Source organism: Ranitomeya imitator, chromosome 1 (assembly GCF_032444005.1).
Source record: "Ranitomeya imitator isolate aRanImi1 chromosome 1, aRanImi1.pri, whole genome shotgun sequence".
In the NCBI taxonomy this organism is placed as follows: domain Eukaryota; kingdom Metazoa; phylum Chordata; class Amphibia; order Anura; family Dendrobatidae; genus Ranitomeya; species Ranitomeya imitator.
This window is the reverse complement of record NC_091282.1, coordinates 18,125,441-18,413,798: the sequence shown is the minus strand read 5'-3', so window position 1 is coordinate 18,413,798 and position 288,358 is coordinate 18,125,441. Positions and strand designations below refer to the sequence as shown.

The 288,358-nt window shown below is 48.0% G+C and overlaps 2 protein-coding genes across 3 annotated transcripts; one reads left to right on the top strand and one right to left on the bottom strand.

Annotated features, from left to right (window-relative positions):
• Positions 1 to 55,726: 55,726 nt before the first annotated feature.
• On the top strand, positions 55,727 to 230,769 carry IL11RA (interleukin 11 receptor subunit alpha). Of its 2 annotated transcripts, none has more exons than XM_069745850.1 (12): positions 55,727 to 55,895; positions 163,423 to 163,519; positions 166,138 to 166,198; positions 166,556 to 166,722; positions 169,848 to 169,962; positions 216,013 to 216,176; positions 216,264 to 216,427; positions 216,510 to 216,666; positions 217,003 to 217,071; positions 218,220 to 218,310; positions 224,445 to 224,524; positions 224,937 to 230,769. In XM_069745850.1, exons 2-12 carry the CDS (start codon positions 163,423 to 163,425, stop codon positions 224,951 to 224,953), a joined length of 1,182 nt encoding a protein of 393 aa, XP_069601951.1. In that variant the 5' UTR covers positions 55,727 to 55,895; the 3' UTR covers positions 224,954 to 230,769. The 2 variants fall into 2 exon arrangements, with proteins under 2 accessions (XP_069601951.1, XP_069601950.1); XM_069745849.1 differs by lacking the exon at positions 55,727 to 55,895 and adding an exon at positions 127,237 to 127,400.
• Positions 230,770 to 237,387: 6,618 nt separating this feature from the next.
• CCL27 (C-C motif chemokine ligand 27) lies at positions 237,388 to 252,034 on the bottom strand. Its single transcript, XM_069745851.1, has 3 exons — positions 251,882 to 252,034; positions 242,710 to 242,836; positions 237,388 to 239,687 (listed from the first exon to the last, which is right to left on the bottom strand). The coding sequence occupies exons 1-3, from the start codon at positions 252,021 to 252,023 to the stop codon at positions 239,597 to 239,599; spliced, it is 360 nt and encodes a 119-aa protein (XP_069601952.1). The 5' UTR covers positions 252,024 to 252,034; the 3' UTR covers positions 237,388 to 239,596.
• Positions 252,035 to 288,358: the final 36,324 nt, after the last annotated feature.

Below are 288,358 nucleotides of genomic sequence, written 5' to 3'. Positions count from 1 at the left end.
GGGTGTGGCCTCTAAGAGAAGGTGTGAATGGACAGTAATTCACTAACCTCCCAGGGTGTGGCCTCTAAGAGAAGGTGTGAATGGGCAGTAATTCACTAACCTCCCAGGGTGTGGCCTCTAAGAGAAGGTGAGAATGGGCAGTAATTCACTAACCTCCCAGGGTGTGGCCTCTAAGAGAAGGTGCGAATGGGCAGTAATTCACTAACCTCCCAGGGTGTGGCCTCTAAGAGAAGGTGCGAATGGCCAGTAATTCACTAACCTCCCAGGGTGTGGCCTCTAAGAGAAGGTGCGAATGGCCAGTAATTCACTAACCTCCCAGGGAGTGGCTTCTAAGAGAAGGTGTGAATGGGCAGTAACTCACTAACCTCCCATGGTGTGGCCTCTAAGAGAAGGTGTCAATGGACAGTAATTCACTAACCTCCCAGGGTGTGGCCTCTAAGAGAAGGTGCGAATGGGCAGTAACTCACTAACCTCCCAGGGTGCGGCATCTAAGAGAAGGTGTGAATGGGCAGTAATTCACTAACCTCCCAGGGTGCGGCATCTAAGAGAAGGTGTGAATGGGCAGTAATTCACTAACCTCCCAGGGTGTGGCCTCTAAGAGAAGGTGCGAATGGGCAGTAACTCACTAACCTCCCAGGGTGCGGCATCTAAGAGAAGGTGCGAATGGGCAGTAATTCACTAACCTCCCAGGGTGTGGCCTCTAAGAGAAGGTGCGAATGGGCAGAAAATTCACTAACCTCACAGGTTGTGGCCTCTAGCAGAATGTGCGAATGGGCAGTAATTCACTAACCTCCCAGGGTGTGACCTCTACGATAAGATGTGAATGGGCAGTAATTCACTAACCTCCCAGGGTGTGGCCTCTAAGAGAAGGTGCGACTGGGCAGTAACTCACTTACCTCCCAGGGTGTGGCCTCTAAGAGAAGGTGTGAATGGGCAGTAATTCACTAACCTCCCAGGGTGTGGCCTCTAAGAGAAGGTGTGAATGGACAGTAATTCACTAACCTCCCAGGATGTGGCCTCTAAGAGAAGGTGTGAATGGGCAGTAATTCACTAACCTCCCAGGGTGTGGCCTCTAAGAGAAGGTGCGACTGGGAAGTAACTCACTTACCTCCCAGGGTGTGGCCTCTAAGAGAAGGTGAGAATGGGCAGTAATTCACCAACCTCCCAGGGTGTGGCCTCTAAGAGAAGGTGCGACTGGGCAGTAACTCACTTACCTCCCAGGGTGTGGCCTCTAAGAGAAGGTGTGAATGGGCAGTAATTCACTAACCTCCCAGGGTGTGGCCTCTAAGAGAAGATGTGAATGGGCAGTAATTCAATAACCTCCCAGGGAGTGGCCTCTAGGAGAAGGTGTGAATGGGCAGTAACTCACTTACCTCCCAGGGTGTGGCCTCTAAGAGAAGATGTGAATGGGCATTAATTCACTAACCTCCCAGGGTGTGGCCTCTAAGAGAAGGTGCACATAGGCAGTAATTCACTAACCTCCCAGGGTGTGGCCTCTAAGAGAAGGTGTGAATGGGCAGTAACTCACTAACCTCCCAGGGAGTGGCCTCTAGGAGAAGGTGTGAATGGGCAGTAACTCACTAACCTCCCAGGGTGTGGCCTCTAAGAGAAGGTGTGAATGGGCAGTAACTCACTAACCTCCCAGGGTGTGGCCTCTAAGAGAAGGTGTGAATGGGCAGTAACTCACTAACCTCCCAGGGTGTGGCCTCTAGGAGAAGGTGTGAATGGGCAGTAACTCACTTACCTCCCAGGGTGTGGCCTCTAAGAGAAGATGTGAATGGGCAGTAATTCACTAACCTCCCAGGATGTGGCCTCTAAGAGAAGCTGCGAATGGGCAGTAATTCAATAACCTCCCAGGGTGTGGCCTCTAAGAGAAGGTGTGAATGGGCAGTAACTCACTAACCTCCCAGGGTGTGGCCTCTAAGAGAAGGTGTGAATGGGCAGTAATTCACTAAATTCCCAGGGTGTGGCCTCTAAGAGAAGGTGAGAATGGGCAGTAATTCACTAACCTCCCAGGGTGTGGCCTCTAAGAGAAGGTGCGAATGGGCAGTAATTCACTAACCTCCCAGGGTGTGGCCTCTAAGAGAAGGTGCGAATGGGCAGTAATTCACTAACCTCCCAGGGTGTGGCCTCTAAGAGAAGGTGCGAATGGCCAGTAATTCACTAACCTCCCAGGGAGTGGCTTCTAAGAGAAGGTGTGAATGGGCAGTAACTCACTAACCTCCCATGGTGTGGCCTCTAAGAGAAGGTGTCAATGGACAGTAATTCACTAACCTCCCAGGGTGTGGCCTCTAAGAGAAGGTGCGAATGGGCAGTAACTCACTAACCTCCCAGGGTGCGGCATCTAAGAGAAGGTGTGAATGGCCAGTAATTCACTAACCTCCCAGGGTGTGGCCTCTAAGAGAAGGTGCGAATGGGCAGTAACTCACTAACCTCCCAGGGTGCGGCATCTAAGAGAAGGTGCGAATGGGCAGTAATTCACTAACCTCCCAGGGTGTGGCCTCTAAGAGAAGGTGCGAATGGGCAGAAAATTCACTAACCTCACAGGTTGTGGCCTCTAGCAGAATGTGCGAATGGGCAGTAATTCACTAACCTCCCAGGGTGTGACCTCTACGATAAGGTGTGAATGGGCAGTAATTCACTAACCTCCCAGGGTGTGGCCTCTAAGAGAAGGTGCGACTGGGCAGTAACTCACTTACCTCCCAGGGTGTGGCCTCTAAGAGAAGGTGTGAATGGGCAGTAATTCACTAACCTCCCAGGGTGTGGCCTCTAAGAGAAGGTGTGAATGGACAGTAATTCACTAACCTCCCAGGATGTGGCCTCTAAGAGAAGGTGTGAATGGGCAGTAATTCACTAACCTCCCAGGGTGTGGCCTCTAAGAGAAGGTGCGACTGGGAAGTAACTCACTTACCTCCCAGGGTGTGGCCTCTAAGAGAAGGTGAGAATGGGCAGTAATTCACCAACCTCCCAGGGTGTGGCCTCTAAGAGAAGGTGCGACTGGGCAGTAACTCACTTACCTCCCAGGGTGTGGCCTCTAAGAGAAGGTGTGAATGGGCAGTAATTCACTAACCTCCCAGGGTGTGGCCTCTAAGAGAAGATGTGAATGGGCAGTAATTCAATAACCTCCCAGGGAGTGGCCTCTAGGAGAAGGTGTGAATGGGCAGTAACTCACTTACCTCCCAGGGTGTGGCCTCTAAGAGAAGATGTGAATGGGCATTAATTCACTAACCTCCCAGGGTGTGGCCTCTAAGAGAAGGTGCAAATAGGCAGTAATTCACTAACCTCCCAGGGTGTGGCCTCTAAGAGAAGGTGTGAATGGGCAGTAACTCACTAACCTCCCAGGGAGTGGCCTCTAGGAGAAGGTGTGAATGGGCAGTAACTCACTAACCTCCCAGGGTGTGGCCTCTAAGAGAAGGTGTGAATGGGCAGTAACTCACTAACCTCCCAGGGTGTGGCCTCTAGGAGAAGGTGTGAATGGGCAGTAACTCACTTACCTCCCAGGGTGTGGCCTCTAAGAGAAGGTGTGAATGGGCAGTAACTCACTAACCTCCCAGGGTGTGGCCTCTAGGAGAAGGTGTGAATGGGCAGTAACTCACTTACCTCCCAGGGTGTGGCCTCTAGGAGAAGGTGTGAATGGGCAGTAATTCACTAACCTCCCAGGGTGTGGCCTCTAAGAGAAGGTGTGAATGGGCAGTAACTCACTAACCTCCCAGGGTGTGGCCTCTAGGAGAATGTGTGAATGGGCAGTAACTCACTTACCTCCCAGGGTGTGGCCTCTAAGAGAAGGTGTGAATGGGCAGTAACTCACTAACCTCCCAGGGTGTGGCCTCTAGGAGAAGGTGTGAATGGGCAGTAACTCACTTACCTCCCAGGGTGTGGCCTCTAAGAGAAGGTGTGAATGGGCAGTAACTCACTAACCTCCCAGGGTGTGGCCTCTAGGAGAAGGTGTGAATGGGCAGTAACTCACTTACCTCCCAGGGTGTGGCCTCTAAGAGAAGGTGTGAATGGGCAGTAATTCACTAACCTCCCAGGGTGTGGCCTCTAGGAGAAGGTGTGAATGGGCAGTAATTCACTAACCTCCCAGGGTGTGACCTCTAGGAGAAGGTGTGAATGGGCAGTAACTCACTTACCTCCCAGGGTGTGGCCTCTAAGAGAAGATGTGAATGGGCAGTAATTCACTAACCTCCCAGGATGTGGCCTCTAAGAGAAGCTGCGAATGGGCAGTAATTCAATAACCTCCCAGGGTGTGGCCTCTAAGAGAAGGTGTGAATGGGCAGTAACTCACTAACCTCCCAGGGTGTGGCCTCTAAGAGAAGGTGTGAATGGGCAGTAATTCACTAAATTCCCAGGGTGTGTCCTCTAAGAGAAGGTGAGAATGGGCAGTAATTCACTAACCTCCCAGGGTGTGGCCTCTAAGAGAAGGTGCGAATGGGCAGTAATTCACTAACCTCCCAGGGTGTGGCCTCTAAGAGAAGGTGCGAATGGGCAGTAATTCACTAACCTCCCAGGGTGTGGCCTCTAAGAGAAGGTGCGAATGGCCAGTAATTCACTAACCTCCCAGGGAGTGGCTTCTAAGAGAAGGTGTGAATGGGCAGTAACTCACTAACCTCCCATGGTGTGGCCTCTAAGAGAAGGTGTCAATGGACAGTAATTCACTAACCTCCCAGGGTGTGGCCTCTAAGAGAAGGTGCGAATGGGCAGTAACTCACTAACCTCCCAGGGTGCGGCATCTAAGAGAAGGTGTGAATGGCCAGTAATTCACTAACCTCCCAGGGTGTGGCCTCTAAGAGAAGGTGCGAATGGGCAGTAACTCACTAACCTCCCAGGGTGCGGCATCTAAGAGAAGGTGCGAATGGGCAGTAATTCACTAACCTCCCAGGGTGTGGCCTCTAAGAGAAGGTGCGAATGGGCAGAAAATTCACTAACCTCACAGGTTGTGGCCTCTAGCAGAATGTGCGAATGGGCAGTAATTCACTAACCTCCCAGGGTGTGACCTCTACGATAAGGTGTGAATGGGCAGTAATTCACTAACCTCCCAGGGTGTGGCCTCTAAGAGAAGGTGCGACTGGGCAGTAACTCACTTACCTCCCAGGGTGTGACCTCTAAGAGAAGGTGTGAATGGGCAGTAATTCACTAACCTCCCAGGGTGTGGCCTCTAAGAGAAGGTGTGAATGGACAGTAATTCACTAACCTCCCAGGATGTGGCCTCTAAGAGAAGGTGTGAATGGGCAGTAATTCACTAACCTCCCAGGGTGTGGCCTCTAAGAGAAGGTGCGACTGGGAAGTAACTCACTTACCTCCCAGGGTGTGGCCTCTAAGAGAAGGTGAGAATGGGCAGTAATTCACCAACCTCCCAGGGTGTGGCCTCTAAGAGAAGGTGCGACTGGGCAGTAACTCACTTACCTCCCAGGGTGTGGCCTCTAAGAGAAGGTGTGAATGGGCAGTAATTCACTAACCTCCCAGGGTGTGGCCTCTAAGAGAAGATGTGAATGGGCAGTAATTCAATAACCTCCCAGGGAGTGGCCTCTAGGAGAAGGTGTGAATGGGCAGTAACTCACTTACCTCCCAGGGTGTGGCCTCTAAGAGAAGATGTGAATGGGCATTAATTCACTAACCTCCCAGGGTGTGGCCTCTAAGAGAAGGTGTGAATGGGCAGTAATTCACTAACCTCCCAGGGTGTGGCCTCTAAGAGAAGATGTGAATGGGCAGTAATTCAATAACCTCCCAGGGAGTGGCCTCTAGGAGAAGGTGTGAATGGGCAGTAACTCACTTACCTCCCAGGGTGTGGCCTCTAAGAGAAGGTGTGAATGGGCAGTAATTCACTAACCTCCCAGGGTGTGGCCTCTAAGAGAAGGTGTGAATGGGCAGTAACTCACTAACCTCCCAGGGAGTGGCCTCTAGGAGAAGGTGTGAATGGGCAGTAACTCACTAACCTCCCAGGGTGTGGCCTCTAAGAGAAGGTGTGAATGGGCAGTAACTCACTAACCTCCCAGGGTGTGGCCTCTAGGAGAAGGTGTGAATGGGCAGTAACTCACTTACCTCCCAGGGTGTGGCCTCTAAGAGAAGGTGTGAATGGGCAGTAACTCACTAACCTCCCAGGGTGTGGCCTCTAGGAGAAGGTGTGAATGGGCAGTAATTCACTAACCTCCCAGGGTGTGGCCTCTAGGAGAAGGTGTGAATGGGCAGTAATTCACTAACCTCCCAGGGTGTGACCTCTAGGAGAAGGTGTGAATGGGCAGTAACTCACCTCCCAGGGTGTGGCCTCTAAGAGAAGATGTGAATGGGCAGTAATTCACTAACCTCCCAGGATGTGGCCTCTAAGAGAAGCTGCGAATGGGCAGTAATTCAATAACCTCCCAGGGTGTGGCCTCTAAGAGAAGGTGTGAATGGGCAGTAACTCACTAACCTCCCAGGGTGTGGCCTCTAAGAGAAGGTGTGAATGGGCAGTAATTCACTAAATTCCCAGGGTGTGGCCTCTAAGAGAAGGTGAGAATGGGCAGTAATTCACTAACCTCCCAGGGTGTGGCCTCTAAGAGAAGGTGCGAATGGGCAGTAATTCACTAACCTCCCAGGGTGTGGCCTCTAAGAGAAGGTGCGAATGGGCAGTAATTCACTAACCTCCCAGGATGTGGCCTCTAAGAGAAGGTGTGAATGGACAGTAATTCACTAATCTCCCAGGATGTGGCCTCTAAGAGAAGGTGTGGATGGGCAGTAATTCACTAATCTCCCAGGATGTGGCCTCTAAGAGAAGGTGTGGATGGGCAGTAACTCACTTACCTCCCAGGATGTGGCCTCTAAGAGAAGGTGCGAATGGGCAGTAATTCACTAACCTCCCAGGGTGTGGCCTCTAAGAGAAGGTGTGAATGGACAGTAATTCACGAACCTCCCAGGGTGTGGCCTCTAAGAGAAGGTGTGAATGGAGAGTAACTCACGAACCTCCCAGGGTGTGGCCTCTAAGAGAAGGTGTGAATGGAGAGTAACTCACTAACCTCCCAGGGTGTGGCCTCTAAGAGAAGGTGCGAATGGGCAGTAATACACTAACCTCCCAGGATGTGGCCTCTAAGAGAAGGTGTGAATGGAGAGTAACTCACTAACCTCCCAGGGTGTGGCCTCTAAGAGAAGGTGTGAATGGGCAGTAATTCACTAACCTCCCAGGATGTGGCCTCTAAGAGAAGGTGTGAATGGGCAGTAATTCACTAACCTCCCAGGATGTGGCCTCTAAGAGAAGGTGTGAATGGGCAGTAATTCACTAATCTCCCAGGATGTGGCCTCTAAGAGAAGGTGTGAATGGGCAGTAATTCACTAACCTCCCAGGGTGTGGCCTCTAAGAGAAGGTGCGAATGGGCAGTAATTCACTAACCTCCCATGGTGTGGCCTCTAAGAGAAGGTGTGAATGGGCAGTAACTCACTAACCTCCCAGGATGTGGCCTCTAAGAGAAGGTGTGAATGGACAGTAATTCACTAACCTCCCATGGTGTGGCCTCTAAGAGAAGGTGTGAATGGGCAGTAATTCACTAACCTCCCATGGTGTGGCCTCTAAGAGAAGGTGCGAATGGGCAGTAATTCACTAACCTCCCAGGGTGTGCCCTGTAAGAGAAGGTGTGAATGGACAGTAATTCACTAACCTCCCAGGATGTGGCCTCTAAGAGAAGGTGTGAATGGGCAGTAATTCACTAACCTCCCAGGTTGTGGCCTCTAAGAGAAGGTGCGAATGGGCAGTAATTCACTAACCTCCCAGGGTGTGGCCTCTAAGAGAAGGTGCGAATGGGCAGTAATTCACTAACCTCCCATGGTGTGGCCTCTAAGAGAAGGTGCGAATGGGCAGTAATTCACTAACCTCCCAGGGTGTGGCCTCTAAGAGAAGGTGCGAATGGGCAGTAATTCACTAACCTCCCCGGGTGTGGCCTCTAAGAGAAGGTGCGAATGGGCAGTAATTCACTAACCTCCCAGGGTGTGGCCTCTAAGAGAAGGTGCGAATGGGCAGTAATTCACTAACCTCCCCGGGTGTGGCCTCTAAGAGAAGGTGCGAATGGGCAGTAATTCACTAACCTCCCAGGGTGTGGCCTCTAAGAGAAGGTGCGAATGGGCAGTAATTCACTAACCTCCCAGCAACCTCCTGCAACCCTCAACCTACTGTCTCCTTCCCCATAATCCTGTAGAATGTAAGCCCGCAAGGGCAGGGTCCTCGCCCCTCTGTATCAGTCCGTCATTGTTAGTTTGTTTACTGTATGTGATATCTATAACCCTGTATGTAACCTATTCTCATGTACAGCACCATGGAATCAATGGTGCTATATAAATAAATAATAATAATAATAACCTCCCAGGGTGTGGCCTCTAAGAGAAGGTGCGAATGGGCAGTAATTCACTAACTTCCCAGGGTGTGGCCTCTAAGAGAAGGTGCTAATGGGCAGTAATTCAGACAGATGTCTCTTCCTGCAGGGGTAGTCAATGTATAACCAATCACCAACAAAACAATGGATTTCCGTTGACCCAATATATGACCAAGTCCTTGGCTCCACCATGGAGATCTAGCTATATTATTATCATTGTTAATTACTATTATTTATTTTTATAGCACCATTGGTTCCATGGTCGGTACATGAGGAACAGAAACATACAAAATACTAATATAAAATACGGAGAATATACTAATAGTGACAGACTAGTACAGAGGGGAGAGGACCCTGCCTCCGCAGGCCTACATTCTGCAGGGTAATGGGGAAGGAGACAGTAGGACAGTGAATGGTTCTTGACCAACCGAAGAAAGAAACACCATGCAGATAACAGTCTATTCTTCCTGGCTTACTGAAAGTAGACCTCTGGTTAATTAAGATAAAATCCTGTGCCTTGTCAGATACCTTTAGGTTTAATTACATGTGAGGGGTCACCTTCAGAGGCATGACATGAATCCAAGGATCAGGGTAGGATGTCAGCCCCATGGCTTTTCTCAGCAAGACAATAGATGAGGATGAAGTCGAACTGTTAGAAGTTGAGAGCTTGTCAGGAATTCAGCTTATGCGCAGTCTGAAAGTAATTCAGATTTTTTGGGTTAGTGTAGATGGTCACCAGGAACTTAGCCTTCAAGGAATTGTGACATCTTATTGATGGAGTTAATTTTATGGATAAGAGCTCATTCACCGATGGAATTAATTATTCCAGTCGGGTCAAGAAAACTTCTTGGATGAAAAATCTTCAGGGATGATCTTTTGTAAGAAAACTGCTCGCACACCAATAGGAGAGGCATCAAGGTCAAGAAAGAATTGTCAGTCTACATCAGGATGTTGCAGGACTGGAGCAGAAGAAAAGCTTGGAAGGCTTGAATAGCAGAATTGAACTTCCAAGTTAGGGCTGTAAGAAAGGCGACCATTTGTGGGTGGCTTTTAATAAACTAGTGGTAATAATTTGCAAAGCCAAGGAATCTTTGATCTTTGGAAGGCCTTGAGAACGACTGATTGTGGTTTATCCAAAATTAGCGGAAACTCTTTCCGGACCAATGTGCAGACCTCCAGATAAGATTATGTACCTGAAGAATGGCAATGCATGACGCTCAAAGACACATTGCTCCAACTGGACATACGGTTGCTTCTCACTAAATTAGAATATCGTCAAAAAGTGAATTTATTTCAGTTCTTCAATACATAAATGGAAACTCATATATAGAGTCATTACAGAGTGATCTATTTCATCACATCCACAGAAATAAATACATGAAATAGATCCCTCTGTGTGTAATGACTGTATAATATATGAATTTCACTTTTTGTTTGGAAGAACTGAAATAAATTCACTTTTTGATGATATTCTCATTTTGTGAGAAGCACCAGTAGAGGTGATTTTGTCACAGTCTCCTCAGAACGGAGTGAACATGAAGGCAATGAGAACCTAAATCTCTGGACTTAGAATGTCCTCCAGATAGACCATGACCTGATGATACAGAACTTCGTGTAGGATCTCATCCACAGAATGCTGGAACACAGCCGGTGATTCTGGAAGGTTTAGGTAGATATTCATAGACACCATCATGAGTCTTCCACTTTCCAGACTCTCTGTTATGGAGGCAGGCATTGTGTTTGTCTCTGAGACACAGAATGGATAAACTCTCCCTCTGGGTTGTCCTTTTTCTGGAAGATGTGGAATGGCGCGGTCATACGGCCGATGAGTTTCTCAGCCTTGTGCTTAGAGGAGACATCTGCAAAGTCCTTATAAGAAGCAGAACTTTAGAGATTCTTCTTATCGGACCTTTGGAGGCAGTGGATGTAGAACAGAGTTTCAGAGAAGATGGTAGTAGTAGAGCCTTGAGGCAGTTTTTGTAAACAAGACAATCCCAATGGGGCGATCTGGCTAGACGACCCATCAATGATCGGGGCCTTAGTCACAAAAGCCCCAAATGTGTGTCAGAAAGTGGCAAAATTAAAAAGCAATGTCCTCACCGTAGAGTTCTCCAATCTGAAGAGTCACCTCTTAGTCGGGAATCGGACACGGCCACCAGGAATCACGGAATAGTTAGCGGATGTCGGCTTCAAAGAAACAGAGGACGGCAACAGAGTCAGACATAGTGTGAGTGCGGAAAACCAGAGATTGGGATATGTTTGAGAAAGCTTTATATAGAACCATAAATGTGAGTCTCATCACTTGCAGACACTTGGGCTCCTCGGTTCTGCTGACATCTTCATGTTTGGAAGTTCATTGAGGGCAGTTCTGCCGTTTATTCTGTAAATCGCTGATATATGAATGTGATCAGATTTGTCTCCGAGCAGCGAGCGTCACCTGAAGCGGAACCTGAACCTAGCCAGAATCACACGGTCAGAACCAGTGATCCAAGCCCTCGGCTCCCGCAGTCAGTGGACCTTGGAAAAGACTTTCAGCGGTGAGCCGGGAAGAGAGCGGACCACACGAGGAGTCTGAGAGCAAAAACACCACGGTCTCATCTGGAGTCGGAGACACAGATGGCATCATTTTATCTACTGGAGGGGGAGGAGGGGGGCTGTGATAAGTACAATTAACTATACACCCCATGGGGAAGAGCTGGAGTAGAGGTCAGAGAGCGGACAGGAGGATGAGGAGGTGAGATGTGATAAGTATAACTACCTATGCACCCCCATGGAAAATAGCTGGAGTAGAGATCAGAGAGCGGACAGGAGGGGGAGGAGGTGGGCTGTGATAAGTGCAATTAACTATCCACCCCATGGGGAAGAGCTAGAGTAGAGATTAGAGATCGGACAGGAGGAGGAGGTGAGCTGTGATAAGTACAACTAACTATCCACCCAATGGAGAAGAGCTGGAGTAGAGATCAGAGAGCGGACAGGAGGGGGAGGAGGTGAGCTGTGATAAGTACAACTAACTATCCACCCAATGGAGAAGAGCTGGAGTAGAGATCAGAGAGCGGACAGGAGGAGGAGGTGAGATGTGATAAGTACAACTAACTATCCACCCCATGGAGAAGAGCTGAAGTAGAGATCAGAGAGCGGACAGGAGGGGGGGGAGGTGAGCTGTGATAAGTATAACTAACTATCCACCCCATGCAGAAAAGCTGGAGTAGAAGTCAGAGAGCGGACAGGAAGAGGAGGAGGTGAGCTGTGATAAGTACAACTAACTATATACCCCATGGGGAAGAGCTGGAGTACAGATCAGAAAGCGGACAGGAGGGGGAGGAGGTGAGATGTGATAAGTACAACTAACTATCCACCCTATGGGGAAGAGCTGGAGTAGAGATCAGAGAGCAGACAGGAGGAGGAGGAGGTGAGCTGTGATAAGTACAACTAACTATCCACCCCATGGAGAAAAGCTGGAGCAGAGGTCAGATAGCGGACAGGAGGATGAGGAGGTGAGATGTGATAAGTACAACTAACTATCCACCCTATGGGGAAGAGCTGGAGTAGAGATCAGAGAGCGGACAGGAGGAGGAGGAGGTGAGCTGTGATAAGTACAGCTAACTATCCACCCCATGGAGAAGAGCTGGAGTAGAGATCAGAGAGCGGACAGGAGGAGGAGGTGAGCTGTGATAAGTACAACTAACTATCCACCCCATGGGGAAAAGCTGGAGCAGAGGTCAGAGAGTGGACAGGAGGATGAGGAGGTGAGATGTGATAAGTAAAACTAACTATCCACCCCATAGGGATGAGCTGAAGTAGAGATCAGAGAGCCGACAGGAGGGAAAGGAGGTGGGCTGTGATAACTAAATATCCACCCCATGGAGAGGACGGAGTAGAGATCACAAAGTGGATAGGAGGAAGTGGAGGAGAGCTGTGACATCACCTATTGCGAATGGTGGATCCTGTGTTATCTACTGTATATAGAGGTGTTATCAGTCATTGTACAGGAGGAGGAGGGGAGCTGTGACATCACCTATTGTGAATGGTGAATCCTGTGTTATCTACTGTATATAGAGGTGTTATCAGTCATTGTACAGGAGGAGGAGGTGAGCTGTGATATCATCTATTGTGAATGGTGGATCCTGTGTTATCTACTGTATATAGAGGTGTTATCAGTCATTGTACAGGAGGAGGAGGTGAGCTGTGATATCATCTATTGTGAATGGTGGATCCTGTGTTATCTACTGTATATAGAGGTGTTATCAGTCATTGTACAGGAGGAGGAGGTGAGCTGTGATATCACCTATTGTGAATGGAGGATCCTGTGTTATCTACTGTATATAGAGGTGTTATCAGTCATTGTACAGGAGGAGGAGGTGAGCTGTGACATCACCTATTGTGAATGGTGGATCCTGTGTTATCTACTATATATAGAGGTGTTATCAGTCATTGTACAGGAGGAGGAGGTGAGCTGTGACATCACCTATTGTGAATGGTGGATCCTGTGTTATCTACTGTATATAAAAGTGTTATCAGTCATTGTACAGGAGGAGGAGGTGAGCTGTGACATCACCTATTGTGAATGGTGGATCCTGTGTTATCTACTGTATATAAAAGTGTTATCAGTCATTGTACAGGAGGAGGAGGTGAGCAGTGATATCACCTATTGTGGATGGTGGATCCGGTGTTATCTGTTGTGAGTTCTGTTTTTGGGCTCCCTCTGGTGGTTACTGATGGTACTGGGTGACTTGTGTTCTCTGCGGTCTCTGGTGTCCACCTGTTCCATCAGGTTATGGGAGTTTCCTATTTAACCTGGCTTTTTTGTCATTTCCTCGCCGGCTATCAATGTAATCAGCGTGTCTTTTTACCTCTGCTCCCTGCGTCTGTTATCTTCAGGACAAGCTCAGTTTTGATTTTCCTGTTCCACGTTTTGCTTTATTTTTGTCTTAGTCCAGCTTGCAGATATGTGATTCCTTGCTGCTGGTTGCTCTAGTGGGCTGAAATTACTCCTCATGTTCCATGAGTTGGCACATGAGTTCAAGTAATTTCAGGATGGTTTTTTGAAGGGTTTTTCGCTGACCGCGCAGTTCACTTTTGTATCCTCTGCTATCTAGCTTTAGCGGGCCTCATTTTTGCTGATTCTGTTTTCATAACTACGTATGTGCTTTCCTCTCATTTCACCGTTATTACATGTGGGGGGCTGCTATTTCTGTGGGGTGTTTCTCTGGAGGCAAGTGAGGTCTGTGTTTCTTCTAATAGGGGAAGTTAATCCTTCGGCTGGCGCGAGACGTCTATGAATCATCGTAGGCACGTTCCCCGGCTACTGCTAGTTGTGTGTTTAGGTTCAGGATCGCGGTCAGCTCAGGTTCCATCACCCTAGAGCTTGTTTGGTTTTTGTGCTTGTCCTTTTGTGATCCCCTGCCATTGGGATCATGACAGATATCTACTCTATACAGAGGTATTATCAGTCATTCTACAGAAGGGGGAGGTGAGCTGTGACATCACTGTCACGATTCACACCGTGACGGTCACCCCTACGTCACGGATCGGGGTGACTTTAGGCCAACAGACGGCTATCACATGTGCAGGGGGCTTATCTTAGTTATCTCTCCACTACTACACTGTGATGAAAACACCCACAAGGCTATTGACCTATCGATTTACAGCAGGGGCTTTTTTTAGTTATCCCACTGCCCTGCAATATAACACGAACTGCAGGGATTTATGTATATCCCGCTTTACAGTTCCGCTTGAAAACTTGCAGCTCTCTGGTGCCCCCCTTACCCTCTGGTCAGATTAGGTACTGCACCTAGGGTAATTAGTCGCCAGAAAGGCTGCCTGCTATGTACTGGCTATTTGGCACGCTGCAGCGAGGCGATATAACTACTCCCACTCAGGCAGGAACAATAATTATCAATGCCGCCGTCACTACAACAACTCCCAAATGCACAGAACAAGGTATGCTGCCACCAGCTTCGATTAAACGGGTCCGAAGCTAACCCAAAACAGTAGCGTAATTCCCTTCAGAAGACTTAGGATACGTTTTAGAGCAGGAAGAACAAAACTAGTACTTTAGATATTTTACTCCGAAAGATAAGGCAGTGTTCATAAAAAAATATTACAATGATGTTATAAAAGAGACAATGGAAAATATGTACAAGGTAATTATAAAATAACGGGATTAAATGAGAAAAGGTAAAACTCACATGTTTTTAGTTCTTTTCAGGCAAAACCATGCTGGTAGGCGGAACCCCAAATGTCCCGATGCATCAGGAGGTCTGGATAGGAACAGCTCCTAAGGTAAGACTAAAGACTAGGTTAAGTGTAGAGACTTACAAACTGCAGCCTCGTGACATCACTAAAGGGGTTGAGTTACCCAGACCCTCCCCTCTCATCAGACTTACCAAATTTAGCACAAATTTTTATAATGCTTGTATCTCCGCTCCAGAACATGTCGGTATCATAACACACCCAGCATTCATCTTATTTTAAAATTGGCTTTCTAATTAGACCAAATTTGTCCTAGTTGGGACACACAGTTTCGGAGAAATCTGTACTTTTTACCTGTTGGAATTAGAGGCTCGCACTTACAGTGGCTGATTGATCCGCCGAAGGAGATTCGCAACACGGACTTCTCATTTTCCTAGCCCAAATTGTTAGCCCAATATCTTATGATAATGGAACAAAGGACTTCCTGTCTTTAGGGAAATTCTATACCAGTCCTAGCTGATTCTAGATGGGAGGAGGGAAAGTGAGCAGTGTAGGGAGATCGACTTACAGCTCCAAACGCAATAAAAATTCTTCTGGGAGGGGCATGAGGGGTTTGGGATCTACACATACACATCTCCGCAAACAGAAACACACAGAGAAGGGTTTTTTTTGTTGTCTACTGTATATAGAGGTGACATCAGTCATTATACAGGAGGAGGTGAGCTGTGACATTACCTATTGTGGATGGTGGACCCTGTGTTATCTACTGTATATAGAAGTGTTATCAGTCATTGTACAGGAAGAGGAGGTGAGCTGTGACATCACCTATTGTGAATGGTGGATCCTGTATTATCTATTGTATATAGAGGTGTTATCAGTCATTGTACAGGAGGAGGTGAGCTGTGACATCACCTATTGTGAATGGTGGATCCTGTGTTATCTACTGTATATAGAGGTGTTATCAGTCATTATACAGGAGGAGGAGGTGAGCTGTGGCATCACCTATTGTGGATGGTGGACCCTGTGTTATCTACTTTACATAGAGGTGTTATCAGTCATTGTACAGGAGAAGGAGGAGGAGGTGAGCTGTGACATCACCTATTGTGAATGGTGGATCCTGTGTTATCTACTGTATATGAAGGTGTTATCAGTCATTGTACAGGAGGAATAGGAGGTGAGCTGTGACATCAGCTATTGTGAATGGAGGATCCCAAGTTATCTACTGTATATATGACACTAGTAATGAAAGGCCACTAAGGGTTCGAGATGGACCAACTGCAGGTCTGGATGTATAGACATTGCAGCCGAAGTCGATAGCGGAGAGCTAAAGGGACCTCTCACCAAGCCAGCTATCAGACCCTGCAGCTGATATTTCACTGATATCTCTGGTATTCCTTTGCCAGATGCTTTTTACTGGTGAAAAAGACAAATGTAAGGCCAATTGTAATGTGAGGCTACTCACTACTCGCAGAATAGCTGGGAAGCAGAGTGTTCAGGGGCAAAGTCTGGGGTCTGGTAACTGATGTGATGTCATCATGTTCACCATGACATCACATCACAGGGAAATACATATAGTGATGTTAGAGCGCCCCCAGACACAGGGCCACAAGTCACTCGGTACCAGTCCCTTCTGCTCGGTTACGCGGTTGTCACGGTGGCTGGACCCGGTCGTGACCCTGCTAAGGGGCGTCCAATAAAGGTGATAGTACAGTCTGTCAAGGGTTCGTGACGCCACCTGTGGTGTTCGGTCAGGGTGACCGACGGTGCTGTGGGGTCCGCTGGGGTGATGGAATGGCAGCTGGATGGTATACCTTCCCACAGGTGAAGTAAATCCCCAGGGCTTCCCAGTAAGGTGGATGGTGATGGTGTGAGGTGCAGGCAATAACGAGGACACAAGGTTGCAGTCTCTTTACCTCTTTACTGAAAGCTTCAATATATTCAGTCCAAAGCACGTTCAACCGGGCTATCAGAGACTGGCCGGTCCGATGGGCACATCCAGAGTTTCCCTCGCAGATGGAAATCGTTGCCTACCAATAGCGCCTGTGTGTTGTAGTCCTACCCTGCTGAGCATTCGGAATAGTCCTCACTACTGCTGTTCTCCTTTGTTCGTTCTCTACAGCTTTCTTTCTCTCGTTCTTTGGTTCCAGATGTTACTAGTTTCTAACGTCCCCCAGATATGTTATGGCTAGGATGCCACCCGTATGACGGGAAGGCTTGGAGGTCTTCCGGGACCCTAGAGACGCCCCTCTCCCAATGTTGCCCCCTATGTCTTCGTAGGTGTAGAAGGTAGACAGCCAACCTATGATTAACTGTCCAGCGGAATTTGAAGTAAGGCCTGAAGTCAGTTACTCCTACGGTGATCCGGCCACCGACTACGCGCCTCAGTAAGATGTTGCCTTCCTCTCTCGGCACGACTCTTACTGGCTCTCCTTTGTGCTTGATCTCGTTTCTCACTGTTCCACAATATCCTTCGCTTCCTGTCTCTCTCTTAGGATACCGCCACAAGGTGTGCAGGTGCGGTTCCGTTACGTTCTGTTCGCTAGGCACCTGCCAGGTTCCCACGCCTGACAGGGACCCCCCTGTGCCTTCTCCCTGCAACACCCCCTGCCACGGGATGTTGCCTGGTTCCAACCCAGTCAGCTTCTAAATAACTTCCTCCCCAGCCCCTAGTTTTACCAGTGTGAGGAGTGGCCCAATAAATAAAGCCATTTTCTCCCCCTAGTGGCCGGAGTGTGAAGTGTAATGTGTTCTGGTGATACCTGGTCAGGAGAACTCCTTAGTGCCATCAAACGTACCGCTGCTCCCCTTAGTGGCAGAGCGCTATACTGCAACGACCAGGTCTCTGGGGCGCTGCACTGTCACATACAGGAAATCATGGGCGGATTAAGCCATACCTCATCGCTCGACTTGGTGGAGTCATGGTTACTTGGATGGGTCTCGGCATGGAGGCACATTCACAAAACAGATTGGCATGAAGGCAGAAGACTCGAGTGGCCAATAAGTAGAACTTCTCTGTGGTTATTGGCCAGATGAATCTGTAGAACCTTCTGACCACAAGGGATGTCGGGTCCTAAAGTCAAGACCAAGCTTTCAGACGTGGTGGCACCAGGCCCCCCAACTTATGGGTCTTGTACAGCTGTGTGGCTGGCCTCCATTGAAGTGACTCCGCTAATAATACAGGAATTGTGCAAGAAATCATGGAGATAAAGAGTTGTGGATCGAGGAGGACATGAGTGTGGCGCCCCAGGGTCCTGGTCGTCACAGTGGTATTGCTTTCCTCCCGGGGAGAATGATGCTACGTTTGGAGGCAAGAAAGGATAACTGCATCCACGTATCACAAACATGCAACACATTCACACTCCAGGCCACCAGGGGGAGCTTCTGCTCCTATTTATTAGGTCACTCCCCATATTATTATTATTATTATTATTTATTTATATAGCACCATTAATTCCATGGTGCTGTACATGAGAAGGGGTTACATACAGGGTTATAGATATCGATTACAGTAAGCAGGTTTACATTGACAGACTGGTACACAGGGGAGAGCACCCTGTCCTTGCGGACTTACATTCTATGGATATATATATATAACTGGTAGTCTGCAGTGAAAGTTAGTTGGTTGCTGGCTGAGCTCAGCTCAGTTAGTTCCAGACCGGAGTCTGAGGAGGACAGAAGGTTAACAGAGCTGTGTATGCCCTCAGAGCTGCAGCTCCCAGAAAGAGACATTGAAAGGCAGAATTGCATTGCAGCGAGCGTGAAGGAAGTCGAAGTAAAGGAGAGGAAACCAGATGGGGAGCAGCCCCGCTCAGGTGCAGAATCCTGGTAGCCGGAACACCGAGGGCGTAAGGACCTCTACGCCTTATTTCAGAGACTGGCAGGACAGCTAATTGCAGGTTACCTGTCCGCACCTACACCCAGGAGGCGCGGTGACACCCACAGAGCCAGATTATCTAAGAGACCCTATAAACAGGCTCAAGTCACCAGTCATACGGGTTTTGTCCTATCCTATACGGGGGACAGAGAGAGCAAAACACCACATCTGTGAGACCCTTATGTGAAGCCATAGGCAGTAAGGGACTACACCACCGCAACCTCGTGTGTGTGTGTCCTCGTTCTTCTCCGCGCCTCTCACCATACCACCATCTATACACCGGCAAGCCCTGGGGACATACTTCACCTGTGGGAAGGTATACCATCTAGCTGCCATGACATCACCCCAGCGGACCCCTTAAAGCAGCGTTGGTCACCCTGACCGAATACCACAGGTGGCATCACGAACATAAATTCTATCCCTTTAAAGACCTTGCCCTTTTATATGGGCGCCCTGGGCCACGGACTGGGTTGCAGCCACCGTGACATCCCCCTGTGAAACAGTAGGACCCGGTACCGAGTACCCCTAGCTCGTGGGGCGACTCATTAGCACAGGCTGCCCATTACTCTTTTCTCAGTTCTTACTTCTGCCAATATTTGTCCACAGGTTCCATAATGATTGAGGTGAGGGACGATCAATTCTCTAAGGAACATGTGACCCTTGTAGGCACCGCGATGGCGGCCATCCAGCACTGGTAGGTAGAAGATATGGCTGAAAGTAAAAAGAGACTCGGATTTGGGGGATTTTTGTTGGAAATTCTCGATAATTGCTCGTGAAAAACATTTTGGTGGAGCTGAGGCTTCGAATGGTGAAAAGTGACCATAGAGGTGGATGTTCCTGGGAGGATCGTTAACGAGCCGAACGGGAGTAAAGTATGAAGATTTTCCACCTGAGTTCATTTTATTCACCTATAAAACTTTACTATTGAGAATGTGTTTTTTAGGATTTTGGAAAAAGGGCCATTTCTACGGCCCGGATTTTTTTTATAGGGAACTGGCACCCTGACGCCCGGCTCCTCGGTGTGAAGAATAATATCATGAATTCTGCTCGATTTCATCACTCCCGGTAACGACCTGAGAAGTCCATATTTTTACACCTGTTCTACAAAGGAGAGACTTTGATAAATGGCCCCTCGCTTCTTGTAGCATGACCGATCCGAGAAAAACAGCAAAGCTGATTTGTTTCCCTTGGCCGAGTCCATCGGCCTCGCTCCTTGTAACAAAAACATCAGGTTTGGGGCCCCGGGCCGGTTCTTGCAGCGGAGCATACAGGTATGTACAATCACCATGCTAAGATGGAGCCACACAAAGTGGGTCCTGTACGGAGCCTTCAGTTTCCTGTTGTGTCTTAATCCATAATTAAAGCATGCCACTGAGCGAGGTGCCAACAGGATGTCCCCTCCTTCTCCTCCAGATGTTTCCCAGGCTCAGGAACCTGGCCAGAGCCCTCACATTCAGACATAAATCAGAGAATGTTCTTCTGCATAATTTGGGTGTTTGCTTTGCACCGAGCAGATCGCCCCAGGAAGTGGAGGGGGCACCCTCCACGAACAAGAAAGGGCCACTATTTGCTTGGTCTCCAACATTGAACTTGTAGATACCTGTGGGCTAATTGACCAGGACTGGCCGAGCTGAAAGGTCCAATTGTAGCCCGGACAAAGGTTCAGTTCTGTGCAGGACGTTGTCTTGTAGAAAAGTGGCCGTCTGTCCTGTGCCCAAGCAATGGGTCAGACAGGGACCACCCTGGGCCCCACGACAGATACCAGTCACATCACCGTGCTGGAGTATCTGCTTCCCGATGGTGGCACAAGTTCTTCAGCCACAAAAAGTATCAGACACCAGATATCCTGTCTGCAGGGAGAGCGGGGTCCTGTGTCTGCAGGGAGAGTAGGGTCCTGTGTCTGCAGGGAGAGCGGGGTCCTGTGTCTGCAGGGAGAGCGGGGTCCTGTGTCTGCAGGGAGAGCGGGGTCCTGTGTCTGCAGGGAGAGCGGGGTCCTGTGTCTGCAGGGAGAGAGGGGTCCTGTGTCTGCAGGGAGAGCGGGGTCCTGTGTCTGCAGGGAGAGTAGGGTCCTGTGTCTGCAGGGAGAGCGGGGTCCTGTGTCTGCAGGGAGAGCGGGGTCCTGTGTCTGCAGGGAGAGAGGGGTCCTGTGTCTGCAGGGACAACAGGGTCCTGTGTCTGCAGGGAGAGAGGGGTCCTGTGTCTGCAGGGAGAGTGGGGTCCTGTGTCTGCAAGGAGAGCGGGGTCCTGTGTCTGCAGGGAGAGAGGGGTCCTGTGTCTGCAGGGAGAGCGGGGTCCTGTGTCTGCAGGGAGAGCGGGGTCCTGTGTCTGCAGGGAGAGCGGGGTCCTGTGTCTGCTGGGAGAGCGGGGTCCTGTGTCTGCAGGGAGAGAGGGGTCCTGTGTCTGCAGGGAGAGCGGGGTCCTGTGTCTGCAGGGAGAGCGGGGTCCTGTGTCTGCAGGGAGAGAGGGGTCCTGTGTCTGCAGGGAGAGAGGGGTCCTGTGTCTGCAGGGAGAGCGGGGGTCCTGTGTCTGCAGGGAGAGTGGGGTCCTGTGTCTGCAGGGAGAGCGGGGTCCTGTGTCTGCAGGGAGAGAGGGGTCCTGTGTCTGCAGGGACAACAGGGTCCTGTGTCTGCAGGGAGAGAGGGGTCCTGTGTCTGCAGGGAGAGAGGGGTCCTGTGTCTGCAGGGAGAGTGGGGTCCTGTGTCTGCAGGGAGAGTGGGGTCCTGTGTCTGCAGGGAGAGCGGGGTCCTGTGTCTGCAGGGAGAGCGGGGTCCTGTGTCTGCAGGGAGAGCGGGGTCCTGTGTCTGCAGGGAGAGAGGGGTCCTGTGTCTGCAGGGACAACAGGGTCCTGTGTCTGCAGGGAGAGAGGGGTCCTGTGTCTGCAGGGAGAGCGGGGTCCTGTGTCTGCAGGGAGAGCGGGGTCCTGTGTCTGCAGGGAGAGAGGGGTCCTGTGTCTGCAGGGAGAGAGGGGTCCTGTGTCTGCATTGAGAGAGGGGTCCTGTGTCTGCAGGGAGAGCGGGGGTCCTGTGTCTGCAGGGAGAGTGGGGTCCTGTGTCTGCAGGGAGAGCAGGGTCCTGTGTCTGCAGGGAGAGAGGGGTCCTGTGTCTGCAGGGAGAGAGGGGTCCTTTGTCTGCAGGGAGAGAGGGGTCCTGTGTCTGCAGGGAGAGCGGGGGTCCTGTGTCTGCAGGGACAGTGGGGTCCTGTGTCTGCAGGGAGAGCGGGGTCCTGTGTCTGCAGGGAGAGCGGGGTCCTGTGTCTGCAGGGAGAGCGGGGTCCTGTGTCTGCAGGGAGAGCGGGGTCCTGTGTCTGCAGGGAGAGAGGGGTCCTATGTCTGCAGGGAGAGCGGGGTCCTGTGTCTGCAGGGAGAGAAAGGTCCTGTGTCTGCAGGGAGAGCGGGGTCCTGTGTCTGCAGGGAGAGCGGGGTCCTGTGTCTGCAGAGAGAGCGGGGTCCTGTGTCTGCAGGGAGAGCGGGGTCCTGTGTCTGCAGAGAGAGCGGGGTCCTGTGTCTGCAGGGAGAGCGGGGTTCTGTGTCTGCAGGGAGAGCAGGTCCTGTGTCTGCAGGGAGAGAGGGGTCCTGTGTCTGCAGGGAGAGCGGGGTCCTGTGTCTGCAGGGAGAGAGGGGTCCTGTGTCTGCAGGGAGAGAGGGGTCCTGTGTCTGCAGGGAGAGAGGGGTCCTGTGTCTGCAGGGAGAGTGGGGTCCTGTGTCTGCAGGGAGAGCGGGGTCCTATGTCTGCAGGGAGAGCGGGGTCCTGTGTCTGCAGGGAGAGTGGGGTCCTGTGTCTGCAGGGAGAGCGGGGTCCTGTGTCTGCAGGGACAACGGGGTCCTGTGTCTGCAGGGAGAGCAGGGTCCTATGTCTGCAGGGAGAGAGGGGTCCTGTGTCTGCAGGGACAACAGGGTCCTGTGTCTGCAGGGAGAGTGGGGTCCTGTGTCTGCAGGGAGAGCGGGGTCCTGTGTCTGCAGGGAGAGCGGGGTCCTGTGTCTGCAGGGACAACAGGGTCCTGTGTCTGCAGGGAGAGTGGGGTCCTGTGTCTGCAGGGAGAGCGGGGTCCTGTGTCTGCAGGAAGAGCGGGGTCCTGTGTCTGCAGGGAGAGCGGGGTCCTGTGTCTGCAGGGACAACAGGGTCCTGTGTCTGCAGGGAGAGCGGGGTCCTGTGTCTGCAGGGAGAGCGGGGTCCTGTGTCTGCAGGGAGAGCGGGGTCCTGTGTCTGCAGGGAGAGCGGGGTCCTGTGTCTGCAGGGAGAGCGGGGTCCTGTGTCTGCAGGGAGAGCGGGGTCCTGTGTCTGCAGGGAGAGCGGGGTCCTGTGTCTGCAGGGAGAGCGGGGTCCTGTGTCTGCAGGGAGAGCGGGGTCCTGTGTCTGCAGGGAGAGCGGGGTCCTGTGTCTGCAGGGACCGGGGTCCTGTGTCTGCAGGGAGAGCGGGGTCCTGTGTCTGCAGGGAGAGCGGGGTCCTGTGTCTGCAGGGAGAGCGGGGCCCTGTGTCTGCAGGGAGAGCGGGGTCCTGTGTCTGCAGGGAGAGAGGGGTCCTGTGTCTGCAGGGAGAGCGGGGTCCTGTGTCTGCAGGGAGAGAGGGGTCCTGTGTCTGCAGGGAGAGCGGGGTCCTGTGTCTGCAGGGAGAGAGGGGTCCTGTGTCTGCAGGGAGAGCGGGGTCCTGTGTCTGCAGGGAGAGGGGGGTCCTGTGTCTGCAGGGAGAGAGGGGTCCTGTGTCTGCAGGGAGAGAGGGGTCCTGTGTCTGCAGGGAGAGCGGGGTCCTGTGTCTGCAGGGAGAGCGGGGTCCTGTGTCTGCAGGGACAACGGGGTCCTGTGTCTGCAGGGAGAGCAGGGTCCTGTGTCTGCAGGGAGAGAGGGGTCCTGTGTCTGCAGGGACAACAGGGTCCTGTGTCTGCAGGGAGAGCGGGGTCCTGTGTCTGCAGGGAGAGCGGGGTCCTGTGTCTGCAGGGAGAGCGGGGTCCTGTGTCTGCAGGGAGAGCGGGGTCCTGTGTCTGCAGGGAGAGCGGGGTCCTGTGTCTGCAGGGAGAGCGGGGTCCTGTGTCTGCAGGGAGAGCAGGGTCCTGTGTCTGCAGGGAGAGAGGGGTCCTGTGTCTGCAGGGAGAGCGGGGTCCTGTGTCTGCAGGGAGATAGGGGTCCTGTGTCTGCAGGGAGAGTGGGGTCCTGTGTCTGCAGGGAGAGTGGGGTCCTGTGTCTGCAGGGACAACGGGGTCCTGTGTCTGCAGGGAGAGCAGGGTCCTGTGTCTGCAGGGAGAGCAGGGTCCTGTGTCTGCAGGGAGAGAGGGGTCCTGTGTCTGCAGGGAGCGAGGGGTCCTGTGTCTGCAGGGAGAGCAGGGTCCTGTGTCTGCAGGGACAACAGGGTCCTATGTCTGCAGGGAGAGTGGGGTCCTGTTTCTGCAGGGAGAGCGGGGTCCTGTGTCTGCAGGGAGAGAGGGGTCCTGTGTCTGCAGGGAGAGAGGGGTCCTGTGTCTGCAGGGAGAGCGGGGTCCTGTGTCTGCAGGGAGAGAGGGGTCCTGTGTCTGCAGGGAGAGTGGGGTCCTGTGTCTGCAGGGAGAGTGGGGTCCTGTGTCTGCAGGGAGAGTGGGGTCCTGTGTCTGCAGGGAGAGTGGGGTCCTGTGTCTGCAGGGAGAGCAGGGTCCTGTGTCTGCAGGGAGAGAGGGGTCCTGTGTCTGCAGGGAGAGCGGGGTCCTGTGTCTGCAGGGAGAGAGGGGTCCTGTGTCTGCAAAGAGAGAGGGGTCCTGTGTCTGCAGGGAGAGCGGGGTCCTGTGTCTGCAGGGAGAGTGGGGTCCTGTGTCTGCAGGGAGAGTTGGGTCCTGTGTCTGCAGGGAGAGCGGGGTCCTGTGTCTGCAGGGACAACGGGGTCCTGTGTCTGCAGGGAGAGCAGGGTCCTGTGTCTGCAGGGAGAGAGGGGTCCTGTGTCTGCAGGGACAACAGGATCCTGTGTCTGCAGGGAGAGCGGGGTCCTGTGTCTGCAGGGAGAGCGGGGTCCTGTGTCTGCAGGGACAACGGGGTCCTGTGTCTGCAGGGAGAGTGGGGTCCTGTGTCTGCAGGGAGAGCGGGGTCCTGTGTCTGCAGGGAGAGCGGGGTCCTGTGTCTGCAGGGAGAGCGGGGTCCTGTGTCTGCAGGGACAACGGGGTCCTGTGTCTGCAGGGAGAGCGAGGTCCTGTGTCTGCAGGGAGAGAGGAATCCTGTGTCTGCAGGGAGAGCGGGGTCCTGTGTCTGCAGGGAGAGAGGGGTCCTGTGTCTGCAGGGAGAGAGGGGTCCTGTGTCTGCAGGGAGAGAGGGGTCCTGTGTCTGCAGGGAGAGCGGGGTCCTGTGTCTGCAGGGACAACAGGGTCCTGTGTCTGCAGGGAGAGTGGGGTCCTGTTTCTGCAGGGAGAGCGGGGTCCTGTGTCTGCAGGGAGAGCGGGGTCCTGTGTCTGCAGGGAGAGCAGGGTCCTGTGTCTGCAGGGAGAGAGGGGTCCTGTGTCTGCAGGGAGAGCGGGGTCCTGTGTCTGCAGGGAGAGCGGGGTCCTGTGTCTGCAGGGACAACAGGGTCCTGTGTCTGCAGGGAGAGCGGGGTCCTGTGTCTGCAGGGAGAGTGGGGTCCTGTGTCTGCAGGGAGAGCAGGGTCCTGTGTCTGCAGGGAGAGAGGGGTCCTGTGTCTGCAGGGAGAGCAGGGTCCTGTGTCTGCAGGTAGAGAGGGGTCCTGTGTCTGCAGGGAGAGTAGGGTCCTGTGTCTGCAGGGAGAGCGGGGTCCTGTGTCTGCAGGGAGAGCGGGGTCCTGTGTCTGCAGGGACAACAGGGTCCTGTGTCTGCAGGGAGAGCGGGGTCCTGTGTCTGCAGGGAGAGCGGGGTCCTGTGTCTGCAGGGAGAGCGGGGTCCTGTGTCTGCAGGGAGAGCGGGGCCCTGTGTCTGCAGGGACAACAGGGTCCTGTGTCTGCAGGGAGAGAGGGGTCCTGTGTCTGCAGGGAGAGCGGGGTCCTGTGTCTGCAGGGAGAGAGGGGTCCTGTGTCTGCAGGGAGAGTGGGGTCCTGTGTCTGCAGGGAGAGAGGGGTCCTGTGTCTGCAGGGACAACAGGGTCCTGTGTCTGCAGGGAGAGTGGGGTCCTGTGTCTGCAGGGAGAGTGGGGTCCTGTGTCTGCAGGGAGAGTGGGGTCCTGTGTCTGCAGGGACAACCGGGTCCTGTGTCTGCAGGGAGAGCGGGGTCCTGTGTCTGCAGGGACAACAGGGTCCTGTGTCTGCAGGGAGAGCGGGGTCCTGTGTCTGCAGGGAGAGCGGGGTCCTGTGTCTGCAAGGAGAGTGGGGTCCTGTGTCTGCAGGGAGAGAGGGGTCCTGTTTCTGCAGGGAGAGCGGGGTCCTGTGTCTGCAGGGAGAGCGGGGTCCTGTGTCTTTAGGGAGAGCGGGGTCCTGTGTCTGCAGGGAGAGCAGGGTCCTGTGTCTGCAGGGAGAGCGGGGTCCTGTGTCTGCAGAGACAACAGGGTCCTGTGTCTGCAGGGAAAGCGGGGTCCTTTGTCTGCAGGGAGAGTGGGGTCCTGTGTCTGAAGGGACAACAGGGTCCTGTGTCTGCATGGAGAGTGCGGTCCTGTGTCTGCAGAGACAACAGGGTCCTGTGTCTGCAGGGAGAGAGGGGTCCTGTGTCTGCAGGGAGAGCGGGGTCCTGTGTCTGCAGGGAGAGTGGGGTCCTGTGTCTGCAGGGAGATTGGGGTCCTATGTCTGCAGGGACAACAGGGTCCTGTGTCTACAGGGAGAGTGGGGTCCTGTGTCTGCAGGGACAACAGGGTCCTGTGTCTGCAGAAAGAGAGGGGTCCTGTGTCTGCAGGGAGAGCGGGGTCCTGTGTCTGCAGGGACAATGGGGTCCTTTGTCTGCAGAAAGAGAGGGGTCCTGTGTCTGCAGGGACAACAGGGTCCTGTGTCTGCAGGGAGAGTGGGGTCCTGTGTCTGCAGGGACAACAGGGTCCTGTGTCTGCAGAAAGAGAGGGGTCCTGTGTCTGCAGGGAGAGCGGGGTCCTGTGTCTGCAGGGACAATGGGGTCCTGTGTCTGTAGGGAGAGTGGGGTCCTGTGTCTGCAGGGAGAGCGGGGTCCTGTGTCTGCAGGGACAACAGGTTCCTGTGTCTACAGAAAGAGAGGGGTCCTGTGTCTGCAGGGAGAGCGGAGTCCTGTGTCTGCAGGGACAACGGGGTCCTGTGTCTGCAGGGAGAGTGGGGTCCTGTGTCTGCAGGGAGAGCAGGGTCCTGTGTCTGCAGGGACAACAGGGTCCTGTGTCTGCAGGGTATAGCAGAGTTAATGCGACAGAGCATTACCAGAAGACCACAGCGTCTGGTGGCTCCTGCTTCGCCCTGAGAAGCACTTCTTCAGCATATTAAAGGTGTTTGTTTTCTTTCAGCAGGACAGGGGTTAATAGGTCATGTGGAAATTCCTGCTTTCAGCTGTGCTTGGTTAGCCACTCCACTCTCCAGATCTTTGCCTGAGATAGCACTTGCTAGATAGACCTGGAGTAGTGAGGAGCTGGTGTTTGGAGAGCTGGAGGAATTTATTGTGGGACAGTTGTATGGTTTGTACTCTTGGAAATTCCTCATCCTTACCTGCCTTACTTTCTTCTCCCCTCCTTCACACCCTGGTGGTTACCTCTGTTATTTGTGAGAGTATATTTTATGTGAGTGGAGTTTTCCTTTACCCTTGTCTTTGTTCCCCTGTTTGTCGGGTTGGTGTAGTGCGGTACACAGTAGCGCCTCTCTTCCCCGGGTGGGGAGGGGGACAGACGCAGGGCAGCAGTCAGGAGACAGGGCGAGGGTGGAGGCCCCGGAATCCTCGCCATCTGAGGTATTCCGGAGAACAGGGCGAGTTAGAGCGCCCCCTAGAGCTAGGGCCAGGAAAGGTGCCCCTGATCCCAGTTTACTCGCCAGTCCAGTTGTGACACAGGGGAGTCCTGTGTCTGCAGGGAGAGCGGGGTCCTGTGCAAGGATCTGAGTAATGTAATTGCAAGGATATCCAGTAATGTAATTTATGTACACAGTGACTGCACCAGCAGAATAGTGAGTGCAGCTCTGGAGTGTAATACAGGACATAGCTCAGGATCAGTAATATAATGTATGTACACAGTGACTGCACCAGCAGAATAGTGAGTGCAGCTCTGGGGTATAATACAGGAGGTAACTCAGGATCAGTAATGTAATGTATGTACACAGTGACTGCACCAGCAGAATAGTGAGTGCAGCTCTGGAGTATAATACAGGATGTAACTCAGGATCAGTAATGTAATGTATGTACACAGTGACTGCACCAGAAGAATAGTGAGTGCAGCTCTGGAGTATAGTACAGGATGTAACTCAGGATCAGTAATGTAATGTATGTACACAGTGACTGCACCAGCAGAAGGGAGTGCAGCTCTGGAGTATAATACAGGATGTAACTCAGGATCAGTAATGTAATGTATGTACACAGTGACTGCACCAGCAGAATAGTGAGTGCAGCTCTGGAGTATAATACAGGATGTAACTCAGGATCAGTAATGTAATGTATGTACACAGTGACTGCACCAGCAGAATAGTGAGTGCAGCTCTGGAGTATAGTACAGGATGTAACTCAGGATCAGTAATGTAATGTATGTACACAGTGACTGCACCAGCAGAAGGGAGTGCAGCTCTGGAGTATAATACAGGATGTAACTCAGGATCAGTAATGTAATGTATGTACACAGTGACTGCACCAGCAGAATAGTGAGTGCAGCTCTGGGGTATAATACAGGATGTATCTCAGGATCAGTAATGTAATGTATGTACACAGTGACTGCACCAGTAGAATAGTGAGTGCAGCTCTGGAGTATAATACAGGAGGTAACTCAGGATCAGTAATGTAATATATGTACACAGTGACTGCACCAGCAGAATAGTGAGTGCAGCTCTGGGGTATAATACAGGATATAACTCAGGATCAGTAATGTATGTACACAGTGACTGCACCAGCAGAATAGTGAGTGCAGCTCTGGGGTATAATACAGGATGTAACTCAGGATCAGTAATGTAATGTATGTACACAGTGACTGCAGCAGCAGAATAGTGAGTGCAGCTCTGGAGTATAGTACAGGATGTAACTCAGGATCAGTAATGTAGTGTATGTACACAGTGACTGCACCAGCAGAAGGGAGTGCAGCTCTGGAGTATAATACAGGATGTAACTCAGGATCAGTAATGTAATGTATGTACACAGTGACTGCACCAGCAGAATAGTGAGTGCAGCTCTGGGGTATAATACAGGATGTAACTCAGGATCAGTAATGTAATGTATGTACACAGTGACTGCACCAGTAGAATAGTGAGTGCAGCTCTGGAGTATAATACAGGAGGTAACTCAGGATCAGTAATGTAATATATGTACACAGTGACTGCACCAGCAGAATAGTGAGTGCAGCTCTGGAGTATAATACAGGAGGTAACTCAGGATCAGTAATGTAATGTATGTACACAGTGACTCCACCAGCAGAATAGTGAGTGCAGCTCTGGAGTATAATACAGGGTGTAACTCAGGATCGGTAATGTATGTACACAGTGACTGCACCAACAGAATAGTGAGTGCAGCTCTGGAGTATAATACAGGAGGTAACTCAGGATCAGTAATGTAATGTATGTATACAGTGACTCCACCAGTAGAATAGTGAGTGCAGCTCTGGAGTATAATACAGGAGGTAACTCAGGATCAGTAATGTAATGTATGTATACAGTGACTCCACCAGTAGAATAGTGAGTGCAGCTCTGGAGTATAATACAGGAGGTAACTCAGGATCAGTAATGTAATGTATGTACACAGTGACTGCACCAGCAGAATAGTGAGTGCAGCTCTGGAGTATAATACATGATGTAACTCAGGATCAGTAATGTATGTACATAGTGACTGCACCAGCAGAATAGTGAGTGCAGCTCTGGGGTATAATACAGGATGTAACTCAGGATCAGTAATGTAATGTATGTACACAGTGACTGCACCAGCAGAATAGTGAGTGCAGCTCTGGGGTATAATACAGGAGGTAACTCAGGACCAGTAATGTAATGTATGTACACAGTCCACCAGCAGAACAGTGAGTGCAGCTCTGGGGTATAATACAGGAGGTAACTCAGGACCAGTAATGTATGTACACAGTCCACCAGCAGAACAGTGAGTGCAGCTCTGTGGTATAATACAGGAGGTAACTCAGGACCAGTAATGTAATGTATGTGCACAGTCCACCAGCAGAACAGTGAGTGCAGCTCTGGGGTATAATACAGGAGGTAACTCAGGATCAGTAATGTAATGTATGTATACAGTGACTCCACCAGCAGAATTGTGAGTGCAGCTCTGGAGTATAATACAGGATGTAACTCAGGATCAGTAATGTAATGTATGTACACAGTGACTGCACCAGCAGAATAGTGAGTGCAGCTCTGGAGTATAATACATGATGTAACTCAGGATCAGTAATGTATGTACACAGTGACTGCACCAGCAGAATAGTGAGTGCAGCTCTGGAGTATAATACAGGATGTAACTCAGGATCAGTAATGTAATGTATGTACACAGTGACTGCACCAGCAGAATAGTGAGTGCAGCTCTGGAGTATAATACAGGATGTAACTCAGGATCAGTAATGTAATGTATGTACACAGTGACTGCACCAGCAGAATAGTGAGTGCAGCTCTGGAGTATAATACAGGATGTAGCTCAGGATCAGTAATGTATGTACACAGTGACTGCACCAGCAGAATAGTGAGTGCAGCTCTGGAGTATAATACATGATGTAGCTCAGGATCAGTAATGTAATGTATGTACACAGTGACTGCACCAGCAGAATAGTGAGTGCAGCTCTGGAGTATAATACAGGATGTAACTCAGGATCAGTAATGCAATGTATGTACACAGTGACTGCACCAGCAGAACAGTGAGTGCAGCTCTGGAGTATAATACAGGATGTAACTCAGGATCAGCAATGTAATGTATGTACACAGTGACTGCACCAGCAGAATAGTGAGTGCAGCTCTGGAGTATAATACATGATGTAACTCAGGATCAGTAATGTAATGTATGTACACAGTGACTGCACCAGCAGAATAGTGAGTGCAGCTCTGGAGTATAATACATGATGTAACTCAGGATCAGTAATGTAATGTATGTACACAGTGACTGCACCAGCAGAATAGTGAGTGCAGCTCTGGGGTATAATACAGGAGGTAACTCAGGATCAGTAATGTAATGTATGTACACAGTGACTGCACCAGCAGAATAGTGAGTGCAGCTCTGGAGTATAATACAGGCGGTAACTCAGGATCAGTAATGTAATGTATGTACACAGTGACTGCACCAGCAGAATAGTGAGTGCAGCTCTGGAGTATAATACATGATGTAACTCAGGATCAGTAATGTAATGTATGTACACAGTGACTGCACCAGCAGAATAGTGAGTGCAGCTCTGGGGTATAATACAGGAGGTAACTCAGGATCAGTAATGTAATGTATGTACACAGTGACTGCACCAGCAGAATAGTGAGTGCAGCTCTGGAGTATAATACATGATGTAACTCAGGATCAGTAATGTAATGTATGTACACAGTGACTGCACCAGCAGAATAGTGAGTGCAGCTCTGGAGTATAATACAGGAGGTAACTCAGGATCAGTAATGTAATGTATGTACACAGTGACTGCACCAGCAGAATAGTGAGTGCAGCTCTGGGGTATAATACAGGAGGTAACTCAGGATCAGTAATGTAATGTATGTACACAGTGACTGCACCAGCAGAATAGTGAGTGCAGCTCTGGAGTATAATACAGGCGGTAACTCAGGATCAGTAATGTAATGTATGTACACAGTGACTGCACCAGCAGAATAGTGAGTGCAGCTCTGGAGTAAGTCAGAAAGTGAATAAAATAGTTATATGAAATGTAAGTATTGATGTTTATTACACTTAGCAGAATCCAGTATGCTTGCTTGCATTGTTTAGTTCTTTCTCTGTCCCATTTTTGAGGTCCATGGTGTTGGTTTCTTTATGGCTCCTGGAAGGTGAGGGGTTAAGTGAGAAGTAACAGAGAACTGTTTGTCTTCAGGAAGGCTCCTTTGGTCTGTAATGTGCGGTTTTTGGAGCGCTCTCGTGACTCACTAAACTGTCCAATATTAATATTCCCATTCACTCAGGTTCAGTAATTGAACAACCGACATCTGGATGAAATTTGGACTTTTTTCGTTAAAATAATGATGAATCCAGAACTTCAAACTGGAAACAAAGTAACATAAAGGTGCGACCTCTTCCAAATCTTGACACTTTTCGAGAAGACGTGAAATTAGCTGCGCAAATGTTTAAAAGATGCAAAGAATAGAGCGAGAAAGCCCAACGTTCCATAGTGGCGGAAACCAGTCCGAGAGGGTTAATGGGGATCTCACGTGGTGGTCTCCTCCTGGACCGCCGTGGTGGTCTCCTCCTGGAGGAGTCATAGTGAGGCTAGTATGGCTGGGACTTGTAGTGCCATCCAGTCTGGCAATATGGGTGTGTGTGAGCTGTCCAGCTGAAGTCATCAGCTCCCTACTTTGTCCAATGGGACATCACTGTAGCCTACGAAGCTTTCCAGCTTACTGCTGGGAGCTGCCAGTCATAGCTTATGTCAGGGAACATCCAGGAGGTCCCGCATTTTTATCGTAGGTACATTTCACCTGTGAGAGACAGAATGTAAAAATAAAAAACAGAAAATCACAATGTAGGATTGTTACATTATTAATTAGCATTTTATTGCAGGAAATAAGTATTTGATCATTGACCAACCAGCAGGAATTCTGCTCTCACAGGCCTGTTAGTTTTTCCTGTAAGAAGCCTCCTACTCTGCACTCATTACCTGTATTAATGGCACCTGTGTGACCTCGTTACCTGTATAAAAGACACATGTCCACATAATCACACTCAAACCTTTCCACCATGGCCAAGACCAAAGAACTGTCTAAGGAACACTTGTCAAAATTGGGCTGGGATGGGCTACAGGACAATAGACAAGCAGCTTGCTGAGGAGGCAACAACTGTTGGGGCAATTATTATAAAATGGAAGAAATACAAGATTACTGTCAATCTTCCTCAGTCTGGAGCTCCATGCAAGATCTCACCTCGTTGGTAAGGATGGTTCTGAGAAAGGTCAGGAATCAGCCCAGAACTACACAGGAGGACCTGGTCAATGATCTGAAGAGAGCTGGGACCACAGTCTCAAACACTACTGTTACTAACACAATACAGCGTCAGGGATTATAATCCTGCAGGACACACAAGATCCTCCTGCTCATGCCAGCAAATGTCCAGGCCTGTTTGAAGTTCACCAATGACCATCTGGATGATCCAGAGGAGGCATGGGAGAAGGTCATGTGCTCAGATGAGACCAAGATAGAACTTTTTTGGTATTAACACCACTCACCGTGTTTGAAGGAAGAAGAAGGATGAGTACAACCTAAAGAACACCATCCCAACCGTGAAGCATGGTGGGGGTAACATTATACTTTGGGGGTGCTTTTCTGTAAAGGGGACAGGACGACTGCACTGTATTGAAGGGAGGATGGATGGGGTAATGTATTGTGAGAATTTGGCCAACAAGCTCCTTCCCTTAGTAAGACCATTGAAGATGGGTCATGGCTGGGTCTTCCAGCATGACAATGACCCGAAACACACAGCCAGCGCAACTAAGGAGTGGGTCTGTAAGAAGCATTTCAAGGCCCCGAAACCTGAAACATTTGGAGAAGATCTGTATGGAGGAGGGGGCCAAAATCCTTGCTGCAATGTGTGCAAACCTGGTCAAGAACTACAGGAAACGTCTGACCTCTGTAGTTGCTAACAAAGGTTTCTGTACCAAATATTAAGTTCTGTTTCCCTATTGTATCAAATACTTATTTGATGCAATAAAATGCCAATTAATTATGTAAAAATCATACAATGTGATTTTCTGGATTTTATTTTTAGATTCTGTCTCTTACAGGTGAAGTGTACCTACAATAAAAATTACAGACCTCTTCATGCTTTGTAGGGGGAGGGAACTTGTAAAATCAGCAGTGTATGAAATCCTTTTTTGCCACATTGTATATATACTTCGGTAAGGCAACTGCCAGCTCCGCAATAACCCAAGAAAGCCTAGCCGCCACCACCAATTGTTTATACGGGCCGATTGGACATCCGTTTCTGGGAACATTTGGTCTTACAAGGCTTCAGGGATGCGGTTTACAGAACAAGAGGAACAGAATTTTTCAATTTTATAGATTTAATCTGAAAAGTAGGCAGTGTTTATAAAAATATACAAAAGATGCTACAAAATTGGACAAAACCAAACAGTATAATCAATTACGTAAAAAAATAAACAAAAGAACAGTGGTAGACATGTGGTGGCAGGAATGGCGTAGATCTCTAAGATCTCTATAGAGGGGAGCGATCCAATTGACAATGGAACAATCCTACAGCGAGCTGTCTCTCCCAGCACCGAGCGCTGATTAGAACTCGGAATCTGCTTTTACCAGATAAGGGTCGCTCCTGCCTACCTCCTCTTCAGTGACCTCAGATTGGGTCAGATCAATAGGTTGCGGTGTGATCCCAAAGGATTATGAGATCCCCGATCTTCAGGATATCTGCCCCCCTGGAGGCCCCAGGCAGGAGATAATAATGTCTTATTTTCTATCATGAATTTAGCTTTCGATAGATAGGAAACAAGGCATATATCATTATCCATTGGGCCGATATTAATAATTTAAGGGCTGATGCGCAGACCGCACAGTGATGTAAGTAGTCACAACGCTGAAAATATGTTTCAAATAACTATAGGACCTACACCTGTCACAATAAAAAAACAATATTCATAACAGGACACTGGTGTCAGAGCGTCTGACTTTTATTCTTTACAAGACAGGAAGAGTTATCTCCACAGATGTTACTGTCACCTCCCAGCCTCTTGCACAGACTTTGTGTTTGCTCTCCATCAGATAACCCACTTGAATCGCCTATTCCCAGCAGGGAGTGACAGCTGAGCAGGAGTCAGATGAGCGATAGAGTGCGAGTTATGATGAAGCTTCAGTCTTCAATATGGGGGTGACACGTCCCCTCTCTAGAGATGGTTTACATATTGGTCACATTTTTCCACGATATGACACCTCCCCCTTTAGAGGTGGTACGGGAGAGCGATTTACAGATTGTGGCCTAAGTCCATCTCACGGCACGACCTCCCTGGACCCCACAGTGCCAGCTCCTTCTGGGACTGAGAGGTGGGCTTCTCCACGAGGTCCCACAACACCTCTAGACTCCTGGATAGAGGTAGCTCAAGCTGGGTGTGGATACGACTTTCCCTCCACCCTGACAGGCTATGGGTACCACTTTCCCTCCACCCTGCCAAACTATGGGCACCACTTTCCCTCTACCCTGACAGGCTATGGGTACCACTTTCCCTCCACCCTGCCAAACTATAGGCACCACTTTCCCTCCACCCTGACAGGCTATGGACCTCTCTTTCCCTCTACCCTGACAGGCTATGGACACCACTTTCCCTCTACCCTGACAGGCTATGGGTACCACTTTTCCTCTACCCTGACAGGCTATGGGTACCACTTTCCCTCCACCCTGCCAAACTATGGGCACCACTTTCCCTCTACCCTGACAGGCTATGGGTACCACTTTCCCTCTACCCTGACAGGCTATGGGTACCACTTTCCCTCCACCCTGCCAAACTATGGGCACCACTTTCCCTCTACCCTGACAGGCTATGGGTACCACTTTCCCTCTACCCTGACAGGCTATGGGTACCACTTTCCCTCTACCCTGACAGGCTATGGATACCACTTTCCCTCTACCCTGACAGGCTATGGGTACCACTTTCCCTCCACCCTGCCATACTATGGGCACCACTTTCCCTCTACCCTGACAGGCTATGGGTACCACTTTCCCTCTACCCTGACAGGCTATGGGTACCACTTTCCCTCCACCCTGACAGGCTATGGGTACCACTTTTCCTCCACCCTGACAGGCTATGGGTGCCACTTTCCCTCCACCCTGCCAGACTATGGACACTACTTTCCCTCCATCCTGACAGGCTATGGGTACCACTTTCCCTCTACCCTGACAGGCTATGGGCACCACTTTCCCTCCACCATACCAAACTATGGGCACTACTTTCCCTCCACCCTGACAAGCTATGGGTACCACTTTCCCTCTACCCTGACAGGCTATGGGTACCACTTTCCCTCTACCCTGACAGGCTATGGGTACCACTTTCCCTCCACCCTGGCAGACTATGGGCACCACTTTCCCTCTACCCTGACAGGCTATGGGTACCACTTTCCCTCCACCCTGCCAAATTATGGGCACCACTTTCCCTCCACCATGACAGGCTATGGGTACCACTTTCCCTCTACCCTGACAGGCTATGGGTACCACTTTCCCTCCACCCTGCCAAACTATGGGCACCACTTTCCCTCTACCCTGACAGGCTATGGGTACCACTTTCCCTCCACCCTGCCAAACTATGGGCACCACTTTCCCTCCACCCTGACAGGCTATGGACCTCTCTTTCCCTCTACCCTGACAGGCTATGGACACCACTTTTCCTCTACCCTGACAGGCTATGGGTACCACTTTCCCTCCACCCTGCCAAACTATGGGCACCACTTTCCCTCTACCCTGACAGGCTATGGGTACCACTTTCCCTCTACCCTGACAGGCTATGGGTACCACTTTCCCTCCACCCTGCCAAACTATGGGCACCACTTTCCCTCTACCCTGACAGGCTATGGGTACCATTTTCCCTCTACCCTGACAGGCTATGGGTACCACTTTCCCTCCACCCTGCCAAACTATGGGCACCACTTTCCCTCTACCCTGACAGGCTATGGGTACCACTTTCCCTCTACCCTGACAGGCTATGGGTACCACTTTCCCTCCACCCTGCCAAACTATGGGCACCACTTTCCCTCTACCCTGACAGGCTATGGGTACCACTTTCCCTCTACCCTGACAGGCTATGGGTACCACTTTTCCTCAACCCTGACAGGCTATGGGTGCCACTTTCCCTCCACCCTGCCAGACTATGGACACTACTTTCCCTCCATCCTGACAGGCTATGGGTACCACTTTCCCTCTACCCTGACAGGCAATGGATACCACTTTCCCTCCACCCTGCCAAACTATGGGCACCACTTTCCCTCTACCCTGACAGGCTATGGATACCACTTTCCCTCCACCCTGCCAAACTATGGGCACCACTTTCCCTCTACCCTGACAGGCTATGGGTACCACTTTCCCTCCACCCTGCCAAACTATGGGCACCACTTTCCCTCCACCCTGACAGGCTATGGACCTCTCTTTCCCTCTACCCTGACAGGCTATGGACACCACTTTCCCTCTACCCTGACAGGCTATGGGTACCACTTTTCCTCTACCCTGACAGGCTATGGGTACCACTTTCCCTCCACCCTGCCAAACTATGGGCACCACTTTCCCTCTACCCTGACAGGCTATGGGTACCACTTTCCCTCTACCCTGACAGGCTATGGGTACCACTTTCCCTCCACCCTGCCAAACTATGGGCACCAATTTCCCTCTACCCTGACAGGCTATGGGTACCACTTTCCCTCTACCCTGACAGGCTATGGGTACCACTTTCCCTCCACCCTGCCAAACTATGGGCACCACTTTCCCTCTACCCTGACAGGCTATGGGTACCACTTTCCCTCTACCCTGACAGGCTATGGGTACCACTTTTCCTCAACCCTGACAGGCTATGGGTGCCACTTTCCCTCCACCCTGCCAGACTATGGACACTACTTTCCCTCCAGCCTGACAGGCTATGGGTACCACTTTCCCTCTACCCTGACAGGCAATGGATACCACTTTCCCTCCACCCTGCCAAATTATGGGCACCACTTTCCCTCTACCCTGACAGGCTATGGACACCACTTTCCCTCTACCCTGACAGGCTATGGGTACCACTTTTCCTCTACCCTGACAGGCTATGGGTACCACTTTCCCTCCACCCTGCCAAACTATGGGCACCACTTTCCCTCTACCCTGACAGGCTATGGGTACCACTTTCCCTCTACCCTGACAGGCTATGGGTACCACTTTCCCTCCACCCTGCCAAACTATGGGCACCACTTTCCCTCTACCCTGACAGGCTATGGGTACCACTTTGCCTCGACCCTGACAGGCTATGGGTACCACTTTCCCTCTACCCTGACAGGCTATGGATACCACTTTCCCTCTACCCTGACAGGCTATGGATACCACTTTCCCTCCACCTTGCCATACTATGGGCACCACTTTCCCTCTACCCTGACAGGCTATGGGTACCACTTTCCCTCTACCCTGACAGGCTATGGGTACCACTTTCCCTCCACCCTGACAGGCTATGGGTACCACTTTTCCTCCACCCTGACAGGCTATGGGTGCCACTTTCCCTGCACCCTGCCAGACTATGGACACTACTTTCCCTCCATCCTGACAGGCTATGGGTACCACTTTCCCTCTACCCTGACAGGCTATGGGCACCACTTTCCCTCCACCATACCAAACTATGGGCACTACTTTCCCTCCACCCTGACAAGCTATGGGTACCACTTTCCCTCTACCCTGACAGGCTATGGGTACCACTTTCCCTCTACCCTGACAGGCTATGGGTACCACTTTCCCTCCACCCTGCCAGACTATGGGCACCACTTTCCCTCTACCCTGACAGGCTATGGGTACCACTTTCCCTCCACCCTGCCAAATTATGGGCACCACTTTCCCTCCACCATGACAGGCTATGGGTACCACTTTCCCTCTACCCTGACAGGCTATGGGTACCACTTTCCCTCCACCCTGCCAAACTATGGGCACCACTTTCCCTCTACCCTGACAGGCTATGGGTACCACTTTCCCTCCACCCTGCCAAACTATGGGCACCACTTTCCCTCCACCCTGACAGGCTATGGACCTCTCTTTCCCTCTACCCTGACAGGCTATTGACACCACTTTCCCTCTACCCTGACAGGCTATGGGTACCACTTTTCCTCTACCCTGACAGGCTATGGGTACCACTTTCCCTCCACCCTGCCAAACTATGGGCACCACTTTCCCTCTACCCTGACAGGCTATGGGTACCACTTTCCCTCTACCCTGACAGGCTATGGGTACCACTTTCCCTCCACCCTGCCAAACTATGGGCACCACTTTCCCTCTACCCTGACAGGCTATGGGTACCACTTTCCCTCTACCCTGACAGGCTATGGGTACCACTTTTCCTCAACCCTGACAGGCTATGGGTGCCACTTTCCCTCCACCCTGCCAGACTATGGACACTACTTTCCCTCCATCCTGACAGGCTATGGGTACCACTTTCCCTCTACCCTGACAGGCAATGGATACCACTTTCCCTCCACCCTGCCAAACTATGGGCACCACTTTCCCTCTACCCTGACAGGCTATGGATACCACTTTCCCTCCACCCTGCCAAACTATGGGCACCACTTTCCCTCTACCCTGACAGGCTATGGGTACCACTTTCCCTCTACCCTGACAGGCTATGGGTACCACTTTCCCTCCACCCTGCCAGACTATGGACACTACTTTCCCTCCACCCTGACAAGCTATGGATACCACTTTCCCTCCACCCTGCCAGACTAAGGACACCACTTTCCCTCTACCTTGACAGGCTATGGGTACCACTTTCCCTCCACCCTGCCAAACTATGGGCACCACTTTCCCTCCACCTTGACAGGCTATGGGCACCACTTTCCCTCCACCCTGACAGGCTATGGGTACCACTTTCCCTCCACCCTGACAGGCTATGGACACCACTTTCCCTCTACCCTGACAGGCTATGGGTACCACTTTCCCTCTACCCTGACAGGCTATGGGTACCACTTTCCCTCCACCCTGCCAGACTATGGACACCACTTTCCCTCTACCCTGACAGGCTATGGGTACCACTTTCCCTCCACCCTGCCAAACTATGGGCACCACTTTCCCTCTACCCTGACAGGCTATGGGTACCACTTTCCCTCTACCCTGACAGGCTATGGGTACCACTTTCCCTCCACCCTGACAGGCTATGGGTGCCACGTTCCCTCCACCCTGCCAGACTATGGACACTACTTTCCCTCCATCCTGACAGGCTATGGGTACCACTTTCCCTCTACCCTGACAGGCAATGGATACCACTTTCCCTCCACCCTGCCAAACTATGGGCACCACTTTCCCTCTACCCTGACAGGCTATGGATACCACTTTCCCTCCACCCTGCCAAACTATGGGCACCACTTTCCCTCTACCCTGACAGGCTATGGGTACCACTTTCCCTCTACCCTGACAGGCTATGGGTACCACTTTCCCTCCACCCTGCCAGACTATGGACACTACTTTCCCTCCACCCTGACAAGCTATGGATACCACTTTCCCTCCACCCTGCCAGACTAAGGACACCACTTTCCCTCTACCCTGACAGGCTATGGGTACCACTTTCCCTCCACCCTGCCAAACTATGGGCACCACTTTCCCTCCACCTTGACAGGCTATGGGCACCACTTTCCCTCCACCCTGACAGGCTATGGGTACCACTTTCCCTCCACCCTGACAGGCTATGGACACCACTTTCCCTCTACCCTGACAGGCTATGGGTACCACTTTCCCTCTACCCTGACAGGCTATGGGTACCACTTTCCCTCCACCCTGCCAGACTATGGACACCACTTTCCCTCTACCCTGACAGGCTATGGGTACCACTTTCCCTCCACCCTGCCAAACTATGGGCACCACTTTCCCTCTACCCTGACAGGCTATGGGTACCACTTTCCCTCTACCCTGACAGGCTATGGGTACCACTTTCCCTCCACCCTGCCAAGCTATGGGCACCACTTTCCCTCTACCCTGACAGGCTTTGGGTACCACTTTCCCTCTACCCTGACAGGCTATGGGTACCACTTTCCCTCCACCCTGCCAAACTATGGGCACCACTTTCCCTCTACCCTGACAGGCTATGGGTACCACTTTCACTCCACCCTGCCAAACTATGGGCACCACTTTCCCTCCACCTTGACAGGCTATGGGCACCACTTTCCCTCCACCCTGACAGGCTATGGACACCACTTTCCCTCCACCCTGACAGGCTATGGATACCACTTTCCCTCTACCCTGACAGGCTATGGACACCACTTTCCCTCTACCCTGCCAGACTATGGACACCACTTTCCCTCTACCCTGACAGGCTATGGGTACCACTTTCCCTCCACCCTGCCAGACTATGGACACCACTTTCCCTCTACCCTGACAGGCTATGGGTACCACTTTCCCTCCACCCTGCCAAACTATGGGCACCACTTTCCCTCTACCCTGACAGGCTATGGGTACCACTTTCCCTCTACCCTGACAGGCTATGGGTACCACTTTCCCGCCACCCTGCCAAGCTATGGGCACCACTTTCCCTCTACCCTGACAGGCTTTGGGTACCACTTTCCCTCTACCCTGACAGGCTATGGGTACCACTTTCCCTCCACCCTGCCAAACTATGGGCACCACTTTCCCTCTACCCTGACAGGCTATGGGTACCACTTTCACTCCACCCTGCCAAACTATGGGCACCACTTTCCCTCCACCTTGTCAGGCTATGGGCACCACTTTCCCTCCACCCTGACAGGCTATGGACACCACTTTCCCTCCACCCTGACAGGCTATGGATACCACTTTCCCTCTACCCTGACAGGCTATGGACACCACTTTCCCTCTACCCTGCCAGACTATGGACACCACTTTCCCTCCACCCTGACAGGCTATGGGTACCACTTTCCCTCTGCCCTGACAGGCTATGGACACCACTTTCCCTCTACCCTGACAGGCTATGGGTACCACTTTCCCTCTACCCTGACAGGCTATGGGTACCACTTTCCCTCCACCCAGCCAAACTATGGGCACCACTTTTCCTCTACCCTGACAGGCTATGGGTACCACTTTCCCCCCACCCTGCCAAACTATGGGTACCACTTTCCCTCCACCTTGACAGGCTATGGATACCACTTTCCCTCTACCCTGACAGGCTATGGATACCACTTTCCCTCTACCCTGACAGGCTATGGGTACCACTTTCCCTCCACCCTGCCAGACTATGGACACCACTTTCACTCTACCCTGACAGGCTATGGGTACCACTTTCCCTCCACCCTGCCAAACTATGGGCACCACTTTCCCTCCACCTTGACAGGCTATGGATACCACTTTCCCTCTACCCTGACAGGCTATGGGTACCACTTTCCCTCTACCCTGACAGGCTATGGGTACCACTTTCCCTCCACCCTGCCAGACTATGGACACCACTTTCCCTCTACCCTGACAGGCTATGGGTACCACTTTCCCTCCACCCTGCCAAACTATGGGCACCACTTTCCCTCTACCCTGACAGGCTATGGGTACCACTTTCCCTCTACCCTGACAGGCTATGGGTACCACTTTCCCTCCACCCTGCCAAGCTATGGGCACCACTTTCCCTCTACCCTGACAGGCTATGGGTACCACTTTCCCTCTACCCTGACAGGCTATGGGTACCACTTTCCCTCCACCCTGCCAAACTATGGGCACCACTTTCCCTCTACCCTGACAGGCTATGGGTACCACTTTCCCTCTACCCTGACAGGCTATGGGTACCACTTTCCCTCCACCCTGCCAAACTATGGGCACCACTTTCCCTCCACCTTGACAGGCTATGGGCACCACTTTCCCTCCACCCTGACAGGCTATGGACACCACTTTCCCTCTACCCTGACAGGCTATGGGTACCACTTTCCCTCTACCCTGACAGACTATGGGTACCACTTTCCCTCCACCCTGACAGGTTATGGATACCACTTTCCCTCTACCCTGACAGGCTATGGACACCACTTTCCCTCTACCCTGCCAGACTATGGACACCACTTTCCCTCTACCCTGACAGGCTATGGGTACCACTTTCCCCCCACCCTGCCAAACTATGGGTACCACTTTCCCTCCACCCTGACAGGCTATGGGTACCACTTTCCCTCCACCCTGACAGGCTATGCACACCACTTTCCCTCTACCCTGACAGGCTATGGGTACCACTTTCCCTCTACGCTGACAGGCTATGGGTACCACTTTCCCTCCACCCTGCCAAACTATGGGCACCACTTTTCCTCTACCCTGACAGGCTATGGGCACCACTTTCCCTCCACCCTGACAGGCTATGGGTACCACTTTCCCTCTACCCTGACAGGCTATGGGTACCACTTTCCCTCCACCCTGACAGGCTATGGACACCACTTTCCCTCTACCCTGACAGGCTATGGGTACCACTTTCCCTCTACCCTGACAGGCTATGGACACCACTTTCCCTCCACCCTGCCAAACTAAGGGCACCACTTTCCCTCTACCCTGACAGGCTATGGGTACCACTTTCCCTCTACCCTGACAGGCTATGGGTACCACTTTCCCTCCACCCTACCAAACTATGGGCACTACTTTCCCTCCACCCTGCCAGACTATGGACACCACTTTCCCTCTACCCTGACAGGCTATGGGTACCACTTTCCCTCCACCCTGCCAAACTATGGGCACCACTTTCCCTCCACCTTGACAGGCTATGGGCACCACTTTCCCTCCACCCTGACAGGCTATGGGTACCACTTTCCCTCCACCCTGACAGGCTATGGACACCACTTTCCCTCTACCCTGACAGGCTATGGGTACCACTTTCCCTCTACCCTGACAGGCTATGGACACCACTTTCCCTCCACCCTGCCAAACTATGGGCACCACTTTCCCTCTACCCTGACAGGCTATGGGTACCACTTTCCCTCTACCCTGACAGGCTATGGGTGCCACTTTCCCTCCACCCTGACAGACTATGGGCACCACTTTCCCTCCACCCTGACAAGCTATGGGTACCACTTTCCCTCCACCCTGCCAGACTATTGACACCACTTTCCCTCTACCCTGACAGGCTATGGACACCACTTTCCCTCCACCTTGACAGGCTATGGGCACCACTTTCCCTCCACCCTGCCAGACTATGGACACCACTTTCCCTCCACCCTGACAGGCTATGGACACCACTTTCCCTCTACCCTGACAGGCTATGGATACCACTTTCCCTCCACCCTGCCAAACTATGGGCACCACTTTCCCTCCACCTTGCCAAACTATGGGCACCACTTTCCCTCCACCTTGACAGGCTATGGATACCACTTTCCCTCCACCCTGCCAAACTATGGGCACCACTTTCCCTCCACCTTGACAGGCTATGGATACCACTTTCCCTCCACCCTGCCAAACTATGGGCACCACTTTCCCTCCACCTTGCCAGACTATGGACACCACTTTCCCTCCACCCTGACAGGCTATGGACACCACTTTCCCTCTATCCTGACAGGCTATGGGTACCACTTTCCCTCCACCCTGACAGGCTATGGGTACCACTTTCCCTCCACCCTGCCAAACTATTGGCACCACTTTCCCTCCACCTTGACAGGCTATGGGCACCACTTTCCCTCCACCCTGACAGGCTATGGACACCACTTTCCCTCTACCCTGACAGGCTATGGGTACCACTTTCCCTCTACCCTGACAGACTATGGGTACCACTTTCCCTCCACCCTGACAGGCTATGGATACCACTTTCCCTCTACCCTGACAGGCTATGGACACCACTTTCCCTCTACCCTGACAGGCTATGGGTACCACTTTCCCCCCACCCTGCCAAACTATGGGTACCACTTTCCCTCCACCCTGACAGGCTATGGGTACCACTTTCCCTCCACCCTGACAGGCTATGCACACCACTTTCCCTCTACCCTGACAGGCTATGGGTACCACTTTCCCTCTACGCTGACAGGCTATGGGTACCACTTTCCCTCCACCCTGCCAAACTATGGGCACCACTTTTCCTCTACTCTGACAGGCTATGGGCACCACTTTCCCTCCACCCTGACAGGCTATGGGTACCACTTTCCCTCTACCCTGACAGGCTATGGGTACCACTTTCCCTCCACCCTGACAGGCTATGGACACCACTTTCCCTCTACCCTGACAGGCTATGGGTACCACTTTCCCTCTACCCTGACAGGCTATGGACACCACTTTCCCTCCACCCTGCCAAACTAAGGGCACCACTTTCCCTCTACCCTGACAGGCTATGGGTACCACTTTCCCTCTACCCTGACAGGCTATGGGTACCACTTTCCCTCCACCCTACCAAACTATGGGCACTACTTTCCCTCCACCCTGACAGGCTATGGGTACCACTTTCCCTCCACCCTGCCAAACTATGGGCACCACTTTCCCTCCACCTTGACAGGCTATGGGCACCACTTTCCATCCACCCTGACAGGCTATGGGTACCACTTTCCCTCCACCCTGACAGGCTATGGACACCACTTTCCCTCTACCCTGACAGGCTATGGGTACCACTTTCCCTCTACCCTGACAGGCTATGGACACCACTTTCCCTCCACCCTGCCAAACTATGGGCACCACTTTCCCTCTACCCTGACAGGCTATGGGTACCACTTTCCCTCTACCCTGACAGGCTATGGGTGCCACTTTCCCTCCACCCTGACAGACTATGGGCACCACTTTCCCTCCACCCTGACAAGCTATGGGTACCACTTTCCCTCCACCCTGACAGGCTATGGACACCACTTTCCCTCTACCCTGACAGGCTATGGGTACCACTTTCCCTCCACCCTGCCAAACTATGGACACTACTTTCCCTCCACCCTGACAAGCTATGGGTACCACTTTCCCTCTACCCTGACAGGCTATGGATACCACTTTCCCTCCACCCTGCCAGACTATTGACACCACTTTCCCTCTACCCTGACAGGCTATGGACACCACTTTCCCTCCACCTTGACAGGCTATGGGCACCACTTTCCCTCCACCCTGCCAGACTATGGACACCACTTTCCCTCCACCCTGACAGGCTATGGACACCACTTTCCCTCTACCCTGACAGGCTATGGGTACCACTTTCCCTCCACCCTGACAGGCTATGGGTACCACTTTCCCTCCACCCTGCCAAACTATGGGTACCACTTTCCCTCCACCCTGACAGCCTATGGGCACCACTTTCCCTCCACCCTGACAGGCTATGGACACCACTTTCCCCCCACCCTGCCAGACTATGGACACCACTTTCCCTCTACCCTGACAGGCTATGGGTACCACTTTCCCTCTACCCTGACAGGCTATGGGTACCACTTTCCCTCCACCCTGCCAAACTATGGGCACCACTTTTCCTCAACCCTGACAGGCTATGGACACTACTTTCCCTCCATCCTGACAGGCTATGGGTACCACTTTCCTTCTACCCTGACAGGCTATGGGTACCACTTTCCCTCTACCCTGACAGGCTATGGGTGCCACTTTCCCTCCACCCTACCAAACTATGGGCACTACTTTCCCTCCACCCTGACAAGCTATGGGTACCACTTTCCCTCTACCCTGACAGGCTATGGGTACCACTTTCCCTCTACCCTGACAGGCTATGGGTGCCACTTTCCCTACACCCTGCCAGACTATGGACACCACTTTCCCTCTACCCTGACAGGCTATGGACACCACTTTCCCTCCACCCTGCCAAACTATGGGCACCACTTTCCCTCCACCTTGACAGGCTATGGGCACCACTTTCCCTCCACCCTGACAGGCTATGGGTACCACTTTCCCTCCACCCTGACAGGCTATGGACACCACTTTCCCTCTACCCTGACAGGCTATGGGTACCACTTTCCCTCTACCCTTACAGGCTATGGGTACCACTTTCCCTCCACCCTGCCAGACTATGGACACCACTTTCCCTCTACCCTGACAGGCTATGGGTACCACTTTCCCCCCACCCTGCCAAACTATGGGCACCACTTTCCCTCCACCTTGACAGGCTATGGGTACCACTTTCCCTCTACCCTGACAGACTATGGACACCACTTTTCCTCTACCCTGACAGACTATGGACACCACTTTCCCTCTACCCTGACAGGCTATGGACACCACTTTTCCTCTACCCTGACAGGCTATGGGTACCACTTTCCCTCTACCCTGACAGACTATGGACACTACTTTCCCTCTACCCTGACAGGCTATGGATACCACTTTCCCTCTACCATGCCAAACTATGGGCACCACTTTCCCTCTACCCTGACAGGCTATGGGTACCACTTTCCCCCCACCCTGCCAAACTATGGGCACCACTTTCCCTCCACCTTGACAGGCTATGGGTACCACTTTCCCTTTACCCTGACAGACTATGGACACCACTTTCCCTCTACCCTGACAGGCTATGGATACCACTTTCCCTCTACCCTGCCAAACTATGGGCACCACTTTCCCTCTATCCTGACAGGCTCTGGGTACCACTTTCCCCCCACCCTGCCAAACTATGGGCACCACTTTCCCTCTACCCTGACAGGCTATGGATACCACTTTCCCTCTACCCTGACAGACTATGGACACCACTTTTCCTCCACCCTGCCAAACTATGGGCACCACTTTCCCTCCACTCTGACAGACTATGGGCACCACTTTCCCTCCACTCTGACAGACTATGGGCACCACTTTCCCTCCACCCTGACAGACTATGGACACCACTTTCCCTCTACCCTGACAGGCTATGGGTACCACTTTCCCTCTACCCTGACAGGCTATGGGTACCACTTTCCCTCCACCCTACCAAACTATGGGCACTACTTTCCCTCCACCCTGCCAGACTATGGACACCACTTTCCCTCTACCCTGACAGGCTATGGGTACCACTTTCCCTCCACCCTGCCAAACTATGGGCACCACTTTCCCTCCACCTTGACAGGCTATGGGCACCACTTTCCATCCACCCTGACAGGCTATGGGTACCACTTTCCCTCCACCCTGACAGGCTATGGACACCACTTTCCCTCTACCCTGACAGGCTATGGGTACCACTTTCCCTCTACCCTGACAGGCTATGGACACCACTTTCCCTCCACCCTGCCAAACTATGGGCACCACTTTCCCTCTACCCTGACAGGCTATGGGTACCACTTTCCCTCTACCCTGACAGGCTATGGGTGCCACTTTCCCTCCACCCTGACAGACTATGGGCACCACTTTCCCTCCACCCTGACAAGCTATGGATACCACTTTCCCTCTACCCTGACAGGCTCTGGGCACCACTTTCCCTCCACCCTAATAGGCTATGGAAACCACTTTCCCTCCACCCTGACAGACTATGGGTACCACTTTCCCTCCACCCTGACAGGCTATGGATACCACTTTCCCTCTACCCTGACAGGCTCTGGGTACCACTTTCCCTCTACCCTGACAGGCTATGGGCACCACTTTCCCTCTACCCTGACAGGCTATGGATACCACTTTCCCTCCACCCTGACAGGCTATGGGCACCACTTTCCCTCCACCCTGACAGGCTATGGATACCACTTTCCCTCCACCCTGACAGGCTATGGATACCACTTTCCCTCCACCCTGACAGGCTATGGGCCCCACTTTCCCTCCACCCTAATGGGCTATGGATACCATTTTCCCTCCACCCTGACAGGCTATGGGCACCACTTTCCCTCCACCCTGACAGGCTATGGGCACCACTTTCCCTCCACCCTGACAGGCTATGGATACCATTTTCCCTCCACCCTGACAGGCTCTGGGTACCACTTTCCCTCTACCCTGACAGGCTATGGATACCACTTTCCCTCTACCCTGACAGGCTATGGATACCACTTTCCCTCCACCCTGACAGGCTATGGGCACCACTTTCCCTCCACCCTGACAGGCTATGGATACCACTTTCCCTCCACCCTGACAGGCTATGGGCACCACTTTCCCTCCACCCTGACAGGCTATGGATACCACTTTCCCTCCACCCTGACAGGCTATGGGTACCACTTTCCCTCCACCCTGATAGGCTTCCAGGGTCAGACATAGTGTCTGGAGTGCTGGCTCTTTTACTCTTCCATGTTATGATGAAGCCGTGGTTCAGTCCCCATATGGGGTGGCTCGTCCCATCTCAGACACGGCTGCTGTGCAGCTCCTCGCTTCCTCGCTCACCATTACGTTATCACCGGGGTCTCTCCGCTTGTCCTTCTGCTTTGTCTGATTCTCATTTTCACCTCGGCCATTTACTGACTATTCTGCTTCTTGATTGGCTGTAGCTCTCACGAGCCGGACGTCTTATAATTATTGTATTATCTTTAATGTTGTGACTTATGACTCGTATATGAATTGTTGACTTGTAATGCGCTGCGGAATATTTTGGTGCCATATAAAGATGATTATTTTTATTATTCATACGTTTTGGTAATTACTGCTAACTTTACTAAACCTGTACTGTAGGCAAATGGCACATATAATCTGAGCCAAAAATGCAACAAAACCTATTTTTTTTGTAAGCAGCTTCTTTACTCCCAAGATGATGCAGGTTTTGCCTGCAGAAAAAAAGCAGCAAAAAAGCAGCAAAAAAGCAATGTGTGAACAAAGCCTGACAGTGGGAATGTAGAACTGCAGGATTGGGGAGTAATCAGCTCATGAAAGGACAATTCCAGGAGACAGATACAGAAAAGGTCTTTATTGTAACTGTTGTTTTCTGTCCTCACTGCACGCTGAACCAAGGAGGAGAAATCGAGGAGGATTCTAGACAACGACCGCTGACCAAGTGTGCAACAAAGGCGCTGGCCAAGAGGAGCGGCAGGATCACTAATGGCAAGATCCCAGGGACTAGGACTAATGCTGGTCATCAGGAACTTGTGGACAACAAGGACATCATCCTCCGACATCATCCTCTGTCATCATCCTCCGACATCATCCTCCGTCATCATCCTCTGTCATCATCCTCTGTCATCACCCTCTGACATCATCCTCCGACATCATCCTCTGTCATCATCCTCTGTCATCATCCTCTGTCATCACCCTCTGACATCATCCTCCGACATCATCCTCCGTCATCATCCTCTGTCATCATCCTCTGTCATCACCCTCTGACATCATCCTCCGTCATCATCCTCCGTCATCATCCTCTGTCATCACCCTCTGACATCATCCTCCGACATCATCCTCTGTCATCATCCTCTGACATCATCCTCCGACATCATCCTCTGACATCATCCTCCGACATCATCCTCCGACATCATCCTCCGACATCATCCTCTGTCATCATCCTCCGACATCATCCTCTGACATCATCCTCTGACATCATCCTCCGACATCATCCTCCGACATCATCCTCCGACATCATCCTCTGTCATCAGTAACTTGTGGACAACACGGACATCATCCTCCGACATCATCCTCTGACATCATCCTCCGACATCATCCTCTGTCATCATCCTCTGTCATCACCCTCTGACATCATCCTCCGACATCATCCTCTGTCATCATCCTCTGACATCATCCTCCGACATCATCCTCCGACATCATCCTCTGACATCATCCTCCGACATCATCCTCCGACATCATCCTCTGACATCATCCTCCGACATCATCCTCCGACATCATCCTCTGTCATCACCCTCTGACATCATCCTCCGACATCATCCTCCGACATCATCCTCTGTCATCATCCTCCGACATCATCCTCCGACATCATCCTCTGTCATCAGTAACTTGTGGACAACAAGGACATCATCCTCCGACATCATCCTCTGTCATCATCCTCCGACATCATCCTCTGTCATCATCCTCTGTCATCATCCTCTGACATCATCCTCCGACATCATCCTCCGACATCATCCTCTGACATCATCCTCCGACATCATCCTCCGACATCATCCTCTGTCATCACCCTCTGACATCATCCTCCGACATCATCCTCCGACATCATCCTCTGTCATCATCCTCCGACATCATCCTCCGACATCATCCTCTGTCATCAGTAACTTGTGGACAACACGGACATCATCCTCCGACATCATCCTCTGACATCATCCTCCGACATCATCCTCTGTCATCATCCTCTGTCATCACCCTCTGACATCATCCTCCGACATCATCCTCCGACATCATCCTCTGACATCATCCTCCGACATCATCCTCCGACATCATCCTCCGACATCATCCTCTGACATCATCCTCCGACATCATCCTCCGACATCATCCTCTGTCATCAGTAACTTGTGGACAACACGGACATCATCCTCCGACATCATCCTCTGACATCATCCTCCGACATCATCCTCTGTCATCATCCTCTGTCATCACCCTCTGACATCATCCTCCGACATCATCCTCTGTCATCATCCTCTGACATCATCCTCCGACATCATCCTCCGACATCATCCTCTGTCATCATCCTCTGTCATCACCCTCTGACATCATCCTCCGACATCATCCTCTGTCATCATCCTCTGACATCATCCTCCGACATCATCCTCCGACATCATCCTCTGACATCATCCTCTGACATCATCCTCCGACATCATCCTCCGACATCATCCTCTGTCATCATCCTCTGACATCATCCTCCGACATCATCCTCCGACATCATCCTCCGACATCATCCTCTGACATCATCCTCCGACATCATCCTCCGACATCATCCTCCGACATCATCCTCTGTCATCATCCTCTGTCATCACCCTCTGACATCATCCTCCGACATCATCCTCCGTCATCATCCTCTGACATCATCCTCCGACATTATCCTCCGACATCATCCTCCGACATCATCCTCTGACATCATCCTCCGACATCATCCTCCGTCATCATCCTCCGTCATCATCCTCCGTCATCATCCTCTGTCATCACCCTCTGACATCACCCTCCGACATCATCCTCTGTCATCATCCTCTGACATCATCCTCCGACATCATCCTCCGACATCATCCTCCGACATCATCCTCCGACATCATCCTCCGACATCATCCTCTGTCATCATCCTCCGTCATCATCCTCTGTCATCATCCTCTGTCATCACCCTCTGACATCACCCTCCGACATCATCCTCTGTCATCATCCTCTGACATCATCCTCCGACATCATCCTCCGACATCATCCTCCGACATCATCCTCTGACATCATCCTCCGACATCATCCTCTGTCATCATCCTCTGTCATCATCCTCCGACATCATCCTCCGACATCATCCTCCGACATCATCCTCTGTCATCAGTAACTTGTGGACAACACGGACATCATCCTCCGACATCATCCTCTGACATCATCCTCCGACATCATCCTCCGACATCATCCTCTGTCATCATCCTCTGTCATCATCCTCTGTCATCACCCTCTGACATCATCCTCCGACATCATCCTCTGTCATCATCCTCTGACATCATCCTCCGACATCATCCTCCGACATCATCCTCTGACATCATCCTCCGACATCATCCTCCGACATCATCCTCCGACATCATCCTCTGTCATCATCCTCTGTCATCACCCTCTGACATCATCCTCCGACATCATCCTCCGTCATCATCCTCTGACATCATCCTCCGACATTATCCTCCGACATCATCCTCCGACATCATCCTCTGACATCATCCTCCGACATCATCCTCCGTCATCATCCTCCGTCATCATCCTCCGTCATCATCCTCTGTCATCACCCTCTGACATCACCCTCCGACATCATCCTCTGTCATCATCCTCTGACATCATCCTCCGACATCATCCTCCGACATCATCCTCCGACATCATCCTCCGACATCATCCTCCGACATCATCCTCTGTCATCATCCTCCGTCATCATCCTCTGTCATCATCCTCTGTCATCACCCTCTGACATCACCCTCCGACATCATCCTCTGTCATCATCCTCTGACATCATCCTCCGACATCATCCTCCGACATCATCCTCCGACATCATCCTCTGACATCATCCTCCGACATCATCCTCCGACATCATCCTCTGTCATCATCCTCTGTCATCACCCTCTGACATCCTCCGACATCATCCTCTGACATCATCCTCTGACATCATCCTCTGACATCATCCTCCTACATCATCCTTCGACATCATCCTCCGACATCGTCCTCCGACATCATCCTCTGTCATCATCCTCTGTCATCACCCTCTGACATCATCCTCCGACATCATCCTCTGACATCATCCTCTGACATCATCCTCCTACATCATCCTTCGACATCATCCTCCGACATCATCCTCCGACATCATCCTCTGACATCATCCTCTGACATCATCCTCCGACATCATCCTCCGACATCATCCTCTGTCATCATCCTCTGTCATCACCCTCTGACATCATCCTCCGACATCATCCTCTGTCATCATCCTCTGACATCATCCTCCGACATCATCCTCCGACATCATCCTCCGACATCATCCTCTGACATCATCCTCTGACATCATCCTCCGACATCATCCTCCGTCATCATCCTCCGTCATCATCCTCTGTCATCACCCTCTGACATCATCCTCCGACATCATCCTCTGTCATCATCCTCTGACATCATCCTCCGACATCATCCTCCGACATCATCCTCTGACATCATCCTCCGACATCATCCTCCGACATCATCCTCTGACATCATCCTCTGTCATCATCCTCTGTCATCATCCTCCGACATCATCCTCTGACATCATCCTCTGACATCATCCTCCGACATCATCCTCCGACATCATCCTCCGACATCATCCTCCGACATCATCCTCTGACATCATCCTCCGACATCATCCTCCGACATCATCCTCTGTCATCACCCTCTGACATCCTCCGACATCATCCTCTGACATCATCCTCTGACATCATCCTCCTACATCATCCTTCGACATCATCCTCCGACATCGTCCTCCGACATCATCCTCTGTCATCATCCTCTGTCATCACCCTCTGACATCATCCTCCGACATCATCCTCTGACATCATCCTCTGACATCATCCTCCTACATCATCCTTCGACATCATCCTCCGACATCATCCTCCGACATCATCCTCTGACATCATCCTCTGACATCATCCTCCTACATCATCCTTCGACATCATCCTCCGACATCGTCCTCCGACATCATCCTCCCACTTCATCTTCTGACATCATCCTCCGACATCATCCTCTGACATCATCCTCTGACATCATCCTCTGACATCATCCTCCTACATCATCCTTCGACATCATCCTCCGACATCGTCCTCCGACATCATCCTCCCACTTCATCTTCTGACATCATCCTCTGTCATCATCCTCTATCATCACCCTCAGACATCATCCTCTCTCATCACCCTCCGACATCGTCCTCCGACATCATCCTCCGACACCATCCTCTGTCATCATCCTCCAACATCAACCTCCGACATCATCCTCCGACATCATCCTCCGACACCATCCTCTGTCATCTTCCTCTGTCATCACCCTCCGACATCATCCTCTGACATCATCCTCTGTCATCATCCTCCAACATCAACCTCCGACATCATCCTCCGACATCATCCTCTGACACACCTGGAACTGTGAATGTAATCAAGTGCTTGGACACTTCAACACTGGCCACCAGGACCTACTAGATAACAAGTCCTCGGACACCTCACTGCTAGGTGAGATGGATCCTCAAAGCCCAAGGTCCAGGTGTGAAGACTTTGGAGCAGAAGCAGTTGAGGCGCTTGGGAAACAGTAAGTAGAAGTCCTGGAAGACCCCAGACAGACAGGTAGCAGAGGTCCTGGAACACTCCAGAGAGACAGGTAGCAGAGGACCTGGAAGACCCCAGACAGACAGGTAACAGGCCCTGGAAGAACCCAGATAGACAGATAACAGAAGTCCTGGAAGACCCCAGAGAGACAGGTAACAGAAGTCCTGGAAGACCCCAGAGAGACAGGTAGCAGACGTCCTGGAAGACCCCAGACAGGTAACAGAGGTCCTGGAAGACCCTAGACAGACAGGTAACAGAGGTCCTGGAAGACCCCAAACAGACAGGTAGCAGAGGTCCTGGAAGATCCCAGACAGACAGGTAGCAGAGGTCCTGGAAGACCCCAGACAGACAGGTAACAGAGGTCCTGGAACACTCCAGAGAGACAGGTAGCAGAGGTCCTGGAAAACCCCAGACAGACAGGTAGCAGAGGTCCTGGAACACTCCAGAGAGACAGGTAGCAGAGGTCCTGGAAGACCCCAGACAGACAGGTAACAGGCCCTGGAAGAACCCAGATAGACAGATAACAGAAGTCCTGGAAGACCCCAGAGAGACAGGTAACAGAAGTCCTGGAAGACCCCAGAGAGACAGGTAGCAGACGTCCTGGAAGACCCCAGACAGGTAACAGAGGTCCTGGAAGACCCTAGACAGACAGGTAACAGAGGTCCTGGAAGACCCCAAACAGACAGGTAGCAGAGGTCCTGGAAGATCCCAGACAGACAGGTAGCAGAGGTCCTGGAAGACCCCAGACAGACAGGTAACAGAGGTCCTGGAACACTCCAGAGAGACAGGTAGCAGAGGTCCTGGAAGACCCCAGACAGACAGGTAACAGGCCCTGGAAGAACCCAGATAGACAGATAACAGAAGTCCTGGAAGACCCCAGAGAGACAGGTAACAGAAGTCCTGGAAGACCCCAGAGAGACAGGTAGCAGACGTCCTGGAAGACCCTGGACAGACAGGTAACAGAGGTCTTGGAAGACCCCAGACAGACAGGTAGCAGAGGTCCTGGAAGACCCCAGACAGGTAACAGAGGTCCTGGAAGACCCCAGACAGGTAACAGAGGTCCTGGAAGACCCCAGACAGGTAACAGATGTCCTGGAAGACCCCAGACAGACAGGTAACAGAGGTCCTGGAAGACCCCAGACAGACAGGTAACAGAAGTCCTGGAAGACCCCAGACAGGTAACAGAGGTCCTGGAAGACCCCAGACAGGTAACAGAGGTCCTGGAAGACCCCAGACAGACAGGTAACAGAGGTCCTGGAAGACCCCAGACAGACAGGTAACAGAGGTGCTGGAAGACCCCAGACAGACAGGTAACAGAGGTGCTGGAAGACCCCAGACAGACAGGTAACAGAGGTGCTGGAAGACCCCAGACAGACAGGTAACAGAGGTCCTGGAAGACCCCAGACAGACAGGTAGCAAACTGAACTCTTGAGCAAAGTCCTAATAGTAAGACACAGGTGTGTGTGATGTGTTACTGGTCAGGTGCGGATGTGTGGTGATGATGATGGTGATGGTAATTATGTGTGGTGATGGTGATGATGATTATGTGTGATGATGATGATGATGATGGATGTTTTGCACTGCTCAGACCTGTGTTTTCCCTGTACTTTGCTGCTGGTCGGTGAGTGACATTAGTAACACATGGAGCTTTCTGTCCTCCCAGGAGGAGGAGGAGGAGGAGGACTGTGCCGTGAGTCACCGCAGGGTCAGCGCTGTGTATGGCAGCCCCCTCCTCAGCTCGGCCCCTCTACCCTTCTCCTTACAGGAAGAAGCCCCCCAGCTCCAGGGACTGGCAGCCGGCTCTGTACTGCCGGGACCCCGGAGCCAGGAAAGTCGCCAGAAGTGGGGAAGCTCCGGTCAGGAGTGAACTGCAACCAGGGGGATCGTCGGGAGACCCCCAGAGACAGCCGGGAAGAGACAGCATGGAGGCCCTGGCCGGATAACTGCGGAGGAGTCTAAGGTGAGACCCCCGAGACCCCACTGTGACTGATGCATTATCTGTGTGTGCACATGGTATCATCCGATGTAGGAGGGAAGCACAGAGAGGCTCTGGAGGCTCCTGAAACCTTGTGCCTCTCCTGATACCTTGTGCCTCTGCTGATACCTTGTGCCTCTCCTGACACTTTGTGCCTCTCCTGATACTTTGTGGCTCTCCTGACACTTTGTGCCTCTCCTGACACTTTGTGCCTCTCCTGATACTTTGTGCCTCTCCTGATACTTTGTGCCTCTCCTGACACTAAATGTCTCTCCTGATACTTTATGCTTCTCCTGACACTTTGTGCATCTCCTGATACTTTGTGGCTCTCATGACACTTTGTGCCTCTCCTGATACCCTGTGCCTCTGCTGATACTATGTGCCTCTTCTGACACTTTGTGCCTCTCCTGACACTTTGTAGCTCTCCTGACACTTTGTGCCTCTCCTGATACTTTGTGCCTCTCCTGATACTTTGTGGCTCTCATGACACTTTGTGCCTCTCCTGATACCCTGTGCCTCTGCTGATACTATGTGCCTCTTCTGACACTTTGTGCCTCTCCTGACACTTTGTAGCTCTCCTGACACTTTGTGCCTCTCCTGATACTTTGTGCCGCTCCTGATACTTTGTGCCGCTCCTGACACTTTGTGCCTCTCCTGATACTTTGTGCCGCTCCTGATACTTTGTGCCGCTCCTGATACTTTGTGCCGCTCCTGATACTTTGTGCCTCTCCTGATACTTTGTGCCGCTCCTGATACTTTGTGTCTCTCCTGATACTTTGTGCCTCTCCTGATACTTTGTGCCGCTCCTGATACTTTGTGCCGCTCCTGATACTTTGTGCCGCTCCTGATACTTTGTGTCTCTCCTGATACTTTGTGCCTCTCCTGATACTTTGTGCCTCTCCTGATACTTTGTGCCTCTCCTGATACTCTGTGTCTGCTGATATTCTCCTTCCTGTCCATTCTGGATGGATTTTATCATCTCCTGGTTACTGTTCTGGATACTTTGTATTTTTTCCTTTGATGGTGAGCTCTTATGTTGTATGTTCATATACCTTCTTATCACACATATCTATTGTAAATGAGGCCAATAATGCGCAGTCCGTTCTGGCCACAATGTATGAGAATTGCAGATGGTGGAGGATCAGCGCCGCCTCGTCCGTGTCTTCTCTCTGGGAGGAGCAGCATCTGCCGCTGTCATCTATGGATCGCTCACATGCCCGTGTGTAGCTCTAGAGACCACTGCAATATGATCAGTTTCTCTGATTTTCCTCTTTATATTTTTGAGTAAAATGTAAATTGTTCTTTTATTCTATAAACTTCTCACAGCACGTCTCCGAAGTTCCAAGGAATACATTTTCTGAAAATGACAAATGGTCAAAGCAACAAAAAAAAACAACAACAATGCTGTCAGACCTCAAATAATGCAAAGAAAACAAGTTCATAATCATTTACAAACAACAATACTAATGTTTTATCTCCGGAAGAGTTCAGAGATCAATGTTTTGTGGAATAACCGTGATTGTCCCAGCTTTCATGCGTCTTTCCTGCGTCTTTCATGCGTCTCGGCAGCTTTCCTCCAGTCTATCACTCCGCTCCTGGTACAATAATGTCAGCCGTTCTTCTCTGTTTTCTGGCTTGTCACTCTCCATCTTCCTCCTGATTACATTCCAGAGGTTATCACTGGGGTTCAGGTCTGGAGATTGGGCGGCCATGACAGGGATGTGATGTGGTGGTCTCTTCATTTTTGCCAGAGCTGTATATCAGCAAAATAAATCACGGGAACAAATCTATGGGTCTGTGAAAATCAGACTGCGCAGCAGATGTGTAATCAGTGTACGATCAGTGTGTAATCAGTGTACAGTCAGTGTGTAATCAGTGTACGATCAGTGTGTAATCAGTGTGCAGTCAGTGTGTAATCAGTGTACGATCAGTGTTCAATCAGTGTGTAGTCAGTGTTCAATCAGTGTACAATCAGTGTGTAGTCAGTGTGTAATCAGTGTACGATCAGTGTGTAATCAGTGTACGATCAGTGTGTAATCAGTGTACAATCAGTGTTCAATCAGTGTGTAGTCAGTGTTCAATCAGTGTACAATCAGTGTGTAGTCAGTGTGTAATCAGTGTACAATCAGTGTGTAGTCAGTGTGTAATCAGTGTACGATCAGTGTTCAATCAGTGTACGATCAGTGTGTAATCAGTGTACGATCAGTGTGTAATCAGTGTACAATCAGTGTGTAATCAGTGTGCAGTCAGTGTTCAATCAGTGTACGATCAGTGTGTAATCAGTGTACGATCAGTGTGTAATCAGTGTGCAGTCAGTGTACGATCAGTGTGCAGTCAGTGTGTAATCAGTGTACAATCAGTGTGTAATCAGTGTACGATCAGTGTGTAATCAGTGTACGATCAGTGTGTAATCAGTGTACAATCAGTGTTCAATCAGTGTGTAGTCAGTGTTCAATCAGTGTACAATCAGTGTGTAGTCAGTGTGTAATCAGTGTACAATCAGTGTGTAGTCAGTGTGTAATCAGTGTACGATCAGTGTTCAATCAGTGTACGATCAGTGTGTAATCAGTGTACGATCAGTGTGTAATCAGTGTACAATCAGTGTGTAATCAGTGTGCAGTCAGTGTTCAATCAGTGTACGATCAGTGTGTAATCAGTGTACGATCAGTGTGTAATCAGTGTGCAGTCAGTGTACGATCAGTGTGCAGTCAGTGTGTAATCAGTGTACAATCAGTGTGTAATCAGTGTACGATCAGTGTGTAATCAGTGTACGATCAGTGTGTAATCAGTGTACAATCAGTGTGTAATCAGTGTACGATCAGTGTGTAATCAGTGTACGATCAGTGTGTAATCAGTGTACGATCAGTGTGTAATCAGTGTACGATCAGTGTGTAATCAGTGTACAATCAGTGTGTAATCAGTGTACGATCAGTGTGTAATCAGTGTGCAGTCAGTGTACGATCAGTGTGCAGTCAGTGTGTAATCAGTGTACGATCAGTGTTCAATCAGTGTACGATCAGTGTGTAATCAGTGTACGATCAGTGTGTAATCAGTGTACAATCAGTGTGTAATCAGTGTGCAGTCAGTGTTCAATCAGTGTACGATCAGTGTGTAATCAGTGTACGATCAGTGTGTAATCAGTGTGCAGTCAGTGTACGATCAGTGTGCAGTCAGTGTGTAATCAGTGTACGATCAGTGTGTAATCAGTGTACGATCAGTGTGTAATCAGTGTACAATCAGTGTGTAATCAGTGTACGATCAGTGTGTAGTCAGTGTACAATCAGTGTGTAATCAGTGTACGATCAGTGTGTAATCAGTGTACGATCAGTGTGTAGTCAGTGTACAATCAGTGTGTAATCAGTGTACAATCAGTGTGTAATCAGTGTGCAGTCAGTGTACGATCAGTGTGTAATCAGTATGCAGTCAGTGTACGATCAGTGTGTAATCAGTGTACGATCAGTGTGTAATCAGTGTACGATCAGTGTGTAATCAGTGTACGATCAGTGTGTAATCAGTGTACGATCAGTGTGTAATCAGTGTACGATCAGTGTGTAATCAGTGTGCAGTCAGTGTACGATCAGTGTGTAATCAGTGTACGATCAGTGTGTAATCAGTGTGCAGTCAGTGTGTAATCAGTGTACGATCAGTGTGCAGTCAGTGTGTAATCAGTGTACGATCAGTGTGTAGTCAGTGTGTAATCAGTGTACGATCAGTGTGTAATCAGTGTGTAATCAGTGTGCAGTCAGTGTGTAATCAGTGTACGATCAGTGTGTAATCAGTGTACAATCAGTGTGTAATCAGTGTTCAATCAGTGTGCAGTCAGTGTGTAATCAGTGTACGATCAGTGTGTAATCAGTGTACGATCAGTGTGTAATCAGTGTGCAGTCAGTGTGTAATCAGTGTACGATCAGTGTGTAATCAGTGTACGATCAGTGTGTAATCAGTGTACGATCAGTGTGTAGTCAGTGTGTAATCAGTGTACGATCAGTGTTCAATCAGTGTACGATCAGTGTGTAATCAGTGTACGATCAGTGTGTAATCAGTGTACAATCAGTGTGTAGTCAGTGTGTAATCAGTGTACGATCAGTGTGTAATCAGTGTGCAGTCAGTGTGTAATCAGTGTACGATCAGTGTTCAATCAGTGTACAATCAGTGTGTAATCAGTGTACGATCAGTGTGTAATCAGTGTACGATCAGTGTGTAATCAGTGTGCAGTCAGTGTGTAATCAGTGTACGATCAGTGTGTAATCAGTGTGCAGTCAGTGTGTAATCAGTGTGTAATCAGTGTGCAGTCAGTGTGTAATCAGTGTACGATCAGTGTTCAATCAGTGTACGATCAGTGTGTAATCAGTGTACGATCAGTGTGTAATCAGTGTACGATCAGTGTGTAATCAGTGTGCAGTCAGTGTGTAATCAGTGTACGATCAGTGTGTAATCAGTGTACGATCAGTGTGTAATCAGTGTACGATCAGTGTGTAATCAGTGTACAATCAGTGTACGATCAGTGTGTAGTCAGTGTGTAATCAGTGTACGATTAGTGTGCAGTCAGTGTGTAATCAGTGTACGATCAGTGTGTAGTCAGTGTACGATCAGTGTGTAATCAGTGTGCAGTCAGTGTGTAATCAGTGTATGATCAGTGTGTAATCAGTGTGCAGTCAGTGTGTAATCAGTGTGCAGTCAGTGTGTAATCAGTGTACGATCAGTGTGTAATCACTGTGCAGTCAGTGTGTAATCAGTGTACGATCAGTGTGTAATCAGTGTACGATCAGTGTGTAATCAGTGTACAATCAGTGTGTAATCAGTGTACGATCAGTGTGTAGTCAGTGTGTAATCAGTGTACGATCAGTGTGTAATCAGTGTACGATCAGTGTGTAATCAGTGTACGATCAGTGTGTAATCAGTGTGCAGTCAGTGTGTAATCAGTGTACGATCAGTGTGTAATCAGTGTACGATCAGTGTGTAGTCAGTGTGTAATCAGTGTACGATCAGTGTGTAATCAGTGTACGATCAGTGTGTAATCAGTGTGCAGTCAGTGTGTAATCAGTGTACGATCAGTGTTCAATCAGTGTACGATCAGTGTGTAATCAGTGTGCAGTCAGTGTACGATCAGTGTGCAGTCAGTGTGTAATCAGTGTGCAGTCAGTGTGTAATCAGTGTACGATCAGTGTGTAATCAGTGTACGATCAGTGTGTAATCAGTGTGCAGTCAGTGTGTAATCAGTGTACGATCAGTGTTCAATCAGTGTACGATCAGTGTGTAATCAGTGTACAATCAGTGTGTAATCAGTGTGCAGTCAGTGTGTAATCAGTGTACGATCAGTGTGTAGTCAGTGTGTAATCAGTGTACGATCAGTGTGTAATCAGTGTACAATCAGTGTGTAATCAGTGTGCAGTCAGTGTGTAATCAGTGTACGATCAGTGTGTAATCAGTGTGCAGTCAGTGTGTAATCAGTGTACGATCAGTGTGTAATCAGTGTACGATCAGTGTGTAATCAGTGTACAATCAGTGTGTAATCAGTGTACGATCAGTGTGTAGTCAGTGTGTAATCAGTGTACGATCAGTGTGTAATCAGTGTACGATCAGTGTGTAATCAGTGTGCAGTCAGTGTGTAATCAGTGTACGATCAGTGTGTAATCAGTGTACGATCAGTGTGTAGTCAGTGTGTAATCAGTGTACGATCAGTGTGTAATCAGTGTACGATCAGTGTGTAATCAGTGTGCAGTCAGTGTGTAATCAGTGTACGATCAGTGTGTAATCAGTGTACGATCAGTGTGTAGTCAGTGTGTAATCAGTGTACGATCAGTGTGTAATCAGTGTACGATCAGTGTGTAATCAGTGTGCAGTCAGTGTGTAATCAGTGTACGATCAGTGTTCAATCAGTGTACGATCAGTGTGTAATCAGTGTGCAGTCAGTGTACGATCAGTGTGCAGTCAGTGTGTAATCAGTGTGCAGTCAGTGTGTAATCAGTGTACGATCAGTGTGTAATCAGTGTACGATCAGTGTGTAATCAGTGTGCAGTCAGTGTGTAATCAGTGTACGATCAGTGTTCAATCAGTGTACGATCAGTGTGTAATCAGTGTACAATCAGTGTGTAATCAGTGTACGATCAGTGTGTAATCAGTGTACAATCAGTGTGTAATCAGTGTGCAGTCAGTGTGTAATCAGTGTACGATCAGTGTGTAGTCAGTGTGTAATCAGTGTACGATCAGTGTGTAATCAGTGTACAATCAGTGTGTAGTCAGTGTGTAATCAGTGTACGATCAGTGTGTAATCAGTGTACAATCAGTGTGTAGTCAGTGTGTAATCAGTGTACGATCAGTGTGTAATCAGTGTACAATCAGTGTGTAGTCAGTGTGCAATCAGTGTACGATCAGTGTGTAGTCAGTGTGTAATCAGTGTACGATCAGTGTGTATTCAGTGTGTAATCAGTGTACGATCAGTGTGTAATCAGTGTACGATCAGTGTGTAATCAGTGTGCAGTCAGTGTGTAATCAGTGTACGATCAGTGTGTAATCAGTGTACGATCAGTGTGTAATCAGTGTACAGTCAGTGTGTAATCAGTGTACAATCAGTGTGTAATCAGTGTACGATCAGTGTGTAATCAGTGTACGATCAGTGTGTAATCAGTGTACAATCAGTGTGTAATCAGTGTGCAGTCAGTGTGTAATCAGTGTACAATCAGTGTGTAATCAGTGCGCAGTCAGTGTGTAATCAGTGTACGATCAGTGTGTAATCAGTGTACGATCAGTGTGTAATCAGTGTACGATCAGTGTGTAATCAGTGTGCAGTCAGTGTGTAATCAGTGTACAATCAGTGTGTAATCAGTGTACGATCAGTGTGTAATCAGTGTACGATCAGTGTGTAATCAGTGTACAATCAGTGTGTAATCAGTGTGCAGTCAGTGTGTAATCAGTGTACAATCAGTGTGTACGATCAGTGTGTAATCGGTGTACAATCAGTGTGTAATCAGTGTGCAGTCAGTGTGTAATCAGTGTACGATCAGTGTGTACGATCAGTGTGTAATCGGTGTACAATCAGTGTGTAATCAGTGTGCAGTCAGTGTGTAATCAGTGTGCAGTCAGTGTGTAATCAGTGTACAATCAGTGTGTAATCAGTGCGCAGTCAGTGTGTAATCAGTGTGCAGTCAGTGTGTAATCGGTGTACAATCAGTGTGTAATCAGTGCGCAGTCAGTGTGTAATCAGTGTGCAGTCAGTGTGTAATCAGTGTACGATCAGTGTGTAATCAGTGCGCAGTCAGTGTCTAGTTTGTGATTAACACTTTCTCATGTATTTTTTCTTCATGTGTGAGAACCACTGATGGTAAATGCTGATGAAGCGCGATCCGTGTAATTAGGGCTCATACTCGGATGAGTCTCACGGCGATCCCCGGCGCTGCTGCCGGCACCCAGATCGGAGCGTGCGGCCCCATAGCAATACATGCAGCCGGGTGCAGAGCCGGTGAGTATGAGCCCATAGGCGGCAGACGGTCCCGGGCGTCCGAGGCTTCGCTCCGTCCCACTTCCCTCATATAAGGCCCATCAGATTCCTCAGTGCCCGGTATTAGGCCTCATTATAGGATCCGGCCCAGAGCGGACAGCGGTGGAGATTCCTGCCATGATATTAGTTTGATTCATGAATTGTGGTTTGTTCAAATCCTAAAATGTGACCTCTCTGCAGTCGCAGGAAGGAAACCTCCGAAAGTGAGTCCTAGTCCGTGTGTGACAGCGATGTCCAGGGGCCGATCTGATGATTGTGGGGGCTGTACAACATTGGTGCGGGATCTACTGGTACATCTGATGATTGTGGGGCGCTGTACAGCATTGGTGCAGGATCTGCTGGTACATCTGATGATTGTGGGGCTGTACAACATTGGTGCGGGATCTGCTGGTACATCTGATGATTGCGGGATCTGCTGGTACATCTGATGATTGTGGGGCGCTGTACAACATTAGTGCGGGATCTGCTGGTACATCTGATGATTGTGGGGCGCTGTACAACATTAGTGCGGGATCTGCTGGTACATCTGATGATTGTGGGGCGCTGTACAACATTGGTGCAGGATCTGCTGGTACATCTGATGATTGTGGAGCGCTGTACAACATTGGTGCAGGATCTGCTGGTACATCTGATGATTGTGGGGCACTGTACAACATTGGTGCAGGATCTGCTGGTACATCTGATGATTGTGGGGCGCTGTACAACATTAGTGCGGGATCTGCTGGTACATCTGATGATTGTGGGGCGCTGTACAACATTAGTGCGGGATCTGCTGGTACATCTGATGATTGTGGGGCACTGTACAACATTGGTGCAGGATCTGCTGGTACATCTGATGATTGTGGGGCGCTGTACAACATTAGTGCGGGATCTGCTGGTACATCTGATGATTGTGGGGCGCTGTACAACATTGGTGCAGGATCTGCTGGTACATCTGATGATTGTGGAGCGCTGTACAACATTGGTGCAGGATCTGCTGGTACATCTGATGATTGTGGGGCACTGTACAACATTGGTGCAGGATCTGCTGGTACATCTGATGATTGTGGGGCGCTGTACAACATTAGTGCAGGATCTGCTGGTACATCTGATGATTGTGGAGCGCTGTACAACATTGGTGCAGGATCTGCTGGTACATCTCATGATTGTGGGGCACTGTACAACATTGGTGCGGGATCTGCTGGTACATCTGATGATTGTGGAGCGCTGTACAACATTGGTGCAGGATCTGCTGGTACATCTGATGATTGTGGAGCGCTGTACAACATTGGTGCGGGATCTGCTGGTACATCTGATGATTGTGGGGCGCTGTACAACATTGGTGCGGGATCTGCTGGTACATCTGATGATTGTGGGGCTGTACAACATTGGTGCAGGATCTGCTGGTACATCTGATGATTGTGGGGCGCTGTACAACATTGGTGCAGGATCTGCTGGTACATCTGATGATTGTGGGGGCTGTACAACATTGGTGCAGGATCTGCTGGTACATCTGATGATTGTGGAGCGCTGTACAACATTGGTGCATGATCTGCTGGTACATCTGATGATTGTGGGGGCTGTACAACATTGGCGCAGGATCTGCTGGTACATCTGATGATTGTGGGGCGCTGTACAACATTGGTGCAGGATCTGCTGGTACATCTGATGATTGTGGGGGCTGTACAACATTGGTGCAGGATCTGCTGGTACATCTGATGATTGTGGGGCTGTACAACATTGGTGGGGGATCTGCTGGTACATCTGATGATTGTGGAGCGCTGTACATCATTGGTGCGGGATCTGCTGGTACATCTGATGATTGTGGGGCACTGTACAACATTGGTGCATGATCTGCTGGTACATCTGATGATTGTGGGGCACTGTACAACATTGGTGCGGGATCTGCTGGTACATCTGATGATTGTGGGGCAGTGTACAACATTGGTGCGGGATCTGCTGGTACATCTGATGATTGTGGGGCGCTGTACAACATTAGTGCAGGATCTGCTGGTACATCTGATGATTGTGGGGCGCTGTACAACATTAGTGCAGGATCTGCTGGTACATCTGATGATTGTGGGGGCTGTACAACATTGGTGCAGGATCTGCTGGTACATCTGATGATTGTGGAGCGCTGTACAACATTGGTGGGGGATCTGCTGGTACATCTGATGATTGTGGGGCACTGTACAACATTGGTGCATGATCTGCTGGTACATCTGATGATTGTGGGGCTGTACAACATTAGTGCAGGATCTGCTGGTACATCTGATGATTGTGGAGCGCTGTACAACATTGGTGCGGGATCTGCTGGTACATCTGATGATTGTGGGGCACTGTACAACATTGGTGCATGATCTGCTGGTACATCTGATGATTGTGGGGCAGTGTACAACATTGGTGCGGGATCTGCTGGTACATCTGATGATTGTGGGGCGCTGTACAACATTAGTGCAGGATCTGCTGGTACATCTGATGATTGTGGGGCGCTGTACAACATTAGTGCAGGATCTGCTGGTACATCTGATGATTGTGGGGCAGTGTACAACATTGGTGGGGGATCTGCTGGTACATCTGATGATTGTGGGGCGCTGTACAACATTAGTGCAGGATCTGCTGGTACATCTGATGATTGTGGAGCGCTGTACAACATTGGTGCAGGATCTGCTGGTACATCTGATGATTGTGGAGCGCTGTACAACATTGGTGCGGGATCTGCTGGTACATCTGATGATTGTGGGACTGTACAACATTAGTGCGGGATCTGCTGGTACATCTGATGATTGTGGGGCTGTACAACATTAGTGCAGGATCTGCTGGTACATCTGATGATTGTGGAGCGCTGTACAACATTGGTGCGGGATCTGCTGGTACATCTGATGATTGTGGGGCTGTACAACATTAGTGCGGGATCTGCTGGTACATCTGATGATTGTGGGGCGCTGTACAACATTGGTGGGGGATCTGCTGGTACATCTGATGATTGTGGAGCGCTGTATAACATTGGTGCAGGATCTGCTGGTACATCTGATGATTGTGGGGCACTGTACAACATTGGTGCATGATCTGCTGGTACATCTGATGATTGTGGGGCTGTACAACATTAGTGCAGGATCTGCTGGTACATCTGATGATTGTGGAGCGCTGTACAACATTGGTGCGGGATCTGCTGGTACATCTGATGATTGTGGGGCTGTACAACATTAGTGCGGGATCTGCTGGTACATCTGATGATTGTGGAGCGCTGTACAACATTAGTGCGGGATCTGCTGGTACATCTGATGATTGTGGAGCGCTGTACAACATTGGTGCGGGATCTGCTGGTACATCTGATGATTGTGGGGCTGTACAACATTGGTGCAGGATCTGCTGGTACATCTGATGATTGTGGGGGCTGTACAACATTGGTGCGGGATCTGCTGGTACATCTGATGATTGTGGGGCACTGTACAACATTGGTGCAGGATCTGCTGGTACATCTGATGATTGTGGGGCTGTACAACATTGGTGCAGGATCTGCTGGTACATCTGATGATTGTGGGGCGCTGTACAACATTGGTGCAGGATCTGCTGGTACATCTGATGATTGTGGGGCTGTACAACATTGGTGCAGGATCTGCTGGTACATCTGATGATTGTGGGGCGCTGTATAACATTAGTGCAGGATCTGCTGGTACATCTGATGATTGTGGGGCGCTGTACAACATTGGTGCAGGATCTGCTGGTACATCTGATGATTGTGGGGCTGTACAACATTGGTGCAGGATCTGCTGGTACATCTGATGATTGTGGGGGCTGTACAACATTGGTGCAGGATCTACTGGTACATCTGATGATTGTGGGGCACTGTACAACATTGGTGCAGGATCTGCTGGTACATCTGATGATTGTGGGGCTGTACAACATTGGTGCAGGATCTGCTGGTACATCTGATGATTGTGGGGCTGTACAACATTGGTGCGGGATCTGCTGGTACATCTGATGATTGTGGAGCGCTGTACAACATTGGTGCAGGATCTGCTGGTACATCTGATGATTGTGGGGGCTGTACAACATTGGTGCGGGATCTGCTGGTACATCTGATGATTGTGGGGGCTGTACAACATTGGTGCGGGATCTGCTGGTACATCTGATGATTGTGGGGGCTGTACAACATTGGTGCGGGATCTGCTGGTACATCTGATGATTGTGGGGCACTGTACAACATTGGTGCGGGATCTGCTGGTACATCTGATCATTGTGGGGCACTGTACAACATTGGTGCAGGATCTGCTGGTACATCTGATGATTGTGGGGCTGTACAACATTGGTGCAGGATCTGCTGGTACATCTGATGATTGTGGGGTCTGTACAACATTGGTGCAGGATCTGCTGGTACATCTGATGATTGTGGAGCGCTGTACAACATTGGTGCATGATCTGCTGGTACATCTGATGATTGTGGGGCGCTGTACAACATTGGTGCAGGATCTGCTGGTACATCTGATGATTGTGGGGGCTGTACAACATTGGTGCAGGATCTGCTGGTACATCTGATGATTGTGGGGGCTGTACAACATTGGTGCAGGATCTGCTGGTACATCTGATGATTGTGGAGCGCTGTACAACATTGGTGGGGGATCTGCTGGTACATCTGATGATTGTGGGGCACTGTACAACATTGGTGCATGATCTGCTGGTACATCTGATGATTGTGGGGCTGTACAACATTAGTGCGGGATCTGCTGGTACATCTGATGATTGTGGGGGCTGTACAACATTGGTGCAGGATCTGCTGGTACATCTGATGATTGTGGGGGCTGTACAACATTGGTGCGGGATCTGCTGGTACATCTGATGATTGTGGGGGCTGTACAACATTGGTGCAGGATCTGCTGGTACATCTGATGATTGTGGAGCGCTGTACAACATTGGTGCGGGATCTGCTGGTACATCTGATGATTGTGGGGCTGTACAACATTAGTGCGGAATCTGCTGGTACATCTGATGATTGTGGGGCTGTACAACATTAGTGCAGGATCTGCTGGTACATCTGATGATTGTGGAGCGCTGTACAACATTGGTGCGGGATCTGCTGGTACATCTGATGATTGTGGGGCTGTACAACATTAGTGCGGGATCTGCTGGTACATCTGATGATTGTGGGGCGCTGTACAACATTGGTGGGGGATCTGCTGGTACATCTGATGATTGTGGAGCGCTGTATAACATTGGTGCAGGATCTGCTGGTACATCTGATGATTGTGGGGCTGTACAACATTAGTGCAGGATCTGCTGGTACATCTGATGATTGTGGAGCGCTGTACAACATTGGTGCGGGATCTGCTGATACATCTGATGATTGTGGGGCTGTACAACATTAGTGCGGGATCTGCTGGTACATCTGATGATTGTGGAGCGCTGTACAACATTAGTGCGGGATCTGCTGGTACGTCTGATGATTGTGGGGGCTGTACAACATTGGTGCGGGATCTGCTGGTACATCTGATGATTGTGGGGCACTGTACAACATTGGTGCAGGATCTGCTGGTACATCTGATGATTGTGGGGCTGTACAACATTGGTGCAGGATCTGCTGGTACATCTGATGATTGTGGGGCGCTGTACAACATTGGTGCAGGATCTGCTGGTACATCTGATGATTGTGGGGCTGTACAACATTGGTGCAGGATCTGCTGGTACATCTGATGATTGTGGGGCGCTGTATAACATTAGTGCAGGATCTGCTGGTACATCTGATGATTGTGGGGCGCTGTACAACATTGGTGCAGGATCTGCTGGTACATCTGATGATTGTGGGGCTGTACAACATTGGTGCAGGATCTGCTGGTACATCTGATGATTGTGGAGCGCTGTATAACATTAGTGCGGGATCTGCTGGTACATCTGATGATTGTGGGGCTGTACAACATTGGTGCAGGATCTGCTGGTACATCTGATGATTGTGGGGGCTGTACAACATTGGTGCAGGATCTACTGGTACATCTGATGATTGTGGGGCACTGTACAACATTGGTGCAGGATCTGCTGGTACATCTGATGATTGTGGGGCTGTACAACATTGGTGCAGGATCTGCTGGTACATCTGATGATTGTGGGGCTGTACAACATTGGTGCAGGATCTGCTGGTACATCTGATGATTGTGGGGGCTGTACAACATTGGTGCGGGATCTGCTGGTACATCTGATGATTGTGGAGCGCTGTACAACATTGGTGCAGGATCTGCTGGTACATCTGATGATTGTGGGGGCTGTACAACATTGGTGCGGGATCTGCTGGTACATCTGATGATTGTGGGGGCTGTACAACATTGGTGCGGGATCTGCTGGTACATCTGATGATTGTGGGGCACTGTACAACATTGGTGCGGGATCTGCTGGTACATCTGATGATTGTGGGGCACTGTACAACATTGGTGCAGGATCTGCTGGTACATCTGATGATTGTGGGGCTGTACAACATTGGTGCAGGATCTGCTGGTACATCTGATGATTGTGGGGCTGTACAACATTGGTGCAGGATCTGCTGGTACATCTGATGATTGTGGGGGCTGTACAACATTGGTGCGGGATCTGCAGGTACATCTGATGATTGTGGGGGCTGTACAACATTGGTGCGGGATCTGCTGGTACATCTGATGATTGTGGGGCACTGTACAACATTGGTGCGGGATCTGCTGGTACATTGTTGTGAATTCTGTGGCTGAATTCACTCCTGTGGTCACAAGTGGTACTGCAGCTTCTGAGCTTCCTCCCTCAGGTGTTCTGGTGAGCTCGTTAACTGCTTCATTACTTAACTCCGCCTGATGCTGCTATCCTTGCTCCTTGTCAATGTTTCAGTGTTGGATCTGAGCTTCTCCTGATTGTTCCTGTGACCTGCTGCTCTGTATAGCTAAGTGCTTTTTGCTTTTTTGTTGCTTTTTTTCTGTCCAGCTTGTCTTTTGTTTTGCTGGAAGCTCTGAGACGCAAAGGGTGTACCGCCGTGCCGTTAGTTCGGCACGGTGGTTTTTTTTTGCCCCCTTTGCGTGGTTTTGCTTTAGGGTTTTTTGTAGACTGCAAAGTTCGCTTTACTGTCCTCGCTCTGTCCTAGAATATCGGGCCCCACTTTGCTGAATCTATTTCATCCCTACGTTTTGTCTTTTCATCTTACTCACAGTCATTATATGTGGGGGGCTGCCTTTTCCTTTGGGGAATTTCTCTGGGGCAAGTCAGGCCTATTTTTCTATCTTCAGGCTAGCTAGTTTCTTAGGCTGTGCCGAGTTGCCTAGGTAGTTGTTAGGCGCAATCCACAGCCGCTTTTAGTAGTGTTTAGGATAGGATCAGGTGTGCAGTCTACAGAGTTTCCACGTCTCAGAGCTCGTTCTTGTATTTTTGGGTATTTGTCAGATCACTGTGTGCGCTCTGATCGCTAAGCACACTGTGTTTCTGGATTGCCTTCATAACACCTGTCATTAGCAAACATAACAGTACAAGGAGCCCAAACTAATGATTCTCAATAGAGGGAAAGAAAAAGTTCTGACATCATTTTTTTTTTTTTTCTGCTCTGTGTTCACTTTTTTTTTTTTTTTCCCCTAGACATTTGGGTGATTCTGGACACAGGTGTGGACATGGATATTCAGGGTCTGTGCTCTTCAATGGATAATCTCGTTATAAATGTACAAAAAATTCAAGATACTATTGATCAGAAATCTATGTTAGAACCAAGAATTCCTATTCCTGATTTGTTTTTTGGAGATAGAACTAAGTTTCTAAGTTTCAAAAATAATTGTAAGCTATTTCTGGCCTTGAAACCTCATTCTTCTGGTAATCCTATTCAACAGGTTTTGATTATTATTTCTTTTTTGCGCGGCGACCCTCAAGACTGGGCATTTTCTCTTGCGCCAGGAGACCCTGCATTGAGTAGTGTCGATGCGTTTTTCCTGGCGCTCGGATTGCTGTACGATGAGCCTAATTCAGTGGATCAGGCTGAGAAAAATTTGCTGGCTTTGTGCCAGGGTCAGGATGATATAGAAGTATATTGTCAGAAATTTAGGAAATGGTCAGTACTCACTCAGTGGAATGAATCTGCGCTGGCAGCTTTGTTCAGAAAGGGTCTCTCTGAGGCTCTTAAGGATGTCATGGTGGGATTTCCTATGCCTGCTGGTTTGAATGAGTCTTTGGCCATTCAGATCGGTCGACGCTTGCGCGAGCGTAAATCTGTGCACCATTTGGCGGTACTGCCTGAGGTTAAACCTGAGCCTATGCAGTGCGATAGGACTATGACTAGAGTTGAACGGCAGGAATACAGACGTCTGAATGGTCTGTGTTTCTACTGTGGTGATTCCACTCATGCTATTTCTGATTGTCCTAAGTGCACTAAGCGGTCCGCTAGGTCTGCCGTCATTGGTACTGTACAGTCCAAATTCCTTCTGTCCATTACCTTGATATGCTCTTTGTCGTTGTTTTCTGTCATGGCGTTTGTGGATTCGGGCGCTGCCCTGAATCTGATGGATTTGGATTATGCTAAACGTTGTGGGTTTTTCTTGGAGCCTTTGCGGTGTCCAATTCCATTGAGAGGAATTGATGCTACACCTTTGGCCAAGAATAAACCTCAGTACTGGGCCCAGCTGACCATGTGCATGGCTCCTGCACATCAGGAAGTTATTCGCTTTCTGGTGTTGCATAATCTGCATGATGTGGTCGTGTTGGGGTTGCCATGGCTACAAACCCATAATCCAGTATTGGATTGGAATTCCATTTCGGTATCCAGCTGGGGTTGTCAGGGGGTACATGGTGATGTTCCATTTTTGTCGATTTCGTCATCCACCCCTTCTGAGGTCCCAGAGTTCTTGTCTGATTATCAGGATGTATTTGAAGAGCCCAAGTCCGATGCCCTACCTCCGCATAGGGATTGTGATTGTGCTATCAATTTGATTCCTGGTAGTAAATTCCCTAAAGGTCGATTATTTAATTTATCCGTGCCCGAACACGCCGCTATGCGCAGTTATGTGAAGGAATCCCTGGAGAAGGGACATATTCGCCCATCGTCATCACCACTGGGAGCAGGGTTCTTCTTTGTAGCCAAGAAGGATGGTTCGCTGAGACCGTGTATTGATTACCGCCTTCTTAATAAGATCACTGTTAAATTTCAGTATCCCTTGCCATTGTTATCTGACTTGTTTGCTCGGATTAAGGGGGCTAGTTGGTTCACCAAGATAGATCTTCGTGGTTCTTATAATCTGGTGAGAATCAGGCAAGGAGATGAATGGAAAACTGCATTCAATACGCCCGAGGGTCATTTTGAGTATCTAGTGATGCCGTTCGGACTTGCCAATGCTCCATCTGTGTTTCAGTCTTTTATGCATGACATCTTCCGTGAGTATCTGGATAAATTCCTGATTGTTTACTTGGATGACATTTTGATCTTCTCAGATGATTGGGAGTCTCATGTGAAGCAGGTCAGAATGGTTTTTCAGGTCCTGCGTGCTAACTCTTTGTTTGTGAAGGGATCAAAGTGTCTCTTCGGTGTGCAGAAAGTTTCATTTTTGGGGTTCATTTTTACCCCTTCTACTATCGAGATGGATCCAGTTAAGGTCCAAGCCATCCAGGATTGGATTCAGCCGACATCTCTGAAAAGTCTGCAAAAGTTCCTGGGCTTTGCTAATTTTTATCGTCGCTTCATCTGTAATTTTTCTAGCATTGCCAAACCATTGACCGATTTGACCAAGAAGGGTGCTGATTTGGTTAATTGGTCTTCTGCTGCTGTGGAAGCTTTTCAGGAGTTGAAGCATCGTTTTTGTTCTGCCCCTGTGTTGTGTCAGCCAGATGTTTCTCTTCCGTTCCAGGTCGAGGTTGATGCTTCTGAGATTGGAGCAGGGGCTGTTTTGTCACAGAGAGGTTCTGATTGCTCAGTGATGAAACCATGTGCTTTCTTTTCCAGGAAGTTTTCGCCCGCTGAGCGTAATTATGATGTGGGCAATCGAGAGTTGCTGGCCATGAAGTGGGCATTCGAGGAGTGGCGTCATTGGCTTGAAGGAGCTAAGCATCGCGTGGTGGTATTGACTGATCATAAGAACTTGACTTATCTCGAGTCTGCCAAGCGCTTGAATCCTAGACAGGCCCGTTGGTCGTTATTTTTTGCCCGCTTCGACTTTGTGATTTCGTACCTTCCGGGCTCTAAAAATGTGAAGGCGGATGCTCTGTCTAGGAGTTTTGTGCCCGACTCTCCGGGTTTATCTGAGCCAGCGGGTATCCTCAAGGAAGGAGTCATTGTGTCTGCCATCTCCCCTGATTTGCGGCGGGTGCTGCAAAAATTTCAGGCGAATAAACCTGATCGTTGTCCGGCCGAGAAACTGTTCGTCCCTGATAGGTGGACTAGTAAAGTTATCTCTGAACTTCATTGTTCGGTGTTGGCTGGTCATCCAGGAATCTTTGGTACCAGAGAGTTAGTGGCTAGATCCTTCTGGTGGCCATCTCTGTCACGGGATGTACGTACTTTTGTGCAGTCCTGTGGGATTTGTGCTAGGGCTAAGCCCTGCTGTTCTCGTGCCAGTGGGTTGCTTTTGCCCCTGCCGGTCCCAAAGAGGCCTTGGACACATATTTCGATGGATTTCATTTCTGACCTTCCCGTTTCTCAAAAGATGTCAGTCATTTGGGTGGTCTGTGATCGCTTTTCTAAAATGGTCCATCTGGTGCCCTTGGCTAAATTGCCTTCCTCCTCTGATTTGGTACCTTTGTTCTTTCAGCATGTGGTTCGGTTGCATGGCATTCCTGAGAATATTGTTTCTGACAGAGGTTCCCAGTTTGTTTCAAGGTTTTGGCGAGCCTTTTGTGGTAGGATGGGCATTGACTTGTCTTTTTCCTCGGCTTTCCATCCTCAGACTAATGGCCAGACCGAACGAACCAATCAGACCTTGGAAACATATCTGAGATGTTTTGTTTCTGCAAACCAGGATGATTGGGTGTCCTTTTTGCCGTTGACTGAGTTCGCCCTTAATAATCGGGCCAGCTCGGCTACCTTGGTTTCTCCATTTTTTTGCAATTCTGGGTTCCATCCTCGTTTCTCTTCAGGACAGGTTGAGTCTTCGGACTGTCCTGGTGTGGATTCTGTGGTGGATAGGTTGCAGCAGATCTGGACTCAGGTAGTGGACAATTTGATCTTGTCCCAGGAGAAAGCTCAACTTTTCGCTAATCGCAGACGCCGTGTGGGTCCCCGACTTCGTGTTGGGGATCTGGTTTGGTTATCTTCTCGTCATATTCCTATGAAGGTTTCCTCTCCTAAATTTAAACCTCGTTTTATTGGTCCGTATAGGATTTCTGAGGTTCTCAATCCTGTGTCTTTTCGTTTGACCCTCCCAGACTCCTTTTCCATACATAATGTATTCCATAGGTCGTTGTTGCGGAGATACGTGGCACCTATGGTTCCATCTGTTGAGCCTCCTGCCCCGGTTTTGGTGGAGGGGGAATTGGAGTATATTGTGGAGAAGATTTTGGATTCTCGTGTTTCTAGACGGAAACTCCAGTATCTGGTTAAATGGAAGGGTTATGCTCAGGAAGATAATTCCTGGGTTTTTGCCTCTGATGTTCATGCTTCCGATCTTGTTCGTGCCTTTCATGCGGCTCATCCTGGTCGGCCTGGGGGCTCTGGTGAGGGTTCGGTGACCCCTCCTCAAGGGGGGGGTACTGTTGTGAATTCTGTGGCTGAATTCACTCCTGTGGTCACAAGTGGTACTGCAGCTTCTGAGCTTCCTCCCTCAGGTGTTCTGGTGAGCTCGTTAACTGCTTCATTACTTAACTCCGCCTGATGCTGCTATCCTTGCTCCTTGTCAATGTTTCAGTGTTGGATCTGAGCTTCTCCTGATTGTTCCTGTGACCTGCTGCTCTGTATAGCTAAGTGCTTTTTGCTTTTTTGTTGCTTTTTTTCTGTCCAGCTTGTCTTTTGTTTTGCTGGAAGCTCTGAGACGCAAAGGGTGTACCGCCGTGCCGTTAGTTCGGCACGGTGGGTTTTTTTTGCCCCCTTTGCGTGGTTTTGCTTTAGGGTTTTTTGTAGACTGCAAAGTTCGCTTTACTGTCCTCGCTCTGTCCTAGAATATCGGGCCCCACTTTGCTGAATCTATTTCATCCCTACGTTTTGTCTTTTCATCTTACTCACAGTCATTATATGTGGGGGGCTGCCTTTTCCTTTGGGGAATTTCTCTGGGGCAAGTCAGGCCTATTTTTCTATCTTCAGGCTAGCTAGTTTCTTAGGCTGTGCCGAGTTGCCTAGGTAGTTGTTAGGCGCAATCCACAGCCGCTTTTAGTTGTGTTTAGGATAGGATCAGGTGTGCAGTCTACAGAGTTTCCACGTCTCAGAGCTCGTTCTTGTATTTTGGGTATTTGTCAGATCACTGTGTGCGCTCTGATCGCTAAGCACACTGTGTTTCTGGATTGCCTTCATAACACCTGTCATTAGCAAACATAACAGTACATCTGATGATTGTGGAGCGCTGTACAACATTGGTGCAGGATCTGCTGGTACATCTGATGATTGTGGGGGCTGTACAACATTGGTGCGGGATCTGCTGGTACATCTTATGATTGTGGGGGCTGTACAACATTGGTGCGGGATCTGCTGGTACATCTGATGATTGTGGGGCACTGTACAACATTGGTGCAGGATCTGCTGGTACATCTGATGATTGTGGGGGCTGTACAACATTGGTGCGGGATCTGCTGGTACATCTGATGATTGTGGGGGCTGTACAACATTGGTGCGGGATCTGCTGGTACATCTGATGATTGTGGGGGCTGTACAACATTGGTGCGGGATCTGCTGGTACATCTGATGATTGTGGGGGCTGTACAACATTGGTGCGGGATCTGCTGGTACATCTGATGATTGTGGGGCACTGTACAACATTGGTGGGGGATGTGCTGGTACATCTGATGATTGTGGAGCGCTGTACAACATTGGTGCGGGGTCTGCTGGTACATCTGATGATTGTGGGGCGCTGTACAACATTGGTGCGGGGTCTGCTGGTACATCTGATGATTGTGGAGCGCTGTACAACATTGGTGCGGGGTCTGCTGGTACATCTGATGATTGTGGGGCGCTGTACAACATTGGTGCAGGATCTGCTGGTACATCTGATGATTGTGGGGCGCTGTACAACATTGGTGCGGGATCTGCTGGTACATCTGATGATTGTGGGGCTGTACAACATTGGTGGGGGATCTGCTGGTTCATTTGATGATTGTGGGGCTGTACAACATTGGTGCGGGATCTGCTGGTGCATCTGATGATTGTGGGGGCTGTACAACATTGGTGCGGGATCTGCTGGTACATCTGATGATTGTGGGGCGCTGTACAACATTGGTGCAGGATCTGCTGGTACATCTGATGATTGTGGGGGCTGTACAACATTGGTGCGGGATCTGCTGGTACATCTGATGATTGTGGGGCGCTGTACAACATTGGTGCAGGATCTGCTGGTACATCTGATGATTGTGGGGCGCTGTACAACATTGGTGGGGGATCTGCTGGTACATCTGATGATTGTGGGGCGCTGTACAACATTGGTGCAGGATCTGCTGGTACATCTGATGATTGTGGGGCGCTGTACAACATTGGTGCGGGGTCTGCTGGTACATCTGATGATTGTGGGGCACTGTACAACATTGGTGCGGGATCTGCTGGTGCATCTGATGATTGTGGGGCACTGTACAACATTGGTGCGGGATCTGCTGGTACATCTGATGATTGTGGGGCACTGTACAACATTGGTGGGGGATCTGCTGGTACATCTGATGATTGTGGGGCGCTGTACAACATTGGTGGGGGATCTGCTGGTACATCTGATGATTGTGGGGCGCTGTACAACATTGGTGCAGGATCTGCTGGTACATCTGATGATTGTGGGGCGCTGTACAACATTGGTGCGGGATCTGCTGGTACATCTGATGATTGTGGGGCACTGTACAACATTGGTGCGGGATCTGCTGGTGCATCTGATGATTGTGGGGCACTGTACAACATTGGTGCGGGATCTGCTGGTACATCTGACGATTGTGGGGCGCTGTACAACATTGGTGCGGGATCTGCTGGTACATCTGATGATTGTGGGGCACTGTAAAACATTGGTGCGGGATCTGCTGGTACATCTGATGATTGTGGGGCGCTGTACAACATTGGTGCAGGATCTGCTGGTACATTTGATGATTGTGGGGCAGTGTATAACATTGGTGCAGGATCTGCTGGTACATCTGATGATTGTGGGGCGCTGTTCATCATTGGTGCAGGATCTGCTGGTACATCTGATGATTGTGGGGCACTGTAAAACATTGGTGCGGGATCTACTGGTGCATCTGATGATTGTGGGGCACTGTAAAACATTGGTGCGGGATCTGCTGGTACATCTGATGATTGTGGGGCACTGTACAACATTGGTGCGGCATCTGCTGGTACATCTGATGATTGTGGGGCACTGTACAACATTGGTGCAGGATCTACTGGTACATCTGATGATTGTGGGGCACTGTACAACATTGGTGCAGGATCTACTGGTACATCTGATGATTGTGGGGCACTGTACAACATTGGTGCAGGATCTGCTGGTACATCTGATGATTGTGGGGCGCTGTACAACATTGGTGCAGGATCTACTGGTACATCTGATGATTGTGGAGCGCTGTACAACATTGGTGCGGGATCTGCTGGTACATCTGATGATTGTGGAGCGCTGTACAACATTGGTGTGGGATCTGCTGGTACATCTGATGATTGTGGGGCGCTGTACAACATTGGTGCGGGATCTGCTGGTTCATCTGATGATTGTGGGGTGCTGTATAACATTGGTGCAGGATCTGCTGGTACATCTGATGAGTGTGGAGCGCTGTACAACATTGGTGCAGGATCTGCTGGTACATCTGATGATTGTGGAGCGCTGTACAACATTGGTGGGGGATCTGCTGGTACATCTGATGATTGTGGGGCACTGTAAAACATTGGTGCGGGATCTGCTGGCACATCTGATGATTGTGGGGGCTGTACAACATTGGTGCAGGATCTGCTGGTACATCTGATGATTGTGGAGCGCTGTACAACATTGGTGCGGGATCTGCTGGTACATCTAATGATTGTGGGGCGCTGTACAACATTGGTGCAGGATCTGCTGGTACATCTGATGATTGTGGGGCGCTGTACAACATTGGTGCGGGATCTGCTGGTACATCTGATGATTGTGGGGCGCTGTACAACATTGGTGCGGGATCTGCTGGTACATCTGATGATTGTGGGGGCTGTACAACATTGGTGCGGGATCTGCTGGTGCATCTGATGATTGTGGGCGCTGTACAACATTGGTGCAGGACCTGCTGGTACATCTGATTATTGTGGGGCAGTGTATAACATTGGTGCGGGATCTGCTGGTACATCTGATGATTGTGGGGCACTGTACAACATTGGTGCAGGATCTGCTGGTACATCTGATGATTGTGGAGCGCTGTACAACATTGGTGCAGGATCTGCTGGTACATCTGATGATTGTGGAGGGCTGTACAACATTGGTGCAGGATCTGCTGGTACATCTGATGATTGTGGAGCGCTGTACAACATTGGTTCGGGATCTGCTGGTACATCTGATGATTGTGGGGATGTACAACATTGGTGCAGGATCTGCTGGTACATCTGATGATTGTGGGGCGCTGTACAACATTGGTGCGGGATCTGCTGGTACATCTGATGATTGTGGGTCACTGTACAACATTGGTGCGGGATCTGCTGGTACATCTGATGATTGTGGGGCACTGTACAACATTGGTGCAGGATCTGCTGGTGCATCTGATGATTGTGGAGCGCTGTACAACATTGGTGCAGGATCTGCTGGTGCATCTGATGATTGTGGAGCGCTGTACAACATTGGTGCAGGATCTACTGGTGCATCTGATGATTGTGGAGCGCTGTACAACATTGGTGCGGGATCTGCTGGTACATCTGATGATTGTGGGGCGCTGTATAACATTGGTGCAGGATCTGCTGGTACATCTGATGATTGTGGAGCGCTGTACAACATTGGTGCGGGATCTGCTGGTACATCTGATGATTGTGGGGCACTGTACAACATTGGTGCGGGATCTGCTGGTACATCTGATGATTGTGGGGCACTGTACAACATTGGTGCAGGATCTGCTGGTGCATCTGATGATTGTGGAGCGCTGTACAACATTGGTGCAGGATCTGCTGGTACATCTGATGATTGTGGGGCTGTACAACATTGGTGCAGGATCTGCTGGTACATCTGATGATTGTGGAGCGCTGTACAACATTGGTGCAGGATCTGCTGGTACATCTGATGATTGTGGGGCTGTACAACATTGGTGGGGGATCTGCTGGTACATCTGATGATTGTGGGGCGCTGTACAACATTGGTGCAGGATCTGCTGGTACATCTGATGATTGTGGGGCGCTGTACAACATTGGTGCAGGATCTGCTGGTACATCTGATGATTGTGGGGCGCTGTACAACATTGGTGCGGGGTCTGCTGGTACATCTGATGATTGTGGAGCGCTGTACAACATTGATGCGGGATCTGCTGGTACATCTGATGATTGTGGGGGCTGTACAACATTGGTGCAGGATCTGCTGGTACATCTGATGATTGTGGGGCTGTACAACATTGGTGCAGGATCTGCTGGTACATCTGATGATTGTGGGGCTCTGTACAACATTGGTGCAGGATCTGCTGGTACATCTGATGATTGTGGGGGCTGTACAACATTGGTGCGGGATCTGCTGGTACATCTGATGATTGTGGGGCGCTGTACAACATTGGTGCGGGATCTGCTGGTACATCTGATGATTGTGGGGCACTGTAAAACATTGGTGCGGGATCTGCTGGTACATCTGATGATTGTGGGGCGCTGTACAACATTGGTGCAGGATCTGCTGGTACATCTGATGATTGTGGAGCGCTGTACAACATTGGTGCGGGATCTGCTGGTACATCTGATGATTGTGGAGCGCTGTATAACATTGGTGCAGGATCTGCTGGTACATCTGATGATTGTGGGGCGCTGTTCATCATTGGTGCAGGATCTGCTGGTGCATCTGATGATTGTGGGGCGCTGTACAACATTGGTGCGGGATCTGCTGGTACATCTGATGATTGTGGGGCGCTGTTCATCATTGGTGCAGGATCTGCTGGTGCATCTGATGATTGTGGGGCACTGTAAAACATTGGTGCGGGATCTGCTGGTACATCTGATCATTGTGGGGCGCTGTACAACATTGGTGCGGGATCTGCTGGTACATCTGATGATTGTGGGGCACTGTACAACATTGGTGCAGGATCTACTGGTACATCTGATGATTGTGGGGCACTGTAAAACATTGGTGCGGGATCTGCTGGTACATCTGATCATTGTGGGGCGCTGTACAACATTGGTGCGGGATCTGCTGGTACATCTGATGATTGTAGGGCACTGTACAACATTGGTGCAGGATCTACTGGTACATCTGATGATTGTGGGGCACTGTACAACATTGGTGCGGGATCTGCTGGTGCATCTGATGATTGTAGGGCACTGTACAACATTGGTGCGGGATCTGCTGGTGCATCTGATGATTGAAGCATTGTCTTATATAAGGCCGTGTATACATTGTTTCTTCCTCTCCTGCACATTCACATATTGATACATATCATACATGGCTGGTTGTATTATATAGACCTGTGGATTCTTTGTTACTGTTTGTCAATATTGTTTATTCTCTTCTTCTGGTGCAGGGTCAGACTACAGGAGCTTGTTTGTAGTCTGTTACCATGGAGACACATTGTTCTGCATTACTTGCTTACTTTTCTTCCAGCATATTAGCAAAGTTGCTTTATCTTCACAAATGTTTCCGTACATTAGGGTTTTTGAGATTTTTGAACCCCACCTGAGGTGAAGGCTTGAGTTGGGATGATTTCTGGTCCATAAGAACTGATCAGGTCTTTGCCTCTGGGAACAAGACAAGTAAAGATGAATTCTGATTGGTTGTGACATGTGAATGTCCGGATTCCATAGAAGCCCCCACTAGAATGATTGCTCTGGGGGCAGCTACTAACCTTTGACCTGTGGCTTTCCGCATGTGGCCTGGAGTTACAAGGAATCATAAGGAAAAGGCTAATAATGTCACATTGTGGGGAGACGTCTGAAGGTTACACCGAGGTCAGCGTGGTCTCAGACACCACGTATGGTATCGCTGGTCACAGATCACTTTTGCAGAAGTTTCCTTTTCTTTTGCCGTTTGCTGACACTGGAATTACATAGATACAGAACCTGGCTTGGTCCACCTGCCATTAACCTCAGATACGACTGTAGGCTTTAGGCTCATGGTCACTTTAATGACTGTTCATAAAACTTTTGATGTCTCGGGACAAAAATGCCTAAAACATGACTGACCCTATTATATGTCATTTGGATCAGTCAGTGTTTATCTGGATTTCTGAGAAAAGATGATATGGAACGTGGCTTTTATAAAAAGTAATTACCGCTTTGTAAAAGTTTTGAGGAGTTGGAAGTGTTGGGGTCCAGGAGCATTCCTGCCTTCTTGCTTCAGCGATTGGTGGGCATCTCAGCACTCGGACCCTAACTACATCTTCCACGAAGGTAGTTATTATATAAAGGAGCCGTGACCATCTTAACGGATCCGTATCCCGACGACTAATATTGGGGCCAGTGACTTCTGATGTCTGGTGACTGCTGAACATTGACATCAGTGTGAGCAGAGAATGGGCGTCTCGGTGCCTAATCCATGAATTATGGGAACGCCACACGTGACGCTCTTATTCCAGATGAGCGAATCGGTTCTAAACAAATCAAATTTGTTTCAATTTTGGCAAAATCAGCAGATTGTAGAGAATCAGAATTTTTTTGAGATTCAATGCCAGAAAAATCGTGGTCATTTGGTGGCCATTTTTCCCGATAAATATGGGCTAGGAAAGGGGTTAGAATGCAATAGAACATTGTACTCGCTCCTCACCAGCCTGGCACTCATTCCCTAAAGCATCTTCTCCCAAAATTTTTTTATTTTTGACACTGCTGCAGGTGCCAAATGGATGCGCCAGTGATGGCTGACATGAATGCATGGGGTGATGCACATCATGATGCCATAACTTGTGTTGTGGTCGTGTAGGACATCGGAGTAGGTACCTTAGGGAGTGAGCAGAGTTTATTACACCTTGGGGTCGGGAGACTTCAGAGCCATGAATGACTTTTTCTTCTGCGACAATCAGAGCTCATTCAGTGAACTGAATTTCTTGGCCGTTGGCGAATTTTGGCAGATTGGCTCTACTTTGGTCTTCGTCTACTTTGACCCTCACTCTCCGATCACTGAACCGATCACATTGATTGCTGTCCTGTAGTAATTATTGAGCTGCAGTTCTGAGGTCAGAAGGAGATCTGGTTTCTCAGTCCGGTTTCTGATACTTGGAAATCATGAGATGCCAGAGCCAAAAACGTCAATGCCGAGAATGGGACGGTGGGATGGTGAAGTACTGAGAACATTAGTTATCTCGGTGTCCCAGGGAGGACAACTGGTCATGGTGGGAGATCTACATTGGAGGACCACCCTATGACTAATGGAGATTCATAAGTGTGAAGGTATGAGGTGCTGGGGGGTCCAATTCTAGTAGCTCAGTGTTTCCGAACACATCAATGGGAAATGAATGAGGACCTGGTTTTGTGCAAGTAAAAGCTTGAAGGGTTTTTCTCATGAAGACGAGGCCTATGTAGAGGGCAAATACGTGTCTCCATGGGACCCTCCAAAAATGACTCTTGCTCAGGCCGAATCCAGACAGCCATGTTTTTTTTACATTTTTCCAACTTTTTCTTTATTGCTCGTGGTGTCAGTGAATGGAACCATTATTTGTATCTGTAGGCTGAAAACTAACCCTGACACACTGTAACAAACATGAAATCTGTAAGAGCTACAGAAGATCAGTAACCTCCAGATATGATGTTTGCAGCCTCTGACAGCAAGCAGAGTCCATGAGTCTTTCTGGCTACTTTCACACTAGCGTTAACTGCAATCCGTCACAATGCGTTGTTTTGCAGAAAAAACGCATCCTGCAAAAGTGCTTACAGGATGCGTTTTTTCCTCATAGACTTGTATTGACGACGCATTGCGAGGGATTGCCACACGTCGCATCCGTCGTGCGACGGATGCGTCGTGCTTTGGCGGACCGTCGGGAGCAAAAAACGCTACATGTAACATTTTTTGCTCCTGACGGACCGCTTTTTCCGACCGCGCATGCGCGGCCGGAACTCCGCCCCCACCTCCCCGCACCTCACAATGGGGCAGCGGATGCGCCGGAGAAATGCATCCGCTGCACCCGTTGTGCAGTGCGTTAAACGCTAGCGTCGGAATCTCTGCCCGACGCATTGCGACGGGGAGATTCCGACGCTAGTGTGAAAGTAGCCTTAAAGACTGCATCGTGACCAATCTATGTATCAGCTGACATTTTCCAGTCTTGGATTGATTCATGAGCCCTATTGATATGTCGCAGAGTCATGATCCTGGCGTTCTTGGACTTGTGTATATCATACTGGGGACTCGTATAACGGACCTGGCTTCCTATCTGTAATAGGAGGAGGGAGACTATAGGAAAGTATGACACTAGCCGCTACACGTCGGCCTTGACGTGGCCCTGGCTTTTCACAGGGTCGGACTGGGACCAATAAGATGTAGGAAGTTTCCATAGTAAATGGTAAATTTTCCATGACTGACACCATAACAGGCCGGAACACAGAACATAACACTGCCCTGGCTGGATGATGAAGATATGGAATATTCTTGGTATAAAGGAGGAAAAACACACAAAGGTCCATTAATATCCTTGTATATGCAAGTTGCAGATACTGGGATAGAACTACAACTCCCATCATAACGTACAACTCAAAGTAGTTCGCACACCTCGGATGTTAGGAAGTGATTGGTTGACCTCATTGTTGGCCTTGTCCTTATGTCCTGATTGTTAGAACTCATGATTGACCTTTTCTTCTTTTCCTCATTGGTTAAGCTGATAGTTGACTTTATTCTCATGTCTTGATTGGCTGAGTGCAAGGCTAGGTTGTAGGAAGGGCACTTGTCTATGACCTCCATGAGATGAGGACTAAGGAGGTCTACAACTTTCACCCTCACTGCCCTGGTCAAATCTTTTGGTAGAATTATTATTATTTAATGACGTTCAGCACAATCTTGAGCCATGGTGACTTGATGGATGAGAGATCGATCTTAAGCAAGCCTTGATAGGTCCACCAGGGTCTTCTCATTCGTTACCTTGATAGTATCAAGCCATCGGGCTGCTAATCTTTCTCTACATCTTGTTCCTTCTATTCTTCTGACCATGATGTCCTTCTCCAGTGATTGCTGTCTTCGTATGATGTGTCCAAAGTAGGCAAATCGTAGGTTGGTGATTCTTTCTTCGAGTGACACATGTCTGGCTTGATTTGTTACAAGATTGATTTGTTTGTTCTTCTTGCCATCCACACGGTATTGATAACATTCCTATCCAGCACCACATTTCAAAGACACTAGTTCTTCTTCTTTTGATCCATTTACCCTTGGAATTTTCTAGTTACACTCCCGGACGTCACCATTTATATTTATTCACCTAGGCTGCAATTGTTCTGAAAAATGCGGATCTGGTGATGACTTTTCTATGTTCTCTCTCTTTTGAAGTTGTGTTGCTGGCTCAGCTGTCTCAACTGAAGAGAGTCCCATGTGTGCCACATCTTGTGTGATCTGCTGTTATAAAATTTAAGGTGGGATTGAGGTCCCAAAGGTGTGTCCCCTTGGGATCCCGAATCTGAGCACAGTGAGCCCTATCTCTACAGTGCCGGAGTCCTGTCTACCAAGACCGTGTTATGATGTCATCTCTTGAAATCTTGGCTGAGCTGTTATGTACTGAACTTCTAAATACCAAAACCCTGCTATGATGTCATCTCCTCAAGTCCTGAATATAAGATATTCTTCTGAATACTACCCTTTAGGACCCCAACTGATCCCAAGAACAGGGGTCCCAAAGTCCCCAGTGTGAATCGGGTGGTAGTGAGCACCTGGCTCATTCGCTGTGTAAGGCTTCTTTTACACTTACCGTGGTTTTTGTGGCCCCAATAGATTTCTATGGGGCCGCAATAATTCCATGGTGCCTTATACGCCGTATGGCCGCGAAGGCCGTATTTACGGCCGTGAAAAAATATCGAGCCTGCTCAATATTTTTCACGGCTTACAGACATTGATTTGGGCCGCAAAAACAACGGAAGCTTGTTTTTGTGGTGCACCGTGACTTCCGGTTTTGCGGAGCGCCGTTTTTTTTTTTGTTTTAATACTTTCTCCATAGTATTGGAAACCTGGCGATCCGCAAGTTTTTTGCTGTCCGTTATTGCGGCAGACCGTGGAATTTGCGGCAATAAGGCCCGCAATAACGGGCCGCAAAAAACCCAGTAAGTGTAAAAGAAGCCTTAAGGATCAGTGGTTGCACATGTTCACAACCTCTCAGATCATACATGGACCTTCTGTATTCTGGGTGTCAGTTCCCAGAGCCAGAGTGATCTTATATTTTTCATCTTTGCCCGTGAATAGATGATAAATATGGTTTATAGGATAGCCCTTACAGCACAAATAAATTGCAAATTGTCATGCTTTGACATTTTTTAAAATTTGGAAAAATGTTAAAATATAAAATTTTGATTGCCAGTCACCTCACCCGCGACTTTGTCATCAATCTGCGAAGAACCATAATTGGAGCTTGCATGCGTTGGTTTTGGGGTTTTGTGTCTCATTTGAGATTAGCGGTCACTTGACCCTTATGTTGGGTGGTCCTCCGTAGTTGAATATGCCAGGAATGGTTCTGCAGGGCAGGATCTTGGGACCCTGCGGTTTATGGGGAATTGTTGGCGTCTTTCCTCTGGTATATGACGGATTGGCCACAACTTTTTTGAATTCCCGTGTTTACCGCGCTGCAGAGATAATACCGTGATTAATGGCTGCCGTATGATGGTCCATAAAAATCGAGATCCCTTCAGCTGAGACAGTTTCCCAGGCTCCCTCTAAATATTTCAGATTTTCCGGCCTATGCAGGGAGGAAGCCTGGAACGAGCCGTCGGTCAGGGACACTTTTAGATTTAATAGCCCGGGGAATGAGGGAAACATTTGGAAAGTTTTTGTGAGCGAGGACTCGGTGTACTCTGCTGCGCCTCACACCAAACTCCTGAAACGCCACAGATGTGCACAAGGTGCCGCACTCAATCCCACTAGGATATGGGGTCAGAGCCACAGTTTTTTGGTGGTCCTAGACCAGCAGGGGGCTTGGACTTCACAACGCCGGTGGTCCTGTTCATTTGCACATTATTTTATGACACGGCTCTACTGACACTTTCCCAATCTTTTCCCATCAGGATTAATATTTTTTTTTTAGTAATTTCATAAAATGATATAAAATTTCTAGTTTCGCTACATATGATGAATGATCCCGGTATGGGGGGAAAATGGGGGGGGGGGGGAGGGGGGGGGGATAAAAAATATTAGGAGAGGGACTAAAAATCCGATCTATCAAAATATAAATGTACACGCTGTAACAAAAAGAAAAATCGAATTGACAGACTCGCCATTTTTTTCATTGCGGTGCTCTTCAAAGCATGAAATTAAAAGAGATGTATGCACCTCCAAAATTATAGCTCGCCTCACAAAAAAGAAAATGTCTTACACAAGCCAAAATATAAAAAGGTACAGGTCTCGGAAAATGTCGGCAATTTTATTTTATTTTTTAAAATTGTTTATTTTTTTTTTTAAACCTTTACAATAATAAAAAAAAACCATAAAAGTTTGGTATCGCCGTGATCGCACTGATGCCGGTAATCATGTTCCCAGGTCATTTTTACTGCAAAACCCACCAAAATGGCGGAATTGCAATTTTTTCACCATTTCACTCCATTTGTGACGTTTCTTGTTTTTTAGTACATTGTATGGTAAAATGAATGGTGACGATCAAAACTACGACTCGCCCTGGAAAAAAAAATGAGTCCTTGTGCTGCGATGGGGACGGAAAAATAAAAAAAGTAGTGGCTCCTGGAAGAAGGTGAGTCAAAACAAAATGGCTGGAAACTGTCTCCGTTGCCCATAGCAACCAATCACAGGACAGCATTCATTCAACCAGAGCTGTGTAGGAAATGAAAGCTGAGCTCTGATTGGTTGCTGGGGTCAACCCTTTTGATAAATGAGGCCTAGTAATATAGTTTTGGAGGAGAGCACATGACCACCATGTGGGCCCAGCTTTTAAGCCTTGCTGGGAGTTGTAGTTTCCCAACATGTGGAGACTGCTCATGATACAATAAGCAGATCTTCCGGTGCGGCATTTGACACCATGTTCTGACTGCGCGGCGTTGGCTGCTCTGTATAAACCGTCCATGAGGGGAAAAACTCTGGATAAACACTTTCTTTTTTCCATTGTGACGAGGGCACAATTACTTTCTAAATGTCCTCTGGATGTTATCCAGCCGCCCAGCTGCTCCCGGCAGTGTTGTGCATGTGGCGGGCGGTGGAGAGGGGGTAATAAAAAATAAAAATATCCCTTCACTGTGCAGGGCCAAATACTCTGCTGTTCCCTGTTATCAGCTGTGAGAGAAGGTGAACACAAGCAGCCATTACTGTCTGCAGAGAAGATGATGCATGTGAGCTATTATCCGCTGTTATCAGCTGCTTGAGGCCTAGGGAGGCTGACTATTCAGTTTTTGGATCGCTGTTAGCCATTTTGCAAATGTTGGAGCCCACTGGGCCCACTTGTCTCAGATTTCCACTGGCGACATGGGTACAGAGGCGTGTGTCAACTGGACATGTGCTGTGATCAGAGCCACGGGTGTGGGCTGTATATGTGCCGCAGTCAGAGCCGCGGGTGTGGGCTATATATGTGCCGTGATCAGAGCCACGGGTGTGGGCTGTATATGTGCTGTGATCAGAGCCGCGGGTGATGGCTATATATGTGCCGGGATCAGAGCCGTGGGTGATGGCTGTATATATGTGCCATGTCCAGAGCCACGGGTGATGGCTATATATGTGCTGTGATCAGAGCCATGGTTGTGGGCTGTATATTGGCGTGTTCAGAGCCACGGGTGTGGGCTGTATATGTGCTGTGATCAGAGCCGCGGGTGATGGCTATATATGTGCCGGGATCAGAGCCGTGGGTGATGGCTATATATGTGCCGTGTCCAGAGCCACGGGTGATGGCTATATATGTGCTGTGATCAGAGCCATGGTTGTGGGCTGTATATTGGCGTGTTCAGAGCCACGGGTGTGGGCTGTATGTGTGCCGTGATCAGAGCCACGGGTGATGGCTATATATGTGCCGCAGTCAGAGCCGCGGGTGTGGGCTGTATATGTGCCGTGATCAGAGCCACGGGTGATGGCTGTATATGTGCCGCAGTCAGAGCCAAGGGAGTGGGCTGTATATGTGCCGTGTTCAGAGCCACGGTGTGGGTTGTATATGTGCCGTGATCAGAGCCGCGGGTGATGGCTATATATGTGCCGCAGTCAGAGCCAAGGGAGTGGGCTGTATATGTGCCGTGTTCAGAGCCACGGTGTGGGTTGTATATGTGCCGTGATCAGAGCCGCGGGTGATGGCTATATATGTGCCGCAGTCAGAGCCAAGGGAGTGGGCTGTATATGTGCCGTGATCAGAGCCACGGGTGATGGCTGTATATGTGCCGCAGTCAGAGCCAAGGGAGTGGGCTGTATATGTGCCGTGTTCAGAGCCACGGGTGATGGCTATATATGTGCCGCATTCAGAGCCACGGTGTGGGTTGTATATGTGCCGTGATCAGAGCCGCGGGTGATGGCTATATATGTGCCGCATTCAGAGCCAAGGGAGTGGGCTGTATATGTGCCGTGATCAGAGCCACGGGTGATGGCTGTATATGTGCCGTGATCAGAGCCACGGGTGTGGGCTGTATAATTGCCGTGTTCAGAGCCACGGGTGATGGCTGTATATGTGCCGTGATCAGAGCCACGGGTGTGGGCTGTATAATTGCCGTGTTCAGAGCCACGGGTGTGGGCTGTATATGTGCTGTGTTCAGAGCAGCTTAATGACTTAGATGCTGCAGTCAATTGTGACCTCTGCATTTAGGGGGTAATGGGGAAAGTGTTCCTTCTGACCTCCATCGGCCCACCAACGGCATTATCACGGCAGTTGTGTCTGCCATATTAGTACACCTGTGACTGCGGCTTTTATAAGAATACAGTGGAGACTATTGTCCAAGATTTTTTTATTTTATTATTATTTATTATTTTATAATGACACTGACACTGGGGGTACAGGATAATGACGCTGACACTCGGGGTACAGGATAATGACACTGACACTGGGGGTACAGGATAATGACACTGACACTCGGGGTACAGGATAATGACACTGACACTGGGGGTACAGGATAATGACACTGGGGGTACAGGATAATGACACTGGGGGTACAGGATAATGACACTGGGGGTACAGGATAATGACACTGACACTGTGGGTACAGGATAATGACGCTGACACTGGGGGTACAGGATAATGACACTGACACTGGGGGTACAGGATAATGACGTTGACACTGGGGGTATAGGATAATGACACTGGGTGTACAGGATAATGACACTGACACTGGGGGTACAGGATAATGACACTGACACTGGGGGTACAGGATAATGACGCTGACACTGGGGGTACAGGATAATGACGCTGACACTGGGGGTACAGGATAATGACACTGACACTGGGGGTACAGGATAATGACGTTGACACTGGGGGTATAGGATAATGACACTGGGTGTACAGGATAATGACACTGACACTGGGGGTACAGGATAATGACACTGACACTGGGGGTACAGGATAATGACGCTGACACTGGGGGTACAGGATAATGACACTGACACTGGGGGTACAGGATAATGACACTGACACTGGGGGTACAGGATAATGACACTGACACTGGGGGTACAGGATAATGACGCTGACACTGGGGGTACAGGATAATGACACTGACACTGGGGGTACAGGATAATGACGCTGACACTGGGGGTACAGGATAATGAAACTGACACTGGGGGTACAGGATTACAGGATAATGACACTGACACTGGGGGTACAGGATAATGACACTGACACTGGGGGTACAGGATAATGACACTGACACTGGGGGTACAGGATAATGACACTGACACTGGGGGTACAGGATAATGACGTTGACACTGGGGGTACAGGATAATGACACTGACACTGGGGGTACAGGATAATGACACTGACACTGGGGGTACAGGATAATGACACTGACACTGGGGGTACAGGATAATGACACTGACACTGGGGGTACAGGATAATGACACTGACACTCGGGTACAGGATAATGACACTGACACTGGGGGTACAGGATAATGACAATGACACTGGTCGTACAGGATAATGACGCTGACACTGGGGGTACAGGATAATGACGCTGACACTGGGGGTACAGGATAATGACACTGACACTGGGGGTACAGGATAATGACGCTGACACTGGGGGTACAGGATAATGACACTGACACTGGCGGTACAGGATAATGACACTGACACTGGGGGTACAGGATAATGACACTGACACTGAGGGTACAGGATAATGACACTGACACTGGGGGTACAGGATAATGACGCTGACACTGGGGGTACAGGATAATGACGCTGACACTGGGGGTACAGGATAATGACGCTGACACTGGGGGTACAGGATAATGACACTGACACTGGGGTACAGGATAATGATATTGACACTCGGGGTACAGGATAATGACACTGACACTGGGGGTACAGGATAATGACACTGACACTTGGGGTACAGGATAATGATGCTGACACTGGGGGTACAGGATAATGACACTGACACTGGGGGTACAGGATAATGACACTGACACTCGGGGTACAGGATAATGACACTGACACTCGGGGTACAGGATAATGACACTGACACTGGGGGTACAGGATAATGACACTGACACTGGGGGTACAGGATAATGACACTGACACTCGGGGTACGGGATGATGACATTGACACTCAGAGTACAGGGTAATGGTGTTTCGGAATATAGTCAGTACCCCGTCCTGGATACTGCGGTGATGGGTTCGTGTCTCAGATGTGTTCTGTATGTAGCAGAGATGATTTGGGGGAACCTTGTACTTTCTCCTTCACTATCAGTGATGGCGCTGGACTGATGTGAGCACCTTGCGTTGACTCCTTTGACCTGCCACTGACGGAGCTGGAGTGACATTTTTGCCTTTATTCGGAGGTGTGGGCGCTCGTTTCTTGCCCATACATGGAACAGATATGGGACTGGTTATATGTAGGAGGATTTATGGCTATAAACACCGGGGTGTCTGGGGGCCACGCTCATACCTGACTATATACACACAATGAAATCAGCGGCGGCTCCACAGACGTTAACCCCACAGCTCCAGGATAGATCCAAGTCCATGGCATCCTCTGGGCAGACCCTGCCAGGTTAATGAGAGGCACGGCTCAGGGATCTGGGGTCCAGAGAAGCTTCTCTACTAGGGCCTTAGTCATGTGCCATCAGTGGCACCACTGTACTTTAATGTTGCTCATGGGCCGTTGATGGGAGGTAGACAAGCAAAACCACTATCCTTAGACAGGGTGTCCTTGATGTGCCGCTCCATGTACAGCCCTGACTGTAACCCGAAAGACTCGATGTCTCCATCAGATTCCTCTGACCCCACTGTTCCTCTCCATACCCCACTGGTCCCATCCATACCCCACTGTTCCCATCCATACCCCACTGTTCCCATCCAGATCCCTCCGTTTCCCCTCATCCGGACTCTTCTGTTCCCCTCCAGACCTCTCCAAACTCCTTTATCCTCCTTCACACTTCTCCTCTTCCTCCAGTTCCCTCTTTTCTCCTCCAGACCCCTCTGTCCTGCTCCAAACTCCCCTGTCCTCCTCCAGACTCCTGTCCTCATCTAGACTTTTCTGTTCCTTTCCAGACTCATCTGTTCCCCTTCTGATTTTTCTGTTCCCCTCCTCTAGACTCTTCTGTCCCCCTTCTCCAGACTCTTTTGCTCCCCTCCAAACTCCTCTGTTCCCTTCCTCCAGACATCTATGCCCCTCTCCTACAGATCACTTTCTTCTTCTCCACCTGACCCCTCTGTCCTTCTCCAGACCCTTCTATCATCCCACAGGCTCCTCTGTCCTCCTTAAGACTCCTCTGTTCTTTCTCCAGACTCCTCTGTACCATTACGCCAGACTCCTCTGTTCCCTTACTCCAGACTCCTATGTTCCTTTTCTCCAGACTCCTCTGTTCCCTTTCTCCAGACTCCTCTGTTCTCTTCCTCCAGACATCTATGCCCCTCTCCTACAGATCACTTTAGTAACATAGTAACATAGTTAGTAAGGCCGAAAAAAGACATTTGTCCATCCAGTTCAGCCTATATTCCATCATAATAAATCCCCAGATCTACGTCCTTCTACAGAACCTAATAATTGTATGATACAATATTGTTCTGCTCCAGGAAGACATCCAGGCCTCTCTTGAACCCCTCGACTGAGTTCGCCATCACCACCTCCTCAGGCAAGCAATTCCAGATTCTCACTGCCCTAACAGTAAAGAATCCTCTTCTATGTTGGTGGAAAAACCTTCTCTCCTCCAGACGCAAAGAATGCCCCCTTGTGCCCGTCACCTTCCTTTCTTCTTCTCCACCTGACCCCTCTGTCCTTCTCCAGACCCTTCTGTCATCCCACAGGCTCCTCTGTCCTCCTTAAGACTCCTCTGTTCTTTCTCCAGACTCCTCTGTACCATTACGCCAGACTCCTCTGTTCCCTTACTCCAGACTCCTATGTTCCTTTTCTCCAGACTCCTCTGTTCCCTTTCTCCAGACTCCTCTGTTCCCTTTCTCCAGACTCCTCTGTTCCCTTTCTCCAGACTCCTCTGTTCCCTTTCTCCAGACTCCTCTGTTCCCTTTCTCCAGACTCCTCTGTTCCCTTTCTCCAGACTCCTCTGTTCCCTTTCTCCAGACTCCTCTGTTCCTTTTCTTCAGACGCCTCTGTTCCCTTAGTCCAGACTCCTCTGTTCCTTTTCTCCAGATCCCTCTGTTCCCTTTCTCTAGACTCCTCTGTTCCTTTTCTTTAGACTCCGCTATTCCCTTTCTCCAGACTCCTGTGTTCCCTTTCTCCAGACTCCTGTGTTCCCTTTCTCCAGACTCCTGTGTTCCCTTTCTCCAGACTCCTCTGTTCCCTTTCTCCAGACTCCTCTGTTCCCTTTCTCCAGACTCCTCTGTTCCCTTTCTCCAGACTCCAGGCACCTTCAACCTTCTCCAGTCCCATTCGTCCTTCTCCAGTTCCCTCAGTCCTTCTCCAGTTCCCCCAGTCCTTCTCCAGTTCCCCCAGTCCTTCTCCAGTTCCCTCCGTCCTTCTCCAGACCCCTCCGTCCTCCTCCAGACCCCTCCGTCCTCCTCCAGACCTTTCCGTCCTCCTCCAGCCCCTCTGTCCTTCTCCAGACCACTCTGTCCTCCAGATCCCTCCTTCCTTTTCCAGTCCCTTCCATCCTTCTCCAGTCCCTTCCTTCCTTCTCTAATTCCCTCTGTCCACCAGACCCCTCCGTTCTCCTCCAGACCCCTCTGTCTTCCAGCTCCTTCTATCCTCCCCCAGTTCCTTCTGTCCTCCAGTTCCTTCTGTCCTCCAGTTCCTTCTGTCATCCAGTTCCTCCTGTCCTCCAGTTCCTTCTGTCCTCCAGTTCCTTCTGTCCTCCTCCAGACCTGTTATGAGCTGGTGGTTAGGAGCACCCGGAATGACCTGATAGTTAAACCTCATACAGGACGAGCTCTGGGATGTGGGAGCTCTGCTGACCGCAAGCCCTAATCCTATCACACACACTAGAAATAGCCGTGGAGCGCTCCTGACCAGACCTAGGCGCCTCGTCACAGCCTAAGAACTATCTAGACCTAGAGATAGAAAATAAAGCCTACCTTGCCTCAGAGAAATTCCCTAAAGGTAAAGGAAGCCCCCCACATATATTGACTGTGAGTAAAGATGAAAGTCACAAACGCAGAAATGAAACAGGTTTCAGCTAAGGGAGGCCAGACTTACTAAATAGACAGAGGATAGGAAAGGTAACTTTGCGATCAGCACAAAAACCTAAAAAAGACCACGCAGAGTGTGCAAAAAAGACCTCCGCACCGACTCACGGTGCGGAGGGGCCACTCTGCATCCCAGAGCTGCCAGCTAGCAAGACAAAATCATGAAAACCAGCTGGACAAGAAAACAATGAACAAATAATTACTATCAGGAACTTAGCTTCTGCAGGAGAAGGCAGGTCACCAGAGAGATCCAGGAGCGAACTGAACCAATGCAAAAACATTGACAGCTGGCATGGAGTAACGATCTGAGAGGAGTTAAATAGAGCAGTCAACCAAAGGATAAACCACGTCACTTGTGTAAGGAACCTCAGAAGCAGCAGCTTCACTCACAGCCACCAGAGGGAGCCCATAGACAGAACTCGCCGAAGTACCATTCACGACCACAGGAGGGAGTTCGACAACAGAATTCACAACACAGACCCCTCTGTGCTCCTCCAGACCCCTCCTTCCTTCCTCCAGACCCCTCCTTCTTCCTCCAGACCCCTCCATCTTCCTCCCGACCCCTCCATCCTCCTCCAGACCCCTCCGTTCTCCTCCAGACCCCTCCGTTCTCCTCCAGACCCCTCCGTTCTCCTCCAGACCCTTCCGTTCTTCTCCAGACCCCTCCATTCTCCTCCAGACCCCTCCGTTCTTCTCCAGACCCATCCGTTCCCCAGACTCCTCCTCCATTCTCCAGACCCCTCCGTCCTTCTCCAGTCCCACCTGTCTTCCTCCAGGCCCCTCCGTCCTTCCTCCAGACCCTTCCGTTCTTCTCCAGACCCCTCCATTCTCCAGACTCCTCCATTCTCCATATCCCTCAGTTCTTCTCTAGTGCCCCCTGTCTTCCTTCAGGCCCCTCTGTCCTCCTTCAGGCCCCTCTGTTATCCTCCAGGCCCCTCTGTTATCCTCCAGGCCCCTCTGTTATCCTCCAGGCTCCTCTGTTATCCTCCAGACCCCTCTGTTATCCTCCAGACCCCTCTGTCCTTCTCCAGTCCCTCCTGTCTTCCTCCAGACCCCTCCCTTCTCCTCCAGACCCCTCTGGCTTCCTCCAGACCCCTTTGGCTTCCTCCAGACCCCTCCGCTCTCCTCCAGACCCCTCCGCTCTCCTCCAGACCCCTCAGCTCTCCTCCAGACCCCTCCACTCTCCTCCAGACCCCTCCGCTCTCCTCCAGACCCCTCCACTCTCCTCCAGACCCCTCCGTTCTTCTCCAGACCCCTCCGTTCTTCTCCAGACCTATCCGTTCACCTCCAGGCACCTCTGTCCTCCTCCAGGCCCCTCTGTCCTCCTCCAGACCCCTCTGTTATCCTCCAGAGTCCTCTGTTCTCCTCCAGACCCCCCCCCCACCCCCCCGTTCTTCTCCAGACCCCTCTGTCCTTCTGTCCCTTCTGTCCTCCAGTCCCCCCTGTCTTCCTCCAGGCCCCTCCATTCTTCTCCAGACCCCTCTCTCATCGCCATTGAGGTTTACTTTCCATGATCACAATAAGTTTAGGCCAGCCCTTAACATGTCGCTGGAGCAGATGGACCCAGTTAGAAGTCATGGATTCCTGTTGGTCTTCACCACTTTCTGTTCTGTGATGGGTACAGAACTGCACCATGGTCTCACAACGCAGATGTGAACAGGCCCCGACAACCTTACTACCAGTAGAGTGCGGTTTATCGCATCTTCCATCATTATCCACATGTCCTCCCACCTGCTCTGTCTTCTTCACCATTTTGGGATGGTCACTATCTGTGTCCCCCCAGGTCCATCAGACATTTTGGGATGTCACGGTGCTGCCCTCCTCTCTGACGGTGTGACTTGCTGCCTCTGGTTTTCCCTGGCTCCCTGTATACACAGCTGTTCCTACTTGCACAACCCCCTGTGGACTTGTCCTTATATCAGAGCAGATGACAGAGGGTTTAACAGGCTGTAAATCTGTCAGATGTGGAATTCATCCTGTGATGCAGCCCTCCATTCCCCCAGCAGCGGAGCTGTGTACACATCACGGGAGCTGGAGTTTATATAAAGCCTGTAGGAAGTGTTACACATCATCTCACATTGCTCAGGGTTATAAATATCTACGTCCAGGACTCGGAGGTGACAAAAAAAGAGGAAACATCCTTCGGGGTCTTCTCACATGTTTCTATGGTTTTAGGTGATTGATGATGGGAGTTGTAGTGCTGCAGATGCAGGAAGGGTGGTGCAGACATGGCGGACAAGGGTTGCTCTCCTAGTGTCATGTCTGCTTTGGTTTTGGGAAACACCCCCTCTCGATTGTCCGGTTTATCGACGACGTTCCTGATCGTATTCTTCATCTTGACCTGGCTAACGATGGACAGATGTTCCGAACATAGTAACATAGTTAGCAAGGCCGAAAAAAGCCATTTGTCCATCAGAATAAATCTACGTCCTTCTAAGGAACCTGACACCCGCCGTGGTCATTTGCCGTCTTCTGACTCTGGTTGTTGTCGGGCACCGAGTGATGACGTCCATGGACAGCAGTGATTGGTGGCTGTAGTGACGTCATGAATGGTGGAGCCGAGAGCCGCAGACTCCTTGCTCCACCACTGCAGTTGTCTCTGTCCTGGGGTGCCGATACCGCTGAAGTCAGGACATGCAGCCATACGTTTAGGACAGCTTCCTGAATTCGAGCATGTCCAGGACAGTCGGGAGTTGTAGTCTGGGTCCTAAAGGCCATGCCATAAATGATGGACACCCTCTCCATATTTCCCATCAGTGGGGCCCTGAGTCTGGCCGGTGGTGATGATCTCCATCTCCAGGGCCTCGGTTCTCTGTCCTTGGATCAGGCGTCATGAAGAGACACTTGGCCGAGTCGTTCTGTGTTTGGCAGGATTGTCACTAAACCCCCAGTCTGGATTAAATGCGCAGGTGGAGTGTTATTAGTGTCGTGTCCAGATCCCCTACGCCGGGGTCTCCGGGGCACGGCAGAAGATTCCCGGTACAGAGATCGTCTCAGGGGCAGCACAGATTTACTATTATTATCCGGGACTGAGGAGAGTTAGCAAGTTCTGTCTGATTGAAGCTGATGATTATTATTCATTTTTATAGCGCCATTTCTTCCATGGCGCTTTACATGTGAAACGGGGCATACATGATCGGTGCAATCTACGGTAATTGTGGACAGGTCGGATGTGGCGCCAGTGTCCTGCAGATGTCAACTCTCTTCTTCCTCCATGGAGAGGGATCATGTGTCCATCACTGCTGGATGTTTGGTGCAATGTAGCAGTTATATAGCTCGATGTAAAAGCAGAATAGTGAGTGCAGCTCTGGAGGTGAGTAAAATTAAAGTAGTTAAATTCTTAGAAGGAATAGAAGAAAGGCTTTCCAGCTCCTTTAAAAATTTCAAAAACTTTATTTCTCCATTAAAATGCGAAACAGCAATCCTTGCCTTAGTGCGAAAATGTGAGTGCAGAGTACATGCGACGCGTTTCGATCTAAATGATCTTACTCAATGCATTGCATATTATATCAGTGATATTCTCGTACATAGGGGGCAGTGTTATAGTAGTTATATTCTTGTACATGGGGCAGTATTATAGTAGTTATATTCTTGTACATAGGAGCAGTATTATAGTAGTTATATTCTTGTATATAGGAGCAGTATTATAGTAGTTATATTCTTGTACATGGGGCAGTATTATAGTAGTTATATTCTTGTACATAGGAGCAGTATTATAGTAGTTATATTCTTGTATATAGGAGCAGTATTATAGTAGTTATATTCTTGTACATAGGGACAGTATTATAGTAGTTATATTCTTGTACATAGGGACAGTATTATAGTAGTTGTACTCTTGTACATAGGAGCAGTATTATAGTAGTTACGGTATATTCTTATACATAGGGGCAGTATTATAGTAGTTACGGTATATTCTTATACATAGGGGCAGTATTATAGTAGTTATATTCTTGTATATAGGGGCAGTATTATAGTAGTTGTATTCTTGTACATAGGAGCAGTATTATAGTAGTTATATTCTTATACATAGGGGCAGTATTATAGTAGTTATATTCTTGTATGTAGGAGCAGTATTATAGTAGTTATATTCTTGTACATAGAGAGCAGTATTATAGTAGTTATATTCTTGTACATAGGGGCAGTATTATAGTAGTTATATTCTTGTACATAGGAGGCAGTATTATAGTAGTTATATTCTTGTACATATGAGCAGTATTATAGTAGTTATATTCTTGTACATAGGGGCAGTATTATAGTAGTTATATTCTTGTACATAGGAGGCAGTATTATAGTAGTTATATTCTTATACATAGGGGCAGTATTATAGTAGTTATATTCTTGTACATAGGAGGCAGTATTATAGTAGTTATATTCTTGTACATATGAGCAGTATTATAGTAGTTATATTCTTGTACATAGGGGCAGTATTATAGTAGTTATATTCTTGTACATAGGGGCAGTATTATAGTAGTTATATTCTTGTATATAGGGGCAGTATTATAGTAGTTATATTCTTATACATAGGGGCAGTATTATAGTAGTTATATTCTTGTACATAGGGGCAGTATTATAGTAGTTATATTCTTGTATATAGGAGCAGTATTATAGTAGTTATATTCTTGTATATAGGGACAGTATAATAGTAGTTATATTCTTATACATAGGGGCAGTGTTATAGTAGTTATATTCTTGTATATAGGAGCAGTATTATAGTAGTTATAGTCTTGTACATAGGAGCAGTATTATAGTAGTTATTTTCTTGTACATAGGAGCAGTATTATAGTAGTTATATTCTTGTACATAGGGACAGTATTATAGTAGTTATATTCTTGTACATAGGAACAGTATTATAGTAGTTATATTCTTGTACATAGGAACAGTATTATAGTAGTTATATTCTTGTACATAGGAACAGTATTATAGTAGTTATATTCTTGTACATAGGGGCAGTATTATAGTAGTTATATTCTTGTACATAGGGGCAGTATTATAGTAGTTATATTCTTGTACATAGGAGCAGTATTATAGTAGTTATATTCTTGTACATAGGAGCAGTATTATAGTAGTTATATTCTTGTACATAGGAGCAGTATTATAGTAGTTATATTCTTGTATATAGGAGCAGTATTATAGTAGTTATATTCTTGTACATAGGGACAGTATTATAGTAGTTGTATTCTTGTACATAGGAGCAGTATTATAGTAGTGACGGTATATTCTTATACATAGGGGCAGTATTATAGTAGTTATATTCTTGTATATAGGGGCAGTATTATAGTAGTTGTATTCTTGTACATAGGAGCAGTATTATAGTAGTTATATTCTTATACATAGGGGCAGTATTATAGTAGTTATATTCTTGTATATAGGGGCAGTATTACAGCAGTTATAGTCTTGTACATAGGTGCAGTATTATAGTAGTTATATTCTTGTACATAGGTGCAGTATTATAGTAGTTATATTCTTGCATATAGGGGCAGTATAATAGTAGTTATATTCTTGTACATAGGGGCAGTATTATAGCAGTTATAGTCTTGTACATAGGGGCAGTATTATAGTAGTTATATTCTTGTATATAGGGGCAGTATTACAGCAGTTATAGTCTTGTACATAGGTGCAGTATTATAGTAGTTATATTCTTGCATATAGGGGCAGTATAATAGCAGTTATATTCTTGTATATAGGGGCAGTATTATAGCAGTTATAGTCTTGTACATAGGGGCAGTATTATAGTAGTTATATTCTTGTATATAGAGGTAGTATTTATCAGGTTGTTGATTGGAGCAGGTGTCACCATTATACGGGTTTATTTTTGCTGCTCTCAGTTTGCTGTTTGTCATCCTCCTCTCTTTGTCCAGGGATCAGCGGTCTGATAAGCAGCTGTCGCTTTCCTTGGTGACTTGTTTGCCTTTACTTTGTTCTCTGGTGATTATTACAAGGTTGTTTCTCGGTTGTGTTGGTCGCAGTCCGGATGAGCTGTGTAGAGCTGGTATCGGGCACATTGATAATCTCTTGGATGTGATGCCCCAATCTGCTGCTCTATTATACTCCTTCCTGTCGTTGTGTACGAGCACAGGGTATAGCGGCAAAACAGAACGTCACCAGCCATTGTGCCACGTAGAAGACACCAGTAGCGTTGATGGCAAAGGGTGTGTGTGTCCCAGGGGACGCTCAGTGGAGTAAGTGGACAATATTTGCGCAGCTTTAGATGTGATTGGAGAAGCTTTTTCGCGTCAGTCTTAGGGTCAAATCAGTGTGAATGGAAACATACAGAATGTACAGGGGCTTCTCACAAGATGAGACCATCATCAAAAAGTGAATTTATTTCAGTTCTTCAATACAAAAAGTGAAACTCATATATTATATAGAATCATTACACACAGAGTGATCTATTTCATGTGTTTATTTCTGTTAATGTTGATGATTATGGCTTACAGCCAATGAAAATTCAAAAGTCATTTTCTCAGTATATTTGAATAATTCATAACACCAGCTGGAAATATGATTTGAAAATCGGAAATGTATGTTCAGTAAATGCACTCAATGCTTGGTCGCGGCTCCTTTTGCATCAGTTACTGCATCATTGTGGCGTGGCATGGAGGCGATCAGCCTGCTGAGGGGTTATGGAAGCCCAGGTTGCTTTGATAGCAGCCTTCAGCTCGTCTGCATTGTTGGGTCTGGTGTCTCACATCTTCCTATTGACAATACTCCATAGATTCTCTATGGGGTTCAGGTCAGATGAGTTTGCTGCCAATCAAGCCAAGTGATACTGTTGTTTTTACACCCGGTATTGGTACTTTTGGCCGTGTGGACAGGGGCCAAGTCCTGCTGGAGAATGACATTTCCATCTCCAAAAAGCTTGTCGGCAGAGGGAAGCATGAAGTGCTCTAAAATGTCCTGGTAGACCGCAGCGCTGACTTTGGTTTTGATAAAACACAGTGGACCTACACCAGCAGATGACATGGCTCCCCAAACCATCACTGATTGTGGAGACTTCACACTAGACCTCCAGCAGCTTGGATTGTGGCCTCCACTCTTCCTCCAGACTCTGGGACCTTGATTTCCAAATTAAATGCAAAATTTACTTTCATCTGAAGACAACACCTTGGATCACTGACAACAGTCCGGTTCTTCTTCTCCTTGGCCCAGGTAAGACGCTTCTGGCGTTGTCTATTGGTCATGAGTGGCCGGACACAAGGAATGTGACACTTGTAGTCCATGTCCTGGAGACGTCTGTGTGTGGTGAAGCAATGACTCTAGCAGCAGTCCACTCCTTGTGAATCTCCCCCACATTACTGAATGGTCTTTTCTTTACAATCCATTCAAGCCTGCGATTATCCCGGTTGCTTGTGCACCTTTTTCTATCACACTTTTCCCTTCCACTCCACTTTCCATTAATATTCTTGGATACAGCACTCTGTGAACAGCCAGCTTCTTTAGCAATGACCTTTTGTGGCTTCCCCTCCTTGTGGAGTGTGTCAATGTCACCTTCTAGACATCTGTCAGGTCAGCAGTCTTCCCCATGATTGTGGAGCTACTGGAACAGATTAAGGGACCTTTATAAACGCTTAGGAGCCTTTACTGGTGTTTATTGCTAATTATTCTAATTTCCTGAGATAATGACTTTTGGGTTTTTATTGGCTGTACACCATAATCATCAACATTAACAGAAATAAACACGTGAAATAGATGACTCTGTGTGTAATGATTCTATAGAATCACTTTTTGTGTTGAAGAACTGTAATAAATTCACTTTTTGATGATATTCTCAGTTTATGAGAAGCCCCTGTACATCACACAATACCCGAGTGGACGGGTCACTACGGCCACAAAATCAGGACTTTGCCCATCTGAAATCATTTGTGCTTCTGACTTTCATCATGTTTTTGTCAGTTTGATGCCTCCCGTAAGCTCATCATCTTTCCTCCTTAAATCCTCTGTGCTGCCTCGGGCCCTTGTTCTCCATGTTTTGTTGCGGACAATGTGTGATCTGTGACCAGATCTGCACGCCTGAAATACTCTGCGCTGCTGCGGCCTGTACTTCTTGTTGTTTTCTGATCCTCCGTCTCTGGCTGATGTATAATCCCAGCTTCGGCCAGTGTTGATCCACAGGAGACGTCGGCCATTGCCAGCTGCGAGCCGCGGCCAAGAGTCGTTTCATCCGGTCACCGCAGCGTTTCTCCTGTGTAATTTGCGTTTTCACCAGTTCTGCCCCCCTCCCCCATACACCATCCAAGGTCCATAAATCTGTTAACGAGGATAAGTGGATGCAGCGGTCCTGGATACAAAAAAACGGACGGTGCCCATTCATCCCGAGAAATATGGAGGTGCTGAGAACAACTGCCTCCAGGGCTCCGTGCCCGGGTCGTGGTGGAGCCAAACCACACAGAGCAGCCACGATGACAACATGGGGCTGAGGGGCCCGATAGTCTTCCGCTCGGGGGCTGCAGCCAAGTGCTTGGCACAACCGTCAACCACCGCGAGATGTTTTGGTTTGTACATTCCTTGGCTGGAAAGTCTCCGGTTACTGTAAGATTCTGCAGGATTTATCATCCTCCGCAAGATCGAGGACCTGATGAGGAATCATCCAGAGATGAGCAAAGCACCGCCACTATACGATAACACACAATAGCAAACAGAACAGTCCCAGCAATTACCCCAAGATGGTGCACATTATAGGGCCTCACCCTTCCGCTGACTCGCCGAGATAATGGTAGATGTTATGTCAGAGCTCCCAGAGTCGCTACTCCATCTGTGGTATGCACACAGAGAAGAGGTAACGACAAGCGTAGGGAGACGACCAAGAACTGTCCATAGAGTCCATGCAAGGTCCAAAGCCAGTTGACACGAGAGTCACCACCTGGCTTATCTTACCATCTGCATGGAACCAGGCGACCAGCGGGTCCCAAACCTGGCTTTCTCCAAACATATCCATGGTTCAGAGATGCTCACTGGATCAGATCTGTGGGACTTCCAACCGGAGTGTGTCCAAACTTTTGGTCTGTACTGACAAAAATAAAATAACGGATGTTACACAGCAGTTTTCCGGACTTCTTGGGTCTCTTCTTCAGGCATGGTATAACAAAGTATCTGAAGAAACAAAAATATATGCACAAAAAACAACAACAGAGAAATGGTATAATGAATGAACATTAAAATAAACAAACTGAGCTCAAAGGCTGAATCCTTAATTAGATTAGATTAGTGGTGTGGAAGTTTTATAGTCCCAAGATCCAAGTAAGATCAGAGGCCCGGTGCCCTCACTATCTCTGGAGCAGGTTCCCGGAGCCCTCAATGTCTCTGGAGCAGGTTCCCGGAGCCCTCAATGTCTCTGGAGCAGATTCCCGGTGCCCTCACTATCTCTGGAGCAGGTTCCCGGTGCCCTCACTATCTCTGCAGCAGATTCCCGGTGCCCTCATTGTCTCGGGAGCAGATTCCCGGTGCCCTCACTAACTCTGGAGCAGGTTCCCGGTGCCCTCACTATCTCTGGAGCAGGTTCCCAGTGCCCTCACTATCTCTGGAGAACATTCCCGGAGCCCTCAATGTCTCTGGAGCAGATTCCCGGTGCCCTCACTATCTCTGGAGCAGGTTCCCGGTGCCCTCACTATCTCTGGAGTAGATTCCCGGTGCCCTCATTGTCTCGGGAGCAGATTCCCGGTGCCCTAACTATCTCTGGAGCAGATTCCCGGAGCCCTCAATGTCTCTGGAGCAGATTCCCGGTGCCCTCATTGTCTCGGGAGCAGATTCCCGGTGCCCTCATTGTCTCGGGAGCAGATTCCCGCTGCCCTCATTGTCTCTGGAGCAGGTTCCCGGTGCCCTCACTATCTCTGGAGCAGGTTCCCGGTGCCCTCACTATCTCTGGAGCAGATTCCCGGTGCCCTCATTGTCTCGGGAGCAGATTCCCGGTGCCCTCACTATCTCTGGAGCAGATTCCCGGAGCCCTCAATGTCTCTGGAGCAGATTCCCGGTGCCCTCATTGTCTCGGGAGCAGATTCCCGGTGCCCTCATTGTCTCTGGAGCAGGTTCCCGGTGCCCTCACTATCTCTGGAGCAGGTCGGTGCCCTCACTATCTCTGGAGCAGATTCCCGGTGCCCTCATTGTCTCGGGAGCAGATTTCCGGTGCCCTCACTATCTCTGGAGCAGATTCCCGGTGCCCTCACTATCTCTGGAGCAGATTCCCGGTGCCCTCATTGTCTCGGGAGCAGATTCCCGGTGCCCTCACTGTCTCTGGAGCAGATTCCCGGTGCCCTCAATGTCTCTGGAGCAGATTCCCGGTGTCCTCATTGTCTCGGGAGCAGATTCCCGGTGCCCTCACTAACTCTGGAGCAGGTTCCCAGTGCCCTCACTATCTCTGGAGCAGGTTCCCAGTGCCCTCACTATCTCTGGAGCAGATTCCCGGAGCCCTCAATGTCTCTGGAGCAGATTCCCGGTGCCCTCACTATCTCTGGAGCAGGTTCCCGGTGCCCTCACTATCTCTGGAGTAGATTCCCGGTGCCCTCATTGTCTCGGGAGCAGATTCCCGGTGCCCTCACTATCTCTGGAGCAGATTCCCGGAGCCCTCAATGTCTCTGGAGCAGATTCCCGGTGCCCTCATTGTCTCGGGAGCAGATTCCCGGTGCCCTCATTGTCTCTGGAGCAGGTTCCCGGTGCCCTCACTATCTCTGGAGCAGATTCCCGGTGCCCTCATTGTCTCGGGAGCAGATTCCCGGTGCCCTCACTATCTCTGGAGCAGATTCCCGGAGCCCTCAATGTCTCTGGAGCAGATTCCCGGTGCCCTCATTGTCTCGGGAGCAGATTCCCGGTGCCCTCATTGTCTCTGGAGCAGGTTCCCGGTGCCCTCACTATCTCTGGAGCAGGTTCCCGGTGCCCTCACTATCTCTGGAGCAGATTCCCGGTGCCCTCATTGTCTCGGGAGCAGATTTCCGGTGCCCTCACTTTCTCTGGAGCAGATTCCCGGTGCCCTCACTATCTCTGGAGCAGATTCCCGGAGCCCTCAATGTCTCTGGAGCAGATTCCCGGTGCCCTCATTATCTCTGGAGCAGATTCCCGGTGCCCTCGCTGTCTCGGGAGCAGATTCCCGGTGCCCTCACTATCTCTGGAGCAGATTCCCGGAGCCCTCAATGTCTCTGGAGCAGATTCCCGGTGCCCTCACTATCTCTGGAGCAGATTCCCGGAGCCCTCAATGTCTCTGGAGCAGATTCCCGGTGCCCTCACTATCTCTGGAGCAGATTCCCGGAGCCCTCAATGTCTCTGGAGCAGATTCCCGATGCCCTCACTATCTCTGGAGCAGATTCCCGGTGCCCTCATTGTCTGGGGAGCAGATTCCCGGAGCCCTCAATGTCTCTGGAGCAGATTCCCGGTGCCCTCACTATCTCTGGAGCAGATTCCCGGAGCCCTCAGTGTCTCTGGAGCAGATTCCCGGTGCCCTCACTATCTCTGGAGCAGATTCCCGGAGCCCTCACTATCTCTGGAGCAGATTCCCGGTGCCCTCACTATCTCTGGAGCAGATTCCCGGAGCCCTCAATGTCTCTGGAGCAGATTCCCGGTGCCCTCATTGTCTCTGGAGCAGGTTCCCGGAGCCCTCAATGTCTCTGGAGCAGATTCCCGGTGCCCTCATTGTCTCTGGAGCAGATTCCCGATGCCCTCACTATCTCTGGAGCAGATTCCCGGTGCCCTCACTATCTCTGGAGCAGATTCCCGGAGCCCTCAATGTCTCTGGAGCAGATTCCCGGTGCCCTCATTGTCTCTGGAGCAGGTTCCCGGTGCCCTCACTGTCTCTGGAGCAGATTCCCGGGTTCACATAGGAGCAGTATTATAGTAGTTATATTCTTGTACATAGGAGCAGTATTATAGTAGTTATATTCTTGTACATAGGAGCAGTATTATAGTAGTTATATTCTTGTACATAGGAGCAGTATTATAGTAGTTATATTCTTGTATATAGGGGCAGTATTATAATAGTTATATTCTTGTATATAGGGGCAGTATTATAGTAGTTATATTCTTGTACATAGGGGCAGTATTATAGTAGTTATATTCTTGTACATAGGAGCAGTATTATAGTAGTTATATTCTTGTACATAGGGGCAGTATTATAGTAGTTATATTCTTGTATATAGGGGCAGTATTATAGTAATTATATTCTTGTACATAGGGGCAGTATTATATTAGTTATATTCTTGTACATAGGGGCAGTATTATAGTAGTTATATTCTTGTACATAGGAGCAGTATTATAGTAGTTATATTCTTATACATAGGAGCAGTATTATAGTAGTTATATTCTTGTACATAGGGGCAGTATTATAGTAGCTATATTCTTGTACATAGGGGCAGTATTATAGTAGTTATATTCTTGTATATAGGGGCAGTATTATAGTAATTATATTCTTGTACATAGGGGCAGTATTATATTAGTTATATTCTTGTACATAGGGGCAGTATTATAGTAGTTATATTCTTGTACATAGGAGCAGTATTATAGTAGTTATATTCTTGTATATAGGGGCAGTATTATAGTAATTATATTCTTGTACATAGGAGCAGTATTATAGTAGTTATATTCTTGTACATAGGAGCAGTATTATAGTAGTTATATTCTTGTACATAGGAGCAGTATTATAGTAGTTATATTCTTGTACATAGGAGCAGTATTATAGTAGTTATATTCTTGTACATAGGAGCAGTATTATAGTAGTTATATTCTTGTACATAGGAGCAGTATTATAGTAGTTATATTCTTGTACATAGGGGCAGTATTATAGTAGTTATATTCTTGTACATAGGGGCAGTATTATAGTAGTTATATTCTTGTACATAGGGGCAGTATTATAGTAGTTATATTCTTGTACATAGGAGCAGTATTATAGTAGTTATATTCTTGTACATAGGGGCAGTATTATAGTAGTTATATTCTTGTACATAGGGGCAGTATTATAGTAGTTATATTCTTGTACATAGGGGCAGTATTATAGTAGTTATATTCTTGTACATAGGGGCAGTATTATAGTAGTTATATTCTTGTTTATAGGGGCAGTATTATAGTACCGTAGTATATTTTACATGAGGTTAGTACTACAGCATATTCTTTTGCTGTGACAGGACTAATAGACGATGTGTTGGGTAATGTGTAGATAAGTATGTGGCCCCTCTGCTCCTGTGGTGATGGGGCAGGTTGTTGTTTGTGCTCCGGTCTGTGATTAGTGGTGGGGTGATGGAGGTATGGGGGGGGGGGGATCTGTTAGTTTTCCTCCAGGTGAGATGACGTTCCTTCTGTCTCTGTTGTTTTCGGCCTTGGGGGTCTGTGATTATATGTAGGTGACATGTGAAGACGCTCCGGCGGTGGCTGATCTCACCTCCGTGCACTGCACCGATACTTCACATTTTGCTCTCTGTGTTGAGCCTCAAAGACCATTGGATCTGAATCATTCTACGTCAATCAGGATTTGCTCTGTATATTTTTTCATCAGACATTGATATAATATCATGCAGAGGTTTTTTGAGTTTGCTCTCACAGCTGAGGGTTTGTTACAGTTTCATCCTGCATATGAGCTAAGTGACCAGCTCTATAGTCTGATACATTGTAACAAACTATGCCGAGATCTCACAGCCCGGAAGGTGTTGGGATCTGGTGGCCATGTTCAGTAGATCCCGTTATCGTTAGCGCTGGATTTGCTCCAGGTTTCCATCCTGGCATTCAGCGCTACTGACTGTTTCCAGCTCTGTAATATGATAGTGAAGTGAGAAGGGGGCGGCGGCAGACCGCTGCTGCCAGTCATCGACTGCCAACCTCTCACAGAACACAACTTCTGGGCTCATTGTAAGGGTAGAAGGCAAACGTGGGGGACCAGGGGGGCAGCGGTGCAGATATGGGGGCACAGGGGCTACTGGCAGGTGGATGCCTACCTTCTCCATACCCTGATCAATCTAATGTTAAGGCACATTCCTGTTTTATCCTCCAGGTCTTTTATTAAATAAAATAAAAATACTTTACATGACACTAACTGTGATACATTACAAATAAAACACAACAGAACAGAACATAAGAACGAAGCTCCAATCAGACGACAACAAACGACAAAAGCCACAAAGAAATAAAACTGGAAATGGAACAAAAATGGAAAAAGGTTATGATCTACAGATCAGGGACGAGAAAGAAAAATTCCACTAACATAAAAAAAAGCAAAACTAAACAACAAACAAAATACTCATAACTTACGTGAATACCTGTAAAAAATTATAAATAATAAATAGTATAAAATCATGTAAGACCCCTGGCCCAGCTTCATTCATACTACTATATACAACCCCAACTACATTCACACCTTCCTATATACAATATTATATACAATATATACACTATAAACACATTATACTAAACCAAACACTATACAACACCGCAAACACAACAAAACCCTGCTGGTCCCACTGCCGAACCTTACAGCCCCCCATTACACCACCACATTCACCCTAAATACAATACAGTGTACAAAATTAACATTTGTTTTTTTATATTTTTTTTTTAAATATATATACACACACACCTACTCTAACTATCCCGCCACCCCTGATCCAGCTCTGGCCACAAAGTTCAGGAATCATCCGAGCTAGGATCAGGCCCCAAAGTTTTTCCCCAGACGGGGCCTGGGCCAGGCCAGATCAGTCGCTTATCACCGCCGTTGAACCCCCCAATCCCCCCACCCAACCTAACTAAGACCCTCTATTATACACACTATATACAATATATACAATACACTATATACAATATATACATAAACCAACATCACAGAACACAACTTACATTCTCACCACCCGAGGCTCAAGTTCGATGCCTGCAAACCTTCTATTCAGAGAACAGAAATACAAAACAAAAGTCTAGGGTGTAAAGACAGCGCTCCTATATCCTGGTGGAGAGCTGATAACGGACTAAGGCACCTCGAAGGAGAAACCCCTCCAGAGATGGGCCGCCCACCGGGCACCCAGTCTTTCGCACTCCAGAGAACGCACCTTCACCAGGGCACCTAGGATGCTGCTACAAACTTCTTCTACATGGAGGATTTTACTCTGCGTCGAAACTAAAACTCGTGCGTTCCACGTGAAATACCTGACCACTGCGCTGACTAAGAATAAAGTGGCTCGGTCCCTTCTCCCGAGGTCTCTGAATGCTCCATAGGCCCACTCGGCATAGGACAGAGTGGCCAGCCGCGGCCAACCAATGGAAGCGCCCACCCCGTTGTACACCTCTGTATTAAAGGGACAATGAAGCAGGAAGTGCTCCATGCTTTCCAGCATGGTAGCGCAAGCCTCATGGGGACAATTCCTGTCCACGGAGCTCCTGTACTTCAAATTGTCCTTCACATACAACTTACCTTGGAAGCAGCGCCAAGTCAAGTCCCAATACTTCTTGGGGATCCTGCTAGAATTTAACAACCTTTAGATCCCAACTCGGACCCTGAGGACCAATGGTCTCTGAAAATGTGAAAGCAAAACCCGCATGTCGAGGAGTTTCCTCGGGAGGGACCTCACTTCCCATATTCCCAGACCCCACCGGCACATCATTTTCAGAACCGGGGTAACATAAGCCGGGAGATGCCCGTGCGGTGTGCGAAGATCCTTCAATCTTCCCCCTGTCTCCCATTCCTGGAAGAAAGACTGAAACCATCCTTTGCAGGAGAATACCCACGGAGGAGCCCTCTCTTTCCAGAGGTTTGCCACGTTAACTTTCAAAAAGGTGTTCACTAGAAACACCCCCCCTAGTCTCCTCATGCGATGAGTGACCTCCTGTTTGACTAGGTTTAGTCTATTCCCCCATAACATCTGGAAGAACAGACTGTAGACCCGTGTCCAGAGAGGCTCCGGCAAGACACAGACGCTGCCCAGGTAGATTAGCAAGGGGAGCAGGAAAGCTTTGCACAGGTCAACCCTTTCCCTCAGGGTCAAAGACCAACCCTTCCATTGGTCCACTCTTTGGGCGACACCTTTGATTCTGCCTTCCCAGTTTTTCGTGGGGTAATCACCCTGGCCAAATTCGATGCCTAGGACTTTGGCATGTTCTTGGGGTTCGGGGAGGGTGTCCGGAAGATCAAACGTGGGATCCCCGCCTCCCAGCCAGAGACTCTCACACTTGTCCTGGTTGACCTTGGACCCGGATGTCTCCGAGTAGCTCTCCACTTCTGACATCACCACTATCGCCTCCTCTTGCGAAGAAACAAAGACAGTAACGTCGTCCGCGTAGGCCACTACCCTCAGGATAGCCTCTGGCGCCAACCCACCCATCCTCACCCCCGCCAACGGTCCACAATCAACCCTTCTGAGGAAGGGATCGATCGCAAACGCGTAAAGCAAAGGGCTAAGAGGGCAGCCCTGGTGGACACCAGATCCCACCCCAAAAGGTTGTCCAATCCACCCGTTTACCAGAGGGAAAGTCTCAGCCCCTGCGTACAAGGTCTTAAGCCAGTCTACAAACCCTCCAGGCAGACCTTACCTCAAAAGAGTGGACCAGAGGTACTCGTGGTCGACCCGATCAAAGGCTTTTGCCTGATCCAGGGTCAGCAAGAACCCCTTCCAAAGGCCTGCCCTGCCCCGCTCCACGGCCTCTCGGACACCCAGAACAGCACTGAAAGTGCTACGGCCAGGAACGCAACAGTGCTGGGCCTCCGAAAGGAGCCGTGGCGCAAACTTCACCAGCCTGTTGAAGAGTATCTTAGCCAAAACCTTCCTGTCCATATTGAGAAGTGATATGGGACGCCAGCTCTCAATGCGTGACGGATCCTTACCCTTTGACAAAATGATCAAAGCCGACCTCCTTAATGATCTCGGCAGAGTGCCCGAAGAGAGACACTCATTAAACACCTGAGTCAAGAGGGGGACCAAGGAGTCCCTAAAGGTCTTAAAGAACTCGGATGTTAAGCCATCCAGACCTGGTGATTTTTTGCGCCGGAGCCCATCGATCGCCAGTCTCACTTCCTCTTCTTTGCTTGTGCAGGCTAGTACTATGGAGGACAGAGAATGAACTTCAATCCAATATTGCAGCCAGCATGCAGCCAGCGGGTAAGGAAAGGGTGAATCAAACACCCGAAAACCCCGCCCCTATGGCTGAAAATTGTTCCCTCCAACTTCAGGTGACAGAGTCCCTTTAAGACAAACAGACTCATCCATTCTCTCCTTACATACACTCTGGCCCTTGTCTGGTGGTCCTGAGGTAGCCCCCCCCCCCAGAGGGCTTTGTATTTGCCCCCTGAGAAGATGACCCAGCAACCTCCTGAGCCCCAACATCCTTGTCCGCAACCTCCGGCCCCGGGTCCCCATCGCCCCCCTTCTGGAGGGGAGTCCTGGTGGGCCCAGAACCTGTTAGAGAGATCCACCAGAAGGGGGGCGGCTGGACCATCCAATGGCACCTGGATCAGGGCTACGGAGTCAGAGGGGTCGCACTCCAAGGAGGAGGCTCGAGGCCCAGACTATCCTTAGTTGTTTTCCTGTTACCCTTTTTCTTTTGCTGTGACCACTCGCCCTCTCCCTCCAGACTGTCACCGGATGAAGGTTCCTGGGCAGACATGGCATCCTTTTGCTCCTCCCTTTCAAGTCTCTTGACTTCCTCGCTCAATTCGCTGTCTTTAGGATCCTCAGCTGCAAGTGAAGCACCCAAGTCTTTCAGGACCACATTGGCAAAGGAACGCAGACAGTGACTGAACGGGTGACCGAGGTCACCACACAAGTTACACCTAATCCTGCCACAGGTAGCAGCGAGATGGCCGAGGTCCCCACACAGTGCGCATTTCTGGGTGGTACACTGCGCACTGAAGTGTGTGGGGCTGCCGCACCTATGACAGACCTTAGGCTGCCCCCGGTAGAAAATCAAGATCCTGTCCCTCCCCAAAAATGTTGAGGAAGGGATATGGGCAACAGTGTTTCCTGAAACCTTCAATTTCACCATGAAGGTCCAGGCTCCTGACCAGATACCATGCTCGTTGAGGGTCTTTTCGGGAATACCGACGATGTCGCCGTATTGTCCAACTCAGGTGGAGATGTCGACACAGGAAAGTGACTCGTTACTGGTCAAAAAGGTCATCTTCCTGACCGAGTTCTGGCGGGATATTGCTACAGGGAGGAAACCCTGCCATTCGGGGCGACCCCAAGCCAGCTCATGGCGAGACCAGAAAAGCTCAAGGCCCTCCGGTCTCACGAAGCTGACATCGAAGTAGGAGGTCCCATAGGGATGGATCAAGGCGAAGATGTCATATGCCGCGAAGCCCATCCTCAGCAGGAGCTCAGCAACCTTCCACCGATCAGGACAGGCATCCTTGCTTACCCACTGGAGACGGGCCACGTTCCTACGGTTACTCCTCTGCCCCGGTGTCGGCAGAGACCAGACAGTCTCTGCCCCTCTATCTCGGAAGGCGTAAAAGACCGTGTCTCTCTATCCAGAAAGACAGATCAACCTCCCTCCCCTCTACATTGATGGAACTCTCCCCTTTCCTCAGGGCGTCAAAGAAGCGCTGTTGCAAGTCACCATCCTCAGGGTCACCAGACAAGGGCGCACTACTACCCCCAGCAGTGACAGCTCCCGAATAGCTTGGGGCTGAAGCCCCCGCCACCGCTGGGGGGGCAGCGGGACCACTACCTGTTTCCCCTCCACCAACACCAGTAATGGTCTCCTCATTCACTCCACTACTCCCATCATTCACTCCACCACTACTCCCTTCATTCACTCCACCACTACTCCCACCATTCACTCTGCTACTACTCCCACCATTCCCCTTACCATTGACACCACTTTCCGTCACTTTTTTACCAGTAGTGTCACCACCATTTGTCCCAGTGTTCTCTGCACCTTCCACAGTAACATCCATTCCTTCCTCACTTGTGTCTGGCCTCTCTGCACTCACACCTGCTGGACCGGGGGAGGGGTGCGGCACCACACCCGTTTTCCCTTGATTTGTGCTCTGTTGTGTGTCTGGAGCGGCCTGCCTCCCTACTGCAGCAGTTTGTACTTTATTAATCTGGGCCCGATGCTTGTTGGGGGGCGCCGCCTGCCCCGCACCCGCAGACTTCGGGGTCCTGGTGTCACGTTTGGGCGCTGGAGCACTCTGTCCCCCCATCGCAGCAGGGCGCCCAGTGTTCCCTGCAGATGATTTATCCTGCTTTTTCTGTGTTTTTTGGACACACTGCTCCCCTGTCGCAGCCGTGTGCCTCTTCTTCTCTGTTGAGGCACACTGCACCCCTGTCACAACAGTGCGCCCCCCTTTTGCCGCACCATGTTTCTCGGACCTGCTCCCCACAGCCCCGGCGTCGGCCGGCTCAGCCATAGTGAGCAGGGATGGAGTCTGCCCACACCGTCCCCCTTTCGCAACGGCGTGGACATCCCCCCTCACCCTCCCCGGCCCCGGTGATAACCGGCTTAGCCGCAGAGGGCAGAGAGGGAAACTCCTCGGGGTCCCCTATGTCTGGCGCCATCAGTACATCCACAGCCTCGCCCCCTGCACTGTTCCCCGCACAGACGGCAGCACCGCCGGATGTCCTCCTCCTCTCCCCACCTTGCCTATGCCCCGGACCCACTGCAGAGCCCGTGCCTTTAGGTTTGGTGGGGTTTACACAGGAGGCGGTAGGTGTAACATCATCCATCAGTACATATTTGTATCTCACCACCTCCCGTGCGGTCTCCTTCGTCTTCTTCTTGGATTCCTCTGCTGGCTCGTCCTCACCAAAGGAAAAGCGGTCCAGGTTCACTGGAGACTCCAGCTGTCGGATCTCCTCTAGCAGACCGCCCTCCTCTTCCTCCGCTGACACTCCAGCCTGTGCTGTCGGAGTCCTCTGCCGTGCCGGGAGGCCGCTCCCCTGTTGTCGGCTCTGCGACTCACTCTCCCGGCTGGTTCCAGCTTGTAGGACTCCCATCACAGCCACGTCGTCGTCCTCCTCCTCCTCGTCGCTTAGGACGCCGGCTGGCGGCTCTCCTGAGGTATTTAACCCCTTCATTTCTGAGAACCGCCGCTGGTTCTTAAACCTCTCCAGGAAGGGACCTGCGCTTTTCTCAATCCCCTCCCGGAGGAGCACTAACCGGACCATCTCATCTTTGAGGGCTCTGAACCTCTGGGAGGTCGCGGGTCTCCCCTTGTTAGAGGCTCGGGTGTTCAGGACCCGAGCCACCTGCAGCTCCTCCTTCAGCCCGGTCAGTGATTTGCCGGCGTCCTCGTACTCACGTAGCATGGCGACCACTCGTGGACTCGCCGAAGCTCCTCTCCCCCCAGGATGTTCCTCGGCTCTCCTTCCTGGGGCCTGGGGCGCCCCTGTCTCCCTCTCTGGGCGGACGATGAGCCGTCTCAGGGTTGGTGTAGGTGGGTATGGTTCTTCTCACCCGTCCCGACCTCCTCAGTCCTTCTTGGGCCGGTTGCTGCTGCTGCTCTCTGTCCCCCGCCGGCACAGACCGGGGAACAGAAGCCTGGGAAGCCATGCCGGCCTCCCAGGAAGCCTGCCTCTCCCTGGGGAGAAGAGAGGCCGACTCTGGGCCTCGTGCTGGAGCTCACAAGACAGGTGCTGCTCCTATTAGGATGTGACTGATTGTGGGCACCTGTCCTCCAGTCACCTCCAGTGCTGCACTCAGTATTCTGCTGTTACATCATGTCTTATCCTCCAGTCACCTCCAGAGCTGCAGTCACTATTCTGCTGTTACATCATGTCTTATGCTCCATCCAGTCACCTCCAGAGCTGCAGTCACCGTTCTGCTGTTACATATCTCTGCTTGCTGTCAGTGAATATAAACTCTCATCATTGACTTCCGTTGCAGGATGATGTCCGTCCTCGGACTCCTCACAGGTGAAGGTCCTGAGGTTTTCTTCCTTCTGGCCCGGTTTCCTGTATAGCTGAGCACAGTAGCTTGTTGGCCCCTCTCCCTGGCACCCAGGGGCCCGGACCCCATGGATCTCATTATTGTATTCACATGAGACATTCTCCATCATGTAATGTAGCAGCGGGTCTGTTACAGTGTGTCAGTGTGGTGCAGCGTGTTCCCAGGGATTGTCACGGACCCTCAGCTGTGAGAAGGTTTTCAGCCTCTGAATGTGACTACATGTGTCCTCATTCACTGACAGCAAGTAGAAATCAGAGAGAATGTAAGTAGCCAGCGTCTGTAAGAAGGAGCCGTCCTGAGTATTACACCGTTATCACGCCTTATTTACATAGGACTGCCGGAGCCTCAAGGTGAAGATAAGTGCAATCTGGAGTACGAGGATCAGCGCGGCGCACACTGTACGTGTGATACGGCCACCACCTCTGGGCGGACTCACTGTTTGGTTTTCACATTTTCCCTCTTCAGTGTTTTTGCTCTTGTTTACAATTTTCAGTATTTCATAAGATTTTATACTTTTACTAGATGGTGGCCCGATTCTAATGCATCGGGTATTCTAGAATATATATGTAGTTTATTTATGAAGTTTTCAGAATAATGCAATTTACACACAGGATTCAGCCGGCCGGCTGCGACCAATTAGCGAAGCATGGTTCAAATTCCACGCCAATTCGCGGGCGGACTGCGCCTGTCGCTGATTGGTCACACCCGGCCACGAACAATCAGTGAAGCCAGGGCCGCCTCCAGGTTTTTGAGGGCCCCGGGCGAAAGAGTCTCAGTGGGCCCCCTCTTTAACACATACCACAATTCATGATGCACAGATACAGCAGAGAAATATAGCACAGCCAAGTAGCATATAACACAGCCTACGTAGTATATAACACAGCCCATGTAGTATATAGCACAGCCACGTAGTATATAGCACAGCCACGTGGTATATAACCAGCCACGTAGAATATTGCCCAGCCACGTAGAATATTGCCCAGCCACGTAGTATATTGCCCAGTCACGTAGTATATTGCCCAGTCACGTAGTATATTGGCCAGTCACGTAGTATATTGCCCAGCCACATAGTACATTGCCCAGCGACGTAGTATATTGGCCAGTCACGTAGTATATTGCCCAGCTACGTAGTATATTGCCCAGCGACGCAGTATATTGGCCAGTCACGTAGTATATTGGCCAGTCACGTAGTATATTGCCCAGTCACGTAGTATATTGGCCAGTCACGTAGTATATTGCACAGCCACGTAGTATATTGCCCAGACACGCATGTAACAGGTTAAAAAAGACTTACCGTATTTTTCGGACTAAAAGACGCACTTTTTCCCCCCCAAAAAAGGGGGGAAAATGGGGGGTGCGTCTAATAGTCGCAATGCAGGCTTACCTAGGTGGCAGAGGTGCGGTGGCAGAGGTCCGGTGGCAGAGGTGCGGTTGCGGGGGTGTGGCGGCAGAGGAGGCGCAGTAAGCGGGGTCCCTTTCCCCGGTATGGTGATGCAGCAGGCCCGGTATGCAGCAGAGCCGGGTGAATCCTCTTGTTATCGGTGGTGGCGGCCATTTTCCGGAGGCCGCGCGTGCGCAGATGGAGCGCTCTGCCTCCCGGGGCTTCAGGAAAATGGCCGCCGCGATCTCCATCTGCGCACGCGCGGCCTCCCGCTGCCATTTTCCTGAAGCCCCGGTAGCAGAGCGCTTCATCTGCACACGCGCGACCTCAGGAAGATGGCCGTGCCCACCGATAACAAGAGGATTCACCAGGCTCTGCTGCATACCGGGCCTGCTGCATCACCATACCGGGGAAAGGGACCCCGCTTCCTGCGCCTCCTCTGCTGCCACACCCCCGCCACCGCACCTCTGCCACCGGACCTCTGCCACCGCACCTCTGCCACCTAGGTAAGCCTGCATGGTACGCCAGGGACCCCTCTCACGCCATACCTCTCACTGCACCTCCTGATCCCAGCACCTCCTGATCCCAGCACCTCCTGATCCCAGCACCTCCTGATCCCAGCACCTTCTCATCCCAGCACCTCCTGATCCCAGCACCTCCTGATCCCAGCACCTCCTGATCCCAGCACCTCCTGATCCCAGCACCTTCTCATCCCAGCACCTTCTCATCCCAGCACCTTCTCATCCCAGCACCTCCTCATCCCAGCATCACCCCACCTTGCCTCCTGTGACCCTGCTCTGCCACCGCCATAAGATACTGTAAATTCGGACAATAAGACGGACCCCCATGTTATAAAAAATCTTTTTTTCTGCAATTTTCACCCCAAATTTGGGGTGCGTCTTATGGTCCGGTGCGTCTTATAGTCCGAAAAATACGGTAAAATAAAAAATAAACATATACTCACCTTCCGAGGGCCCCTTGTAGTCCTGGCGCCTGTGTGCGGTGTACGCGGCAGCTTCCGGTCCCAGGGTTGGTATGAGCGCAGGACCTGTGATGACATCGCGGTCACATGACCGTGATGTCATGGCAGGTCCTTCTCGCATAGCATCCTTGGCACCGGAACCTGCCGCTTGCACTGCCGAGGACAGGACGCCACGTCAGAGGGTGAGAATAACGTTTTTTTTTTTTATTATTATTTGTAACATTAGATCTTTTTACTATTGATGCCGCATAGGCAGCATCAATAGTAAAAGGTCACACAGGGTTAATAGCTGCGTTAATGGAGTGCGTTACACCGCGGCATAACGCGGTCCATTAACGCTGCCATTAACCTTGTGTGATGGCTGACTGGAGGGGAGTATGGAGCGGCCATGTTGCCGCCGGACTGTGCCCGTCGCTGATTGGTCACGGCAATGGTCGTGGACGTTTTGCCACGACCAATCAGCAACTTGGATTCCATGACAAACAGAGGCCACGACCATTGAATATCCGTGACAGAAAGACAGACAGAAAGACAGACTGAAGTGACCCTTAGACAATTATATAGTAGATTAACAAATCAATAAAGAGGCCGAATCATCAAAGTTATTAAACCATGAAAACTGAGAAACAGCTTTGAAAATTGGCAAACTTTGTGTTCCTCCGTCCGTGCCCCCCAGAGAAAGAGCACGGAGGAGCGCGAAAGATAACGCCAGCTAATAGAGGCGCCAAACTCATCAAGTGCCGAGCGCCTCATAATGATCCCAGGGCGTGAACTCCGTCTTGTTCTATGCCAGGCTACATGAATCGGCTCCTTAGTTAATGTGACGCCTCAATATTACCAGCGCTGCCCCTCATTCTCCAGACTCTTGCCCCTTATTCTCCACACATCTGCCCCTCATTCTCCAGACTCATGCCCCTTATTCTCCACACTCCTGCCCCTTATTCTCCACACATCTGCACCTCATTCTCCAGACTCCTGCCTCTTATTCTCCACACTTCTGCCCCCTATTCTCCACACTCCTGCCCCTTATTCTCCACACTCCTGCCCCTTATTCTCCACACTTCTGCCCCTTATTCTCCACACTCCTGCCCCTTATTCTCCACACTCCTGCCCCTTATTCTCCACACTCCTGCCCCTTATTCTCCACACTTCTGCCCCTTATTCTCCACACTCCTGCCCCTTATTCTCCACACATCTGCACCTCATTCTCCACACTTCTGCCTCTTATTCTCCACACTTCTGCCCCCTATTCTCCACACTCCTGCCCCTTATTCTCCACACTCCTGCCCCTTATTCTCCACACTTCTGCCCCTTATTCTCCACACTCCTGCCCCTTATTCTCCACACTCCTGCCCCTTATTCTCCACACTTCTGCCCCCTATTCTCCACACTTCTGCCCCCTATTCTCCACACTCATGGCCCTTATTCTCCACACTCCTGCCCCTTATTCTCCACACTTCTGCCCCTTATTCTCCACACTCCTGCCCCTTATTCTCCACACTCCTGCCCCTTATTCTCCACACTTCTGCCCCTTATTCTCCACACTCATGGCCCTTATTCTCCACACTCCTGCCCCTTATTCTCCACACTCATGGCCCTTATTCTCCACACTCCTGCCCCTTATTCTCCACACTTCTGCCCCCTATTCTCCACACTCCTGCCCCTTATTCTCCACACTCCTGCCCCTTATTCTCCACACTTCTGCCCCTTATTCTCCACACTCCTGCCCCTTATTCTCCACACTCCTGCCCCTTATTCGCCACACTCATGGCCCTTATTCTCCACACTCCTGCCCCTTATTCTCCACACTTCTGCCCCTTATTCTCCACACTCCTGCCCCTTATTCTCCACACTCCTGCCCCTTATTCTCCACACTTCTGCCCCTTATTCTCCACACTCATGGCCCTTATTCTCCACACTCCTGCCCCTTATTCTCCACACTCCTGCCCCTTATTCTCCACACACATGGCCTTTATTCTCCACACTCCTGCCCCTTATTCTCCACACTCCTGCCCCTTATTCTCCACACTTCTGCCCCTTATTCTCCACACTCCTGCCCCTTATTCTCCACACTCCTGCCCCTTATTCTCCACACTTCTGCCCCTTATTCTCCACACTCCTGCCCCTTATTCTCCAGACTTTTACCCTTTCCCACGTCAGCTGTATATCGGCTTCTGGGCAGATCCTGACTGATGGCCGCTCGTTCTTGTCTCATCAGAGCTCGGAGTTATCACAATTTTTGGGTTTTGTCACTTTGATGATTGTCCACAGGTTCTTAATGGGAGGCGATCTGGACTCAGAATGTAAAACGTTTTGCTCACTGAGCCACTTAATTATCAGTTTTGCATTGTGACCGGGTCCCCTTCATGGAGGAAAAAGCATCATCCCAACATTGTCCTGGATGATGGGAGAAGTTGTTCTTGGATGTGGTTTAAATTCTGTTCTATATTCATGGCCGTGTTCTTAGGTAAAATTGTGAGTGATCCCCTCCATGGATGAGAAGCCCCCGCACATTGTGAGTGATCCCCTCCATGGATGAGAAGCCTCCACACATTGTGAGTGATCCCCTCCATGGATGAGAAGCCCCCACACATTGTGAGTGATCCCCTCCATGGATGAGAAACCTCCACACATTGTGAGTGATCCCCTCCATGGATGAGAAACCTCCACACATTGTGAGTGATCCCCTCCATGGATGAGAAACCTCCACACATTGTGAGTGATCCCCTCCATGGATGAGAAGCCCCCGCACATTGTGAGTGATCCCCTCCATGGATGAGAAGCCCCCGCACATTGTGAGTGATCCCCTCCATGGATGAGAAGCCTCCACACATTGTGAGTGATCCCCTCCATGGATGAGAAGCCCCCACACATTGTGAGTGATCCCCTCCATGGATGAGAAACCTCCACACATTGTGAGTGATCCCCTCCATGGATGAGAAACCTCCACACATTGTGAGTGATCCCCTCCATGGATGAGAAACCTCCACACATTGTGAGTGATCCCCTCCATGGATGAGAAGCCCCCGCACATTGTGAGTGATCCCCTCCATGGATGAGAAGCCCCCGCACATTGTGAGTGATCCCCTCCATGGATGAGAAGCCTCCACACATTGTGAGTGATCCCCTCCATGGATGAGAAGCCCCCACACATTGTGAGTGATCCCCTCCATGGATGAGAAACCTCCACACATTGTGAGTGATCCCCTCCATGGATGAGAAACCTCCACACATTGTGAGTGATCCCCTCCATGGATGAGAAACCTCCACACATTGTGAGTGATCCCCTCCATGGATGAGAAGCCCCCACACATTGTGAGTGATCCCCTCCATGGATGAGAAGCCCCCGCACATTGTGAGTGATCCCCTCCATGGATGAGAAGCCTCCACACATTGTGAGTGACCCCCTCCATGGATGAGAAACCTCCACACATTGTGAGTGATCCCCTCCATGGATGAGAAGCCCCCACACATTGTGAGTGATCCCCTCCATGGATGAGAAACCTCCACACATTGTGAGTGATCCCCTCCATGGATGAGAAACCTCCACACATTGTGAGTGATCCCCTCCATGGATGAGAAACCTCCACACATTGTGAGTGATCCCCTCCATGGATGAGAAGCCCCCGCACATTGTGAGTGATCCCCTCCATGGATGAGAAGCCTCCACACATTGTGAGTGATCCCCTCCATGGATGAGAAGCCCCCGCACATTGTGAGTGATCCCCTCCATGGATGAGAAACCTCCACACATTGTGAGTGATCCCCTCCATGGATGAGAAACCTCCACACATTGTGAGTGATCCCCTCCATGGATGAGAATCCTCCACACATTGTGAGTGATCCCCTCCATGGATGAGAATCCTCCACACATTGTGAGTGATCCCCTCCATGGATGAGAATCCTCCACACATTGTGAGTGATCCCCTCCATGGATGAGAAGCCTCCACACATTGTGAGTGATCCCCTCCATGGATGAGAAGCCCCCGCACATTGTGAGTGACCCCCTCCATGGATGAGAAGCCTCCGCACATTGTGATTGATCCCCTCCATGGATGAGAAGCCCCCGCACATTGTGAGTGATCCCCTCCATGGATAAGAAGCCTCCACACATTGTGAGTGACCCCCTCCATGGATGAGAAGCCCCCACACATTGTGAGTGATCCCCTCCATGGATGAGAAGCCCCCGCACATTGTGAGTGATCCCCCTCCATGGATAAGAAGCCTCCACACATTGTGAGTGATCCCCCTCCATGGATGAGAAGCATCCGCACATTGTGAGTGATCCCCTCCATGGATGAGAAGCCCCCACACATTGTGAGTGATCCCCTCCATGGATGAGAAACCTCCACACATTGTGAGTGATCCCCTCCATGGATGAGAAGTCCCCGCACATTGTGAGTGATCCCCTCCATGGATGAGAAGCCCCCACACATTGTGAGTGATCCCCCTCCATGAATGAGAAGCCTCCACACATTGTGAGTGATCCCCTCCATGGATGAGAAGTCCCCGCACATTGTGAGTGATCCCCCTCCATGGATGAGAAGCCTCCGCACATTGTGAGTGATCCCCTCCATGGATGAGAAGCCCCCACACATTGTGAGTGATCCCCCTCCATGAATGAGAAGCCTCCACACATTGTGAGTGATCCCCTCCATGGATGAGAAGCCCCCACACATTGTGAGTGATCCCCCTCCATGGATGAGAAGCCCCCACACATTGTGAGTGACCCCCCTCCATGGATGAGAAGCCCCCGCACATTGTGAGTGATCCCCCTCCATGAATGAGAAGCCTCCACACATTGTGAGTGATCCTCTCCATGGATGAGAAGCCCCCACACATTGTGAGTGACCCCCCTCCATGGATGAGAAGCCTCCACACATTGTGAGTGATCCCCTCCATGGATGAGAAGCCTCCACACATTGTGAGTGATCCCCTCCATGGATGAGAAGCCTCCACACATTGTGAGTGATCCCCTCCATGGATGAGAAGCCCCCGCACATTGTGAGTGATCCCCTCCATGGATAAGAAGCCTCCACACATTGTGAGTGACCCCCTCCATGGATGAGAAACCTCCACACATTGTGAGTGATCCCCTCCATGGATGAGAAACCTCCACACATTGTGAGTGATCCCCCTCCATGGATGAGAAACCTCCACACATTGTGAGTGATCCCCTCCATGGATGAGAAGCCCCCACACATTGTGAGTGATCCCCTCCATGGATGAGAAGCCCCCACACATTGTGAGTGACCCCCTCCATGGATGAGAAGCCTCTGCACATTGTGAGTGACCCCCTCCATGGATGAGAAACCTCCACACATTGTGAGTGATCCCCTCCATGGATGAGAAGCCCCCACACATTGTGAGTGATCCCCTCCATGGATGAGAAACCTCCACACATTGTGAGTGATCCCCTCCATGGATGAGAAACCTCCACACATTGTGAGTGATCCCCTCCATGGATGAGAAACCTCCACACATTGTGAGTGATCCCCTCCATGGATGAGAAGCCCCCGCACATTGTGAGTGATCCCCTCCATGGATGAGAAGCCTCCACACATTGTGAGTGATCCCCTCCATGGATGAGAAGCCCCCGCACATTGTGAGTGATCCCCTCCATGGATGAGAAGCCTCCGCACATTGTGAGTGATCCCCTCCATGGATGAGAATCCTCCACACATTGTGAGTGATCCCCTCCATGGATGAGAAGCCCCCGCACATTGTGATTGATCCCCTCCATGGATGAGAAGCCCCCGCACATTGTGAGTGATCCCCTCCATGGATAAGAAGCCTCCACACATTGTGAGTGACCCCCTCCATGGATGAGAAGCCCCCACACATTGTGAGTGATCCCCTCCATGGATGAGAAGCCCCCGCACATTGTGAGTGATCCCCTCCATGGATAAGAAGCCTCCACACATTGTGAGTGATCCCCCTCCATGGATGAGAAGCATCCGCACATTGTGAGTGATCCCCTCCATGGATGAGAAGCCCCCACACATTGTGAGTGATCCCCTCCATGGATGAGAAACCTCCACACATTGTGAGTGATCCCCTCCATGGATGAGAAACCTCCACACATTGTGAGTGATCCCCTCCATGGATGAGAAGTCCCCGCACATTGTGAGTGATCCCCTCCATGGATGAGAAGCCCCCACACATTGTGAGTGATCCCCCTCCATGAATGAGAAGCCTCCACACATTGTGAGTGATCCCCTCCATGGATGAGAAGTCCCCGCACATTGTGAGTGATCCCCCTCCATGGATGAGAAGCCTCCGCACATTGTGAGTGATCCCCTCCATGGATGAGAAGCCTCCACACATTGTGAGTGACCCCCTCCATGGATGAGAAACCTCCACACATTGTGAGTGACCCCCTCCATGGATGAGAAGCCCCCGCACATTGTGAGTGACCCCCTCCATGGATGAGAAGCCCCCGCACATTGTGAGTGATCCCCTCCATGGATGAGAAGCCTCCGCACATTGTGAGTGATCCCCTCCATGGATGAGAAGCCCCCACACATTGTGAGTGATCCCCCTCCATGAATGAGAAGCCTCCACACATTGTGAGTGATCCCCTCCATGGATGAGAAGCCTCCGCACATTGTGAGTGATCCCCTCCATGGATGAGAAGCCTCCACACATTGTGAGTGACCCCCTCCATGGATGAGAAACCTCCACACATTGTGAGTGACCCCCTCCATGGATGAGAAGCCCCCGCACATTGTGAGTGACCCCCTCCATGGATGAGAAGCCCCCGCACATTGTGAGTGATCCCCTCCATGGATGAGAAGCCTCCGCACATTGTGAGTGATCCTCTCCATGGATGAGAAGTCCCCGCACATTGTGAGTGACCCCCTCCATGGATGAGAAGCCCCCGCACATTGTGAGTGACCCCCTCCATGGATGAGAAGCCCCCGCACATTGTGAGTGATCCCCTCCATGGATGAGAAGCCTCCGCACATTGTGAGTGACCCCCTCCATGGATGAGAAGCCCCCGCACATTGTGAGTGATCCCCTCCATGGATGAGAAGCCTCCGCACATTGTGAGTGACCCCCTCCATGGATGAGAAGCCTCCGCACATTGTGAGTGACCCCCTCCATGGATGAGAAGCCCCCACACATTGTGAGTGATCCCCTCCATGGATAAGAAGCCCCAGCACATTGTGAGTGACCCCCTCCATGGATGAGAAGCCTCCACACATTGTGAGTGACCCCCTCCATGGATGAGAAGTCCCCACACATTGTGAGTGATCCCCTCCATGGATGAGAAGTCCCCGCACATTGTCAGTGTAGTGTAGGATGGGGCGGTGTCAATAATAGTGTAGCATGTTAGTGCAGTATTGTAAAAAAAAAGGGAAGAAGCCAGCACTGCTTATGGTCAGAACGCAATAACTGAAGTGCAATTGCACATAAATTCTAACTGTATTTCAAATATGAGACATTTAGCAAACAATTGATCAATTCTTTGAGTTACCCCGCCACTTCACGGCAATCTCATAATGGGGCAGTCCTAATCTTCGTATTTTATTTACGTTGTGCCATTATGGCTTCCTGAATGTATAAAAAAAAAAAAAAAAAAGGACCACATTAAATGCGAACTGTACCTGGAGCATTTTCAGAATCACTCCCTTGGTGCCAGGAAAGGCAAGCGCAGGTAAAGGCCGATCAGGTCCAGTGCGGACATTTCAGATCTGGCTTCCACACTGCCAAACCCGCACCAAAGATGAAGGGTGAGACAGGCTGAGACACAGGTGCACAATTAACTTGAGCCTGAGGCGGGGCAGGGCTGCTGTGTGTGTGCTGCTGTGAAGCCATAATGGCACAACGTAAATAAAATACGAAGATTAGGACTGCCCCATTATGAGATTGCCGTGAAGTGGCGGGGTAGCTCAAAGAATTGATCAATTGTTTGCTAAATGTCTCATATTTGAAATACAGTTAGAATTTATGTGCAATTGCACTTCAGTTATTGCGTTCTGACCATAAGCAGTGCTGGCTTCTTCCCTTTTTGTTTTTGCAGTGCAGTATTGTACATGGGGCAGTGCGGTGTCGGTAGTGTAGGATGGTGCGGTGCGGTGTCGATAGTTGTGTTGGACTGAGTGGTGCGGTGTCGGTAGTAGTGTAGGATGGTGCGGTGTTGGTAGTAGTGTAGGAAGGGGCGGTGTCAGTAGTAGTGTAGGATGGTGCGGTGCGGTGTCGGTAGTAGTGTAGGATGGTGCGGTGCGGTGTTGGTAGTAGTGTAGGATGGTGCGGTGTTGGTAGTAGTGTAGGATGGTGCGGTGTTGGTAGTAGTGTAGGATGGTGCGGTGTTGGTAGTAGTGTAGGATGGTGCGGTGTCGGTAGTAGTGTAGGATGGTGCGGTGCGGTGTCGGTAGTAGTGTAGGATGGTGCGGTGTTGGTAGTAGTGTAGGATGGTGCGTTGTTGGTAGTAGTGTAGGATGGTGCGGTGTCAGTAGTAGTGTAGGATGGTGCGGTGCGGTGTTGATAGTAGTGTAGGATGGTGCGGTGTTGGTAGTAGTGTAGGATGGTGCGGTGTTGGTAGTAGTGTAGGAAGGGGCGGTGTCAGTAGTAGTGTAGGATGGTGCGGTGCGGTGTCGGTAGTAGTGTAGGATGGTGCGGTGTTGGTAGTAGTGTAGGATGGTGCGGTGTTGGTAGTAGTGTAGGATGGTGCGGTGTTGGTAGTAGTGTAGGATGGTGCGGTGTTGGTAGTAGTGTAGGATGGTGCGGTGTTGGTAGTAGTGTAGGATGGTGCGGTGTTGGTAGTAGTGTAGGAAGGGGCGGTGTCAGTAGTAGTTTAGGATGGTGCGGTGCGGTGTCGGTAGTAGTGTAGGATGGTGCGGTGTTGGTAGTAGTGTAGGATGGTGCGGTGTTGGTAGTAGTGTAGGATGGTGCGGTGTTGGTAGTAGTGTAGGATGGTGCGGTGTTGGTAGTAGTGTAGGATGGTGCGGTGCGGTGTCGGTAGTAGTGTAGGATGGTGCGTTGTTGGTAGTAGTGTAGGATGGTGCGGTGTCAGTAGTAGTGTAGGATGGTGCGGTGCGGTGTTGGTAGTAGTGTAGGATGGTGCGGTGTTGGTAGTAGTGTAGGATGGTGCGGTGTTGGTAGTAGTGTAGGAAGGGGCGGTGTCAGTAGTAGTGTAGGATGGTGCGGTGCGGTGTCGGTAGTAGTGTAGGATGGTGCGGTGTTGGTAGTAGTGTAGGATGGTGCGGTGTTGGTAGTAGTGTAGGATGGTGCGGTGTTGGTAGTAGTGTAGGATGGTGCGGTGTTGGTAGTAGTGTAGGATGGTGCGGTGTTGGTAGTAGTGTAGGATGGTGCGGTGTCGGTAGTAGTGTAGGATGGTGCGGTGTTGGTAGTAGTGTAGGATGGTGCGGTGTCAGTAGTAGTGTAGCATGTTAGTGTAGTATTGTACATGGGGCGGTGTCGGTGGGCTCTGTGTTGCTGCCCGCAGTGAAGCACTTGGCTGTGTCCCCCAGCTGCACCTCTGCTGAGCTCTTGGCTGGGACCCATGGTCCAGGCTCAGGTTTCAGGGTTGGGGGAGGTTTGGCTCTGGGATCGGAGCCGTCTGGCAGCGCACTGCGCTCTCTCAGATTTCTATTTTTCTTCTCAATTTGCTCTGAGTTTTTTGAGTTTTTCCAAAGCAGAAGCCTCCGAAGCTGGACTACAGATCACTATGCTGTGCTGCAGGGGAGTCACTGTGGGGAGATGAAGGTAAGAGGATCGGGGGGCACTGAGCACTCGGGGGGACAGCAACTCCTAGAGTGTATACCATGCAATGTAGGGAGAATGTTAGAGTTGGGAGGGACCTCCGGGGTCATCGAGTCCAACCCCCGGCTCAATGCAGGAGTCCCTAACATCCCAGACAGATGTCTGTCCGGCCTCTGTGTGAAGACCTCCATTGAAGGAGAACTCACCACCTCTCGTGGCCGCCTGTTCCACTAATTGATCACCCTCACTGTCAAAAAGTGATTTCTAATATCTAATCTGTATCTTCTCCCTTTCAGTTTCATCCCATTACTTCTTGTGTTTCCATATGCAATTGAGAATAAAGATTATTATTATTATTTATTTGTATAGCAGCATTGATTCCATGGTGCTGCACATGAGAAGGGGTTACATACAAATTACAGATATCAATTACAGTAAATAAACTACTGTAACAATGACAGACTGATACAGAAGGGCGAGGACCCTGCCCTTGCGGGCTTACATTCTACAGATGATCCTTCTACACTGTGACAGACCCTCAGATATTTGTAGACAGCTATTAAGTCTCATCTTACTCTTCTTTTTTGCATCTAAACATTCCCAAATCCTGTAACCGTTCCTCGTAGGACATACTTTGCAGTCCGCTCACCATCCTGGTCGCTCTTCTCCGAACTTGCTCCAGTTTGTTGATGTCTTTTTTATTATGTGGTGCCCAGAACTGGACCCAGTGTTCAGATGAGACCTGACCAAGGAGGAGTAGAGGAGAAAATTACTTCACGTGATCTAGACTCCGTGCATCTCTTAATACATCCTAGAACTGTGTTTGTCTTTTTTGCTGCTGCATCACACTGTTGACTCCTGTGCAGTCTGTGCTACATTGTATCAGTGCAGTGTACGGAGCAGTGATCTCTGATGTTACATTGTATCAGTGCAGTGTACGGAGCAGTGACCTCTGGTGTTACATTGTATCAGCGCAGTGTACGGAGCAGTGACCTCTGATGTTACATTGTATCAGTGCAGTGTACGGACCAGTGATCTCTGATGTGTTACATTGTATCAGTGCAGTGTACGGAGCAGTGATCTCTGATGTGTTACATTGTGTCAGTGCAGTATACGGAGCAGTGACCTCTGATGTGTTACATTGTAGCAGTGCAGTGTACGGAGCAGTGATCTCGGATGTGTTACATTGTATCAGTGCAGTGTACGGAGCAGTGATCTCGGATGTGTTACATTGTATCAGTGCAGTGTACGGAGCAGTGATCTTTGATGTTACATTGTATCAGTGCAGTGCACGGAGCAGTGACCTCTGGTGTTACATTGTATCAGTGCAGTGTACGGAGCAGTGATCTCTGATGTGTTACATTGTATCAGTGCAGTGTACGGAGCAATGATCTCTGATGTGTTACACTGTATCAGTGCAGTGTACGGAGCAGTGACCTCTGGTGTTACATTGTATCAGTGCAGTGTATGGAGCAGTGATCTCTGATGTGTTACATTGTATCAGTGCAGTGTACGGAGCAGTGATCTCTGATGTTACATTGTATCAGTGCAGTGTATGGAGCAGTGATCTCTGATGTGTTACATTGTATCAGTGCAGTGTACGGAGCAGTGATCTCTGGTGTTACATTGTATCAGTGCAGTGTATGGAGCAGTGATCTCTGATGTTACATTGTATCAGTGCAGTGTATGGAGCAGTGATCTCTGATGTGTTACATTGTATCAGTGCAGTGTACGGAGCAGTGATCTCTGATGTTACATTGTATCAGTGCAGTGTACGGAGCAGTGATCTCTGTTATATTGTATCAGTGCAGTGTATGGAGCAGTGATCTCTGTTATATTGTATCAGTGCAGTGTATGGAGCAGTGATCTCTGATGTGTTACATTGTATCAGTGCAGTGTACGGAGCAGTGACCTCTGGTGTTACATTGTATCAGTGCAGTGTACAGAGCAGTGATCTCGAATGTGTTACATTGTATCAGTGCAGTGTACGGAGCAGTTATCTCTGATGTGTTACATTGTATCATAGTAACATAGTAACATAGTTAGTAAGGCCGAAAAAAGACATTTGTCCATCCAGTTCAGCCTATATTCCGTCATAATAAATCCCCAGATCTACGTCCTTTTACAGAACCTAATAATTGTATGATACAATATTGTTCTGCTCCAGGAAGACATCCAGGCCTCTCTTGAACCCCTCGACTGAGTTCGCCATCACCACCTCCTCAGGCAAGCAATTCCAGATTCTCACTGCCCTAACAGTAAAGAATCCTCTTCTATGTTGGTGGAAAAACCTTCTCTCCTCCAGACGCAAAGAATGCCCCCTTGTGCCCGTCACCTTCCTTGGTATAAACAGATCCTCAGCGAGATATTTGTATTGTCCCCTTATATACTTATACATGGTTATTAGATCGCCCCTCAGTCGTCTTTTTTCTAGACTAAATAATCCTAATTTCGCTAATCTATCTGGGTATTGTAGTTCTCCCATCCCCTTTATTAATTTTGTTGCCCTCCTTTGTACTCTCTCTAGTTCCATTATATCCTTCCTGAGCACCGGTGCCCAAAACTGGACACAGTACTCCATGTGCGGTCTAACTAGGGATTTGTACAGAGGCAGTATAATGCTCTCATCATGTGTATCCAGACCTCTTTTAATGCACCCCATGATCCTGTTTGCCTTGGCAGCTGCTGCCTGGCACTGGCTGCTCCAGGTAAGTTTATCATTAACTAGGATCCCCAAGTCCTTCTCCCTGTCAGATTTACCCAGTGGTTTCCCGTTCAGTGTGTAATGGTGATATTGATTCCCTCTTCCCATGTGTATAACCTTACATTTATCATTGTTAAACCTCATCTGCCACCTTTCAGCCCAAGTTTCCAACTTATCCAGATCCATCTGTAGCAGAATACTATCTTCTCTTGTATTAACTGCTTTACATAGTTTTGTATCATCTGCAAATATCGATATTTTACTGTGTAAACCTTCTACCAGATCATTAATGAATATGTTGAAGAGAACAGGTCCCAATACTGACCCCTGCGGTACCCCACTGGTCACAGCGACCCAGTTAGAGACTATACCATTTATAACCACCCTCTGCTTTCTATCACTAAGCCAGTTACTAACCCATTTACACACATTTTCCCCCAGACCAAGCATTCTCATTTTGTGTACCAACCTCTTGTGCGGCACGGTATCAAACGCTTTGGAAAAATCGAGATATACCACGTCCAATGACTCACCGTGGTCCAGCCTATAGCTTACCTCTTCATAAAAACTGATTAGATTGGTTTGACAGGAGCGATTTCTCATAAACCCATGCTGATATGGAGTTAAACAGTTATTCTCATTGAGATAATCCAGAATAACATCCCTCAGAAACCCTTCAAATATTTTACCAACAATAGAGGTTAGACTTACTGGCCTATAATTTCCAGGTTCACTTTTAGAGCCCTTTTTGAATACGTTGTATCAGTGCAGTGTACGGAGCAGTGACCTCTGATGAGTTACATTGTATCAGTGCAGTGTACGGAGCAGTGATCTCGGATGTTACATTGTATCAGTGCAGTATACGGAGCAGTGATCTCTGATCTGTTACATTGTATCAGTGCAGTGTACGGAGCAGTGACCTCTGGTGTGTTACATTGTATCAGTGCAGTGTACGGAGCAGTGATCTCTGATGTGTTACATTGTATCAGTGCAGTGTACGGAGCAGTGATCTCGGATGTGTTACATTGTATCAGTGCAGTGTACGGAGCAGTGCTCTCTGATGTGTTACATTGTATCAGTGCAGTGTACGGAGCAGTGCTCTCTGATGTGTTACATTGTATCAGTGCAGTGTACGGAGCAGTGCTCTCTCGTGTGTTACATTGTATCAGTGCAGTGTACGGAGCAGTGCTCTCTGATGAGTTACATTGTATCAGTGCAGTGTACGGAGCAGTGCTCTCTGATGAGTTACATTGTATCAGTGCAGTGTACGGAGCAGTGCTCTCTGATGTGTTACATTGTATCAGTGCAGTGTACGGAGCAGTGCTCTCTGATGTGTTACATTGTATCAGTGCAGTGTACAGAGCAGTGATCTCTGGTGTGTTACATTGTATCAGTGCAGTGTACGGAGCAGTGCTCTCTGATGAGTTACATTGTATCAGTGCAGTGTATGGAGCAGTGATCTCTGGTGTGTTACATTGTATCAGTGCAGTGTACGGAGCAGTGACCTCTGATGTGTTACATTGCATCAGTGCAGTGTACGGAGCAGTGATCTCTGATGTTACATTGTATCAGTGCAGTGTACGGAGCAGTGATCTCTAGTCTGTTACGTTGTATCAGTGCAGTGTACGGAGCAGTGACCTCTGGTGTTACATTGTATCAGTGCAGTGTACCGAGCAGTGATCTCTGGTGTGCTACATTGTATCAGTGCAGTGTACGGAGCAGTGACCTCTGGTGGGATTCTTTTGTTCTTGAAAAGTATTGTACAAGGACACCAATCAGGGACAGCGATATAAGGGTTACATATTCCGAATGTCCACTGAGAGATCTATAACTCACTGATATCGCTAGGAGCTAAACCCAACGAAATGCAAGGAACGGGTTTCTCCGTAAGCTGGTGATTTACCTACGTCGTGTTTATACTTAAACGAACCCCCCTGACCTGGTGAACAGCCTGATCATTGTGTCTTTGTCCCACGAGGTTCTTTACAATTATGTATAGAAGTGGCTTGTCATAACTCTGAGAAAGGGAGTATTCAGCCTCTGAGTGAGGTCACCACAGGGGGAGTGCCTTGGTTTTGGGCATGGAGATAAGTGAGGGAGACATCAGTCTTTATGAGTCTTTTGTCTAGGGCAGGGGGGGGGAAATCTTTGTTTCTGCCAAGGGCAATTTGGATATTTATACCATCCTTTCGGGGGCCATACAAACTCCGCCCACAAAATACATCCTGACTCTGGCACTGGTGGCAGGACGTATTCTTTCATTGCATGCCCTTCAGTGTTCAGTAGTGAACACTGTGTGTGAGCTAACAGAGCGAGAAGAAATTAATGAGCTGGTGGCAATTAAAATACAGCTCCTTGCCCAAGAATGCAGTGCCTGAGAATCTGCTCGGGGGCCCGATAAAAGGTCATCGAGGGCCGTAAATGGCCCTGGGGCCTGCCTGAGGTTCCCCACCCCTGGTCTAGGGTCTAGCTGCGAGACCCATCTGTAATGCATTTTGATGTGTTCCCATCCCCCACAGCACATTTGTTACGGACTGGACCAAGGGAACCCAGTGGACGTAGTGTATATGGACTTTTCAAAAGCTTTTGATACGGTGCCACACAAAATTTTGATACATAAAATGAAAATAATGGGGATAGGGGAAGATATGTGCAAGTGGGTTGAGAGCTGGCTCAGGGATAGGAAACAAAGGGTGGTTATTAATGGAGCACACTCGGACTGGGTCGCGGTTAGCAGTGGGGTACCACAGGGGTCAGTATTGGGCCCTCTTCTTTTTAACATATTTATTAATGACCTTGTAGGGGGCATTCAGAGTAGAATTTCAATATTTGCAGATGACACCAAACTCTGCAGGGTAATCAATACAGAGGAGGATAATTTTTTATTACCGGATGATTTATGTAAACTAGAAGCTTGGGCTGATAAATGGCAAATGAGCTTTAATGGGGATAAATGTAAGGTCATGCACTTGGGTAGAAGTAATAAGATGTATAATTATGTGCTTAATTCTAAAACTCTGGGCAAAACCATCAATGAAAAAGACCTGGGTGTATGGGTGGATGACAAACTCATGTTCAGTGGCCAGTGTCAGGCAGCTGCTACAAAGGCAAATAAAATAATGGGATGCATTAAAAGAGGCATAGATGCTCATGAGGAGAACATAATTTTACCTCTATACAAGTCACTAGTTCGACCACACTTAGAATACTGTGCACAGTTCTGGTCTCCGGTGTATAAGAAAGACATAGCTGAACTGGAGCGGGTGCAGAGAAGAGTGACCAAGGTCCAAGAGGACTGGGGGGTCTGCAATACCAAGATAGGTTATTACACTGGGGGCTATTTAGTTTGGAAAAACGAAGACTAAGGGGAGATCTTATTTTAATGTATAAATATATGAGGGGACAGTACAAAGACCTTTCTGATGATCTTTTTAATCATAGACCTGAAACCGGGACAAGGGGGCATCCTCTACGTTTGGAGGAAAAAAGGTTTAAGCATAATAACAGACGCGGATTCTTTACTGTAAGAGCAGTGAGACTATGGAACTCTCTGCCGTATGATGTTGTAATGAGTGAATCATTGCTTAAATTTAAGAGGGGACTGGATACCTTTCTGGAAAAGTATAATGTTACAGGGTATATATACTAGATTCCTTCTTAGGGCTTGTTTCCACTTGCGAGAAACACGTCTGTGTCTCGCATGTGGAAACGAAGCTCTGGCGCCGGCACTCCAGAGCGGATTGTGCGGCTCCATGTGTTGCTATGCGGCCGCACGCTCCGCTCTGGAGTGCCGGCGCCAGAGCTTCGTTTCCACATGCGAGACACAGACGTGTTTCTCGCAAGTGGAAACAAGCCCTTAGGGTGTTGATCCAGGGAACTAGTCTAATTGCCCTATGTGGAGTCAGGAAGGAATTTTTTTCCCCAATGTGGAGCTTACTCTTTGCCACATGGGTTTTTTTTTGCCTTCCTCTGGATCAACATGTTAGGGCATGTTAGGTTAGGCTATGGGTTGAACTAGATGGACTTAAAGTCTTCCTTCAACCTTAAAAACTATGTTACTATGTTACATGGTCTGCCATGAGATGAAATGACATAACAAACTGTGTTTTTCAACTTTAATCCCATTTTATTTGTAATTGTACTGTACATAAGATACTTGTTGTCTACTCTTATAATATTTTTTTATACTTTTGTAAACACTGCCTACCTTTTTGGAGTAAATTATATAAAATTACTAGCTTCTTTTCTCCTTGCACTATAACGTACTGTCACGTCCTCTGAAGTGAATTAGGCTGAGATCACACATGCGAGAAACACGTCCGTGTCTCGCATGTGAAATCCAAGCTCTGGCGCCGGCACTCCAGAGCGGAGCGTGCGGCCGCATAGCAACACATGAAGCCGCACGCTCCGCTCCACACTGCCGGTGCTAGAGCTTGGATTTCACATGCGAGACACGGACGTGTTTCTCGCATGTGTGATCCCGGCCTTACGCTACTAATCTGGGTTGGCTCCAGAGCCGTTACTAATTAAAAAAAATCGAAGCTGGTGGCAGCGGATTTGTCCTGTGCGTTTGGGAGACTTCGTAGCGACGGACGGCGTTGATAATTATTGTTCCTGCCTGAGTGGGAGTAGTTATATTGCCCTCGCTGCAGTGTGCCCATTAGCCAGTGCAAAGTAAGGCAGCCTTTCAGGCGACTAATTATCCTAGGTGCAGTACCCTAGGATAACTAGTAACAAAACCCAGCACTCAACTTTGTTGTGAGAAGAAGATTGGATACTTTATTATATCCCAACGCACAATTCAAACGTTTCGGTCACAAATGTGACCTTCGTCAGTGACTGTAAAGTACATGTCAAAATAATACATCAAAATGAGGTACAAAATTGGGATGCAAAAAAAATCATAAATAATAAACAAACAAAGTATATGACATAGACATGGACAACTGTACATGTTTATGGCAAAAGAGAGAGATATTCTATATCTGTGACAGCGTATGTGATAACTGAGAGTTATAGGACTATACTGGCACAGTGAGTGAGGAAAAAGATGTAGAGAGATACATACCAGAGATTGGGATAGTAGATAAAATAAAGGTGAAGACATGGCAAAAACCGGTAAGCCCCGGTGAAGTGAGGAGTAAAGGTCGGTGGGAGGATGTAGAAAGATACATACCGAAGATGGGGATAGTATATAAATACTGATGGCTATATGCGCTGCCTAAAATAAAGGTGAAGACATGGCAAAAACCGGTTAGCCCCCGTAGAGTGAGGAATAAAAATCGGTGGGAAGCATATCAATAAGGCCTACCAATGATATCCAGAGTACAGCGTCAATCTTAAATGAGAGTCTCTTAACCCCTTAGCGACCGCCGATACGCCTTTTAACGGCGGCCGCTAAGGGTACTTAAACCACAGCGCCGTTAATTAACGGCGCTGTGGAAAAAGTCCATAGCGCCCCCCAGAGGCCGATTTTCTCCGGGGTCTCGGCTGCCGAGGGTAGCCGAGACCCCAGAGAACATGATTCGGGGGTTTTTTAACCCACCCCGCATTTGCGATCGCCGGTAATTAACCGTTTACCGGCGATCGCAAAAAAAAAAAAAAGCGATCTCTTTTTAATTACTCTGTCCTCAGATGTGATCGCACATCGGAGGACAGAGAAAAGGGGTCCCAGGTGGCCCCCCAATACTCACCTAGCTCCCCCGATGCTCCTCGTGTCTCCCGGTGGGCGCCGCCATCTTCAAAATGGCAGGCGCATGCGCAGTGCGCCCGCCGGCCGGCACCGGGAGAATCTTTGGGGTCTCGGCTGCCGGGGGTAGCCGAGACCCCAAAGAGCACGATCGGGGTCGGTATTACCGACCCCTGTTTTGCGATCGCCGGTAATTAACTGTTTACCGGCGACCGCAAAAAAAAAAATAAAGTGTAATTCTCTGTCCTCTGATGTGATCGCACATCAGAGGACAGAGAAATAGGGGGATTCGGGGACCCTAGCATACTCACCTAGGTCCCTGGATCCTCTTGCTGCTCCTCCTGGCCGCCGGCAGCAGAACATGGCGGACGCATGCCCAGTGCGCCCGCCATCTGTCTCCATCTGCCGGCCGGCAGGAGAACAGCAGTTGGGGCTAAAATTAGGGTTAGGGGTAGGGTTAGTGTTAGGGGTAGGGGTAGGGGTAGATGTAGGGTTAGGGTTAGGGGTAGGGTTAGGGGTAGGGGTAGGGTTAGGGGTAGGGTTAGGGCTAGGGTTAGGGGTAGGGTAAGGGTTAGGTTAGGGTTAGGTTAGGGGTAGGGTTAGGGGTAGGGTTAGGTTAGGGTTAGGGGTAGGGTTAGGTTAGGGGTAGGGTTAGGGTTAGGTTAGGGTTAGGGGTAGGGTTAGGGGTAGGGTTAGGTTAGGGTTAGGGGTAGGGGTAGGGTTAGGTTAGGGGTAGGGCTAGGGTTAGGGCTAGGGTCGGGGCTAAATTTAGGGTTAGGGTTGGGGCTAAACTTAGGGTTAGGCTTCTTTCACACTTACGTCGGTACGGGGCCGTCACAATGCGTCGGCCCGACATACCGACGCACGTTGTGAAAATTGTGCACAACGTGGGCAGCAGCTGTAGTTTTTCAACACATCCGCTGCCCAATCTATGTCCTGGGGAGGAGGGGGCGGAGTTACGGCCACGCATGCGCGGTCAGAAATGGCGGATGCGACGTACAAAAAAACGTTTCATTGAACTTTTGTTGTGCCGACGCTCCGCCAAAACACAACTGATCCAGTGCACGACGGACGCGACGTGTGGCCATCCGTCACGATCCGTCGGCAATACAAGTCTATGGGCAAAAAACGCATCCTGCGGGCACATTTGCAGGATCCGTTTCTTGTCCAAAACGACGGATTGCGACGGAATACCAAACGACGCAAGTGTGAAAGTAGCCTTAGGGCTAGGGTTAGGGCTAAAGTTAGGGCTAGGGTTGGGGCTAAAGTTAGGGTTAGAGCTGGGATTAGGGTTAGGGTTTGGATTAGGGTTGGCATTAGGGTTACGCTTGGGATTAGGGTTAGGTTTGGGATTAGGGTTAAGGTTAGGGTTGTGATTAGGGGTGTATTGGGATTAGGGTTAGGTTTGAGGTTAGGGTTGAGATTAGGATTAGGGGTGTGTTGGATTTAGGGTTTTGATTAGGGTTATGGTTAGGGTTGACATTAGGGTTGTTTTGGGGTAAGGGTTGTGATTATGGTTAGGGTTAGTGATTAGGATTATGGATGAGGTTGGGATTAGGGTTAGGGGTGTGTTGGGGTTAGGGTTGGAGCTAGAATTGGGGGGTTTCCACTGTTTAGGTACATCAGGGGGTCTCCAAACACGACAGCCAATTTTGCGCTCAAAAAGTCAAATGGTGCTCCCTCCCTTCTGAGCTCTGCCGTGCGCCCTAACAGTGGGTTACCCCCACATATGGGGCATCAGCGTACTCGGGATAAATTGGACAACAACTTCTGGGGTCCAATTTCTCTTGTTACCCTTGTGAAAATAAAAACTTGGGGGCTACAAAATCTTTTTTGTGAAAAAAAAAATATTTTTTATTTTCACGACTCTGCATTCTAAACTTCTGTGAAGCACTTGGGCATTCAAAGTTCTCACCACACATCTAGATAAGTTCCTTGGGGGGTCTAGTTTCCAAAATGGGGTCACTTGTGGGGGGTTACTACAGTTTAGGTACATCAGGGGCTCTGCAATCGCAACATAATGCCCACAGACCATTCTATCAAAGTCTGCATTCCAAAAAGGCGCTCCTTCCCTTCCGAGCTCTGCCGTGCGCCCAAACAGTGGTTTACCCCCACATATGGCGCATCAGCGAACTCGGGATAAATTGGACAACAACTATTGCAGTCCAATTTCTCCTGTTACCCTTGTGAAAATAAAAACTTGGGGGCTACAATATCTTTTTTGTGGAAAAAAAAATATTTTTTATTTTCACGACTCTGCATTCTAAACTTCTGTGAAGCACTTGGGCATTCAAAGTTCTCACTACACATCTAGATAAGTTCCTTGGGGGGTCTAGTTTCCAAAATGGTGTCACTTGTGGAGGGTTTCTACTGGTTAGGTACATCAGGGGCTCTGCAAACGCAACATAATACCCGCAGACCATTCTATCAAAGTCTGCATTCCAAAACGGCGCTCCTTCCTTCCGAGCTCTGCCGTGCGCCCAAACAGTGGTTTACCCCCACATATGGGGTACCAGCATACTCAGGACAAATTGGACAACAACTTTTGGGGTCCAGTTTCTCTTGTTACCCTTGTGAAAATAAAAATTTGGTGGCTAAAAAATCTTTTTTGTGGAAAAAAAAAAATTTTTTTATTTTCACGGCTCTGCATTATAAACTTCTGTGAAGCACTTGGGCATTCAAGGTTCTCACCACACATCTAGATAAGTTCCATGGGGGGTCTAGTTTCCAAAATGGGGTCACTTGTGGGGGGTTTCCACTGTTTAGGCACATCAGGGGCTCTCCAAACGCGACATGGCGTCCAATCTCAATTCCAGCCAATTCTACATTGAAAAAGTAAAACGGCACTCCTTCTCTTCCAAGCTCTGCGGTGCGCCCTAACAGTTGTTTACCCCCACATATTGGGTATCAGCGTACTCAGGAGAAATTGCACAACAACTTTTGTGGTCTAATTTCTCCTGTTACCCTTGTGAAAATAAGAATTTGTGGGCGAAAAGATCATTTTTGTGTAAACAAAAGCGATTTTTTATTTTCACGGCTCTACGTTATAAACTTCTGTGAAGCACTTGGGGGTTCAAAGTGCTCACCACACATCTAGATAAGTTCCTTAAGGGGTCTAGTTTCCAAAATGGTGTCACTTGTGGGGAGTTTCCACTGTTTAGGCACATCAGGGGCTCTCCAAACGCAACATAATACCCGCAGACCATTCTATCAAAGTCTGCATTCCAAAACGGCGCTCCTTCCTTCCGAGCTCTACCGTGCACCCAAACAGTGGTTTACCCCCACATATGGGGTACCAGCATACTCAGGACAAATTGGACAACAACTTTTGGGGTCCAATTTCTCTTGTTACCCTTGTGAAAATAAAAATTTGGTGGCTAAAAAATCTTTTTTGTGGAAAAAAAAAATATTTTTTATTTTCACGGCTCTGCATTATAAACTTCTGTGAAGCACTTGGGCATTCAAGGTTCTCACCACACATCTAGATAAGTTCCATGGGGGGTCTAGTTTCCAAAATGGGGTCACTTGTGGGGGGTTTCCACTGTTTAGGCACATCAGGGGCTCTCCAAACGCGACATGGCGTCCAATCTCAATTCCAGCCAATTCTACATTGAAAAAGTAAAACGGCACTCCTTCTCTTCCAAGCTCTGCGGTGCGCCCTAACAGTTGTTTACCCCCACATATTGGGTATCAGCGTACTCAGGAGAAATTGCACAACAACTTTTGTGGTCTAATTTCTCCTGTTACCCTTGTGAAAATAAGAATTTGTGGGCGAAAAGATCATTTTTGTGTAAACAAAAGCGATTTTTTATTTTCACGGCTCTACGTTATAAACTTCTGTGAAGCACTTGGGGGTTCAAAGTGCTCACCACACATCTAGATAAGTTCCTTAAGGGGTCTAGTTTCCAAAATGGTGTCACTTGTGGGGAGTTTCCACTGTTTAGGCACATCAGGGGCTCTCCAAACGCGACATGGCGTCCAATCTCAATTCCAGCCAATTCTACATTGAAAAAGTAAAACGGCACTCCTTCTCTTCCAAGCTCTGCGGTGCGCCCTAACAGTTGTTTACCCCCACATATTGGGTATCAGCGTACTCAGGAGAAATTGCACAACAACTTTTGTGGTCTAATTTCTCCTGTTACCCTTGTGAAAATAAGAATTTGTGGGCGAAAAGATCATTTTTGTGTAAACAAAAGCGATTTTTTATTTTCACGGCTCTACGTTATAAACTTCTGTGAAGCACTTGGGGGTTCAAAGTGCTCACCACACATCTAGATAAGTTCCTTAAGGGGTCTAGTTTCCAAAATGGTGTCACTTGTGGGGAGTTTCCACTGTTTAGGCACATCAGGGGCTCTCCAAATGCAACATAATACCCGCAGACCATTCTATCAAAGTCTGCATTCCAAAACGGCGCTCCTTCCTTCCGAGCTCTACCGTGCACCCAAACAGTGGTTTACCCCCACATATGGGGTACCAGCATACTCAGGACAAATTGGACAACAACTTTTGGGGTCCAATTTCTCTTGTTACCCTTGTGAAAATAAAAATTTGGTGGCTAAAAAATCTTTTTTGTGGAAAAAAAAAAATATTTTTTATTTTCACGGCTCTGCATTATAAACTTCTGTGAAGCACTTGGGCATTCAAGGTTCTCACCACACATCTAGATAAGTTCCATGGGGGGTCTAGTTTCCAAAATGGGGTCACTTGTGGGGGGTTTCCAGTTTAGGCACATCAGGGGCTCTCCAAACGCGACATGGCGTCCGATCTCAATTCCAGCCAATTCTACATTGAAAAAGTAAAACGGCACTCCTTCTCTTCCAAGCTCTGCGGTGCGCCCTAACAGTTGTTTACCCCCACATATTGGGTATCAGCGTACTCAGGAGAAATTGCACAACAACTTTTGTGGTCTAATTTCTCCTGTTACCCTTGTGAAAATAAGAATTTGTGGGCGAAAAGATCATTTTTGTGTAAACAAGAGCGATTTTTTATTTTCACGGCTCTACGTTATAAACTTCTGTGAAGCACTTGGGGGTTCAAAGTGCTCACCACACATCTAGATAAGTTCCTTAAGGGGTCTAGTTTACAAAATGGTGTCACTTGTGGGGGGTTTCCACTATTTAGGCACATCAGGGGCTCTCTAAATGTGACAAGGTGTCCGATCTCAATTCCAGCCAATTCTGCATTGAAAAAGTCAAACGGCGCTCCTTCACTTCTAAGTTCTGCGGTGCGCCCTAACAGTGGTTTACCCACACATATGGGGTATTGGCGTATTCAGGAGAAATTGCATAACAAAATTTATGGTTACATTTCTGTTTTTACACTTGTGAAAATAAAAAAAATGGTTCTGAATTAAGATGTTTGCAAAAAAAAGTTAAATGTTCATTTTTTCCTTCCACATTGTTTCAGTTCCTGTGAAGCACGTAAAGGGTTAATAAACTTCTTGAATGTGGTTTTGAGCACCTTGAGGGGTGTAGTTTTTAGAATGGTGTCACACTTGGGTATTTTCTATCATATAGACCCCTCAAAATGACTTCAAATGTGATGTGGTCCCTAAAAAAAAATGGTGTTGTAAAAATGAGAAATTGCTGGTCAACTTTTAACCCTTATAACTCCCTAACAAAAAAAAATTTTGTTTCCAAAATTGTGCTGATGTAAAGTAGACATGTGGGAAATGTTATTTATTAACTATTTTTCGTGACATATCTCTCTGATTTAAGGGCATAAAAATACAAAGTTTGAAAATTGCAAAATTTTAAAAATTTTCGCCATATTTCCGTTTTTTTCATAAATAATCGCAAGTAATATCGAAGAAATGTTACCACTAACATAAAGTACAATATGTCACGAAAAAACAATCTCAGAATCAGCGGGATCCGTTGAAGTGTTCCAGAGTTATAACCTCATAAAGTGACAGTGGTCAGAATTGCAAAAATTGGCTCGGTCATTAAGTACCAAATTGGCTCTGTCACTAAGGGGTTAATGCAGCCTAAAGAGAGGGGGAGGGGAGGGGGGAAATAGAAAGGTCAGGGTATAGGTGCCATAGTCGGTGCTTAATAGGTGCAATGTCCCCAATACAGTACCTTAAGGAGAGCTGATTCCGCGGTGTCCACCGCTGTAGGGGTAAAGAGAACTAAGAGGATAGGGCATTTAAACCCAGAGGGCGGGATAACCACCGGAAATGTAGGGGCTAGAAAGCGTCAGAGCCCAAAATAGGGGCGGAAGTGACGCGCTGTAGGAGACAGTGCAAGCCGCGCTGTGAAAGAATGCCGGGCGGGCGGGCAGGAGCCGGATATGACGAACCGGAAGTGGGGCACCGGACATCATATGGAGAATTTACCTCGCCATATTGGATGAGGCTATGCTAAGTATGGACCGGAAATAACGAACCGGAAGTGGGGCACCGGACATCATATGGAGAATTTACCTCGCCTTATTGGATGAGGCTATGCTAAGTATGGACCGGAAATAACGAACCGGAAGTGGGGCACCGGCCGACACGTCGAGGTGTATCGTCGCCATCTTGGATAGGGTAAAGCAGCACTATGTGTGATCGCTAGTACCATGGATAGGCAGGCTATGACGTAACGGAAGTGGGGCACCGGACGTCCATAGAGGGAGTACCGTCGCCATATTGGATGAGGCAGGGCTACCTAATGTATGATAGTTACGGTATATGTGGGTAAACCCTGTGTGGAATGGAAGTGCTTGACATAGCAAAAAAGCAATGAAAGGAGGGAAGAGAAGAAGCAGGAGGTGCAAATACATGTTAATAGGTTATGTTGGTTACAAATAAATAGAAATATACTGATGTTCCAAAAGGTAGAGGAACGTGGCTATGGGTGACCAAAGAAGAAAAAAAGGAGAAAAAGAGGATGATGAGGGTGGGCGTGACCCATTCGGAGCACAGTGATAGCCAGTGGATAGGGTGGTGCTCGTGATCCGTGGTGCCAATAAATCAGTATAGGCGACTCTAAAAAGATAGAAAAGAGCAAATTAGTGATCATATACAGCAACAACTGTTAAACAAACGCCATAAGTTCATAGTCACGGTTGAGACCCTTGGGAGTTAACGTCTCCAAAGTATGAATCCAGAATGCCTCTTTTTTGGGTAGTGAAGTGACTCTATCACCACCCCTCCTAGGGGGTGGGACGCTATCAATGACCTGAAATCGTAGCTGAGAAATGGAATGGCCCATTGTATGGAAATGGTGTGGGATCGGCAGGAGTAGGTTCTTGCACCGAATTGTGGATTTGTGCTTTGAGATCCTATCTCTTACTGACTGTGTTGTCTCCCCCACATATAATAGCCCACATGGGCACTTGATGAGGTATACCACGTAAGATGACTCACACGTGAAGAAATGATTGATTTTAAAGGTTTTACCTGATCTGGGGTGTTGGAACGTGTTTCCCTTAAGTACGTTGTGGCACTGTGCACAATGGAGGCATGGAAAAGTGCCAGTTTTGGGGCGTGATAGAAATGTCTGTCTCCTCTGGTCCCCCGTCCCAATGTCGGCTCTAACCAAACTGTCCCTCAAATTAGGTGGCCGTCTACAACATGGTAAGAACGGTGTCCTAAATTCGGGAATGTCAGGATGTGCTGTGGACAGAAGGTGCCAGTGTCGTCTTATGGCCTTATGGAGGATGGAAGAGAAGGGATGATATGAATGTACAAAGGGGATGCGTTTGCCCTGATCTCTGGCAGGGGACCTAGGCGGAGGGTCCCGAGATTGTGCGAGGACTGTGGGTGGATACCCTCTTTCTAAGAATTTAGTGGTCATCTTCTGGAGTCGATCATCACATAGATTTTTGCCTGGAACTATACGTTTCACTCGTTGGAACTGTGAAATTGGTATGGAACGTTTGGTTGCTGGTGGATGGAAGCTGCGATAATGTAGCAAGCTGTTTCTATCAGTAGGTTTAGAGAAGAGGTCTGTAGTCAGAACGCCTGTTGGATCCTTGATCACCATGGTGTCCAAAAAGTTAATACAATGTAGATCATGGCTAATGGTAAACTTAATACCTGGCCAGGCTCCATTAAGGAATTGAAAGAATTCCTGCAAGGACTCCAATGTGCCACCCCAGATGCAGAAAATGTCATCTATGAAACGTTTCCATAAGGAGACGTTTTGGATAAACAGAGGATGCCCATAGATGATAGAAGTTTCGAATTCCGCCATGTATGTGTTGGCATACGGGGGTGCCACATTGGAGCCCATTGCGGTGCCCCGCTTCTGGAGGTAGAAAGTGTCCTGAAAAAGGAAGAAATTGTTATATAGGACAATAGTCAGTAACTCGACACATAAATCAATCTGGTCTTTGGTAAGGCCCGCTGTAGTCAAGGAATGATGTACTGCATTGATGCCATTAAGGTGAGGAATGGACGTGTAGAGGTCCTTGACGTCTAACGTGACTAAAAGGGTGTCCGTGGGTACCCTATGTAATTCCCTAATGCACTGCAGGAACTCTCCTGTATCCAAAATAAAGGAGGGGGATGTCTGTGTGATAGGGGTTAGGAGTTTCTCGAGATATATTGAAAGCGGAGACAAAATTGAGTCCGTGGAGGCCACGATTGGTCTACCCGGTGGGTTAGACAAGTCTTTATGTATTTTAGGTAAAGTGTAAAAAACTGGTGTGATGGGATTGCTTTTCCTGAGGAAATCACAAGTTTTGGTATCGATTATACCTACTTGGTTATTACAGCTTCTATTTTACTCCTAATCTCCGAAGTGGGGTCCCTTGAAAGTTGGATATAGACCGATGTGTCACTGAGCTGACGGTGTATTTCTGTGATGTACTGAACCTTGTCCATTACTACCAGTGCTCCCCCCTTATCGGCTGGTTTAATAACTAGGGTGGGGTCCCGTTGAAGTGTGGTCAGTGCCTGGTGTTCTGCAGGAGTGAGGTTAGAAGGGTAGTGTAACCTACCTTTTTCTATATCATCACGTAAGGTTTGCAAAGAACCTTGGACAAAGCTAATAAAGGTCTCCACTGCATGGGACCCTGCAGTACCCTGTCTGACCTGTGAGTAGGGGGGCGCCTGAGAGCTGCAAGTTCCAAACCGGAACTGGGAAGTGGGATATAGATAAATCCCCTTCAGAAACAACTGGGCAACCAAAGAACCCCGGTTCATGACAAATTGGTGAGAGTGGTGGGGATGATAAAGGTATCTTCCCTGGGATTCCTGACAATGAGAGTGATTGTCCATGTAGGTGAGGTCTGATCTGCTCTGGATCCTCCGGTGTCTGCTGAATGCAGATTGATGTGAATGATGAGAGTGATTGTCCATGTAGATGAGGTCTGATCTGCTCTGGATCCTCAGGTGCCTGCTGAATGCAGATTGATGTGAATGATGAGAGTGATTGTCCATGTAGGTGAGGTCTGATCTGCTCTGGATCCTCAGGTGCCTGCTGAATGCAGATTGATGTGAATGATGAGAGTGATTGTCCATGTAGGTGAGGTCTGATCTACTCTGGATCCTCAGGTGTCTGCTGAATGCAGATTGATGTGAATGATGAGAGTGATTGTCCATGTAGGTGAGGTCTGATCTGCTGTTGATCCTCAGGTGTCTGCTGAATGCAGATTGATATGAATGATGAGAGTGATTGTCCATGTAGGTGAGGTCTGATCTACTCTGGATCCTCAGGTGCCTGCTGAATGCAGATTGATGTGAATGATGAGAGTGATTGTCCATGTAGGTGAGGTCTGATCTGCTCTGGATCCTCAGGTGCCTGCTGAATGCAGATTGATGTGAATGATGAGAGTGATTGTCCATGTAGATGAGGTCTGATCTGCTCTGGATCCTCCGGTGTCTGCTGAATGCAGATTGATGTGAATGATGAGAGTGATTGTCCATGTAGGTGAGGTCTGATCTACTCTGGATCCTCAGGTGCCTGCTGTGTGCAGATTGATGTGAATGATGAGAGTGATTGTCCATGTAGGTGAGGTCTGATCTGCTCTGGATCCTCAGGTGTCTGCTGAATGCAGATTGATGTGAATGATGAGAGTGATTGTCCATGTAGGTGAGGTCTGATCTACTCTGGATCCTCAGGTGCCTGCTGTGTGCAGATTGATGTGAATGATGAGAGTGATTGTCCATGTAGGTGAGGTCTGATCTGCTGTTGATCCTCAGGTGTCTGCTGAATGCAGATTGATATGAATGATGAGAGTGATTGTCCATGTAGGTGAGGTCTGATCTGCTCTGGATCCTCCGGTGTCTGCTGAATGCAGATTGATGTGAATGATGAGAGTGATTGTCCATGTAGGTGAGGTCTGATCTGCTGTTGATCCTCAGGTGTCTGCTGAATGCAGATTGATGTGAATGATGAGAGTGATTGTCCATGTAGGTGAGGTCTGATCTGCTCTGCATCCTCAGGTGTCTGCTGAATGCAGATCGATGTGAATGATGAGAGTGATTGTCCATGTAGGTGAGGTCTGATCTGCTCTGGATCCTCAGGTGTCTGCTGAATGCAGATTGATGTGAATGATGAGAGTGATTGTCCATGTAGATGAGGTCTGATCTGCTCTGGATCCTCAGGTGTCTGCTGTGTGCAGATTGATGTGAATGATGAGAGTGATTGTCCATGTAGGTGAGGTCTGATCTGCTCTGGATCCTCAGGTGTCTGCTGAATGCAGATTGATGTGAATGATGAGAGTGATTGTCCATGTAGGTGAGGTCTGATCTGCTCTGGATCCTCAGGTGTCTGCTGAATGCAGATCGATGTGAATGATGAGAGTGATTGTCCATGTAGGTGAGGTCTGATCTGCTCTGGATCCTCCGGTGTCTGCTGAATGCAGATTGATGTGAATGATGAGAGTGATTGTCCATGTAGATGAGGTCTGATCTGCTCTGGATCCTCAGGTGTCTGCTGTGTGCAGATTGATGTGAATGATGAGAGTGATTGTCCATGTAGATGAGGTCTGATCTGCTCTGGATCCTCAGGTGTCTGCTGAATGCAGATTGATGTGAATGATGAGAGTGATTGTCCATGTAGGTGAGGTCTGATCTGCTCTGGATCCTCAGGTGCCTGCTGTGTGCAGATTGATGTGAATGATGAGAGTGATTGTCCATGTAGATGAGGTCTGATCTGCTCTGGATCCTCAGGTGTCTGCTGAATGCAGATCGATGTGAATGATGAGAGTGATTGTCCATGTAGGTGAGGTCTGATCTGCTCTGGATCCTCAGGTGCCTGCTGAATGCAGATTGATGTGAATGATGAGAGTGATTGTCCATGTAGGTGAGGTCTGATCTGCTCTGGATCCCCAGGTGCCTGCTGTGTGCAGATTGATGTGAATGATGAGAGTGATTGTCCATGTAGGTGAGGTCTGATCTGCTCTGGATCCTCAGGTGTCTGCTGTGTGCAGATCGATGTGAATGATGAGAGTGATTGTCCATGTAGGTGAGGTCTGATCTTCTCTGGATCCTCAGGTGTCTGCTGAATGCAGATTGATGTGAATGATGAGAGTGATTGTCCATGTAGGTGAGGTCTGATCTGCTCTGGATCCTCAGGTGTCTGCTGTGTGCAGATTGATGTGAATGATGAGAGTGATTGTCCATGTAGGTGAGGTCTGATCTGCTCTGGATCCTCAGGTGTCTGCTGTGTGCAGATTGATGTGAATGATGAGAGTGATTGTCCATGTAGACGAGGTCTGATCTGCTGTTGATCCTCAGGTGTCTGCTGAATGCAGATCAATGTGAATGATGAGAGTGATTGTCCATGTAGGTGAGGTCTGATCTGCTCTGGATCCTCAGGTGTCTGCTGAATGCAGATTGATGTGAATGATGAGAGTGATTGTCCATGTAGATGAGGTCTGATCTGCTCTGGATCCTCCGGTGTCTGCTGAATGCAGATTGATGTGAATGATGAGAGTGATTGTCCATGTAGGTGAGGTCTGATCTGCTCTGGATCCTCAGGTGCCTGCTGTGTGCAGATCGATGTGAATGATGAGAGTGATTGTCCATGTAGGTGAGGTCTGATCTGCTGTTGATCCTCAGGTGTCTGCTGAATGCAGATCAATGTGAATGATGAGAGTGATTGTCCATGTAGGTGAGGTCTGATCTGCTCTGGATCCTCAGGTGTCTGCTGAATGCAGATTGATGTGAATGATGAGAGTGATTGTCCATGTAGATGAGGTCTGATCTGCTCTGGATCCTCCGGTGTCTGCTGAATGCAGATTGATGTGAATGATGAGAGTGATTGTCCATGTAGGTGAGGTCTGATCTGCTCTGGATCCTCAGGTGTCTGCTGAATGCAGATTGATGTGAATGATGAGAGTGATTGTCCATGTAGGTGAGGTCTGATCTGCTCTGGATCCTCAGGTGCCTGCTGTGTGCAGATCGATGTGAATGATGAGAGTGATTGTCCATGTAGGTGAGGTCTGATCTGCTCTGGATCCTCAGGTGTCTGCTGAATGCAGATTGATGTGAATGATGAGAGTGATTGTCCATGTAGGTGAGGTCTGATCTGCTCTGGATCCTCAGGTGTCTGCTGAATGCAGATTGATGTGAATGATGAGAGTGATTGTCCATGTAGATGAGGTCTGATCTGCTGTGGATCCTCAGGTGTCTGCTGAATGCAGATTGATGTGAATGATGAGAGTGATTGTCCATGTAGGTGAGGTCTGATCTGCTCTGGATCCTCCGGTGTCTGCTGAATGCAGATTGATGTGAATGATGAGAGTGATTGTCCATGTAGGTGAGGTCTGATCTGCTCTGGATCCTCAGGTGTCTGCTGAATGCAGATTGATGTGAATGATGAGAGTGATTGTCCATGTAGGTGAGGTCTGATCTGCTCTGGATCCTCAGGTGTCTGCTGAATGCAGATTGATGTGAATGATGAGAGTGATTGTCCATGTAGGTGAGGTCTGATCTGCTCTGGATCCTCAGGTGTCTGCTGAATGCAGATTGATGTGAATGATGAGAGTGATTGTCCATGTAGGTGAGGTCTGATCTGCTCTGGATCCTCAGGTGTCTGCTGTGTGCAGGTCGATGTGAATGATGAGAGTGATTGTCCATGTAGATGAGGTCTGATCTGCTCTGGATCCTCAGGTGTCTGCTGAATGCAGATTGATGTGAATGATGAGAGTGATTGTCCATGTAGGTGAGGTCTGATCTGCTCTGGATCCTCAGGTGTCTGCTGAATGCAGATTGATGTGAATGATGAGAGTGATTGTCCATGTAGGTGAGGTCTGATCTGCTCTGGATCCTCAGGTGTCTGCTGTGTGCAGATCGATGTGAATGATGAGAGTGATTGTCCATGTAGGTGAGGTCTGATCTGCTCTGGATCCTCAGGTGCCTGCTGTGTGCAGATTGATATGAATGATGAGAGTGATTGTCCATGTAGGTGAGGTCTGATCTGCTCTGGATCCTCAGGTGTCTGCTGTGTGCAGATTGATGTGAATGATGAGAGTGATTGTCCATGTAGGTGAGGTCTGATCTGCTCTGGATCCTCCGGTGTCTGCTGAATGCAGATTGATGTGAATGATGAGAGTGATTGTCCATGTAGGTGAGGTCTGATCTGCTCTGGATCCTCAGGTGTCTGCTGAATGCAGATCGATGTGAATGATGAGAGTGATTGTCCATGTAGATGAGGTCTGATCTGCTCTGGATCCTCAGGTGTCTGCTGAATGCAGATTGATGTGAATGATGAGAGTGATTGTCCATGTAGGTGAGGTCTGATCTGCTCTGGATCCTCAGGTGTCTGCTGAATACAGATTGATATGAATGATGAGAGTGATTGTCCATGTAGGTGAGGTCTGATCTGCTCTGGATCCTCAGGTGTCTGCTGAATGCAGATTGATGTGAATGATGAGAGTGATTGTCCATGTAGGTGAGGTCTGATCTGCTGTTGATCCTCAGGTGCCTGCTGTGTGCAGATTGATATGAATGATGAGAGTGATTGTCCATGTAGGTGAGGTCTGATCTGCTGTTGATCCTCAGGTGCCTGCTGAATGCAGATTGATGTGAATGATGAGAGTGATTGTCCATGTAGGTGAGGTCTGATCTGCTCTGGATCCTCAGGTGCCTGCTGTGTGCAGATCGATGTGAATGATGAGAGTGATTGTCCATGTAGGTGAGGTCTGATCTGCTCTGGATCCTCAGGTGTCTGCTGTGTGCAGATCGATATGAATGATGAGAGTGATTGTCCATGTAGGTGAGGTCTGATCTGCTCTGGATCCTCAGGTGTCTGCTGAATGCAGATTGATGTGAATGATGAGAGTGATTGTCCATGTAGATGAGGTCTGATCTGCTCTGGATCCTCAGGTGCCTGCTGTGTGCAGATTGATATGAATGATGAGAGTGATTGTCCATGTAGATGAGGTCTGATCTGCTCTGGATCCTCAGGTGTCTGCTGAATGCAGATTGATGTGAATGATGAGAGTGATTGTCCATGTAGATGAGGTCTGATCTGCTCTGGATCCTCAGGTGCCTGCTGTGTGCAGATTGATATGAATGATGAGAGTGATTGTCCATGTAGGTGAGGTCTGATCTGCTGTTGATCCTCAGGTGTCTGCTGAATGCAGATTGATGTGAATGATGAGAGTGATTGTCCATGTAGACGAGGTCTGATCTGCTCTGGATCCTCAGGTGCCTGCTGAATGCAGATCGATGTGAATGATGAGAGTGATTGTCCATGTAGATGAGGTCTGATCTGCTCTGGATCCTCAGGTGTCTGCTGAATGCAGATTGATGTGAATGATGAGAGTGATTGTCCATGTAGGTGAGGTCTGATCTGCTCTGGATCCTCAGGTGTCTGCTGAATGCAGATTGATGTGAATGATGAGAGTGATTGTCCATGTAGGTGAGGTCTGATCTGCTCTGGATCCTCAGGTGTCTGCTGAATGCAGATTGATGTGAATGATGAGAGTGATTGTCCATGTAGGTGAGGTCTGATCTGCTGTTGATCCTCAGGTGTCTGCTGTGTGCAGATTGATGTGAATGATGAGAGTGATTGTCCATGTAGGTGAGGTCTGATCTGCTCTGGATCCTCAGGTGCCTGCTGTGTGCAGATCAATGTGAATGATGAGAGTGATTGTCCATGTAGGTGAGGTCTGATCTGCTCTGGATCCTCAGGTGCCTGCTGTGTGCAGATCAATGTGAATGATGAGAGTGATTGTCCATGTAGATGAGGTCTGATCTGCTCTGGATCCTCAGGTGCCTGCTGTGTGCAGATTGATGTGAATGATGAGAGTGATTGTCCATGTAGGTGAGGTCTGATCTGCTCTGGATCCTCAGGTGCCTGCTGAATGCAGATTGATGTGAATGATGAGAGTGATTGTCCATGTAGGTGAGGTCTGATCTGCTCTGGATCCTCAGGTGCCTGCTGAATGCAGATTGATGTGAATGATGAGAGTGATTGTCCATGTAGATGAGGTCTGATCTGCTCTGGATCCTCAGGTGTCTGCTGAATGCAGATTGATGTGAATGATGAGAGTGATTGTCCATGTAGATGAGGTCTGATCTGCTGTTGATCCTCAGGTGCCTGCTGTGTGCAGATCGATGTGAATGATGAGAGTGATTGTCCATGTAGATGAGGTCTGATCTGCTCTGGATCCTCAGGTGCCTGCTGAATGCAGATTGATGTGAATGATGAGAGTGATTGTCCATGTAGGTGAGGTCTGATCTGCTCTGGATCCTCAGGTGTCTGCTGAATACAGATTGATGTGAATGATGAGAGTGATTGTCCATGTAGGTGAGGTCTGATCTGCTCTGGATCCTCAGGTGTCTGCTGAATGCAGATTGATGTGAATGATGAGAGTGATTGTCCATGTAGATGAGGTCTGATCTGCTCTGGATCCTCAGGTGTCTGCTGAATGCAGATTGATGTGAATGATGAGAGTGATTGTCCATGTAGGTGAGGTCTGATCTGCTCTGGATCCTCAGGTGTCTGCTGAATGCAGATTGATGTGAATGATGAGAGTGATTGTCCATGTAGGTGAGGTCTGATCTGCTCTGGATCCTCAGGTGTCTGCTGAATGCAGATCGATGTGAATGATGAGAGTGATTGTCCATGTAGGTGAGGTCTGATCTGCTCTGGATCCTCAGGTGCCTGCTGAGTGCAGATTGATGTGAATGATGAGAGTGATTGTCCATGTAGATGAGGTCTGATCTGCTCTGGATCCTCAGGTGTCTGCTGTGTGCAGATTGATGTGAATGATGAGAGTGATTGTCCATGTAGGTGAGGTCTGATCTGCTCTGGATCCTCAGGTGTCTGCTGAATGCAGATTGATGTGAATGATGAGAGTGATTGTCCATGTAGGTGAGGTCTGATCTGCTCTGGATCCTCAGGTGCCTGCTGAATGCAGATTGATGTGAATGATGAGAGTGATTGTCCATGTAGATGAGGTCTGATCTGCTCTGGATCCTCAGGTGCCTGCTGAATGCAGATCGATGTGAATGATGAGAGTGATTGTCCATGTAGGTGAGGTCTGATCTGCTCTGGATCCTCAGGTGCCTGCTGAATGCAGATTGATGTGAATGATGAGAGTGATTGTCCATGTAGATGAGGTCTGATCTGCTCTGGATCCTCAGGTGTCTGCTGTGTGCAGATTGATGTGAATGATGAGAGTGATTGTCCATGTAGGTGAGGTCTGATCTGCTCTGGATCCTCAGGTGTCTGCTGAATGCAGATTGATGTGAATGATGAGAGTGATTGTCCATGTAGGTGAGGTCTGATCTGCTCTGGATCCTCAGGTGTCTGCTGAATGCAGATTGATGTGAATGATGAGAGTGATTGTCCATGTAGGAGAGGTCTGATCTGCTCTGGATCCTCAGGTGCCTGCTGTGTGCAGATTGATGTGAATGATGAGAGTGATTGTCCATGTAGGTGAGGTCTGATCTGCTCTGGATCCTCAGGTGCCTGCTGTGTGCAGATCGATATGAATGATGAGAGTGATTGTCCATGTAGGTGAGGTCTGATCTGCTGTTGATCCTCAGGTGCCTGCTGAATGCAGATTGATGTGAATGATGAGAGTGATTGTCCATGTAGATGAGGTCTGATCTGCTCTGGATCCTCAGGTGTCTGCTGTGTGCAGATCGATGTGAATGATGAGAGTGATTGTCCATGTAGATGAGGTCTGATCTGCTCTGGATCCTCAGGTGTCTGCTGTGTGCAGGTCGATGTGAATGATGAGAGTGATTGTCCATGTAGATGAGGTCTGATCTGCTCTGGATCCTCAGTTGTCTGCTGAATGCAGATTGATGTGAATGATGAGAGTGATTGTCCATGTAGATGAGGTCTGATCTGCTCTGGATCCTCAGGTGCCTGCTGAATGCAGATTGATGTGAATGATGAGAGTGATTGTCCATGTAGGTGAGGTCTGATCTGCTCTGGATCCTCAGGTGCCTGCTGAATGCAGATCGATGTGAATGATGAGAGTGATTGTCCATGTAGATGAGGTCTGATCTGCTCTGGATCCTCAGGTGCCTGCTGAATGCAGATCGATGTGAATGATGAGAGTGATTGTCCATGTAGGTGAGGTCTGATCTGCTCTGGATCCTCAGGTGCCTGCTGAATGCAGATTGATGTGAATGATGAGAGTGATTGTCCATGTAGGTGAGGTCTGATCTGCTGTTGATCCTCAGGTGTCTGCTGAATGCAGATTGATGTGAATGATGAGAGTGATTGTCCATGTAGATGAGGTCTGATCTGCTCTGGATCCTCAGGTGCCTGCTGTGTGCAGATTGATGTGAATGATGAGAGTGATTGTCCATGTAGGTGAGGTCTGATCTGCTCTGGATCCTCAGGTGTCTGCTGAATGCAGATTGATGTGAATGATGAGAGTGATTGTCCATGTAGATGAGGTCTGATCTGCTCTGGATCCTCAGGTGTCTGCTGAATGCAGATCGATGTGAATGATGAGAGTGATTGTCCATGTAGGTGAGGTCTGATCTGCTCTGGATCCTCAGGTGCCTGCTGTGTGCAGATCGATATGAATGATGAGAGTGATTGTCCATGTAGATGAGGTCTGATCTGCTCTGGATCCTCAGGTGCCTGCTGTGTGCAGATCAATGTGAATGATGAGAGTGATTGTCCATGTAGATGAGGTCTGATCTGCTGTTGATCCTCAGGTGCCTGCTGTGTGCAGATTGATGTGAATGATGAGAGTGATTGTCGATGTAGGTGAGGTCTGATCTGCTCTGGATCCTCCGGTGTCTGCTGAATGCAGATTGATATGAATGATGAGAGTGATTGTCCATGTAGATGAGGTCTGATCTGCTCTGGATCCTCAGGTGTCTGCTGAATGCAGATTGATGTGAATGATGAGAGTGATTGTCCATGTAGGTGAGGTCTGATCTGCTCTGGATCCTCAGGTGTCTGCTGAATGCAGATTGATGTGAATGATGAGAGTGATTGTACATGTAGGTGAGGTCTGATCTGCTCTGGATCCTCAGGTGCCTGCTGTGTGCAGATTGATATGAATGATGAGAGTGATTGTCCATGTAGATGAGGTCTGATCTGCTGTTGATCCTCAGGTGTCTGCTGTGTGCAGATCGATGTGAATGATGAGAGTGATTGTCCATGTAGGTGAGGTCTGATCTGCTCTGGATCCTCAGGTGTCTGCTGAATGCAGATCGATGTGAATGATGAGAGTGATTGTCCATGTAGGTGAGGTCTGATCTGCTCTGGATCCTCAGGTGTCTGCTGAATGCAGATTGATGTGAATGATGAGAGTGATTGTCCATGTAGGTGAGGTCTGATCTGCTCTGGATCCTCAGGTGCCTGCTGTGTGCAGATTGATGTGAATGATGAGAGTGATTGTCCATGTAGGTGAGGTCTGATCTACTCTGCATCCTCAGGTGTCTGCTGAATGCAGATTGATGTGAATGATGAGAGTGATTGTCCATGTAGGTGAGGTCTGATCTGCTCTGGATCCTCAGGTGTCTGCTGTGTGCAGATCGATATGAATGATGAGAGTGATTGTCCATGTAGATGAGGTCTGATCTGCTCTGGATCCTCCGGTGTCTGCTGTGTGCAGGTCGATGTGAATGATGAGAGTGATTGTCCATGTAGGTGAGGTCTGATCTGCTCTGGATCCTCAGGTGTCTGCTGAATGCAGATTGATGTGAATGATGAGAGTGATTGTCCATGTAGGTGAGGTCTGATCTGCTCTGGATCCTCAGGTGTCTGCTGAATGCAGATTGATGTGAATGATGAGAGTGATTGTCCATGTAGGTGAGGTCTGATCTGCTCTGGATCCTCAGGTGTCTGCTGAATGCAGATTGATGTGAATGATGAGAGTGATTGTCCATGTAGATGAGGTCTGATCTGCTCTGGATCCTCAGGTGCCTGCTGTGTGCAGATCAATGTGAATGATGAGAGTGATTGTCCATGTAGATGAGGTCTGATCTGCTCTGGATCCTCAGGTGTCTGCTGTGTGCAGATTGATGTGAATGATGAGAGTGATTGTCCATGTAGGTGAGGTCTGATCTGCTGTTGATCCTCAGGTGCCTGCTGTGTGCAGATTGATGTGAATGATGAGAGTGATTGTCCATGTAGGTGAGGTCTGATCTGCTCTGGATCCTCAGGTGTCTGCTGTGTGCAGATCGATGTGAATGATGAGAGTGATTGTCCATGTAGATGAGGTCTGATCTGCTCTGGATCCTCAGGTGCCTGCTGTGTGCAGATTGATGTGAATGATGAGAGTGATTGTCCATGTAGGTGAGGTCTGATCTGCTCTGGATCCTCAGGTGCCTGCTGTGTGCAGATCGATGTGAATGATGAGAGTGATTGTCCATGTAGGTGAGGTCTGATCTGCTCTGGATCCTCAGGTGTCTGCTGAATGCAGATTGATGTGAATGATGAGAGTGATTGTCCATGTAGGTGAGGTCTGATCTGCTCTGGATCCTCAGGTGTCTGCTGAATGCAGATTGATGTGAATGATGAGAGTGATTGTCTATGTAGATGAGGTCTGATCTGCTCTGGATCCTCAGGTGCCTGCTGAATGCAGATTGATGTGAATGATGAGAGTGATTGTCTATGTAGGTGAGGTCTGATCTGCTCTGGATCCTCAGGTGTCTGCTGTGTGCAGATCGATGTGAATGATGAGAGTGATTGTCTATGTAGATGAGGTCTGATCTGCTCTGGATCCTCAGGTGCCTGCTGAATGCAGATTGATGTGAATGATGAGAGTGATTGTCTATGTAGGTGAGGTCTGATCTGCTCTGGATCCTCAGGTGTCTGCTGAATGCAGATTGATGTGAATGATGAGAGTGATTGTCCATGTAGATGAGGTCTGATCTGCTCTGGATCCTCAGGTGCCTGCTGAATGCAGATTGATGTGAATGATGAGAGTGATTGTCCATGTAGATGAGGTCTGATCTGCTCTGGATCCTCAGGTGCCTGCTGAATGCAGATCGATGTGAATGATGAGAGTGATTGTCCATGTAGATGAGGTCTGATCTGCTCTGGATCCTCAGTTGTGCACAGATTGATACATTGTTGCAGGACTGTATTATCTCATTGCTCCTGGACTGGATCCTGGATCTTCTGCTTCTTTATTATCTTGTTTTTCTCCAGACTTTTGTCTTCTTTAGAATGTCTTATAATAGAGAGCACGCGTCTATACACTGGTGTAGCCTGCTCTCAGCTGATGTAATGTGATGTCATCCATTGTTACACTGTGTCATATGGGGTGTAGTGGTATATTACAGTGTCGCGCTTTATTGGGTTATTCATAGCGTATTATTGAGGTGTAACACCGGGTAATATATGATGTCATACGATGCTCTGTGGTGACGTCATACGGTGCTCTGTGGTGACGTCATACGGTGCTCTGTGGTGTTGTCATACGGCGCTCTGCGGTGATGTCATACTGCACTCTGTGGTAATGTCATGTGGTGCTCTGGTGTGATGTTATGCAGCGCTCAGTGGTTGTCATGAATCACAGGGGGGATATTTTTGATTATCCCACTGCTGCCACAAATATGTCATTGACCGGGGAGGTTTGGTTGCCCCAGTTCTTTCATATCATGGCTGGCCATGTGGTGGGGGGAGGGGCGACATCAAAATGCATCAGAGCAGCTTGCAGAGTGACATCACTGAGTGGCCTGCGCCCTGGAATGCCCTCCCCTTTCTGGAAGTTATGTCAAATCTTCTATTAGTCATACCTCTTGGGGAGGGGCTCATGGAAGGACGATGACCGTATTATTGGTCTTGTTTCGAGATTAGCGTTCTATTAAGTCTAAACACGAGGTATCTGTATGACCCGGTTAAGTAGTAATCCATTTCTCGGATACTGCTGGTACGGGACATTCGGAAATGCACTGGTGTGTAGCTGTATTGTTGCACATCCCAAATATGTAACTTTCACCCCTATACCACTACTTGCGGTTGAGTTATTCCCTCTTGAATAACTCTCATACACAAATGGAAGCACATGGCTGGAAACAAAGAACTGGTTTTCTGCTAACCAACGCTTTCTTGAGGGAGGGGGGGATGAGTGGATTAGAATTACACAAGCGGCAGAGTGAGGGGAAAAGCTATTTAGTGCAGGGAGATTAAAGAGGGGCTGTGAGGGGGACCACGGCTGCAGCTTGTGTACCTTACACAGACCAAATGGATGTAGCAGAGCTCAGTGTGCGTGATAATATAGAATCAAATACGTCCTATTTCCCGACAGTGGTGATGTCATGCTGCGCTCTGTGGTGATGTCATGCGGTGGTCTGGTGTGATGTCATGAGGCGCTCTGTGGTGATGTCATACTGACATATATAAGAGATCCACTGCGGCAGGGTGATGTCTCTGGTAACCCCGTATGGGCCGTATATCGGTCCCGTACATCTGGTTTCCTCCTGCTGTGATTACGACCACTATCTTCTCCATATAACAGCTGGAGGCTGAAAAATAACAACCGGGGACAAGATGTTTCTGCAGCTGATGAGCGAGCATCGCCCCGCACATCTGCGCAGCACGGGATGGCGGTGTAATAAACAGTCTGACCATAAATCTCTGCTCTTCTCCATGTAACTCACATGGAATACGTGTGTCACGTAACTGTTCTAGCCCACGTGCTGCCACCTGTGGCCACCCCACCCACCTGACCGGCAGGCATGGCACTGTGTGATTAAGGTGAGGGTGCTGCCGCAGCTCCTGGCTTGTTAGAGGCATCAGCACCCAGCAAGACAGGAGATAGTGACAGCTCACCTCCTCTCCCACCCTGCACAGTGACCTCTGCACAGAGCATGCGTACAGAAGATGCTAGGTGATGCCACAGCACAAACATCTGACCATATACACCCCAGATGCTTGTGATGATCACAGCTCACCTCCTCTCCATCTCTGCCCAGGGACCACTGTACAGATCACAAAGCATACCCACAACACTAGCAGAGAAGGTAACAGGTGATGGTCAGAGATCACAAAGCACGCCCGCCACAACACACTCCCAGAGAACATAGAGGGTGAAAGTCACAGCTCACCTTCCCACCTCCCTCCACCTTTGCACAGATCGCAAGGCATGCCCACAACACACTCCCAAAGCAGATATGTGATATCACAGCGCACCTCCTGTCCATCACTGCCCAGGCACCACTGGACTGACCACTAAGCATACACAGAACACTAGCAGAGAAGATAACAGGTGATGGTCACAGCTCTGCTTCTCCCCCTCCCTGCGCAGAGACATCTACACAGATCACAAAGCATGTCCACAACATTCCTAGAGAAGATAATGGGTGATAGTCACAGCTCAGCTTCCCACCTCCCTCCACAGTGACCTCTGCACAGATCAGAGCATGCCCACAACACTATCCTGTAGATAGCTCACCTTCTCCCCACCAACAGCATAACCCCCAGTGCGACCAATCGATAGATGGATACGATATAGGAGGTAATGCGTGATACTCACAGTCTATTTCCTCACTTTCTACTCCTCATGTAATCTGTGCAGGGATCATTATACTGGGAAGGGGAGGAGGAGAGCTGTGATATCTTGTATCTGAGAGAGTGTTGTGGGCATGCTCATGTGTAAGAAGGGGAGGTGAGCTGTGACTATTGCCTCTGATCTTCTGTGGTCCGGTCACAGATCAGGCCCACATCACTCTCCCATAGGAGTCACCACCTGTCTATTCCTGTCTGTGACTCGTGGCTGCTGTCGCTCTAAATGCGGTTAGCAGACTCTCAGGGAAGATGGCCGCCCCCGTATTCCTGTACACACACAAGCATTACAAGTCTATAATCATAAAACAAAACCAGATGAGAAAAAAAGATTTGTCACTGGTTTGTGCCCTGCTGTACTGTGCCCTGCTGTACTGTGCCCTGCTGTTCTGTGCCCTGCTGTACTATGCCCTGCTGTACTGTGCCCTGCTGTTCTGTGCCCTGCTGTTCTGTGCCCTGCTGTACTGCACCCTGCTGTTCTGCGCCCTGCTGTTCTGCGCCCTGCTGTTCTGCGCCCTGCTGTACTGTGCCCTGCTGTTCTGTGCCCTGCTGTACTGTTCCCTGCTGTACTGTGCCCTGCTGTACTGTGCCCTGCTGTACTGTGCCCTGCTGTTCTGTGCCCTGCTGTTCTGTGCCCTGCTGTACTGTGCACTGCTGTACTGTGCCCTGCTGTACTGTGCCCTGCTGTTCTGTGCCCTGCTGTTCTGTGCCCTGCTGTACTGTGCCCTGCTGTACTGTTCCCTGCTGTTCTGTGCCTTGCTGCACTGTGCTCTGCTGTTCTGTGCCCTGCAGAACTGTGCCCTGCAGTTCTGTGCCCTGCTGTACTATGCCCTACTGTTCTGTGCCCTGCTGTTCTGTGCCCTGTTGTACTGTGCCCTGCTGTACTGTGCCCTGCTGTTCTGTGCCCTGCTGTACTGTGCCCTACTGTACTGTGCCCTGCTGTTCTGTGCCCTACTGTACTGTGCCCTGCTGTTCTGTGCCCTGCTGTTCTGTGCCCTGCAGAACTGTGCCCTGCAGAACTGTGCCCTACTGTACTGTGCCCTGCTGTTCTGTGCCCTGCTGTTCTGTGCCCTGCTGTACTGTTCCCTGCTGTTCTGTGCCTTGCTGCACTGTGCTCTGCTGTTCTGTGCCCTACGGTACTGTGCCCTGCTGTTCTGTGCCCTGCTGTACTGTGCCCTGCTGTTCTGTGCCCTGCTGTACTGTGCCCTGCTGTTCTGTGCCCTGCTGTACTGTGCCCTGCTGTTCTGTGCCCTGCTGTTCTGTGCCCTGCTGTACTGTGCCCTGCTGTACTGTGCCCTGCTGTTCTGTGCCCTGCTGTACTGTGCCCTGCTGTACTGTGTCCTGCTGTTCTGTGCCCTACTGTACTGTGCCCTGCTGTTCTGTTCCCTGCTGTTCTGTGCCCTACTGTACTGTGCCCTGCTGTTTTGTGCCCTGCAGAACTGTGACCTGCAGTTCTGTGCCCTGCTGTTCTGTGCCCTGCTGTACTGTGCCCTGCTGTACTGTGCCCTACTGTACTGTGCCCTGCTATTCTGTGCCCTGCTGTTCTGTGCCCTACTGTACTGTGCCCTGCTGTTCTGTGCCCTGCTGTACTGTGCCCTGCTGTTCTGTGCCCTGCTGCACTGTGCTCTGCTGTTCTGTGCCCTACGGTACTGTGCCCTGCTGTTCTGTGCCCTGCTGTACTGTGCCCTGCTGTTCTGTGCCCTGCTGTACTGTGCCCTGCTGTTCTGTGCCCTGCTGTACTGTGCCCTGCTGTTCTGTGCCCTGCTGTTCTGTGCCCTGCTGTACTGTGCCCTGCTGTACTGTGCCCTGCTGTTCTGTGCCCTGCTGTACTGTGCCCTGCTGTACTGTGTCCTGCTGTTCTGTGCCCTACTGTACTGTGCCCTGCTGTTCTGTTCCCTGCTGTTCTGTGCCCTACTGTACTGTGCCCTGCTGTTTTGTGCCCTGCAGAACTGTGACCTGCAGTTCTGTGCCCTGCTGTTCTGTGCCCTGCTGTACTGTGCCCTGCTGTACTGTGCCCTACTGTACTGTGCCCTGCTATTCTGTGCCCTGCTGTTCTGTGCCCTACTGTACTGTGCCCTGCTGTTCTGTGCCCTGCTGTACTGTGCCCTGCTGTTCTGTGCCCTGCTGCACTGTGCGCTGCTGTTCTGTGCCCTGCAGAACTGTGCCCTGCAGTTCTGTGCCCTGCTGTACTGTGCCCTGCTGCACTGTGCTCTGCTGTTCTGTGCCCTGCAGTTCTGTGCCCTACTGTACTGTGCCCTACTGTACTGTGCCCTGCTATTCTGTGCCCTGCTGTTCTGTGCCCTGCTGTACTGTGCCCTGCTGTACTGTGCCCTGCTGCACTGTGCTCTGCTGTTCTGTGCCCTGCTGTACTGTGCCCTGCTGTACTGTGCCCTACTGTACTGTGCCCTGCAGAACTGTGCCCTGCAGTTCTGTGCCCTGCTGTACTGTGCCTACTGTTCTGTGCCCTGCTGTACTGTGCCCTGCTGTACTGTGCCCTGCTGTACTGTACCCTGCTGTTCTGTGCCCTGCTGTTCTGTTCCCTGCTGCTCTGTGCCCTGCAGTCCTGTGCCCTGCAGTCCTGTGCCCTGCTGTACTGTGCCCTGCTGTACTGTGCCCTGCTGTTCTGTGCCAGGTTGTTCTGTGCCCTGCTGTTCTGTGTCCTGCTGTTCTGTGCCCTGCTGTACCGCTCCTTATACTGTATATATGGACCCTGCGCAGTACCGCTCCTAATACTGTATATATGGGCCCTGCGCAGTACCGCTGTTTCCATTTGCTGTGCTTCTATTTTTTGCCGTTTAAAATTGTCAGTATTTCGCTTGTTGTCAGTGAATGGAAGCTGTCTTCTTTGCATTCAGGCGTTGACAGCTCGCCCTTATGTAATGTCCTCATATAATATATACAGTGGGTACGGAAAGTATTCACACCCCTTTAAATTTTTCACTCTGTTTCATTGCAGCCATTTAGTAAATTCAAAAAAGTTATTTTTTTTCTCATTAATGTACACTCTGCACCCCATCTTGACAGAAAAAAAACAGAAACTTAGAAATGTTTGCAAATTTATTAAAAAAGTAAAACTGAAATATCCCATGGTCATAAGTATTCAGACCCTTTGCTCAGACACTCATATGTAAGTCCCATGCTGTCCATTTCCTTGTGATCCTCCTTGAGATGGTTCTACTCCTTCATTGGAGTCCAGCTGTGTGTAATTAAACTGATCGACTTGATTTGGAGCGGCGCACACCCGTCTATATAAGACCTCACAGCTCACAGTGCATGTCAGCCCAAATGAGAATCATGAGGTCAAAGGAACTGGCCAAGGAGCTCAGAGACAGAATTGTGGCAAGGCACAGATCTGGCCAAGGTTACAACAGAATTTCTGCGGTACTCAAGGTTCCTAAGAGCACAGTGGCCTCCATAATCCTTAACTGGAAGAAGTTTGGGACCACCAGAAGTCTTCCTAGACCTGGCCGTCCAGCCAAACTGAGCAATCGTGGGAGAAGAGCCTTGGTGGGAGAGGTGACGAAGAACCCCAAGATCACTGTGGCTGAGCTCCAGAGATGCAGTAGGGAGATGGGAGAAAGTTCCACAAAGTCAGCTATCACTGCAGCCTCCACCAGTCAGGCCTTTATGGCAGAGCGGCCTGACGGAAGCCTCTCCTCAGTGCAAGACATATGAAAGCCGCATAGAGTTTGCTAAAAAACACATGAAGGACTCCCAGACTATGAGAAATAAGATTCTCTGGTCTGATGAGATGAAGATAGACCTTTTTGGTGATAATTCTAAGTGGTATGTGTGGAGAAAACCAGGCCCTGCTCATCACCTGCCCAATACAATCCTAACAGTGAAACATGGTGGAGGCAGCATCATGCTATGGGGGTGTTTTTCAGCTGCAGGGACAGGACGACTGGTTGTCATTGAAGGAAACATGAATGTGGCCAAGTACAGAGATATCCTGAATGAAAACCTCTTCCAGAGTGCGCTGGACCTCAGACTTGGCCGAAGGTTCACCTTCCAACAAGACAATGACCCAAGGACACAGCTAAAATAACAAAGGAGCAGCTTCAGAACAACTCTGTGACCATTCCTGACCGGCCCAGCCAAAGCCCTGACCTAAACCCAACTGAGCATCTCTGGAGAGACCTGAAAATGGCGTCCACCAACGTTCACCATCCAACCTGACGGAACTGGAGAGGATCTGCAAGGAAAAATGGCCGAGGATCCCCAAATCCAGGGGGAAAATTTGTTGCATCATTCCCAAGAAGACTCATGGCTGTACGAGCTCAAAAGGGGCTTCTACTCCATACTGAGCAAAGGGGCTGAAGACTTATGAGCATGGGATAGTTCATGTTTTCTTTTTTAATAAATTTGCAAAAATTTCTACATTTGTTGTTTTTTTTTCAGTCAAGATGGGGTGCAGAGTGTACATTAATGAGAAAAAATGAACTTTTCTGAATTTACCAAATGGCTGCAATGAAACAAAGAGTGAAAAATGTAAAGGGGTCTGAAAACTTTCCGTACCCACTGTATCTAGTCCTGCTGACACATCTGAGGGTTTGTTACAATGTGTGACGTGCAGTACTTTGTCTATGTATCAGGCTGGAGGGAATTGACCCTCAATGTTGATCTTCACTGACATCCAGCAGAGATCTTGACATTGGTGAGACATTGAGCACCAGGTTTTCTCCCATGTTCTCCTCCCACTCGGAGGCTTGGACCGCCATCGCTTCATGTCACGGATTCTGTGCTTTCTTGCAGATGAGCAGCTTGGCACAATGTCTTAGCCGGGTGATGTGTCTTCTCACTGTGACCGCCGTCTCTGTGTCGCTGTCTTCATACTCATGGAAGGAGGAAGGTAAGAAGCCTGACATTAACGTCTTCATGGGGCAACTAAGTACAAAGGAAACGTCATGGGGCAGGCAAGAGCAAACATAGAAATCAAGGCCCCACAGTAGAAGTTCTAATTGGGCCACCACTGCCCGACAACCCCCCCAAAAATAATAATAATATTCGGTCAGGTTACAGAAGAGAAAATCTCACAACTTTCCAGCCCTTACACTGTAATTTAGCTCCTCTGTTAGCCCCTTAGTGTTCCCACGCAATAAGATGCCCATTTCATGGTCCTCATAAGGTATGAAGCCAACAGGGTACCCCCAAACACATTATTATACCCCCACTGTAAAGTCCTCACCTCACATAGTATGATGACCCTACAGTACCCATCCACACACAGTATGATGGTCCCCACAGTCCCCCACGCACAGAGTATGATGGTCCTCGCAGTCCCCCATACACGGAGTATGATGCTCCCCACAGTCCCCCTACACAGAGTATGATGGGTCCCACAGTCCCCCACGCACAGAGTATGATGGTCCCCACAATTCCCCAAACACGGAGTATGATGGTCCCCCCTACACAGAGTATGATGGTCCCCACAATCCCCCATACACGGAGTATGATGGTTACCACAGTCCCCCTTACACGGAGTATGATGGTTTCCACAGTCCCCCATACACAGAGTATAATGGTCCTCACAGTCCCCCCCACACACACACACAGTATGATAGTCCCCCACAGTCCCCCACACACAGAGTATGATGGTCCCCCCCACACACAGTATGGTGGTCCCCCCCACACACACACAGTATGATAGTCCCCCATACACAGAATATGATGGTCCTCACAGTCCCCCACACACACACACAGTATGATGGTCCCCCACAGTCCCCCCTGCACGCAGTATGATGGTCCCCACAGTCCCCCCACATACAGAGTATGATGGTCCCCACAGTCTCCCCTACACACACAGTATGATGGTCCCCACAGTCTCCCCCACACACACAGTATGATGGTCCCCACAGTCTCACACACACACACACACACACACACACACACACACACACACACACACACACACACACACAGTATGATGGCCCAAACACAGTCCTTCCACACAATGATAGCCCCTGCACAACCCTCCACATAGTATAATGGCCCCCACTAATGGCCCATCCATAGTGCAGATACAGTTGAAAGTATGATGTCGGGTGCTAGCATCAGGCTCCCCCTGAATGATGGGCCCCATGGTCTGCTACTATTTGCCATTGGGGACAGGGGAGATCCCGTAGTATGGGTGCAGGGGAGATCCCGTAATACGGGAGCAGGGGAGATCCTATAGTACATGTACAGGAAGACAATATTTTAGAAGCGGAGATACTGGGAGCTGTCGGAAGGAATTTTTACTGCTACAGCCAATGAAAACCCAAAAGTCATTATCTCAGTAAATTAGAATAATTAACAATAAACACCTGTAAAGGCTCCTAAGCGTTTATAAAGGTCCCTTGGTCTGTTTCAGTAGTTCCACAATCATGGGGAAGACTGCTGACCTGACAGATGTCCAGAAGGCAGTCACTGACACACTCCACAAGGAGTGGACTCTGCTGCTGGAGTCATTGCTTCAAGAGCCTCCACACACAGACGTGTCCAGGACGTGGGCTACAAGTGTCACATTCCTTGTGTCCGGCCACTCATGACCAATAGACAATGTCAGAAGCGTCTTACCTGGGCCAAGGAGAACAAGAACAGGACTGTTGTCAGTGGTCCAAGGTATTTTCAGATTAAAGTAAATTTTACATTTCATTTGGAAATCCAGGTCCCAGAGTCTGGAGGAAGAGTGGAGGCCACAATCCAAGCTGCTGGAGGTCTAGTGTGAAGTCTCCACAATCAGTGATGGTTTGGGGAGCCATGTCATCTGCTGGTGTAGGTCCACTGTGTTTTATCAAGACCAAAGTCAGCGCAGCCGTCTACCAGGACATTTTAGAGCACTTCATGCTTCCCTCTGCCGACAAGCTTTTTGGAGATGAAAAGCTCCAGTAGGACTTGGCCCCTGTCTACACCGCCGAAAGTACCAATACCTGGTGTAAAAACAACAGTATCACTGGGCTTGATTGGCAGCAAACTCACGTGACCTGAACCCCATAGAGAATCTATGGAGTATTGTCAAGAGGAAGATGAGAGACACCAGACCCAACAATGCAGATGAGCTGAAGGCTGCTATCAAAGCAACCTGGGCTTCCATAACCTCTCAGCAGCGCCACAGACTGATCGCCTCCATGCTACGCTGCAGTGATGTAGTAATTGATGCAAAAAGAGCCCTGACCAAGTATTGAGGGCATTTACTGAACATACATTTCAGTAGGACAACATTTTGGATTTTAAAATCATTTTTCAAGCTGGTGTTGTAAAGTATTCTAATTTACTGAGATAATGACTTTTCATTGGCTGTAAGCCATAATCATCAACATTAACAGAAATAAACACGTGAAATAGATCCCTCTGTGTGTAATGACTCTATAGAATATAGGAGATTCACTTTTTGTATTGAAGAACTGAAATAAATTCACTTTTTGATGATATTCTAATTTTGTGATGAAGTGTATACCGTATCACCCCCATCATTGTCTCTTCCTCCAGATGTTGTTTATGGGAGAATCGGAGATGCAGTGACCCTGAGATGCAGGAGAAAAAATGCCAGGTGGGTACGATGAGGATGGGGGTGGTGTTGGTGATGATGTTGATGGTGGTGATAATTATGTTAAGGATGGTGATGATGACATTGAGGATGGTGATGATGCTGGTGATGATGATCGTGTTAAAGATGGTGATGATGGTGGGGGTGGTGATGAGGATGGTGGTTGTGACGTTGAGGATGGTGATGACGTTGAGGATTGTGATCATGTTGAGGATGGTGGTGATGACGTTCAGGATGGTGATGATGATGTTGAGGATTGTGATGATGGTGATGTTGAGGATGGTGATGATGATTATGTTAAGGATGGTGATGGTGGGGTGGTGATGAGGAGTGTGATGATGATTCTTTGTCTCTCTATAGTTCAGAGGTCATGTGGACTTTCAATGGATCATCAAACATCTCGTGGGGGTCGGTCACTGATCTTGGAGACCTGGATCTTCCACGTGTAGAACCCGACATGATGGGGAACTACAGCTGCTATGACCGCTCCGGGCAGGGACTGCAGACCATACTGCTGAGAGCTGGATGTGAGTACAGATGAGAGGTGCGATTGTAGTACAGCGAGTGTGAGACCAGGAACATAATCGGGAATTGTGGATTTGGATGATGATTTTGGGATTTGTGTCAACCTCATAAGTCTTATTTCTCATCTGTCCTCTCACTCAAAAGTGGTAAAAAAGAGTGATCCTGCTGCGCTCATCCCCCACAACAAAGGAAAACTGCTCATGGCACACACATCAGCCTAACTAGTAACAGTCCCTATTCTCCTGCTCTATAACTTACATCCACTGTTTTTCAGTGGGTGGTTCCTCATCAAGAGCAGCAACATTCTGCCAGCACTATAGGAGCAGTAAGCTTCCTTTCCTCACTTCCAAGCATGCATTGCTCTTGTCCTTTTCCACTAGCTTACCTGTCTATTATGTCTGTATATAATGTGACAGACAGGAGAGCAGGAGCAGAAAGACAGGCCCGCCCCCCACTTCCTATAGAGACAGAGGCCCGCCCCCCACTTCCTATAGAGACAGAGGCCCTCCCCCCAGTTCCTATAGAGACAGAGGCCCTCCCCCTAGTTCCTATAGAGACAGAGGCCCGCCCCCAGTTCCTATAGAGACAGAGGCCCGCCCCCACTTCCTATAGAGACAGAGGCCCGCCCTCACTTCCTATAGAGACAGAGGCCCGCCCTCACTTCCTATAGAGACAGAGGCCCGCCCTCACTTCCTATAGAGACAGAGGCCCGTCCTCACTTCCTATAGAGACAGAGGCCTGCCCCCACTTCCTATAGAGACAGAGGCCCTCCCCCTAGTTCCTATAGAGACAGAGGCCCTCCCCCTAGTTCCTATAGAAACAGAGGCCCGCCCTCACTTCCTATAGAGACAGAGGCCCTCCCCCTAGTTCCTATAGAGTCAGAGGCCCGCCCCCACTTCCTATAGAGACAGAGGCCCGCCCCCACTTCCTGTAGAGACAGAGGCCCGCCCCCACTTCCTGTAGAGACAGAGGCCCGCCCCCACTTCCTATAGAGACAGAGGCCCGCCCCCACTTCCTATAGAGACAGAGGCCCGCCCCCACTTCCTGTAGAGAGACAGAGGCCTGCCCCCCACTTCCTGTAGAGACAGGCCCGCCCCCCACTTCCTATACAGACAGAGGCCCGCCCCCCCTTTCTGTAGAGACAGAGGCCTGCCCACCACTTCCTGTAGAGAGACAGGCCTGCCCACCACTTCCTGTAGAGAGACAGAGGCCTGCCCCCCACTTCCTATAGAGACAGGCCCGCCCCCACTTTCTGTAGAGAGACAGAGGCCCGCCCCCCACTTCCTGTAGAGACAGAGGCCCGTCCTCACTTCCTGTAGAGACAGAGGCCCGTCCTCACTTCCTGTAGAGACAGAGGCCCGTCCTCACTTCCTGTAGAGAGACAGAGGCCTGCCCCCCACTTCCTGTAGAGACAGAGGCCTGCCCCCCACTTCCTATAGAGACAGGCCCGCCCCCCACTTCCTGTAGAGACAGGCCCACCCTCACTTCCTGTAGAGACAGAGGCCCGTCCTCACTTCCTGTAGAGACAGAGGCCCGTCCTCACTTCCTGTAGAGACAGAGGCCCGTCCTCACTTCCTGTAGAGACAGAGGCCCGCCCTCACTTCCTGTAGAGAGACAGAGGCCCGCCCTCACTTCCTGTAGAGAGACAGAGGCCCGCCCTCACTTCCTGTAGAGAGACAGAGGCCCGTCCTCACTTCCTGTAGAGACAGAGGCCCGTCCTCACTTCCTGTAGAGACAGAGGCCCGCCCTCACTTCCTGTAGAGAGACAGAGGCCCGTCCTCACTTCCTGTAGAGAGACAGAGGCCCGCCCCCCCACTTCCTGTAGAGACAGAGGCCCGTCCTCACTTCCTGTAGAGACAGAGGCCCGTCCTCACTTCCTGTAGAGACAGAGGCCCGCCCTCACTTCCTGTAGAGAGACAGAGGCCCGCCCTCACTTCCTGTAGAGAGACAGAGGCCCGCCCTCACTTCCTGTAGAGAGACAGAGGCCCGTCCTCACTTCCTGTAGAGACAGAGGCCCGTCCTCACTTCCTGTAGAGACAGAGGCCCGCCCTCACTTCCTGTAGAGAGACAGAGGCCCGTCCTCACTTCCTGTAGAGAGACAGAGGCCCGCCCCCCCACTTCCTGTAGAGACAGAGGCCCGTCCTCACTTCCTGTAGAGACAGAGGCCCGTCCTCACTTCCTGTAGAGACAGAGGCCCGTCCTCACTTCCTGTAGAGAGACAGGTCCGCCCAACCACTTCCTGTAGAGAGACAGAGGCCCGGCCCCCCACTTCCTGTACAGGGATAGAGGACTGCCCCCCATTCCTATAATGCATAATGGCTGCAGATTACACTTGACAGCAAGTTGCACATAATGGAGACGTGTAGTGGTCGGCAATTTGGAAAGATTTTGGGGGTAAAACATAATTTATAAATCGTGAGTTGCAGATTTCTTATCACATTATCTATTAAATAAGATTAAGCCTGAAGGAGTAGACACCAATATTACTGAGCACAGGGCAGGAAGGTTTGTCATAGGGATACTGAAGTAGAGTTTGCAGACTTAAATCATTGATATAAAACATTTTATTCAGTAGCTGAATTATGATGTCAGCTCAGAAGTAACTGTAGTTATAAATTTACACGATACAGAGATCTGTAAATCACGGTCAGTGGGTGGAGAGATGGACTGGTCCGGTCAATAGGAGCTGCGCAGACAGAAATCGCTGTGTGCAGGTTTATATGGATAAGTACAGAAGATTGCTCGCGGGCTGCTCCAGTACACTCGCCCCATACTGAGGATGTGACCCCTGTGTAGGTCTTCTTTTGGCTTGTGAGCCTCTGAGCTGACAGCATTACATGTCGCTGACCTCTGGTCCCTGATCTCTGGTCTCTGAACTCTGGTCCCTGATCTCTGACCTTTTGGTCCCTGATCTCTGGCCCCTGACCTCTGGTCTCTAAACTCTGGTCCCTGATCTCTGAACTTTAGTCCCTGATCTCTGACCTTTGGTCCCTGATCTTTGAACTCTGGTCCCTGAACTCTGGTCCCTGATCTCTGAACTCTGGTCCCTGATCTCTGGTTGATGATCTTTGACCTCTGGTCCATGATTGCTGATTTGTGACCCCTGATCTCTGCATTTTTCTTACAGATCCTCCGGGGATCCCCTCCGTCACCTGCAGGGCTGCCGATTATCACAACTTTTCTTGTTATTGGAACTCCAGTGTGGAGACTTTTCTGCCTACAAGATACATCACATCATACCGGTGAGATAATGCTCTACTGATATATATATAACTCATACACACGCACACATACAGTGCATATAACTCATACATAGTACACACACACAGTACATAGTACACACATACAGTACATAGTACACATACAGTACATAGTACACACATACAGTGCATATAACTCATACATAGTACACACACACAGTACATAGTACACACATACAGTACATAGTACACATACAGTACATAGTACACACATACAGTGCATATAACTCATACATAGTACACACACACAGTACATAGTACACACATACAGTACATAGTACACATACAGTACATAGTACACACATACAGTGCATATAACTCATACATAGTACACACACAGTACATAGTACACACATACAGTACATAGTACACATACAGTACATAGTACACACATACAGTGCATATAACTCATACATAGTACACACACACAGTACATAGTACACACATACAGTACATAGTACACATACAGTACATAGTACACACATACAGTACATATAACTCATACATAGTACACACATACAGTACATAGTACACACATACAGTACATATAACTCATACATAGTACACACATAGAGTACATAGTACACATACAGTACATATAACTCATACATAGTACACACACACAGTACATAGTACACACATACAGTACATAGTACACATACAGTACATATAACTCATACATAGTACACATACAGTACATATAACTCATACATAGTACACACATACAGTACATAGTACACACATACAGTACATATAACTTGTACATAGTACACACATACAGTGCATATAACTCATACATAGTACACACACACAGTACATAGTACACACATACAGTACATAGTACACATACAGTACATATAGCTCATACATAGTACACACATACAGTACATAGTACACACATACAGTACATAGTACACATACAGTACATATAACTCATACATAGTACACACATACAGTACATATAGCTCATACATAGTACACACACACAGTACATAGTACACACATACAGTACATAGTACACATACAGTACATATAACTCATACATAGTACACACATACAGTACATAGTACACACATACAGTACATAGTACACATACAGTACATATAACTCATACATAGTACACACATACAGTACATAGTACACACATACAGTACATATAACTCATACATAGTACACACATACAGTACATAGTACACACATACAGTACATATAACTCATACATAGTACACACATACAGTACATAGTACACATACAGTACATATAACTCATACATAGTACACACACACAGTACATAGTACACACATACAGTACATAGTACACATACAGTACATATAACTCATACATAGTACACATACAGTACATATAACTCATACATAGTACACACATACAGTACATAGTACACACATACAGTACATATAACTCATACATAGTACACACATACAGTACATAGTACACATACAGTACATATAACTCATACATAGTACACACATACAGTACATATAACTCATACATAGTACACACATACAGTACATAGTACACACATACAGTACATATAACTTATACATAGTACACACATACAGTACATAGTACACATACAGTACATATAACTCATACATAGTACACACATACAGTACATAGTACACATACAGTACATATAACACGTACATAGTACACTCATACAGTACATAGTACACACATACAGTGCATATAACTTGTACATAGTACACACACACAGTACATAGTACACACATACAGTACATAGTACACATACAGTACATATAACTCATACATAGTACACACATACAGTACATAGTACACATACAGTACATATAACACGTACATAGTACACTCATACAGTACATAGTACACACATACAGTACATATAACTTGTACATAGTACACACATACAGTACATATAACTCATACATAGTACACACACACAGTACATAGTACACACATACAGTACATAGTACACATACAGTACATATAAGTCATACATGGTACACACATACAGTACATATAACTCATACATAGTACACACATACAGTACATAGTACACATACAGTACATATAACTCATACATAGTACACACATACAGTACATAGTACACATACAGTACATATAACTCATACATAGTACACACATACAGTACATATAACTCATACATAGTACACACATACAGTACATAGTACACATACAGTACATATAACTCATACATAGTACACACATACAGTACATAGTACACACACAGTACATATAACTCATACATAGTACACACATACAGTACATAGTACACATACAGTACATATAACTCATACATAGTACACACATACAGTACATAGTACACATACAGTACATATAACTCATACATAGTACACGCATACAGTACATAGTACACATACAGTACATATAACTCATACATAGTACACACATACAGTACATATAACTCATACATAGTACACACATACAGTACATAGTACACATACAGTACATATAACTCATACATAGTACACACATACAGTACATAGTACACATACAGTACATATAACACGTACATAGTACACTCATACAGTACATAGTACACACATACAGTACATATAACTCATACATAGTACACACACAGTACATAGTACACACATACAGTACATAGTACACATACAGTACATATAACTCATACATGGTACACACATACAGTACATATAACTCATACATAGTACACACATACAGTACATAGTACACATACAGTACATATAACTCATACATAGTACACACATACAGTACATAGTACACATAGAGTACATATAACTCATACATAGTACACACATACAGTACATATAACTCATACATAGTACACACATACAGTACATAGTACACATACAGTACATATAACTCATACATAGTACACACATACAGTACATAGTACACATACAGTACATATAACACGTACATAGTACACTCATACAGTACATAGTACACACATACAGTACATATAACTCATACATAGTACACACACAGTACATAGTACACACATACAGTACATAGTACACATACAGTACATATAACTCATACATGGTACACACATACAGTACATATAACTCATACATAGTACACAGTACATAGTACACATACAGTACATATAACTCATACATAGTACACACATACAGTACATAGTACACATACAGTACATATAACTCATACATAGTACACACATACAGTACATAGTACACATACAGTACATATAACTCATACATAGTACACACATACAGTACATATAACTCATACATAGTACACATACAGTACATATAACTCATACATAGTACACACATACAGTACATAGTACACATACAGTACATATAACTCATACATAGTACACACATACAGTACATAGTACACATACAGTACATATAACACGTACATAGTACACTCATACAGTACATAGTACACACATACAGTACATATAACTTGTACATAGTACACACATACAGTACATATAACTCATACATAGTACACACACACAGTACATAGTACACACATACAGTACATAGTACACATACAGTACATATAACTCATACATGGTACACACATACAGTACATATAACTCATACATAGTACACACATACAGTACATAGTACACATACAGTACATATAACTCATACATAGTACACACATACAGTACATAGTACACATACAGTACATATAACTCATACATAGTACACACATACAGTACATAGTACACATACAGTACATATAACTCATACATAGTACACACATACAGTACATAGTACACATACAGTACATATAACTCATACATAGTACACACATACAGTACATAGTACACATACAGTACATATAACTCGTACATAGTACACTCATACAGTACATAGTACACACATACAGTACATAGTACACACATACAGTACATATAACTTGTACATAGTACACACACACAGTACATATAACTCATACATAGTACACACACACAGTACATAGTACACACATACAGTACATAGTACACATACAGTACATATAACTCATACATAATACACACATACAGTACATAGTACACATACAGTACACATAACTCATACATAGTACACACATACAGTACATAGTACACATACAGTACATATAACTCATACATAGTACACACATACAGTACATAGTACACATACAGTACATATAACACGTACATAGTACACTCATACAGTACATAGTACACACATACAGTACATATAACTTGTACATAGTACACACATACAGTACATATAACTCATACATAGTACACACACACAGTACATAGTACACATACAGTACATATAACTCATACATGGTACACACATACAGTACATAGTACACATACAGTACATATAACTCATACATAGTACACACATACAGTACATAGTACACATACAGTACATATAACTCATACATGGTACACACATACAGTACATAGTACACATACAGTACATATAACTCATACATAGTACACACATACAGTACATAGTACACATACAGTACATATAACTCATACATAGTACACACATACAGTACATAGTACACTCATACAGTACATATAACTTGTACATAGTACACACATACAGTACATATAACTCATACATAGTACACACACAGTACATAGTACACACATACAGTACATAGTACACATACAGTACATATAACTCATACATAGTACACACACACAGTACATAGTACACACATACAGTACATAGTACACATACAGTGCATATTACTCATACATAGTACACACACACAGTACATAGTACACACATACAGTACATAGTACACATACAGTACATATAGCTCATACATAGTACACACACACAGTACATAGTACACACATACAGTACATAGTACACATACAGTACATATAACTCATACATAGTACACACATACAGTACATAGTACACATACAGTACATATAACGCATACATAGTACACACATACAGTACATAGTACACATACAGTACATATAACTCGTACATAGTACACTCATACAGTACATAGTACACTCATACAGTACATATAACTTGTACATAGTACACACATACAGTACATATAACTCATACATAGTACACACACACAGTACATAGTACACACATACAGTACATAGTACACATACAGTACATATAACTCATACATAGTACACACACACAGTACATAGTACACACATACAGTACATATAGCTCATACATAGTACACACACACAGTACATAGCACACACATACAGTACATAGTACACATACAGTACATATAACTCATACATAGTACACACATACAGTACATAGTACACATACAGTACATATAACTCGTACATAGTACACTCATACAGTACATAGTACACTCATACAGTACATATAACTTGTACATAGTACACACATACAGTACATATAACTCATACATAGTACACACACACAGTACATAGTACACACATACAGTACATAGTACACATACAGTACATATAACTCATACATGGTACACACATACAGTACATATAACTCATACATAGTACACACATACAGTACATATAACTCATACATAGTACACACACACAGTACATAGTACACACATACAGTACATATAGCTCATACATAGTACACACACACAGTACATAGTACACACATACAGTACATATAACTCATACATAGTACACACATACAGTACATAGTACACATACAGTACATATAACTCATACATAGTACACATACAGTACATAGTACACATACAGTACATATAGCTCATACATAGTACACACATACAGTACATAGTACACATCTACTATATAAAGCTATATGCATACAAACGGCACCGCGCTTGGGTTGCTAAAATGACCTCCCCTGATAGCAGGGGCGCAATAGTCCCGAGTAAACTGATGGACACGTATGTCACACTGAAAACAAAGCGCCGGGAGTCGCGCTATTAGTGAGGCGCTGCACTGGTATGTGCCAGAAATGCTTGCCCCTAAGAAACAATACTACGAACCTAAATAAAGAAAGTGGATCTCTTACCGAGGGTAATGAAAAAGAGACCCTCCGCTGCTGATGGACGTACGTGCGGCTGTGATCCAAGACGTGCAAATGGCAATGACCGGAGGGTGGGCGTGCAGGAGCACATGCGGACGAGAGCGGTATAGAACGCCGCTACCAAGTGCAGAGCCAGGGAACGTCCCGGCCGGAGGCGTCCCTGGTTACACTGGAAAAACAAAGATGGCCGACGCTGACACGCAGCGTGTGACGTCACGCGCCTACGGAAGCACCCAAGGACCAAAAAGGTAAACCGACGCGTTTCGAAGGGAGAACGCCCTTCTTCATCAGGGTTATGGCCCTACAGGGGAACTTCACTTAACTATATACCTTCTCTCATCCTGTGTCCCCGCCCACTGAGATACATTGCCCGCCCCAGTCCCTGAGATGACCAGTGGCCCTTTGCAACCTATCCACATCCAGTGCTCGTTACACTCGTCCTGAATGGCAAGGTATTATTAGTCATTAGGGTCCATGCCCCACAAATATACATGACATGTGCATGCTGCATACTAGGAGAAAATAATCAAAAAAGCATATAAAAAATATCTAATAATAAATAAATAAAAAGTGTAGTAAATTCATCCAATTTATTGACTAAAAATTTTTATTGCTGCTAAAAGCAAAAACTTTATTATTAAAACATCTAATAATAAAACTTAAAAACTGTAGATATTACCCTACAATGAAATGGTCCTAGCCTAATTAAATACACTAAAATCCATAAAATAAAAACAAACGTAAGCCTATTTCTCTATTGCAGATTATACAATACCCTGTCACTACTCCATTCAAAATGCATAAGAAAGGTGAATTCAAACTAATAGGTGAACCCCACCTAATTACATCTAGTGAGGCTAATCATATGCATAATAAATAATCTAAAGTGCATTGTAGTGCTACATGACATGTCTGGTTACCACTCCCGCCATTAAAATGCGTGTAATTCAAAATCATGGTTGAGGCCCCTAGGGGTAAGGCAATCCAGCCTGAATATCCATTCTGACTCGACTTTGGACATTTGTTTCAGGAAATTGCCCCCCCTCCTACTTTGATGGACTTTTTGAATCCCACAAAACCGGACATCCTTCATATTACCATTATGTTGCTCCTTAAAGTGACGGGATAGGGGGTGGCCCAGAAACCCCTTCTGAATATTCTTAAGGTGCTCTTTAATTCGTACCATGAGTCTCCTCTTGGTTCTACCCACATACAGTTTGTTGCACGGGCATAAAATCAAATAAATGATACCTGTAGAGTAACAAGTGATTTTATCCCGAATAGTAAATATCTCTGTTCCAGCAGAGTCTCCGAATGTGGTTTGGCACCTCCTCTCAATACCTGTTTGTGTGCAGCAATAGCAACCTCCACACGGCCTAAAACCCCCCTCAGGTTTAGATTACTGACTTGCCAACGGGCCCTGAGCACTAAAAGCCAATTTGGCTGTGGGAGCTAGCAAATTAGTCAACGTACGAGCTTTTCTGTACACAAATCTGGGATGCACAGGTAGATGATCCCCTATAATCCTATCCCTCTGGAGGATTGCCCAATGTTTCCGAATGATCCCCTGGAACTGCCTATACCCAGCATGGAACTGCGTTATGATGGGCAGTTGTTTGATTTGATCAGAAATGGGTAAAATACCCTGGGGTACGGATTCGGGTTTGTGAATCAAAGTACTTCTTGGTATAATTCTAACTTCATTAGCCGCTTGTTCCACCAATGGCATTGGATAACCTTTTTCCAGAAATTGTTGAGTAAGATGTACTGCTTCTGAATCAAAATCCCCCAGATTAGTGCAATTGCGTCGAATTCTGGTGAATTGTCCCTTTGGAATGTTGGTGAGCCATACCGGAAGGTGGCAGCTTCTGGTATGAATGAAACTATTAGAATCCACCTCTTTCCGGTAACATTTAGTGCGAAGATGGCCATCTTCAATAAAAATAGTCAGATCCAGGAAGTTAATAGTGCTGTCACTTATGGTGGGTGTAAACTCTAAGCCGAAGTTATTAATGTTCAGGCCATAAATAAATGAGTCCAAATCTGCCCTAGACCCCTCCCAAATCAGAATGACGTCGTCAATAAATCGACGCCATAATGCCACCCCCATACGAAGCTGGCCTTTATCATAGATGGCTGACTCCTCCCACTTGGCTACATATAGGTTAGCAAATGCAGGAGCAAAACGCGTCCCCATTGCCGTTCCCCATTGTTGCAGAAAAAAACGGCCCTCGAACATGAAATAATTATGTTGGGCGATGAACATAATGCACTCCTGTATATACTCGATTTGGACTTTGGAGTACATGCCCAATTTGTCAAGAAAATAACCGGACGCCTGGCAACCCATCTCCTGATTAATAACAGTGTATAAGGATTTAATGTCCAAAGTTACTAAAATGTATCTGGGGTTCCACTCTATTGTCTCTAATATTTCCAGGGTATGACCCGTATCTTTCAAATATGTCGGGATAAGGGACATACATTTTTGTAAATGGGTGTCCACGTATTTAGACAAATTGGCCGTAAGACTGCCAATGCCCGAGATGATGGGCCTCATCCAATAAATTGGATGAATTTACTACACTTTTTATTTATTTATTATTAGATATTTTTTATATGCTTTTTTGATTATTTTCTCCTAGTATGCAGCATGCACATGTCATGTATATTTGTGGGGCATGGACCCTAATGACTAATAATACCTTGCCATTCAGGACGAGTGTAACGAGCACTGGATGTGGATAGGTTGCAAAGGGCCACTGGTCATCTCAGGGACTGGGGCGGGCAATGTATCTCAGTGGGCGGGGACACAGGATGAGAGAAGGTATATAGTTAAGTGAAGTTCCCCTGTAGGGCCATAACCCTGATGAAGAAGGGCGTTCTCCCTTCGAAACGCGTCGGTTTACCTTTTTGGTCCTTGGGTGCTTCCGTAGGCCCGTGACGTCACACGCTGCGTGTCAGCGTCGGCCATCTTTGTTTTTCCAGTGTAACCAGGGACGCCTCCGGCCGGAACGTTCCCTGGCTCTGCACTTGGTAGCGGCGTTCTATACCGCTCTCGTCCGCATGTGCTCCTGCACGCCCACCCTCCGGTCATTGCCATTTGCACGTCTTGGATCACAGCCGCACGTACGTCCATCAGCAGCGGAGGGTCTCTTTTTCATTACCCACGGTAAGAGATCCACTTTCTTTATTTAGGTTCGTAGTATTGTTTCTTAGGGGCAAGCATTTCTGGCACATACCAGTGCAGCACCTCACTAATAGCGCGACTCCCGGCGCTTTGTTTTCAGTGTGACATACGTGTCCATCAGTTTACTCGGGACTATTGCGCCCCTGCTATCAGGGGAGGTCATTTTAGCAACCCAAGCGCGGTGCCGTTTGTATGCATATTGTTTTGGTCTTTACAGAAAGTGGCACATGTTCTGTGGCTACCAGCAGCGGGGTTACTATATAGGTTATCCCCACTTCTTGTAGTGGGTTTAGGTGCTGAGCGCCGGTGATAGTCTGTTTTTTACTATATAAAGCTGAATGTGTGTGTGTGTGTGTGTATGTATGTGTGTGTGTATGTCCGGGATTGGCATCTGCACCGTCGCAGCTACAGCCACAAAATTTTGCACAGTCACACGTCTGGACCCTGAGAGCGTCATAGGCTATGTTGTGAGGTGAAATTTTAACCCCGCGCGTTCCAATTCACCAAACAATTTTGCCCCTATCTACATAATGGGGAAAAAAGTGAAAGGAAAAGTGTTGGAGGCGTCGCAGCTACAGCCACAAAATTTTGCACAGTCACACGTCTGGACCCCGAGAGCGTCATAGGCTACGTTGTGAGGTGAAATTTTAACCCCGCGCTTTCCAATTCACCAAACTATTTTTCCCCTATCTACATAATGGGGAAAAGTGAAAGGAAAAGTGTTGGAGGCAAATTGACAGCTGCCAGATGTGAACAAGGGGGACTTAAAGAATGAGAGCGATGGCGCCAAAGAGTATATACCGTACAGGTGCTAAGGTGGGGCCCCGACATGGGATACTCACCACACACGGGGATATGAACACACACACAAAATGCGCCACACACTACCACGTGCTTGAACACATATTACCCTCAGCACACATTTCACCACACATACACCAACCTCGCCACATTAATGTCGAAACACAAAAGTCGCCGCTCAAAACTCGCCACGCGCAAAACTCGCCACATGCAAAAACTAGGCTCACGCAAAACTCGCCACAAGTGCAAAACTCACCTCATGGAAAACTTGCCACACGCGGAAAAATTGCCACATGCACAAAATTTGCAACACATGCAAAAGTTGCCTCACACACAACTTGCACATACTCAAAAGGCACCACACATAAAACTCACCACGTGCAAAACTCGCCATGCGCAAAACTTGCTGCACACAACTTGCTACACTAACCTGTCACATGCAACTCGACACACAAAAAGTTGCTACACGCATGTTGCCACACAAAACTCATCTCACAAAAGTCGCTACATGCATGTCGCCACACGCAACTCAACACACACAACTTGACAGACGAAACTCGCCCTAAAACACACACAAGTCTGGTATTATCCTTCAAAAATAAAAATCTGATTAATAAGCAGACAAACTACAACAAATGTACCATATAGGAAATACGGCAGCTGTCAGTCACATGACCTGTCTATTATGTGTATGTGTGAGCTAATATATACTGCCAGGGGAGGGCTTCCTGTTGGCTGGGGATTTATCAGGCTGCCAATTTATCTTACAAATACTGAGGTAAAAATACTGAGCAAATAACGTGTTAACGAGGTCTAATACAGGAGATCACACAGGTATATACTATATACAGGGGAGAGGACACACAGATATATACTATATACAGGAGAGATAACACACAGGTATATACTATATAGAGGAGGAGATGACATACAGGTACATACTATATACAGGAGGAGATGACATACAGGTATATACTATATACAGGGGAGATGACACACAGATATATACTATATACAGGAGAGATGACACACAGGTATATACTATATAGAGGAGGAGATGACATACAGGTACATACTATATACAGGAGGAGATGACATACAGGTATATACTATATACAGGAGGAGATGACACACAGGTATATACTATATACAGGAGCAGATTACCTACAGGTATATACTATATACAGGAGGAGATGACACACAGATATATACTATATACAGGAGGAGATGACACACAGGTATATACTATATACAGGAGGAGATGACATACAGGTATATGCTATATATAGAAGATGACATACAGGTATATACTATATACAGGAGGAGATGACACACAGATATATACTATATACAGGGGAGATGACACACAGGTATATACTATATACAGGAGGAGATGACATACAGGTATATACTATATATAAAAGGAGATGACATACAGGTATATACTATATATAGGAGGAGAGGACATACAGGTATATACTATATATAGGAGGAGATGACATACAGGTATTTACTATATATAGGAGGAGATGACATACAGGTATATACTATATACAGGGGAGATGACACACAGCAGGTATATACTATATACAGGGGAGATGACATACAGGTATATACTATATACAGGGGTGATGACATACAGGTATATACTATATACAGGAGATGACATACAGGTGTATACTATATATAAGGGAGATGACAAACATGTATATACTGAGGTGAAAATGAGAGGTGTGAGTGCAAAATGAGAGGAGTGAGGGAAAATAGTGGAGTGATCGGAAAATGACAGATGTGAGGTCGAAATGACAAGTGTTAGGGGGGAATGAGAGGAGTAAGGGAGAAAATGAGAGATGTGAGGGGGAAAATTAAAGATGTGATTGGGAAAATGAGAGGAGTGATGGGAAAATAAGAGAAGTGACGTGCTATAACTAACCACAGATATATACTATGCCCAGGCAACGCCGGGCTCTTCAGCTAGTACAGTACATATAACTCATACATAGTACACACACACAGTACATAGTACACACACAGTACATATAACTCGTACATAGTACACACATACAGTACATATAACTCATACATAGTACACACACACACAGTACATAGTACACACACACACAGTACATAGTACACATACAGTACATATAACTCGTACATAGTACACACATACAGTACATATAACTCATACATAGTACACACACACACAGTACATAGTACACACACACACAGTACATAGTACACATACAGTACATATAACTCGTACATAGTACACACATACAGTACATATAACTCATACAGTACATATAACTCGTACATAGTACACACATACAGTACATAGTACACATACAGTACATATAACTCATACATAGTACACACATACAGTACATAGTACACATACAGTACATATAACTCGTACATAGTACACACATACAGTACATAGTACACATACAGTACATATAACTCATACATAGTACACACACACAGTACATAGTACACACATACAGTACATAGTACACATACAGTACATATAACTCATACATAGTACACACACACAGTACATAGTACACACACACAGTACATAGTACACACACACAGTACATAGTACACACACAGTACATATAACTCGTACATAGTACACTCAAACAGTACATAGTACACACATACAGTACATATAACTCGTACATAGTACACACATACAGTACATAGTACACATACAGTACATATAACTCGTACATAGTACACACACCCAGTACATAGTACACATACAGTACATATAACTCGTACATAGTACACACATACAGTACATAGTACACATACAGTACACATAACACGTACATAGTACACACACACAGTACATAGTACACACATACAGTACATATAACTCGTACATAGTACACTCAAACAGTACATAGTACACATACAGTACACATAACACGTACATAGTACACACACACAGTACATAGTACACACATACAGTACATATAACTCGTACATAGTACACTCAAACAGTACATAGTACACATACAGTACACATAACACGTACATAGTACACACACCCAGTACATAGTACACATACAGTACATATAACTCGTACATAGTACACTCAAACAGTACATAGTACACATACAGTACACATAACACGTACATAGTACACACACACAGTACATAGTACACACATACAGTACATATAACTCGTACATAGTACACACACACAGTACATAGTACGCATACAGTACATATAACTCGTACATAGTACACACATACAGTACATAGTACACATACAGTACATATAACTCGTACATAGTACACACACACAGTACATAGTACGCATACAGTACATATAACTCGTACATAGTACACTCAAACAGTACATAGTACACATACAGTACATATAACTCGTACATAGTACACTCAAACAGTACATAGTACACACATACAGTACATATAACTCATACATAGTACACACATACAGTACATATAACTCATACATAGTACACACACAGTACATAGTACACATACAGTACATATAACTCGTACATAGTACACACACACAGTACATAGTACACACATACAGTACATATAACTCATACATAGTACACACACACAGTACATAGTACACATACAGTACATATAACTCATACATAGTACACACATACAGTACATAGTACACACACAGTACATATAACTCGTACATAGTACACTCAAACAGTACATAGTACACACATACAGTACATATAACTCATACATAGTACACACACATAGTACATAGTACACATACAGTACATATAACTCATACATAGTACACACACACAGTACATAGTACACACACAGTACATATAACTCATACATAGTACACACACACAGTACATAGTACACACATACAGTACATATAACTCATACACACACACACAGTACATATAACTCATACATAGTACACACACACAGTACATAGTACACACACAGTACATATAACTCGTACATAGTACACACACACAGTACATAGTACACACACAGTACATATAACTCATACATAGTACACACACACAGTACATAGTACACACACAGTACATATAACTCGTACATAGTACACACACACAGTACATAGTACACACACAGTACATATAACTCATACATAGTACACACATACAGTACACACACACACAGTACATATAACTCGTACATAGTACACACATACAGTACATAGTACACTCATACATAGTACACACACACACACACACACACACACAGTACATATAACTTATACATAGTACACACACACACACACACAGTACATATAACTTATATACACACACAGAAAAGCTGCAGGGTAAAGCATGGGAGATCGTCAGTGTAGAAATCTCCTCCCTGATGTGGGAGAAGGTCAGACGCCATCAGACCCCATAGACTGGAGACTGTTGGATTGTGATATTGTGACTGTAAACTTCATGTACTGATGACAGCTGTGTGTGCTTTAATAAAGCGACATGGCAGTGTAAAGCATGGGGGGGGACAATGCAGCAGCCTGATTTAGTGCCTGATTTGCGCCGGCGTTGCCGGGATCGGGCAGGTGCCGGGATATTGCAGGATTACAGGGCGCAGGTGTGAAGGGCAGCGAGGGTTTAATATTTAGCGTCCGGGGCGGCGCTCGGCTCGCAGGGTCATCTTGTTCACACTGCACACAAGGCTGCCTCTGTGCCGCACACACAGCCTCCATTCAGCCTCCATTCAGCCACCACTGGCACTGGGAGGCTTATCGCTGCCACTGGCAGGTACAGGGGGCCGCTCTGCACACTGAGGACGATGGTATGTGCTCCTGGAACAGCGCCCGTCCTGGGGGCCTCAGTCATTGTGGGGGGAGAATAGTGACGCTGGACGTTCAGCGCGAATGCTCACCTTATAGCAGAACATGTGGACCCAAGAGCTTACTCCTAAAATCATTTTTCATACTGATCCTTGTATTAGACACACCTGTTGTGTAGAGATCACTTCTCGCTGGTCTCTCATGATCACCACAAGAGGATCACAGAGTCAGTTCTCACCTGTATATTGATAACACAATAAGTGATATCACAGCTCACCTCCTCCTCCTCCTGTACAATGCCTATTAACACAGGATGCAACATTCACAATAAGTGATATCACAGCTCACCTCCTCCTCCTGCTGTACAATGCCTGATGACACAGGATGCATCATTCACAATAAGTGATATCACAGCTCACCTCCTCCTCCTGTACAATGCCTGATAACACAGGATGCAACATTCACAATAAGTGATATCACAGCTCACCTCCTCCTCCTCCTGTACAATGCCTGATAACACAGGATGCAACATTCACAATAAGTGATATCACAGCTCACCTCCTCCTCCTGTACACTGCCTATTAACACAGGATACAACATTCACAATAAGTGATATCACAGCTCACCTCCTCCTGTACAATGCCTGATAACACCTCTATATACAGAAACAAAACCTCAGAAACAGATACCATTGCCATGAAAGACAGTCCCGTCTGGATCACACAGGACTAATTGGGATAATACCCTGAGATACTCCTCAGATATGAAAACCAAAAAACATGAAGTATAACGACTCAAGAAATACGTATTAAAATTTATATTTATTAATGTAAACAAGCGACACTTAAAATTATTAAAGACAAAAATCCAGATGTATAGTAAGAAAGATTATATAATACAGAATCATTTGAATATTGAGACTGGGTGCAGTAAAAAACAGTGTTGCACCATGGATATAGAAAAAAGGGTTTTTATTTATATATATATATATATATATATATATATATATATATATAGACGTGGTAACAAAAAACCAATGGCTGCCAATAGGGTAGAGTAAAGTGCCAAGTGCTTAATAAATCCCTAGGTAGCCATATATGGCCGTGGGCGAAACGCGCGTAGGGGCGCGTGTTGAGAGCCATGGAGAAGGAAAAGGGTAAGATGAGTGTATGGGACTAGTTCCCTTATATTTTGACTACTTTGGGGTTATTGGACTATAGGATATTTCCCCTTTTACTTGGTGTAACGTTTTGACCATATATGGCTACCTAGGGATTTATTAAGCACTTGGCACTTTACTCTACCCTATTGGCAGCCATTGGTTTTTTGTTACCACGTCCATATATATATATAAAAAAAAAACAAAAAAAAACAAAACCCTTTTTTCTATATCCATGGTGCAACACTGTTTTTTACTGCACCCAGTCTCAATATTCAAATGATTCTGTATTATATAATCTTTCTTACTATACATCTGGATTTTTGTCTTCAATAATTTTAAGTGTCGCTTGTTTGCATTAATAAATATAAATTTTAATACGTATTTCTTGAGTCGTTATACTTCATGTTTTTTGGTTTTCACCTCTATATACAGTAGATAACACAGGATCCACCATTCACAATAGGTGATGTCACAGCTCACCTCCTCCTCCTGTACAATGACTGATAACATCTCTATATACAGTAGATAACACGGGATCCATCATTCACAATAAGTGATATCACAGCTCACCTCCTCCACCTCCTGTACAATGCCTGATGACACAGAATGCAACGTTCACAATAGGTGATATCACAGCTCACCTCCTCCTCCTGCTGTGCAATGCCTGATAACGCAGGATCCACCATTCACAATTAGTGATATCACAGCTCACCTCCTCCTCCTCCTCCTGTACAATGCCTGATAACACAGGATGCATTATTCACAATAAGTGATATCACATTTCACCTCCTCCTCCTCCTGTACAATGCCTGATAACACAGGATGCATTATTCACAATAAGTGATATCACAGCTCACCTCTTCCTCCTGCTGTACAATGCCTGATAACACAGAATGCAACATTTACAATAAGTGATATCACAGCTCACCTCCTCCTCCTGCTGTACAATGCCTGATAGCATAGGATACAACATTCACAATAAGTGATATCACAGCTCATCTCCTCCTCCTCCTGTACAATGCCTGATAACACAGGATGCATTATTCACAATATGTGATATCACAGCTCACCTCCTCCTCCTGCTGTACAATGCGTGATGACCCAGGATGCATCATTCACAATATGTGATATCACAGCTCACCTCCTCCTCCTGTACAATGCCTGATAACACAGGATGCAACATTCACAATAAGTGATATCACAGCTCACCTCCTCCTCCTGTACAATGCCTGATAACACAGGATACAACATTCACAATAAGTGATATCACAGCTCACCTCCTCCTCATCCTCTTGTGATTGGTACCCTTTGCAGGGAGATGAGGAAAGCTAACACCTCTCTGCACTGCAGCCTGTGCACAAGTCATAGAGAATGTCCACAACACTGTCCCATTGAAGTCAATACGTGATGATTTACAGTGGGGAAAAAAGTATTTAGTCCCCCACCAATTGTGCAAGTTCTCCCCCCTATAAAGATGAGAGAGGCCTGTAATTGATATCATAGGTAGACAACAACTATGAGAGTCAAAATGAGAAAACAAATCCAGAAAATCCCCTTGTCTGATTTGGCAAGATTTATTTTGCAAATTATGGTGGAAAATAAGTATTTGGTCACCTAAAAACATGCCAGATTTCTGGCTCTCACAGACCTGTAACTTCTTCTTTGAGAGGCTCCTCTGTCCTCCACTCATTACCTGTAGTAATGGCACCTGTTTGTACTTGTTATCAGTATAAAAGACACCTGTGCACACCCTCAAACAGTCTGACTCCAAACTCCACCATGGTGAAGACCAAAGAGCTGTCGAAGGACACCAGAATCAAAATTGTAGCCCTGCACCAGGCTGGGAAGACTGAATCTGCAATAGGCAAGCAGGTTGGTGTGATGACATCAACTGTGGGAGCAATAATTAGAAAATGGAAGACATACAAGACCTCTGATAATCTTCCTTGATCTGGGGCTCCACCCAAGATCTCACCCTATGGTGTCAAAATGATCACAAGAACGGTGAGCAAAAATCCCAGAACCACACGGTGGACCTATTGAATGACCTGCATAGAGCTGGGACCACCGTAACAAAGGCTACCACCAGTAATGCACTACGCCGCCAGGGACTCAGATCCTGCAGTGCCAGATGTGTCCCCCTGCTTAAGCCAGTACATGTCCGGGCCCGTCTGAAATTTGCTAGAGAGCATTTGGATTATCCACAAGAGTACTGGGAGAATGTCCTATGGTCTGATGAGACCAAAGTAGAACTGTTTGGTAGAAACAAAACTCGTCGTGTTTGAGGAGACAGAATGCTGAGTTGCATCCAAAAAACACCATACCTACTGTGAAGCATGGGGGTGGCAACATCATGCTTTGGGGCTGTTTCTCTGCAAAGGGACCAGGACGACTCATCCGTGTCTATGAAAGAATGAATGGGGACATGTATCATGAGATTTTGAGTGCAAACCTCCTTCCATCAGCAAGGGAATTGAAGATGAAACGTAGATGGGTCTTTCAGCATGATAATGATCCAAAGCACACCACCAGGGCAACGCCTATGTAAAAGATATAAATCATGCCAAAACACCACTCTTTTTCCCTCCCTGCACAATTAGCTGTGTACTTATCACAGAGCATGCCCACATCACATTGCCATAGAATTCAACAGCTAATGTCACAGATCACATACCCTCTCTCTCCTATTCCTCCCCCTTTTCCTTCTGCACAATGACCTCTGCACAGATAATACAGCATGCCCACAACACTGCCCTATAGAGGTCAGTAGGTGGAGGATTGCTCTCCACTCTCCCTGCACAATGACCTCTGCACAGATCACAGAGCATGCCAACAACACTGCCCTATAGAGGTCAGTAGGTGGAGGATTGCTCTCCACTCTCCCTGCACAATGACCTCTGCACAGATCATAGAGCATGCCCACAACACTGCAATATAGAGGTCAGTAGGTGGAGGACTGCTTTCCACTCCCTGCACAATGACCTCTACACAGATCATAGAGCATGCCCACGACACTGCATTATAGAGGTCAGTAGGTGGAGGACTGCTCTCCTCCCTTCCCTGCAGAATGACCTACACACAGATCATAGAGCATGCCCACAACACTGCCCTATATAAGTCAGTAGGTGGAGGACTGCTCTCCCCCCTCCCTGCACAATGACCTCTACACAGATCATAGAGCATGCCCACAACACTGTCCTGTAAAGGTCAGTATATGGTGGACTGCTCTCCACTCTCCCTGTACAATGACCTCTGCACAGATCATAGAGCATGCCCACAACACTGTCCTATAGAGGTCAGTAGGTGTAGGACTGCTCTCCACTCTCCCTGCACAATGACCTCTGCACTGATCATAGAGCATGCCCACCCCACTGTCCTATAGAGGTCAGTAGGTGCAGGACTGCTCTCCACTCTCCCTGCACAATGACCTCTGCACAGATCATAGAGCATGCCCACAACACTTCCTATAGAGGTCAGTAGGTGGAGGAATGCTCTCCACTCTCCCTGCACAATGGCCTCTGCACAGATCATAGAGCATGCCCACCCCACTGTCTATTAGAGGTCCGTAGGTGCAGGACTGCTCTCCACTCTCCCTGCATAATGACCTCTGCACAGATCATAGAGCATGCCCACCCCACTGTCCTATTGAGGTCAGTAGGTGGAGGACTCCTTTCCACTCTCCCTGCACAATGACCTCTGCACAGATCATAGAGCATGCCCACAACACTGCCCTATAGAAGTCAGTAGGTGGAGGACTGCTCTCCACTTCCCCTACACAATGACCTTTGCACAAATCATAGAGCATGCTGACAACACTGCCCTATAAATGTCAGTAGGTGGAGGACTGCTCTCCACTCTCCCTGCACAATGACATCTGCACAGATCATAGAGCATGCCAACAACACTGCCCTATAAATGCCAGTAGGTGGAGGACTGCTCTCCACTACCCCTACACAATGACCTCTGCACAGATCATAGAGCATGCCAACACTGCCCTATAAATATCAGTAGGTGGAGGACTGCTCTCCACTTCCCCTACACAATGACCTCTGCACAGATCTTAGAGCATGCCCACAACACTGCCCTATAAATGTCAGTAGGTGGAGGACTGCTCTCCACTCTCCCTGCACAATGACCTCTGCACAGATCATAGAGCATGCCGACAACACTGCCCTATAAATGTCAGTAGGTGGAGGACTGCTCTCCACTTCCCCTACACAATGACCTCTGCACAGATTTTAGAGCATGCCCACAACACTGCCCTATAAATGTCAGTAGGTGGAGGACTGCTCCCCACTCTCCCTGCACAATGACCTCTGCACAGATCATAGAGCATGCCGACAACACTGTCCTATAGAGGTCAGTAGGTGGAGGCCTGCTCTCCACTCTCCCTGCACAATGACCTCTGCACAGATCATAGAGCATGCCCACAACACTGCCCTTAGAGGTCAGTAGGTGGAGGACTGCTCTCCACTCCCTGCACAATGACCTCTGCACAGATCATAGAGCATGCCCACAACACTGCCCTATAAATGTCAGAAGGTGGAGGACTGCTCTCCACTTCCCCTACACAATGACCTCTGCACAGATCTTAGAGCATGCCCACAACACTGGAGGGTAATCCTGGGCAGAGTTTTGGGTCAGACACTGGTGAGACTTAGATCCAGTAACTGCAGAGTTTGGATGCTTGAGCTTCTGATCCTTTCGGCGACTTGTCCTTTCCCGTGGATTTGATGGTAGCGGGTCGGGATGCCTTTATTGGGAGCAGACAGGGTTGAGGATGGAGCGGTGTGAAAAGATTTTCTGTGATTCTGATATTTTTACTGTTTATTTGGCTTCATAACGACTTTAGTTACTCAGGAAATGGCAGGAAATTACCATAATGGCAGCAATTATACTGCTGGGATGACTTCATAGTAATGGAGGAGGATGTGAGGGGCGACTGGCCACAGTGCACTCAGAGGTGGAAGCCTGACATTGTATTATCTCATTTATTACCATCAGTCGTATTGTTATAGGGCAGGTTTCCCAGATTCTCTCTAATTTTCAGTTATCTCTCAGCTTATAGTGAGATAAAACGCTTACCAGAAATCTGCAATATGACAGACAGTGGAGCGCAGAGCATTGCCGGTAGTCAGGCTCTTTCTCGGCTCCCCATAGAATGGTAGAGGCGCAGAACGCTGCCAGTGCCAGTAGTAAGGCTCTGCCTCAGCTCCCCATAGAATGGTAGAGGCGCAGAACGCTGCCAGTGCCAGTAGTAAGGCTCTGCCTCAGCTCCCCATAGAATGGTAGAGGCGCAGAACGCTGCCAGTGCCAGTAGTAAGGCTCTGCCTCAGCTCCCCTTAGAATGGTAGAGGCGCAGAACGCTGCCAGTGCCAGTAGTAAGGCTCTGCCTCAGCTCCCCTTAGAATGGTGGAGGCGCAGAACGGTGCCAGTGCCAGTAGTAAAGCTCTGCCTCAGCTCCCCTTAGAATGGTGGAGGCGCAGAACGGTGCCAGTGCCAGTAGTAAGGCTCTGCCTCAGCTCCCCTTAGAATGGTGGAGGCGCAGAACGGTGCCAGTGCCAGTAGTAAGGCTCTGCCTCAGCTCCCCTTAGAATGGTGGAGGCGCAGAACGGTGCCAGTGCCAGTAGTAAGGCTCTGCCTCAGCTCCCCATAGAATGGTAGAGGCGCAGAACGCTGCCAGTGCCAGTAGTAAGGCTCTGCCTCAGCTCCCCTTAGAATGGTGGAGGCCCAGAACGCTGCCAGTGCCAGTAGTAAGGCTCTGCCTCAGCTCCCCATAGAATGGTAGAGGCGCAGAACGCTGCCAGTGCCAGTAGTAAGGCTCTGCCTCAGCTCCCCTTAGAATGGTGTAGGCCCAGAACGGTGCCAGTGCCAGTAGTAAGGCTCTGCCTCAGCTCCCCTTAGAATGGTGGAGGCGCAGAACGCTGCCAGTGCCAGTAGTAAGGCTCTGCCTCAGCTCCCCTTAGAATGGTGGAGGCGCAGAGCGCTGCCAGTGCCAGTAGTAAGGCTCTGCCTCAGCTCCCCATAGAATGGTAGAGGCGCAGAACGCTGCCAGTGCCAGTAGTAAGGCTCTGCCTCAGCTCCCCTTAGAATGGTGGAGGCGCAGAGCGGTGCCTGTGCCAGTAGTAAGGCTCTGCCTCAGCTCCCCTTAGAATGGTGTAGGCCCAGAACGGTGCCAGTGCCAGTAGTAAGGCTCTGCCTCAGCTCCCCTTAGAATGGTGGAGGCGCAGAACGGTGCCAGCGCCAGTAGTAAGGCTCTGCCTCATCTCCCCTTAGAATGGTGGAGGTGCAGAACGGTGCCAGTGCCAGTAGTAAGGCTCTGCCTCAGCTCCCCATAGAATGGTGGAGGCGCAGAGCGGTGCCAGTGCCAGTAGTAAGGCTCTGCCTCGTCTCCCCATAGAATGGTAGAGGCGCAGAACGCTGCCAGTGCCAGTAGTAAGGCTCTGCCTCAGCTCCCCATAGAATGGTAGAGGCGCAGAACGCTGCCAGTGCCAGTAGTAAGGCTCTGCCTCAGCTCCCCATAGAATGGTAGAGGCGCAGAACGCTGCCAGTGCCAGTAGTAAGGCTCTGCCTCAGCTCCCCTTAGAATGGTGTAGGCCCAGAACGGTGCCAGTGCCAGTAGTAAGGCTCTGCCTCAGCTCCCCTTAGAATGGTGTAGGCGCAGAACGGTGCCAGTGCCAGTAGTAAGGCTCTGCCTCAGCTCCCCTTAGAATGGTGGAGGCGCAGAACGGTGCCAGTGCCAGTAGTAAGGCTCTGCCTCAGCTCCCCTTAGAATGGTGGAGGCGCAGAACGGTGCCAGTGCCAGTAGTAAGGCTCTGCCTCAGCTCCCCTTAGAATGGTGGAGGCGCAGAACGGTGCCAGTGCCAGTAGTAAGGCTCTGCCTCAGCTCCCCTTAGAATGGTGGAGGCGCAGAGCGGTGCCAGTGCCAGTAGTAAGGCTCTGCCTCAGCTCCCCTTAGAATGGTGGAGGCGCAGAGCGGTGCCTGTGCCAGTAGTAAGGCTCTGCCTCAGCTCCCCTTAGAATGGTGGAGGCGCAGAACGGTGCCTGTGCCAGTAGTAAGGCTCTGCCTCATCTCCCCTTAGAATGGTGGAGGCGCAGAACGGTGCCTGTGCCAGTAGTAAGGCTCTGCCTCAGCTCCCCTTAGAATGGTGGAGGCGCAGAGCGGTGCCAGTGCCAGTAGTAAGGCTCTGCCTCAGCTCCCCTTAGAATGGTGGAGGCGCAGAACGGTGCCAGTGCCAGTAGTAAGGCTCTGCCTCAGCTCCCCTTAGAATGGTGTAGGCCCAGAACGGTGCCAGTGCCAGTAGTAAGGCTCTGCCTCAGCTCCCCTTAGAATGGTGTAGCACAGAGTGGTGCCTGTGCCGGTAGTTAGGCTCTGCCTCAGCTCCCCTTAGAATGGTGTATTGCTCCCCTTAATTTGGTGGAGCGCAGATCGGTGACGGTCCTGGTAGTAAGGCTTTTCCTCGGCTCCCCTTATAATGGTGGAGGCACAGAGTTGCTTTAAAATACCAAGTATTGTCTGTCTGCTGTCTCTAACATCATGTCCTCCCTCTACCTGAAACTACATCTCTCCAAAACTGAACTATTTGTGTTTCTCTCTTCTACTAACCTCACTCTACCCAACATCGAAATTACCCTGGAGGGTTCAACCATAACTCCAAAGCAGCATGCCCGCTGTCTTGGGGTCATATTCGACACCGAACTTTCCTTTACTCCCTATATCCGATCACTCACTCGCTCCTGTCACCTGCATCTTAAAAACATCTCCAGAATCCGACCTTTTCTCACCTTTGAAACTGCTAAGACTCTTACTGTCGCTCTTATTCATTCCCGTCTGGACTACTGCAACTCTCTTCTGATCGGTCTCCCTCTCTCCAAACTTTCTCCTCTCCAATCCGTCTTGAATGTGGCAGCCAGGGTCATATTTCTGTCCAGCCGCTTCACCGATGCCTCCATCTTGTGCCAGTCATTACACTGGCTACCCATTCGCTACAGGGTCCAGTATAAACTATCTCTCTCACCCACAAAGCTCTCCACAGTTCTGCACCGCCTTATATCTCCTCTCTCATCTCTGTCTACCGCCCTACATGTGCCCTCTGTTCTACAAATGACCTAAGACTAACATCCCCCATAATCCGAACCTCGCACCTCCGTCTTCAAGACTTCTCTCGTGCTGCACCAGCTCTCTGGAATGCACTTCCCCAGACGATCAGACTGATACCTAGCCCCGACCTATTCAAGCGCGCTTTAAAAACCCATCTCTTCAAACAAGCCTACCACATCAACTACTCAGGAAACTAACTTTGTCCTGTTCCCTCCTTCCAAATATTACTCTGAATCTGCCCCCTACTATTCATCTGTCTCCACACCCTCCATGCACATGATAACTGCACTTGATACTTGACTATTGCACTTAAAGACACGGGCTGATGACCGGATCATGCAGCGTTATATGAAAATCCCTATTTATTATAATTGCCAGACCTGAAATAACGAGCACTTTTCACCTATTGTGTCCCCCCATTTCCTTGTAGATTGTAAGCTTGCGAGCAGGGACCTCACCCCTAATGTCACTGATTAAATTGTCTTAACTTGTACTGAATTTATTGTCTGTTCATGTCCCCGCTTAATTGTAAAGTGCTGCGGTATATGTTGGCACCATATAAGTGAAAAATTATTATTAAATTATTATTATTATTAGTAAGGCTCTGTCTCGGCTTCCCTTATAATGGTGGAGGCACAGAACGGTGCCGTTCCTGGTTGTCAGGCTCTTCCTCGGCTTCTCTTATAATGGTGGAGTGCAGATCTGTGCCATTTCTGGTGGTAAGGCTCTTTGTTGTCTCGCCTTAGAATAGTGGAGCGCAGATCGGTGCCTGTGCTGGTAGTAACATAGTAACATAGTAACATAGTTAGTAAGGCCGAAAAAAGACATTTGTCCATCCAGTTCAGCCTATATTCCATCATAATAAATCCCCAGATCTACGTCCTTCTACAGAACCTAATAACTGTATGATACAATATTGTTCTGCTCCAGGAAGACATCCAGGCCTCTCTTGAACCCCTCGACTGAGTTCGCCATCACCACCTCCTCAGGCAAGCAATTCCAGATTCTCACCGCCCTAACAGTAAAGAATCCTCTTCTATGTTGGTGGAAAAACCTTCTCTCCTCCAGACGCAAAGAATGCCCCCTTGTGCCGTCACCTTCCTTGGTATAAACAGATCCTCAGCGAGATATTTGTATTGTCCCCTTATATACTTATACATGGTTATTAGATCGCCCCTCAGTCGTCTTTTTTCTAGACTAAATAATCCTAATTTCGCTAATCTATCTGGGTATTGTAGTTCTCCCATCCCCTTTATTAATTTTGTTGCCCTCCTTTGTACTCTCTCTAGTTCCATTATATCCTTCCTGAGCACCGGTGCCCAAAACTGGACACAGTACTCCATGTGCGGTCTAACTAGGGATTTGTACAGAGGCAGTATAATGCTCTCATCATGTGTATCCAGACCTCTTTTAATGCACCCCATGATCCTGTTTGCCTTGGCAGCTGCTGCCTGGCACTGGCTGCTCCAGGTAAGTTTATCATTAACTAGGATCCCCAAGTCCTTCTCCCTGTCAGATTTACCCAGTGGTTTCCCGTTCAGTGTGTAATGGTGATATTGATTCCCTCTTCCCATGTGTATAACCTTACATTTATCATTGTTAAACCTCATCTGCCACCTTTCAGCCCAAGTTTCCAACTTATCCAGATCCATCTGTAGCAGAATACTATCTTCTCTTGTATTAACTGCTTTACATAGTTTTGTATCATCTGCAAATATCGATATTTTACTGTGTAAACCTTCTACCAGATCATTAATGAATATGTTGAAGAGAACAGGTCCCAATACTGACCCCTGCGGTACCCCACTGGTCACAGCGACCCAGTTAGAGACTATACCATTTATAACCACCCTCTGCTTTCTATCACTAAGCCAGTTACTAACCCATTTACACACAATTTCCCCCAGACCAAGCATTCTCATTTTGTGTACCAACCTCTTGTGCGGCACGGTATCAAACGCTTTGGAAAAATCGAGATATACCACGTCCAATGACTCACCGTGGTCCAGCCTATAGCTTACCTCTTCATAAAAACTGATTAGATTGGTTTGACAGGAGCGATTTCTCATAAACCCATGCTGATATGGAGTTAAACAGTTATTCTCATTGAGATAATCCAGAATAACATCCCTCAGAAACCCTTCAAATATTTTACCAACAATAGAGGTTAGACTTACTGGCCTATAATTTCCAGGTTCACTTTTAGAGCCCTTTTTGAATATTGGCACCACATTTGCTATGCGCCAGTCCTGCGGAACAGACCCTGTCGCTATAGAGTCACTAAAAATAAGAAATAATGGTTTATCTATTACATTACTTAGTTCCCTTAGTACTCGTGGGTGTATGCCATCCGGACCCGGAGATTTATCTATTTTAATCTTATTTAGCCGGTTTCGCACCTCTTCTTGGGTTAGATTGGTGACCCTTAATATAGGGTTTTCATTGTTTCTTGGGATTTCACCTAGCATTTCATTTTCCACCGTGAATACCGTGGAGAAGAAGGTGTTTAATATGTTAGCTTTTTCCTCGTCATCTACAACCATTCTTTCCTCACTATTTTTTAAGGGGCCTACATTTTCAGTTTTTATTCTTTTACTATTGATATAGTTGAAGAACAGTTTGGGATTAGTTTTACTCTCCTTAGCAATGTGCTTCTCTGTTTCCTTTTTGGCAGCTTTAATTAGTTTTTTAGATAAAGTATTTTTCTCCCTATAGTTTTTTAGAGCTTCAATGGTGCCATCCTGCTTTAGTAGTGCAAATGCTTTCTTTTTACTGTTAATTGCCTGTCTTACTTCTTTGTTTAGCCACATTGGGTTTTTCCTATTTCTAGTCCTTTTATTCCGATGAAGAGTCAAACTCTTCATCGGCTCCTCTTAGAATGGTGGAGCATAGAGCGGTCATGGTAGTCAGGCTTTTCCTCGGCTCCTCTTAGAATGGTGGAGCAGAGAGCGGTCCTGTAGTCAGGCCCTTCCTCGTCTCCTTATCATGGTGGGGCACAGAGCAGTGCCGGGCCTGGTAGTCAGGCTCTTCATCGTCTCCCCTTAGAATGGTTGAGCTCAGAGCGGTGCTGGTAGTCAGGCTCTCCGTCGTCTCCCCTTAGAATGGTGGAGGTGCAGAGTGGTGCCGTCCTGGTAGTCAAGCTCTTCGTCATCTGTCCTTAGAATGGTGGAGGCACAGAGTGGTGCCGTCCTGGTAGTCAGGCTCATCATCATCTCCCCTTAGAATGATTGAGCACAGAGCGGTGCCGGGCCTGGTAGTCTAGCTCTTCCTCGGTTTTCCTTAGAATGGTGGAGCATAGAGCGGTCTTGGTAGGAAGGCTCTACCTCGGCTTCTCTTAGAATGGTGGAGCGTAGAGCGGTACCAGTCCCCAGTCCTGGTGGTCAGGCTCTTCCTCGGCTTCCCTTAGAATGGTGGAGCATAGAGGGGTTTTGGTAGTCAGGCTCTTCCTCTGCTCCGCTTAGAATGGTGGAGCGCAGAGCGGTACCGGTCCTGGTGTTCCGGCTCTTCCTTAGCTCCCCTTAGAATGGTGGAGCAAAGAGCGGTCATAGTAGTCGGGCTCTTCCTCGTCTCCTCTTAGAATGGTGGAGCAGAGAGCGGTCCTGGTAGTCAGGCTCTTCCTCGGCTCCTCTTATCATGGTGGGGCGCAGAGCGGTGCCGGGCCTGGTAGTCAGGCTCTTCATTGTCTCCCCTTAGAATGGTGGAGCTCAGAGCGGTGTGAGTCCTGGGGGTCAGGCTCTTCCTCGGCTCCCCTTAGAATGGTGGAGTGCAGAGCGGTACCGGTCCTGGTGGTCAGGCTCTTCCTCGGCTCCCCTTAGAATGGTGGAGCACAGAGTGGTGCTAGTCCTTGTGGTCAGGCTCTTACCCAGCTCCCCATAGAATGATGGAGCACAGAGTGGTGTTAGTCCTTGTGTTCAGGCTCTTCCCCAGCTCCCCTTAGAATGATGGAGCATTGAGTCGTGCCAGTACTGGTGGTAAGGCTCTTCCTCGGTTCCACGTAGAATTGTGGAGGTGCAGAGTAGTGCTGGTACTGGTGGTTAGGCTCTTCGTCATCTCCTCTTAAAATGGTGGAGGCACAAAGCGGTGCCGGTAGTAAGGCTCTTCGTCAGTTCCCCTTATAATGGTGGAGGCGCAGAGCGGTGCCGGTCCTGGTAATCAGGCTCTTCCTCAGCTCCCCTTAGAATGGTGGAGCCCAGAGCAGTGCCAGTCCTTGTAGTCAGGCTGTTCCTCGGTTCCTCTTAGAATGGTAGAGCACAGAGTGGTGCCAGTCGTGGTGGTCAGGCTGTTCCTCAGTTCCCCTTAGAATGGTAGAGCACAGAGTGGTGCCAGTCCTGGTGGTCAGGCTGTTCCTCAGTTCCCCTTAGAATGGTAGAGCACAGAGTGGTGCCAGTCCTGGTGGTCAGGCTATTCCTTGGTTCCTCTTAGAATGGTAGAGCACATAGTGGTGCCAGTCCTGGTGGTCAGGCTCTTCCTCGGCTTCCCTTAGAATGGTAGAGCACAGAGCGGTGTCAGTCCTTGTGGTCAGGCTGTTCCTCGGTTCCTCTTAGAATGGTGGAGAACAGAGCGGTGTCAGTCCTTGTGGTCAGGCTGTTCCTCGGTTCCTCTTAGAATGGTGGAGCACAGAGCGGTGTCAGTCCTGGTGGTCAGGCTGTTCCTCGGTTCCTCTTAGAATGGTGGAGAACAGAGCGGTGTCAGTCCTTGTGGTCAGGCTGTTCCTCGGTTCCTCTTAGAATGGTGGAGAACAGAGCGGTGTCAGTCCTTGTGGTCAGGCTGTTCCTCGGTTCCTCTTAGAATGGTGGAGAACAGAGCGGTGTCAGTCCTTGTGGTCAGGCTGTTCCTCGGTTCCTCTTAGAATGGTAGAGCACAGAGCGGTGTCAGTCCTGGTGGTCAGGCTGTTCCTCGGTTCCTCTTAGAATGGTGGAGAACAGAGCGGTGTCAGTCCTTGTGGTCAGGCTGTTCCTCGGTTCCTCTTAGAATGGTAGAGCACAGAGCGGTGTCAGTCCTGGTGGTCAGGCTGTTCCTCGGTTCCTCTTAGAATGGTGGAGAACAGAGCGGTGTCAGTCCTTGTGGTCAGGCTGTTCCTCGGTTCCTCTTAGAATGGTAGAGCACAGAGCGGTGTCAGTCCTGGTGGTCAGGCTGTTCCTCGGTTCCTCTTAGAATGGTGGAGAACAGAGTGGTGCCAGTCCTTGTGGTCAGGCTGTTCCTCGGTTCCTCTTAGAATGGTAGAGCACAGAGTGGTGCCAGTCCTGGTGGTAAGGCTCTTCCTCGGCTTCCCTTAGAATGGTGGAGCGCAGAGCAGTACCGGACCTGGTGGTCAGGCTCTTCCTCGGCTCTTGGCCTCCACCTTCCGTCCTCCTCTGTGGTCGCCGTGTCTCTCACACATTTTTCCGTTATTTTGGAGGACCCTGTGTGGCGGTGATAGTAGATGAGACCCGTGTGTGCAGCGGCAGGAGGACAGGCTCCGCATGATCCTGGGCAGCTTTCTTGTTACATTCTGGTCCGCGACGCTGCCAATTTCAGGTCAGCAAACACTGAGATGCCAAAGCGAGCGCAGGATTATGGGTAATAAAAACACGCAGGGAAAGAACATGTGTTTCTGCTGCTGACTGATTGGGGGAAACGGGCCTCATTGTACAACCGCGCCGGACAAGGCGCCTCTGTGTGCCAGACGCCAGGGGCGACGCTGGGGAAAGTGCGATGCACAATTCTGCAGAACCAAAGCTGACTCCGGCCCTGTGTATGAGAATCGGAAACATTCCGTGCATTATGTATCACTCGTATCTGCTGCTGAAAGTATGTGCCCCCAGACGTCACCGGCACCACAGACCTAAGTACGGAGCTCGCTGTCTTATCTGATTACCGGCCGCCTCTTTCTTCCAATTTTTGTCCCTTTTCGTGATCTTTGTCTCGTTATCAGACTTCCCTCAAAGCTTCTGTCTCGGGTGATGAACGTTACATGGACCTCCAACTTGATTCAGTCCAGGATCTTCTGGTCCCTTTTTCTTTCTCATCCACGAGATTCTCAGAAATCAAAGGCATCAGTACTTTTCCTGTCCGACATCTCACCCGTGACATCAGCCATGGTGCCACCATTTGGACATTTCCTGTCATCAGACCTTTCCCGGTTTGTCTTTTGATCATTTCCAAATTCAGGTTTCTTGGGAGTATTTTAATTAGAGATTCAAAAAAATAGTAAAGAAAATAGAAAATGTAAAACTTCCTGATCCCCTGTGAGTGTGAGGACCGGACGTCCGCCTGTCCATGGGCTGATTATAGGATTTGGCACTGCTGCCCATCAGATGTTCCTACGTGAACTCTCACCAGCCACCGGCCAGGAAATATCTTCATAGATAATCTGCCGATCTCCGGGCGGTTCATGCTATTTATAAAGTCTGCTTTATCTCTTCCCTTGTCGACACCAGGTGCCCTCAGGAGAAGGTAGACTCTAGGCCGGTTCTAGAGCCTCGGCAAATAATGGGTGACCCCCTCTATAGCCCTCATAATATCTCAAAGCCCCTCTCCCTAAAACATCTTTTCTCTATAATGTAGGACCCCAGGCAGACAATTCCTTGTTCTTTCATGGACATGGTGACAACTTCTGAGCCATCACCAGTGGTACCAAACTAAACGAGGCCATAGAAAGAGATATTTGACGTGAGGGACTGTTTTTGAAGTTTGTCATCAGGACCCCAACTCTAGAGGCCCCATACTTGTGCCTTCCCCCTATAATGGTTGTATCACCATAGAAAGTAAACAGAAGCCTCAGTATCGGACCCCAAGTCCTGTCTGCGTTCAGTGGCGCCTTATACCAGATGTATCGAGTATTTCACAATCCGTATGAGCCCATGACGTTCCCGTGTCCCCCCAGTGACTGACACCAGCTCCTCCTCTATGGCTGCATGTGTTTAATCTTAATAACAGAGCATCAATCACCGGAGACTCTGCGCCCAGGGCCTCTCATGATTCCTCGACAGATCTGTAATCAATCCTATCACAGGGACTCATGTCTGATCATTCAGTGTAGATCTAATTACAGGGCCCGGAACGCCAACTATGTCCATCTACATCCAATTACATGACCCCCCCAGCAGTGAATGTGTCACGGCCTGTGTAATGGGTGGCAGCTTGCCAAGAGCAGCTGAGACCCAGAGCTGCGAGCAAGAGTCAGAAAACCGTCACTGTCCCCATACTATCAGTGATGAGAGCAGCCAGGATGTCTAGAAGGATTGTCACCAGTATATCCGGTATCATACACCCATGTCATCGAAACCTACACACAATATAACTACTATAATACTGCCCCCATGTACACGAATATAACTACTATAATACTGCTCCCTATGTACAAGTATATAACTACTATAATACTGCTCCTATGTACAAGAATATAACTACTATAATACTGCTCCTATGTACAAGAATATAACTACTATAATACTGCTCCTATGTACAAGAATATAACTACTATAATATTGCCCCTATGTACAAGAATATAACTACTATAATACTGCCCCTATGTACACGAATATAACTACTATAATACTGCTCCCTATGTACAAGAATATTACTACTATAATACTGCCCCCTATGTACAAGAATATATCTACTACAATACTGCCCCTATGTACAAGAATATAACTACTATAATACTGCTCCTATGTACAAGAATATAACTACTATAATACTGCCCCTATGTACAAGAATATAAGTACTGTAATATGCTCCTATGTACAAGAATATAACTACTATAATACTGCTCGTATGTACAAGAATATAACTACTATAATACTGCTCCGATGTACAAGAATATAACTAGTGTAATACTGCTCCTATGTACAAGAATATAACTACTATAATATTGCCCCTATGTACAAGAATCTAACTACTATAATACTGCTCCTATGTACAAGAATCTAACTACTATAATACTGCCCCTATGTACAAGAATCTAACTACTATAATACTGCCCCTATGTACAAGAATATAACTACTATAATACTGCTCCTATGTACAAGAATATAACTACTATAATACTGCCCCTATGTACAAGAATATAACTACTATTATACTGCTCCTATGTACAAGAATCTAACTACTATAATACTGCCCCTATGTACAAGAATATAACTACTATAATACTGCCCCTATGTACAAGAATATAACTACTATAATACTGCTCCTATGTACAAGAATATAACTACTATAATACTGCTCCTATATACAAGAATATAATTACTATAATACTGCTCCTATGTACAAGAATATAACTACTATTATACTGCTCCTATGTACAAGAATATAACTACTATTATACTGCTCCTATGTACAAGAATATAACTACTATAATACTGCCCCTATGTACAAGAATATAACTACTATAATACTGCTACTATATACAATAATATAACTACTATAATACTGCCCCCTATGTACAAGAATATAACTACTATAATACTGCCCCTATGTACAAGAATACAACTACTATAATACTGCTCCTATGTACAAGAATATAACTACTATAATACTGCTCCTATGTACAAGAATATAACTACTATAATACTGCTCCTATGTACAAGAATATAACTACTATAATACTGCTCCTATGTACAAGAATATAACTACTATAATACTGCCCCTATGTACAAGAATATAACTACTATAATACTGCTACTATATACAATAATATAACTACTATAATACTGCCCCCTATGTACAAGAATATAACTACTATAATACTGCCCCTATGTACAAGAATACAACTACTATAATACTGCTCCTATGTACAAGAATATAACTACTATAATACTGCTCCTATATACAAGAATATAACTACTATAATACTGCCCCTATGTACAAGAATACAACTACTATAATACTGCTCCTATGTACAAGAATATAACTACTATAATATTGCCCCTATGTACAAGAATACAACTACTATAATACTGCTCCTATGTACAAGAATATAACTACTATAATACTGCTCCTATGTACAAGAATATAACTACTATAATACTGCCCCCTATGTACAAGAATATAACTACTATAATACTGGCCCATATGTACATGAATATAACTACTATAATACTGCCCCTATGTACAAGAATATAACTACTATAATACTGCCCCCTATGTACAAGAATATAACTACTATAATACTGCCCCTATGTACAAGAATATAACTACTATAATACTGCCCTCTATGTACAAGAATATAACTACTATAATACTGGCCCTATATACAAGAATATAACTACTATAATACTGCCCCTATGTACAAGAATATAATTACTATAATACTGCCCCTATGTACAAGAATATAACTACTATAATACTGCCCCTATGTACAAGAATATACCTACTATAATACTGCTCCTATGTACAAGAATATAACTACTATAATACTGCTCCTATGTACAAGAATATAATTACTATAATACTGCCCCTATGTACTGGAATATAACTGCTATAATACTGCTCCTATATACAAGAATATAACTGTTATAATACTGCCCCTATGTACAAGAATATAACTACTATAATACTGCCCCTATGTGCAAGAATATAACTACTATAATACTGCCCCTGTGTACAAGAATATAACTACTATAATACTGCTCCTATGTACAAGAATATAACTACTATAATACTGCCCCTATGTACAAGAATATAACTGCTATAATACTGCCCCTATGTACAAGAATATAACTACTATATTACTGCTCCTATATACAAGAATATAACTGCTATAATACTGCTCCTATGTACAAGAATATAACTACTATAATACTGCTCCTATATACAAGAATATAACTACTATAATACTGCCCCTATGTACAAGAATATAACTACTATAATACTGCTCCAATGTACAAGAATATAACTACTATAATACTGCCCCTATGTACAAGAATATAACTGCTATAATACTGCCCCTATGTACAAGAATATAACTACTATATTACTGCTCCTATATACAAGAATATAACTACTATAATACTGCCCCTATGTACAAGAATATAACTACTATAATACTGCCCCCTATGTACAAGAATATAACTACTATAATACTGCTCCTATGTACAAGAATATAACTACTATAATACTGCTCCTATGTACAAGAATATAACTACTATAATACTGCCCCTATGTACAGGAATATAACTACTATAATACTGCTCCTATGTACAAGAATATAACTACTATAATACTGCTCCTATATACAAGAATATAACTACTATAATACTGCCCCTATGTACAAGAATATAACTACTATAATACTGCTCCTATGTACAAGAATATAACTACTATAAAGAGGAGCTGAGAGGCTGGAGAGGTAAGCGGTGAGAGGCCAGAGAGCTGAGCGGTAAGGAGCTGAGGGGCTGGAGAGGTGAGCTGTGAGGAGCTGAGTGGCCGGAGCTGTGAGGGGCCAGAGAGGTGAGTGGTGAATGATAATCTGTATTTTTATATAGCGCTAACATATTCCGCAGCGCTTTACAGTTTTGCACACATTATCATCGCTGTCCCTGACGGGCTCACAATCTAAGTTCCCTATCAGTATGTCTTTGGAATGTGGGAGGAAATCGGAGAACCCGGAGGAAACCCACGCAAACACGGGGAGAACATACAAACTCTTTGCAGATGTTGTCCTTGGTGAGATTTGAACCCAGGACAGCGAAGGATGATTCTCGTTGCGATCCCAGGGCCTTTAGAGGGGCATTAAATAACTTCTCCATGAATTAAGTTTCCCGGGATAAACCTCGTGGTCAGGAGAGCAAGACTTTTGCCCAATGATATCTCCTCGGCTGTAACGTGATGTAATCAGGGTCTTGGATCCTCCTCAGATTCCTTGGAGACAGTTATGTCTGTGACTCAGGGCCTGGTCATGTATCTGTGAATGGAAGATCCCAGGGCTCTCATTAACCCCCCGACTCCTGCAGCTGCTTGAGTTCTGACAACAGTTGACGTCTGGGTCAGCCTCTTCCCTTGTGTCTTGGCCTCGTGCCCCGAGGAGCAGCGCAGACGTTGTGTTGTGCTGCAGGAATGGAGTGTAACGCCGCCCCCTTAGCAGATCTTCTGTTTTGTATCCAGTATGTGGGAGCTATGGCTGCTGCCGGCCTCCCCTGAGTCGGACAGTTCTGGACCCGGATCCACAGTTGGGCAGCCTGGTGCTCCACTTGTCCCGGGCTCTTGGGCCACATCGTGTTGGTGCCAGGTATCATCCTCCACCAAGTCACAGATCAACATCTGACCCAACGAGACCTCACTCTTCACACAAAAGGATCAGCACCTCTTTCTCGTGCTTCTTATAAACAGCTGCCATCTTAGCAGTCACTCGCCAAATAAAAAATCCGTCATCAAAGCAAAACGTGGCTACTTTGAAGAACCTAGAATATAAGACATAATTTCAGTTGTTTCACACTTTTTTTGTTAAGTATATAATTCCACATGTGTTATTTCATAGGTTTGATGCCTTCAGTGTGAATGTACAATTTTCATAGTCATGAAAACACAGAAAAATCTTTAACCCCTTAGTGACCGCCAATACGCCTTTTAACTGACCTGAGATATAAGAGACTTATATCCCCATACAGGTGACAATCCAGCAGCTGTCGGCTGTCCACTATAGCTGACAACTTGCTGCATCAGCCATGATCAGTGTTTGCACCGTCCAAATCTATTTAACCCCTTAGATGCTGCTGTCAATAGTGACTACATCATTATAAACGGTTAACAGACTGTGGGGGCTTCCTCTTTATCCCAATTGGTGGTCTCAGATCATGATTGCATGGTCCTGATGTTTGTCATGGAAATTCATGACCAAATAGTGGCCTTAGAGTCTGCCAGCTGTAGTAATCTGTTCAGAAGTTAGTGACATTTAGGTGGTAAAAATACACATTTTCATTTTTCTCATGCCACTTTGCATTCATTCCTGAAAATCACCCGAAGGGTTAACAAACGACCTGACTGCAGTTTTCAATATGTCAGGGGGTGCTGTTTTTAAAATGGTATCACTTGTGGGGATTTCCCTATATATAGGACCCCTAAAGTCACTTCAAACATGGATAGGTCCCTAAAAAAATACATTTTGTAAATTTCCTTGAAAAAAATTTAAATTGTTGCTACATTTTTAATCCTCCTAAAATGCTAACAAAATAAAATAACATTTTGCAAATGGTAGTGTTGTAAAGCAGACATGTCGGAAATGTTAATTATTAATGTTTTGCTGTGGTATGACTATCGGGATTAAAGGGATAATCATTCAAAGTTTGAAAATTGCTAATTTTGTAACATTTTTTTCAAATTTCTGATATTTTTTATAAATAAACATAAAGCATATCAACCTAAATTTACCATTATCATAAAGTATAATGTGTCACGAAAAAACAATCTCAAAATCACTGGGCTTTGTTAAAGCATTCCAGAGTTATTACCACATAAAGTGACACTGGTCAGATTTCAAAAATTTGGCTCCGTCACTAAGGGGTTAAATGAGAAGGTGTGTCCAAACTTTTGGTCTGTACTATATGTGTACATACAGTGGCATGTTCTCTTTCTGAAATTCTGTGCCCTTTTCCTGTGGCTTAACCCCTCTACATTACTTCATTGGTCAACAGGACTTGTCTTGAAAATGCATCAGGCTCGGTTAGTTATTCTTTTGCATACTTCTGACGCTGAATTTTATGGTGAGGATGCAGGAGAGGTTTTCTTCTGATGACTCTTCCATGAAGGCCATATTTGTTCAGGTGTCTCTGAACAGTACAAGATTGTACCAGAACTCAAGAGTCTGCTAAATCTTTCTGAAGATCTTTTGTAGCCAAGCAGGGGTTTTGATTTTCCTCTCTTGCAATCCTTCGAGCATCTCTCACTGAAATTTGGTTGGTCTTCCAGACCTTATCTTGACCTCCTCTGTTCCTGGTAATTGTCATTTCTTAATTACATTTCAAACAGAAAAAAGCAACTTGAAAACACTTTGATATCTTCTTATTGCCTTCTCCTGCTTTGTGGGCCTCCTCCATTTTCATTTTCCGAGTGCTCGGCATCTGCTTAGAAGATCCCATGGCTGCTTCTTTTTTTGGCACAAGGTTAGAGGAGGCTGAATTTTTGTAAAGCTGGGAGATTTGCATCACAACGATGATAGTGAACAAGCCATAACCTTAACAGGCTAATTAAGGTCTAAAACCTTGGTCAAAGTTATCTGAGCTCACAAATCTCCAAGAGTGCCAACACTTTTGCATCAGCCCATTTTCCTTTTTAAATTTTTAAAATTTAAAAAATAACTTTTTTCATAAAATACAAAGGAAATGTCATTTTTAACTTTAGGCCTTTTAGAGATCATTCCATCTTCAACTTGCTTAAATGTTCACAATAACAATAATTTTGACCAGGGGTGCCCAAACTTTTCCATGCCACTGTATGTATGTACTCCGATACGATCACTGCCAACTCCACAATGACAAACGTCACCACCAGACGTTTATACAGGCTGATTGGACACCCGTTGCAGATTGCGTATGTCTTCAGGGGTGCGGTTTACAGAACAAGAAGAACAGAGCTATTGCATTTGAAATATTTCATCCGGAAATGTAGGCAGTGTTTATAAAAGAAATATGCAAAGATGTTACCAAATTGGAACAAAACAATACGTTGTATACCATTACATAACATATAAGGGATGAGAAAAGAAAAAGCTCTAAACCTGATGTCACGGAAATGGCACAGAGCTTAGTGGAGGGTGGTACTCCTCTTAGGAAAACATACAGGACCACAGCAAACTGTACTTCCCAGGACTGACAAATGTCAAAAAACTAAACTTTGTTTTTTTTTTTTATTGAATCAAGTTATGTTCGTGTACTCACCTTCATGAGCTAAATGGGGGGGGGGGGGGGGCTAGGTCTTTTAGAACTTTGAGGACCCTGACTTCCAGGATATCTTTGCCCCTGGAGGTCCCAGGTGGGAGATATTGTTGTCATGTTTCCCATCACGGTTTTATCTTTCTATAGAGATGGAACTTATCATGGATATCATCATCCATCAGACCCCAGTATTAAGTTGGAAGGGTTAGAGTGGCCTTACAGTGATGTAAGTGAATGCGTTATATTGGTCCCTTCACTCCGACGCTGAAAATATATCTCCGATAAGTATTGGATCAAAGCAAACTCCAATATTCATCACTGACCACTGGCTCCAGATAGCCTGAGATACTTCCTTTGAACAGAGTAAGTCCCTGTACTTTTCCGTCTCGGAGTATATGAATCCAAGACCTCTTGGCTGGTTCTCAGCAGATCTCTTGTTGTAATTACCTGTTCACTGCAGTAGGTCCTACTTCATTGGAGGTTGAAGTTCTTTCTCACTTCCCCAGTTATAATTAATCCCATATATTCAATTTGAGGGTGATATGTCTCCTCTCCGGAGATGTCTTTATACATTTTACCATTTTTCTCTATGACACGCCCATAGGACAGTTTTCCATTTATCCTCCTTCCATTTTCAATGAGCTTTAGCCCAGAGAAGACGGCAGTGTTTCTGGATTGTGCAGATATATGGCTTTGTTATGACCTGGTGGTTAGGAGCACCCGGAATGACCTGATAGTTAAACCTCATACAAGACGAGCTCTGGGATGTGGGAGCTCTGCTGACCGCAAGCCCTAATCCTATCACACACACTAGAAATAGCCGTGGAGCGCTCCTGACCAGACCTAGGCGCCTCGTCACAGCCTAAGAACTATCTAGCCCTAGAGATAGAAAATAAAGCCTACCTTGCCTCAGAGAAATTCCCCAAAGGTAAAGGAAGCCCCCCACATATATTGACTTTGAGTAAAGATGAAAGTCACAAACGCAGAAATGAAACAGATTTCAGCAAAGGGAGGCCAGACTTACTAAATAGACAGAGGATAGGAAAGAAATCTTTGCGATCAGCACAAAAACCTACAAAAGACCACGCAGAGTGTGCAAAAAAGACCTCCGCACCGACTCACGGTGCGGGGGGGCCACTCTGCATCCCAGAGCTTCCAGCTAGCAAGACAATATCATGAAAACCAGCTGGACAAGAAAACAATGAACAAATAATGACTATCAGGAACTTAGCTTCTGCAGGAGAAGACAGGTCACCAGAGAGATCCAGGAGCGAAGTGAACCAATGCAAAAACATTGACAGCTGGCATGGAGTAACGATCTGAGAGGAGTTAAATAGAGCAGTCAACCAAAGGATAAACCACGTCACCTGTGTAAGGAACCTCAGAAGCAGCAGCTTCACTCACAGCCACCAGAGGGAGCCCATAGACAGAACTCGCCGAAGTACCATTACCCCCGTACCGTAGATCTGGGAATTTATTATGATGGAATATAGGCTGAACTGGATGGACAAATGTCTTTTTTCGGCCTTACTAACTATGTTACTATGTTACTATGTTACCATTCACGACCACAGGAGGGAGTTCGACAACAGAATTCACAACACGGCTTCTTCTTTACATGACGGAGCTTTCACTTGCATTTCTGGATTGCACTGGGACCTGAGATCACAGTCAATGATTTCTGGAAGTTTCCCTGAGCTCATGCAGTGATTCGTGCCTGTATGTAATGCAGTGCCACCTGAGGGCCGCAGATCACGACCCTCCGGTACTGACCGTCGGCCTCGTCTCTTGTGCACATGGATTTCTCCAGAATCTCTGATTCTTCTGATATTATGTCCTGCAGTTGGAGAATATTCACAGTCTTCGTAATTTGACATTGTGGAACATTTTTGTCAAGTTGTTCCACAATTTCAGGATGCAATTGTTCACAGATTAGTGACTCCTGACCACCTTTGCTCCGGGGAGACTCTGCCTCTCTCACGAGCTGTGTTTATACATCGGTGTTGTCACTTACTTGAGTGTTGTGAATTCTGTGGCCAAGCTCCCTCCTGTGGTCGAGAGTGGTACTTCGGCTGGTTCTGTCTATGAGCTTCCTTTGGTGGATGAGAGTGGTACTGCGGCTTCTGAGTTTCCTTCCTCAGGTGATGAGGTTAAGTCGTTAGGTGCTGCTCTATTTAACTCCACCTGGTGCTTTGATCCTGGCCTCCAGTCAATGTTCTAGTATTGGTCTTGCTTCCTCCTGTATCGTTCCTGTGGCCTGCATAAGCTAAGTTCTGCTTGTGTTACTTTTGTTTGCTATATTTTCTGTCCAGCTTGCAATATTGGTTTTTCTTGCTTGCTGGAAGCTCTGAGACGCAGAGGGAGCACCTCCGTACCGTTAGTCGGTGCGGAGGGTCTTTTTGCCCCTCTGCGTGGTTGTTTGTAGGTTTTTGTGTTGACCGCAATGCTATCTTTCCTATCCTCGGTCTATTCAGTAAGTCGGGCCTCACTTTGCTAAATCTATTTCATCTCTGTGTTTGTATTTTCATCTTTACTCACAGTCATTATATGTGGGGGGCTGCCTTTTCCTTTGGGGAATTTCTCTGAGGCAAGGTAGGCTTATTTTTCTATCTTCAGGGCTAGTTAGTTTCTCAGGCTGTGCCGAGTTGCATAGGCAGCGTTAGGCACAATCCACGGCTACCTCTAGTGTGGTGTGATAGGATTAGGGATTGCGGTCAGCAGAGTTCCCACGTCTCAGAGCTCGTCCTATGTTTTTGGTAATTGTCAGGTCACTTTGTGTGCTCTGAACTTCAAGGTCCATTGTGGTTCTGAATTACCTGTTCATAACAGTACTGGAGGCCTAAAGTACTAATGCTTCTCAATAGAGGGAACAGAGAAGTTCTGAGACCATTTTTTTTTCTTTGCACTGTGTTCTGTCTTTCTTTTCCCCTTTACATCAGGGTGGTTCAGAACACAGGTGTAGATATGGACATTCAAGGTCTGTCCTCTTTGTTGGATAATCTCACTATAAGTGTACAGAACATTCAAGATTTAGTGGTTCAGAATCCTATGTTAGAACCTAAAATTCCTATTCCTGAGTTGTTTTCTGGAGATAGAGCTAAGTTTTTGAATTTTAAAAATAATTGTAAATTATTTCTGGCTTTAAAACCCCGCTCCTCTGGTGACCCAGTTCAACAAGTTAGGATCATTATTTCTTTATTACGTGGCGACCCTCAAGACTGGGCATTTTCCCTTGCGCCAGGAGATCCTGCATTATGTAACATTGATGCGTTTTTTCTGGCGCTCGGATTGCTGTACGACGAACCTAATTCAGTGGATCAGGCAGAGAAAAATTTGCTGGCTCTGTGTCAGGGTCAAGATGAGATAGAGATTTATTGTCAGAAGTTTAGAAAGTGGTCCATGCTCACTCAATGGAATGAATGTGCGCTGGCAGCTATTTTCAGAAAGGGTCTCTCTGAAGCCCTTAAGGATGTCATGGTGGGATTTCCTATGCCTGCTGGTCTGAATGAGTCTATGTCTTTGGCCATTCAGATCGGTCGACGCTTGCGTGAGCGTAAATCTGTGCACCATTTGGCGGTATTATCTGAGCATAAACCTGAGCCTATGCAGTGCGATAGGACTTTGACCAGAGCTGAAAGGCAAGAACACAGACGTCAGAATGGGCTGTGTTTCTACTGTGGTGATTCCACTCATGCTATCTCCGATTGTCCTAAGCGCACTAAGCGGTTCGCTAGGTCCGCCACCATTGGTACGGTACGGTCGAAATTTCTTTTGTCCGTTACTTTGATCTGCTCTTTGTCTTCCTATTTTGTCATGGCATTTGTGGATTCAGGCGCTGCCCTGAATTTGATGGACTTGGAGTTTGTTAGGCGCTGTGGGTTTGTCTTGGAGCCCTTGCAGTGTCCTATTCCATTGAGAGGAATTGATGCTACGCCTTTGGCCAAGAATAAGCCTCAGTATTGGACCCAACTGACCATGTGCATGGCACCTGCGCACCAGGAGGATATTCGCTTTCTGGTGTTGCATAATCTGCATGAGGTGGTCGTGTTGGGGTTGCCATGGCTACAAGTCCATAACCCAGTATTAGATTGGAAATCGATGTCTGTGTCCAGCTGGGGTTGTCAGGGGGTACATGGTGATGTTCCATTTCTGTCTATCTCATCATCCACCCCTTATGAGGTCCCAGAGTTCTTGTCTGATTACCGGGATGTATTCGATGAGCCCAAGTCCAATGCCCTACCTCCGCATAGGGATTGTGATTGTGCTATCGATTTGATTCCTGGTAGTAAGTTTCCTAAGGGTCGACTGTTTAATTTATCTGTACCTGAGCACGCCGCTATGCGGAGTTACGTGAAGGAGTCTTTGGAGAAGGGTCATATTCGCCCGTCATCGTCGCCATTGGGAGCGGGGTTCTTTTTTGTGGCCAAGAAGGATGGTTCGCTGAGACCTTGTATTGATTACCGCCTTCTAAATAAAATTACGGTCAAATTTCAGTACCCCTTGCCGCTGCTGTCTGATTTGTTTGCTCGGATTAAGGGGGCTAGTTGGTTCACCAAGATAGATCTTCGTGGTGCGTATAATCTTGTGCGTATTAAACGGGGCGACGAATGGAAAACAGCATTTAATACGCCCGAAGGCCATTTTGAGTACCTGGTTATGCCGTTCGGGCTTTCTAATGCTCCATCAGTGTTTCAGTCCTTTATGCATGACATCTTCCGAGAGTACCTGGATAAATTCCTGATTGTATACTTGGATGATATTTTGGTCTTCTCGGATGATTGGGAATCTCATGTGAAGCAGGTCAGAATGGTGTTCCAGGTCCTGCGTGCTAATTCTTTGTTTGTGAAGGGGTCAAAGTGTCTCTTTGGTGTTCAGAAGGTTTCATTTTTGGGGTTCATTTTTTCTCCTTCTACTATCGAGATGGACCCTGTTAAAGTTCAGGCCATTTATGATTGGACTCAGCCAACATCTCTGAAGAGTCTGCAGAAGTTCCTGGGCTTTGCTTATTTTTATCGTCGCTTCATCGCTAATTTTTCTAGTATTGCTAAACCGTTGACTGATTTAACCAAGAAGGGTGCTGATGTGGTCAATTGGTCTTCTGCTGCTGTGGAAGCTTTTCAGGAGTTGAAGCGTCGTTTTTCTTCTGCCCCTGCGTTGTGCCAACCAGATGTTTCGCTTCCGTTCCAGGTCGAGGTTGATGCTTCCGAAATTGGAGCAGGGGCTGTTTTGTCGCAGAGAAGTTCTGATTGCTCGGTGATGAAACCATGCGCCTTCTTTTCCAGGAAATTTTCGCCTGCTGAGCGAAATTATGATGTTGGCAATCGAGAGTTGCTAGCCATGAAGTGGGCATTCGAGGAGTGGCGTCATTGGCTTGAAGGAGCTAAGCATCGCGTGGTGGTCTTGACTGATCACTAAAACTTGACTTATCTCGAGTCTGCCAAACGGTTGAATCCTAGACAGGCTCGTTGGTCGCTGTTTTTCTCCCGTTTTGACTTTGTGGTTTCGTACCTTCCGGGCTCTAAAAATGTGAAGGCGGATGCCCTGTCTAGGAGTTTTGTGCCCGATTCTCCGGGTTTGCCTGAGCCAGCGGATGTTCTCAAAGAGGGGGTAATTTTGTCTGCCATCTCCCCTGATTTGCGGCGGGTGCTGCAAAAATTTCAGGCTAATAGACCTGACCGTTGCCCAGCGGAGAAACTGTTTGTCCCTGATAGGTGGACGAATAAAGTTATCTCTGAGGTTCATTGTTCGGTGTTGGCTGGTCATCCTGGTATCTTTGGTACCAGAGAGTTAGTGGCTAGATCCTTTTGGTGGCCGTCTCTGTCGCGGGATGTGCGTTCTTTTGTGCAGTCCTGTGGGATTTGTGCTCGGGCTAAGCCCTGCTGTTCTCGTGCCAGTGGGTTGCTTTTGCCCTTGCCGGTCCCGAAGAGGCCTTGGACACATATCTCTATGGATTTTATTTCGGATCTCCCCGTCTCTCAAAGAATGTCGGTCATTTGGGTGGTTTGTGATCGCTTCTCTAAGATGGTCCATTTGGTGCCCTTGTCTAAATTGCCTTCCTCCTCTGATTTGGTGCCATTGTTTTTCCAGCATGTGGTTCGTTTACATGGCATTCCAGAGAACATCGTTTCTGACAGAGGTTCCCAGTTTGTTTCGAGGTTTTGGCGAGCCTTTTGTGCTAGGATGGGCATTGATTTGTCTTTTTCCTCGGCTTTCCATCCTCAGACAAATGGCCAGACTGAACGAACCAATCAGACCTTGGAAACATATCTGAGATGTTTTGTTTCTGCTGATCAGGAAGATTGGGTGTCCTTTTTGCCTTTGGCTGAGTTCGCCCTTAATAATCGGGCCAGCTCGGCTACTTTGGTTTCGCCGTTTTTCTGCAATTCTGGGTTCCACCCTCGTTTCTCTTCAGGGCAGGTTGAGTCTTCGGACTGTCCTGGTGTGGATACTGTGGTGGATAGGTTGCAGCAGATTTGGACTCATGTGGTGGACAATTTGACTTTGTCCCAGGAGAAGGCTCAACGTTTCGCTAACCGCAGGCGCTGTGTGGGTCCCCGACTTCGTGTTGGGGATTTGGTTTGGTTGTCATCTCGTTATATTCCTATGAAGGTTTCCTCTCCTAAATTTAAGCCTCGTTTCATTGGTCCATATAGGATTTCTGAGGTTCTTAATCCTTTGTCTTTTCGTTTGACTCTTCCAGCCTCTTTTTCCATACATAACGTGTTCCATAGGTCATTGTTGCGGAGATACGTGGCACCTGTGGTTCCATCTATTGATCCTCCTGCTCCGGTTTTGGTGGAAGGGGAATTGGAGTATATAGTGGAGAAGATTTTGGATTCTCGTGTTTCGAGACGTAAACTCCAGTATTTTGTTAAGTGGAAAGGTTATGGTCAGGAAGATAATTCCTGGGTCTTTGCCTCTGATGTCCATGCTGCCGATCTGGTTCGTGCCTTTCATGTGGCTCATCCTGGTCGGCCTGGGGGCTCTGGTGAGGGTTCGGTGACCCCTCCTCAAGGGGGGGGTACTGTTGTGAATTCTGTGGCCAAGCTCCCTCCTGTGGTCGAGAGTGGTACTTCGGCTGGTTCTGTCTATGAGCTTCCTTTGGTGGATGAGAGTGGTACTGCGGCTTCTGAGTTTCCTTCCTCAGGTGATGAGGTTAAGTCGTTAGGTGCTGCTCTATTTAACTCCACCTGGTGCTTTGATCCTGTCCTCCAGTCAATGTTCCAGTATTGGTCTTGCTTTCTCCTGGATCGTTCTTGTGGCCTGTCTGCCCTGCATAAGCTAAGTTCTGCTTGTGTTACTTTTGTTTGCTATATTTTCTGTCCAGCTTGCTATATTGGTTTTTCTTGCTTGCTGGAAGCTCTGAGACACAGAGGGAGCACCTCCGTACCGTTAGTCGGTGCGGAGGGTCTTTTTGCCCCTCTGCGTGGTTGTTTGTAGGTTTTTGTGTTGACCGCAAAGCTATCTTTCCTATCCTCGGTCTATTCAGTAAGTCGGGCCTCACTTTGCTAAATCTATTTAATCTCTGTGTTTGTATTTTCATCTTTACTCACAGTCATTATATGTGGGGGGCTGCCTTTTCCTTTGGGGAATTTCTCTGAGGCAAGGTAGGCTTATTTTTCTATCTTCAGGGCTAGTTAGTTTCTCAGGCTGTGCCGAGTTGCATAGGGAGCGTTAGGCGCAATCCACGGCTGCCTCTAGTGTGGTGTGATAGGATTAGGGATTGCGGTCAGCAGAGTTCCCACGTCTCAGAGCTCGTCCTATGTTTTTGGTAATTGTCAGGTCACTTTGTGTGCTCTGAACTTCAAGGTCCATTGTGGTTCTGAATTACCTGTTCATAACAGTTGAGCATTGACCCTGCGGCTGTTTTTTATTATAACCACTTTTACAGCCTTTTGTTAACCCTTTCCCCACTGATCAATTTGTTAATGAGTTAAATTATTGAAATTCTGCTAATTAAAGGGGAGATGATAATTGTGATTAGGACTGCGCCGATGTGTCAGGAATGGGGACAGTCGATCCTCTCTGCGTAGCTGGATGTTACTACAGGGGGAATACATATGATCCCATTATTTTGCAGGGTGGACAGGAGCAGCCCGGAGATCTGTCTGCAGGACGTCCGACATCCTAACAAGTGCTCCGTGAGGAACTCCAAGCTGTGGACGTCCTATCAGATGAACATTACGGAGGAGAATCCGCTGGGCTCCAGCTTCAGGATCCTGGACTTCAATGTGCAGTCTATAGGTGAGAGGAGTCCTCTGAGGATGCCACGGCGAGGTCTCTGAACAGGGACGTTACACCATTACTGTCATTCATTCTTTTGTGCTGCAGTTAAGCCAGACCCCCCAGAGATCCTGGTAGCGGAGCCCATCCCTCATGCCCCCAGACGCCTGCGGGTCACTTGGGCTTATCCATCCACGTGGCCCTTGGAGCCACATTTTCAGCTGAAGTTCCGTCTACAATACCGACCAGTACTTCACATGTTGTGGTCCACGGTAAGAACCTGGTCCTTCACGTCACCGTACACACAGGTCAATCAATGCACCCTCTAATTGGTCTCATGTTCCTCCGGGGAAGGTGGAGACGGCCAACCTGACGGACATCATCACAGACGCGTTCATAGGCCTGGAGCACATTGTGCAGGTCAGCGCCAGAGACTTCCTCGATGCCGGTAACTGGAGTGAATGGAGCGTGGAAGTCAGAGCCACGCCGTGGACCAGCGAAGAGACACCAGGTGAGGGCATGAGATAGCAACATGGTGGCACCTCAGTCTTCCTAGTGGAGCTCCTTGAGATGACCACCATTACTCTGGACTGATATTTGGGGTGTGCAGTTTGGCTGTGTCTCACCATCACCTCCCATCATGTACCAATCAGACCCTCCAGATATCATAACCCCTCCTCCGAGGAACTTCCATAGAGAGCGTGGAGGCTACAGTAAGTTCTTATGGGTTGAAGGCCACGTAGGTCTTGTTTCTCCGGTGCCCCTTGGCCTCAGCTTGGTCGGAGATCTTTCCTACTTTGTATTATGTCCCCTGTGACTGACTTTGCCTCTTCTCTGCTCCCTCCAGAGTCGGTCCCGGAGGTCAGTAACGAAACCACTACAGAAGAGCCGGAGCCTCAAGTCAAGGAGCCGATCGGTAAAGTATTGTTGTGCCACGAGTGTTATGATAGGCAATTCAGTAACACAATGTACATAGCGATCAGAGCACATACAGTGATCTGACAATAACCCAAAATAATAGAACAAGCTCTGAGACGTGGAAACTCTGTAGACCGCAATTCCTGATCCTCTACAAACACAACTAGAGGCAGCTGTGGATTGCGCCTAACGCTCCCTATGCAACTCGGCACAGCCTGAGAAACTAACTAGCCTGAAGATAGAAAAATAAGCCTACCTTGCCTCAGAGAAATACCCCAAAGGAAAAGGCAGCCCCCCACATATAATGACTGTGAGTAAGATGAAAAGACAAACGTAGGGATGAAATAGATTCAGCAAAGTGAGGCCCGATATTCTAGACAGAACGAGGATAGGAAAGATAACTTTGCGGTCTACACAAAACCCTAAAGAAAACCACGCAAAGGGGGCAAAAATACCCTCCGTACCGAACTAACGGCACGGAGGTACACCCTTTGCGTCCCAGAGCTTCCAGCAAAACAAATAGACAAGCTGGACAGAAAAAATAGCAACAAATAGCAAAGAAGCACTTAGCTATGCAGAGCAGCAGGCCACAGGAATGATCCAGAGAAACACAAGTCCAACACTAGAACATTGACAGGAAGCCAGGATCAAAGCATTAGGTGGAGTTAAGTAGAGAAGCAGCTAACGACCTCACCAGATCACCTGAGGGAGGAAACTCAGAAGCTGCAGTACCACTTTCCTCCACAAACGGAAGCTCCCAGAGAGAATCAGCCGAAGTACCACTTGTGACCACAGGAGTGAACTCTGCCACAGAATTCACAACACACGAGCTGTAATAACATCAGCTGCCATCATTAGCGCTGCGACAATTAGCTGCGGCTGCTATCAGTATAAATGTTACGGGATGTTGGACTTGCTGACTGTCTCCTCTCCATGTGCTAAGCAAGTCAATGCAATCTATTACTCTCTGTTATCTGCCATTCTAGTCTACTGTTGTGTTCTTCAATGGGATGAATATATTCCCCTCTATTAATATGGCGGGGACCGCTCTCCAATTCTGGAAGACATACTGCGGGTTTCCCCAATTCTGAGAGCCCAGAAAGACGCTATGAGATGTGCACTGATTGGATTTTTATCGCCCTGCAGATCCCGGAGAGAAAGTGGCCGTAATAATCTCGATGGGGATTTTCGCTTTTATAGTGTTTGTCGTCTTTTTAGCTATCGGCGCCCTCATCTGGTGAGTAGAAAGATTACAACTGTGGCGGCGCAGACACCGCTCTGCGCATTTATAGACATTTCCTGTGATTGCTCTGCTCTCTGTAGATTCTCAGATAGTAATATGTCAGTACGGAGTGGACCCCTCTATACATTTAGATGTTTACTAACGCTCAAACACAAGACCTATAGTGAGAAAGACAGAAACACTAACAGTGAGGTACAGGCGGCGCTGCCGCTAATCACCGAGGTTCCCTGCCAAAGAAATCACAGTATAATAGTATTTATTTTACACTTATTAAAATAAACCTTACAAAGCAGTGAATAGCTATATTCTTATACATAGGAGCAGTATTATAGTAGTTATATTCTTATACATAGGAGCAGTATTATAGTAGTTATATTCTTATACATAGGAGCAGTATTATAGTAGTTATATTCTTATACATAGGAGCAGTATTATAGTAGTTATATTCTTATACAGGGTGGAGCGCGGTAATTTGCTGATTTGGGAATGAAATAAAAAAATTATGATCATTAGAAAAATTTATTTTATATTTTAATTATACTGAACAGTAATGGAATTTTTAAATTACATGGTTTTAAATAGTGTATCTGGCAAATGTCGACCTTCGCTATCCACACACTGCTGCATACGTTTTCTGAAGTTTTCATGAACTCTAACAAGCATGTCCACTGGTATTCTGCCAATTTCAGCTTCAATATTGTTCCTTAGGTCTTCCAAGGTGTTGGGACGGTTGATATACACCTTAGTCTTCAGGTAACCCCAAAGGAAAAAATCGCATGGGGCTAAATCTGGTGAGCGTGCTGGCCAGTTCACATCTCCCCTCAAAGAGATAAGCCGTCCAGGAAACATTTGCCTCAAACAATTCATGGTAACCCTCGCTGTGTGTGCAGTGGCACCATCCTGTTGGAACCATGTATCCTCTAGTTCCATTGCCTCAAGAGCCGGCTGAAAATAATCCTGTATCATAGACAAGTACCGTTCGGAGTTCACAGTTATGGCACAACCATTATCCTGAAAAAAGTAAGGACCAATGATGCCTACTCGTGATATGGCGCACCACACAGTGAAAATGAGGTGAAAATGTGCCTCATCAGAAAAAAACACAATTGCGTCACAGGGTATCGTTGCTAACATGTCTTCACAAGAGGTCCGCCGTGTCAAATAGTCCCATGCTGACAAATGTTGGACCACGCACATTTTATACGGGTGAAAATTCAGTTCATCATGAAGAATCCGGTGGAGAGAACGTCTTGAAATGCCAAGAGCAAATGATTGCTTCCGAGCAGAGCGTTTCGGAGATTGCAGTACTGCTGCTCTAACTCTCTCGATGTTTTGTGGTGTTGTAATCCTTCTCTCAGGTCCCCTTCGTACACATGACACATTCCCTGCTGTTCTGAATGCATTCACCCAATTTACAATTGATTGCCGTCCAGGAACACGTCCGCGTGGAGGAACAGCGAATTGTAAACGAAAAGCACGCTGCACTGCAATGATCGAGTGGGCATTTGAAAAATACGCTTCAACACAAAATGACCTCTCCTCACGTGTCCACTGCATGATGGCAACTGAAAGGCAGAGGAATACAAATCTCCCATCAGCCACTGTAAGCCACACCCACTCTCCCCTCTCTTCGACCGACAGTGCCGCCACAGCATGCAGTGCAAAAAAGCAAATTACCGCGCTCCACCCTGTACATAGGAGCAGTATTATAGTAGTTATATTCTTATACATAGGAGCAGTATTATAGTAGTTATATTCTTGTACATAGGAGCAGTATTATAGTAGTTATATTCTTGTACATAGGAGCAGTATTATTGTAGTTATATTTTTGTACATATGAGCAGTATTATAGTAGATATATTCTTATACATAGGAGCAGTATTATAGTAGTTATATTCTTGTACATAGGAGCAGTATTATAGTAGTTATATTCTTATACATAGGAGCAGTATTATAGTAGTTATATTCTTGTACATAGGAGCAGTATTATAGTAGTTATATTCTTGTACATAGGAGCAGTATTATAGTAGTTATATTCTTGTACATAGGGGCAGTATTATAGTAGTTATATTCTTGTACATAGGAGCAGTATTATAGTAGTTATATTCTTGTACATAGGAGCAGTATTATAGTAGTTATATTCTTGTACATAGGGGCAGTATTATAGTAGTTAAAATCTTGTACATAGGGGCAGTATTATAGTAGTTATATTCTTGTACATAGGAGCAGTATTATAGTAGTTATATTCTTGTACATAGGAGCAGTATTATAGTAGTTATATTCTTGTACATAGTGGGCAGTATTATAGTAGTTATATTCTTGTACATAGGGGCAGTATTATAGTAGTTATATTCTTGTACATAGGGGCAGTATTATAGTAGTTATATTCTTGTACATAGGAGCAGTATTATAATAGTTATATTCTTGTACATATGAGCAGTATTATAGTAGTTATATTCTTGTACATAGGAGCAGTATTATAGTAGTTATATTCCTGTACATAGGAGCAGTATTATAGTAGTTATATTCTTGTACATAGGAGCAGTATTATAGTAGTTATATTCTTGTACATAGGAGCAGTATTATAGTAGTTATATTCTTGTACATAGGGGCAGTATTATAGTAGTTATATTCTTGTACATAGGGGCAGTATTATAGTAGTTATATTCTTGTACATAGTGGGCAGTATTATAGTAGTTATATTCTTGTACATAGGGGCAGTATTATAGTAGTTATATTCTTGTACATAGGGGCAGTATTATAGTAGTTATATTCTTGTACATAGGGGCAGTATTATAGTAGTTATATTCTTGTACATAGTGGGCAGTATTATAGTAGTTATATTCTTGTACATAGGGGCAGTATTATAGTAGTTATATTCTTGTACATAGGGGCAGTATTATAGTAGTTATATTCTTGTACATTGGAGCAGTATTATAATAGTTATATTCTTGTACATATGAGCAGTATTATAGTAGTTATATTCTTGTACATATGAGCAGTATTATAGTAGTTATAGTCTTGTACATAGGAGCAGTATTATAGTTATATTCTTGTACATAGGAGCAGTATTATAGTAGTTATATTCTTGTACATATGAGCAGTATTATAGTAGTTATATTCTTGTACATATGAGCAGTATTATAGTAGTTATAGTCTTGTACATAGGAGCAGTATTATAGTTATATTCTTGTACATAGGAGCAGTATTATAGTAGTTATATTCTTGTACATAGGAGCAGTATTATAGTAGTTATATTCTTGTACATAGGAGCAGTATTATAGTAGTTATATTCTTGTACATATGAGCAGTATTATAGTAGTTATATTCTTGTACATAGGAGCAGTATTATAGTAGTTATATTCTTGTACATATGAGCAGTATTATAGTAGTTATATTCTTGTACATAGGAGCAGTATTATAGTTATATTCTTGTACATAGGAGCAGTATTATAGTAGTTATATTCTTGTACATAGGAGCAGTATTATAGTTATATTCTTGTACATAGGAGCAGTATTATAGTAGTTATATTCTTGTACATAGGGGCAGCATTATAGTAGTTATATTCTTGTACATAGGGTCAGTATTATAGTATTATATTCTTGTACATAGGAGCAGTATTATAGTTGTTATATTCTTGTACATAGGAGCAGTATTATAGTTGTTGTATTCTTGTACATAGGGTCATTATTATAGTAGTATATTCTTGTACATAGGAGCAGTATTATAGTTGTTATATTCTTGTACATAGGGGCAGTATTATAGTAGTTATATTCTTGTACATAGGGGCAGTATTATAGTAGTTATATCCTTGTACATATGAGCAGTATTATAGTAGTTATATTCTTGTACATACAGGCAGTATTATAGTAGTTATATTCTTGTACATAGGAGCAGTATTATAGTAGTTATATTCTTGTACATAGGGGCAGTATTATAGTAGTTATATTCTTGTACATATGAGCAGTATTATAGTAGTTATATTCTTGTACATAGGAGCAGTATTATAGTAGTTATATTCTTGTACATAGAGGCAGTATTATAGTAGTTATATTCTTGTACATAGTGGGCAGTATTATAGTAGTTATATTCTTGTACATAGGGGCAGTATTATAGTAGTTATATTCTTGTACATAGGGGTCAGTATTATAGTAGTTATATTCTTGTACATAGTGGGCAGTATTATAGTAGTTATATTCTTGTACATAGGGGCAGTATTATAGTAGTTATATTCTTGTACATAGGAGCAGTATTATAGTAGTTATATTCTTGTACATAGAGGCAGTATTATAGTAGTTATATTCTTGTACATAGTGGGCAGTATTATAGTAGTTATATTCTTGTACATAGTGGGCAGTATTATAGTAGTTATATTCTTGTACATAGGGGCAGTATTATAGTAGTTATATTCTTGTACATAGGAGCAGTATTATAATAGTTATATTCTTGTACATATGAGCAGTATTATAGTAGTTATATTCTTGTACATAGGAGCAGTATTATAGTAGTTATATTCTTGTACATAGGAGTAGTATTATAGTAGTTATATTCTTGTACATAGGAGCAGTATTATAGTAGTTATATTCTTGTACATAGGAGCAGTATTATAGTAGTTATATTCTTGTACATAGGGGAAGTATTATAGTAGTTATATTCTTGTACATAGGAGCAGTATTATAGTAGTTATATTCTTGTACATAGGGGCAGTATTATAGTAGTTATATTCTTGTACATAGTGGGCAGTATTATAGTAGTTATATTGTTGTACATAGGGGCAGTATTATAGTAGTTATATTCTTGTACATAGGGGCAGTATTATAGTAGTTATATTCTTGTACATAGGAGCAGTATTATAATAGTTATATTCTTGTGCATAGGAGCAGTATTATAGTAGTTATATTCTTGTACATAGGAGCAGTATTATAGTAGTTATATTCTTGTACATAGGAGCAGTATTATAGTAGTTATATTCTTGTACATAGGAGCAGTATTATAGTAGTTATATTCTTGTACATATGAGCAGTATTATAGTAGTTATATTCTTGTACATAGGAGCAGTATTATAGTAGTTATATTCTTGTACATATGAGCAGTATTATAGTAGTTATATTCTTGTACATAGGAGCAGTATTATAGTTATATTCTTGTACATAGGAGCAGTATTATAGTAGTTATATTCTTGTACATAGGAGCAGTATTATAGTAGTTATATTCTTGTACATAGGGGCAGTATTATAGTAGTTATATTCTTGTACATAGGAGCAGTATTATAGTAGTTATATTCTTGTACATAGGGGCAGCATTATAGTAGTTATATTCTTGTACATAGGGTCAGTATTATAGTATTATATTCTTGTACATAGGAGCAGTATTATAGTTGTTGTATTCTTGTACATAGGAGCAGTATTATAGTTGTTGTATTCTTGTACATAGGAGGCAGTATTATAGTAGTATATTCTTGTACATAGGAGCAGTATTATAGTAGATATATTCTTGTACATAGGAGCAGTATTATAGTAGATATATTCTTGTACATAGGAGCAGTATTATAGTAGTTATATTCTTGTACATAGGGGACAGTAGTATAGTAGTTATATTCTTGTACATAGGAGCAGTATTATAGTAGTTATATTCTTGTACATAGGGGCAGTATTATAGTAGTTATATTCTTGTATATAGGGGCAGTATTATAGTAGTTATATTCTTGTACATAGGAGCAGTATTATAGTAGTTATATTCTTGTACATAGGGGCAGTATTATAGTAGTTATATTCTTGTATATAGGGGCAGTATTATAGTAGTTATATTCTTGTACATAGTAGCAGTATTATAGTAGTTATATTCTTGTACATAGGGGCAGTATTATAGTAGTTATATTCTTGTACATAGGGTGCAGTATTATAGTAGTTATATTCTTGTACATAGGAGCAGTATTATAGTAGTTATATTCTTGTACATAGGGGACAGTAGTATAGTAGTTATATTCTTGTACATATGAGCAGTATTATAGTAGTTATATTCTATTACATATTGTGTTTAATGAGTTTTTTACACCAGTGGATTTTATAAGATTACTTTGATCATGGTTTTGACAAGTTTCCTAATGTCTTGTCTTTTTGCTGTAAAGGGTAAGAGTTGGGAGGACGGTAAAAGACGGAGGGATAAAGACCAACTTCCTGACGGCCATACACCTGAAGACTCTGCCCAGTAAGTGTTGTCAGTGGCTCATGGATCCGCGGTGTCTCTCTCGTATGTTGTAGGTGATATTTTCGCTTATTTGGGGTGATTTGGGTCATGTACATTGGGGAGGAGCTAGAAGGAGATGGATCCTGGCATCCGTCAATATCAGGGACACTTTATAGTCCACGTCCATAAGAGACATCAGTATGATGTGGACGGTGGTGACTTCTGTTCCTGTTCTGCGTTCACGGAGCTGCAGGTTATATGTTTGCTCCACTTTATGTCAGTGACATCAGTGTATTGAGCATCATTTTTGTGTTGTATTGCGGAAGATAATGTGTGCAAAACTGTAAAGCGCTGCGGAATATGTTAGCGCTATATAAAAATAAAGATTATTATTATTAAGAAAGTTTAAGACTTTGCGTTTCCTTCTCTACAGAGAACCAGGTTTTGTAATCGCCTTGAAAAGCTGGAATTCAGTCCCGTGCTGATGTGGACGAGCCGTCAAGTGTTTTCAGCTCTTCTGTAAAATATCGCAACAAAAATGCGCTGACAACGGTGACTTTTGCCAGAATGAAGGAGCTGCAGTACAAGGATTGTCCACCGGGGGCAGACAAGGATCTCCTGCCAGGATGCGACACTGCATGGCAGGGGATCACAACATGCACTACAGTGGCCCCTCTTCTTCAGATGCAGCCGGGTCTTGATAAACTCTCCAGAGACCACCCGGTGTTATCCTGAGCGAGGCGCCCCCTTCTGGCCGCTGTGATCAGGCTGGAGTTCATTGAACACTATATTTTGCTGCTATCACATAGACCTTTCTTCACCGGACGATCGCTCCACGCCGCCTGCACAGACTATAGGATCACACCATACATCGTGGCATTTGACAGTTCAGCACAATTTTCCTATGTTGCTCTATATGTTCATATCCGAGCGCTAGCGAAGCAGTTCATGAAGCTAAATATGTCCAGGAGCCGCCGGTCCTCACTCAGCACATGCATGCTACCGGTGTGAGGGCTGCACGCCACGTTCCAGGGACAGCAATTCACTGCCATGTAGATATCACCCATCATAGTTCATGGGTGGCGGGGTGAGACCCCTGGACACTTCTCTGATCTTCTCCATGTTCACGGCATTGGTTTCTGTAAGCTCCCCATGTTGTATAATAGCGGTAATGTCCTGTACAGTGACTGTCCCCATTACATCTGTTATGTTGGTGTCTCTACCCTGGACCTCGGCCTCGCCCGACTCTAGTATCTCCTGTATTCGGCTGCAGACATGAGATGTTCCTTGGCTGATCCTTCTGTTACTTTGCAGATGTTTCTATGCCTGTGGCTGGCCATAGACATTACACCGGTGGCTGGTCCCACCGACAATGGTTGGCTCTGCCAATATCTACTCTACATCTATGGTTGTACTATTGTGACTGCTTTGACTAATTTCAGCTGTCCTGATTTTTTTCCTCATCGTTTGACTGGCTGGTCCTCCATGGTCTTGTCTGGTCCCACCAACCATCGGTCTCATAATTTAATTCATCTATGCAGTGACAGAATTGACCTCCTTATTCTTGTCTGGCCAAACCAACCTTCTCTTCTCTATGACTTTGTATAGAAAAGGAATTGGGACAGATCCTCCACCCGGACTCGAATCTGATCCAGGTGGATCCACACTCACATCACACAATCATAATTAGGTTCTATCTGACAACACTTGCTATTGATTTGTGCTCAATTGTGGATTGACCTTCATGATGTCTTCTGGCTGCACCAACCTTCTGTATCGCACACAACTGTTCTAATGTTCTTCATGTTGACCTCCGGGTGCTGTCTTGCGTAATCTTTCCAGGTTGTGTTCCTGGTTGACCTCCGTGATTTTGTCTAGCTGTTCTGACTGTGTTTTCCCAAGAGTGACCTAATCTCTTTGTTGAGTGACAAGACTGACCTAAACAGACTTTCATGGCTTTAGCAGTTCACTGTGACTGCCCTGATTTCCTTCATATTGATTGACACTATAGTCCTGTGACTTTGTTCTAGCTCTGTCTCCTGTGACTGCAGTCTCTGATCCCCTCGCAGTTGATTGACTGGAGTGACCTCCATGGTCTTGTATCCCTGTAATGACTCTCTCTCACTCTCTTGTGTGACTGTCATCGCTGATCCCCTCGCAGTTGATTGACTGGAGTGACCTCCATGGTCTTGTCTCCCTGTATTGACTCTCTCACCCTCTCTTGTGTGACTGTCATCGCTGATCTCCTTGAAGGTGATTGACTGGAGTGGCCTCCATGGTCTTGTCTGGCTGTAGTGAGTGACTGTTGCATGCGATCTGATCTTCGCCATGTTATGTGATTGGATTCACCACCTTTATTCTTCCATAGTTGAGCAGAGATGTTGCTGGAAAGAATATGTATATATTTGGGTATTGTGTATATATAGAAACCATTTTGTGACACAGAACAGTTCATATTGTATTTGATCTCTTACTTTTCCACTCACTATAAATCCGACCTCCGCTTCTGGGGAAGACTTATCACTATGTCTCCTCCCCTGCAGGTTTCTAGCCTCCTCCCCTGCAGGTCTCTATTCTCCTCCCCTATAAGTCTCTAGCCTCCTCCCCTGCAGGTCTCTAGTCTCCTCCCCTATAAGTCTCTAGTCTCCTCCCGTGCAGGTCTCTAATCTCCCCTGCAGGTCTCCACTCCCCTCAACTACAGGTCTCTAGCCTCTTCCCCTACAGGTCTCTAGTCTCCTCCCCTATAAGTCTGTAGTCTCCTCCCCTGCAGGTCTCTAGTCTCCTCCCCTGCAGGTCTCTAATCTCCTCCCCTGCAGGTCTCCACTCTCCTCAACTACAGGTCTCTAGCCTCTTCCCCTACAGGTCTCTAGTCTCCTCACCTATAAGTCTCTAGTCTCCTCCCCTGCAGGTCTCTCGTCTCCTCCCGTGCAGGTCTCTAATCTCCTCCCCTGCAGGTCTCCACTCTCCTCAACTACAGGTCTCTAGCCTCTTCCCCTACAGGTCTCTAGTCTCCTCCCCTATAAGTCTCTAGTCTCCTCCCCTGCAGGTCTCTAGTCTCCTCCCCTGCAGGTCTCTAATCTCCTCCCCTGCAGGTCTCCACTCTCCTCAACTACAGGTCTCTAGCCTCTTCCCCTGCAGATCTCTAGTCTCCTCCCCTGCAGGTCTACAGTCTCCTCCCCTGCAGGTCTCCACTCTCCTCAACTACAGGTCTCTAGCCTCTTCCCCTACAGGTCTCTAGTCTCCTCACCTATAAGTCTCTAGTCTCCTCCCCTATAAGTCTCTAGTCTCCTCCCCTGCAGGTCTCTACTCTCCTCCCCTGAAGGTCTCTAATCTCCTCCCCTGCAGGTCTCCACTCTCCTCAACTACAGGTCTCTAGCCTCTTCCCCTGCAGATCTCTAGTCTCCTCCCCTGCAGGTCTACAGTCTCCTCCCCTGCAGGTCTCCACTCTCCTCAACTACAGGTCTCTAGCCTCTTCCCCTATAAGTCTCTAGTCTCCTCCCCTGCAGGTCTCTAGTCTCCTCCCGTGCAGGTCTCTAATCTCCTCCCCTGCAGGTCTCCACTCTCCTCAACTACAGGTCTCTAGCCTCTTCCCCTGCAGATCTCTAGTCTCCTCCCCTGCAGGTCTACAGTCTCCTCCCCTGCAGGTCTCCACTCTCCTCAACTACAGGTCTCTAGCCTCTTCCCCTATAAGTCTCTAGTCTCCTCCCCTGCAGGTCTCTAGTCTCCTCCCGTGCAGGTCTCTAATCTCCTCCCCTGCAGGTCTCCACTCTCCTCAACTACAGGTCTCTAGCCTCTTCCCCTGCAGATCTCTAGTCTCCTCCCCTGCAGGTCTACAGTCTCCTCCCCTGCAGGTCTCCACTCTTTTCAACTACAGGTCTCTAGCCTCTTCCCCTATAAGTCTCTAGTCTCCTCCCCTGCAGGTCTCTAGTCTCCTCCCGTGCAGGTCTCTAATCTCCTCCCCTGCAGGTCTCCACTCTCCTCAACTACAGGTCTCTAGCCTCTTCCCCTACAGGTCTCTAGTCTCCTCCCCTATAAGTCTCTAGTCTCCTCCCCTGCAGGTCTCTAGTCTCCTCCCCTGCAGGTCTCTAATCTCCTCCCCTGCAGGTCTTCACTCTCCTCAACTACAGGTCTCTAGCCTCTTCCCCTACAGGTCTCTAGTCTCCTCACCTATAAGTCTCTAGTCTCCTCCCCTATAAGTCTCTAGTCTCCTCCCCTGCAGGGCTCTAGTCTCCTCCCCTGCAGGTCTCTAATCTCCTCCCCTGCAGGTCTCCACTCTCCTCAACTACAGGTCTCTAGCCTCTTCCCCTGCAGGTCTCTAGTCTCCTCCCCTGCAGGTCTACAGTCTCCTCCCCTGCAGGGCTCCACTCTCCTCAACTACAGGTCTCTAGTCTCCTCCCCTATAAGTCTCTAGTCTCCTCCCCTATAAGTCTCTAGTCTCCTCCCCTGCAGGTCTCTAGTCTCCTCCCGTGCAGGTCTCTAATCTCCTCCCCTGCAGGTCTCCACTCTCCTCAACTACAGGTCTCTAGCCTCTTCCCCTACAGGTCTCTAGTCTCCTCCCCTGCAGGTCTCTAGTCTCCTCCCCTGCAGGTCTCTAATCTCCTCCTCTGCAGGTCTTCACTCTCCTCAACTACAGGTCTCTAGCCTCTTCCCCTACAGGTCTCTAGTCTCCTCACCTATAAGTCTCTAGTCTCCTCCCCTGCAGGTCTACAGTCTCCTCCCCTGCAGGTCTCCACTCTCCTCAACTACAGGTCTCTAGTCTCCTCCCCTATAAGTCTCTAGTCTCCTCCCCTGCAGGTCTCTAGTCTCCTCCCCTGCAGGTCTCCACTCTCCTCAACTACAGGTCTCTAGCCTCTTCCCCTGCAGGTCTCTAGTTTCCTCCCCTGCAGGTCTACAGTCTCCTCCCCTGCAGGTCTCTAATCTCCTCCCCTGCAGGTCTCCAGTCTTCTCAACTACAGGTCTCTAGCCTCTTCCCCTACAGGTCTCTAGTCTCCTCCCCTATAAGCCTCTAGTCTCCTCCCCTGCAGGGCTCTAGTCTCCTCCCCTGCAGGTCTACAGTCTCCTCCCCTGCGGGTCTCTAATCTCCTCCCCTGCAGGTCTCCACTCTCCTCAACTACAGGTCTCTAGCCTCTTCCCCTACAGGTCTCTAGTCTCCTCCCCTATAAGTCTCTAGTCTCCTCCCCTGCAGGTCTCTAGCCTCTTCCCCTGCAGGTCTCTAGTCTCCTCCCCTGCAGGTCTCTAATCTCCTCCACTGCAGGTCTCCAGTCTTCTCAACTACAGGTCTCTAGCCTCTTCCCCTACAGGTCTCTAGTCTCCTCCCCTATAAGTCTCTAGTCTCCTCCCCTGCAGTTCTCCAGTCTCCTCTCCTGCAGGTCTCTAGTCTCCTCCCCTATAAGTCTCTAGTCTCCTCCCCTGCAGGTCTCTAGTCTCCTCCGCTACAGGTCTCTAGTCTCCTCCCCTACAGGTCTCCAGTCTCCTTCCCTGCAGGTCTCCAGTCTCCTTCCCCTGTGAACGTCTCCAGTTTCTTCCCCTGCAGGTCTCCAGTCTCTTCCTCCTCAGCATGTCTCCAGTCTCCCTTCCCCCTGTGGCTCTCCAGTCTCCTTCTCAGCAGGTTTCCAGTCTCCTTCCCCCTGCACGTCTCCAGTCTCCTCCTCTGCAGTTCTCCAGTCTACTTCCCCTCTTCAGGTCTCCAGTCTCCTCCCCTGCAGGTGTCCAGTCTCCTCCCCTGCAGGTGTCCAGTCTCCTCCCCTGCAGGTCTCTAGTCTCCTTCAGGTCTCCAGTCTCCCTTCCCCCTGCAGGTCTCTAGTCTCCTCTACTGCAGGTTTCTAGTCTCCTGCAGGTCTCCAGTCTCCTCCCCTGCAGGTCTCTAGTCTCCTGCAGTTCTCCAGTCTCCTTCCCCTCTTCAGGTCTCTAGTCTCCTTCCCCTCTTCAGGTGTCCAGTCTCCTCCCTGCAGGTGTCCAGTCTCCTCCCCTGCAGGTCTCCAGTCTCCTCCCCTGCAGGTCTCTAGTCTCCTTCAGGTCTCCAGTCTCCCTTCCCCTCTTCAGGTCTCTAGTCTCCTTCCCCTCTTCAGGTCTCTAGTCTCCTTCCCCTCTTCAGGTCTCCAGTCTCCTCCCTGCAGGTGTCCAGTCTCCTCCCCTGCAGGTCTCCAGTCTCCTCCCCTGCAGGTCTCCAGTCTCCTCCCCTGCAGGTCTCTAGTCTCCTTCAGGTCTCCAGTCTCCCTTCCCCCTGCAGATCTCCAGTCTCCTCCCCTGCAGGTTTCTAGTCTCCTTCCCCTCTTCAGGTCTGCAGTCTCCTCCCCTGCAGGTGTCCAGTCTCCTCCCCTGCAGGTCTCCAGTCTCCTCCCCTGCAGGTCTCCAGGCTTCTCCCCTGCAGGTCTCCAGTCTCCTCCCCTGCAGGTCTCCAGTCTCCTCCCCTGCAGGTCTCCAGTCTCCTCCCCTGCAGGTCTCCAGTCTCCTTCCCCTCTTCAGGTCTCCAGTCTCCTCCCCTGCAGGTCTCCAGTCTCCTCCCCTGCAGGTCTCCAGTCTCCTCCCCTGCAGGTCTCCAGTCTCCTCCCCTGCAGGTCTCCAGTCTCCTTCCCCTCTTCAGGTCTCCAGTCTCCTCCCCTGCAGGTCTCCAGTCTCCTTCCCCTCTTCAGGTCTCCAGTCTCCTTCCCCTCTTCAGGTCTCCAGTCTCCTTCACCTCTTCAGGTCTCCAGTCTCCTCCCCTGCAGGTCTCCAGTCTCCTTCCCCTCTTCAGATCTCCAGTCTCCTCCCCTGCAGTTCACCAGTCTCCTTCTCCCCTGCAGGTCTCCAGTCTCCTCCCTTGCAGGTCTCCAGTCTCCTTCCCCTCTTCAGGTCTCCAGTCTCCTCCCCTGCAGTTCTCCAGTCTCCTTCCCCTCTTCAGGTCTCCAGTCTCCTCCACTGCTGGTCTCCAGTCTCCTTCCCCTCTTCAGGTCTCCAGTCTCCTCCCCTGCTGGTCTCCAGTCTCCTTCCCCTCTTCAGGTCTCCAGTCTCCTCCCCTGCAGGTCTCTAGTCTCCTTCAGGTCTCCAGTCTCCTCCCCTCTTCAGGTCTCCAGTCTCCTCCCCTGCAGGTCTCCAGTCTCCTCTGCTGGTCTCCAGTCTCCTTCCCCTCTTCAGGTCTCCAGTCTCCTCCCCTGCTGGTCTCCAGTCTCCTTCCCCTCTTCAGGTCTCCGGTCTCCTCCCCTGCAGGTCTCTAGTCTCCTTCAGGTCTCCAGTCTCCTCCCCTCTTCAGGTCTCCAGTCTCCTCCCCTGCAGGTCTCCAGTCTCCTCTGCTGGTCTCCAGTCTCCTTCCCCTCTTCAGGTCTCCAGTCTTCTCCCCTGCAGGTCTCTAGTCTCCTTCAGGTCTCCAGTCTCCTCCCCTCTTCAGGTCTCCAGTCTCCTCCCCTGCAGGTCTCCAGTCTCCTCTGCAGTTCTCCAGTCTCCTTCCCCTCTTCAGGTCTCCAGTCTCCTCCACTGCTGGTCTCCAGTCTCCTTCCCCTCTTCAGGTCTCCAGTCTCCTTCCCTGCTGGTCTCCAGTCTCCTTCCCCTCTTCAGGTCTCCTGTCTCCTCCCCTGCAGGTCTCTAGTCTCCTTCAGGTCTCCAGTCTCCTCCCCTCTTCAGGTCTCCAGTCTCCTCCCCTGCAGGTCTCCAGTCTCCTCTGCTGGTCTCCAGTCTCCTTCCCCTCTTCAGGTCTCCAGTCTCCTCCCCTGCTGGTCTCCAGTCTCCTTCCCCTCTTCAGGTCTCCAGTCTCCTCCCCTGCAGGTCTCTAGTCTCCTTCCCCTCTTCAGATCTCCAGTCTCCTCCCCTGCAGTTCTCCAGTCTCCTTCTCCCCTGCAGGTCTCCAGTCTCCTCCCTTGCAGGTCTCCAGTCTCCTTCCCCTCTTCAGATCTCCAGTCTCCTCCCCTGCAGTTCTCCAGTCTCCTTCTTCCCTGCAGGTCTCCAGTCTCCTCCCTTGCAGGTCTCCAGTCTCCTTCCCCTCTTCAGGTCTCCAGTCTCCTCCCCTGCAGTTCTCCAGTCTCCTTCCCCTCTTCAGGTCTCCAGTCTCCTCCACTGCTGGTCTCCAGTCTCCTTCCCCTCTTCAGGTCTCCAGTCTCCTCCCCTGCTGGTCTCCAGTCTCCTTCCCCTCTTCAGGTCTCCAGTCTCCTCCCCTGCAGGTCTCTAGTCTCCTTCAGGTCTCCAGTCTCCTCCCCTCTTCAGGTCTCCAGTCTCCTCCCCTGCAGGTCTCCAGTCTCCTCTGCTGGTCTCCAGTCTCCTTCCCCTCTTCAGGTCTCCAGTCTCCTCCCCTGCTGGTCTCCAGTCTCCTTCCCCTCTTCAGGTCTCCAGTCTCCTCCCCTGCTGGTCTCCAGTCTCCTCCCCTGCAGGTCTCTAGTCTCCTTCAGGTCTCCAGTCTCCTCCCCTCTTCAGGTCTCCAGTCTCCTCCCCTGCAGGTCTCCAGTCTCCTCTGCTGGTCTCCAGTCTCCTTCCCCTCTTCAGGTCTCCAGTCTCCTCCCCTGCTGGTCTCCAGTCTCCTTCCCCTCTTCAGGTCTCCAGTCTCCTCCCCTGCAGTTCTCCAGTCTCCTTCCCCTCTTCAGGTCTCCAGTCTCCTCCACTGCTGGTCTCCAGTCTCCTTCCCCTCTTCAGGTCTCCAGTCTCCTCCCCTGCTGGTCTCCAGTCTCCTTCCCCTCTTCAGGTCTCCAGTCTCCTCCCCTGCAGGTCTCTAGTCTCCTTCAGGTCTCCAGTCTCCTCCCCTCTTCAGGTCTCCAGTCTCCTCCCCTGCAGGTCTCCAGTCTCCTCTGCTGGTCTCCAGTCTCCTTCCCCTCTTCAGGTCTCCAGTCTCCTCCCCTGCAGGTCTCTAGTCTCCTTCAGGTCTCCAGTCTCCTCCCCTCTTCAGGTCTCCAGTCTCCTCCCCTGCAGGTCTCCAGTCTCCTCTGCTGGTCTCCAGTCTCCTTCCCCTCTTCAGGTCTCCAGTCTCCTCCCCTGCAGGTCTCTAGTCTCCTTCAGGTCTCCAGTCTCCTCCCCTCTTCAGGTCTCCAGTCTCCTCCCCTGCAGGTCTCCAGTCTCCTCTGCTGGTCTCCAGTCTCCTTCCCCTCTTCAGGTCTCCAGTCTCCTCCCCTGCAGGTCTCTAGTCTCCTTCAGGTCTCCAGTCTCCTCCCCTCTTCAGGTCTCCAGTCTCCTCCCCTGCAGGTCTCCAGTCTCCTCTGCTGGTCTCCAGTCTCCTTCCCCTCTTCAGGTCTCCAGTCTCCTCCCCTGCAGTTTTCCAGTCTCCTTCCCCTCTTCAGGTCTCCAGTCTCCTCCCCTGCAGACCTCCAGTCTCCTCCTGTGCAAGTGTCTATTCCTCCTCCTATGAATTCCTTACTCCATAGTTTGCTCGTTTGCACAGATTCCTCAGTGCTAATTACTAGTTATGATCAGTCAGTTAAGCTGTAGGCAATAATGGAATGCTAATAACATAAGTTCCCGGGGGCATTAGATGTCACATAGGTTGTGATTAATGAGCAGAACTTTTATTGATCATGTTATTATAAGGTCCGATCCTTACGTCTCATATCCTGGTGCTTCTGTCTGGATATTTATAACACCAAAGGAAGAACATCAGGACCTCGGGGGTTACACATCGGAGTCCTGACAATTGAGGGTTAATAAATGTGGGCCAATGCCCCTATTTTCTATGTGACTGTATATGTGGTTTCTGTTTTCGGCATTTTTTCGTCCTAGGGTCACTGTGATGCTATTGGCAAACAGGAAGTCTCTGTGCACAGGGGAATATCTTCCTCCATAATGAGCTGTTTGCCAGCTATCTCCTGATCCTGGCTCTTCTGTATGTGTGTGTCTCATTAATGGCTCTTTTATATGATGCGGTCATCTTTATGTATGTAATAATTACACCTTCATTAGGAGCAGTGATATGATAATGAGGGTGGGCTGTGATTGGTTTGGGTGAATGGCTCCTCCTACGAGGGACAGCGAGGAGGTTCCAGATATTCCAGGCATCAGTCCTAGTAGGGACTTTATTCTGGAGCATCAACCAGTCAAACTGCGTCTTATAGAGGACTCCATCCAGATACTGGCGGCAGGTTACTCCACTCTCACCATTGAAAACAAGAAAGATATATATCTTGGTACCGTGTTAGCCAATAGATAGAAAAATATTTAGAATTGAGAGTCCTCAGTAGTTGATACCTTTTAATGGCTAACTGAAAAGATGGTAACAAATTGCAAGCTTTCGAGACAACACAGGTCTCTTCATCAGGCATAGACGAAAATAAATTCTGGAGAATCACATATTTATGCACAACATAGCACAGAAAAAAAACAAGCAGACAGGTGACATGAAGCAGAATTATCATGAGTGAAAAACAGTTATGTCCATAAATATTGGACCAGTTCTTAGATAAGGAACGTTTTATTGTCCTCTGATTGCAGTCTGGTTCTGTTGTGATGACCCCACATGGTCTGAGGGGCAAATTCCTTAGTTCCTTAGTTGATGTAAAAAGACATAAATCCATGCAACACATTCATTCCTGCACGGAGAGTGTCAAAGGTCGTCATCAGTTTATATTCCCATATTCTTCTGTCTCTCTGAGATTTTGAAATTACATTTTAATGCAAGTAATTTCATGTCCATAATGTTGTGATTGGGGAGACAAAAATGTATTGCCACAGGTAGATCCATTCTTTTTTCTCTTATTGTGTGGCGATGAGAATTCATTCTTGTTCTAAGCTTTTGCCCTGTCTCCCCCACATACAGACCCCCAGTTGGACATTTAGTACAAATTTCTAAGCGTCCAACTGGGGGTCTGTATGTGGGGGAGACAGGGCAAAAGCTTAGAACAAGAATGAATTCTCATCGCCACACAATAAGAGAAAAAAGAATGGATCTACCTGTGGCAATACATTTTTGTCTCCCCAATCGTAACATTATAGACATGAAATTACTTGTATTAAAAGGTAGCTTCAAATCTCAGAGACAGAAGAATATGGGAATATAAACTGATGATGACCTTTGACACTCTCAGTGCAGGAATGAATGTGTCGCATGGATTTATGTCTTTTTACAGTTCTGGGATCGGAGGTCGTATCATCGTTGCATTGTGTCAGTTCTGGGATCGGAGGTCGTATCATCGTTACATTGTGTCAGTTCAGGGATCGATGGTCGTATCATCGTTACATTGTGTCAGTTCCTCTGTTTATTATATCTTTGCTGTCTTATATTGTAGAGAGCCCCTCGTTATAATGTGTATTAACTCCTTGTCTCCTGTATATATCAAGTTATTGCTTGTTGTGTATCCAGAAAGCTGCAGACAATTTTATTTGTAAAAATAAACCTTTGATTATAATTGATGGCGCTGACTGCATTTGAGTAATATTATATTTTATGTCATTATTGCAAACCTCCCAACCAGGAAAATCAAGAAAAAAAGACACAGCACGATGTGGCAGTTTTTTAAAATTTCCACTAAGCCAGTAACCTAATCTTGCTAAGTCCTTTATATTTAATATATGCACCCACACAGAAATTTTCTCCTTGTTTGCTTCCCCCACACTCACTATGATGTCCTCACAGTACATTCCCCCACACACAGTATGATGTCCTCACAGTACATTTCCCCACACACAGTATGTTGTCCTCACAGTACATTCCCCCACACACAGTATGATGTCCTCACAGTTTATTCCCCCACACACAGTATGATGTCCCCACAGCACATTCCCCCCACACAGTATGTTGTCCTCACAGTACATTCCCCCCATACACCGTATGATGTCCTCACAGTACATTCCCCCACACAGTATGATGTCCCCACAGTACATTCCCCTCACACACAGTATGATGTCCTCACAGTTCATTCCACCCACACACAGTATGATGTAATCACAGTACATTCCCCCCATACACAGTATGATGTCCTCACAGTACATTCCCCCACACACAGTATGATGTAATCACAGTACATTCCCCCCACACACAGTATGATGTCCTCACAGTTCATTCCCCCACACACAGTATGATGTCCCCACAGTACATTCCCCCACACACAGTATGATGTCCCCACAGTACATTCCTCCCCACACACCGCATGATGTCCTCACAGTACATTCCCCCACACACAGTATGATGTCCCCACAGTACATTCCTCCCCACACACAGTATGATGTCCCCACTGTACATTCCTCCCCACACACCGCATGATGTCCTCACAGTACATTCCCCCACACAGTATGATGTCCCTACAGCACATTCCCCACACACACAGTATGATGTCCTCAGAGTTCATTCCACCCACACACAGTATGATGTCCTCAGAGTACATTCCCCCACACACAGTATGATGTCCTCAGGTCATTCCCCCACACACAGTATGATGTCCTCAGGTCATTCCCCCACACACAGTATGATGTCCCCACAGTACATTCCCCCCACCCACACAGTATGATGTTCCCACAGTACATTTCCCCACACACAGTACGATGTCCTCACAGTACATTTCACCCACACAGTATGATGTCCCCACAGTACATTTGCCCCCACACATAGTATGATGTCCCCACACATAGTATGATGTCCCCACAGTACATTCCCCCACATCCAGTATGATGTCCTCACAGTACATTCCCCCTACACACAGTATGATGTCCCCATAGTACCCCCACAGTATGATGTCCCCACAATACCTTCCTACACACACAGTATGATGTCCCCACAGTACATTCCCCCACACAGTATAATGTCCCCACAGTACATTCCCCACACACAGTATGATGCACCTATAGCCCTCCCACACATCCAGTAGGTTCGGAAAGTATTCAGATCCCTTTAAATTTTTCACTCTTTGTTTAATTGCAGCCATTTGGTAAATTCAAAAAAGTTCATTTTTTTCTCATTAATGTTCACTCTGCACCACATCTTAACTGAAAAAAAACAACAGAAATGTGTTTTTTTGCAAATTTATTAAAAAGGAAAACGGAAATATCCCATGGTCATAAGTATTCAGCCCCTTTGCTCAGACCCTCATATGTAAGTCACATGCTGCCCATTTCCTTGTGATCCTCCTTGAGATGGTTCTACTCCTTCATTGGAGTCCAGCTGTGTGTAATTAAACTGATAGGACTTGATTTGGAGCGGCGCACACCTGTCTATATAAGACCTCACAGATCACAGTGCAGGTCAGACCAAATGAGAATCATGAGGTCAAAGGAACCGGCCAAGGAGCTCAGAGACAGAATTGTGGCAAGGCACAGATCTGGACAAGGTTACAACAAAATTTCTGCAGTACTCAAGGTTCCTAAGAGCACAGTGGCCTCCATAATCCTTAAATGGAAGAAGTTTGGGACCACCAGAAGTCTTCCTAGACCTGGCCGTCCAGCCAAACTGAGCAATCGTGGGAGAAGAGCCTTGGAGAGGGGTAAAGAACCCCAAGATCACTGTGGCTGAGCTCCAGAGATGCAGTAGGGAGATGGGAGAAAGTTCCACAAAGTCAACTATCACTGCAGCCTCCACTAGTCGGGCCTTTATGGCAGAGCGGCCTGACGGAAGCCTCTCCTCAGTGCAAGACATATGAAAGCTGCATAGAGTTTGCTAAAAAACACATGAAGGACTCGCAGACTATGAGAAATAAGATTCTCTGGTCTGATGAGATGAAGATAGACCTTTAATGGTGATAATTCTAAGCGACACGTGTGGAGAAAACCAGGCCCTGCTCATCACCTGCCCAATACAATCCTAACAGTGAAACATGGTGGTGGCAGCATTATGCTATGGGGGTGTTTTTCAGCTGCAGGGACAGGACGGTGGGATGGCTCCATGGAGGTTGGGAAGTGTGAATTTTTGTATTTCTAGATTTTATCTGACTTTTCTCCCCAACTGTACAGTATCTTCCAGTGTAATGGATGCTCTCTGAATGCTGGTCCTGCAGGTGGGCTGTCATGTGGAGGCTTCATGGGGCATTGCTGTGCCTAATCAATGTATGGGACAAACCTTGGAAAAGGTTCTGCAAGTCCGTGACCGAGCCCTAGAAGATGGCAAAGTCAGCGAAACGCTCTGCAGACCAGTGGAGAATGAACAGTTTTATTATTTGCCTGTGATATAAAATAAAAATCCAAAACATCCCGGTCACAAGAGCTTACAATCTACAGGACGTCCGTGTCCCAGACAAGCGGAAACGAGAGAAACAAGCTGAAGATGAGCGAGGACCCCAGTATGTGCCAGGCTTAGGAGACCCCAATAACCGAATTACTGATTCTTGTTGCTGTAATATTGATACACGTAAGTGATGAGGAGGAGTATGATGAGGGAGATGAGTGGTGAGGAGGAGGGTGATGAGTGATGAGGGTGATGAGTGGTGAGGAGGAGGATGATGAGGGTGATACATTCTCTATCTGTACATGTAATCATTAAACGTGCACACTTTGGTAGCTGTAATTTAGTGTTGAGCGAGAATGTTCGGAATCGGTGGCGGAATCTGGATTTGCCATATTGGTGTTTGACGATCGTTACCGAACATATTCGCCCGATTATTCTCCCACTGACTCCAATGACGTTCGGCTGTATTCTGCAAATAAGGCAAAAACAATATCCGGAACTGAATTTTAGAAAATTCTCTCTTTACAAAGAGTGATCTCATCCACTGACAGCAAGCGGAGATCTGTACATGGCGAGTTTATTGTGCGTGAATCCGGGGCAATGTCTGAGCCCTGCGCCCGGGCGTCCGCGCAGCATGGTGGCCGTGATACGGGGCGCTCACAGAGCATTGCCGGCACGGGATCCAGTGATCTGTGTGCGCCGGACTCGGCTGCGGGTTTCACATCCAGACTGACGTCTTCAGGATCTCTGCTTGATGTCAGTGAACAAAGACGGAGACGTATAATCATGGCGGCTTCATTCAGAATTCTGGCGCATACACCTTAATAAGTCCCAACATTGCATGCAAATCTTTTACGCCAGTTTTTTTTTTGTGCAAAACCTTTGGAGAATCGGCCCTAAAGTCTGTGAGAAAGACGCAGAAGAGGGGGTGAGGCCTTGGGGGTCAGTACCCCAACACGATCCTTGTGCCCCCCAGTCTGTGAAACCATCATGGAGATAGCGGTGGAAGACACGTCCGGTACCCGCAGGGGACGCGCTCCACCCTCCCAGCGCTCCGCTCACTGGAGCCTCGGACGATGTCTCCGGACCCACTGCTGCAGGACACGGTTAGTGGGGTCCATACACTTCAGCTGGTTCTCCACAAGCAGCCTGTGGGAAAAGCACGAGAGGGGGAAAATCAGGGGTGACGGGGTGCGAATAAAGAGCGAGGGTACGGTCAGTGTACACAGGGGGCGCTCTGCTCTGGACACACACTGGACTGGGCACATACTGGACTGGGAACATTCTATACTGGGAACGTACTGGACTGGGAACATACTGGACTGGACACACACTGGACAGAGCACACACTGGACTGGGCACACACTGGACTGGGAACATTCTATACTGGGCACATCCTATACTGGGCACACACTGGACTGGGAGCATACTGGACTGGGAACATTCTATACTGGGCACATCCTATACTGGGCACACACTGGACTGGGAACATACTGGACTGGACACACACTGGACAGAGCACACACTGGACTGGGCACACACTGGACTGGGAACATTCTATACTGGGCACATCCTATACTGGGCACACACTGGACTGGGAGCATACTGGACTGGGAACATTCTATACTGGGCACATCCTATACTGGACACACACTGGACTGGGAGCATACTGGACTGGGAACATTCTATACTGGGCACATCCTATACTGGACACACACTGGACTGGGAGCATACTGGACTGGGAACATTCTATACTGGGCACATCCTATACTGGACACACACTGGACTGGGAGCATACTGGACTGGGAACATTCTATACTGGGCACATCCTATACTGGGCACACACTGGACTGGGAACATTCTATACTGGGAACATACTGGACTGGGCACACACTGGACAGGGCACACACTGGACAGGGCACATATTGGACTGGGCACATATTGGACTGGGCACACACTGGACTGGGCACACACTGGACAGGGCACATACTGCACTGGGCACATATTGGACTGGGCACACACTGGACTGGGCACACACTGGACTGGATACACACTGGACTGGGCACAATTTCTGTTCCTTCCTCTTCCCACCTGTTACATTGTGTCTGATGGTCGGACAGGTTCAGACCCGACCACATTCCTCCTCGCAGCTCGTGACATGGAATCTGATTGTTTATTACTCAGGACTCGAGCAGCGATGGAAATATGCTATTAGCATTAAAGGGGTCTTCCGGGGTCTGCCAGGAATCTGCTGGGAGTCACAGATGGCCCCTCCCGGTACTCAGCAGTGAAGCACGGTGAGGGGTCATATCTTTGTACACTGGGGCCCTCAGATATCAGGGCCCGATGGTTGTATCTCTGTGTGCGCCCCCTATGGGTTCTCTCGCTGACATTGGTCGGGGGATGTGTAACTGGTATTACATGGTGGCCATACTGTACAGAGGGTCTCTATTCCGGCTCATAATTGGGGTCCTGATCTCTGCTCGCCCACAACTGTATGACCTTCTATGGGTAACAAGAAGGTGCGAGCCTGTACTATATCACCTGACGTGGAGCAAGGACGTTCTATCTGTGGTACTGTGGACTGCCTCTAGAGTTCACAGACTTGTCCTATCTGTGGTACCGTGGACTGCCTCTAGAGTTCACAGACTTGTCCTATCTGTGGTACCATGGACTGCCCATCTAGAGTTCACAGACTTGTCCTATCTGTGGTACCGTGGACTGCCCATCTAGAGTTCACAGACTTGTCCTATCTGTGGTACCGTGGACTGCCCATCTAGAGTTCACAGACTTGTCCTATCTGTGGTACCGTGGACTGCCCATCTAGAGTTCACAGACTTGTCCTATCTGTGGTACCGTGGACTGCCCATCTAGAGTTCACAGACTTGTCCTATCTGTGGTACCGTGGACTGCCCATCTAGAGTTCACAGACTTGTCCTATCTGTGGTACCGTGGACTGCCCATCTAGAGTTCACAGACTTGTCCTATCTGTGGTACCATGGACTGCCCATCTAGAGTTCACAGACTTGTCCTATCTGTGGTACCGTGGACTGCCCATCTAGAGTTCACAGACTTGTCCTATCTGTGGTACCGTGGACTGCCCATCTAGAGTTCACAGACTTGTCCTATCTGTGGTACCGTGGACTGCCCATCTAGAGTTCACAGACTTCTATCTGTGGTACCGTGGACTGCCCATCTAGAGTTCACAGACTTGTCCTATCTGTGGTACCGTGGACTGCCCATCTAGAGTTCACAGACTTGTCCTATCTGTGGTACCATGGACTGCCCATCTAGAGTTCACAGACTTGTCCTATCTGTGGTACCGTGGACTGCCTGTAGAGTTCACAGACGTCCTATCTGTGGTACTGTGGACTGCCTCTAGAGTTCACAGACTTGTCCTATCTGTGGTACCGTGGACTGCCTCTAGAGTTCACAGACTTGTCCTATCTGTGGTACCGTGGACTGCCTCTAGAGTTCACAGACATCCTATCTGTGGTACTGTGGACTGCCTCTAGAGTTCACAGACATCCTATCTGTGGTACCGTGGACTGCCTCTAGAGTTCACAGACTTGTCCTATCTGTGGTACTGTGGACTGCCTCTAGAGTTCACAGACTTGTCCTATCTGTGGTACCGTGGACTGCCTCTAGAGTTCACAGACGTCCTATCTGTGGTACTGTGGACTGCCTCTAGAGTTCACAGACGTGGACTATCTGTGGTACCGTGGACTGCCTCTAGAGTTCGCAGACTTGTCCTATCTGTGGTACCGTGGACTGCCTCTAGAGTTCACAGACTTGTCCTATCTGTGGTACCGTGGACTGCCTCTAGAGTTCACAGACGTCCTATCTGTGGTACCGTGGACTGCCTCTAGAGTTCACAGATGTGGACTATCTGTGGTACTGTGGACTGCCTCTAGAGTTCACAGACGTGGACTATCTGTGGTACCGTGGACTGCCTCTAGAGTTCGCAGACTTGTCCTATCTGTGGTATCGTGGACTGCCTCTAGAGTTCACAGACTTGTCCTATCTGTGGTACCGTGGACTGCCTCTAGAGTTCACAGACTTGTCCTATCTGTGGTACCGTGGACTGCCTCTAGTTCTTCCTGCGGCCCCACAATCATCTCCATTCAGGAGGAGCCGAGCCCAGGTGAGGAGCCCCTGCTGGAAGACTCACACGATGGCCTTCAGGCTGCAGATCCCGTCCTTCTTCTGGAACTGGACCTTGGTCACTTTCTGCAGCATGTTCTTTGGGATGCGCTTAGCCAGCTGGGTGCAACAAGAAGCGGACGATGGCGGCAAACCTGAGGAAGACACAAGGCAGGAGGAAGGGATGGGTCAGTATGGGGGGAGCAATAATCCCTATATATCTGAGGTGAGGAACAGACACTGGAGTCATCGAACAGCACGAAGCCTGGACTCCATCAATGCCCACATTACCCGTGGCCGTGCCGTGGTAGGTAACATGCCACTGAGCGCTGCCAGACACAAGACCCCAGGACCAGGCGGCTGAGTATGGAGGTGGTCCCGGGACAGCGGCAGGTCATCAACTGCCCCCGATCTCAGCAAACTGGAGGATCAGCCAGATATAATAATGGACCAGGGAATCAAAGATAATGCATGAGCCGGACCTGCCCCTGCCTGTAATGTCACAGCATGGTAGGGCAGCAACAGAGACTGAGGACAATGTGCTCAGAGCTTTTGTGGTCTGACACAGTGTGAGGAGCTGTGAACTGACACAGTGGGAGGAGCTGAAACCTGACACAGTGGGAGGAGCTGTGAACTGACACAGTGGGAGGAGCCAAAACCTGACACAGTGGGAGGAGCTGTGAACTGACACAGTGGGAGGAGCCAAAACCTGACACAGTGGGAGGAGCCATGACCTGACACAGTGAGAGAAGCTGTGCCCTGACACAGTGGGAGGAGCCACAACCTGACACAGTGGGAGGAGCCATGACCTGACACAGTGAGAGAAGCTGTGCCCTGACACAGTGGGAGGAGCCACAACCTGACACAGTGGGAGTAGCCGTGACCTGACACAGTGAGAGGAGCAGCGACCTGACACAGTGGGAGGAGCCGTGACCTGAATCAGTGGGAGGAGCCGAAACCTGACACAGTGAGAGGAGCCGCGACCTGACACAATGGAGGAGCTGTGACCTGACACAGTGAGAGGAGCCGCGACCTGACACAATGGAGGAGCTGTGACCTGACACAGTGAGAGGAGCCGCGACCTGACACAATGGAGGAGCTGTGACCTGACACAGTGAGAGGAGCCGCGACCTGACACAGTGGGAGGAGCCGTGACCTGACACAGTGGGAAGAGCCGTGACCTGACACAGTGTGAGGAGCTGTGACCTGACACAGTGGGAAGAGCCGTGACCTGACACAGTGTGAGGAGCTGTGACCTGACACAGTGAGAGGAGCCGTGACCTGACACAATGGAGGAGCTGTGACCTGACACAGTGAGAGGAGCAGAAACCTGACATAGTGGGAGGAGCCGAAACCTGACACAGTGGGAAGAGCCGTGACCTGACACAGTGTGAGGAGCTGCAACCTGACACAGTGGGAAGAGCCGTGACCTGACACAGTGTGAGGAGCTGTGACCTGAAACAGTGAGAGGAGCAGAAACCTGACAGTGGGAGGAGCTGTGACCTGACACAGTGGGAGTAGCCGTGACCTGACACAGTGAGAGAAGCTGTGACCTGACACAGTGAGAGGAGCAGCAACCTGACACATTGAGAGGAGCCGTGACCTGACACAGTGGGAGGAGCCATGACCTGACACAGTGAGAAGAGCCGCGACCTGACACAATGGGAGGAGCTGTGACCTGACACAGTTAGAGGAGCAGAAACCTGACACAGTGGGAGGAGCCAAAACCTGACACAGTGGGAGTAGCCGTGACCTGACACAGTGAGAGAAGCTGTGACCTGACACAGTGAGAGGAGCAGCAACCTGACACAGTGAGAGGAGCCACGACCTGACACAGTGGGAGGAGCCGTGACCTGACACAGTGTGAGGAGCTGTGACCTGACACAATGGGAGGAGCTGTGACCTGACACAGTGAGAGGAGCAGAAACCTGACACCGTGAGAGAATCTGCGACCTGACACAGTAAGAGGAGCAGTGACCTGACACAGTGTGAGGAGCCGCAACCTGACACAGTGGGAGGAGCTGTGACATGACATAGTGTGAGGAGCTGTGACCTGACACAGTGGGAGGAGCCATGACCTGACACAGTGTGAGGAGCTGTGACCTGACAACACAGTGTGAGGAGCTGTGACATGACATAGTGTGAGGAGCTGTGACCTGACACAGTGTGAGGAGCTGTGACATGACACAGTGTGAGGAGCTGTGACCTGATACAGTGTGAGGAACTGTGACCTGACACAGTGGGAGGAGCTGTGAACTTACAATGGGAGGAGCCACGACCTGACACAGTGGGAGGAGCTGCAACTTGGCACAGTGGAAGGAGCTGCGACCTGGCACAGTGGAAGGAGCTGCGACCTGGCACAGTGGAAGGAGCTGCGACCTGACTCAGTGGGAGGAGCTGCGACCTGACTCAGTGGGAGGAGCTGCGATCTGACTCAGTGGGAGGAGCTGCGACCTGACTCAGTGGGAGGAGCCGCGACCTGACACAGTGGGAGGAGCCATATAGTTCCTTGATAATGCTGCTGGTGGGGGGGCTGTTTTTTTTTTCAGCCAAATGGACATTATTTGTTAGTGGCACTGCTGAATCGCTCAGGAGCGGGCAAACTGCATGTGCAGCCGGTGCCGCTGCATAGGGGCCCAGAGGTGGAGGTGGTGCCACTGCAGGGTGGCTAATAATGAGGGCAATCTGGCCTGTTTATCTAGCCACGGGGGGCCCCTAGCCAGATTGACCTCATGTGTGGCGGGCAGAGAAACATCCATGCAATCCATCCTGCTTCCTGCCCTCACATCCTGTCTCACACAGCAGTCAGCAGCATGGCTGGATGACGTCATCATTCAGCATCGCGGCTGTGCCAGAGAGAGGAAGCTGCTGGTGACAGTGATGCTGCGGGAGAGCATGCGGAGAGGTGTGAGGTGCTGTGTGTGTGTGCATGCGTAGTGCTGCGGGGGAATGTGCAGAGAGGTGAATGGTGCTGTGTGTGTGTGTGTAGGTGGAGGAGAGGGCAATGGTGGGGTGATGGGGAAAAAACAATGATGGGAGTCACAGAGAGGGCAATGATGGGGTGGTGGGGGAGAAAGCAATGATGGTGGCTGTGGAAAGGACAATAATGGGGTGGTGGGGTAGGAGGCAATGATAGGTGGTGGGGAGAAGGCAATGATGGAGGTGGTGGAAAGGGCAAAGATGTGGGTGTTGGGGGAGAAAGCAGTAATGGAGGTGGTACACACTTATTATATCTAACACAGTCCCTTAGTATATTGTTTACTTACTTATGTTTAACACAGTCCCTTAGTATATAGTATACTCACTTATCATGTATAACACCATCCTTAGTTACATAGTTTCCTCTTTTATCATGTATAACACTGTCCCTTATTACATACCATCCTCTCTAGTTATATATGATGCTGTGCCTTATTATATAGCTTTCTCTGCTGTTATGTACAGTGCTGTCTCTTACATAGTGTATTCTTGTTATTTTTGTTATTCACAGCGCCCTCTTTTATTACATAGTCCCCTCTCTTGTTAGATATAAAATGACTGTTGATGGAGGAGCCGGTGACCAGACTACCTGTCCATCAGCTCCTCCATTAGAAAAGAAGCTTTTCCATGCTCCATCAGCCATCATTGCATTACAGCTAACAAGACAGGATGGTATGTAATAAAACAGGGCTCTATATAATCCAGTATGTAAGGGACAGTGCTGTACATAACAAGAGAGGGTGCAGCGCCCCAGAGTCCTGGTCGTTGCAGTAATGTCGCTCTGCCACTAAGGGGAGTGATGTTATGTCTGATTGCACTAAAGGAGTTCATCTGACCAGGTATCATAGTCACACATTACACTTCACACTCCGGCCACCAGGGGGAGCAAAAGGCACTATGTACTAGGCCACTCCTCACACTCTGGTAAAACTGAGGCTCGGATAGGAAGTTAGACAGAACGCAGCCTGGGAGAGCTCCAGGGAGGACCTGTCAGGGGTGGGATCCTGGCAGGTACCTAGCAGAAGGACAGATCGTTACGGAGCCGCGCCTGCACTACCTTGCGGCGGCATCCTAAGGAAGGACACGAAGCGAAGGATATTGTGGAGAAGTGAGAAACGAGATCACAGCACAAAGGAGAGCCAGTAGGAGTCGTGCCCCGAGATCGGCAACATCCTACTGAGGCGCGTAGCCGGTGGCCGGAACGCCGAGGAAGTAACTGACTCCAAGCATTACTTCAAACAACAGCAGGACAGTTGATTATAGGTTGGCTGTCTACCTTACATCACCTAAGCAGACATAGGGGGCAAAGTTGGAGAGAGGCGTCTCTAGGGTCCCAGAATAGCTCCGAGCCTTCCCGTCAAACGGGTGCGTCCTAGCCAGATATACTTGGGGGACGGAGAGAGAAAAAGAACGAATACGAAAGTTGTGAGGACTATCCCGAATGCTCAGCAGGGAAGGACTACAACACATAGGTGCTAGTGGTAGGCACTGATTTCCACCTGCAAAGGGAACTCTGGATGTGCCTTCGGACCGGCCAGTCTCAGCCAGCCCTGTTAGCAGTGCTCTGGATTGCGGATCCCGAAGTCATCAGTAAAAAGGTAAAGAGACTGCAAACCTGTGTCCTCGTTATTAACTGCGCCTCACACCATCGCCACCTACACTACTGGGAAGTCCTGGGGATATACTTCGCCTGTGAGAAGGTATACCATCTAGCTGCCATTCCATCACCCCAGCGGGCCCCTAAGCAGCGTCGTTCACCCTGACCGAATACCACAGGTGGCGTCACGAATCCTTGACAAACTTACACCACCCTTTCATTGGACGCCTCTTAGCAGGGTCACGGACCGGGTCCAGCCACCGTGACAACCCTAGAACCGAGACAGAGAGGACCGGTAGCGAGTAACCCGCGGCCCTGCGTCTGGGGGCGCTCCAAGGGCACTGTATAATAAGGGATGGCAATATACATAATAAAGGAGACTATGTAGTATATATACATGTATGTGTGTGTGGCTATATATATCAAAAATAATCAAAATTGTAGCCCTGCACCAGGCTGGGAAGACTGAATCTGTAATAGGCAAGCAACTTGGTGTGATGAAATCAACTGTGGGAGCAATAATAAGAAAATGCAAGACATACAAGACCACTGATAATCTCCCTCGATCTGGGGCTCCATGCAAGATCTCATCCCGTGGGGTCAAAATGATCACAAGAACGGTGAGCAAAAATCCCAGAACCACACGGGGGGACCAAGTGAATTATCTGCATAGAGCTAGGACCACCGTAAACAAAGGCTAAAATCAGTAACACACTATGCAGCCAGGGACTCAGATCCTGCAGTGCCAGAAGTGCCCCCCTGCTTAAGCCAGTACATGTCCGGGCCCGTCTGAAGTTTGCTAGAGAGCATTTGGATTATCCACAAGAGTACTGGGAGAATGTCATATGGTTTGATGAAACCAAACTAGAACTGTTTGGTAGAAACAAAGCTCGTCATGTTTGGAGGAGACAGAATGCTGAGTTGCATCTAAAGAACACCATACCTACTGTGAAGCATGGGGGTGGCAACATCATGCTTTGGGGCTGTTTCTTTGCAAAGGGACCAGGACAACTGATCTGTGTACATGAAAGAATGAATGTGGCCATGTATCGTGAGATTTTGAGTGCAAACCTCCTTCTATCAGCAAGGGCATTGAAGATGAAACGTGGATAGGTCTTTCAGTGTGATAATGATCCCAAACACACCGCCAGAGCATTGAAGGAGTGGCTTCATAAGAGGCATATGTAGGTCCTGGAGTGGCCTAGCCAGTCTCCAGATACCCCATAGAAAACCTTTGGAGGGAGATGAAAGTCCATGTTGCCCAGTGACAGGTCCAAAACATCACCGCTCTAGAGGAGATCTGCATGGAGGAATGGGCCAACATACCCCCAACAGTCTGTGCCAACCTTGTGAAGACTTACAGAAAACGTTTTACCTCTGTCATTGCCAATAAAGGATATATAACAAAATATTGAGATTGACTTTTGCTAATGACCAAATACTTATTTTCCACCATAATTTGAAAAATAAATCTTACCAAATCAGACAGGGTGATTTTCTGGATTTGTTTTCTCATTGTGACTCTCGTAGTTGTAGTCTACCTATGATGTCTATTACAGGCCGCTCTCATCTTTTTAAGTGGGAGAAATTGCACAATTGGTGGGGGACTAAATACTTTTTCCCCCCACTGTATACTTTTCCTCTGGTCATTCCTCTCCTGGTTTTGGCTATGAATACTGATGTAAAATACCGATGTAAAACACTGACTGTGTGACCGTGCTCTGACACTGATGCTTCAGAGACCACATTACATCCATACTTCAGCCGGTAGCCACTACACATAGATTGCAGCCACTTCGGTGCAACGTTGTCTATATACTGGATTCCTAAGTCATAAACCTTCTATTACTTTGACTGTTAATTTTGAGCAGTGTACAGAGAGATTGATGTTCTAATCAATATAATAAAAGTCACATTTTATATAGTTATCGGTTGGTGAAAGCAAAAGTGTTACCTGTCCAATAGGACAATTTTCAAATAGTGGGAGGAGCTTTGCCCTAAGAAAACGGGAGGGTCGGTGGTTTGACATAGTTGGAGGCAGGGGCAAGACAAGGAGTAGGCAGTGTAGGCACCCACCTAGCGCGCTACCTCTTGTCTTCCGAGATGGGCGCACTTTAAAAAATGATGCTGCTGAATGCCTGCGGCCACCTGACACCTCCCTCCGGCCGCTGGCATTCAGCACACTGACGGCCAGGGTGCAATGTCAGTCACTAACATTTCTCACCCCTCTCTTCGCCTGCACCCCAGCCGTTGCTCCTTCCCTGCACTCAATTGTATGAAAGTCTATTAGACGCGAAAACAATTGATGTGAGCGCCCCCCATTGGTGTAATCAGCTCCCTGCTCTGTTGAGAGCTCCATCAGAACACAGACTACTTCCAACCAGATTGCTGATGGAGATGGCGCACACAGGAACGCCCAGTGCCCGCTGCTATACCAGATAGCAGAAGTGTCAGGCTGTGCTGGACGGGGAGCCCAGGCTGGAGGAGGATAAGCTTTTTTTTTTGTTTTCTTATATTATATTGCCACTTAATGGGACATTACAAGAGGCTATGGGGGACATTACTGTATACCTGGACTATCCTGACATAATACTATATAGGGGGCTGTGGGAGGACATCATTCTGTATATGGGGCTCTGGTGGCTAGAGACATCATACTGTAATGGAGGCTGTGGTGACCATATTGTAGAGGGGACTGTGGGGGCCATAATACTTTATGGAGTGCTGTGGTGGCCACCATACTGTATATGATATGGGGGCTGTGGTGGACATCATACTATATAGTAGGAGGCTGTGGTGGACATAATACTGCATGGGGCTGTGGTGGACATAATATCGTATATTGGGGGCTGTTGTGGATAGGTCACAGCACAAAAAGTAAATATGGAGTAAACAATTTTTGACAATTCACAGAAAGAATCTCCAATGTATATATATTAAAAGATAAATTTTATTCAATCAATCTAAAATCTAACAACTGGAGCAACAAAAACCAATCTCGTCACCAATAGAAAAGGCCAAGGGAGTGCCTGGTCCTATTCTAGAACTGGCTACCAGCGGAAGTTGTCACCCTATTCCTGCGCAAATGGCGCCCCCGCTCACCGTCAACTGGCCCTTCTACCCCCAAAAAGCCCTAAGTGGGTAAGGTAGAAAAGCTAATAACCAGATCAGAATGTGTCCAATAATAGGAACACAAAAAGGTGACGATACTTCAATATTGAAAAAAAGGGGGAGATGTTTGCCCTAGGCAGGGAATTGGCAATGTACCATCTAATACCAATCCCTATCCTGGCCCTGCCTAAGAGCGGAGGTTGGCACCCTAAAATTAAGAATGAGATTGGCGCCCCCGCTCCTCGATGGCTGTCCCAAATAACCCTGGCCTCTTAGTCATAGAGGAGGAATAAACTATAAAGTGCTAGGTGCGCTGCGTCTTTCTCCAGGCACGTGCACACACTCAGGTCCCCTGGCTTGTTTAACCATTGGGGTTTTTCCTCTTTAAACGCCCCATACTTTTGTGAAAGTGACCATACCGTAACTGAGAAAGGCAAAAGGGGGCCGAAACGTTTTGCCTTGACTACATTAAAAGTCAAAAAATTCATCCTTAAGTTGAGTGCCTAGTTTATTTTGTGTTACTTCATGGTGTGGGATCATACTACGGCACCTTCCTTAGTAGTGCACACGATTCTCTATTAGTGGGAGAAGCAGTCGCCTGGGACAGTTGGTGGAGCAGTGGCCTGGGACAGTTGGTGGAGCAGTGGCCTGGGACAGTTGGTGGAGCAGTGGCCTGGGACAGTTGGTGGAGCAGTGGCCTGGGACAGTTGGTGGAGCAGTGGCCTGTGACAGCTGGTGGAGCAGTGGCCTGGAACAGTTGGTGGAGCAGTGGCCTGGGACAGTTGGTGGAGCAGTGGCCTGGGACAGTTGGTGGAGCAGTGGCCCGGGACAGTTGGTGGAGCAGTGGCCTGGGACAGTTGGTGGAGCAGTGGCCCGGGACAGTTGGTGGAGCAGTGGCCTGGGACAGTTGGTGGAGCAGTGGCCTGGGACAGTTGGTGGAGCAGTGGCCTGGGACAGTTGGTGGGGCAGTGGCCTGGGACAGCTGGTGGGGCAGTGGTCTGGGACAGTTGGTGGAGCAGTGGCCTGGGACAGTTGGTGGAGCAGTGGCCTGGGACAGTTGGTGGAGCAGTGGCCTGGGACAGTTGGTGGAGCAGTGGCCTGGGACAGTTGGTGGAGCAGTGGCCTGGGACAGTTGGTGGAGCAGTGGCCTGGGACAGTTGGTGGAGCAGTGGCCCGGGACAGTTGGTGGAGCAGTGGCCTGGGACAGTTGGTGGAGCAGTGGCCTGGGACAGTTGGTGGAGCAGTGGCCCGGGACAGTTGGTGGAGCAGTGGCCCGGGACAGTTGGTGGAGCAGTGGCCTGGGACTGTGGGAGAAGCTGTGGTCTGAGACAACATGGAGAGACTGTGGTCCACTATGTAATTGCATACATTATGTATCACTCCCATCATCCCTGACCCCAGGCGCTGACAGTCACAGCTCAGCCCTATGTAAATATTGAGGTGTCCTATGATCTATCAGTAATGTGTCCGGGGGTCTCGGGGTCTCTCGGCTCTGGCCTCTGCTGCCTCTTACCTTGCTGTGTGACTGCGATGTAGACCAGGAGGAGCAGCAGGAGGACGAGGACTCTGGAGGCCATGGTTGTGGAGCTGGGTGCTGCGGATCTGGGGAAACGTGCAGATTCACCTTCCCTTATATCTCTGCTGTCCCACCCCATGTCCTCAGGCGGCGTCACCTGGGGATGTCTCTATAATAACAGGAATATGAAAGAAACCGTCCGCCTCCGATCACATCTATAAATTGTTTCCTATAAACACTTTCGTATTACCGTCTTCTAATCGCCCCTCTAATTGTTTCCTCTAAAGCTGTGTTGTATTTTTTTTCACACCGATGATGAAGAAAACACAATACGGTATATTACCACAATTCTCCAATATTATGGCAAAAATGTGGATTTATCAGAAAAAAATAGTAACCTGAACGCAATGTGTGAAGTCAGCCTAATTGTTTCCTATAATTGTGTCCTCTGTTCGGTTCTTCTAATAATTGCATGTGGGGCCGCACAATGACTCCCTTTGGGCTGTAGAAGTCAGGATGTCCTTGCCCTCATGGTTGGGGTGATCTCCTGTAGGACACGTGGATATGGCACCATGTGTGATTCTTTACTTCTGTAGTTTCATCTGCTCCTATAAATCTAGGCCTCATTTTTGCTTTACAGCCTGTGGACTGGGCCCGGTGCTCTGTATATCTGGCTCCGGACATTATTCTGTATACTGCACTGCCGCTCTATACTACGAGGAGGAACCGAAGGAGATCAGGATGGAGACGTACTGACCGTGGCCAAAGAAACAGTCTGAATCTCCGGCCGACAGGTACTCCACCCATCATCACCTCTGCACACAGAAAATCTGATCAGCCCGTGACAGGAGTATAAGCTCCTCTCCTCATCCCCCTCGTCTCCTCATCCTCTCCTCATCCCCCTCGTCTCCTCATCTTCTCATCCCCCTCGTCTCCTCATCCTCTCCTCATCCTCTCCTCATCCCCCTCGTCTCCTCATCCCCCTCGTCTCCTCATCCTCTCCTCATCCCCCTCGTCTCCTCATCTTCTCATCCCCCTCGTCTCCTCATCTGCTCCTCATCCCCCTCGTCTTCTCATTCTTCTCCTGTCCTCATCCCCTTATTCTCCAGAACCCCCTACTCTCTTCATTCCCTTTATGTATCCTTATACTCTCCTCATGCCCTCTTCTCGTCACCTCATCACATTATTCTCGTCATTCTATACCTCATCATGCCCTTTCCTTATCCATTCTTCATTCCCCCCATCATCCACCTCCTGTACTCATCCCCCTTCTCTCCTCGTCCCCCTCCGCTCCTCATACCCCTCTTCTGCTTGTCCCCCTACTCTCCACATTCACCTCTCCTTATCCCCCTACTCTCAACATCCCCCTCCTCTACTCATCCACCTTCTGTTCTCATCCCTCTCCTCTCATCAACACCCTCCTATCCTCATACCCCTGCACTCCTCATCCCCCTCCTGTCCTCGAACCCCTCATCTCCCTCCTCTTCTCATCCCCACTTCTCATCACCTTATTCTCCTCATCCTATTCTCTCTTCATCTTATTCTTTCCTCATCCCCCACTTCTCCTCAGCCCCCTCCTCTCCTGATACTTCTCCTGTCCTCAACATTATTCTCCTGTTCCATTTTTTGTCCTCAATCCCTACTCTCTCCAACCCCTTTCACAATCCTTTTTCTCATCACCCTCCTTCCCTCATTCCCTTCAACGGGACTATTAAGTTCTTCTCCTCATTCTCATTCTTCTCCTAACCTCATCCCCATATTCTCCTCAACCATCTATTCTCTTCACCCCTTTCTTTATTCTTTTCCTCACCTCATTTCCCTCATCTCCTCATCTCCCTCCTCTCCTCATCCCCCTCATCTCCCACCTCCCCTCATTCCCCCTCTACTCCTCATCCCCTTCCTCACCTAATCCCCTTCTTCTCATCATTATTCTCCTCATCCTATACTCTTTTCATCTCCTTTTCTTATATTCTTATCCTCTCCTCACAGCCTTACACTCTTCATCCGATACTTCTCCTCATCCTTTCCTCTCCTCATCCCCCTAATTCTTCATCCCCTTTCCTTATCTTTTTCTTCTCATTCATCGCTTTTCCTCATCTCCCTCCTCCCCTCATCTGCCTTCTCTCCTCATTCCTTTATTATTTATTATAGCGCCATTTATTCCATGGCGCTTTACATGTGAGGAGGGGTATACATAATAAAGAACAGGTACAATAATATTAAACAACATAAGTCATGACTGGTACAGTAGAAGAGAGGACACTGCCCGCGAGCGCTCACAGTCTACAATGTATAAACTCTTCTCTTCATTCCTCTCCTCTCCTCATCCTCTCCGCTTCTCATTCTTCTCCTGTCCTCATCCCCTTATTCTCCTCAACCTCCTATTCTCTTCATACCCTTTCCTTTTCCTCTTCTCATCCCTTTCATCTCACTCCTTTCCTCATCCCCCTCCTCCCTTCATCCTCTTCGTCCCCTCATCCACCTCTTTTCACCATTATTCTCCTCATCTTAAACTCTATCTTGTTTTCTTATCTTTTTATCCTCTCCTCATCCCCGTGGTCTGCTCATCCCCACCATTCCTTCTCTCCTCAACCCACTCCTCTCATCCACCTCCGGTGCTTATCAACCTCCTTTCATTCACCTCCTGTACTCATCCTCCTCCTATCCTAATATTATTATTACTAGATGGTGGCCCGATTCTAACGCACCGGGTATTCTAGAATATGCACGTATAATATGCACGTAGAATATGCACATAGTATATAGCACAGGCCACGTAGTATATAGGAGCCTTGTAGTATATAGCAAACAAATACTACGTGGCCTGTGCTATATACTGTGTGACTGCTATATACATACATACAGTCATGGCCAAAAGTATTCACACCCCTGCAATTCTGTCAGATAATACTCAGTTTCTTCCTGAAAATGATTGCAAACACAAATTATTTGGTATTATTATCTTCATTTAATTTGTCTTAAATGAGAAAAACACACAAAAATTTGTCCTAAAGCCAAATTGGATATAATTCCACACCAAACATAAAAAAGTGGGTGGACAAAAGTATTGGCACCGTTGGAAAAATCATGTGATGCTTCTCTAATTAGTGTAATTAACAGCACCTGTAACTTACCCGTGGCACCTAACAGGTGTTGGCAATAACTAAATCACACTTGCAGCCAGTTGACTTGGATTAAAGTTGACTCAACCTCTGTCCTGTGTCCTTGTGTGATCACATTGAGCATGGAGAAAAGAAAGAAGACCAAAGAACTGTCTGAGGACTTGAGAAACCAAATTGTGAGGAAGCATGAGCAATCTCAAGGCTACAAGTCCATCTCCAAAGACCTGAATGTTCCTGTGTCTACCGTGCGCAGTGTCATCAAGAAGTGTAAAGCCCATGGCACTGTGGCTAACCTCCCTAGATGTGGACGGAAAAGGAAAATTGACAAGAGATTTCAACGCAAGATTGTGCGGATGTTGGATATAGAACCTCGACTAACATCCAAACAAGTTCATGCTGCCCAGCAGTCCGAGGGTACAACAGTGTCAACCCGTACTATCCGTCGGCGTCTGAATGAAAAGGGACTGTATGGTATGAGACCCAGGAAGACCCCACTTCTTACCCCGAGACATAAAAAAGCCAGGCTGGAGTTTGCCAAAACTTACCTGAAAAAGCCTAAAACGTTTTGGAAGAATTTTCTCTGGTCAGATGAGACAAAAGTAGAGCTTTTTGGGCAAAGGCATCAACATAGAGTTTACAGGAGAAAAAAAGAGGCATTCAAAGAAAAGAACACAGTCCCTACAGTCAAACATGGCGGAGGTTCCCTGATGTTTTGGGGTTGCTTTGCTGCCTCTGGCACTGGACTGCTTGACCGTGTGCATCGCATTATGAAGTCTGAAGACTACCAACAAATTTTACAGCATAATGTAGGGCCCAGTGTGAGAAAGCTGGGTCTCCCTCAGAGGTCATGGGTCTTCCAGCAGGACAATGACCCAAAACACACTTCAAAAAGCACTAGAAAATGGTTTGAGAGAAAGCACTGGAGACTTCTAAGGTGGCCAGCAATGAGTCCAGACCTGAATCCCATAGAACACCTGTGAAGAGATCTAAAAATGGCAGTTTGGAGAAGGCACCCTTCAAATATCAGGGACCTGGAGCAGTTTGCCAAAGAAGAATGGTCTAAAATTCCAGCAGAGCATTGTAAGAAACTCATTGATGGTTACCGGAAGTGGTTGGTCGCAGTTATTTTGGCTAAAGGTTGTGCAACCAAGTATTAGGCTGAGGGTGCCAATACTTTTGTCTGGCCCATTTTTGGAGTTTTGTGTGAAATGATCAATGTTTTGCTTTTTGCTTCATTCTCTTTTGTGTTTTTTCATAAAAAGACAAATTAAATGAAGATAATAATACCAAAGAATTTGTGTTTGCAATCATTTTCAGGAAGAAACTGAGTATTATCTGACAGAATTGCAGGGGTGTCAATACTTTTGGCCATGACTGTACATACATATTGTAGAATACCCGATGCGTTAATACAGGCCACGCAATATATAACAGTGGCCACGCAGTATATAACACAGCCCAAACATTATATAACACAGCCCACGCAGTATATAGCAGCCACGAAGTATATAACACAGGCGATGTACTATATAAAACAGGCCACATAATATATAACACAGCCCACGCAGTATATAACACTGGCCACGTAATATATAGCACAGCCCATGCAGTATAGAACACTGGCCACGTAATATATAGCACAGCCCACGCAGTACATAACACAGCCCACATAGTATGTAACACTGGCCAGGTAGTACTGTATATAGCAGCCACGCGGTATATAACACAGCCCACGTAGTATATAGCAGTGTGGGCACCATATCCCTGTTAAAAAAAATATAAAAAATAGTTCTATACTCACCCGCCGGGATCCAATCTAGCGAAGCTCTGGCGATAAACGCGGCTGTCGCCATCTTCCGTTCCCAAGATGCATTGCGAAATTACCCAGATGACTTAGCGGTCTCACGAGACCGCTAAGTCTTCTGGGTAATTTCGCAATGCATCTCTGGGAACGGAAGATGGCGGCCGGCGCGAGCGGCTCAGCGGACAACGGAAGGTGTGAATAGCAGGTTTTTGGTTTTTTTTATTATTTTTAACATTACATCTTTTTACTATTGATGCTGCATAGGCAGCATCAATAGTAAAAAGTTGGGGACACACAGGGTTAATAGCAGTGGTAACGTAGTGCGTTACCCGCGGCATAACGCGGTCCGTTACCGCTGGCATTAACCCTGTATGAGCGGGCTGGGCGCGACTAATCAGCGAAGCGGGATTTCAATCCCGCGCCAATGTCGCTGATTGGTCGCTCGCGCCGGCTAGGCGAGACCAATCAGCGAAATGGGATTTAAATCCCGCGGCAATGTCGCTGAATTGTCACGCCGGCTGGGCACGAGCAATCAGCGAAGTGGGATTTAAATCCTGCTCCAATGTCGCTGAATGGGCACGATCAATCAGCGAAGCGGGATTTAAATCCCGCGCCAATGTCGGCTGGGTGCGACCAATCAGTGAAGCGAGATTTAAATCCCATATGGCAATGTCGCTGATTGGGCGCGCGGTACCTTGCGGTCTCGCGAGATGTTGATGTAGTGGTCTCGCGAGACCGCCACGTCATCATCTCGCGAGATCGCAATGCATGGAGCGGTCACCGGAACGTCGCGAGCAGCGGGAAAGGCCTGTTGTGGATCCGAGGGGCCAGGGGACGGTGAGTATATAACGATTTTTTATTTTTTTGACTATTTTTAACATTAGATATTTTTGCTATTGATGCTGCATAGGCAGCATCAATAGTAAAAAAGTTGGTCACACAGGGTTAATAGCAGCGTTAATGGAGTGCGTTACACCGCGGCATAACGCGGTGTAACGCAGCCATTAACCCTGTGTGAGGGCTGACTGGAGGGGAGTATGGAGCGGGCGCTGACTGCGGGGAGGAAGGAGCGGCCATTTTGCGGCCGGACTGTGCCTGTCGCTGATTGGTCGTGGGCGTTTTGCCACGACCAATCAGCGACTTGGATTTCCATGACAGAGGCCGTGATCAATGAATATCTGTGACAGAAAGACAGACAGAAAGACAGACGGAAGTGACCCTTAGACAGTTATATAGTAGATTTAATTATATAGCACCATTGATTCCATGGTGCTGTACATGAGAAGTTGTTACATACAAGTTACAGATATCACAGTAAACTAATAATGGCAGACTGATACAGAGGGGCGAGGAACCTGCCCTTGCGGGGTTACATTCTACAGGATTATGGGGAAGGAGACAGTAGGTTGAGGGTTGCAGGAGCTCCGGTGTTGGTGAGGCGGTAGCTCCGGTGTTGGTGAGGCGGTAGCTCCGGTGTTGGTGAGGCGGTAGCTCCGGTGTTGGTGAGGCGGTAGCTCCGGTGTTGGTGAGGCGGTAGCTCCGGTGTTGGTGAGGCGGTAGCTCCGGTGTTGGTGAGGCGGTAGCTCCGGTGTTGGTGAGGCGGTAGCTCCGGTGTTGGTGAGGCGGTAGCTCCGGTGTTGGTGAGGCGGTAGCTCCGGTGTTGGTGAGGCGGTAGCTCTGGTGTTGGTGAGGCGGTAGCTCCGGTGTTGGTGAGGCGGTAGCTCCGGTGTTGGTGAGGCGGTAGCTCCGGTGTTGGTGAGGCGGTAGCTCCGGTAGTGATGAGGAGGCAGCGGGGTCAGTGCAGGCTGTAGGCTTTCCTGAAGAGATGAGTTTTCAGGTTCCGTCTGAAGGATCCGAATGTGGTTGATAGTCGGATGTGTTGGGGCAAAGAATTCCAGAGGATGAGGGATATTCTGGAGAAGTCTGAGGCGGTTGGGTGAGGAGCGGATAAGTGTGGAGGAGAATAGGAGGTCTTGGGAGGACTTGAGATTACGTGAGGGAAGATATCGGGAGATTAGTTCAGAGATATATGGAGGAGACAGGTTGTGGATGGCTTTGTAGGTCAGTATTAGTAATTTGAACTGGATACGCTGAGGGAATAGGACCCAGTGAAGAGATTTGCAGAGGGAATGCGGAGGAGTAGCGAGGAGAGAGATGGATTAGTCGGGCAGCAGAGTTAAGGTTGGACTGGAGAGGTGCAAGGGTGTTAGCAGGGAGGCCGCAGAAAAGGATGTTGCAGTAGTCAAGGCGGGAGATGGTGAGGGCATGCACAAGCATTTTAGTAGATTGACGGTTGAGGAAAGGACGGATTCTGGAGATATTTTTGAGCTGGAGGCGACAAGAGGTGGAAAGAGCTTGGATGTGCGGTTTGAAGGACAGGGCAGAGTCAAAGGGTTACTTTGAGGCAGCGGACTTCCGGTACGGGGGAAAGCGTGATGTCATTAATTGCGATAGATAGGTCAGGTAAGGAAGATCTATGAGATGGAGGAAAGATGATGAGTTCAGTTTTGTCCACATTGAGCTTGAGGAAACGAGAGGAGAAGAAGGAGGATATGGCTGATAGATAATCCGGGATTCTGGACAGTCTGAGTGTCATCAGCATAAAGGTGGTACTGGAATCCATGAGACTTTATGAGTTGTCCCAAGCCAAGTGTATAGATTGAGAAGAGTAGGGTCCTAGAACAGATCCTTGGGGGACTCCAACAGAGAGAGGGTGGGATGATGAGGAGGTAGTGTGGGAGTGGGAGACGCTGAATATGTGGTTGGAAAGGTATGAGGAGATCCAGGATAGGGCGAGGTCTTTGATGCCAAAGGAGGAGAGGATCTGTAGTAGGAGGCAGTGGTCAACTGTGTTGAAAGCAGAGGACAAGTCTAGAAGGAGGAGTACAGAGTATTGTCCGTTAGTTTTGGCTGTAAGTAGGTCTAATATCTTTCTTTTCTTCATCCTCCTCCTTTCCTCATCCCCCACCACTCCTCATCCCTTCCTCACCTCATCCCCTTTTCTTCTCGTCCCCCTCCTCCCTTCATCCCCCTCCTCTCCTTGTATCCCTCTTCTGCTTTTCACCCTCCTCTTCACATTCTCCTCTTCTTATTCCCCTCCTCAACTCCTGTACTCATCCTCTTACTTTCCTCGTCCCACTCCTCTCCTTATCAACCTCTTCTCCTCATCTCCCTCCTTTCCTCATGCATCCCCTCCTATCCTCATCCTTCTCCTCTCCTTATCCACCTCCTATTCTCACTCCCCTCCTCTCCTCATCCCCCTCCTCTCCTGATTCCCCACTACTCCTCATCCCTTCCTCATCTCATCCCCCTCCTCTCCTCATCCCCTCTCCTCATCCCCTCAACTCATCCCCTTCCTCTCCTCATCCCCTTCTCCTGTTCCCTAAACTCTCTTCATCCCTCTTTTCTCATTCTCCTAAACTCCTCATTTCGCTCTTCTCCTTATCCCCTCACCCCCTGCTCTCCTCATTCTCATCCTCTCCTCATCCCCATCCCTCCTCATTCCCTGCTCTCCTTAGACCCTTCTATTCATCACCCTTATCTCCTCCTCCTACTTCTGCCTAATCCTGCTTTCCTCATACTTCTCCTCGTTCCCGTCTTCTCCTCATCTTCCTCATCTCTTCATCCCCCTACCCTCTTTATTGCTGTCTTCTTATCCCCACTTATCCTCATCCCCCTCCTTTCCTCATCCCTTGCTCTCCTCATCTCCATCTTCTCCTTATTCCACCTTCTTCACCTTATCTACCTCTTCCCTTTATTCCCCTTTTCCTCCCCTCTAATCTCCTCACCCCCATGCTCTCATCATCCCCCTCCCCTCCTCATCCCCTCCTCTCCTTATCACTCTGCTCTCCTCCCCCTTCTGTCCTCACCATCCGCTTTTCCTCATCCCCCTCCTCTCCTGCTCCTCTTCTCCTTCCTCGCCTCATCCTTCTCATCCCGCTGCTCTCCTATTCTCCATCTTTTCCTCATACCCCTCCTTCTCCTCATCCTCATCTCTTTATCTTACTGCTCTCCTCATCCATATCTCCTTTTCCCCCTCCTCCCCTTGTCCCCCTCATCTCAATCTCTCCTCATCTCCCTCCCCTCCTCATTATCCCCATCTCGTTATCCCCCTCCTATCCTCATCCCCCTGCTCTCCTCCCCATTCTGTCCTCATCCCCCTGCTCTCCTCATCCCGCTGCTCTCCTCATACACCTCCTCCACATCTTTCTCATCTCTGCATCCCACTGCTCTCCTCTTCCCCCCTCCCCTTGTCCTCCTCTTCTCCTTGTCCCCCTTCTCTCCTCCTCCTCCTATTCTCATCCACCTCCTGTACTCATCCCCTATTCTCACCTAACTCCTCTCCTCAACATCCGCATCTGGTCATCCCCCTGCACTCCTCATCCCCCTCCTCCTCTCTTCCCCTCACCCCTCTCCTTCTCTCCTCATCCCCCTCCTCTTCTCATCCCTCTCTTCTCCTCACCCCTCTCCTTATCCTCCTCCTCTTTTCACCCCCTCCTCTCCTCATCCCCATTCTCTTCTCAGCCTCCTCCTCTTACCCCCCTCTCCTCACCCTTCTCCTTCTCGCCTTCCTCTTCTCATCCCCTTCCTCTCCTCATCCCTCTCCTCACCCCTCTCCTTCTCGCCTTCCTCTTCTCATCCCCTTCCTCTCCTCATCCCTCTCCTCACCCCTCTCCTTCTCGCCTTCCTCTTCTCATCCCCTTCCTCTCCTCATCCCTCTCCTCACCCCTCTCATTCTCGCCTTCCTCTTCTCATCCCCTTCCTCTCCTCATCCCCCTCTTTCTCTCTCCATCTCCCTTCTCTCCTCAGCCTCCTCCTCTCACCCCCCTCTCCTCACCCTTCTCCTTCTCGTCTTCCTCTTCTCATCCCCTTCCTCTCCTCATCCCTCTCTTCTCCTCACCCCTCTCCTTATTTTCCTCCTCTTTTCACCCACTCCTCTCCTCATCCCCTTGCTCTCCTCACCCTCCTCCTCCCACCCCCCTCTTCTCGTCCCTCTCCTCACCCTTCTCCTTCTCGCCTTCCTCTTCTCATCCCCTTCCTCTCCTCATCCCTCTCCTCACCCTTCTCCTTCTCGCCTTCCTCTTCTCATCCCCTTCCTCTCCTCACCCTTCTCCTTCTCGCCTTCCTCTTCTCATCCCCTTCCTCTCCTCATCCCTCTCTTTCTCTCTCCATCTCCCTCCTCTCCTCATCCTCCTCCCCTCTTGATCCCCTACTCACCCTCTCCTTACCAGGTGGTCCGGTGCAGTATTGCAATTCACAAATAAAAAGTATAAATCATTTTATTTCCTCGTGACAAGGTGTAATGGGGGCATGAAGGTGGGGCTGTGAAGTTAATGGTGACCTTTTAGGTGGGATGCAGATTTGATTGGAGAAGAATCAGAAATGCAGCAGATGATGTTGCAGTCCACTATCATGTCCCGGTGATACCTGCGTGTGTTTGGTATAGGGGACCCCAGCTCAGTGGAGGGAGGCAGGGGAGCCCTTAGGCCGCTGCCTCTACTGCCTACGACAATGAAGAGTTGTCCTGTGGAGGCTTCATGGGGGTAATGTGAGAGGCCGTGCCGCCTCGAGGGTCACACAGATACAAACAGTGACTCGTTACATATTATTATTATTATTATTATTATTATACTCCCATCAAGTTTAACCCCTTAGCGACCGCCGATACGCCTTTTAACGGCGGCCGCTAAGGGTACTTAAACCACAGCGCCGTTAATTAACGGCGCTGTGGAAAAAGTGTATAGCGCCCCCCACAGGCCGATTTTCTCCGGGGTCTCGGCTGCCGAGGGTAGCCGAGACCCCAGAGAACATGATTCGGGGGGTTTTTAACCCTCCCCGCATTTGCGATCGCCGGTAATTAACCGTTTACCGGCGATCGCAAAAAAAAAAAAAAAAAAAAAAAGCGATCTCTTTTTAATTTCTCTGTCCTCCGATGTGATCGCACATCGGAGGACAGAGAAAAGGGGTCCCAGGTGGCCCCCCAATACTCACCTAGCTCCCCCGATGCTCCTCGTGTCTCCCGGTGGGCGCCGCCATCTTCAAAATGGCGGGCGCATGCGCAGTGCGCCCGCCGGCCGGCACCGGGAGAATCTTTGGGGTCTCGGCTGCCTGGGGTAGCCGAGACCCCAAAGAGCATGATCGGGGGTCGGTATTACCGACCCCTGTTTTGCGATCGCCGGTAATTACCTGTTTACCGGCGACCGCAAAAAAAAAAAAAAAAGTAAAGTGTAATTCTCTGTCCTCTGATGTGATCGCACATCAGAGGACAGAGAAATAGGGGGATTCGGGGACCCTATCATACTCACCTAGGTCCCTGGATCCTCTTGCTGCTCCTCCTGGCCGCCGGCAGAAGAACATGGCGGACGCATGCCCAGTGCGCCCGCCATCTGTCTCCATCTGCCGGCCGGCAGGAGAACAGCGGTTAGGGCTAAAATTAGGGGTAGGGTTAGGGGTAGGGTTAGGGGTAGGGTTAGGGGTAGGGTTAGGGTTATGGCTAGGGTTAGGTTAGGGGTAGGGTTAGGGGTAGGGTTAGGGTTAGGGGTAGGGTTAGGGGTAGGGTTAGGGTAGGGGTAGGGTTACGGCTAGGGTTAGGTTAGGGGTAGGGTTAGGTTAGGGTTAGGGCTAGGGTTAGGTTAGGGGTAGGGTTAGGGGTAGGGGTAGGGGTAGGGTTAGGGCTAGGGTTAGGGTAGGGTTAGGGGTAGGGTTAGGGGTAGGGTTAGGGTAGGGGTAGGGTTACGGCTAGGGTTAGGTTAGGGGTAGGGTTAGGTTAGGGTTAGGGCTAGGGTTAGGTTAGGGGTAGGGTTAGGGGTAGGGGTAGGGCTAGGGTTAGGTTAGGGGTAGGGTTACGGCTAGGGTTAGGTTAGGGGTAGGGTTAGGTTAGGGTTAGGGGTAGGGTTACGGCTAGGGTTAGGTTAGGGGTAGGGTTAGGTTAGGGGTAGGGTTGGGGCTAAATTTAGGGTTAGGGTTGGGGCTAAATTTAGGGTTAGGGTTGGGGCTAAATTTAGGGTTAGGCTTCTTTCACACTTACGTCGGTACGGGGCCGTCGCAATGCGTCGGCCCGACATACCGACGCACGTTGTGAAAATTGTGCACAACGTGGGCAGCAGCTGTAGTTTTTCAACGCATCCGCTGCCCAATCTATGTCCTGGGGAGGAGGGGGCGGAGTTACGGCCACGCATGCGCGGTCAGAAATGGCGGATGCGACGTACAAAAAAACGTTTCATTGAACGTTTTTTTGTGCCGACGCTCCGCCAAAACACAACTGATCCAGTGCACGACGGACGCGACGTGTGGCCATCCGTCACGATCCGTCGGCAATACTATGGGCAAAAAACGCATCCTGCGGGCACATTTGCAGGATCCGTTTCTTGTCCAAAACGACGGATTGCGACGGAATGCCAAACGACGCACGTGTGAAAGTAGCCTTAGGGCTAGGGTTAGGGTTGGGGCTAAAGTTAGGGCTAGGGTTGGGGCTAAAGTTAGGGTTAGAGCTGGGATTAGGTTTAGGGTTTGGATTAGGGTTGGTATTAGGGTTAGGGTTGGCATTAGGGTTACGCTTGGGATTAGGGTTAGGTTTGGGATTAGGGTTAAGGTTAGGGTTGTGATTAGGGGTGTATTGGGATTAGGGTTAGGTTTGAGGTTAGGGTTGAGATTAGGATTAGGGGTGTGTTGGATTTAGGGTTTTGATTAGGGTTATGGTTAGGGTTGACATTAGGGTTGTTTTGGGGTAAGGGTTGTGATTATGGTTAGGGTTAGTGATTAGGATTATGGATCAGGTTGGGATTAGGGTTAGGGGTTGGAGCTAGAATTGGGGGGTTTCCACTGTTTAGGTACATCAGGGGGTCTCCAAACACGACAGCCAATTTTGCGCTCAAAAAGTCAAATGGTGCTCCCTCCCTTCTGAGCTCTGCCGTGCGCCCAAACAGTGGGTTACCCCCACATATGGGGCATCAGCGTACTCGGGATAAATTGGACAACAACTTCTGGGGTCCAATTTCTCTTGTTACCCTTGTGAAAATAAAAACTTGGGGGCTACAAAATCTTTTTTGTGAAAAAAAAAATATTTTTTATTTTCACGACTCTGCATTCTAAACTTCTGTGAAGCACTTGGGCATTCAAAGTTCTCACCACACATCTAGATAAGTTCCTTGGGGGGTCTAGTTTCCAAAATGGGGTCACTTGTGGGGGGTTACTACAGTTTAGGTATATCAGGGGCTCTGCAATCGCAACATAATGCCCACAGACCATTCTATCAAAGTCTGCATTCCAAAAAGGCGCTCCTTCCCTTCCGAGCTCTGCCGTGCGCCCAAACAGTGGTTTACCCCCACATATGGCACATCAGCGTACTCGGGATAAATTGGACAACAACTATTGCAGTCCAATTTCTCCTGTTACCCTTGTGAAAATAAAAACTTGGGGGCTACAAAATCTTTTTTGTGAAAAAAAATATTTTTTATTCTCACGACTCTGCATTCTAAACTTCTGTGAAGCACTTGGGCATTCAAAGTTCTCACCACACATCTAGATAAGTTCCTTGGGGGGTCTAGTTTCCAAAATGGGGTCACTTGTGGAGGGTTTCTACTGGTTAGGTACATCAGGGGCTCTGCAAATGCAACATAATACCCGCAGACCATTCTATCAAAGTCTGCATTCCAAAACGGCGCTCCTTCCTTCCGAGCTCTGCCGTGCGCCCAAACAGTGGTTTACCCCCACATATGGGGTACCAGCATACTCAAGACAAATTGGACAACAACTTTTGGGGTCCAATTTCTCTTGTTACCCTTGTAAAAATAAAAACTTGGGGGCTACAATATTTTTTTTGTGGAAAAAAAAAATATTTTTTATTTTCACGGCTCTGCATTATAAACTTCTGTGAAGCACTTGGGCATTCAAGGTTCTCACCACACATCTAGATAAGTTCCATGGGGGGTCTAGTTTCCAAAATGGGGTCACTTGTGGGGGATTTCTACTGTTTAGGCACATCAGGGGCTCTCCAAACGCGACATGGCGTCCGATCTCAATTCCAGCCAATTCTACATTGAAAAAGTAAAACGGCACTCCTTCTCTTCCAAGCTCTGTGGTGCGCCCTAACAGTGGTTTACCCCCACATATTGGGTATCAGCGTACTCAGGAGAAATTGCACAACAACTTTTGTGGTCTAATTTCTCCTGTTACCCTTGTAAAAATAAAAATTTGTGGGCAAAAAGATCATTTTTGTAGAAAAAATGCGATTTTTTTTTTTCACGGCTCTACGTTATAAACTTCTGTGAAGCACATGGGGGTTCAAAGTGCTCGCCACACATCTAGATAAGTTCCTTAAGGGGTCTAGTTTCCAAAATGGTGTCACTTGTGGGGGATTTCCACTGTTTAGGCACATCAGGGGCTCTCCAAACGCGACATGGCGTCCAATCTCAATTCCAGCCAATTCTACATTGAAAAAGTAAAACGGCGCTCCTTCACTTCCAAGCTCTGCGGTGCGCCCTAACAGTTGTTTACCCCCACATATGGGGTATCGACGTATTCAGGAGAAATCGCACAACAACTTTTGTGGTCTAATTTCTCCTGTTACCCTTGTGAAAATAAGAATTTGTGGGCAAAAAGATCATTTTTGTGTAAACAAAAGCGATTTTTTTATTTTCACGGCTCTACGTTATAAACTTCTGTGAAGCACTTGGGGGTTCAAAGTGCTCGCCACACATCTAGATAAGTTCCTTAAGGGGTCTAGTTTCCAAAATGGTGTCACTTGTGGGGGGTTTCCACTGTTTAGGCACATCAGGGGCTCTCTAAAAGTGACATGGCGTCCGATCTCAATTCCAGCCAATTCTGCATTGAAAAAGTCAAACGGCGCTCCTTCACTTCTAAGTTCTGCGGTGCGCCCTAACAGTGGTTTACCCACACATATGGGGTATTGGCGTATTCAGGAGAAATTGCATAACAAAATTTATGGTTACATTTCTGTTTTTACACATGTGAAAATAAAAAAAATGGTTCTGAATTAAGATGTTTGCAAAAAAAAGTTAAATGTTCATTTTTTCCTTCCACATTGTTTCAGTTCCTGTGAAGCACGTAAAGGGTTAATAAACTTCTTGAATGTGGTTTTGAGAACCTTGAGGGGTGTAGTTTTTAGAATGGTGTCACACTTGGGTATTTTCTATCATATAGACCCCTCAAAATGACTTCAAATGTGATGTCCCTAAAAAAAAATGGTGTTGTAAAAATGAGAAATTGCTGGTCAACTTTTAACCCTTATAACTCCCTAACGAACAAAAATGTTGTTTCCAAAATTGTGCTGATGTAAAGTAGACATGTGGGAAATGTTATTTATTAACTATTTTTCGTGACATATCTCTCTGATTTAAGGGCATAAAAATACAAAGTTTGAAAATTGCAAAATTTTAAAAATTTTCGCCATATTTCCGTTTTTTTCATAAATAATCGCAAGTAATATCGAAGAAATGTTACCACTAACATGAAGTACAATATGTCACGAAAAAACAATCTCAGAATCAGCGGGATCCGTTGAAGCGTTCCAGAGTTATAACCTCATAAAGTGACAGTGGTCAGAATTGCAAAAATTGGCCCGGTCATTAAGTACCAAATTGGCTCTGTCACTAAGGGGTTAATAATGATCACGTCTAGTGAGATACAAAGAGGAATTGTCCCGCGGCCTCGGGACCTGACGCTCTCGTGTCTGAGCAGATAGAGGAACGCGGCCCCGGGCGACCTCACCTGAACAAAGGTGGAACAATCCCAGTAGTGTTCACCCCCTCCTGGAGGAGGATTGCTACAATGTGTCAGTTTTAGTTTCTATTTTTCTATTTCGTTTCCTGAGATACAAAGAGGAGAATTCACAGAGTCACCTAATACAGAGCAGGACAAGATGGGGGGCTCCAGCGCCAGACGGGGGGTCGGGGCCGCAGGCGCACAGGACAGGGACACTGTATGCAGGGCTGCCCCCTAAGAAAGATGGGGGGCTCCAGCGCCAGACGGGGGGTCGGGGCCGCAGAGGCACAGGACAGGCACACTGTATGCAGGGCTGCACTCTAAGAAAGATGGGGGGCTCCAGCGCCAGACGGGGGATCGGGGCCGCAGAGGCACAGGACAGGCACACTGTATGCAGGGCTGCACCCTAAGAAAGATGGGGGGCTCCAGCGCCAGACGGGGGATCGGGGCCGCAGAGGCACAGGACAGGCACACTGTATGGAGGGCTGCACCCTAAGAAAGATGGGGGCTCCAGCGCCAGACGGGGGGGATCGGGGCCGCAGAGGCACAGGACAGGCACACTGTATGGAGGGCTGCACCCTAAGAAAGATGGGGGGCTCCAGCGCCAGACGGGGGATCGGGGCCGCAGAGGCACAGGACAGGGACACTGTATGCAGGGCTGCACCCTAAGAAAGATGGGGGGCTCCAGCGCCAGACGGGGGATCGGGGCCGCAGAGGCACAGGACAGGGACACTGTATGCAGGGCTGCCCCCTAAGAAAGATGGGGGGCTCCAGCGCCAGACGGGGGGTCGGGCCGCAGACGTACAGGACAGGGACACTGTATGCAGGGCTGCCCCCTAAGAAAGATGGGGGGCTCCAGCGCCAGACGGGGGGTCGGGCCGCAGACGCACAGGACAGGAACACTGTATGCAGAGCTGCACCCTAAGAAAGATGGGGGGCTCCAGCACCAGACGGGGGGTCGGGCCGCAGACGTACAGGACAGGGACACTGTATGCAGAGCTGCACCCTAAGAAAGATGGGGGGCTCCAGCGCCAGACAGGGGGTCGGGCCGCAGACGTACAGGACAGGGACACTGTATGCATGACTGCACCCTAAGAAAGATGGGGGGCTCCAGCACCAGACGGGGGGTTGGGCCGCAGACGTACAGGACAGGGACACTGTATGCATGACTGCACCCTAAGAAAGATGGGGGGCTCCAGCACCAGACGGGGGGTCGGGCCGCAGACGTACAGGACAGGGACACTGTATGCATGACTGCACCCTAAGAAAGATGGGGGGCTCCAGCACCAGACGGGGGGTTGGGCCGCAGACGTACAGGACAGGGACACTGTATGCATGACTGCACCCTAAGAAAGATGGGGGGCTCCAGCACCAGACGGGGGGTCGGGCCGCAGACGTACAGGACAGGGACACTGTATGCAGGGCTGCACCCTAAGGCTACTTTCACACTGGCGTTGTTTTCCATACGTTGCAATGCGTCGTTTAGGGGAAAAAACGCATCCTGCAAAGTTGTTTGCAGGATGCGTTTTTGCCCCATAGATTAACATTAGCGACGCATTGACACATGTCGCAACCGTCGTGCGACGGTTGCGCTGTGTTGTGGCAAACCGCCGGGAGCAAAAAACGTTACATTTACGTTTTTTGCTGCCGACGGACCGCTTTTTCTGACTGCGCATGCGCGGCCGGAACTCCGCCCCCACCTCCCCGCACCTCACAATGGGGCAGCGGATGCGATGAAAATCTGCATCCGCTGCACCCGTTGCAGCGCACGACGCTAGTGTGAAAGTAGCCTTAGAAAGATGGGGGCTCCAGCACCAGACTGGGGGTCGGGCCACAGATGTACAGGACAGGGACACTGTATGCAGAGCTGCATCCTAAGAAAGATGGGGGGCTCCAGCACCAGACACAATAGGTGATGTCACAGCTCACCTCCTCCTCCTGTACAATGACTAATAACACCTCTATATTCAGTAGATAACACAGGATCCACCATTCACAGTAGGTGATGTCACAGCTCACCTCCTCCTCCTGTATAATGACTGATAACACCTCTATATACAGTAGATAACACAGGATCCACCATTCACAATAGGTGATGTCACAGCTCACCTCCTCCTCCTGTACAATGACTGATAACACCTCTATATACAGTAGATAACACAGGATCCACCATTCACAATAGGTGATGTCACAGCTCACCTCCTCCTCCTGTACAATGACTGATAACACCTCTATATACAGTAGATAACACAGGATCCACCATTCACAATAGATGATGTCACAGCTCACCTCCTCCTCCTGTACAATGATTGATAACACCTCTATATACAGTAGATAACACAGGATCCACCATTCACAATAGGTGATGTCACAGCTCACCTCCTCCTCCTGTACAATGACTGATATCACCTCTATTTACAGTAGATAACACAGGATCCACCATTCACAATAGGTGATATAACAGCTCACCTCCTCCTCCTGTATAATGACTGATAACACCTCTATATACAGTAGATAACACAGGATCCACCATTCACAATAGGTGATGTCACAGCTCACCTCCTCCTCCTGTACAATGACTGATAACACCCCTATATACAGTAGATAACACAGGATCCTGTTGTGAATTCTGTTGTCAAGCTCCCTCCTGTGGTCATGAATGGTACTTCGGCTGGTTCTGTCCATGAGCTTCCTCTGGTGGTTGTGAGTGGAGCTGCGGCTTCTGAGTTTCCTTCCACAGGTGACGAGGTTAATTCGTTAGCTGCTGCTCTATTTAACTCTACTTAGATCATTGCTCCATGCCACCTGTCAATGTTCCAGTATTGGTCTAGTTCTCTCCTGGATCGTTCTTGTGACATGTCTTCCCAGCAGAAGCTAAGTTCCTGCTTGTTTTTCTCTGGTTTGCTATTTTTCTGTCCAGCTTGCTATTTTGATTTTTGTCTTGCTTGCTGGAAGCTCTGGGACGCAGAGGGAGCGCCTCCGCACCGTGAGTCGGTGCGGAGGGTCTTTTTGCGCCCTCTGCGTGGTCTTTTTGTAGGTTTTTGTGCTGACCGCAAAGCAACCTTTCCTATCCTCAGTCTGTTCAGTAAGTCGGGCCTCGCTTTGCTAAATCTATTTCATCTCTGTGTTTGTATTTTCATCTTTACTCACAGTCATTATATGTGGGGGGCTGCCTATTCCTTTGGGGAATTTCTCTGAGGCAAGGTAGGCTTTATTTTTTCTATCTTCAGGGCTAGCTAGTTCCTTAGGCTGTGCCGAGTTGCATAGGGAGCGTTAGGAGCAATCCACGGCTATTTCTAGTGTGTGTGATAGGATTAGGGATTGCGGTTAGCAGAGTTCCCACGTCTCAGAGCTCGTCCTATATTATTAGTAACTATCAGGTCATTCCGTGTGCTCTTAACCATCAGGTCCATTATTGTCCTTACCACCAGGTCATAACAGGATCCACCATTCACAATAGGTGATGTCACAGCTCACCTCCTCCTCCTCCTGTACAATGACTGATAACACCTCTATATACAGTAGATAATACAGGATCCATCATTTACAATAGATGATGTCACAGCTCACCTCCTGCTCCTGTACAATGACTGATAACACCTCTATATACAGCAGATAACACAGGATCCACCATTCACAATAGGTGATGTCACAGCTCACCTCCTCCTCCTGTACAATGACTGATAACACCTCTATATACAGTAGATAACACCGTATCCACCATTCACAATAGGTGATGTCACAGCTCACCTCCTCCTCCTGTACAATGACTGATAACACCTCTATATACAGTAGATAATACAGGATCCATCATTCACAATAGATGATGTCACAGCTCACCTCCTGCTCCTGTACAATGACTGATAACACCTCTATATACAGCAGATAACACAGGATCCACCATTCACAATAGGTGATGTCACAGCTCACCTCCTCCTCCTGTACAATGACTGATAACACCTCTATATACAGTAGATAACACAGGATCCACCATTCACAATAGATGATGTCACAGCTCACCTCCTGCTCCTGTACAATGACTGATAACACCTCTATATACAGCAGATAACACAGGATCCACCATTCACAATAGGTGATGTCACAGCTCACCTCCTCCTCCTGTACAATGACTGATAACACCTCTATATACAGTAGATAACACCGGATCCACCATTCACAATAGGTGATGTCACAGCTCTCTTCCTCCTCCTGTACAATCAGGGGTGATTAGAGATCTCATTAGGGATGGTGATCTTGTTACAGGTGAAGCTCTTGTCAGCAGTGGTGGTCTTGTTGCACATTAGGATCTCATCAAGGGTGCTGGTCTTGTAGGTGAATGGCTTGTCTGGGGTGGGGGGTCTTGTTTACAGATGAGGATCTCATCAGGTGTGGTTTTGTTGCAAGTTAAGGTACCTTCACACTAAGCGACGCTGCAGCGATACCGACAACGATCCGGATCGCTGCAGCGTCGCTGTTTGGTCGCTGGAGAGCTGTCACACAGACAGCTCTCCAGCGACCAACTATCCCGAGGTCCCCGGTAACCAGGGTAAACATCGGGTTACTAAGCGCAGGGCCGCGCTTAGTAACCCGATGTTTACCCTGGTTACCATCCTAAAAAGTAAAAAAACAACCGCTACATACTTACCTACCGCTGTCTGTCCTCGGCGCTCTGCTTCTCTGCTCTGGCTGTGAGCGCCGGACAGCCGGAAAGCAGAGCGGTGACGTCACTGCTCTGCTTTCCGGCCGCTGTGCTCACAGCCAGAGCAGAGAAGCAGAGCGCCGAGGACAGACAGCGGTCTTGTTGCTGGTTAGGATCACGTCAGCGGAGGTGGTCTAGTTTCAGGTTAGGATCTTGTCAGCGGAGGAGGTCGTATTGCAGGTTAGGATCTCATTGGGGGTTGGTCTTGTTGCAGGGGAGGATCGCTTTGGGTGGTGGACTTGTTACAGATTAAGTTCTTTTCAATGGCGATGGTCTTGCTACAGGTGGGGATCTCATCGGGGTTGGTGGTGTTGTTGCAGGTGAAGGGCTCGTCAGTGATGGTGGTCTTGTTGCAGGTGAAGGTCATGTCAGGGGTGCAGCTGCAGTCGGGGGAGACGGAACGACCGTGGTGGAATCGAAGTCAGTAAGGCTACGTTCACATAGTGTTTATGCAGCCCGTTCAACACATGCGTTAAACGGGTTGCGTTAACGCAAGTTCCGAAATTCGATTGCACTAGCGCAGATAGAGCTAGCAGATGCTCTATCTGCGCTAGCAGTGACGGACCCGGAAACGCTGCAGCCCGTGTCCCAGGGTCCGTCACTCAATGACGGCACATCGCTAGCACGGGCTAGATTATTGTCCTTGTTTTTTATTATGTATACGCCATGGAATACATGGCGCTATAATGATAGATAACATTCTATTCACAGCGGATTGTGTAGAGTCAGTGCAGATGTGAGCGGTATGTTATGTGGTGCTGCCCCCTGCTGCTCATGATGGTGCAGGAATCTTTATTACATTTACCGTACATAATGTCAAAACGAAACGTGGCACACACGTCTTCTTGTAAGGGATGGCACTGGATGGGGGTCCGGAGCAGCCACGACTAACGTCCAGCTCCACATATTACTATCAGGCTTTATAGCAGGGATATTATATATGCAGGGGCGACTCATCGGATGCAGCGGGGCTCGATCACCATGTGCCTATGTGAAAAACAAAAGTTATTCTGCACCTGAAAAATTACTAGAAAAACCTTGAAAAATAAAAACAAAACATGTGACTCCTATTCCTATTCACTTCTATTGTACCACCATTCTGTATTGTACTACCACTCTGTATTGCACCACCACTCTGTATTGTACCACCACTCTGTATTGTACCACCACTCTGTATTGTACCACCACTCTGTATTGTACCACCATTCTGTATTGTACCACCATTCTGTATTGTACCACCACCCTGTATTGTACCACCACTCTGTATTGTACCACCACTCTGTATTGTACCACCACTCTGTATTGTACCACCATTCTGTATTGTACCACCACTCTGAATTGTACCACCACTTAGTATTGCACAACCATTCTGTATTGTACCTCCATTCTGTATTGTACTACCACTCTGTATTGCACCACCATTCTGTACTGCACCACCACTCTGTATTGCACCACCATTCTGTACTGCACCACCACTCTATATTGCACCACCACTCTGTATTGTACCACCATTCTGTATTGCACTACCACTCTGTATTGTACCACCACTCTGTATTGCACTACCACTCTGTATTGTACCACCATTCTGTATTGTACCACCATTCTGTATTGCACCACCATTCTGTATTGTACCACCATTCTGTATTGCACCACCACTCTGTATTGTACCACCACTCTGTATTGCACTACCACTCTGTATTGTACCACCATTCTGTATTGTACCACCATTCTGTATTGCACCACCATTCTGTATTGTACCACCATTCTGTATTGCACCACCACTCTGTATTGTACCACCATTCTGTATTGTACCACCACTCTGTATTGTGCCGCCACTCTGTATTGTACCACCATTCTGTATTGCACCACCACTCTGTATTGTACCACCATTCTGTATTGCACCACCACTCTGTATTGTACCACCACTCTGTATTGCACCACCATTCTGTATTGCACCACCATTCTGTATTGTGTGTCATGATCCCAATGGCAGGGGATCACAAAAAGGACAAGCACAGATACAAACAAGCTCTAGGGCGATGGAACCTGAGCTGACCGCGACCCTGAACCTAACACACAAATAAAAGTAGCCGGGGAACGTGCCTACGATGATCCTAGACGTCTCGCTCCAGCCGAAGATCTAACTTCCCCTATTAGAAGAAACACAGACCTCTCTTGCCTCCAGAGAAATACCCCACAGCAATAGCAGCCCCCCACATATAATGACGGTGAAATGAGAGGAAGGCACATGCGTAGTATGAAAACAGTTTCAGCAAAATGAGGCCCGCTAAAGCTAGATAGCAGAGGATACAAAAGTGAACTGCGCGGTCAGCGAAAAACCCTTCAAAAAACCATCCTGAAATTACTTGAACTCATGTGCCAACTCATGGTACATGAAAAGCAATTTCAGCCCACTAGAGCAACCAGCAGCAGAGAATCACATATCTGCAGGCTGGACTAAAAACCAAATTAAGCAAAACACAAAACAGGAAAATCCAAACTTAGCTTGTCCAGAAGGTTCTAGGAGCAGGGAGCAGAGGTAACAAGACACACTGGATACATTGATAACCGGCCAGGAAATGCCAGCAAAGCCAGGTTAAATAGGAAACTCCCATATGCTGATGGAACAGGTGGAACCCAGAAACCCAGGAAAGACAAGTCACCCAGTACCATCAGTAACCACCAGAGGGAGCCCAAAAACAGAACTCACAACAGTACCCCCCCTTTGAGGAGGGGTCACCGAACCCTCACGAGAACCACCAGGGCGACCAGGATGAGCCCTATGAAAAGCGCGAACCAAATCATCAGCATGAACATCCGAGGCAACCACCCAAGAATTATCCTCCTGACCATAACCCTTCCACTTGACCAAATACTGGAGTTTCCGTCTGGAAACACGAGAATCCAAGATCTTCTCCACAACATACTCCAATTCTCCCTCCACCAGCACTGGAGCAGGAGGCTCAAGAGAAGGAACAACAGGTACCTCATACTTCCGCAACAACGACCGATGAAACACATTATGAATAGCAAACGATGCCGGGAGATCCAAACGAAACGACACAGGGTTAAGAATTTCCAAGATCCTATAGGGACCGATGAACCGAGGCTTGAACTTAGGAGAAGAGACCTTCATAGGAACAAAACGAGAAGACAACCACACCAAGTCACCAACAAGAAGTCGAGGACCCACGCGGCGACGGCGATTAGCAAACTGCTGAGCCTTCTCCTGGTACAACTTCAAATTGTCCACCACATGACTCCAAATCCGATGCAACCTATCCACCACCATGTCCACTCCAGGACAATCAGAAGGTTCCACCTGACCAGAGGAAAAACGAGGATGAAACCCCGAATTACAAAAGAAAGGAGAAACCAAGGTAGCAGAACTAGCCCGATTATTAAGGGCAAACTCGGCCAGCGGCAAAAAGGTAACCCAGTCATCCTGATCAGCAGAAACAAAACACCTTAAATAAGTTTCCAAGGTCTGATTAGTTCGTTCAGTCTGGCCATTCGTCTGAGGATGGAATGCAGACGAAAAGGACAAATCAATGCCCATCTTAGCACAGAACGTCCGCCAAAATCTAGACACAAACTGGGATCCCCTGTCAGAAACGATGTTCTCAGGAATCCCATGCAAACGAACCACATTCTGAAAAAACAGAGGGACCAACTCAGAGGAGGAAGGCAACTTAGGCAAGGGTACCAGATGAACCATTTTAGAAAAGCGATCACACACAACCCAGATGACGGACATTTTTTGAGAGACAGGGAGATCCGAAATAAAGTCCATGGAAATGTGCGTCCAAGGCCTCTTCGGGATAGGCAAAGGTGACAACAATCCACTGGCCCGAGAACAGCAAGGCTTAGCCCGAGCACAAACCTCACAAGACTGCACAAAAGAACGCACATCCCTCGACAAGGAAGGCCACCAAAAAGACCTGGCCACCAAGTCTCTAGTACCAAATATTCCAGGATGACCTGCCAACGCAGAAGAATGGACCTCGGAGATGACTCTACTGGTCCAATTATCCGGAACAAACAGTCTCTCAGGCGGACAACGATCAGGTTTAGCCGCCTGAAACTCCTGCAAAGCACGTCGCAAGTCTGGGGAGACAGCAGACAAAATCACCCCATCCCTAAGGATACCAGAGGGCTCAGAATTTCCAAGGGAGTCAGGCACAAAACTCCTAGAAAGAGCATCCGCCTTCACATTCTTTGAACCTGGCAGGTATGAAACCACAAAATTGAAACGAGAGAAAAACAGTGACCAACGAGCCTGTCTAGGATTCAGACGCCTGGCAGACTCAAGGTAAATCAAATTTTTGTGATCAGTCAAGACCACCACACGATGTCTAGCACCCTCTAGCCAATGACGCCACTCCTCAAATGCCCACTTCATGGCCAAAAGTTCCCGATTACCAACATCATAATTCCGCTCAGCCGGCGAAAACTTTCTAGAAAAAAACGCGCATGGCTTCATCACTGAGCCATCGGAGCTTCTCTGTGACAAAACCGCCCCCGCTCCAATCTCGGAAGCATCAACCTCAACCTGAAAAGGGAGCGAAACATCTGGCTGACGCAACACAGGAGCAGAAGAAAACCGGCGCTTAAGTTCCTGAAAGGCCTCCACAGCCGCAGGAGACCAATTAGCAACATCAGCACCCTTCTTAGTCAAATCCGTCAAAGGCTTAACAACACTAGAAAAATTAGTTATAAAACGACGATAGAAATTAGCAAAGCCCAAGAACTTCTGTAGACTCTTAAGAGATGTAGGCTGCGTCCAGTCACAAATAGCCTGAACCTTGACGGGATCCATCTCAATAGTAGAAGGGGAAAAAATATACCCCAAGAAAGAAATCTTCTGGACTCCAAAGAGACACTTTGAGCCTTTTACAAACAAGGAATTGGCCCGCAGGACCTGAAACACCTTCCTGACCTGCTGAACATGAGACTCCCAGTCATCAGAAAAAACCAAAATATCATCCAAATACACAATCATAAATTTATCCAGATATTCACGGAAAATATCGTGCATAAAGGACTGGAAGACTGAAGGAGCATTAGAAAGTCCAAAAGGCATTACCAAATACTCAAAATGGCCCTCAGGCGTATTAAATGCGGTTTTCCACTCATCACCTTGCTTTATTCGTATAAGATTATACGCACCCCGAAGATCAATCTTAGTGAACCACCTAGCCCCCTTAATGCGAGCAAACAAATCAGTCAACAATGGCAAAGGATACTGATATTTTACGGTAATCTTATTCAAAAGACGATAATCTATACAAGGCCTCAAGGAACCATCTTTTTTGGCCACGAAAAAAAAACCTGCTCCCAAAGGGGACAAAGATGGACGGATATGTCCCTTTTCCAAGGACTCCTTAACATAATCCCGCATAGCAGTATGCTCTGGCACTGACAGATTGAACAAACGACCTTTAGGAAATTTACTGCCTGGAATTAAATTTATAGCACAATCGCAATCCCTGTGAGGAGGAAGCGAACTGAGCTGAGGCTCCTCAAAAACATCCCGATAGTCAGACAAAAACACAGGAATCTCAGAAGGAGTAGATGAAGCGATAGAAATCGGAGGTGCATCATCATGAACCCCCTGACAACCCCAGCTTAACACAGACATTGATTTCCAGTCAAGGACTGGATTATGAGTTTGTAACCATGGCAGACCAAGTACTAGAACATCATGCAAATTATACAGTACCAGGAAGCGAATCACCTCCTGATGAACGGGAGTCATACGCATGGTCACTTGTGTCCAGTACTGAGGTTTATTCATAGCCAAAGGTGTAGAGTCAATTCCCTTCAAAGGAATAGGGACTTCCAGAGGCTCCAGACTAAACCCACAGCGATTGGCAAATGACCAATCCATAAGACTCAGGGCAGCGCCTGAATCCACATAGGCATCGACGGAAATGGATGATAATGAACAAATCAGAGTCACAGACAGAATGAACTTAGACTGTAAAGTACTAATGGCAACAGACTTATCAACCTTTTTTGTGCGTTTAGAGCATGCTGATATAACATGAGCTGAATCACCACAATAAAAGCACAACCCTTTTTTCCGCCTATACTTTTGCCGTTCACTTCTGGACTGAATTCTATCACATTGCATTATCTCAGGTGACGGTTCAGACGACACCGCCAAATGATGCACAGGTTTGCGCTCCCGTAAACGCCGATCAATCTGAACAGCCATAGTCATAGACTCATTCAGACCAGCAGGCGCAGGGAACCCCACCATAACATCTTTAATGGCCTCAGAAAGGCCATCTCTAAACTTTGCAGCCAGAGCGCACTCATTCCACTGAGTAAGTACCGACCACTTCCGAAATTTTTGACAATAAATTTCTGCTTCATCTTGCCCCTGAGAGAGGGCCAACAAAGCTTTTTCAGCCTGAATCTCTTGGTTAGGTTCCTCATAGAGCAAACCCAATGCCAGAAAAAACGCATCTGCATTAAGCAACGCAGGGTCCCCTGGTGCCAATGCAAATGCCCAATCCTGAGGGTCACCCCGCAGGAAAGATATAATTATCTTGACTTGCTGAGCAGGGTCTCCAGAGGAGCGAGATTTCAAAGAAAGAAACAACTTGCAATTGTTCCTAAAATTCAGAAAACGAGATCTATCTCCAGAAAAAAACTCTGGGACAGGAATTCTAGGTTCAGACATAGGAGCATGTACAACAAAATCCTGTATATTTTGAACCTTAGTGGCAAGATTATTCAGGCTGGAAGCCAAACTCTGGACGTCCATGATAAACAGCTGAGATCAGAGCCATTCAAAGATTAAGAGGAGGAGGAAGTAGCCAGGCTGCAATAAGGCTAGGCAGCAAACTCTGAGGGAAAGGGAGAAAAAAAAACAAAACTTCCTCAGACTACTTATCCTCCTACTTCAGCCAATACAATTAACACTTTGGGGGCCGGTTATACTGTCATAATCCCAATGGCAGGGGATCACAAAAAGGACAAGCACAGATACAAACAAGCTCTAGGGCGATGGAACCTGAGCTGACCGCGACCCTGAACCTAACACACAAATAAAAGTAGCCGGGGAACGTGCCTACGATGATCCTAGACGTCTCGCTCCAGCCGAAGATCTAACTTCCCCTATTAGAAGAAACACAGACCTCTCTTGCCTCCAGAGAAATACCCCACAGCAATAGCAGCCCCCCACATATAATGACGGTGAAATGAGAGGAAGGCACATACGTAGTATGAAAACAGTTTCAGCAAAATGAGGCCCGCTAAAGCTAGATAGCAGAGGATACAAAAGTGAACTGCGCGGTCAGCGAAAAACCCTTCAAAAAACCATCCTGAAATTACTTGAACTCATGTGCCAACTCATGGTACATGAAAAGCAATTTCAGCCCACTAGAGCAACCAGCAGCAGAGAATCACATATCTGCAGGCTGGACTAAAAACCAAATTAAGCAAAACACAAAACAGGAAAATCCAAACTTAGCTTGTCCAGAAGGTTCTAGGAGCAGGGAGCAGAGGTAACAAGACACACTGGATACATTGATAACCGGCCAGGAAATGCCAGCAAAGCCAGGTTAAATAGGAAACTCCCATATGCTGATGGAACAGGTGGAACCCAGAAACCCAGGAAAGACAAGTCACCCAGTACCATCAGTAACCACCAGAGGGAGCCCAAAAACAGAACTCACAACAATTGTGCCACCACTCTGTATTGTACCACCATTCTGTATTGTACCACCACTCTGTATTGTACCACCATTCTGTATTGTGCCACCATTCTGTATTGTGCCACCACTCTGTATTGTACCACCACTCTGTATTGTACCACATCTGTATTGCACCACCATTCTGTATTGCACCACCATTCTGTATTGTACCACCACTCTGTATTGTACCACCATTCTATATTGCACCACCACTCTGTATTGTACCACCATTCTGTATTGCGCCACCATTCTGTATTGCGCCACCACTCTGTATTGCGCCACCATTCTGTATTGCGCCACCATTCTGTATTGCGCCACCATTCTGTATTGCACCACCACTCTGTATTGTACCACCATTCTGTATTGCACCACCATTCTGTATTGCACCGCCACTCTGTATTGCACCGCCACTCTGTATTGCACCGCCACTCTGTATTGCACCGCCATTCTGTATTGCACCGCCATTCTGTATTGTACCTCCACTCTGCATTGTACCACCATTCTGTATTGTACCACCATTCTGCATTGCACCACCACTCTGTATGGCACCCCCTTTCTGTATTGTACCACCACTCTGCATTGTACCACCATTCTGTATTGTACCACCATTCTGTATTGTACCACCACTCTGAATTGTACCACCACTTAGTATTGCACAACCATTCTGTATTGTACCTCCATTCTGTATTGTACTACCACTCTGTATTGCACCACCATTCTGTACTGCACCACCACTCTGTATTGCACCACCACTCTGTATTGTACCACCATACTGTATTGTACCACCACTCTGTATTGTACCACCATTCTGTATTGCACCACCACTCTGTATTGTACCACCATACTGTATTGTACCACCACTCTGTATTGTACCACCATTCTGTATTGTACCACCATTCTGTATTGCACTACCACTCTGTATTGCACCACCATTCTGTACTGCACCACCATTCTGTATTGTACCACCATTCTGTATTGTACCACCATTCTGTATTGCACCACCATTCTGTATTGTACCACCATTCTGTATTGCACCACCACTCTGTATTGCACCACCACTCTGTATTGTACCACCACTCTGTATTGCACCACCACTCTGTATTGTACCACCACTCTGTATTGTACCACCACTCTGTATTGTACCACCATTCTGTATTGTACCACCACTCTGTATTGTACCACCACTCTGTATTGTACCACCATTCTGTATTGTACCACCACTCTGAATTGTACCACCACTTAGTATTGCACAACCATTCTGTATTGTACCTCCATTCTGTATTGTACTACCACTCTGTATTGCACCACCATTCTGTACTGCACCACCACTCTGTATTGCACCACCACTCTGTATTGTACCACCATACTGTATTGTACCACCACTCTGTATTGTACCACCATTCTGTATTGCACCACCACTCTGTATTGTACCACCATACTGTATTGTACCACCACTCTGTATTGTACCACCATTCTGTATTGTACCACCATTCTGTATTGCACCACCATTCTGTACTGCACCACCACTCTGTATTGTACCACCATTCTGTATTGTACCACCATTCTGTATTGCACCACCATTCTGTATTGTACCACCATTCTGTATTGCACCACCACTCTGTATTGTACCACCATTCTGTATTGTACCGCCACTCTGTATTGTGCCGCCACTCTGTATTGTACCACCACTCTGTATTGCACCACCACTCTGTATTGCACCACCACTCTGTATTGCACCACCACTCTGTATTGTACCACCACTCTGTATTGTACCACCACCCTGTATTGTACCACCACTCTGTATTGTACCACCACTCTGTATTGTACCACCACTCTGTATTGTACCACCATTCTGTATTGTACCACCACTCTGAATTGTACCACCACTTAGTATTGCACAACCATTCTGTATTGTACCTCCATTCTGTATTGTACTACCACTCTGTATTGCACCACCATTCTGTACTGCACCACCACTCTGTATTGCACCACCACTCTGTATTGTACCACCATACTGTATTGTACCACCACTCTGTATTGTACCATTCTGTATTGCACCACCACTCTGTATTGTACCACCATACTGTATTGTACCACCACTCTGTATTGTACCACCATTCTGTATTGTACCACCATTCTGTATTGCACTACCACTCTGTATTGCACCACCATTCTGTACTGCACCACCACTCTGTATTGTACCACCATTCTGTATTGTACCACCATTCTGTATTGCACCACCATTCTGTATTGTACCACCATTCTGTATTGCACCACCACTCTGTATTGCGCCGCCACTCTGTATTGTACCACCACTCTGTATTGTACCACCATTCTGTATTGCACCACCACTCTGTATTGTACCACCACTCTGTATTGTACCACCATTCTGTATTGCGCCACCATTCTGTATTGCGCCACCACTCTGTATTGTACCACCATTCTGTATTGTACCACCACTCTGTATTGTACCACCATTCTGTATTGTGCCACCATTCTGTATTGTGCCACCACTCTGTATTGTACCACCACTCTGTATTGTACCACCTCTGTATTGCACCACCATTCTGTATTGCACCACCATTCTGTATTGTACCACCACTCTGTATTGTACCACCATTCTGTATTGCACCACCATTCTGTATTGTACCACCACTCTGTATTGCGCCACCATTCTGTATTGCGCCACCATTCTGTATTGCGCCACCATTCTGTATTGCACCACCACTCTGTATTGTACCATTCTGTATTGCACCGCCATTCTGTATTGCACCGCTATTCTGTATTGCACCACCACTCTGCATTGTACCACCATTCTGCATTGCACCACGACTCTGTATGGCACCCCCTTTCTGTATTGTACCACCACTCTGCATTGTACCACCATTCTGTATTGTACCGCCTCTGTATTGCACCACCACTCTGCATTGTACCACCATTCTGCGTTGTACCACCACTCAGTATTGCACCACCATTCTGTATTGTACCTCCATGCTGTATTGAAAACAATAGAGAAACTTGGCACTCAAAAATAACTTTAGCGTGGATAGTTATTTATTCAATGTCCATCCATAGAGACACAAGTTGAATGTTTTCGGCCCACAACCGGACCATCATCAGAACAATTATACTGGTATACTGGGAAATACGTATATCATGTCAAAATTGGTTCCAGCAGTTTTCAAAAAAGCCTGGATGCGAAGAGGAATCCTGAGTGTGTCCGCGCACATGGAGGGCGACAAAAGTCGCGTGGTGAGTTTTGCAACTCACCACGCGTCCGGATGTGGACCGAAAACGTTCAACTTTTGTCTCTACGGATGCACACTGAATAAATAACTATCAATGCTAAAGTTCTTTTTGAGTGCCAAGTTTCTATATTGTTTGGATTGCTTTGGGCTGGATGCCCTACTTGAGCACCTAACTCGCATGATAAGTGCCGTGCTGTACTGCTACAAAAAAATGCATTCTGTATTGCATCACCACGTTGCTGTTCCTATTTTCAGTCCTTTTTATTTTTCTCTTCCAGTGTTGAAAAAAACCCTGATTGGAAAATGAAAGTGGCGGTCACGTGTTTGAACAAACAAGGCACAGTCCAATCAAAAGGCTGCAGAAAAAACTCTTTCAAAAACTCCCCAAAGGAGGAGCGTCCCGTGAAGTCATCTCCACTAGTGAACTCATTTTTGCCAGCCTCCTGCTGCACATGTGCTCACTCTGACGGGTTTGCTGCGGACCTTTCCGTAATGCGAGGGCTGCAGCCCGCATGTCTACTGCACATTTATAGGGCTTGGATTATATAGATGGCACATTTGTAGGATCATACCTAATGCAGTATTTTTCCCTTGTTCGTTTAGATCATGGTGGATATATTCATCTCATAGGTCAGCTTTCAATGAACGACGTCCATGTAATATCATCTGGTGTCTGATGAAGGCCCCTGTCTCAGGTTCGAAACGTTGACTATTTGCCGTCAACCACTGTAATATCATATTCAGCCTCCTCTTCCCCCATCACCCACCTGCATCTGTAGGGCCGAAGCAAGGTCTGTTCCCAAGGAGTAGAGAAAACATTTTAATGATCCATTGTCAGTTATTTCATGCTGTGTGTATCTGGCGGACCATAACCTAGTATCCATAACAAAGAAGAAGACAGCGCCACACCGGTCAGTGTCTGACCGATGTGGCGCTGTCTTCTTCTTTGTTATGGATTGGACTTTGTAGCTGGGCTGACCCCCTGGCAGTGACGTGCGCCACTAAGCCTATTAAGGCCGTATGGGTATAAGGTGCGGTTTAACGCATTTTTTTTGATTTTTACATAACCTAGTATCGTCTGGAAGCGGCGCTAGTCCTCGGTGATCAGAGTCTTCTAGATACTGATTACTCACGCCTTGTCTAAAGCACTTTGATAACTAAAACTGAACAGAGGACCGCCCCCAAGTTCTTTGGAAAAGACATCAGTCATCAGAGTCTTCTGGACGCAGCCTCAATCATCAAGGAACAGTTTCACGTGGAAATCATCAGGTAGCAGAGTCCTCCAGGCATATGAAATACTATTTCTGTAGACAATAGAAATATTGAGTGACAAGAAAATGGAACAATAATGTCAAGAAATATCAACGACAATCCCGCACAATAACATTATCCCTACGTTGATTCAAAGGAACGCTTAGCAAAGAAAGTAGCAACAAAAGTGTTTAGAAGTTATTTTATATCAGAGAATCAAATGAACAGTATAAAATAGCTAAAAGAAAAAACCCCAAAAAGCCTAATGATTACAGCAGACACCTTAGCAACGATGCCAGTCACCAAGTGATCAGAGTCCTGTGGACGCGGCGTCAGTCATCAATGATCTGGATCTTCTGGATGCGGCCTCAGTTATCATGATCCTCTGGATACCCCATCAATCAAAAATGATCAGGGTTCTTGGGACACGGCGTCCGTCATCAGGATCATCTAGACGCAGCCTCAGTCACCAGTAACAAGTGATTAGGGTCCTCCAGACATAGCATCAGTCATCAGGGTCCTGTGGATGCGGAGTAAGTCATCGATGATCAGGGTCCTCTAGCAGCGACATCAGTGATCAGGGTCATCTGGATGCCATGTCAGTCATCAGTGTACTCTGGCTTTAGCATCAGTCATCGGGGTAATCTGAATGCGGCCTCAGTCATCAGTGTCCTTAAGATGCAGCATCATTCACCAGGGTCCTCTGAACATGGTCGGTCAACAGTGATCAGGTTCCTCTAGGCACAACAGTAGTCATCAGTGTTGTCTAGATGTAGCATTAGGCTCCTCTGGAAGCGGCGTCAGTGACCAGGTTCCTCTGGACACGGTCATCCACAAGTGATAACTCAGGCCGTGTCCAAAGGAGCTTTATCACTTGTGAATGGCCATGTCCAGAGGAGCCTGATGACTGATATCACATACAGAGGGGCCTGATTACTGAGGCGGTGACCAAAGGAGCTTTATCAGGCTCCTCTGTATGTGATGTCAGTCACCAGGCTCCTCTGGACACTGCTTTAGTCATCACTGTCCTCTGGCAGCGGTGTCAGTCATCAGTGATTAGGGTCCCCTGGATGTAGCATCAGTCATCAATGTCCTCTGGATGTAGCATCAGTCATCAATGTCCTCTGGATGTAGCATCAGTCGTCAGTGATCGGGATCCTCTGGATGTAGCATCAGTCGTCAATGTCCTCTGGATGTAGCATCAGTCGTCAATGTCCTCTGAATGTAGCATCAGTCGTCAGTGGTCAGGATCCTCTGGATGTAGCATCAGTCATCAATGTCCTCTGATGTAGCATCAGTCATCAATGTCCTCTGGATGCAGCATCAGTCGTCAGTGATCGGGATCCTCTGGATGTAGCATCAGTCATCAATGTCCTCTGGATGTAGCATCAGTCGTCAGTGATCGGGATCCTCTGGATGTAGCATCAGTCATCAATGTCCTCTGGATGTAGCATCAGTCGTCAGTGATCGGGATCCTCTGGATGTAGCATCAGTCATCAATGTCCTCTGGATGTAGCATCAGTCGTCAGTGATCGGGATCCTCTGGATGTAGCATCAGTCATCAATGTCCTCTGGATGTAGCATCAGTCATCAATGTCCTCTGGATGTAGCATCAGTCGTCAGTGATCGGGATCCTCTGGATGTAGCATCAGTCGTCAATGTCTGGATGTAGCATCAGTCGTCAGTGATCGGGATCCTCTGGATGTAGCATCAGTCGTCAATGTCCTCTGGATGTAGCATCAGTCGTCAGGATCCTCTGGATGTAGCATCAGTCATCAATGTCCTCTGGATGTAGCATCAGTCGTCAATGTCCTCTGAATGTAGCATCAGTCGTCAGTGGTCAGGATCCTCTGGATATAGCATCAGTCATCAATGTCCTCTGGATGTAGCATCAGTCGTCAGTGATCGGGATCCTCTGGATGTAGCATCAGTCATCAATGTCCTCTGGATGTAGCATCAGTCGTCAGTGATCGGGATCCTCTGGATGTAGCATCAGTCATCAATGTCCTCTGGATGTAGCATCAGTCGTCAGTGATCGGGATCCTCTGGATGTAGCATCAGTCGTCAGTGATCGGGATCCTCTGGATGTAGCATCAGTCATCAATGTCCTCTGGATGTAGCATCAGTCATCAATGTCCTCTGGATGTAGCATCAGTCGTCAGTGATCAGGATCCTCTGGATGTAGCATCAGTCGTCAGTGATCGGGATCCTCTGGATGTAGCATCAGTCGTCAGGATCCTCTGGATGTAGCATCAGTCATCAATGTCCTCTGGATGTAGCATCAGTCGTCAATGTCCTCTGAATGTAGCATCAGTCGTCAGTGGTCAGGATCCTCTGGATGTAGCATCAGTCATCAATGTCCTCTGGATGTAGCATCAGTCGTCAATGTCCTCTGAATGTAGCATCAGTCGTCAGTGGTCAGGATCCTCTGGATGTAGCATCAGTCATCAATGTCCTCTGGATGTAGCATCAGTCATCAATGTCCTCTGGATGTAGCATCAGTCGTCAGTGATCGGGATCCTCTGGATGTAGCATCAGTCGTCAATGTCCTCTGGATGTAGCATCAGTCGTCAGTGATCGGGATCCTCTGGATGTAGCATCAGTCGTCAGTGATCGGGATCCTCTGGATGTAGCATCAGTCATCAATGTCCTCTGGATGTAGCATCAGTCGTCAGGATCCTCTGGATGTAGCATCAGTCATCAATGTCCTCTGGATGTAGCATCAGTCATCAGTGATCGGGATCCTCTGGGTGTAGCATCAGGGCCCTCAGGACAAGGCATCAGTCTTCATAGTCCCTTGCTAATTATGACCAATAAACTTCCTTGAAATGTGGCACCAGTTGGATTAGTATTGTTTCCATACTAGTTGGTCCACTAAGCCAAGTCTGAGACACTAAGAACGTAGCACAGAGCCAGTGGCCAGTATTCCTTTAGTATAACATCAGGCGCCAATGATCTCAATCCGGCGGAGGATTCAGAATCTGTGGAACATTGTTCACCTTTTAGTGTAGAGTCCTCACAAGATGGCAGCAGTTAATAATAAAAGCAGATAGCAGTCGTCAGTGGTGAGAGACATGAGGACAGGGCTTCTGTTACATCAGTCATCAACAGAGTCCTCAGAACAAGCCACCAGTTACAGAGTCATCAGAGCACGACGCCGGGAATCAGCCAGTGACATCATCCACACACCTGGCGGGGTCACGCCGTCCACTCACCCGATGACGTCACGCCGTCCACTCACCCAATGATACATGAAGGCGACGATTACAAACCCGGCACTTTTATTAATACTTCAACAACGTGTACGACAAGACAATATTGAAAAAGGCACATCACACAATTACATTTATCAATAAATTCCCTTTTATGAGTGATTCTTTAATACTCTGTTTCTGGTCTTTTGTGCGTTATCTTCTATGATACTTTCAAGGTTTTCTTGCCGCAGGTCTGTAAACACATCGTACGCGGCTAAGAGGAGTGGACGGAAGACATTTTCTAATGAGATGGCGGATTATAGATTATTCTCTGCTCCCGAAATCTCGGGTATTAAAAAGTCAGTAGAAAAACTAAATTAGCTTATTACATTCCACCAGATAAAGGTTTTCCTTTGGTAATTCACATTTACTATGGATTCAAAGCAAAAAAAAAAAAAAAAAAAAGACCCCCGCTTTCCCTTCAATGCATTCTCCGCACTGGTATTAACCCCACAAGCTCCCCCTACTCCATGGGGGCAAATATTACTACCAGCCCTATAAATTCTCGGTGTGTCACCAGTCCGGCAGGAGATTTCTCATGGCGGACGCGTCACTTAGCGCCTCTGACCACCAGACACGTCTCCGTGCGCCTCCTCCACATTCACTCCGGGAACTTATTTTGCACCAAAATCTTAATCCATTTTTTGATTCCTATAAAGAAACTTCTT

What these genes read in the sequence shown, in the direction of transcription:
- IL11RA (XM_069745849.1), top strand. An exon ending in TCAAGTCAAGGAGCCGATCG is followed by an intron (nt 217,072 to 218,219) that starts GTAAAGTATTGT and finishes ATCGCCCTGCAG; the next exon opens with ATCCCGGAGAGAAAGTGGCC. An exon ending in GCTATCGGCGCCCTCATCTG is followed by an intron (nt 218,311 to 224,444) that starts GTGAGTAGAAAG and finishes TTTGCTGTAAAG; the next exon opens with GGTAAGAGTTGGGAGGACGG.
- CCL27 (XM_069745851.1), bottom strand. Translation starts at nt 252,023, where the DNA reads ATGGGGTGGGACAGCAGAGATATAAGGGAAGGTGAATCTGCACGTTTC. An exon ending in CATCGCAGTCACACAGCAAG is followed by an intron (nt 242,837 to 251,881) that starts GTAAGAGGCAGC and finishes TGTCTTCCTCAG; the next exon opens with GTTTGCCGCCATCGTCCGCT. An exon ending in TGCAGCCTGAAGGCCATCGT is followed by an intron (nt 239,688 to 242,709) that starts GTGAGTCTTCCA and finishes CTTTTCCCACAG; the next exon opens with GCTGCTTGTGGAGAACCAGC.